The 208339-nt window shown below is 38.1% G+C and overlaps 1 protein-coding gene across 7 annotated transcripts; it reads right to left on the minus strand.

The window, feature by feature from the left end:
• Positions 1-22084: 22084 nt before the first annotated feature.
• Positions 22085-206693, minus strand: DGKH (diacylglycerol kinase eta). 7 transcript variants are annotated; one of them, XM_068526472.1, is made up of 31 exons: positions 200205-200387; positions 199309-199533; positions 137521-137631; positions 132230-132310; positions 104450-104554; positions 104052-104184; positions 99597-99703; positions 98781-98906; positions 95181-95283; positions 93890-94049; positions 92003-92111; positions 91746-91885; positions 88314-88398; positions 81363-81448; positions 74894-74993; positions 73088-73361; positions 72277-72399; positions 68930-69055; positions 62501-62618; positions 61406-61516; positions 61167-61263; positions 55052-55159; positions 52579-52692; positions 52193-52327; positions 50846-51009; positions 46914-47019; positions 45818-45910; positions 42954-43073; positions 41638-41746; positions 40023-40153; positions 34598-35370 (listed from the first exon to the last, which is right to left on the minus strand). In XM_068526472.1, the coding sequence occupies exons 2-31, from the start codon at positions 199498-199500 to the stop codon at positions 35287-35289; spliced, it is 3651 nt and encodes a 1216-aa protein (XP_068382573.1). In that variant the 5' UTR covers positions 199501-199533; positions 200205-200387; the 3' UTR covers positions 34598-35286. The 7 variants fall into 7 exon arrangements, with proteins under 7 accessions (XP_068382572.1, XP_068382573.1, XP_068382569.1 ...); XM_068526471.1 differs by lacking the exons at positions 34598-35370; positions 40023-40153 and adding an exon at positions 22085-25294; XM_068526468.1 differs by lacking the exons at positions 40023-40153; positions 200205-200387 and adding an exon at positions 206648-206693.
• Positions 206694-208339: the final 1646 nt, after the last annotated feature.

The following is a 208339-nucleotide window of genomic DNA, read 5'->3' on the forward strand; positions in this document are numbered from 1 at the left end:
CACCCAGTTAAAATGTACAGTTCAGTGGTATAGTCCCAGAGTTGTGTAATCATCATCAAAATCTAATTTTAGAACAGTTTTTTCCCCCATAAAAGAAACCCCATACCCATTAGCAGTCAAACCTCCACCTTGTCCCCAGCCCTAAGCAATGACTAATATATTTATGTGTTTATAAATTTGCCTATTCTGGAAATTTCATATTAACAAAATTATCCAACATGTGGTCTTTTGTGTCTCACTTCATTCACATAATGTTTTCAAAGGTCATCCATGTTGTAGCATGTATCAGTACTTCATTTCTTTTTATTGCCCAATCCTGATTCCGTTGTATAGATATAGCACATTTTATTTATCAACTTATCAGTTAATAGGCATTGGATTGTTTCCACTTTTCGCCTATCTGAATAATGCTGCTTTGAATATTTGTGTACAAGTTTTGTGTGGATGTTGCTTATTCTTTTTTAATACTTTAAAAAATAAAATATATCCAGTTTACGAAGTCCATATTTTTTTTTTTCCTAGCACAGCTACTTTGCTCCTAGCTTTGTCTTTTTTGCCTGCTGTTTGAAATATGTGCGCTCTATCCCCAGAGGGTTGGCATTTCTACTTGGGTAATTCACATCTGACCATGTCACTCCCCTGTTTAAAACCATTCAGTGGCTTATTATGGTTCTGCCCATGATCTTCCTAACTTTCTCCTCTTCTCTGATATCATTCTCCTTCTTAGATTAGTCTTCCTTTCGGTTGCTTGAAATAGGGCCAGACCCTCCCTGCTTCAGGGCCTTCCCACAGGCTGTTCCTTCAGTATTAATGTTCTTTCTCTCTCCATCCGCCTTAGCCTCTGAATGCCCATGAATCCTTCAGCATCCTGCTCTACTCTCATTTCCTCAAGAACTCTTGTCCTAACTCCCCAGACTAAGTAAGCTCCTCCTTATCTAGGACTCTCTACTTTTTCTTCAAAGCATTCAACAACTTAAAATGATTTCTATTGGAGTAATTATTTGGTTAATGTCTGTCTCTATCCTCTGCTAGATAGTAGGATCCCTGAGCAAGAACCACATCTGTTTTTAGTTATACATGCCTGGTACATAGCGGGTGTTAGTAGTTATTCAGTAACTATTCAAAGGAAGGAAGGAAGGGCGGGAGAGAGGGAGGAAGAAAGAGAGAAAGAGAGAGAGAAAAAGGAGGAGGAGGGAGGGGGAGGAGGAGGTGGGGAAGAGGAGGGAGGGGGAAGGAGGAGGAGAGAAGGAAGGAACAGGGAGGAGGAAGAGGAAAGGGAGAAAGGAAGGAAGGAAAGGAGTTCTATTTTACTTCTTTCGCTAGAATTGAACTAAATTTTAAGCTCACGATGGAGGTGCTTGGGCCCATGGTGCCACCTCAGCAAACCAAAACTTAGAGAACTTTCACGTCCCTGTACATTGTCCACTAGACCAGAAACAGTATATCCAGGCAGCCAATCCCCAAAGGCCAAGCGAACTCTGGACTTATTTCCTTGTTCCTTCTCTCCCCAAGCAAGTTCAACTCTGTGGCCCCCCAATCAGATATTTTCTATTTTTCTTTTCCATGTTCTTTATTCTTCATCCTATATAAGCTTCCTGGCTTCCACTCCATTTTGGAGTTCTCCGAATGGAGACCGTCCGCTTCATGAAGAGGTAGTTTATTTGTATCACCTAAATTGTTTTCTTTAATACCAGGAATCTTCAGTAAAGTCTTGATACATGTTGTAAGCCCAATCTGTGCTGTGGCAAAGGGAATTAGTAGAAAGCCTGTCCCATGCTTGAGATGGTGTAGCAGGGGACACACATGTCCCCTGCCCACACTCCCTGCAGAAGGGGGTGTAGAGAGGGGAAGGCCAGTGGTGTACAGTGAAGCTGAGGCAGCAGAGTGACAAGTCAGAGAACACAGGCTGTGTCTAAGTGCACCTAACATTATGCCTAGGAAAGCCTCACATGTCCCCAGGACACATTCTAGTGGGCGAATTTCTAGCAATCAAGTTAGTAGCTGGTGGGGTCTCCTCCAAAGTAATTTTGCTATTTAATGGAAATGTTACTTTCATTTGTTTACATAGCCTGACAGAACCAAGACGTTTGGTTTATCCGGGCATGAAAGAATTATTGCCCAGCTCGGATGAATGATTTGTTCTTGATCACTGGGGGCACTAAATGTCATAGTTCTGACTAAAATTAGCTGGTTCTACCTTTCCGCAGAACTAGGCGTGCTACACAAAGTTAACTACTCAGTGTAATCCTCCTAATGACCTTTTGACTACAAAGGATACAGGAAAAGATAATAGAGCAGACTACCTTTTCTGGTGGTTGCTTTACAAACATTATTTAGTAATACAAACCAATGTAAAACATTTGGAAAGTGGGAAAATATGAAAATTATAATGTCATCAGCCATTTAAAAACAAAAATGCTTTTTAAATTTAAAAGGTGAAGTTTCTCATTCATGACTGTTTTACTAGCATGTATATTACACCACAGTCTGTTGTATCGTTTATAACTTATATACTTACCTTACTCTTTTGTAGTGAGTCTCTTGAAGGACAAAACTCTCTTAACCATTCTTATAACATGATACCTAGTAATTATTTTTTATTGAAGTAGAGTTGATTTACAATGCTGTGCCAATCTCTGCTGTACAGCAAAGTGACTCAGTTATACACATACAGGCATTCTTTTTTAAATATTCTTTTCCCTTATGGTTTATCCCAGTAATGTTTTCATATATATATACATATATATAAGTGAATAATACAGGTGATAATTCAGAAGTGCCACTCCAAATTAAAGACATCTTGAATTAGCAAAATAAATTTGAGTACTATTATATATCTTACTCATATATAATAATTCTTCTGATTTAAAACATCATAGGCATAGTTAAATTACTAACTTAACTTCCAATATGTAAAATACAGATATACCATCTTTTAAGAAAACATAATGTATAACTGTTTGAAATTCAAAAACAAATAATCATGTCTAAATGTAATTACTTCATAAGACAGTTTTTAAAATATCAGTGCCCTGCTGATTTTAAATGGTTGGCATAAAGTTAATTATAAAATAGAAGAGCAGGGCTTCCCTGGTGGCGCAGTGGTTGAGAGTCTGCCTACTGGTGCAGGGGACGCGGATTCGAGCCCTGGTCTGGGAGGATCCCACGTGCCGTGGAGCGGCTAGGCCCGTGTGCCACAACTGCTGAGCCTGCGCGTCTGGAGCCTGTGCTCCGCAACAAGAGGGGCCGCGATAGTGAGAGGCCTGTGCACCGCGATGAAGAGGGCCCCCGCTTGCCGCAACTAGAGAAAGCCCTCGCACAGAAACGAAGACCCAACACAGCCATAAATAAATAAATTTATAAAATAGAAGAGTAAAGGTTCATAAAACACTTTTGTTACAGACCTTTCTAATTCAGAGAAGCACAAATGTAATCAAGAATTTTAAAAGCGTTCAACTTTTCAAAAATGTCTTTTGCAAAAGGTGAAATAGACTTCCTGTTCATATGAGCCAACAGCATATATGTTTACTACATAAAAAAAGATATTAGATGACTTACCCTGTATTAGGTATCTAAAGGGCAAGGGAAGTCCTTTGAATAGTGTCATAACCTTATGACAAGAGAAAACAGATCCTAGAACAAGTTGTTCCTGGGACTATCATTCCTTGTTGCTTGGCTGCTTTGCTTTTCAAATGAAACATGAATTGAACATGAGATAAGAGCATCCTTATTCATTAGTTAACTCACATGAAATTCAACAGAAATATCCTTATGTGATTAAATCTTTAAAAGTAGGTAATACTCATGCATGCGAAATATGAATACTGCATGCCTACTTCTGGCCTCAGAAGCATTAAACACTGTAGTAAAAATCTAGGCTGAAAAATCACAGAACTTTTAAGATACCCTAAATGCTTCCTAGGCTTTAAGAAATCCCTGTTCTTTGTGGGATTTTTAAGCCATTAAATTGGGCTAGAGATGTCTAGTCTCTCTCCATACTAGTTTTGATCGCTATTTGTTTTGGATCCCCTGGGGTTGTCCTAGAACGGATTTGCTCCTCTTCCCCGCAATGAAACCTGTGAAATCAGCCAAGCTTCCAGAGGAAAACTAGGAGTCCTCATAGTCAGTTCTCATGAACTTCAAAGCAACCCACCATCTCTGGTTTACTGGCCTGTATCACTTCATGGTTAGCACTATCCTCTTCCTCTGAAGGATGTGGCTACCGAAATATAAAAATGCAACCTTAGGCTACATGAATGCTAGTATGAGGCTCAGAACAAAAGAGGTGGTGGCCCTACTCTAAGCTAGTCAGTCCACACCTGCATTAACCAGTGAGATATGACCAGAGGTGAGGGGGTAAGAAAATATGTCATAGGTAAAATTTCACCTGTGTATTTCACTTGGAGAAGGGAAGATTCACAGGGATATAATAAACTGAAGTCGAAATACTGTCATACAAGAAATGTCTTAGGCTTCTGTTCTTCCAGAGGGAAGGGAGTAGATCTGAGTTCAAATATAAAGTGGAAAATAATTAGCAGTGTCTTAAAATGCAATGGGTTATCTTTATAAATAGTGGATGTCAAATTTTTTGAGATATGTGCAATTTATTATTTTTATATCTTGTTTTTTTGTATTCTTTTTTTTCTTTTTTGGACTAAGTACTCACATTGAGCTTCACTTCATCATGCTCATGTTATTTATTTATTTATTTATGCATGCATGCATGCATGCATGCATGCATGCAATTTATTTTTAAGATACGATTTTTAGAGCCCAAATTGGTAAGGGCCTAATCTCTGACTTTGTCATATTTTGCTCTTATTTCTAAATTGATTTAAAAGTTCTTCCTTTTTAAAGCCTGTCCTTATCTCACATTTGATTGTACAGGTTGCTATCCTTATCAGTTGCTGTAATAAGATTCTTACAAAGATCTTGTTATCTTGAAACATCATGCCTAAAGGCAGGGCATAATGGGTGTAACAAGATTCCTACAGAGCTCCTGTTTTACACGTTAACCACCTGTAATTCTTGCTCTCTTTTTCAGATGGTCAGTAGCTATTCTGAAATTCCTGTATAAACTCTTGATGAAAATAAGATGTGCAATAATAAAATATGATAGAATACCACACCACCTTTTGTGTATGGCTTGAGGAAATGTCATTCTTTTATGGGAAAGAGAAGTCAACATTTTACAAGGTTACTACTTGGGCTTTAGTGTCAAACCCTGTGCCCTGCCAACTTCAATATTAGTCTGAATTTTTTATAACTGTTCTTAATTATCATGAACATTTCTTGCTCACTTTACTCTTTATGTGATTCTAAGAATTCAGCTAAGTTCCAAGAGGAACAAATGTCCTCAGCTGATGTCTGCTGAAATGTACATTATCCTACTCAATTCTGGATCATTATTACCTCGCCACACCAGCATCCTCTGAAGTGCCTGCATTTCTACCTGGTCTCTACAGAAAAAGTCAATGCAGCTTTCTGCTACAGCATCCCTTCATTAAAACACGACCGGACAATGCCATTTTGCAAACAGATAGCTCTTTCTGCGGAGATAATTGATTCTTAGATACCATTCGGAATCTGCACACCAGTCCCTTCTGCCAGGATGCGGCAAATGCTTCCTCTCCTTGTTTTTAACAATCTGATTCACCACCTCCCCTGGGGACAGGGTTTTGTGACACCACAATGTTCCGTCCTCTGATCCAGCCTGTATTCCACCTCCTGTCCCTCCTCCTGAAATGGCAATAATATATGAAGAGACCAAGCAAATCCTTCACCTGTCCTCAGGGAGAAGTCTCTCTCAAATTACCTGCAAGCCATAGAAGATTGTCATGAATCCTGCCCTCTGTTCATTTGTTCACCTCGGCCAACCTGGATTCTATTTTCCTTGACTCATGACTTCTGATACCTGCAGGTCAAAAAGTGAAAGTTACGGGGTGTGATGATGTACAAGATATACATAAGAACAAACACCTGCTGGGAGAAGCCAAAGGCTTTCTGTGCCCCCTTCCAAGCATTCAGTTTCCCTGGGCCGCCTTCATGATGGATTTCCTCATTAAACACCCTGTCTCTCAGTGATATAACACCAACTTCATGGCTGTTCCAATAACAAGTGGCACACTTCCACCTATGCCAGGAGCCACTGGGATACTCATATTGGTCACGTTTTACCTCTATAAAGGCATCAACAAAATTGCTCCAGTCTGAGCATCACTCCCTCCCCCCAGGCCCCAGTATTTATATTCAGGGTCACTTTACATCCTGTTTTTGCCTGGTACAATCATACACAATCCCGGTATAATCAGTTTTTGCTGTTATTAATGCCTCTTTTCTTTCTCAAAAAAATCTGTTTGTAAACTAAATTATAATGACATCCTATTTATATCCTGCCTTAGACAGAACCCTTTTTTACCTGCCAGGTCAAAATGGACCTGTCCCGGATACCACCCCAGACTGCTAGCCAGACAGAAATAACCAGCCAAACACTAAAGCTATATCTTCAGCTCCACTCTTCCCACTACCAAGGTAACTAATTGGTCATTTCTCCTTCCCACCATCTAAATTGTTTATTTAAATGTCATCCACCCTTACCTCAGAATATCAAATATACATGAACTACATTTTCTAACCAAGGTACTTCTTGGGCTTATTTCTCTTTGTCAGTGTTTGTAGCTGTAGAATATGTTGAGGAATTCTAAGCCACAATGGGTAACTGACAAGCTTTCTCAGGGAAGTCAAAGTGACCTTCAAATGTTATGTCACCAGTGGTACAAAGGGACAACCCTATTCGCATGTTACTAATATCAATAACATCCTGGTAATTTCTCTCCTTACAACCTTTCACAAGGCTGCATGGCACCCTTCTCATCTTCTCAGCATTAAGCCTATCATATTGGTGACCTACAAATACAGCTCCTAAATGCTCTCAAATTCTACAACTCTCAAATCTAACAGCCTCTCCTTTATCCTGCCAAATTCAAGTCCCACCCTTCACACTAGTAAAAGATATTTAGGAATACAAAGTTCATGTCATACCAGATTCTTGGATGCAGTGGAAAAAACTCCAGTACTTCAATAAATGGTATACAAGCGGAAGACCAGAGCTGAGAGCCTACCGTCTCATCTCTGCTTGTCATTTGGAGTCTTTGGCCACTGCCCTACACAGAAGATGCAGAATCCCATAATGCTGAGATGTCTACTGCCATCTGGTGTCTAGAAAACTAATTAGTCCACTTGGAGGAAGTGGCATCACCTCCTATCCCCAAGGGTCTGACTCCCCCTGAGAACTCCTGAAAAGGCATTTGGCAGGAAGCCTCCATGGGATAAATTTTTCTCCACACTGACTCTGCCTAGCTCCTGCTTCACCCATTATCTTTGCCTCTATGCAACCTACTTGACAGCTGTGCTACTTGAAGGCAGGCAGGGACTGTGTGTTGTTTATAATTGATTTTTCCTCTGTCACAGAATTAGGCAATAGGCATCGTTTGGGCAGCTGACTCATCTCTGCTGCTCCACTATATCTTTCAGCCTTCTCCTTTCATATGCTGGTCTTGAGGCTTGGTGTGAGGAATGGCAACAAAAAGTGGAGCTCTGGGATCAGAGCTAGTAGCCTTGAGGATAGTGGGGCTTCAGGTTGCGTGTGATCCAGTTGCTAATGAGTCTAAATCAGGCATGAGCTGTAGTAGTCTCTAAAAGTGCAATAAACAGAGAGGACTTTGAAGAAGAAACTTAGGTAGAGTCAAAGAGGAATCTTCAGAGAGCAGAAAGACCACACTGTTCAAATGCAGGGCTATTCAGGAGATCTAAGGCAAAGGGTTGCTGACAAGTTGTATTTCACAAGGCAAGTAGCTTGGAAGCATGCCATCCTGGGTGTACGCTTAAAGGACTCATGATGCCCCAGTCATCTCTAAGACAGCATTATATTTCCAAGAAATATAGACCTTTAGGTCTAAGGAGTGAGGGAAGGTTAAGAGAGACAGCTGTGTCCTAATAAGTGGTTTTTATTTTGAAGGCCTGGATCTCAAGAGCATTTAATTTGATCAGTCTGACACAGGTTAGGAAGGAAGTCTGAAAGCTTAGCAAGTACTGAGAGCTGTGAATTTTCATCACTCTTAGCTGGGCTATCTATTACACTCATCTACTAGATTGGGACAGGTTTCAGACAACAGAGCTGGGTGGAAATCCAATCTGGCACTCAGAGTTCCATATCCCCAAAATAGTTCATGAATGCAGCAGGTGTCAAAGGATCTAACACCCAGTATAAGAGGTGATCCAAAAAGCGGACAAATCCAAGCTCAGGGAACCTAGGCTCCAGAGACGCTCGGAAATCCAGGCTGACAGCTGGCAGGAACTAAGAATGTGTACCAACAAATAAAATAATCTCTATCCATATGGGTGCAGAAGTAGGACATCAGTTGAGGAAGAGAAATGGCCCAAACAAGGGAAGCTTACATTCCTGGATCAACTCCTTAGTTACCAAGGACCTCAGGTTCAATGAAAAGAGAGGAATCAGTCGTATGAATCAGCAACCAAGTTATTAAATGGAGACATAAGATCAGAGTGAACAGAAGTTTTGAAGTTAGGATAAATCCTAGAACCTAGTTCAGGTTGTTTTGCCAGGAGAAGATGGAGCTAGATGATGGGAACTATAGTTTTAAATTATGAAACATTTAAAATAATAAAATAAAGGTAATATAACAGATTTTTTTTAAAGTAAAATGTTCCAGGACACGGCAAATGCTTCCTCTCCTTTTTTTTAACAATCTGATTCACCACCTCCCCTGGGGACAGGGTTTTGTGACACCACAATGTTAAAGGTACAGTTAAAACTTTACCACCCTTTCTCCTTCCTTTCCATAGGAAACCACCATCCTGAAATTGATGCATATCATTACCACAAATGTTTTTATACTTTTACTATATGAATTCATAAACAATATATGCTATTTGAGTGTTTAAATTTTTGCATAAATGGTATCATGTGGTGTGTACATATTTGGGAATCTGCTTATTCTTTCCCTCAACACTAAAAAATCCAACATACTGATTGATGCATGTTTATATGATTCATTGATTTGTATTAATAGACAAGTTTATTTATGCATTCTCCTTTTATTAAATGTCTCTATTTTTCATTAATACAATCTTGCAATGATGTTGAGCATCCTTTCCATGTGTTTGTTGGCAATCTGTATATCTTTTTTGGAGAAATGTCTATTTAGATCTTCTGCCCATTTTTGGATTGGGTTGTTTGTTTTTTTGATATTGAGCTACATGAGCTGCTTGTATATTTTGGAGATTAATCCTTTGTCAGTTGCTTCATTTGCAAATATTTTCTCCCATTCTGAGGTGTGTCTTTTCGTCTTGTTTGTGGTTTCCTTTGCTGTGCAAAAGCTTTTAAGTTTCATTAGGTCCCATTTGTTTATTTTTGTTTTTATTTCCATTTCTCTAGAAGGTGGGTCAAAAAGGATCTTGCTGTGATTTATGTCATAGAGTGTTCTGCCTATGTTTTCCTCTAAGAGTTTGATAGTGTCTGGCCTTACATTTAGGTCTTTACTCCATTTTGAGTTTATTTTTGTGTAGGGTGTTAGGGAGTGTTCTAATTTCACACTTTTACATACAACTGTCCAGTTTTCCCACAACCACTTACTGAAGAGGCTGTCTTTTCTCCATTGTATATTCTTGCCTCCTTTATCAAAGGTAAGGTGACCATATGTGCGTGGGTTTATCTCCGGGCTTTCCATCCTGTTCCATTGATCTATATTTATGTTTTTTGTGCCAGTACCATACTGTCTTGATTACTGTAGCTTTGTAGTATAGTCTGAAGTTTGGGAGCCTGATTCCTCCAGCTCCGTTTTTCTTTCTCAAGATTGCTTTGGCTATTCAGGGTCTTTTGTGTTTGTTTCCATACAAATTGTGAAATTTTTTGTTCTAGTTCTGTGAAAAATGCCAGTGGTAGCTTGATAGGGATTGCATTGAATCTGTAGATTGCTTTGGGTAGTATAGTCATTTTCACAATATTGATTCTTCCAATCCAAGAACATGGTATATCTCTCCATCTATTTGTATCATCTTTAATTTCTTTCAACAGTGTCTTATAGTTTTCTGCATACAAGTCTTTTGTCACCTTAGGTAGGTTTATTCTTAGGTATTTTATTCTTTTTGTTGCAATGGTAAATGGGAGTGTTTCCTTAATTTCTCTTTCAGATTTTTCATCATTACTCTATAGGAATACAAGAGATTTCTGTGCATTAATTTTGTATACTGCTACTTTACCAAATTCATTGATTAGCTCTAGTAGTTTTCTGGTAACATCTTTAGGATTCTCTATGTATAGTATCATGTCATCTGCAAACAGTGACAGTTTTACTTCTTCTTTTCTGATTTGGATTCCTTTTATTTCTTTGTCTTCTCAGATTGCCGTGGCTAGGACTTCCAAAACTATGTTGAATAATAGTGGTGAGAGTGGACATCCTTGTCTTGTTCCTGATCTTAGTGGAAATGCTTTCAGTTATTCACCACTGAGAATGCTGTTGGCTGTGGGTTTGTCATATATGGCCTTTATTATGTTGAGGTAAGTTCCCTCTATGCCTACTTTCTGGAGGGCTTTTATCATACATCGGTGTTGAATTTTGTCAAAAGCTTTTTCTGCATCTATTGAGATTATCATATGGTTTTTATCCTTCAGTTTGTTAATATGGTGTATCACATTGATTAATTTGCATATATTCAAGAATCCTTGCATTCCTGGGATAAACCCCACTTGATCATGGTGTATGATTCTTTCAGTGAGCTGTTGGATTCTGTTTGCTAGTATTTCTTTTTTTAATTATTTATTTATTTATTTATTTATGGCTGTGTTGGGTCTTCATTTCTATGTGAGGGCTTTCTCTAGTTGTGGCAAGCGGGGGCCACTCTTCATCGCGGTGTGCGGGCCTCTCACTATCTCAGCCTCTCTTATTGCGGAGCACAGGCTCCAGACGCGCAGGCTCAGTACTTGTGGCTCACAGGCCCAGCCACTCTGCGGCATGTGGGATCCTCCCAGACCAGGGCTCGAACCCACGTCCCCTGCATTAGCAGGCAGATTCTCAACCACTGTGCCACCAAGGAAGCCCTGTTTGCTAGTATTTTGTTAAAGATTTTTGCATCTATGTTCATCAGTGATATTGGCCTATAGTTTTCTTTTTTTGTGACATCTTTGTCTGGTTTTGGTATCAGGGCGATGGTGGCCTCATAGAATGAGTTTGGGAGTGTTCCTCCCTCTGCTATATTTTGGAAGATTTTGAGAAGGGTAGGTGTTAGCTCTTCTCTAAATGTTTGATAGAATTCGCTTGTGAAGCCATCTGGTCCTAGGCTTTTGTTTGTTTGAAGATTTTTAATCACAGTTTAAATTTCAGTGCTTGTGATTGGTCTGTTTATATTTTCTATTTCTTCCTGGTTCAGTCTCGGAAGGTTGTGCTTTTCTAAGAACTTGTCCATTTCTTCCAGGTTGTCCATTTTATTGACGTATAGTTGCTTGTAGTAATCTCTCATGATCTTTTATATTTCTGCAGTGTCAGTTGTTACTTCTTTTTCATTTCTAAATCTGTTGATTTGAGTCTTTTCCCTTTTCTTCTTGATGATTCTGGCTAATGGTTTATCAATTTCGTTTATTTTCTCAAAGAACCAGCTTTTTGTTTTATTGATCTTTGCTATTGTTTCCTTCATTTCTTCTTCATTTATATCTGATCTGATTTTTATGGTTTCTTTCCTTCTTTTAACTTTGGGGTTTTTTTGGTTCTTCTTTCTCTAATTGCTTTAAGTGTAAGTTTAGGCTGTTTATTTGAGATTTTTCTTGTTTCTTGAGGTAGGATTGTATTGCTATAAACGTAAGTCTTAGAACTGTTTTTGCTGCATCCCATAGGTTTTGGGTCGTCGTGTTTTCATTGTCATTTGTTTCTAGGTATTTTTTTAATTTCCTCTTTGATTTCTTCAGTGATCTTGGTTATTTAGTAGTATATTGTTTAGCCTCCATGTGTTTGTTTTTTTTTTTTATGGTTTTTTTCCTGTAGTTGATATCTAGTCTCATAGCGTTGTGGTCAGAAAATATACATGATACGATTTCAATTTTCTTAAATTTACCTGGGCTTGATTTGTGACCCAAGATATGATCTATCCTGGAGAATGTTCCATGAGCACTTGAGAAGAAAGTGTATTTTGTTGTTTTTGGATGGAATGTCCTATAAATATCAATTAAGTCCATCTTGTTTAATGTGTTATTTCAAGCATGTGTTTCCTTACTTATTTTCTTTTTGGGTGATCTGTTCGTTGGTGAAAGTGAGGTGTTAAAGTCCCCTACTGTGATTTTCTTACTGTCGATTTCCCCTTTTATAGCTATTAGCATTTGCCTTATGTATTGAGGTGCTCCTATATTGGGTGCATAAATATTTACAATTCTTATATCTTCTTCTTGGATTGATCCCTTGATCATTATGTAGTGTCCTTCTTTGTCTCTTGTAATAGTCTTTATTTTAAAGTCTATTTTGTCTGATATGAGAATTGCTACTCCAGCTTTCTTTTGATTTCCATTTGCATGGAATATCTTTTTCCATCCCCTCACTTTCAGTCTGTATGTGTCCCTAGGTCTGAAGTGGGTCTCTTGTAGACAGCATATATATGGGTCTCATTTTTGCACCCATTCAGCCAGTCTGTGTCTTTTGGTTGGAGCATTTAATCCATTCACATTTAAGGTAGTTATCGATATGTATGTTCCTATTACCATTTTCTTAATTGTTTTGGGTTTCTTATTGTAGGTCTTTTCCTTCTCTTGTAGTTCCTGCCTAGAGAAGTTCCTTTAGCGTTCGTTGAAAAGCTGGTTTGGTGGTGCTGAATTTTCTTAGCTTTTGCTTGTCTGTAAAGGTTTTAATTTCTCTGTTGAATCTGAATGAGATCCTTGCTGAGTAGAGTAATCTTGGTTGTAGGTTTTTCCCTTTCATCACTTTAAATATGTCCTGCCACACCCTCTGGCTTGCAGAGCTTCTGCTGAAAGATCAGCTGTTAACCTTATGGGGATTTCCTTGTATGTTATTTGTTGCTTTTCCCTTGCTGCTTTTAATATTTTTTCTTTGTATTTAATTTTTGGTAGTTTGATTAATATGTGTCTTGGTGTGTTTCTCCTTGGATTTATCCTGTATGGGACTCTCTGCACTTCCTGGACTTGATTGACTATTTCCTTTCCCATATTAGGGAAGTTTTCAACTATAATCTCTTCAACTATTTTCAGGCCTGACACCCGGCTGGAGCATCAAGACCCTGTCAGTCACACGGATATCAGAGGCCTGAGCAGTGGAAGTGCAGACCCATCTTCAGGGCTGGCTGAGGGCTCCAGTCTTAGAAGGGAACCACTGAAAAGGCACAGAGGGCACCTGCCACCTTCAGACCAGTTGTGACCTCAGATTAGGTAGCGGTAAACTCAGGAGCTGTAGCAGGACCTTCTTGGCAGCAGCCAGCTCTTTGTTCACGACCTCCTCAGCGTCTTCACAGGAGGAGTGCCCATATTTTCTTTTAAGAAGTGTGAAGTTTTGCTTTTTACATTTGTGCCTTTTATTTATTAGAATTAATTTTGACTATGATGTAAGAAAGGGATCTAATGTTTTTTCTTTTTCCTTATGGATATCTAATAATTCCAGCACCATTTACTGAACAGCTTTTTTTTCCTCTTAGTTTTAACCGTCAAACTTTCTTTCTTAAAATCTAAGAAACATGTCTGACACTGCTTTATTCCACTTTCATATTTTACCCTCTAAAATAACATGACATTCCACAAGCCAAAAATCGTGTCGCTTCTGAGAAATGACATTGACAGCAAATCAAGTGTTTATTATATGCTCTCTTTTAGAATAAAAATTCTAGAAAATAACTAGAACTCAAATTCTCCCCTCCATGTTAGTTTTTTAAAATTCTTATCCAATTAAAAAAATAAAATATTCATTCGTGCTCATAAAATATAAACAAACTAATAAGTATTCTAACAATGTATATTCAGCATCCATAAAGTACTAAAGACTAATATAATACTGTGATTAAAAACAGATACATTTCCTAAATAATACTGAAGACTAGATTATTTAAACCAGCACAGTCTAAAAGAAATCTAATGCAAGTCATGCATAATAATTTAAAATTTTTCTAGTAGCCACATTAAAAAGGTAAGGAGAAACATGAAAAACTAATTCCATAATATATGTTATTTAACCCAATATATCCAAAATATTATCATTTCAACATTTGGGCAATATAAGAAATATTATTGAGGCATTTTACATACTTTTTTTCATCCTAAGTAGCAAATTTTGATATGTATATCTGAATTCAGACTAACCTCATTTCAAGTATTCAACAGCCACATGTAGCTAGTGGCTACCGTATTGGACAGTGCAGATTTGGACCAGTTCTCCCTTTGTAAATAACTAAAAATGCTGGATAAAATCTAAATGAAGGCAAAAATCTAGAGAGTTAAGTTTATCACTTGAATCAGATTTTATCTGAGGGCATTTGCCAAAATGGCTAAATGAACTGCTATTTTCATGGCTCTCAGGATCTCAGGAGAAAGACAGTCAAACCAGGAACCACCCTAGCTGGGGCGTCTAACAGGAAATTCCCCCTCCCCCATTAAGCTAAAACACCAAAAGGCAGCCGCTTCAGTCTCATTCAAGTGAGTTAGAAGTTAATCCATCCCATGGGCTATGACTAGACCACCTCCAGGATGGAAAGCTGCCATTAACACATGTATTAGAATTTTGTGAATCAAAGAAAAATAATCATAAAGTAAATTATTATATGTTTAAATTGGATAATAATGAAGCTGAATGTTCAAAGTTGGGGGATGCATAATACCTTCCCAGCAGTAGGCTCGGCCTTGACAGGTCAGTCCTGAACAGGGCACAGGCCTCTGCCCATTGGGAAGCTTTTCATATGGAGTTAGTGTGAAGTTGTAGGTCTATTGTCTGGAGGACTTGCTCTCAAGTCTGAACACCCACTGAATTTTTCCACTGAACTCCAGCTCTCTCCTGCTTCCACCATGCTGGGTTGGTTGTCTGATTGGGATTCTGCCTGATTCCTAACTGAGGTTAGAGATTTGTCCTGAATCTTAGCCCACAGACCTCTCTTAAGTGATTGAACTTGTCCTTGGAGTCCTAGACAGGCAGATGACCATCTTGGACCCATACATGGCCTCTAAAAAAAGAAAAAGAAAAATCCTTGTGGGATGCAGCTAAAGTAGTACTTAAAGGAAAATTGATCATTTTTATGCTTTTATTAATAAAGAGAATATACTAAACATCCAACCCAAGAAGTAGAAAACTAAAAGAGAACCAATCCAAAGAAAATAGGAGGAAATAAAGCCATGACTAAAGAGTTTTACAGGTAATTCCACCATATGTGCAAAGAACAGGCAACTCTATACTTACACAAATTCTTTCACAGAATAAAAAAGAAGAAATGCTCCCTCGGCCAATTTTATGAGCTACTGTAACCTTGACTCCCAAACTAAACAAGAGCAGTGAAATGTCACTTATGAACATAGATTTAAGAGGTTTTTGTTTTTGGCCGCGCAGCATGTGAGACCTTAGTTCCTTGACCAGGGATCGAACCCTCACCCTCTGCATTGGAAGCACGGAGTCTTAACCACTGGACCGCCAGGGAAGTCTAGATGTAAGAGTTTTAAACAAAATATTGCAAGTAAGTTATTCTCTTCACTCATTCAATAGACATTTTTTGAAGATCAGCTAGGAGCCAAGCTTTGTGCAATGTGATGGGGACAAGATGAGTATTATATGATCTTTGTTCTTAAGAAACAGCGAATTTAGTGGGAAGAGAGCTGCATTACTAATTATGATGCAACACACTTGTTCTAGTATGTAATGGGAACAAAGTGTAATGGGAACAGAGACCAGAATGTCTAAGTTTGCCTTGATGAATTTTAGAAGGTCTCAGTGGGAGATCCCTTGAGCTGAAACTCCATGGATAAGCAGGAGCTTGACATCTAGAGAAGAGGTGGTGTAGGTAGTCGAGGTGGGGAGGAGAGTAGGGATGTAATTTAGGGTGGTGTGTGTGTGTGTGTGTGTGTTGTACGTGGGGGCAGGGGAAATGATGCAGACAAGGATGAGAAGAAACACCAATTCAGAGGAGGGCTTGGAAGCTCTCCTTTTATTTAGAGTCAATATACAAGGGAAATAAGTGACTTTAGTTAATACCTAAAATACTCTGTAATTAAAGTTATCAGAGAATGCAGAATGAGTATGAGTACATATAAAAATGAATGTAAATTAATATTTAATTTCAGAGTTTACAATGAATTAATTTACTAAACTTAGTTTCTAACTTCCAGTTTTTGCTTGTTCCTATTTTTACTCATTTTATTGTTTCAATATACTGAAGTCCCTATGTTAAGATAATTTCTATCTTGCTGAAAATAGAGACTGAATTTTACCTTTAAATTTAAAAATTACTTCTGGCCAAAAAATGTAAAACATATTTCCAGGATTCTATAATCACTTTCAGATCAGCTGAAATGCTTTAATAATTCGATTTCCAGTTGAAATTGTATAGTTCATCAAATCATAATTAAGTTAATTAGAGTGTTACATATTAGTGTTTCTTGATGGTCAAAAAATTGTCATCATGGAGTAATGAGCTTTTAGACATTCATGCCTTTGGGCTGAACAATTTTTTATAGTAGTCTTGAAGTGTTTAGTATTCTTACTGTCAGCTTAATGGGCATTGGCTTCTGTCCTTTAACTGGTTGTCACTTTTGCTGAATTTCTGCAGGGATATGTATTGAACAAATTATAAGAGATAAGTTTTATGCTCTGTTGCAGATTTCTTGTTATTAATTTCCAACTTAACTGCACTGTGGTTGAGTCCCTAGTTTGTATGACCTGGGTTCTTTAAATTTGTTGACAATTGCTTGAAGTCCAGAAATCAGCCTTTCAAGCTCTAGTTTATTTTCTGTAAACTAGGGGCTGAGTGGAGAGGTTAGATCAGATCAGTGATTCCTAACCTTGGTCAAAGGTAAGAATCATCCAGGGAGGGTGATCAAAATGGCGCCCTGACCCCTTCGCCAGAGATTCTACTTCCATAGGTGCTGGACACTTTTTGACATGCTTTTCAGATGATTCTTGGGAAGTCAGATGAGCGTTGGAAACTGTTGAACCAAGGTTGCATTTTTAAAACTGTAGAACTATGGGCTGTGACCTGTTAGTGCAGTGGTTGGTCTGCCGTCTGTTTTTGTAAATAACATTCTATTAGAACACAGTTGTGCCCATTATTTACATGTTGTCTGTGGCTGTTTTCTTGCTGCAGTGGCAGCATTGAGTAGAACTGGAAAAGCCCACATGGCCCACAAAGCCCCAAATATTTACTACCTGGCTTTTTACAGAAAAAGTTTGCTGACCCTTTCATTAGCAGGTTATAAAATCATTTTAATAGGTTGCAATCGGTATTTTAAAAAACAAAATAGAAAAGAAAATATTAAAGCACATTGCATGTGCATAAGTACTGCTTTGTTAAACTTAATATGTAAACATATATGTTTATACATATATATGCACACACACATATGTATATATTTGTATATACTGGGAAAAAACATATCTCTCAGTGTGAGTAGCAGTCAAAAAAGCTTAAAAAAACCTAAACGGTAAGATCTTTGGTCCCTTCCCTTTGTGGACTTTCTCTCAGTTGCTAGGGTGCCATGGTAGTGTGGATTGGGGTGGGAGGGAGGTCTAGGTGGGAGAGGAGATATGCAGAGAACGTGCTTTACTGACACCATGCTTCTGGGGGCTGCTTCCTACTTAGTAAGTCAGTGTCTCTCCTTTAAGGAAAGGTAGTGCTCAATGCCCATATTTATCTATAATGTCATTGCCAGCAGTAGGACCAACCTGAGTCGTGTGAGGGTGTGAGGACATTTCAAATGGGGCTAATACTAAACTTACAGGGTTGTGATGAGGATTAAATGTACATATAGTGTCTCAAACTAAGAAGTGCTATACAATGCCAGGATGCTACAATTTTTCATCTGTAGCCTCTCATTCTTGTGGTTGGAATCCACACCCCAGCCATAGACAAGTTCCAGGATGTTACCAACCGTAGCACTGATTGTCACATTTTGTGAATGTACCAGTGGTGGCACAAGGACTGAGGGAGACAAATATCAAGGCTAGAGCTAGGGAAGGAAAGATAGAGTCAGATTCTTGGACTACCGTGACAATTCTTATCTCTAAAATAATAAAAATAAAATAATAATAATAATAATGCAGATAAATCTACTGTATTTAGATTTCCCAGTGAAAATTTAATTTCCTAGCACTATTCCATGGTCTGAAGGTTTGTTGAAATCCTAACCCCCCAAGGTGATGATATTAGGCGGTGGGGCCTTTTGGAGGTGACTAGGTCATGAGGGCTATGCCCTCATCAGTGGGATTAGTGCCTCCCTCGTATAAAAGAGACTCCAGAGAGCTTCCTGGCCTCTTCCAACATACGAGGACAGAGGGAGAAGATGGTCCTCTGTGAACCAGAAAACGGGCTCTCACCAGACACAGAATTTCCCAGTACCTTGATCTTGGACTTCTCAACATCCAGAACTGTAAGAAATAAATTTCCGTTGTTTAAAATCCACCTAGTCTATGGTATTCTGTTACAGCAGCCCGAATGGACAGACTATAAACTGTTAGCTGCCAAGATTAGGGAATTGACCTTCTGATTAATCAAGAATTATGGCTATATAAACAAATGACTACTTTAAAGAATTATTACAGAATAACATATAATTTGCCTTTTAAAGTATAAGTAATTTAATACGATGATTCAGAAAGTTCTTCAGAATCAGGCAGTGTCTCAGGGTCACCATGGAGATGCATAAAAGTTTTGGTTACTAGTGACTTGTTTTTAAAAGGAAGCTGTATAAAAAGCTTTTTTTGGAGTTCAAACTCTGATTCATTTGTTTCCTAATTTGGTTAGGATTCTGCATAATTTTCCTTTCTATATAGTCAACTGCAGAATTGAGGGGGACCCCAAGATGTTCTGGTCCTATGATCTGATGCTTGAATTACTTCTGACTTGGTCATCAAATAGATATTGTGCACATACCATGTTCAAAACTGGTCCATAAACTGGGATACAGTGGTGAAAAAATTTTCTTCCCTACACGGAGTTCACATTCTCTCAGCCTCTGTTTGAACCCTTCTCTCAAAGGGGAACTCATTCAATGAGACAGCCCAGGGCATCTTTGGACATCATAGTTTTTCCTGTCAATTTCACTTGCTGGTCTCATTTAAAAGTATCCATCAATAGACGAATGGATAGAGAAGATGTACTAATAGTATGTGTGTATACACACACACACACACACACACACACACACACACAATGGAATACTACTCAGCCATAAAGGAGAATGAAATTTTGCCATTTGCAGAAACATGGATGGGACTTGGAGGTCATTATGCTAAGTGAAATAAGCCAGACAGAGAAAGACAAATACTCTTTGATATCACTTATATGTGAAATCTAAAAAATACAACAAACTAGTGAATATAACAAAAAAGAAGCAGACTCACAGATACAGAGAACAACCTAGTGGTTACCAGTGGGGAGAAGGAAGGGGCAATATAGGGATGGGGGGAGTGGGAGGTACAAACTACAAGGATGTATTGTAATAGGCTACAAGGAGGTACTGTAAAACATGGGGATATAGCCAATATTTTGTAATAACTGTAAATGGAGCGGAACCTTTAAACACTGTATAAAACTTAAAAAAAAATTTTTTTTATTCTCAAAAATAAGGATGAGCCATCAGCATACCTACATCTTACAGAACACACTAACAACCAATATTTTGTAATAGCTGTAAATGGAGCGTAACCTTTAAAAATTGTATAAAAATATAAAAAATTAAAAAAGAACTAATGCAAGTCCAACTCCCCACAGTGGTCCCTCAAATACTTAAATCAATTCTACGTCCACCCTCATCTCCTCCCACCTCTACCCCCTTTCCCCAACCCTAAAGTTTCTCTTTTTCAAGCTAAGAATCCTCCAGTCCCTCAACTAATCCTCCTGGGGCAGCGTCTTGCCCCACTTTCCACTGAATGTAATCAAGATTGCTGTTCTTAAAGAAGAGTGCCTTATTAGACTAAGGGGCCACTTAAGGAACTGTTACCTCTCAGCTCCCAGTACACACTTTGATCATCTGCTCTGTGATGCTGGGGTTAAGGCTCTTGCAGTACAAATGGCACTGCTCCCTGCCAGCTGGTTTTCTGCCCGCTCTGCCAATGGGCTACAAAAGAGGGAAATTGGGAAGTGGGAGGGGAAAAGGCTTACTCTTTTTGTTCACTGTTGCTGCCAGCGTCGCCTGGGCACCAGTTCTCACCCTGGAAGGGCAGTGGGTCCCATTCTCCAGCCTAGAACCAGCTTCATCACACCCATCTCCCAGAAGCATCATCTGGAAAGCAACCCCTCCTCCAAGGTATGAGTCCTAGATCTGTGGAGCCCCTTTTCTGAGTCCTTGGGGGTCTTTCAGGACAACTTCATCTCTGTTTTTTTTTCTTGTGGCCTCTGCGCAGCTTGCAGGATCTTAGCAGTTCCCCGACCAGGGATCGAACCTGTGTTCCCTGCAGTGGAAGCACCGAGTCCTAACCACTGGACCGCCAGGGGATTCCCATAACTTCATCTTCTCTAATGGCTTCAAGCCACCAGATGAGGCTCCCAGATCTGTATTTCTTTCCCATGCCTCTCTCCAACATTGTCATGTAGCTTATGGACATCCTACAGTCGTCTTAAACCCATGATGCCCGAATATGCATTTGACCAAGGTACTTTCCTTTTCAGCTGGTAGAAACCTGGAATTCTTCTTTCCTTCTTGTTCATCCACCGCCGGTCTCCAAGCGCAGGCCATTTTCATCTCAGTATTTCTCAGATCTGTTCCCCCCTTTCCAGTTCCACTAAAACTGTCCTAAAGAAGTCCCTCATTATCTGTTTCTTAGACCTCCAGCTGATCTTCCTGTCCTTAGTCCTCTGCAGGTCAATTCCACCCACGGAGGTCAAATCTGATTGCACTGTTCTGCCCTCACCTACGCCAAGTTCCATCTCCGGTCTCTTGCTGTACTCCTTTTATGCTTCAGCAACACCGAGCTGTACTCACCATGCTGTTTCGCTGTCCTCTGCTGCACTGTCACCCCTGCATCACACACACTTACTTTGCCTGGCTAACTGCTTGAAGACTCAAGGTCACCTATCCAGGAAGGTGCCCCTAAACCTCCTCTACATCCTCCCTTCCTCTGTGCTCCCCACATACTTGGTTGCAGATTTTCATCACTGCACATAACACGCTGTGTTACAATAAGCTTTCTTTCTCACTAGACAGGACTATTCATAGATCGTTTCCACTGGAAACAACACCTGTCACATATTTGGTTCTTAACAAGTGTTTATTGGTGAACTTCAAGAACTCATTACTTTACGGATAAATCAAATTATGTTTTTACCATGAATTCCCCCACCGGGTGGGATATTGCTCAGCAATAAAAAGAAACAAACTATTGATATATGCAACAACTGGATGAATCTCAGGAAATTAGACTGAGTGAAAAAAAGAAGTCACACCCTGTATGATTCCATTAATATAACATTCTTGAAATGACAAGATTATAAAAGTGGGGATAAGATTAATGGTTTCCCAGGGTTAAGGAGGGGTGGAGGCGGGAGGGAAGTAGGTGTGGTCATAAAAGGGCAACACGAGGTATCTTTGTTATGGGTCCACGTGATGAGAAAATGTTTCAGCATCTTGACTGTGTCAGTGTCAATATCCTGGTTGCAATATTGTACTATATATAGGTTTGCAAGATGTCATTACCAGGGAGAAATGGGTAAAGGGTACACAGGATCTCTCTCTCTCTCTCTCTGTTATTTTTTTACAACTATATGTGAATCTACAATTACCTCAAAATAAAAGGTTTAATTAAAAAAAAAAAAGAGAGATTCCAACCAAAATGAATGGAGACTTCACACATTGTCCAAATGCATTCTTTTTATTTGAGAAGGACGATCTCAAGGCAGTGCCCTTTGGAAAAGGCATCTCTCATCATCACGTACATCGAGATCAACCATTACTCTCGGCAAAGTACAAAAATACACGCATCAGTGACTTCCATACAATAAATACATAATCATGCATCCCACAATAAAAGGCACAGAAACCTGGTCACTTAGTAGTCATAAAAATTACTAGCTACATTAACAAAGCCACCCAAATTATCAGTATAAGGAACTGTAACAATATATTCCAAAGGTGAAAACACATAAAACATCTTTAAAATAGTATGCAATAAATATCTCAATTGTATATATTTTAAAAATTATGCCATTGTAAACAGCATGTAAACAAACAAAACTCACGTTTTCTTACCATTATTAAAAGTCATTAGAGCTAAAGTTATAACCTCTGCTCTGTCAGGTATATTTCACTGGCAAGTGTACTAAGCAGTTTAAAGTTTCACTCTTTTCTGCAGCAAACAGAGCCCACTGTGTAATAAATAGATAGGATCTCCATCTTTCAGATACAAGTTTCAAAACAGACTACCAAAATGTAGTAAATTCTTATCTATAAATAATATGGCAAAGGCTAGATCCCAACTATCTTCTGCAATGCAAGGGACAAAAGGAACAATATTTGTTAGGTTTTCAACATGATGATAAATAGGAGGCAAATCATGACTGATTATCTTTTTAAAAAATATTTATTTATTTATGTGGTTGTGACAGGTGTTAGTTGCAGCACGCGGGCTCCTTAGTTGTGGCATGTGAACTCTTAGTTGCAGCATGCATGTGGGATCTAGTTCTCTGACCAGGGATGGAACCTGGGCCCCCTGCATTGGGAGCTCGGAGTCTTAACCACTGTGCCACCAGGGAAGTCCCAGGACTGATTATCTTTATTGAAAGGTAGAATGAATATGCTGAATATGACGGTCAAGTGTCCAGCCTTCTGAGCCTCTTTTTTTTTGTGGTCCTTTTACAACATCGAACAAAGAGTAAAGCTCTGTCAAACTAAGAATTTCCTTTTGCTAGAGAACATAGAAATGGTTGATACTTTATACTGATGGAAAACGGTGACTTCCAAATATGCCTATCAATATGTAAATGTACATACAAGTAAGGTTTTTTCCATACTTATTGACAATAGTTTTTTCCTTCTCATAAAGGAACCCAATTCCTAACCATCAATAAATATTCAGAGAAGTTAATTTTTTATAACTCACATATTTTTGTTCTGTTTCATCTATATATCAGTGCATTGCGGCACAAAAATACCAGTAGTAGATTTACTATATGCTTAGATAAGTATGCTACCTGTTAAATATTATTACTCCCTACTCCCCATTAAAAATAACTGAGGTGGAAACGTCAACCAATAACTTCAAGTGGAGCCTTTGAAATATACCAGAAAGCACTATTTCCCTCTACTGTGGGTTCCCAATGTATACTTCATATATTTTGGTGTGTGTGTCATTAATCAGCGTATATGCCTTCCTAAAATGGACTTAAAATTGAACTTGTTTCCTACAAACTCATTAGTCACTTGGATCACACATAGCACCTATGGTTGTGGAAATGGGGTTCTATAGGATTGATGAAAGATGTACTTGACAAGTGATGGTCAAAAATTATTTGTGGTTGACCTGAAAATACAAAAACTGTGGACATAAAAATGGGATTACTTATTTATGACACAGAATTTAGTTAGTTTTTTGGGTGGAAAGTGACCACTTCCCTGAAAAAATCTGAGAAATAATACTTGATTTAAAAACATGTCCTCCCAATTTCTTAAACTGTAGAAGAATAATCATGAAAACGAACTTGAACTCTATCAGACAAGAGCTATGTCTTTTTTTCTTTGTATCCCCAGCGTTAATCAAGTGTCAAGTGTAGAGCAGGTAGAAAAATATCTATTAAGTGAGTGAAGTAAGAGGCCATTTAATTTACTTACATGCAAATTTTGGATTTATCTAATTTTTAAAATTATTGACTTTAAAGGGCTGTTTTTTTTTAGGGGGGGGGGCCATGCCAGGTGGCATGCAGGATCTTAGTTCCCTGACCAGGGATCGAACCCGTGCCCCTTACAGTGGAAGCGCAGAGTCCTAACCACTGGACTGCCAGGGAATTCCGATAAAGGGCTTTTTATGTTAACCTTTATCATAATTTGGAGACATGGCAGAAAGCCTTTATAGAATCACAAAAGAAAAAACAGACCCTTAGGTAATAGTTTTTAGTCTTTATGTTCTATATGGGGTGATAACAGTGGCAAACAAGCCTTCTTATATTTGCATAATAAAAATGAAATAATCATTAACTATAGATGACCTGAAATTGCACAAATTCAGTCTCTATCTCTGGTTGAAAACTATTTTTCAGAAAATTATACCTTCATTACCTCTTTAAAAATTCTTTCTCAAGTCTCATTATTTTGTGTAGGTAATTAGTGTATGTATTTATGTAGATTGTATACACTGAATATCTGCCAAAGAGAGATCATCTTTAGGGCATATTTATGGATTATGACTAAGAAGGAGTTGGCAGTTATGTGAAAATTTTCTAAGCTTCAATTTTAGAAACAAGAATTCAGATTTGGTAAATATTTCTCATGAATAGCTAACAAATGATTATCTTTCACAAAGCAACTGCTCTTCCCTGCTGTTTCTCTTCTGTTGGTTCTCCCAGAGTCTATGTGTGCTTCTGAATACACATCCCACTCATATGGACTCTCAGAGAAGTCTAAGTATCCATTTGTGAAAGTATAAAAACACAAAGAAGTTTGGGCGCTATATTACCTTCGTTCACTCAATATTTATTAAAGTCCTATTATGTGCTAGCTAGGCACTGAGACTACAGAGAGAAATCCAGTAGTGGGCAAGCAGATATATATATATTGAATTACTGAAATGTGATATACATATTGAATTATTGAAATGCGATGTTATTTTAATAGAAGAAGTTTCAAGAGACTGTGGAGCATGGGTGAAATACTTAACCTGCCTGGGAAGTCAGGTAGAGTGTCATAGAAGGTAAAATTTGAACTGAGTCTTGAATGAGTTGATCTACAGCACGTGATTATGCCAAAGCACTGAACTGTGAGAAGTTCCAAACTCCTGGGTTACAAAAGGTCTCTAGAGGAAATGGTGGGTGACGATGCTAAAAATGGTGGGAAGAGGCAAGGTCATAGAGACCCTTATCCATCACGCTGAGGAGTTAGGCTGCCACGCTGTAAAGGAGGGAGAGCCTAGTTAAGAATTTTTAGCAGAGGCATGACAAAACAAATCTGTGTTTTAAAAAGACCAATCTGTCAACCATGTGGAAGATGGACTAGAGGCAGGGGAGAAGGAAGGTAGGAAAACTGGTCGCTGAAAAACTATGGCAATAGCATAGAAGAGGGGCTTCCCTGGTGGTGCAATGGTTAAGAATCCGCCTGCCAATGCAGGGGACATGGGTTCGAGCCCTGGTCCCGAAAGATCCCACATGCGGTGGAGCAACTAAGCCCGTGCGCCACAACTACTGAGCCTGCGCTCTAGAGCCCGCAAGCCACAACTACTGAAGCCCGCGTGCCGCAACTACTGAGCCTGCATACTGCAACTACTGAAGCCCGTGTGCCACAACTACTGAGCCTGCATGCTGCAACTACTGAAGCCCGCACGCCTAGAGTCCATGCTCCACAATAAGAGAAGCCACCGCAATGAGAGGCCCGCGCACTGCAATGAAGAGTAGCCCCTGCTCGCCATGACTAGAGAAAACCCGCACACAGCAAAGAAGACTCAACGCAGCCAAAAATAAATAAAATAAATAAATTAAAAAAAAATTAAAAGCATAGGAGAGAAAAATGGTAAAGGTTTGTACTGATAAAAGTCTGAACCAAGGCATTAGCACCTTGCTTTACTGCAACTAATTAGAAATACAACATAAAACGTCAATTCAATTTTTGAGATGGACAGAAAATAAAATATGCAACTGTATAAATACTAAAAAAACACTTTGATATAGAAAAGGCTTTGGCTTATACAATTCCAAAGCAAGATTAAGTTAAGCCTGTGTTTTGTTCCACATTTTAGCTTATGAGTGTCTTGGCAGAAAAACATAATCACATAACGTTGCTATGAGAACTGTCACCTCTCAAAAGCTTTCTGAAAGCTTTTCAAGTAAAAGGAGGCAAGGAAACAAAAGAACTGCTCAAGTTTGCAATTCTTTCATGCTCATCATTATGTATATTTAAAAATTGCTGCACAATGGAAATCTGTAAACAGGGTAGGTTCTAATTAAAATGATAATTAATTTTAATTATACTAAGGTCAACTGTATATCAGGTCACTGTGGGAAGCAAATTCCCAGAAAAATAATTTTTTCCCATCACTGTACCAAATCATTCTGGAATCATCATTTAGAGATCTGTTATTATGAAAACTAAGTTGTGCCATTAAGACGGATCAAAATACATGCAAATGAGCTCTGATTCAGTCTTTTCCCTTATGTCATGCAGCCTACACCCTCTTAAAATTCCAGCATTTTTAGGGGAGGGGGATGCAGCAGGAGCTCCAATGTCGTAAATAAATACCAGATTTAGCAAGGAAATCTTCAAGTCAAGGATCAGACAGTGACTGAATTCAAATGTCAGGGAAAAATAAAGTCAATATTCATTTACCCTTATCTATATTTAATAATTTTAACTAGGTTGTTCTAATTTTTTCCCCTTAATTGTTCTTAGATTTCCATTATGGTAATAATTAAGACAATCTCTAGCTTAGTTTCTTTACAGGAAGTTTTGAAGGTACTTTGCATGAGAGAGTACCATTCCTTAGCCAAAGAAGGTAGTGATGCATGCTTCAGATCAAACAGCAAGGAAACTATTTAGAATTCACTTAGTATAGAAAGTAAGTGACGTCACAGAGTAAAACAAGGTAAGGGAGTCCGGTATTCCTTTTTTAAAAACGCTGATTTAAAGAGACATTTTCCTCTTTGGGGAGTTAATCTAAGAAAAGATGTGAAAGTCTTAGCTAATATATATTTATAAAACTGTTGTCTGGGGTGAGTGTAAAAAAAATTAGTCTAAATTTCTGAAGATTTTAGAAGTGAGTTTTTAGCCTATACTAAAATGAATAATATGAACCTGTAGTACACAGATGAACATACCCATAACCTTCTCTGGTGCTGATAGTACTAATGTAACTTCACTTATTTTTAAAATGAACAGAAAGGGATATTAATTTGGACTTTTAATTTTCATGTGATAGGATAAAGTCTGGGAAGCTTTTCCATACATCTAAAACGACAGTGGGAAAGAAGTAGTAAATTTAAGTATGATTCACACTTACCTAGTTCCTTTTGTAAAAGAAAAATTAACAAGAACTTATAATTGATAATATTGTGTGCCATTTCTAATTAGGGAAACCAAGGCACCAAAACATCTAGCTCGTAGAAAGGACACAGTGAGCCAGTGCCAAAGTCAGTTGAGGAACCCCATAAACCTAAACCATATTCCCATCTCCAGAATCACAGAATTTAGCTATTCATAATATTGTAAATTTGAATCCTTTTTTATTGTTTCAAATGAAAGAAAAATCCATCCTTGCTAACAAATTTCAAGGCTCTAAGCCTTGAAAGGTTCATGAAAATCAATCTCTTTACTCTGTATGGTCTGGTCTGACCTACATTTACCAGAGTTCTTCTTTGGGAAGTTGCTAAGCCCTTCTGACTAGTTCTCCCTACATCACTTACTAAGTTGAGAAAATACAGACATTTGCCTCATGTAATAAACACAAATGATCAGGTTATCCAAACTACCTGCTTAATTGACTTACAAATTTCAACAGTAGAATGGGTTCCCTAAACTCACTGGTTATTTTGAAAAGATACAGATACAAACCCAGACTTCACCAGTGTGACATTTTTTTGTTTTTTGTGGTTTTGTGCCCACCATACATCTCACACGTTTTGCATTTTTATAATATAAACTGAAAGATACCTATGTTCAAACTCTTGATTTCCAAAACTTTCACAAATTACCAAGCTCCTTTTTCCTTTAATTTCCATATAATGTTTCTCATATATTTTCTTTTTTCCTGCCTTCAATAATTGCTTGTGCAACAATAAAATTAATATAAAACTCTATGTCTTTTAAATTCTAGTAAATTAATTCTTAATCTTCTCCTATAGTTCTTAAATAGTTCACAATTCATGTACTGCTTACACTGTAAAACAATAAAACAGTTGAATTTAGGGTTTATTAAAATGATTTCTTTGGTATATGACACAGCCTCATGGTAAATCAGAACAGTTAATTTTCTTCCTTGAAAACATGATTTTATTCTGTGTGGTATGTTGTGCTATTATGTTTCACATTTTTAGTTTTTTAAAAGTTGAATAGAGAATATTTTAAAACAGAAATAATTCAAAACTCAATTAAAATCCCATTGACTTAATTGACAGAAACAGACAAACCATTATCCCTCATAGGTCCTCTGACTAAAGCAGCCCAGAGTCAAATGCAAACCTGTTAAAAATATACACCCTGAAACCTAGAGCTGGCGGTATGTGAAATTTGGAGGGTTCAAGATTTTTAATGTTCATTCAAATGTCATATTGGCAGTATAAATCACTGAGATCTCTTTTAAAACAAAAATTGAAAATTTACTACAGAAAAGCAGTCCTGACTTGAAGATAAAATATATATTGGCAAAATATAGCATGATGAAATCCCTTGGTTACAGTAAATACTTAATATTGGTGATTTCATTCTTGGCTTTATGCCTTTTTCCATATTTATTTTAAACATGAAAAATTTTTTTTTTTTTAACAGACTCCCTATTACTTTTCAGCTATCTATGATGGTAAAGAATCAGATTTTTACACGGAAAAAAATTGGGCATCTGTTTGACAGAAATGAGTACTTCAAGTACGTAAGTAAATCATTAACAGAGCTGTTACACTCTAAGCAACAGCAGTAACAAAGAAAAGATCTAGAATATGCATTTTGTGTGAAGATTAAATTTCACGACATAATAAATAAATGCACTGATTTATACAACTTGTAAAAACCTTCTACTGATGAGTATGAGTAATACTGTCTATTACTGACTTTGCTGATATCAGCATTGCCTCGCATAGAGAGTCAAAGGTAAAATACTTGCCCCCAAAGCCACAAAATATACAAAGCTGGTTTGTTATTAAATACTTTGTCTGCCAGAAGTCCTACAAACTAAAATACATCTCGGCAGTTTGAATCACCAGCGTGACCAGTTTTTTGGTATAAAAACATAAGAAAAATTTTAATATGAAAATTAATAAAACCAGTAAAAGGAGAAACCTGTTGTATAAATAGACATTTTAATGTAAAACTGAGACTTTCATTTCACTTAAGAGGAAGAAAAAATTCGATACAACTTACTTGAATATTTGAAAATAATTATATATTTTCCCAGCTCTAGATAAATATATTACTCCAATTTATTAGTCATCTTCAATATACAATATATAACTCACAAAACTGGGAATGTTACAACGCCAAAACCTTTCACAGCGCTAGTTACCAGTTACCAGAACTGTAAGAAATCTTTAGCTACATATCAGCTTAATACTTAGAATATAGAAATAGATATGGCTAAGCAGTGGCAAACAATAGTGCAAACAGTAAGGACAACAAAATATATTTGTTTTCCTTTTTAGCTTGTATATCTAACTGCATTATCCTACTTCAGTGGCATTATCAACTGAGTATGAAACTTACGTTAATCCATTTAGAAAGTAACCCTATGTTCCTTTAGGTTTGATTAACTTGCTCCTGAAATGCAGTTCTATGAAATATCCAGACTATTCATAAATTCCTATACAATGAATAACTTGTAGCTAAAATGAAATACTTTATGTGGAGTTTTTAGAACTTTTAAGTAGTGGCTTGGTTTCTATTTTTCCAACTAAAACTTGGAAGTGCATACAAAATTAAGAGGGAGAGGATATAAATATATGTAAATAGAATCTTAATTACATAAAGGGAATTAACCTGTTCATCTATATTAGTAATATGGGGTTTTTCTTAAACATCGTTACTGAGTTTAAGGCAGCCTCAGTTACTCTGTTAAACTTCTTTTCCTGAAAAGAACAGAAAGAAGTATACAAATAGGTACAGTCCAGCTGTCTTTTATCTCTCCATTCTCTGTCACGATAAACCTTTACAGTTTTTTATTCTAAAAGAGATGTCTCTCAACAAAACTTGGAGGAAATAAAGAGGAAACAATAATAACAATAAAAATTAATGCTTTGTGTATTATAAAAATCAATAATCATTGTCTCTTTAAAGTTTTCCTTGTTTCTTTAGAAGGCAGCCTATTGCAAAGGCAACATATTACCCAACTGACACAGAGATTGCTATACAAGAGTCACTGGGGAGATGCCATAGCAGAGAGAAACAAGCCCCAGGCCCCATGGCACTTGGCGTGGGGCAGTGAGAGCAGAGGCATGGGAGTCAAGCTCTGGAAACCACTTGGGAAGCTATTCCATTGACCAATAATATTGAGGAATCTTCACTTCTTACTCTTTTCAGCTGATTTAAAGAACTGCCACTTATATCGTCAATCTCTAAACCCATTGTTTCATCCTACCTGCATTTGAAAAATGCAAGATAAGTTCATTTTGGAAGGAGGGAGCAGGAGAGAGCCTAGCTGTCAGGGTTGAAAGATGCAATGTTTTTACAGCTTAATGAAAAGCGGTATCTTTAAAGAATTCACATCTATACAACAGAAAAGTCCACTATGTTGTCAACCCAGTGGGAGATAATAGGTAATTTACTTTAGAAATGATGTAGAGATGTTTCCACTCTAGTTTTCTAAGTCATAGTTTTGCATGGGTATTTCCTTCCTCAATTCCTGTTACAAATAACTTCTATGGAGATTAAAGTAGTGGTCTCTTTATTCATTAAAATTAGCTAAAGAATCTCTAGGCAATAATGTTTTGGTCAATTATATCACTGTAAAAAAAAAGTAAAGGCTTACTGACCATATGTCACACTGGGACAGATCTTATTATAGAATTAAATAATTTGTATTTTGAGGGTCAAGAATATACTATTTTTCAGGCACTATTTTAAGGAATTATTAACTCTCTGAAAATCAGGATAAGTTAGCATAATAAGAAAGCCAGATTTTAGTCTAGCAAAACATGCCTTCTTTTAGGGTCTTAATGACACATTCACTTTACTTGTAATCATTTGGGGTCTCTCTCTTTTTTTTTTTTTTGCATGCCTAGTGATTCATTTAATGTGTGTATGCTGCTATGTGCCCTCAAGCGTGAACTATGTCAATAGGATAATCTACTGATAAACGAAAGTGAAAAGTACAGGTTGTTGGAGACCAACCCGGTCTTTACTTATCTCAGTACATATTCTTCTGAAATGTTCCCTGTGACTTAAGTTGTGAACAAATGAGAATGTCACATGAGCAAATGCAGATTGTTAGTGACTTAGACGTGGGGTGAGGAGCTGGAGAGAGGCCAGTTGTGTTGGCCAATCTCCTGTGTGCCACCTTATCTACCAAAATATAACCAAAATATATACTGGGTAGGTAGGGCTCATCTAGAACCTGGATTAGGAATAAGGATTGAGAAGAAAACTCAGCTGGGTGATGAATGAGTTTCAGCTCATTTCTGGGACTAGTTGGAGAAGAGATAGGAAACAGTGGGTTGGACAGCAAGCTACTCTGAGAACCTTCGAAGACCTCAGATCCCTCCTAGCTAGGAGAGAGAAAAACGCATCTAGGCCAGGGCTAATCACCCAACAAATCTTATTAAAAGGAAGATTTTGACTCAACAGGGCTGGAATGGACTGAGATTCTGCATTTCTATAAGCATCCCAGGGATGCTGCCGGTCCATGGACCACATTTTGAGTAGCAATGATGCAGAGCAGTGCTATCCAGGAGAATTTTTGCAGTGATGGAACTATTCAACATCTGTATTGTCTGCTATGGTTATTGAGTGATTGAAATGTTGCTAGTGCAACTGAGCAACTAAATTTCTAATTAAATTAACTTTAAACAGCCACAAGGAACTAGTGGCTACAATGTAGGACAGCACAGATCTTAGACATTCAGGGATCACCTCTTCTCAGCCAGAGCAATATATGTGATGGTCCTCAAATGATCTAATCCATCAATTCATTTAGATTAGTAAGTTTCCTTTTATAAAACGCAAACTGTAAAATCAGTTTCTTTAAATTGTTTTCTTCCTAACACTTGGCTAGATGACCCACAGTGGGTGCCAAGGTGGGGCAAGATAAAAGGAGTCAGTCTGTAGTGGGACAGTTGATGAGGAAAGGGTAGTATGTGGCAGTGAGAATTTGAGCCACCATCTCTATTGGGCACTTGGAGAAATGGGAAGCCAGGAAGTAAGCAAGAAACTCAGAAAGTGAGGTGGAGGGACAGATGGAAGAGAAAAATTGAGTACTCTGAAATTTTATTTAGGCCTGACCCTGTCCCTTTCTTGACAAGTAAGTTGTTCCTCAGGAAAACGAGCAGTGAAGGAAAATGAAAGGAAGTGGATGTTAGCTGTGATTCCCCTCCAGCCCTCCCAAATTATCTACATGCAGGAGAGTCTGGTGGGGAGGAAAGACGGCAATTACAGCTGGCAGTCAGGCCCAGGGTTGACCTTCTCACCTCAGCTTATGCATGGACCAAGGCACAGAGGCCCCACCTGCACTCCCCAGAGCTGGGATCAGGCCACGTGGAGAAGCTCTTCCTATCTTTGTTGTAACCCCATCTACCATGAGAAGCTGATTCCTCTGCGAGGCTGACAGTGGCCTCTGGAGGCTCTGAGGGCACCAGCCTGGCAAACAGGCGTGAGTGATGTCCTTTGGGTCCTACATAGCCATGCACAGACAATGCACACAGTGAAAAATGCTCTTATTTAACCAAAAAGATCAAAATTGTCATTTTAAAGAATTTCCCTCATCCAAAAGCCATTTGCTGGAAAATTCTAGCTAAGGATTCTGCTAACTGAGGTTCAACATATATAAGGGATGTTACTCAAGAGTGAAAAAGCAACATCAAATACAAAATCTAATCATTTACATCTTACTCTTAAATTCTGAACATGTGATAACTAGATAATCTTTCCTATTGGCAAAGGAGAATTTGGGGAGAGTGAAAATCGGTAACGATTTTTGCATTCATTCATTCTTTTCTAGGATTTCTTGCCTCCTTGCCTCCACCTTTCCTTTTTTTTTCTTTTTGTGTACAGGGATCCGTGATCTCAGCAGAGAGTTCTGAGAACCTGGTCTGCCTATTTTGATTTCACAGGGAAGTGCTTGAAAGAGCAGGATACTTTGCACGGTGAGGGACTCCAAAAGGGACTGGAAAGGAAGACCTTTGATTTCATAGGTGCGGATAACATTAAAATTAAGTGAGTAGCTCTTTGCTCTTTTAAGCTACCTGATACAATTCGCTTTGGAAAATTTCCATTTATTCACAACTTAGGTATAATATATAGTCAGACACACTTGGTCAGGAACCCATCAAGTTTCATTTATTTTTAAGATGCCCAAATTTTGTGATTTTTACTAGTAAATACTCAAGTTATAAATAAGGATAAGCATCAAATATTTAAACCCTTTTGATATAATTAAATTATATGTCTGACAATAGCTCATTTTAAATGTTTTCCCATCGATATTTCTCTTTAAGCATCTGGCAAATAAATGTCTAGAAAATATCAATGAGAGTATATTTCAGATTACAGGTACACAAGTGTGAATGTACATATAAATGTATATGTGTATATATGTATATCTTTTGAGCACCTACCTAGAAGGCTACTTTATGAAAATTGTTACCACTAGGTCAGTACCCTGTTTACTTCTCTTATATAGAAGATTTTTAAACATTAGAATTAATTTTTTGGTATATGATGTCTAAAGAAAATTTAGTTAAGGACATTTTTGTGACTTTTTGATATGTATGCCTTTGGCTTTCAAAGATTTTGATCATTGTAATGTTGACTCCTCATGCGCTAGACCAAAGTATAGTTTACAAAAAGGAAAATAATATCTACCTGATAGGATATAAGAATTAAGTGAGATAATAATAAATAATGGAAAGCCCTTAAGAAAAAATTTAAATCTCTTTTGTTGGGAAGTTTGTGTCAGGAGTCCCTTTAGCTAGTGGGTGAGTCTGGGTGACCAATCAGTATACCAATCCCAGTTGAGACGTTGGGGAAATTCCTGGATGTCAACAGTCTGCTATATTATAGATGCAAACAGAGTATTAAATAATTATTTAATTGAAATGAAAAATTTAAAACAGAATGTGGGCATTTTGGTACGGAAAGCTATAATAAGTTTTGTTAGGCAACAGAACATATAATTTTATGAAAATATCCAGAGAATTTCCTGAATGTGCACACCTACTGTTTATGATAGGTTGGTATAAAACTGGCTTGCATAAGATATATATCATTTGTTGATTAGGGCACAGACACATGTTCACAAATTCTTAGATATAGAATATTTATGCAAAATTCCACATCAAAGAACAGAAAAGTGCCTTTAGCCAACCAAAAGGTACTCAGGTAGTAATAAATTAAATTCCATTAAAACTGACATTAAAGCTAAGTGTTACATATTAAATGTGACATGCAAGAAACAGAAAGACAATTCAGGCAGGAACATCGTGCATTAAGATTTGCATTCATTCATAGTATTTGAGGGGTTTTAACCATATTCTTTGACCACTGAGAGCTAGGAATCTGAGGTGATACCAATTCAAAACACCACTTAATTTACATCTTAGTCTTCTAGCCAGTGATTTTAAGTAAGAAGCCAATGCCTCCAATAATGAAACCCAAGAAGTTTCAGCTACATATTGTTATGGGTTGCACGGTAAGAACATTCCATCTGACCAGGTTAAAGGAAAGTAAACATTGTGCAATTCCACCTTTTGGACAATGCAATTGTCTCAGATTCCTCCCACCTTTTTACTGATATGAGCATATTTGAATGTGTCAGGTTTGCACAATAAGAAAATGGCTTTGTGGAATGTATTTTTTTGGCACAAAATATTTTCTAATACCTCAAATCAAAATTTTCACCCATATCAAGCCATAGAGGTGCCTCAGTGGTGCTTACTTATCTAGGCAGAAAACTACAAGAACAGCCAATGGCTCCCAAGGACTTTGTATTAAGTAGCAATTACTTTCCTTCCAAGGAATAGCACCAATATGATTACACCTCAGACTGGGGGTGTGCTCCTTCCAAGCTCTTTAATTCCCTGGAGAATTCGCTTCATATGACCCACTTTCGGTATCCCCAGGTCCTAAAAATAAAAAAAAGGAAAAAAAGGTAGAAAGAAAGAAAAAAGAAAGAGGAAGAAGCTTACCGACAAGAGAAAAACTGAGGATTAAATATTTAACTAGCTAATGACACAGTTAGCATTCAGCTCATTCATTTTAGTTTATGTTCAATGATTTAGGAAGTAAAAGTTAGAAAAGTAAGTTTATAAAACCAAAAAAACTCTGACATTAAAAAATTACCGACCAGTAAAAAAATCACATCTTACACAAACTCTTAAATGTAACATTCTCATAAGTTATACACAAGGGCAATTCTTTAAGAGTCAAAATTACTTCCTCTTTCTTCTTCTTCTTCTTTTTCTGTTTTAAAAAACACAGGTCCTTTTGTGATCTCTGAGAGAAGCGACATGTGACACCAGGGTATCCACAATTAGTCTTAAAACAACTATACATTTCCTTGCTAAAATATTAAACTTACAAGTGAGGCCTGATCCTCAAGGAAGACTCCAGTGCCCATGACCTAAATGTGGAATCCAAATGCATTTGAACTTGCATTTAGAGCCTTTGATTTGAGTGAAATATTTAAATATTCCTTATACTTTGTAATGTGTAAGTATAAACAATTACATAAACATTGGTATCTGTGGGTTGATGCTTTTCCTCAAAACACTTTTGACTCCTTCCCCTCAGAATTCTTGTTTCTTAAAGGACTATCTTCCTAAAAAAGAACCAAGAACCCAATATTTAGTTTTCCGAAATGAATGGTGATTGCAGAGTGTGCAGCACAGAGCAGGAGCTTGGCAAACAAATACTTGTTGCAGTGATAAATGAGACCCATCCAAGATAGCCATAGCATTCGCTTTCTGAAAAACTAAAAGAGATGGTGAAGGCCTCCCTATAGCTTCTTTAAGCGTAATGGGCATAATCAATTTGTGTGAAGTCAAATAACTTCTTCACAAAACAAAGAGTGTGCAATATTTGAAAATTAGGAAAAAGACAACTTTCAAAGCAGCCTAGAGAATATAAGGTACCACAAGATTATTTGTTTGAGAAGATACACACACACACATGCGCGTGCTCTCTCTCTCCCATATACTTTATGATCTCCTTGAATTCTATAGCAGCAATGCTACTGATTATTCTGAATCCTTCTGGAAAATACTCCTTCCACAGCCAGTGCTCTTTTTGAGCTTGAGATAATTTCAGGGTAACATTTTTACAATATTTAACTGACCCTGAAAAATATTTGCTCATATGATACCAGGTCATCCGCAATTTGTCTTAAGGCAACTATACGTTTCCTGAGTGTGTGCTAAAACAGCAAACTTAAAAGCAAGGCCAAACCCTACAGGAAGATAGAAATGTAGATGCATTTACAGAGGCATTTAGATTCTTTGATTTGAGTGGACTATTTCAATATTCTTTATACTTTGTGATAACATAGTTATCTGATTAAGAAATACATTTAATATTAAATATTTTATTTTAGGCCACGTGCACACTGTATTCTCAAGAATAAAAACTTCTTTGAGAGACGCAGACTCTACCCAGAATTAGTATTTTGGTGTCTTGAGATGAATGTTTTCCCTAGAGTTACACTAACTTCTTAGCTATATTTTCTTTAGTTTGAGTTCAATACATTCACATCTTCTAGGAGTTAGGCTGTGATAAAGTTATGCCATGATGTTTGTTATATATTTATTTTTATCATATTCTTTAGTGTTGACTTTTTCTTTCTTTGGATGAATAGCTTTAACTTTGCAGAGGCATGCTTCGTAGATATTGTTATCCTTCTACGCACACATATACAACTTTCCAAATGGAGAAAACAAAAAAACCAACCAAACAAAACCCCTGTGTCTTTACCATTTTCTTTGTTATCCCTCACTTTTTCCTACTGCCTTCTAGGAGGTAAAATGATGCAATCAGTTTATTTGTCTGTTAAAACACGTTAGCAATATTTCCCCTTTCCCACCTTTAGACTGTCACATTGCTATCTCTAGTTGTTTTGATGATAAGGAAGTAACACCTGAGCCAAGATCTGAGCAGGAGTTAGCCAGGTGACGGGTAGGGGGAGAAGCATACCATAGGAGGGTACACCCTTAAGGTGAGAGAGGTCAGTATTTTTAAACAAATGAAATAGAGCCAGGGTGGAAGGGTATAGCCCAGCAAGGGTCAGTATTCCATAGCAGGTTGAATATATAGGCAGAACCTTGTAGGCCTCCCATAGATGCAAGTCTTCATTCTAACTGAAATGGGAAGCCACTAAAAGATTTTAAGCAGAAAAGTGATACACCTGATGTTAAAATGTCACTGTGCAATGTGGGTAATGGATGAGAGAGGGCAAGAGTAGCAATGCGAGGGCCAGTTAGGAAGCTACTGACCTTACACAGGCAAGAGGAAGGACTGTGGAAAGGAGAAAGAGAAATGTATGGAGATTAAAGTCAAACTATGTGATGGGTTTAATGAGTTAGGGGAGAAAGGATAAGGAAGAGGAAGTTGCTAAATATGACCTTGGGTTTCTCTAGCTCACATCCCTGAGTTGCTAAGATGTAGAGTACTGGAGAAGGGGCAGAATGGGAGTAGGACAGGAGAGTAGAAGTTTGGTGTGGACACGTTAAGATTGACATCCTGTGTGATGGCCAAGTAGCAAGTAGAGTTGGTGATGTAATCCTAAAGTTTACAAATGAGGTCACAACCTTGTGAACCACTGATATATTCACAGGCAGTATTCGAAGCAATGGGAATGGACAAGATTACCTAGGGAGTAGGTAACCCTTCACCAACATTAAGAGACTTTCCTCTGAAGGGTCTGCTCGCCCTTACAGCTATAACCACAGAGTATGAGGAGGGCTCGTTCTCTAGCTCGGTTTTGTTCCACTGAAGGCTCTTTCTGTAAAATTACTTTCCTTTCCCATTGCCCCACACCCTGTTTTAGAACCAAAACAGTTAAAATGGACTATGTCAATAAAACTTCTGAAAGAAAAGTTTTAAGGGAAAGAATGTAATTTGCATAAAAAATAAAAACAACAAAAATGTCTCATGAAAAACTAAATAGAAATTTTACTAACATAATTCTTAATCAGCAGCTCCTTTGTACTCTTATTTTTTTTCCAGCCAGGTCCTATCAGTCTAACTTTGACTTTTCTGTGTGAGCTTTGTTTTTTTATTCTGCAAATAACTGCTTCACTCACTGTGTGTGTATGTTTATATATGTTTGTATGTACATATATGTAACATATACATATCTATTTATATACACACACAATCTTTTCCTTGAACATATGATTATTCACGGCAAATGGAATGCAAGCTTCTAGAGGGCAGATGCCACCTAGAGAAGCTGGCATAATATATTAATCAGTAGCTATTCAATAAATATTGCTGCCTGCCAAGGATATCAGAAGCTACACAAATATGTTGCATGTAATGATCCTCTACATTTATTTTTTGGTGTATTCAAGTGTTGAAGTCAATTTTTACTTTATGAACTGTAACACTATATATTTTGCTGTGTTCCAGATTTGGGACTCTCAACTAAGATAATTAGTTAATCTATTATTTTATTATTATTCTGGCTAAAAATGTTTAGGTATAAGTGGTGTCTACTTTTGATGTGCTAAAACTTTATGACTCTGCTTTATAAAAATCTATACTTTAGGTTACCCATCATGGGATCAAAGATCTCTACTAATGTAGTTGTAGATAAAGGCACAACCGTTCATGAATTTATTAGGAATTTACTGTCTCATAATTCTACGCCTTTTAGAACCTGGTCTACAGGAAAGGAATCAATCCAGCAAATGTTGAAGGCTTTGTCACTTGCTTATGAATCAATCTTGGAATTTTTAAATGGCAGCGTGGGGTAAGAAAATATAACATTACAAAATCCTACTTCTAACCCTGGGACAGAATATGCTTCTTTGGCCATTTCTATGGTTGAGTCCCCACCCAAAGAATAAAAGGGAATTGCTGCAGACCATGAATTAATACTTTTCATTCCCTGTCATAAAAGACAAATAGGCTTTGGGCTGCTTTCTAGCAAAAACAAGGCATAATTTTTACTTCATTTACTAAAGAAAATAATAAATTTATTTTTGAGAAGAATACAATTTTAATAATAAGTCGTGGAAAGGAGATTTGAATTTATTTGTCTAGTTGTTCATGTGACCTCTGAAAGCTCAATTTTGAAACACAACCAAATCATAGGATTCTAAGTAGCCACTGCTGTAAGTCTCTCATCTAGTTCCATATATTAGAAAGGCTTTGTTATTGGTATTTTGAATTAATTTTTAGTTGTTAACCTTTTATTAGATATTTTCAGCAACAAATATCACCTTTCATGTTGATCCAAAAAAATGAGCTGATGAAAACATGATCCATTTGGAAATATTAGCACAGGAACAGCCATACCAATGGATACAGAGAAAACTTACTAAGTTCATGCTAAGCTTTAGCTATAACAGTCAGACAATGATTCTGACAGAAAAATATTGCTGACATTCTTGTTTCAAAAGCATACCAGGAACTCAGAGCACAGGACAATGCATATTAGATTACTGCACGTTTGCATAACATAAGCCAAGCTATAAGCACAGAACAGAACAGCACAGGAAAAAGGAGTCTGTTTTGCAAGAAAAATTTTAAGAGCAGAAGAGTAGCACAAAGGAAATACCTTAAGATCTCGCCTTTCCAGATGCAAGAGTTCAGCCCCTCTGATGTCATGACGGATGAAGATTTCTTTGTACTCTCCCAAATTGAGCAGATCCAGCCAAGCAGCAACTTCCTCTGTGCCCCATTTCTGAACTACCAAAGTTAAGAGCAAAACCCCCTTAATTTCTACATGCTCAATGCATTACAAAGCACAGGTTGGCCAAAGAAGATGCGAAACAGAGTACAGCGGCAGTGCTAGCAAAGGGAAAGGTTCAAGGTATTGTCTCAACAAAACTACAATTCCACTTTTTCCCATGCAAGTTTCAGACTATCAATCAACACAAGGATCTGACTCTACAAAGACATTCACTGCTGTGCACCTGTGCCTTTCTCTTTAGCTCAATTTCCTCCTTAAAGCCATGCAAACTGCACAGTATGTATAAAAAATGTATTTCTCATGATTAGGATCAGTGGTACAAGGTCTAAATAAGCTCTGATGATTTCCTTAAGGACCATATATGAAACTTATTATAGTTTAATTAGCTACAAATGCTAATTAAAATTTAAAGTCTGACACAGGGTACAATTTTACACAGATTTCTGCTTCAGGTCTTGCTGACTTCAAGTACTGCCTTTATTGGTTTTGATGATTACCATTATTGATAATTATAGCAATAAATGTATTGTTAATTTAATATCATCTAAAAACTGTCAACACTGCTTTCTAAGATTAGTTGGGTTGTTATTTTACAGTATGTACATTCACTCTTTTATACATTTTACCCAACATTGATTAGCTTAATAAAAGTCTGCTTGTTTGCCACATTTGGTTTTAAAATGCCCTTCAATAGCTGCTTTACGATTGTCCAAAATAAGGTTATATATCACTTTTCAAAATGAGATGGCTAACTCAGAAGAGTTATAAAATGACTTGATTATGAAAGGCACCTACCATCATATACACAGAACTTGAAGGTCTTTAGCAGTAGTAGAGCATTAAATTTAATCTCTAAGGAAAGGTGGAAAGGGAACTTGAAAGAATACCCAAGAGAGAGTTTAATCTTTGCTTGAGAATACAAGTGTCACAGTGGACTGTCATTACTGAGGGGCTGAAATGGCATCGTAAGTCCTTAAAAGAGAAGGAAGAGACTATATAACTTGAGGTGGAAAATATATCTAGCAAGCTAAAGGAGTAAATGAAAGTTTCTACGTTCCATTTATCAAAATGATATAGATTTTGCACACTGAAGAAGGAAAACAAGTTACAAGTCTTGAATTATTGTTGAGCGAGACGAAGACCCATCTAACGGACAGGCTGACATTCACCCAGCAAAGTAGCAGCAAAGCAGCAACCACCTTGTAGACTTGTTAACTTCATGACTACAGACTCCTACTCATATTTGGATTTATTTTAGGTGTGATATGATTTTTTTATTATGGTAAAGTGAACATAAAATGAAATTCACCATTTTAACCATTTTATAGTGTACAATTCAGTGGTATTTCGTCCATTCATAACATGGTGCAATAATCACCACTCTCTAGTCTCAGATCACTTTCATCCCCTCAGTGATATCACCTCAATATGTTATTTTTTTCATAATGTTATACTTTCCCTTCCCGTGTGGATCACCTACCAGCCTGTGAACTTGTCTTCTGCTTCTGAACCTTTTCCTTTTTGAATTTGGGCACAATACGAAATACTGTGCTTCTGCTGTTTCTCTTGGTGCAATCCATGGGGGGCTCCTGTTCGAGTCGAACAAGAAGAGAATTTTCTCAGGATATTAAGAGAAGACAAACCCGCTCTGATAGCACAGATAACATAGATGTAAGTTATCCACACAAACTATTGTTGAAGTGATAACTTCTTCCCCAAAAGTTCATGATGTTAACGTACTCCTGAAAAGGTGCTGATTCCCATAAGATGCCTTTGTTCACATAAAAGCTTTTTCTCGTTTGTTCAAGAAAAGTGCATTTGAAAGTAGGACGGTAGTCTCCCCTGACCTGTGGTTTCCCTTTCCACGGTTTCTGTTGCCTGCGGTAAACCACGGTCTGAAAATACTACATGGAAAATTCCAGAAATAAACAATTCATAAATTTTAAGTTGTGCACTGTTTTGAGTAGTATGATGAAATCGTGAGCCATCCTGATCTATCCCGTGTGGGATGTGAATTATCCCTTTGTCCAGCGTATCCCATCTGTTGGCCACTTAGTAGCCATCTGAGTTACCAGATCAACTGTTGTGGTAGCACAGTGCTTGTGTCCCAGTCACACTTATTTTACTTAATAAGGGCCCCGAGGCACAAGAGTAGTGATGCTGGCAATTCAGATATGCCAAAGAGAAGCTTCCTTTAATGAAAATTGCTTCCTTTAATGAAAAGCTGAAAGTTCTCGACTTAATAAGGAAAGAGAAAAAGCGTATGCTGAGCTTGCTAAGACCTACAGTAAGAACGAATCTTCTGTCTGTGAAATTGTGAAGAAGGAAAAAGAACTTCATGCTAGCTTTGCTGTTGCATCTCAAACTGCAAAGGTTATAGCCACAGTGCATGAGAAGTGCTTAGCTGATATGGAAAAGGCATTACATTTGTACAATAAGATATTTTGAGAGAGAGAGAGAGACCACATTCACATAGCTTTTATTATAGTATATTGTTATAATTGTTCTATTTTATTATTCGTTATTGTTGTTCATCTCTTACTGTGCCTAATTTATAAATTAAACTTTATCTTAGATATGTATGTATAGGGAAAAACATAGTATATATAGGGTTCAGTACTATCTGAGGTTTCAGGTGTCCACTGGGGGTCTTGGAACGTACTTCCTGCAGATAAGGGAGGACGACTATATTCAAAATGTATTTTCCCCTGAACATCTCTTTTTCAAAGGATGCATTCAAATTCTATTGTCACAAAGTGTACACATTTATCAAGAAACAGGCCAAATTTTACATACCTCATCCTCATTTGGGTGTAAGATATAATAAAGCCAAGGGATCTCTGTTAATTTCTGTAGCTCCACCTCCACGGAATGCAAGGCATTGGATACCCGCTCTTCATGTGGAGATTCCAACTGCTATTGACCAGCAGATTAAAAACAAAATAAAACAAGCCTCAGTGACCAACCTCAAATAGAATAAATTATTTTACTGACACTGAACATCCTCATCTCTTATCAGATGAGGCTAGATTGTTGTTGGTTTTAATAAAAAAGAATATGGAAAAAAGAACAAATTATTTTATACTGAGCTCATTTAAGCAAATCTGAATAGATTTATTCCTTACTTCCCAAAGATGATGTAAGTAGCTAGTGTGACTTTAATAATTGCACAGGGAAAAGTATTACTTATGGTGATGTTTTTTCTATGTAAATCCAACCCTCCTCCCTTCCTATCCACGCATCCATCCACCCATTCTGCCGGCTTGCACTAGCGAGTAATCTCATTATTCTACTTCTCTGTGACAAAAATCATGCTGATTTTCATAGGTCACTGTGTGAACAAATAATAATATTTTAAATTGGTCAAAAATATGTCATATAATAAGAACTGCCTGGCACAAAAATCCTCTGGATAATTAAAATAACAGGTTAAAAAAAGACCCATGGATCTCAGGAAAATTTGTGACAAAAAGTTGTACAAATCAGGGCAAAGCAAAAAGCTAAATGGCTTGTAACCTGGAAGAGGGCTAGCAAACTTTAAAGAGAATTTAACTGGTCACCTATTATCCACCCATTTGAAGCAGTTATTAAAAGTCACTTACAAATTCAGTAAATGAATAAAGGTGAAACAAACACTGTTAGGTGCAGAATTGAAAGGGAGGTGACTGAATCCTAGACCTGGCCTTTTTACTAACTATGCAACCAAGGGAAGATGAATTGATTTCAGGGGTCTTAGTTTCCTTCTCAGTAAATAGTAGAAAGTGACTACACACTTTCTAAGATCTCTTCCAGCTAATCAATACTTTTATAAACTACTTTAAAATTGTAGAGTACCTACATATAGGTTCACAGAATTTTAAGCTGAAAGTTCAGAGAGAATATTACTCTTATTTATTAGGGACATTATTTTTTCCGCTCTGTTATTCAAGGGATCTAGCATTTCTAGAAGTTAATAAAATTATGGAGATTCTCCACCAGGTCAAATAAAATTTACCACTTTCCTTTAAGCCTAAGAATATATGTCTTACAAAATTGATAAAATGGTTATTGCATATTCATTCTACAAGCAAAATGAAGAATATAACTTAGCTGCTCTCAAACATGACTGACTATTTTGATATCAATATTGCCAAATATTTTTTAAAAATTCACTGGTATACATTTCAAACCAAACATCCATATTTGACAATGACAGAAGAATTAAAAGTGGATGGGAATCCTTATATATTAGCATAATATAATTGATTAATATTAACCAAGTAACATTTAATGGGTACTTTCAGTGTAGAGAGCTAAAACACAGAATAAGTTATGCTTTTAGTTCTCGTCAATCGGAAATTATCTTAAATGTATTTCAAATAACACAAAAAAATACATGTCCTTCATCCAATAATTGGGACCAAGGTCACAGCTCACTGGCTTTTCTATAGGACTAATTTTAGAAGAGCAGCAAGAAGAATTCAGGTTAATAATAGAAGTGCCAAGAATAGCCAAGAAGATTTTCCCATTGGTTTTATCAGAAGAGATAGTCAATGTTTCTTCCTAAAAATTTCTCTTCATGACCATAGCAGAGGTAGCCACCTCTGGCCCCAAGGAAGTTATACTTGAGTTTCCCTCGGAGATGGGTAAAACCAATGGACTTCATGCAGCCTTTAAGCTTCTCTTCTCAGGGCAAAGGATGCTTCAAGGGGGATACATTTTACTCTGGCCTCCAGTCAAGCAGATATTCCAACCAATCACTTACAGTTGGCTAGGCTATGGAACACACCTCCATTCCTCCACTGTGCCAGATACTATGACTTTTATTCTCCCTTTTATTTAGATGTATAAATTTTCCCAAGAAAGAGATAAAATTACAGTAAAGAGAAATGTTTTTTAAGATCATCACCTATCAATTAATCAAAATTGTTACAAGGAAGAAAACAAGAGCTAATGTATCAGGCCTTCTACAGTTACAACAGCATGTGTGAATAACCTACAATGGAACACTAGGTGGCGAAAAGACCCAACGTGCTAGAACATTTCAAGGGTGAGGGAAGAAAGGCTGATTAGTAAAGGACTGTGGGCAAACCAGACAGAAAAATCTATGGATTCCTAGCACTTAGGCCTGAGGTCCATGGACTGTCTAGTTCTTGAAATTTAGTTCTTGAAATACCGAATCTAGAAAGCATCATCTAAGCAAATCTAGAAAATAACAATCATATTTCAAATGTTAATTCCGTGAACACAACTCATGACTTCCTCTACTTTTCTGCATTAATGGGTTAATGAGTCCCTAGGGAATGTCCACCACTCTCTGTAAAGCTCAAGATTCTCAAAGCTGACTGGGGGGAACATATGTATGCATATGGCCGATTCACTTTGGTGTACAACAGAAACTAACACAGTATTGTGAAGCAATTATACTCCAATAAGGATCTATTAAAAAAAAAAAAAAGAACACGATGAGGGGAAATCTCTACTCCTGTTAGCCTAAAGTGTAACTCCCAGGTGTAGCCATAAATTTTCTTGAAGGCAAAAGCTAGGTAAAATGGAAGCTCTAGGGATGGAGGCCAGAGGCTGCTTGTGCATTAGAATCTGATGAATGCATGCTCCCTAATGAAGGCAAGAACCATACATTTATCATCATTCTGATGTTATCCATCATTTCTTTTCCTTACCAAAGGAACCCTGCCAACTAGTAAAGACTCTGTTTCATTATATAGGGCCTTCACATTGATGGCTATTTCAGTGGCAGTGTCTCTCGTAAGACTCTAGGAAAAAAAAACAAAAACATCAAAGACAAGTAGTTCTGTATTAAATTGGGATTCAATCATCAGCGAGTACTTTACATTTTACTCTTCCGATTTAAATTCACATCGCAAATATTTTAAAAAGTCTACCAAAATTCTATTGTAATTGCAAAATTTCACACTCACATTTGTTAGCATGATTACCTCTTCTAACTCTGTCAGCACAGAGCCAAAAGAATGCACTGACTATAGTGAATACACTCAGGACCACATCTCCTACACACAAACATGTATATGCTGGCGACAACAGACACATATTCCCACAAGAATTAAGTCAAAGAAAATTATGTCTTAAAAGGGACATCATCTGATCATAATTAATTCTATCCATTGAGTTTCACTCTCCATAGTTCCAACCAGATTGATTTTTAGACTTTAATCTTGAGGACTAACACTTATTTGTATAATAACTTAGGTAAATCAATTGAATAATTGAAAGGGTAAAAATAATGTTACCAGTTTTCTCTACGCCATACATCACATTTCATCACATTTATATTCTATCCTCTCTATTATTAACTTCTACATTAGAAAATTAACTAAATTTACTGATTTAGTAAAACAAAATGGAGAATCATTTCAGTGGACAACTTCAAAAACGAATGAACAGCTCTAGTTAAATGCATGGTATCTAGGTTTGCCCTATAGGAAGGTGCAGGGGAGAAGGTAAAAAAGAGGAATGGTAGTATTTAAAAAGAGAAGGAGCACAAGGAAGATGGGAAGGTGACCAGTGATTGAAAGTGAAATAGAAAAAAAGGAAGCAAATTAAACAGCAGGAATGGAAACACAGCAGGAAAGGAAAATGAAGAAAAACCTGGCCACAAGTGAATGATAAGCTTCTGGCTGAGACGCATATAGACTAATATTATGTTCTTTCAAAGGATGTGGCACATTTTATAGTATCAAGTTATATGTGTAACACCAAAAAAATCTGTGGAATGGGCATTTACCATTAGCTCCTCACCTCTGGGAAGCGTGGGTTGGCTTTGTTCAGTGCGTGGGAGCATGCGTTCACTGCGTGCGCCAGCTCTTGCTCCAAAAGACAGTGGATGGTGGCTGCGTCACAAATCCTGAAAGCAAAAACGAGGCAAATGAACAGACAACTTCTCTGAGCACTGCCGAGTTTTCTGAAGTGTAGAAACAGTAGAATAAAACAAGTTAAAAAAAAAAAAGGTCATGAAAGGAAATTTATTTGTTTAATAACTGCTCGATGATGAATGGCATGGGGTAGATTTACAAAATTCAAACCCTATTGCAACAAAAAGTACTAACCCCAAATCTTGTATATAAAAAAAGTTAGACCTAGAATCAGAGGTAAGCATATTGAGGTGCTATTTGGAAGAAAAGGGCATAGTAACATTTCATTTTGCTGTATCACTGGAAAGTTGAGAGGGGTCCCAAATGTAGAGCGTAGACACATCTTTTATTCACTGAAACTTCAACCAGGCACAAATACAACAGATTGGGGGAAAAACATTGCCACATATATCTTCTATATGCTAAGTGCTTTATATTCCTTATCTAATTTAATATTCACAACCTAAAAGGTAGCTGTGGTTACCTTTCTCCACTTTATAGATGAAGACACTGAGGCTCAGAAAGATTTAGTGTGTGATACTAAATCACATACTAAATCACATACAGTGATAGAGCCAGGATTTGAATCTACGTCTATCCAATGCCAAAGCCTGTAGTGCCACAGTCCTTTGGAATATAAACCTTCAAGAACAGTCCTAGAATGACACAATTCTGGAGGCAATGAGGCCAAGAAGAAAAAGGAGGAGAGGGACTTCCAGGTGGTCCAATGGTAAAGAATCCGCCTCCCAATGCAAGGGACGCGGGTTCGATCCCTGGTTGGGGAACTAAGATCCCACATGCCACGGGGCAACTAAGCCCGCGTGCCACAACTACTGAGCTCGGGAGCCTCAACGAGAGAGCCCATGTGCTGCAAAGTACAGAGCCCATGCGCCACAACTAGAGAGAGCCCATGCATGCCACAACTAGAGAGAAGCCTAAGCGCCACAATGAAGAGCCCGTGCGCTGCAACTAAGACCTGACACAGCCAAAAAAATAAAAAGGAGAAGTTCTACTGATTGCTAGAAAGTGATGTAAGCTTTGCAGGTGACAAGAAGGTAAGACTATCCTAATCCTTTTGCTTCTAACATCTTCAAGGAAAATGATCTTCAATCTGGAAAGGGAAGAACAAAAGAAGAGACAGAAGCCCCACATGGCTGAATCAGGAGTGTAATTCTTAAGGATCATACGTTGATATCCAAGGCACAAAGGAACTTGCAAATGTCACCTAAGCATCCTTACCAATAACCTTGAGAAATCATGAAGAAGAGGTTATTAATAAGAAGAACAGAGGTGGATAAATGTTATTCTAATTTTCAAGGAAAAAGAAAGTTGTAAATCAATTTCAGATTAACATTTTCAACTGCTAACTGAATCTCCTCCTAGGTATTTCTAATGTAACTGAAATTCTGTAAGTCCAATATGGAACCCATCGTTTTCCCTCTCAAAATCTGTTCCTCTTCCTGAATACTATGGCTGCGTCAAAGGCACCTTAGTCTAACCAGCCATTCACTAGAAACCTTAGGATCATCCTGAACATTCCTGTGTACCAACTTTAGACCCTAACCTATCTCCTTCTCATCTCCTTCCCATCTCTACTGGCTCAGTCCATCGTTTCCTAACAGGACCATTCTGACAGTGTTCACCCCTGCCCCAGCTTTGCTGTTCTGCGGACAGTGCTTCACATTGCTTCCAGAAACACCCTGATAAAGATCTGCCCCCCCCCGCCCCCCTGCCGCTCACCTCTCTGTCCACATTTTCCACACTCTCAAATATACCACGTGAACATTTCAGTCACTCCAAACACCCTGAGATTTCCTCAAAGTACCATGCACTCACACTCCTCTGGGTTTTATTACCCAGGCTGGCTCCCATTCTTAGATTACTCCTTCTCTTATTCTTCTTTCAAGACTAGGCTGAGAAGTCACTTCCTCCAGGCAGGCCTCCCTCACTGTCTCTGGCCTCCTCTGTGCATCCACAGTGCCCACTGTGTGACCTGTGACAGATCTTTGGCCACACATCTCCCTCCTGCTACTCCGCCAGCAAATTATGAAGAGGGACTGCAGTCATCGTGGCATCCCAGTGCCTAATATGATGGTTGGCACACAGAAGAGGCTCAAAATTATTTGTTGAATATTGAATGAATACATTGTGAAAATTAATGAGTGAGCCTGATTTTCATCATTTGCAAAATTTATAAAGACAGACGGGGAATCAAATTAGGTAGACCAAAAGCAAATCTGGTCAACCTTCACTTTTTTTTCTTTCTTTAATTAATTAATTTATTTATTTATTTTTGGCTGCATTGGGTCTTCATTGCTGCCTGTGGACTTTCTCTAGTTGTGGCGAGCAGGGGCTACTCTTCCTTGCGGTGCATGGGCTTCTCATTGTGGTGGCTCCTCTTGTTGCAGAGCATGGGCTCTAGGCGTGACGGCTTCAGTAGATGTGGCACGTGGGCTCAGTAGTTGTGGCACGTGGCCTCAGTAGTTGTGGCTCACGGACTTAGTTGCTCCGTGGCATGTGGGATCTTCCTGGACCAGAGCTCGAACCTGTGTCCCCTGCATTGGCAGGCGGGTTCTTAACCACTGCACCACCAGAGAAGCCCCTTTCCTTCTTTTCTATTTCAACATTTTGATCAGTGACCAGGTGAAGGTGTGGGAAAAATATAAGAGTGACCATGCTCAGAACACTGAATACACCAGACGTGCTGTGTTAATAAGCACTTCACATGGTGGGTCTCACTTAACCTTCACAGCGACCTGGTCAGGCAGCTTGTATCCCCATTTGGTTGATAAGATTTAGGTGAGGAGGAGATAAGAAACTTGCCCACGGTCCCTCCTCGCCCCTGAAGTCTGCCCCTGGTCATAGTAATTTTTATCTGTTTTGCATTCACAGAACTTATTATTTTTATCTTCTCTTTCTGTCTCCTAAAATTAATTTCTGTGGTCTCACAAACTCTGTGATACGTCTGCCAGAAACTGACTCTTGGACTCTTCCCATGTCCACCCCCTGACTTTCTTTGTTGTTTTTGCATGGTTAATGTTTGCATTTCCTTCTACCTCCCATAAACACTTAATAATTATGAGGCACCATATAAGTGAGTAGTAGAGTGTAAAGGTTATGTGTAAACTGGGGAAATAATAATGGAAGGGTTATATATAATATATATAAATTATATATATATATATAAATAACGACAGGGCTCATTAGGTGAGTTCTCCATCGTGTTTCAGGAAGTCAGAGATCTGGCCTGTGGAGAACACAGGTCTGTGCACATGTGTGTTGGAGGGTAGCTGATGAAAAAAAACAGTGATTACTAAGGCATAAATGAGGCAGCAAATGAAGAAGGAGGGGAAAGGCATCCCTTCTAGATACCCCAAACAACTGCAATGATGTACTAAAACTACAAAAACCAGGCTTCCCTGGTGGCACAGTGGTTAAGAATCCGCCTGCCAGTGCAGGGGACACGGGTTTGAGCCCTGGTCCGGGAAGATCCCACATGCCGCAGAGCAATTAAGCCCATGCGCCACAACTACTGAGCCTGTGCTCTAGAGCCCGTGTGCCACAACCACTGAAGCCCGTGCACCTAGAGCCTGTGCTCTGCAACAAGAGAAGCCACCACAATGAGAAGCCCGTGCACCGCAACGAAGAGTAGCCCCCGCTTGCTGCAACTAGAGAAAGCCCATGCGCGGCAACGAAGACCCAACGCAGCCAAAAATAAATAAACAAAATAAATAAATTTATTTTTAAAAAAAATACAAAAACCAAAATTGGCCAAGACCAGCGTTCTCACAGCCCCCAAGGTTCACAGGACTTCGGTACCTGGTGATGAGCTCCTCTGCGGCCTGTGAGCACAGCTGCATCTGAGACACTTCTTCTGTCGCCAGGTCAACCGCATGCTGGATGTACAAATGCGTTCGAAGAACTGGTTTACCAGAATCACACTTCTGCTTATCTTCCCAAGATTTCAGAGTGCTTTCAAAGGCCTATTTAAAATCAATATTGCAATGAATTGTTAGTTTAGAGCTCCGAGGCCCAAATAAATGTGTATTTAGATAGTACATGAATGACTTTGAAATTACTATTGTTTTCCCTAATCTAACACCTCATTAAATACATCATAAGTACAAAAAAGATATTTTAAAGTTTTCTAGTGTATTGCAACAAATACAAAGTAATGTAATTGATGACGATGATTATATGACTGAAAAGTTTAAAAAAAGACAGCTTCAATTTATGCTTCAATATTTACTAGTATATGCGTAACAGACAGGATGGATATTGCAGCCTTATTTGTTATGGGTGTGACCTTAATTAAGAATACATATTCTGGGGACTTCCCTGGTGGTGGGTGCAGTGGTTAAGAATCCGCCTGCCAATGCAGGGGACAGGGGTTTGATCCCTGGTCCAGGAAGATCCCACATGCCATGGAGCAACTAAGCCCACGTGCTGCAACTACTGAGCCCACCCGCTGCAACTACTGAAGCCTGTGTGCCTAGAGCGCCTAGAGCCCGTGCTCCGCAACAAGAGAAGCCACCACAATGAGAAGCCTGCACACCACAACGAAGAGTAGTCCCCGCTCGCAGCAACTAGAGAAAGCCCGCACACAGCAACGAAGACCCAACGCAGCCAAAAATAAAACATAATTTAAAAAAAAGTACAGATTTTGGAAAAGGCAAAACTATAAAGACAGTGAAAAGATGGGGTTGCCAGGGTTGGGATAAGAGAGGATGGGTAGGTGGAGGACAAGTGACTGTACATTTGTCAAAATCTATAGAACGTAGAACACAAAGAGTAATGTAAACTACTATTTTAGTTAATAATAATGTATCAATAGTGGCTCATCAGCTGTAATAAATGTACCACACTAAAGCAAGATGTTAAGGGGAACATACTAGGGGAATATAATAGGGGAACAGGGAGGTGAGGAGGTATGTGGGAATGGAATCAGAATTCTCTGTAGTTTCGGCTCAATTTTTCTCTAAACCTAAAAAAATAAGCTAATTATTTTAAGAACTAAATAAATATTTGTTCATATTTTTAAAGCACGATGATCTAAATGTCAGACTTAAAAGACAATTTAAATTTTTTCCCTTGGTTTCTATTTTTCATAACAATTTAAGATTTTTTTTAAAGGAAAATTCAGAAGAATGTTTATTTGTTACATACCCTGTCCCTTGTGAGCATCTGAGCTCTGTTTTTGTGCACAATTTTGATAATCCCTGGAGGCTGAACCCATGCTTCGCCATCCACCTGCACCGGGACTCCCTCATCACCAAATATAGTGATTTTTACTGTACGGCACTGAAATAAAACAAGTTATTTTAGAGTACAAATCATCCTGAGAAGCTGACACTCAGTCTTGTATTCAAACTTGACTTTTAATCCCTTCTGTGGAATGGAATGTTATGCTTTTCCACTTAGGATGACACGGTAACAACTGACATGACAAGAAAGTCCATTACTTTACAGATGAATATACAGTGTAGGAGTCATTTGGAAGAGCTTTCTCAGTGGCCCAAATAGTGAAGTCAGGTTTGAGTAGAGAAACCAACCTGGGCTATTCGATGGTGCTGCAGTTTAATGACCCTTGAAACTGCCATTTGCACGCTATCAAATATTGCAACGACTTCCAGGATCTTGTCATCAAATGATGGTGCAGCAAATATCTGAAAGAAAAACCGACATTACACTTCCATTGATAAAGTTAAGGTTTAGGTGAAGTGGCACTTCAAGCAATGTAAACTCTGCAACAGACATATTTTTTAAAACTTATAAAAACTATTAGCAGAAAGGTAAGTAAATATTATTAGGAAATGATAATCCAAGGACAAAAAAAAATCACTGAACATAGCTTAAAATAAACAAACACAATAAAAATGTTTTAAAACCCACACAGATAAAATACTCCATGCCCCTCTTATAAAGCACTCGTAGGACCAATGAACTAATATATTTCCAAATAATTCATCTTGATATAAGATGTATTAAATACCTGTTCATACTAACTCAGATATCTTGATAAAATGATGCATGCAATTTTAGGAAACTTTAAAATTTCAAAAGGTGATGCAGATTTCATAAAGTTAAAGCTAATGAACATGCAAATTATGATCCAGTTCACTTGATATGTTCTAAGGGAAATCTTTCAAGGTGTTACAAGCAATGTGCGTATGTGCTTTATATCTCCAACAACTTTTCAGCGCATTTGAGAACATGAAAAGAAATCTCAAAGGATGAAAACACGTGGGCTTACTTTGCTTTGATGTTAAATGCATTCTCACAAAATCAACTTAACCTAAAAATTTTAAATTTCAGCTGTATTACTTTGTTCCTTTTACGTCCTCTTTTACTATAACATAAATAATTATGCCTCTGAAAAAATATTCAGTATAAAGTAGTATCATAATTAAAATTTTTACTGAAAATATCAGGACACAAATTTGGGAACTTTTCGTTATCAGACTGCCTGGTTTTAAACCCTGTCTCTTCTACTTTTGAACTGCGTGAACTTTGTGTCAGTTTCTTCACTGATAAAATTTAGATAAAAATTGAGGGTATTAAGTTATGAATGTGAAGCTCTCAGAATCCTGTCTGCCTGTCTTTATTTATCTTAATCTCACTGATTTCTTCTCCTTAAAATATTTAAGAGTGATGATGGGCTGACAAATAATTGGTTGCTAATTTAAATTTTTATACTCCAATAGGATTGGAATATATTCACGTTATGAAAATTAAAAATACTTTCCAATTTACTTTATACTTTAATCCCTGCCTGCACATTTAAGAGCCCTGAGAAATTTGTTCAGTGGGAACCACTACATCACGAGCTTCAAATCAAAGGGCTTATCATTCAGTGTATGTGACTCTTCAAAGATCATGGTAGGGCTTCCCTGGTGGCGCAGTGGTTGAGAATCTGCCTGCCAATGCAGGGGACACGGGTTCGAGCCCTGGTCTGGGAAGATCCCACATGCCACGGAGCGACCAGGCCCGTGAGCCACAATTGCTGAGCCTGCGCGTCTGGAGCCTGTGCTCCGCAACAAGAGAGACCGCGGTAGTGAGAGGCCCGTGCACCGCGATGAAGAGTGGCCCCCACTTGCCGCAACTAGAGAAAGCCCTCACACAGAAACGAAGACCCAATACAGCCATAAATAAATAAATAAATAAAATTAAAAAAAAAAATCATGGTAAACTTCTCATTTTTATTGTTATATATACTTTCATAATTGTGCCTTCTCTCATTATCTTTAGGACAAATGCATTTCTTTTTTTTTTTTTTTTTTTTGGTGCGCAGGCTTCTCATTGTGGTGGCTTCTCTTGTTGCGGAGCACAGGCTCTAGGAGTGCAGGCTTCAGTAGTCGCAGCATGCAGGCTCAGTAGTTGCAGCACGCAGGCCCTAGAGCGCGAGGGCCTCAGTAGTTGTGGCGCACGGGCTTAGTTGCTCTAAGGGTGGGATCTTCCCAGACCAGGGCTCGAACCCGTGTCCCCTGCATTGGCAGGTGGATTCTTAACCACTGCGTCACCAGGGAAGTCCCTAGAACAAATGTATTTATTAGGTTGTGTTTTTTTCTTTTTTAATACAGGAAAGTATAAAAACAAAAATAGCCCTAAACCTCAATGGCCAAATGAGCCCTTTGACATTTCTAAAAATTAAAATAATAATATAAATGTGGAAAATTAAAGGTATAGAAAGCTATTTTGGTAGGCAGAATAATATTCTCCCCCCTGCTGTCCAAAATGTCCATGTCCTAATCCCTGGAACCTGTGAATGTTACCTTACATGGCAAAAGAGACTTTGCAGATGTGATTAAATTAGGGACCTTGAGATGCGGAGATTATGCTGGACGATCTGGGTAGGCCCGGTGTAATCACAAAGATCCTTAGAAGTGGAAGAGGGAGGCAGAAGAAGAGATCAGAGCAAAGCAATGTGACAAGGACTCAACCACCTTTGTTGGCTTTGAAGATGGAGGAAGGGACCATAAGCCAAGGAATGTGGGCAGCTTCTAGAAAGAGCGAAGAAATACTTACATCATCTTCTTTAGTTCCACCCCAAAAGTTAGTGCCTCCGGCGTAGCTGGGAATGTTCAACACTGCTATCCCTTGCAGACTGGGGAGAGGAATATACTGCCCATCACACTGTAAGGTCAAAAGCTTAGAGGTCAGATAAAAAGAGCAAAACCACAAGTTTGGAAGATACTAGAATACCAACGACCAAGGACGATGGAGGAAAGTGTGTGCATAATGTTTGCTTTCCTGTAAATATATTCCTACACATTACCTTTATCTTATTGTTTTAATTTAAAAATTTTAAAAGGTTAAATAACTATAGCCGAAGTTGTTACAGAAAACCAAGTTGAAAAAAATGTTTTACAAAACAACCGAAGTGTCCACTGACAGATGAAGAGATTAAAAATGTGTGATATTATAAACTTGTGATATATATATAAATGGACTATTATTCAACCATGAAAAACAAGGAAATCTTGCCATTTGCAACAACATGGATTGGCTTGAGGGCATTATGCTAAGTGAAATAAGTTAGATAGAAAAAGACAAATACTGTATGATCTCACTTACATGTGGAATCTAAAAACAAAGCAAACAAACAAGTAAAATTAAGCTCATAGATACAGAGGACAGCTTGATGGTTGCCAGGGGCAAGGGGGTAAGGTGTGAGCAAAATGGGTGAAGGGAATCAAAAGGTACAAACTTCTAGTTATAAGATAAATAGGTCATTGAAATGTAAAGTACAGCATGGTGACCACAGTTAATAATACTCTATTGAATATGTGAAGGTTGCTAAGAAAATGGATCTTAAAAGTTCTCATCACAAGAAAAAAAATTCTGTAACTGTGTATGGTGATATTTATTAACTAGACTTATTGTGGTGATCATTTTGTAATATATATAAAATATTGAATCATTATCTTGTACAGCTGAAACTAATATAATGTTGTATGTCAATTATACATCAAAAAAAGAAAAAGAAAACAAATGTTTTACCTCTTCTTTCCTCCAAAATCAGGCAGTACTTTTCATGAGTCTCTCCCAAGTCACTTAAGATATTCTTAATTGCATCATAGTCATCTTTGTTCTTACTTTAAACATTGAAAGCAGGCTCTTTGAGGGTAAACTCTGGCTCCTAACCATCTCACCTAGCACCTCTCACACTCTCTAGTACTTTGCTTGTGCTCTGTAACTAACTGGTGACTGGCTAAACTCAAGACTGAGCTTTTTAAGGAAAAAACATGTATGTCAGAAAGCACTTTACACTCCATGCCTTCTAATTAATCACGTAAATGAAAATGAATTACCACTTAAATTAAAAGAAACATACAATATCACATAGCTGGCCAAGTAATTACATATGACATATGAGTAAATTCTTACCGAATAGAAGGTTTAAGCCTTCGTTTTTAAGAGAGGAGTTTGCAGATGCCATACTTAAAACAGATGCTATATTTTCATTAAGTAATTCCCAAATTAAAAAATAATTAACATAATTTAAAATTGCATTTTAATGCCCAATGAAAATTATCTTCAACCTTTAGAACAAATGAGAATCTGGTCTGAACCCACTTTTCAAATATTTTAAATAACTGAGACTACTTCCTAACACTAACCCTTACAGGTGTTTTTACAACCTTTCTTTTCTTTTACATGAAAACACATTCAAAGGTCCACACTGTATCTAGGCACCTAGGGCCATTCCTGGCACATAACTGGTGATCAATGTGTATTTGTTAAATGAAGGTATTTAGCTGAATAATAAACTTTTTTCTGAACCCAGAAATTGAACAAATATCTTTGTGTGCTTTAGAAAAAAGTCATATGGCTAACAAAGGAAATGGAAAAAATGTTATCTCTGTAAATATAAAAGGCGTATTTAAAAAAAAAATTCAGAGCAGTCCTTAAAGATTTTATAATGGATACACTATTTGCAAGCATAATATGGAAAAAGATGAAAACTGTCAGAAGTTCCATATACTTTGCTGAATTTAATATATATGCATTAGGCAAAACACCCAGGCTTAAGAGCTTAATATCCATTTCATAGAGTCTCATAGGGAAAATATGAGCAGTACAGATTCAATAAATTAAGGTCACCTGACTCAACTGTTTCTCTCATATTTGGGAGTAACTTCAGTAGTGTTATATTCTTTTATAATCTTCTCTATCTCCCCACATTTCCACTTGTGGTTCAAAATGTGGCAAAATGCTTTAAAACTGCAGCTACACTTTTTTTTTTTTCTGATTAGTGTCTGCTTTTTCTGCTCCTTCCACTAGGCAATGTGGTGTAGTGGGAAGATAGTGGGCCTGTTCTGAATTCTGTCACTTATTTGGGCAAGTGCCTTAAACTTTCAGAGCCTCATTTTGCCATACTTAGTCCAGATAGTGTGGCCAGTAAGGTAAGGGACAGGAAAGCATCTAAAACACATAGTAAGAAAAAAAAAAAACAACAAACCACATAGCAAGGAGTCAGTAAATGTCTTTCTTCTGTCATAATTACAAATTAAAGTTTTATGGGGAAAAAACATTGGAGTTGAAACTTCGGCTTCTCCAGTTATCAACTGTTTGATTTTAGTTAGGCAAGTGACTTCATGCTTCTGAAATAACTAATAATACCCGCCTCATAAAGAATGAAAATAACTACCTCATAAAGTTTAAGAATTAAAGGTGATTTGTATTGATAGGAAGCATTTAGGAAACTTCAATTATTATAACATGACTTAAAATGTAGCTATAATAATTATTATTGAATGAACTAAACAAAGATAGAAAGTACTATTATATAACAAGCCAAATTTAACAAATTATGGAGACATCTGTTATGAGATTATGGAAATATGTGAAATTACAAAAAACATGAATTAAACAACTATTTGTTATCATGTATTTCATTATCGATTACAGGTGAACATTGTTTTTTTCTTTCATGTATCTTAGTATTTAAAGGACTCAAAACAATATTTGATCATTATTTCACTTAAAAAACAGAACAAGCTGGGGCTTCCCTGGTGGCGCAGTGGTTGAGAATCTGCCTGCCAATGCAGGGGACACGGGTTCGAGCCCTGGTCTGGGAAGATCCCACGTGCCGCGGAGCAACTGGGCCCGTGAGACACAACTACTGAGCCTGCGCGTCTGGAGCCTGTGCTCCACAAAAAGAGAGGCCGCCATAGTGAAAGGCCCGCGCACCGCGATGAGGAGTGGCCCCCGCTCACCACAACTAGAGAAAGCCCTCGCACAGAAACGAAGACCCAGCACAGCCATAAATAAATAAATAAATAAATAAATAAAAACAAAAAAAAAACAGAACAAGCTGCGTGATACATGTAAATTAGGTATATCTGGACAAAAAAGTCATCCTTAAGAAAAAAATTTGAATCTTGATGACAGTTTTCATTCATAGGTCAAAGGTGTTTCTACTCTAAAACTAGGAAAATTTGATGTTACAATGTTATTCTGCATTTCTGGCATTCCCATGATTGTAGAGAAGATTATAAACCTTACTCAAATGTTCTAAAACTCTGGTATGTATCAGATTCACAGTTTATGTGGCTTGAAAACAGGGTTCATATTTGCATAATTCTTTTCAGTTTAAACTGTGATTTCTTGAACATTAGCTCGATGAATTATGATTCTGCACAAAAGCATTATTTTATCCATTTTGCAGATGGAGAAACCAAGGTTAAAGTCTTTCTTCTGCACAAAGTCAAGACACGACTTCTTCCATACGACACAACAGGGAAAGGAAAACTTCTGAGCAAAAAGTTAAGAGTTTTTTTGCTAACACCTGGCACGTGGTGAAAGGGACCTTTCTGGGCAGAGTTTCCCAAGCCTTGGGTCTTCTTCTCTACCTTTATCCCAAGTGATCTGGCATCAGGGAAATGAATTTTTAAACAATGGACCTTCCATAGTCCTCAGGGGTAGCAGGTGTTTTGTTTGTTTATTTTTAACTCTGGCAAAGAATTCTCTAATTTTTCTACTTTACCTTTTGTGTATATTAACATGCTTTCATTTATCTTGTTTTACTAAATTTACTTTCCTTTTAATCATTCAACATAAACTTCTGTGTTAAATGTTAAATGTTTATCTGTGGATAGATTCAGATAGATTCAGGGGTCTGTTAACTGGAATGGTAAAAACATATCTCTTACGGTCAGCAACCTCTGAAATTTAGCATCGCACTCAACTATAAATGTAGATAGCAAACCACATATTAGCAATACCTGTGACTTCATCACCATTAGAAACAGATGTTTTCTAGCATATTACAGATGTTCCAGATATCTTTTAAGATCTATGTTCATCATTACTTCAAAAGTATGGTACTTATTATATATGCTGTTAGATGTTTGTCATTTTATGTGGCAATGAAGAAACACATATAATACTCTATAACACTTTTAAAATATTTCGTTAATTTATTTCAATATTATTTTCTTTTGTATGTATATATATTTAACTAATGCTTTAAAAATAATATTCTGAGAAGGGGTCCATAGTTTCACTAGCATGCCAAAGGGGTCCACAGCTCACAAAGTGTTAAGAACCTCTGCTAAATGGAGATTACAAAGCAGCCGTGTAGGATATTGTTCAGAATTTGGACCACCAATAAAAAAGGACAGAAGTAGTACTTCTGAAGAGCTGAAGGCTCTTCCAGAAATAAAGGCAATGGAGTCATTCTGATTCCAGATAGTTCCCTAAATCTTAAAGATGCCCAGCTATGGGTCTTGATGACAGCACTTAACAGATTAGGGTAAAATGATCATTTGCCTATTTCCCTCTCATGTCAGGGCCAGGAACTGTGCAAGACAACAGAGATAACAAAGATGAACACAACTTCCTACCTGTCCTTAAGGAGAGTGTGGCTGACTAGGGAACATGAATAAAGAAAATGAATGATTACAGTACAATCCATAGGCTAGAACCCAAGTTGAGTAACGGATGGGGCTGCCAAGGATAGTGTTTACTAAGTGTGAGCCTTCCTCATTTTGTACCTTTTCAGCCAGTAACATCTATCTTAATTTTACAAGCAATGATAAATCAAACCAGCTGATCATGTAGTTATGCTCTAGAGTGGAAGGTAGAACAGGCTTATCTTTACTAGGACATTTAGTTGATAATGAATGAGCCAGGCACCTCTTGATAGGCCACGTTCCACTATCAAGATAACACCTAAAATAAAAACGTCCTGTTTAACACACTGAGTTGTCAACTTAAGATTTGCACACTTTTCTGTATGCAGCCTATACCTCAATTTAAAATATCTAGTTATAAAAAGATACAAGATAGGAAAGACATGCTTATCAGCATAAACAGTGAGCCCTGGATCAAAGGTGAAAGAAAATAATATGCTAAGAAAGTAGTAGACTTTTCAGAGTTATGTCCCCAATTTTCTTTTTCCTGTTAATCAGAGATTAAATAACTTTTGCTGTCCTTAATTTACTATTTAAATTAGTTTAAAAATACTAAAAAGTTTAAATGCTCAAAATCTCTTTTAAGTAACTTGTTAGAGATAATTAAAACAAAAAAATACATTTAAATTAAAAGGTTCTATTTACTATGATTTTCAGGGATTTGTGAAACTTCAGGCATTATAGAATTGGGTCAGAATTTGGAAACTTAAAGTGGAAAAATCTGTTTAAAATGCTATCCTGGGGACCTCCCTGGCGGTCCAGTGGTTAAGACTTCGCCTTCCAATGCAGGGGGTGCAGGTTTGATCCCTGGTCGGGGAGCTAAGATCCCACATGCCTCTGGGCCAAAAAACCAAAACTTAAAAAACAGAAGCAATATTGTAACAAATTCAATAAAGACTTTAAAAATGGTCCACATCAAAAAACGTCTTAAAAAAAAATGCTATCCCATATATACGTACTCCCATGGCCCTACCATTTCACAGAGCACCACAATTCCATAGGAACATGCAAATTTCAGGATCTAATGACAATGGTAATTGTGTCACGCATATCCAGTGTCTATACCTCCTTTGGTGTAAAGTTGATAACCATGTTTATTTTTTTCCCCTCAAGTGTTTAAACACTATTCAAGAGAAACTGAGGCCAAATCAGTTCCACAAATAAATCTTTTATTTTTGGAAAGTAAGATAATCTGAAATGTCTTTACTTCTAGATGAACTTACCTCAAGTTGAACTCTCTGTTCCAAATTCTTGTATGATCTCTGTAATAACTCCCGGGTTCCAAGGACTCCATACCACATCAAGTTTTTAGTTCGGCTCCTGAAAATAAATGTTGGCAGAGAATTTCAGTATAACTATTATTTATTTACTCTTGAAAGGCAGAGAGAGCAAAAGAGGTAATAAATGAAATTAAAGTAACATTGCCTTTGCGTAATTACATTATTGCTATTAGCAAAATTACCTGCATTTTTCAGGGTGCTCCTCTCTCTTATTATTAAATTCTAATGAAATTTTTGCATCTAATCCAATCCCAAAGTAATTGTTCATGACACATTTTTCTGAATATCCATCTCTATAATAAGGAAAAGTACATAAAAGTCAATTTCAGGTTCCTAACAACAATTACAATTTGCACACAAAGTAGCACTTAACACCATTCAAGCCTCTATTTCTTATAGAAGAGAGGAAAGCTTAGCAGGAGTCATTTCCTATTCATATGCCACGCGCACGACCCCAGTACATGTCTGTGATTTTCGGTACATATGATGTAAAGTGATGGTGGGCAGGGCAAAGCAGAGACAGAGTCATGGTAATGCTTTTCTATTAATTGTAACAAAATCTTAGTTCTTCTACCTCCTACATAAGCCCCTCACTACACACACAAATGGGAGGGCCTTGCAGTCAGATGCCAATAGTCCTTTTTTTTAATTAGAAAGTCTCCTCCACACTTGTACTTTTATCGAACATTTATTGAGCAGAAAACAACTAGATCGAGTCCCTTCTTCTAGGTGCTTTGGAAAGTAAATACAAAGGAGTAGTGTCCTTCAGGAGTGTCATTAGAGAAATGAGACATAACAAAAGCAAAATTAAATATGGAAGTACATATTGAACAGCCAATTTTTTTAAGGAGTTTTGAGAAGGGAAGGGACCAGTGTGGGCCAGAAGCTTTCTGAAATAAGTAAACCCAGAGGCCGAATGTGGAGAGATGGCAGAACTGGCAAGACAGAGAAAAAATGAGGTGAAAGGAATAGCCAAAATGTGAGTATGAAGGCAGAGGTGAATAAAGTATTCCAGGGAAAAGTGTGCAGAGCTGTGACTCACTTCGCCATTGGGCTGTTATCCGAGACCACAGACCGGAAGGGACCTACCTCAGATCATGAAAACCACTGTATTTCAAGTGGGTCAATGTACTCATCATTATCGACTTTTGAAATTTTCTGATGATCCTTTTTGGATGTGAAACTATATTTACTGCAATGCATTTAAAATGTTACCATTCGTATAAAACAGAAACAAGGAAAGCCAAAACAAAATATTTGCAGAAGTATTTTCTTACACTGAATCTGGATCTGGGTCAATAAATGGCGTTGCACCAAAAGGATCAATATTTGCTAGTAACATTTTGTTGATAATAGAACTCCCAGCAATTGAGGCAGCTAGTCCTGCTCTTAAACCTGGACGGAAAAAAAATACAGGATCACATGTTAAGAGGAAAACAGAAAGAGCCAGTCCATTGTTTTTAGACCTAATCAGAAACACCTTGCTCCCAAAGCATGGTTTTCAGTGTCTGTTCTTCTCATTAATCATAACTAAGAACTATGACGTTGGTAAATACAAGGTTTTTTTTAAACTTTTTATTTTATATTGGAGTCTAGCAGATTAACAATGTTGTGATAGTATCAGGTGCACAGCAAAGCAACTCAGCCATACATCGTAAATACAAGGTTGTTGATGCTTCTTGGGATCTATATGTTCTCATAAAAATGTAGCAGGTGAGGACCTAAATAGGAATCTCTTCGTGACAGTTTCTTATTTACCATCAATGATTTTGTAACTTCAACAAGTAAATATTACTTCCTTTTTATTAGCAAATAAGGTAGTAAGTCTGTAAGGAATTTACAATAAAGGCTGAATTATCCAGAATGTCATAGTTATCACTTCCATACTCTCAAAGCATAGATAATGATACTCAAGTAAAAATGTTGACATGCTAAGGTAAAAATTCAGTGTTGGTGTCAAGAATAAGTAGCAAAATATTAAACACAGGTATTTATGAATTTTAGAAGAATACAGTATTGAACATAAAAATGAAGCATTCATATTACCTCTAAATATGCAAAACTTCAAATTTATTTCAACAACTAGTTAGCTTTCGACTAACTAGTTATGGTATTCAAAGCTAACGAATTTTATGATCTTCAAACCCAATATTAAGGCTAGAAGCACTAAAGTCTGGTGAGAAGACAAAGGAATAGGGACCCAAGGGAACAGGTAGACAAAAAGGAAACAATAATTCAGAAAAATATGTCATGCAATTGAGAAACACTAGAAAAAAAGTCCTTTCTTTAGCAAACATTCCTTTCCTCAACAATGTGCTCCTCTTAGAAGACGTTCATTATTTTAGCTACAAAGTTTAGCTGATTATCAAATAATCAAGATGAATTTTATTCTGTCATTTAATTTCATAGCTTTGAATATGCAATGGTATACTCTGTGATGCCAGTTCCCTTTATGTCTAAATAAGTAAACAGATGAACAAAACAACCATGCTGGTGAGAGAAAAGAACAGTTTGAAGAGGTGAAGTGTCATATTTCAGATGCCCCATAGAAAAGTACAGTATTTTCTAAAATGTTTTAAGGTTAGCCATATTTACAGCTTCAGCCCAGAAAGGTTCATCCCAGGGCTCCAGGTTTGAAGAGAGATATGACCTCTAGACATGGAAGCCTTTCCAGAACCAAATGTGTTCTGGATTTATCTTTTTTATTTTAATATTTTCATTAAGATATAATTTACATACCATAAAATTCACCCCTTTAAAGTATATAATTCAGTTGTTTGTAGTATATACACAAAGTTGTGCGATGATCACTATTAATTGAGAACTTTTTATTACTCCCCAAAAGAAACCCCTTACCCATTAGCAGTCATTTTCCATTCCTCCCATTGCCCCCTGTTCTCAGATCCTGGGAACCACTAAACTATCTTCTTTCTCTGTGGATTTGACTATTCTGGACATTTCATGTAAATGGAATCATATAATATGTGCCTTTTTGTGTTGAGCTTCTTTTGCTTGGCATAATGTTTTCAAGGGTAATCATGTTGTAGCATATATCAGCGCTTCATCCTTTTTAATGGTTGACTAATATTCCATTGTATGGATATACCACATTTTGTTCCTCCATTCATCAACTGATGAATATTTGGGTTGTTTCCACTTTTTGGCTACTATGAACACTGTTGCTATAAACAGTCATGTACTAGTTTTTGTGCAGACATGTATTTTCAGTTCTTATGGGTATATATGTAGTAGTAGAATTCCTGGATTATACGTTAACTCTGTGTTTAATCCTTTGAAGAACTGCCAAACTGTTTTCCAAAATGGCTGCACCATTTTACATTCTAACCAGCAGTGTATGAAAGTTCCAATTTCTCCATGTCCTTGCCAATATTTGTTATTATCTGTCTTTTTTTGATAGTCATCCCAAAAGGGTAAAGTGGTATCTCATTGTGGATCTGACTTCATTTCCCTGATGAGTAATGATGTTGAGCATCTTTTCATGTGCTTATTGGACATTTGAATAATTTTTAGGGAAAATGTCTACTCAGATCCTTTGCCCATTTTAAAATTGGGATATGTCTTTCTATTGTTGAATTTTTAAGATTTATCTATATATCTTGGATGCTAGTCCTTTATGAGATATATTATTTGCAACTATTTTCTCCCATCCTGTGGACTGTCATCTCACTTTCTTGATAGTGCCCTTTGACTCACACAAATCTTTAATTTTAGTGAAGTCCAATTTATCTTTTTTTTCTTTTGTTGTTTGCGCTTTTGGAGTCATGGCTAAGAAACTATTGCCTAATCCAAGGTTATGAACATTTATGTCTATGTTTTCATTTTATAGTTTCATATTTTTAGCTCTTACCTTTAAGTCTTTTAGCCATAATGAGTGAATTTTTATATATGGTGTGAGGCAGGGGTCCATCATAATTCTTTGCATGTGAATATCTAGTTGCCCTGGTAACACTGATTGAAAAGACTATTCTTTCCCCATTAAATAATTGTCTTAGCACATTTGTTGAAAATCAATTGACCATAAATGTAGGGGTTTATTTCTGGACTTTCAGTTCTATTCTATTGATCTATATGACCATTTTCATGCCAGCACTATGCAGTTTTGATTACTGTAGCTTTGGAGGAAATTTTGAAATCAGAAAGTATGTTTCCTTTGTTGCTTTTGTTGTGGTCATCCATTTACAAAAAAAAAAAAAAAACAGAATAGAAAGACAGTGGAACTTAAAAAAAAAAGGAAGTGTGTTTCCTTCAACTTTGTTCTTCCTTTTCAAGACTTTTCAGCTATCCTGAGTTCTTCGTATTTCCATAAGAATTTTAAGGTCGCTTATCAATTTCTTTGAAAAAAGCAATTGTGATTTTGATAAGGGTTGTGTGGAATCTTTAGCTCAATTTGAGGAGAGCTGCCATCTTAATAATATCTAGTCCTCTGATCCATGAACACAGATGTCTTTCAATTTTGTTAGGTCTTTTAAAATTTCTTTCAACAATGTTTTGTAGTTTTCAGTGTTCAAATAGTTCAGCTTCTTGGTTAAATTTACTCAGTTTTTTGGGTTATTTTGGATGCTATTGGAAATTATTTTCTAAAGATCTTCAGATTGTTCATTACTAGTGTATAGAAATACAATTATTTTTTATATATTTCTCTTTTATCTTGCAACCTTGTTGTTTTTGTTTATTAGCTCTAATTGTGCGTGTGTGTGTGTGTGTGTGTGTGCGTGTGTGTGTGTTCCTTAGGATTTTCTATATACAAGGTCAAAGTGTGAAGAGATACAGTTTTGCTTTCTCCTTTCCAATTTGAATGCCTTTAATTCTTTTTATTTTGCCTAATTGCCCAAGCTAGAACCTCCAACAAGGCTGAATAGAAGTGGCTAGTTTGGACATCTTTGTCTTGTTCCTAATATTAGGGAGAAAGATTTCAGCCTTTCACCATTAAATATGAGGTTGGCTATAGGTTTTTCATAGATGGCCTTCTCAGGCTAAAAAGTTTTTTTCTATTCCTAGTTTGTTGAGTGGTATTACCACTGGAAGGTGTTGAATTTTTTTAAAATGCCTTTTCTGTATTTATTGAGATGATTGTATAGTTTTTGCTCCTTATTCTATTAAGATGGTATATTACATTGATTAATTTTCATATGTTGAATCAATTCTGCATTAGTAGGATACTATTCACTTGATCATGGTGTATAATTCTTTTTATATGTTGTTGGATTCAGTTAGCTAGGATTTTGTTGAGGATTTTTGTGTTGCTATTCATCAAGGATATTGGCCTATAGCTTTCTCATGATGTCTTTGACTGGTTTTGGTGTCAGGGCAATATTGGCCTCATAGAATGAGTTAGAAAGTGTTCTTTCAACAACAACAAAAAGACACAAATAGTCTTATTTCCAAAACGGAAAGAGACTAACAGACAAAGAAAACAAACTTATGGTTACCAAAGGGGAAAGGGAGGTGGGGGGAGGGATAAATTAGGAGGCTGGGATTAACATACACACACTACTATGTATAAAATAGATAACCAACAAGGATCTACTGTATAGCACAGGGAACTATACTCAATATTATGTAATAAGCTATAAAGGAAAAGAATCTGAAAAAGAATACATATATGAAACTGAATTGCTGTGCTGTACACCCAAAACTTACATGATAATGTAAATCAACTATACATTAATAAAAAATAAATAAAATAAAACGTAAGTTAAGAAAAGTGTTCTTTCTTTTTCTAGTTTTTGGAAGAGTTTGTAAGGGACTGGTGTATTAATTCTTCTTTAAACATTTGGTAGAATTCACCAGTGAAGCAATTTGGGCCTGGGCTTTTCTTTGGAGGAAGTTTTTTGATTACTAATTCAATCTCTTTCCTTGTCATAGATCCAGTTAGATTTTCTATTTCTTCTTGAATCAGTTTCAGTAGTTTGCCTGTTTCTAGGAGTTTGTCCATTTCATCTAAGTTATCTAATTTGTTGGCATGCAATATTTTATAGTTTTTCCTTACAATCCTTCCTATTTCTGTAAGGTCCATAGCAATGTCTCCTCTTTCATTCCTGATTTCAGGAACCTGAATCGTCTCTCTTATTTCCTGGGTCAGTCTAGCTAAAGGCTTATCAATTTTGTTAAACTGTTCACAGAACCAAGTTCTGGTTTTATTGATTTTCTGTATTGTTTTATATTCTCCTATGTCACTTATTTCCACTCAAAACTTTATTATTTCCTTCCTACTGCTTGTTATGGGTTTGTTTACTCTTATTTTTCTAGTTTATTAAAGTGGAGAGTCTGGTTTTTGTAGTCATTCTACTTTTTAAATATAGACATTTAATACATTTCACTCTAGCACTACTTTAGCTGCAGCAAATAAATTTTGGTATGGTGTATTTTTGTTTTCATTCATACCAAAGTATTTTTTAAAATTTCTCTGAGATTTTTTTTTCTTTGACCCACTTATTTCCACATATTTGTGCATTTCCCAAATTTCCTTCTGTTATTGATTTTTAATTTCATTCCATTGTGGTTGGAGATCATACTTTGTATGATTTCAATCCTTCTAAATTTATTTAGAATTGTTGTATGGCCTAATATATGGTCTATCTTGGAGAATTTTCCATATGCACTTGAGAAGAATGTGTATTTTGCTATCGTTAGGTGGAGTGTTCTGTAGACATGTTAGCTATACTTGTCTTACGTGTTTTTCAAGTTTTCTATTTCCTTCTTGCTCTGTCCAGTTGTTTTATTCATTACTGAAAGTGGGATAATAAAGTCTCCAACTATTATTTTTGAATTATGATTCACCTTTAAAAATAATTTGTAGGAGAAATTGATTTTCAGGGTGTAATTTGGGTTCCAATCTACTCTGGAACGAATCTGGAAAGTTTTCACTGAGTCAAACAAATGGTATTTAAGGAGACCTCTGAGACATCTACATTTATATCCCATCCTTTCCACACAAGTCCTTTGGTTTCTGCTAATATTATCCTAATCCCAAGCCTTTATCCAGGGAAGGCTATGGAGATACATAAAAGGTAGTAGAATATAAGATCAAATTTACCATGAGTACTTAAATGCAGATTCCTGGGCTCCACTCTAGAACTACTCAATCAGAATTTCTCAGGGCAGGGTTCAGGAACACTGGCTTTAATACTTCCTAGGCAACTCTTGTACACACCAAAGTCTAAGGATGTGGACTCTGACTGACAAGAGTACCAAGAACATTTTCTTAAAGGAACATTTACCTTTAAGAACACATTTCTAGGGACTTCCCTAGCGGTTCAGCGGTAAAGAATCCTCCTTACAATGCAGGGGACGCAGGTTTGATCCCTGGTCAGGGAACTAAGGTCCCACACGCCGCAGGGCAGCTAAGCCCACGTGCCGCAAACTACGAAGCCCACGTGCCCTGGAGCCTGCGCACCACAACGGGAGAAGAGAAAACCCGCACACCACAACTAGAGAGAAGCCCGCGCACCACAATGAAGAGCCCACACGCCTCAACGACAGATCCTGCATGCCTCAACGAAGATCCCAGTGCCACAACGAAGAGCCAGCACAGCCAAAAATAAACAAAAATAAATAAATAAATAAATAAATAATAAATCTTAAAGAAGAAAAAAAGAACACAGTTCTATAGTTCAGGAAAATGAGTACTTATACGTTTTCATGGAAATACTTAAAAATACACCATGTTTCAGAATCTGTACTACCTGGGCAGATTATTCTGGTATTGAGCACTGGGAGGTTTTCTTTACTGGCTGCCACAGCAGGACCAGAGCCAGAGTCAGTTTGGGAACGACTTGCCCGGCCATCTGGAGACCGAGGTGCAGTTTTAACTGTTGGCAAAAAGTCCAGATTAAAAGGAGATAAAGTTATAAAAATAAGCAAGTCCTTACACACTCATGACATAAAATAATTTCATACATGTTTAATCAGTAGAACCAAAAATAATTACATTGTGTTTATTCTTTTACCATTTTCTGTTCATTTTCTTGGGATTTACTATGTGGAAGGAATCTGCCACAGTTAGAAGTCTTGATCTCCCATCTCGAATAGATGGCAATTAATAAAAAATAGATGCTTACCATAATTAAAGGTCAGTGATACTCATAATTTGAATGTGAGAAACCCATTATTAAAGAAAAAGGAAATTCTGAAGCCTGACAATTTTTGAAAATGTAACATGTGTTGCAGTGTATACTACCAATGCAATCCTCTTCTCAAAAATGTTGGATAAATGATAAAATTTAAGGAATGTAATTCCCAGAGCTAACAGTGAAACATGAGTAGCATTTTCTTCTACACATGGAAGGAAAAATATTATTTTTTCAAATGAAACCAATATACTTTTCCTGTACTTCCCAATTAATTATTTACTCAAGACAGTGATTTGTCCAAAACAGGTTTATCATATTTTTATAAAAGCTCAATATGTTTAAAAAATTTTTCCAAAACAGAATTACTCTCAAAGTAAACAACAAAAAGAGAGACTTAATTCTATCTAAACTGGGGCAATTTAATGGAGAGCAAATAGTATCTTTAACTAATTTAGGAGCAATGGGCAGGTGTTTAAAAAAACAGTAGTCCTCAAAGTCAATTTAAAAATACTCTAAAACTTAATTATCTTTACTCTCCCAAAGACTAATTACAAACTAACTATATTAATCTTACACACTCATCTCTCTGTTCAAAAACAGTCCAGCTGCACTGAAGAAAAGTAGCAGAACAGGCACTCCTTTCTTTTCTGTTTTTTTGTTTTTTGACAGATGGGAGCCCTGGAACTACTTTCTAATAAAAACAACCTTTTGATATTCATCTCTGATAAAAAACAGAGTGTGTTCTAGCGACTAAGATTGATCTTCCATTGCAGGTAACTAAATTAATGTTTCATGGTTCTTCTTAAACATAACATCTCATTGATCATATTAACGTGTATTCTGCACATCTCAGATGTACGAATTATTATATTATTCAATGATAATACAATGAATATGCTTCAAACAATTAATGATTAATACAGAAACACTTCTACTGCTACTGATTCCCACTAAATTGGATTACTAGCCAAAAAATAAGATCAAATACTGCTCTATAAAGACTTGTATAATCTATGCCTATTTCAATAACAATATCTACACCACTATATCTGTATGTTTTTGGTTTCCTTTGCAGGCTATAACGGAAGGGTCAAATTCATGAGAGTATAGTAAGGTGGGATGGTAGCTGGTTAGAACACCATTACCAATGAGTGCTGAAAAACCAGTCCTCCAAAGAGAGCCATTCATTATGTCCAGAATGAGTAGCGTACAGGTAGCGGTGTATTCTTGCATTACAGAACTGTCTGGAGCATATTGCTCAAAACGGAGCATTGTATTTTAATGGGGTATCATAGCGACCAAATGGGTGCAACCAGAAAAAAAAAAGTTTAAAATCATCAAATTAGATTGGTAAAGCAATTTAGGAGAGAGCATCTGGAAAAGAAGACATAATGTGTGGGAAGGGACTATGATGCCATGAAAGCTGTTTTCGGTATCATTTCAGGGCTGCCGCACAGCAGGCACCTTCAATATCGTGAAATGATGTGTGTAAAACTGCTTTTAAACTAGCCATAAAGCCCTACACAAATGTCAGTAGTTGTTACTGTTAACATGATCATACATAAAAGTTTACTAATAATAACTGTAATCATGGGTAGAGATTTAAGGAAGAATATATAAAGCTCAATACATTAACAAAAGAAAAACTTCCTAAGAATTAGAGCTGACCATGAGAGGGGGACGAAGTGAAAGTGAGTAGTCCGAAGGCTCAATGACCATCAGTCAAGGCTGTAAAATATGCCTGCGTTGGATTATATTCTGCAATGGGGCCATTTAAGGTCTAAAAGATCTAAGGTTATAAAATTGGGTTGTGTGCTGGCATAGGTACACATAAGGTCTAAAAGGACTAAGGATGTAGAATATAAAAGCACTGGTTGTATGTCAGACATGTGAGGTCTATAATATGGTCTAATTTCAAAGTTTCTAAGAGTTTTAAGTACAATTAAGAACTACTCTTTCAAAGTTAGTGTAGTTAGCAACAACAGCGGAAGTAGTAGCAATAATCATAATAGTGATAATGACAGCAAACATTCCTTTACAGCACAATGTACCAGGTGCTATTTTAGGCACTTAATGTGCGTTAACTTATTTAAAGGTCACAACAAGTAGGTACATTATTATCCCCATTTCACAAATGAGGAAACCACAGAGAACTTAAGTAACCTATCCAAGTTTATATGTAATGGAAGTAAAAGCAAAAATTTAATGATGGCAAACAGTTGTGATATAATATCAATTGATTTTCATTAGTACTATGTAATTATTTTCATATTATCTTCTCATCTTCATTAATATTTCTGCTTGTTTTATTCTAGTAAATTAACACTTTTTCCCTCAAACAACATGAAAAATTAAAAGTATAAATTCATCTTCAATTAAAACCTAAAAGGTAGAGAAACAGTTAATAATATTCAAGCAACTACACAATAATTTCCCGGCAAAAATAATTTCAGCAGAGATAGGGTTGTAACTAGATGTCCTATGATTTAAAAAGTTAATTTAGCGATAAGGATTATCAGCCATCTAGGCTGATCAATGGAACTCAAGGGACTGATAAATTATTTAAACGTCAAGTTTTATGCATGTGAGGCCTGCAGCTTCCATATTATTCTCAAAGGAATCTGCGGGCTAAAATAGGTTAAAATCTGCTGTTCTGGTGTTTACGCTTTCTTCAGGAAAGCTAAGATATTTAGCCACATTTGGTCCCCAAATCCTTAGTTTATTATGATGATTTCCAGATCATGTGATAAAAAAGGGATGCGAGAGTACTTGACAATGGTCTATTTAGACCATTAATGTTACCTTCATTATTTTAGCATTCATGAATATCTAAGCTTTAACTTCTGAAAAACCTTGTTAAAAATACAAATAGTTTATTTCAAACTGATAGGCCTTTTGAAAACTAAAAGCAGAATTACATTTTATTTAATTCCAAAATAATTTTATCACAGTTTTCTTACCAGTTAATGACGCTTTTGCATCATCTTCTTTTGATTCATCTTTAGACTCATCTGTTTCTGTGCTATCGTAATCAAATGATTGATTAACTGGTTCAGAGGAGTGAACTGTCTGGTCATCCATCACTTTAAGTACCCAGAAGAGAAATATGTTTGAACAAGCAAAAATAAGATCCATAAATATTAAAATATGCTTAAAAAAGGAAAATTGAAATAGAAACCCAAAGAGATTCCACATTCACAAATAAGCACTGATTGGCAGTGAACTTTGGGGTCATGTGATGTCTGTTAAGTACTAGAGATTATAAAAGGAAAAATTTTAAATTGTCGAAATTATATTTTTAGCAGAAGAGAAAAAATAAAATATAAGAACTTTAGAGAATGAAATACAAGTCCAATTACAAGTTACAATCTGTTTCTGAATATTATTTACATTAAAGTTAACTTCTAATCTACTACTAAAATTCTGAGAGAAGTATACATATTTACATTACTACAAACAATTAAAATATAGGTGTAACTTTTATAAACTCTTAAAAAAGCAACATCAACATTTAGGAAATAAATGTTAAAATATTTTCAAAGTCGTTTATAGGTTTGATATTCTTTAAGAATTTAACAGATTCCAGTTTAAAAATTTTTAATTTTAGAAATATGATTTAAAGGTAATTTTTAACTTTATTTTAATGTTTCCAGTGTACTTTATCTCTGAAACTTTTTAAAGTGTGTCCAGACTGACCAATAGGAAAATTCCCTTGTGCTTGCCACGGGAGTGCTGCTCCCTTCTTCAGAAGTTACTTTTGTTAATGTGTACCTTTTCCGGCCTCTTCAATGACTTGCCTCACTGCTTTCTTTAAACTGTTTGCCCGCAGCATTATTTCCCTCGGTTTGACAGTTTTCTGGGAGGAAGGTTTTGTAGTGTCATCCAAGAGTTGTTCCTTGCTTTCCCACAAGGATTCTTCGCTGGAAGATTCTACAGGATCTTCTTCTACAATGAGAGGGCTGATGTCCGGGAGAACCGGACTAGCCTGGGAATCTGTGTGCAAAGCCTGGAGCAGTTGTTCAAGCTTCTCATTTAGAACTGAACACTAAGAAAACAAAAGCACGGGAATGAATCTTCATTTAGTGGAGATGGAAAGTGATAGTTTAAATGAATGGTTTTTGATTTTTAGAGGAAAGATGCCTACATTGATGTTTATCATTAATTGGTTATCTATTACAAATTATACCTTAGACCGCTATGGACTTAATAATTTATGATTTTTTTTAAAAAACAGCACAATTATTCTGTAAATTTACTGATTTATACTTCCAGAACTATTCAAGCACCATCGCACACGTGAAAATCTTTACAATCTTCCTAAAGCCATTTTTCTTTAAAAGAAAACAACGAAACCTTCACGATAAAGTGACACATTACATTAACAATTTACACATTATACAAAATTTGCTGTACATTATACAAAACGTTGCACAAACTTTTTTTTAAGTAATCAACTTAGACAGGCACTGCCAAGCCTGTCTGAGTCTTGTAAACACAAACTGCCAAGTCTGGCTGAGTCCTGTAAACTCACCTTCAAAGCTCTGGTTTGCAAAGGAGTGACAGTACTTAAGGGATTATTGGCTCAAAGAAAGAGAAAAAGGAACGTGCACAGGATAAGGAAGAACGATGCAGAAAGAAAGCAAGTACCGGGCCCTTGTTTCTTTCTGCTTTTCTTGAATTCCTAAGGGTAAAGAAACATTTAGAACTGAAGCTATTGATGCTGCTGCCGAATATACGTTTTACCTCCACACAATTTCCAGTCCCTTCCGCCTCCCTTTGTTTTTGATGACACGCCAAGAGAAAGTTACAGCAGAGACAGTTATGAGAAAAAAGTGTGACTACAGAGGGTTTCTGTTTTCTGAAGCTCTCCACAGAGTAGAAAAACAAGAGAAAGAGGCTGAAAACTTCAAACGTATATTTCTATTTTCTTTTCCTTCCACTCCATCAAACCACCATCTACAGCTGGGGAAGATCATTCCTTTGCAAAGCCCAAGAGAGCCAAGCCTTTTGTGAGAATGCCCTGTCCTGAACAAATGAAAGCAAAGATGGTAGCTTTCAAGGTTCAGTAAACTATTCTTATTTTAGCCTCAGAAAGCTCACAACGGAAAAGAAATATCTATAAAGAAAAAGGCAATGCAAGAAACAGAACCCTGAAAGAGGCCGAGGATCATAACATCTGGGAAATCCAAGCAACCATGCTGGGAGGGAACTTGAGTGGCCAAGGTTTGCCTGGAAGTGGAAAACCATTCCTCTTCCCCCTGGAAAGCCAGCTTCCCAGCATTTCCCCCCATGTGACCCAACTACTGTGCATTTCTCCTTCAAAATGTCAATCAGTGGGAAAAAGGAGTTGAGTTATCAAGTTCGGCGTGTTGGTCTTCAGCAATGCAGTTTTTCTACATATTAACGGGACTAACCATAAAGCATGTTTTAAACCCTCATATCTGATTCAAAAGTAATTTTTCTCTTGGTTTAAGATGTTTTGGCAGGAAAGCCACTGAATCAATTTAGCTGTAAAACACAGTTCAATATTAACATTGTCAGTAAAAAACCTTCATGTCCTGAACACGTCCCGCTTACTTTATTGGCCACGGCATCGGCTGCAACAGCTTTTTCCAACGTTTTTTCATGCGCCTTCTCTACTTTGGCAACGAAATCCTTTACAGTTTCACAAAGTACCCTTTGAAGAAAAGAAATTGTGCAGTTCAGGAAACTCAGTAGGCTGATTTGCTTTGATTTACAAACATATTTAAAAATAAGCACAATTAATTAAACTGTTAAAATATCGGGATCATTTGTTTATAAACCCATAACTTGTTTTTGCTGTGTAACATGTCCTATATAAGTTCAAGACATTCGAAGTGATAAATGGATACATGAATAAACCTTGCTCTACATAATATACATAAGTCATTTTAAGGTTATAACAAGCCTTTCTCAAATATTTAAATTTTTAAAATTCTTGAGAAGAGTAGTTGTAGACCTTATTTAAAAAAGAAACCATTATCTTCTGCACCTTATGTATCCTTATAACAGGACTTTCAGTGTTGAGCAAACAAGAATAAATCTGTCACTAATGGTGTCACTGTTGCTCTCCTATTCATTATATGGGTAACTATATCCTTCCTGAAGAGGAAAGAGGTTGTGCGTTATGCTGGAAACCAACCTGCCACTTGAACTGAGTTATAGTCTCTGTAAATCCATTCATTTTTTCCCCTTAAAATAACCAATGTAATACCATGCAGACTAACTGAATTTAGGTCTTGTTAGTGTCAGCAGTGTATGGTTTACTTGTTTGTTTCTTTTAATTACATTTGGTTTCTTTGCAATAGAAATAGACTAGAAGAAAAAAATCTGAAACATTAAAAAATTTGTCAAAAGTCTTTAGAACTGGTGTTGGATTAAAAACTACAACCAACAGAATGGTATATGACCAGCTTTTTGTAGCAAGCACTTATAAAGTGACTTTGAAAACAAAATCAGACTATTTTAAAATAATAATATTTCTCTTTAACATTGATAAAGGTTGAGGAATTTTAGGAAAAAAAACCCCAGATTACAGCAATTATTTTTTTCTATTACACTCACAATTTTCTCTGGTATGTGAGTGACATAAACTTTCCAGGTACTTAAGTATTAGGAAATCGAGCCATTCAATAGATACAGTACACACACACACACACACACACACACACACACACACACTCTCTCTCTCTCTTCAAACCTTCACATTTATCATCTAAGAAATAAATGAATTACTCCTAACATTTTTTGTTTTATTTGTTATTTTTGGCAACCATTTCTAGATTTCACTTGGACAAAAGGTAATACTTCCTAACCTTTAACCTTTTTGGTTGGGCTTTTAAACAAATTTCTACAGAGACTCTAGCTAACCATTTATTAGAGGTTCATTCATTTGTTTCATGTCAAGTTTGGTCTTCTTTGTTCATGTATAATATTTTTATGGAATTTCTTGAAATATTCAGGCAGGCTACTATGAAATTTCTTCTGTGAACTTTACTGAAAGTTTTTCTAAGACGTCCCACGTTTAGGAAGAGGAAACAATGACATTCCGTCCTCTTTACGGAACTCCAAAATAAAAGTTTTCCTTGTTACTATTACAACGCTGTGTTGATCAATTTTCCTCTTGGATTTGTGAAATTGCATAATGCCATAACATTATCATAGCTACTTTTGCTGGCATTTCACTAACTCCTAGGGACAGAGCCTGTCGGTCCATCAGCCTAGGAATGAAAGGGGCAGCAGAGGTGCTTCTCCTCACTTGTGCCATGCTGCTGAGGCAGACAGAGGCTCAGGGAGAGAGGAGGACACTGGGTTAGGGAACGCTTGCCATTTAGTTGGGGGAATCTTATGGTCCACTAAGTTCCATATTCCAGAAGATAGAGGATATTTATAATCAGGAGGAATGAATTCACTTTTTGTTATACCTAAATGGTGAATGCAGAGGTTTTTAAAATAGAAATAAAATGTATACTTAAAAGCAGTGTGATTTCAAAGTCACACCAACTAGGAACTTGCAAACTTGGGGAAAAACAGTTTTAAGATGTATTTACTATAGTAACACAAAAAACTGTATCCTCCAACTGGTACAGTTTCCTGCTTTAATACATAAAGACTTCCAGAAAATATGTGCAAAAATCAAATGAATGAAACTGGAACATGGATCTTCACATAGAGCTAAAAATATGCTAAATTCCTAATTCCACGTTTAATTAACATTAGTCATCATTTTGATGAGGTATATCCAGCACTGTACTTCTTTAGTTTTGTTCTCTCTCTTCCAAGCTGAACATGGTCAAATTACTCAGTTGAAGCTAACAACAGTCCACACAGCTAGCATGCTTTATGATTCCCACCATCATCTTTATTATGTTATATAGGGGATCTACACTTATCACTGCTAACAGCATCTTCATTTATCAGTTTTCCACTTATTTTTTTAATAGGGGTAAATGACAATAAAACATGCAAATGCTACACTAAGAAAAATACGGCGATGGTTCCCAAGCAGAACCACATATTGGTAGCCAGTACCTGAAAACTTCATTTTTAATCTGATATTTAAAAGTTCCAATCAGAAATTAAAGGTGATTTACAAACATCAATGCGTAATATATTAAAACCCCTAGCTATCTATGTGCTCTGAGGAAAGATTCTAACTACATATCTAACCTCATCTATTCAGTGAGGGGGTTCGCCTAAATTATCTCTAAGATAGATCCTAAATCTAAAATTCTATGGTTCTATGACAATGGTTCCAATTTTATTATTTCTTCCCGCTAATGATCCCATTTTCTGAGAAATTTTTTTTAATGTTTATTTATTTATTTATTTATTATTTTTTTGGGGTGCATCAGGTCTTAGCTGCAGTGTGCAAGCTCTCTAGTTGTGGCGTGCAGGCTCCAGAGCACTGTAGGCTCTGTAGTTGTGGCACGCAGGCTCCCGAGAGCATGGGCTCTGCAGTTTGTGGCATGCGGGCTCTCTAGTTGAGGCACAAGGGCTCAGTAGTTGCGGTGCATGGGCTTAGTTGCCCCACAGCATGTGGGATCTTAGTTTCCCGACCAGGGATCAAACCCATGTCCCCTGTATTGGAAGGCGGATTCTTAACCACTGGACCACCAGGGAAGTCCCCGAGAATTTTTGTCTACAGAATAAATTGCATTTACTTTATAACTTGTTTTTTATTTTTATTAATAAATGGCATCTATAATGACTAATTAGTCCTTCTGAATCTCAGAAGATAACTCATGTTACCATACTGAACTGACAAAATTACAAAGTCAAAGAAATGTTGACTTTATGTTGATGAACTACATTAGTTAACCTACTTATTAGCTATGCTGATGAAATACAGCTTTTCCATCAGCATTTTCAACGTTTTAAAATAGTTAAAAATAGCTTAAGCTACTGGGAATTACTATTTTATGAAACAAATATAAACATACACAAGAGGTTTAGTTAAAATGTTCTGCCTTAATGCATCACTCAACAAGTAAATGGCATTAACAAAAGAAGAGAATTCTTTATCTAGGTGGTAGTTAAAAGAATGTAGATGTAAATGTGTATGTGTATTATCTTTTTCTAATCACTAAGTTGTACCTTTATGATTTGAGTACTTTACTGTGTATATGTTGTGCCTCAAATAACACAGTTTTTTAAAAGTAGGGAGAACTATTATAGATTTTCTAAGTCTTAGAGACATAAACCCTAATGCAATACATGCCCTGTTTGGATTTTGATTTGAACGAATCAATTGTCTAAAAAAAACTTCAAGAAAATTAGGGGAAATGGAATATAGGTTGAGTAATTATTATTAATTTTATTAGACTTTTAAAAAAGATTATTGGATATACATACTGAAAGTGGAATAAAATGATTTCTGGGATTTGCTTAGAGATACTCCAGCAAAAGAAAGTGGGGAGTAGATGACAAAATGTTGATAAATACTGAAGCTGAGTGATGGGTATGGTGGGAAATCATTATACTAGTGTCTCTACTTTTTTGCATATTTGAAAAAAATCCATAACAAAAGTCAAAGTAAAAATATACCATATCACTGGTACAAAGTTATTACATATTGTCCTCTCTTTTCTCTCTTGAATCTCTTTATGGCAAATCCCCCAGAATTTTAATCTGCAGTTGTAAAGTTCAGGCATCTGGACAGGCCTGGGAGCTCAGACAAGTGACAAGAGGGGACCAAGGTTGTAATAGAATCTGCTTAAAGGCAAATGAGCTAGTCAGGGAGGAATCCAAAGCCAAGCTAAGAGTAGAGCCTAGACAAGGAGCCAGGTCAAGGTCAAGGAAAAAATGTGAATGCAGTTGGGTAAAACATGAGGTGATGATACCATAATTTAATATAGCACTCTGTAGTTTATAAGCTCTAATTTTATTTCATTACTCAAGTTAATTCCCCTAACAGTTCCATGAGGGAGGAAGGACAGGCATTCTTTCCATTCTTACACTTGATAAAACAGGCATAGGTCACAAAGCCAGCAAATGGTTGAATCTCATCTAGGACCTCAGACTGACATAGTACAGCACTGTGACTTAACGTCAGTGGTTTTAAAGCTGTTTTTCAGAAATATTTCAGGGATTTCACCAAGGCTTGATTAAAATTTCATTTAGAAATATAGAATATAATTTTTTAAATGTTCTTAACATTTAAAAATAACTGTTAGGTATACAAGAGAACAATACTATGTTAGCTTTTACTTTAGAATTCACTATTTTTTGTGCAAATCTCGTACTATATTTAATGCAGTTTCCAGTTATTTCTGTATTTTATGTTGGTTACATGGTCGTAAGGAAATTGTCTTCAATTAAACAAAAATGGCATCCTTACGACCACGTAGCCAACATAAAATACAGAAATAATTGGAAACTGCATAGGACATAAAACTAAAACTGTCACCTATAACCTTATTGCTTATTTTTCTGTTAAGTAACTAATAATTTAATCCTATCCAATGTATTAATGCCAACAAAATAAAATTTTAGTTTTTTAATATTGGGATTCTGCATAAAATTTTATTTGAAAAAAGACAGTTATAAGTCAATTCTCATCTTAAAGAAATAAAAATAAAAAACACATAAAATGTAAAAGAGGCAGTAATCAAACACCCGAAAGCCAATATTAAAGCTTTGCTAACATCTGAACTAAGAAAGGTGGCCAAATAAAATATTTACTTAACTGTATTAAAGAATAATTCTATAACTTGTTATACCTTTCAAAAGTTTCCATTGCAACTTTCAATCTTTTCTAGCCATGTCCTCTAAAATGTCCCATAAAGAGGCACTTGACTCATAGGGCAAGGGTGGCAAATGCAAATGTCTTCCTCATAGAAGTAACTTAAGAAATACCAGAGGAAGTAACTTTGGTATGTGAATTTGGCCCAAGAGGAGAAAGACAATAGGGAGTGCTAAGGCCTGGGACAAAGTAGAGATTTGTACATTTCACCATAAAGCAATATAACTAATTAAAAACACCCAACCGAGGCATCAACCAAAAAACCCATCAGCAGCACTGCCCATCAAATAAAGAGCATCTGGAGCCCACTAATCTGGGCAACTAGTGTGCTTCCCTTGCCTTTTGCTGTTAACTCTTTTCCTATTGCTCAGTCCTGTCTCCTATTGCTGAAGGTTATGGCGCCAAAAGCAATTGTCACTACATCTGTGCTTTGGTCACAAGCAAATTTGTTTTTCATGATTTATTTTGTCTTTCCTTGACTTCCTTGCAAATTAAGTATATAACATGTAAAGTTTGTGTATTTTTCCCTCCATCACTTCCCCACTCCCTTTCTTTCCCTTCCCTTTCTCTCCTCTTTCTGTATATCAGTAATATTTCCTTGCTAAGCCTGAATCCTAAAGCATGCTTTTACTTTTGCTCATCAGCTGAAAATTTCAGTGGGTTTCACTCCTTCCTGTAGTTGACTTTCCAGTTCTCATGACAGCAGTATAGGGTGATTCAAGACTAAATCCTAAATTCCAGCCAGGCAACATTCGGGATAATAAAATCAAGTAGCTTTGGCTCCATGTATGGAATCAACTTAACTAAAATCTGATAACTTTGAATTAAAATATAATTACGTAATTTAAACATACTGAGAAATGTCATTTTGAAAAATCTCATTATTATTTTCCTTCTCCTGGTGTAAACAATCCCTGAATAGTAGTGTTTATGGAAATAATGAATTATAGTGAAATGTGTTTTCCACATCATAATTAATCATAAATGTTTCTTTAAATAAGAACTTAGATAAATCAAATTCTAAACATTCACTGTACCTTTTTGACAAAAATGTTTCAAATTAAGCCTCAAAAGAATAGCCTCTAAATAAACTCCACTGCAAATAAGATGCTAAGGTGGTGTTTTAAAAACCAGTGCAAATTTAGTATATCTAGTTCTATAACCTACTTCACAGATATTTTGGGGGGCGGAAATCACGAAGAAATGTCATAAGTGGTAGGAAACAGCTTTCCTTTCATTTTCACCATATAACTATATCATGACTTGAACGCCACAACTCACTTGGCAGATGATATGACCACTGCATGTTCATCAGAATTGAGGATTTTTGTAAGATGAGCTGCAACTGAGTCTTCATAAATTGTCATCTGAAAAAATAAAAAACTCACACTGTATTAATGTTTCTGGCATTTATACAACTCAGTTATTACTGCTTCAAAAATGGGACCATTTTGACTCATCTGACACACGGCAATGGCTATAATGAAATATAAATGAAATAAATGATATATATGAAAAAGTCATTATACGAAATAGATAAATATTTCCTTTCTGTGAAAGGCTCTTAGTTTCTGGAATTCTTTAATTCATATTCTTAGAAAAAGCCATAAAATCCATTAAAAATTTCATTAATGTCAAATAGCTGAATATATAAAAAAAAACTCCTACAAATCAGTACAAAAAAAGCGAGACAATCTAATAAAAATTGGCAAAAGACTAGAAATTAAAGAGGAAAATAGGGCTTCCCTGGTGGCGCAGTGGTTAAGAATCTGTCTGCCAATGCAAGGGACACGGGTTCGAGCCCTGGTACGGGAAGATCCCGCATGCTACGGAGCACCTAAGCCTGTGTGCCACAACTACTGAGCTTGTGCTCTAGAGCCTGTGAGCCACAACTACTGAGCCCACATGCCACAACTACTGAAGCCCGCGCGCCTAGAGCCCATGCCCTGCAACAGAAGCCAGCGCAATGAGATGCCCGCGTACCACAATAAAGACCCAACACAGCCAAAAATAAATAAATAAAATTTTAAAAATGAAAAATAAATAAATAAAAAAATAAATAAAGAGGAAGATATACAAGTGGTCCATAAGCAGATGAAAAGGTGATCAATCTCATCAGCCATCAGGGAAATAGAAACTAAAACCACAGTGCAACACCCCTGTATAGCTGCAGACTAGCTAAAAGGAAAACAACAGAGATGAATGGAAAATGCCATATGCTGGCAAGGTTGTGGAGCAACAGAATTCTTGTACACTGCGGTGGAGGCGCAAATTGATACAAACACTCTAGAAAACTGCTGGGTAGTATCTATTAAAGCTGAACGTATGCATAACACTGTAGGACTCAGCCATTCAACTTCTGTTTATACTCAAAAGAAAGGCAGATGTGCTTTCCCAAAAGACATGTGTTAGAATGTTCACAGCAGCATCCATTCAATAGTCGAATGGATAAAAAACTGTAGTATATTCGTGCAACAGAATACTACAGAGCAATGAGAATGCATGACGTACCACTATGCCACAATATAGATGGATCTCACAGACATAATATTTAGGGAAAGAATTCAGAAATGAAGGAGTGTACACATACAAAATGATTCTATTTTATAAAGTACAAAAACAGACAAGATTCATCTATGCTGTTAGAAGTTAAGATAGTGGTTATTGGGGTGGGAGGTGGGGTGATGAAAGAAAGGGGGCACGGGGTGGGGGGGTACTGGTAACGCTGCCTTGTGTCTGGGTGTTGATTACATGGGTTCATTTAGTTTCTGGAAACTTACCAAGCTATATGTTCATGATATGTGCACTTTTCTGTACGTATAATTCAATAAAACGTTTTTAAAATGCTGAATGCATGTCATTCAATCATGTAAATAAGTATTTCTCTCAATGAAATAATCAAAATGCTAAAGGAATCCCATATCCCCTGATCTATTTGACTCAAACTTTAACGTTCTGTTGAAAGAACACATCTTCCTAATATGTAAAAATGTGCACAATATTTAAACAGTCACATATTCAGAGCCTTCCACCAAATGTTTGCCTCAACTCTATTCCATGTCACACAGCTCAAAAATGTCCATTATAAACTATCTGCTCTATTCAAGCTGGCCTCCAATGCTCTTCTGACTCAGGTAACCTTTCATTGCTTTTTACCAATCAGCATCAGTTTATTCACACACAAATGAAGATTCAATTACCCACCCCCCTATAAAGCCTTCCTGACTAGCTTCTTCCCAAAGCAATCTCAGTCCTGCTTTACATCCATTGCCACCAATGGCAATCAGTGTGCTACTGATTTAAATTTCTATCTTACTGCCTTCAAAGGCAGAGCACATATGGAAAAGAAATTTTACTGAAAGAAAGGAGGAGAGGGGAGGAACCTCAAAGTTTCACACAATATTGTATTGACTGATAAATCTACTTACTGATCCCTGGTCTAAACATTAAAAACTACATCTTTACAGTTAAGATCAGAAAAATGAAAATGTATCTTCTAAAAAAAGCAAAGAAAGGAAATACTCTTCCAAAAAATTGATTTTATTTCTTTTCCCTACAGGGTAGACTGTCATAGAACATAAGAAGGTCGAGAAAAACTATCAATTCCATTTGAATTTACATTTAAAAAATCCAAGTTTTTGTCCATTGAAAGTAACCAAAGGCATAGAGTACAACCTTTTCCAGAGGAAAAGGAAATAACCTCTATATCCAAGGATACAATTATTATTATTATTTTAAATAAATTTATTTATTTTTGGCTGTGCTGGGTCTTCGTTGCTGTGTGCAGGCTTTCTCCAGTTGAGAGCACAAGCTCAGTAGTTGTGGCGCAGGGGCTTAGTTGTTCTGTGGCATGTGGGATCTTCCCGGACCAGGGCTCGAACCCGTGTCCCCTGCATTGGCAGGCAGATTCTTAACCACTGTGCCATCAGGGAAACTGGGATAAAATTATTGATGTCACTTATTAAGCTATTATGTAGTCACTTAGCAGCATTAGGAAGGTAAAGTAATAACAGTTGACGTTTTTTATTGAGTACCAGGCACTGTAATTAAATACTTTGTACGTATTTATTCTATTGATTGTCCTGTTTTACAGCCAAGGCACCTAAGGCTCAGGTGAGTGATCTGCCCAAGAATCACAGCTAATGAAGAGCAGACAGGCTACAAGTAGGGATTCTGGAGCTTATTCCATCACACACAACCCCCCACACACATCCTGACCAAGCAAGTCTTGGTCTTTGCCTAACTGTATCTGTCAAATATAAATTTCATAATTGATCAGGTGTATTACTATAACAGCCTCCTGGTTGGGCTTCCTCTGTCTCTCCTGCCCCTTTTCAAACCATTCTCCACTTCACAACAGAGAGATTTTTTTTCTAAAGCACAAATCTGATCATGCCACATCCCAGCTTAACATGTCTAAGTTTTCTAGAGAAAGTCAAAAGTCTTCAGCTAACATGTAAGACTCTCCATGATCTGAACCCTCCTTTCCTCTCCTCTGCCCTTTTGATGCCCTTGCCCTGCACCACATGCTCTAACTCTACAGAATTACTTGTAGTGCCCCAAATGTACCAAGGTCCTTACTATCAAGCTCTGCATAATGCTCTTTTTCAACTAGCTAATTCTTCTCTTTTTTTGTGCTGAAAATCCAGTTTAGGCACAACCTCCTCTGGAAAGACTTCACTGAACTTACCAGGCTAAGAACCCTCTCTTCTGTGCAATCATTATACCCTGAAAATAACTTAAACACTGTTGGTCATTTCCTTGTCTGGCCCTCCCACTAGACCAGAGGTTCCCAAACTTTCTGGGCTCATGCATCCTTAGCGTCTTAGTAATTTTGTCACAGTGCCCCAGGGCCAAAAGAAATACTTAATAGTAGTTAAGTCCAAACAGCTTAATAAGTATTTATGTCCTGACAACTTAATAACCATTTGAAAAAAATAATACACATAAATTAAAAGAAAAGAAATATCTTATTTCATTCTTAAATAACTAGTTGTGGGCCTGTGGGCACTGTATACATCTCAAACCTTAGAATCACATTGGACCGTGATACCCTCATTTCCTATTCAACACTAATTTTTGTGTGGAGTTTGCTTTATATCACAGCAACTACTGAAAATCCAGCTGCACAAAAACATAATGTCATCAAAAGGAATGTAGTGCAACCTAATATTTAAACTGTGTACTACCTCAAGCTAGTAGTTTCTGTGATGTCCAACAGATGTTGAGTGTTACAATGTTTTCTTTGAAATTTAAAAGAATCTCATGGTAGCCCTCTGAGTTCACTGAGGTGCCTGGCACATAGCTTGGCAAACATAGCTCTAAGCTGATTGAAACTAGAGGGTAAGCCTTTTATTTCCAGTCCCAGGTACCAATAGGCACTTAATATTGTTGAATGAATGAAAGAAAAAATAAAGTTACAACTTCATAGCATGCTATTACCAAGCAGCTAGAAAACAGACAGAATTGAGGGGAAAGAAGTTTTATTACTCAACAAGAGTAAATTTAGAAATAAACTAATCAGAAGATTTTCATTTCCAGAAATTTGAGGCCATTCTCTCCTGTGTTTTCAGGGAGTTGACTGGGGTACAGCAGCTCACACCTTCTCTTTGATTACCTTGGCATTGATAACAAGCATCTGTAGACTTACTAGACTTGTATGATGGGGGAGTGATACAGAAGAGACCAAAAACATGACCTCTGCATCAAAAGGCTTTTAATCTAAAAAGAAAGCAGTAGGAATCTGGCTTCCAAGGAATACATAAGGCCAGAGGGCTTTGATGTCAAGATGTCCATTGTTCTAATACGGTTTGGTACTTAGATTAAAAGAATTTAACAATACGAATTTTTTTTTTTTTAAAGCCGTGCTGCACAGCCTGTGGGATCTTATTTCCACGACCAGGGATTGAACCCGGGCCACAGCAGTGAAAGTGCCAAGTCCTAACCACTGGACCTTCAGGGAACTCCCTAACAATACTAATTTTTAATTCACTGTCTACTTTGTGCCAGTCATCGTACCAGACGACAATATAATGGTGAGTGAATAATATACATTGCCTGATCCTTACAGTGTGATAGCACTAAGATGATGGAAGGTGAACGGGGCTGTGGAACTACTGAAGAAGGGCACAGACGTAGGACTTGGGAGATGAGGGATGACCACTTGGAGTGAGTGGTGGACACCTGGAATGAGTGATACCTAAGCTGAGACTTGAGGTGAGAACAGAGTGAACTAGTATGAGGCCAATGGAGAGATGCATATTCATTCGCCAAGGGGTGGAGGAGAGAAGAACCTGATGGCATAGGGATTTTACATTAAATGTAAACAATACATTTTCTGATATTGAGTATTAAGCAATAGAATCATTGTTACTGAAGGAAATCATGGAATCACTATTCTTACAATGTTCAAAAAGTACAACAAATAGAATTACTTAATTATGGCCATAAGGAATTAATCAATAAAACTGTCACAATTCCTTAAGCTCTATAATTCTATGGTGCCAGCAGAATGCTAACAGTTAATAAGAAGATCAACCACATTTTGTGGCCTTTTAAGGAAAATCGAAAAAAACAGTAATTTCGAAAAAAACAGTAATTTCACAATCATGCATAAGGGAATCTAAAATGAATATTTTACTTAAAAAATATAAGCTGGAAAACTAGATTGAGCCTACGAAGAAGGAATATTTAGCTTACTTTTATTTCATTTTTCAAGGCAAAGAAGTCACACAGTGACTGGTCAGAGTGACAAAGAACACTCATTTAACCTGTAATCTTAAGGCACACTATCTCTTTGCTATGAAATACTTTAATAAAAAAGCAAAATACATGAAGTTTCATTCAAAACTCCTTTACACTAAAAAAGAGCTTTCTTCCATGTAGTTACAATTGTACCTCATATTTAGTGACTACATATATGATAAAAGTAAATTGTCTGACTTTATCTTATATGCTAGGAAATAGACATCTTGAAGTAAGAAGAGCAAAATAATGCCCCTTTCGTCTCTTTGGAGAGAAAATTAATAACATTTAAAAAATACTATTAAGAAAAAAGATTGGTTCCTATGAAAACATTATGTTTATAGTTGAATAAAATAATAATATAAACAAAAATGCTGCTGGAAATCAAGTAGTAAATATATTAATCTTTCATAGTAATTACCTCTGGGTGGCAGGACTGTAAATAAAATTTTTACCTTCTTTTTTATATATTTTTGTATTTTCCAACATTTTTAGAAGCAGTTTTTGCTACTTTTATATCAGGGAAAAAATTTAAATACAATTAGCTTCTTCAAGGAATAGCCCATGTTTCTAGTTATCATTCCTTTCCTTAGTTTTGACAAGATCATAATTTTCTTAATGACAAAACAAAGATTTCAACTGCAAAACAAACAGATGAATTTTCCTAGAGGGAAAAATAAGCTATCATAGATCAAATGGTCTTAGTGAGTCAGAGAATAATCCTTTGAAAATTAGGTTGTTTTAAATCTCCGGTGCTTTGAGGTTTAATCAGAATGCTGAATCTTTAAGAACGTCTAAAAACTGTAGTTATTAATGGTCTGTAGCAGGGATGGAATGAAGTGCACTGTCTTCCTTTGTTTTATCTTGATCCACAGACTTAACCTAGAGGCCTGTCCTGATGCATCCTCAACACAGCAGGGAAAGCAGGAAGAGAGAAATTCTAATACAATAGTCTGGTGACGAGTACTGATGTGTGTCTGGAGCTGGGCGAACATCTAATATTCAAACAGGTGCTCATGGGTGAAGCAGAAGATGAGTGAAAGCTAACAGGAGCCTGGCATCAGCTGGCTTCCCTGGAGCCCGGCTGGTAAGAGTAAATAGGCAGGTGGAATATTCAGGGAGAACTATCAGGTGGGTGGGAGCAAGGGAACCTGCATGCCTGGTGCTTTCCACACACTCATCACCCCCTTTAATCCTCCCAACATTGTGGTCTTGTCAACAGCTGAGGTCCATGAAGATGAGACCCACAAAGGCGAGTGATGTGGCTGAATTCACACGCCCAGGGTGGTTGTCATGGAAGGACACTCACCTAGATGGTAAGGATTCTTTCCTCTGGAGGAGGGGACCAGAAGCAGTCAATGAGACCAAACCCCAAACAAGAAAAATTACGATTAAGTGAACATACTACCATATCTTATACGTTTTTTATTGTTCAAGACACTCACCCCCGTTTTCAAATGATAAATAGATAAAGAGTTAAAGTCTTACATAAAATTCTTCAGATGCTTCTGGAGGTTCTGGAAGTAGAGAAGCCTTTGCTGGCAATTTGAGTTCATAGGTCATTATACTCCACCTGAAGGGAGAAAAATCTTTGGTCTAAAATTCCTTTAAAATTTAATAAACTGACTTTGTTCTTACCTCACAAACACACATATGCACATATATTCATGAACTATGGTTCCCTGTGTCTAAAATAACCAAATATGGGAAGAGATGGACTTTTCGTAATCTTATAAAATGCTGAATTCATAATTTATGATTTCCATATCTTACCAATTCTCTGATTGATGACTTCCAAATATTTGAAGGCTATGGCCCACAGTAAGAAATGCAGATATGTAACAAGACCTCTCCTCTTCACTAGGTGCAAAGCAGTCTGACTGTTCTATTCCTTTCTGCTTCACTTTTTAAATAACGCTCACTGCAATTTCTAACTAGATTATACAAGTTGCTAACGGGTCACAGCCCCAAATTCTAAAACATGTCCTAGATTAAACAAACGTGTAGTACCTACGAGAAGTAAATCATTCTGCATGTAACAATCTGTCTTGCCAAGTCAGCTTATACAGACATGAAATGAAAATTATGAAAATTAGCTAAATAGTCCTTCTTACATTAAGAAAGTACGCATGGGATTGAGAGGAAAAACTTAATAGAAATAATACTTAATGGAGGCAAATTTACTTCAATTAGCTGTAAATATTAATTTCAAACCAAACATTGAATCATTTGGTGTTAGAGAAAAGCAATCAACTCCAGATAAATCCAGTCTTCTATCTAAAATAGTTTCAAAATTTGGGAAGAACAATTGGGTAGGGACATTATTGTTGTCAGTAACAGGATGTGAAATAAAGATTTTTCAAAGACACAAAGCATAATAAGAGCAGTACTGTAACACATGGATTTTAAGAAAAGCATATCACAGTGGATGCCAGTGATAGAACCTAGAGGAAAATCCCAAGATTAGCATCAGTATGTAAAGAGAGCCTAGTGTATCATTCAGACTAATAAGTCTTTGCATAAAAATTCAAATTCTGAGAGAATTCCCCAAAAGACATAAGTTATATGTTAGGATGTGTAAATGAAATAGATGTGTATAGCTACTATTCAACTCTTGACATGAATATACTGTAAATATACATTTGAGCACAAAAAGTCATCCATTCCTTCATTCATCCACGTAACAGGTATGTACTGAATGTCTCAAAAGTGACAGTATTCCAGGGTCTGGAAATACAAAACTGAATAAGACTTCTCTAATAAAGCTTGTATTCTAGTGCAGAAACAGATGTAATACAAGCAACAAATAAAATAATTAAACTTTGTAAACTTTCAAATAAGGAAAAATCACAATTGGAAACATGAAAGTCCAGTTCCGTATATCTGGCAATACTTCTCTGGTCAAAGGATGGTTAAAGAATTGGGAAAGAAATCCACCCAAATGTCCTTGCACCTTCCATGCTATACCTCCTCCCTTTATAGGCAATGATTGGAGCTGATGAAACAGGAGAAAGTGGCAGCTTATTGGGATGCTTATAAGGGATGCTTATTGGTACCAGCTAAGCAGAGTTGAAGGCAGAAGTTACGGACCCATTTGGTGAGTATGTGCATTAAACAGAGAGTGCAGTGTTGAAAGCCCCTGGGAAGTACAGTCTGGATTTCAGTACAGACAGCCAGTTCAACCACTTATTAGCTATGTGACACTGCTAATATAAAAACCTCCTGAGACTTTTTACCTGTAAGATGGAGATGATAATGATATTAGCCATTTCTAAATGTACAGTGAGGATTAAACGAGATGATACTCTATCAAGTAAAGTAACTAGAAGTGCCAGGCAGACAAAAAATACTATTCATTGTTACTCCACTGTCTCCGCAAGACTCAATTTTCATCTTTGTAAAACAGTCATAACAATGCTTTTCTTAGCCAGTGTTGTTTTGAGGGTCAAATAAATTAATATATGTGAAAAAGCATATATGATGTGGAATATTATTAAACATCAATTTTTTCACCTGTTCTTTACAAATGGTATTCTTAAATTAGTAAGGAAAGCACTGGAACAAAATATTCTTATGTTTCTAAACAACAGTCCTAGCTTTTTAAATCCCCCTCGATTTGTTTTTTCTTGTGGTTTTTTGGTTTTTGTTTTTTTTGCAGGTCTGTATTAAGGAATTTTACCAGGGGGGTGTTGTTTCTCTGCTAACCACCTAGAGAAGTTAATTTTTATAACTTACAAGGGAAAAAGCACACAGAGCAGAGGAAATGCCTCACAGCATTTCCTAGGTTGCGGGGAGAGTGGTATTTAAATTTACACCAAAAAGCCATTTAAAATACCTTTTGGGGTTTGGTAAGCACTGAACTGGGCAGTCGTCTGGGAAATCACCTCCAGGCTCTTTTAAAGACTGGAGACTGAGTCCACTTTATGCTCCCAAACTACTGGGGGATCCCTCTCATGACTGGTTTGGGATAAACACAGACAAATGCTTGCCAGCCCAGCTTTCTTTTGAAATATTCTGTCAGCAAAAGAATCAGCCATTACAACATTACCTTATGTCAGGCAAGGTTACAATTAATTAGGTTACAGCTTATTTTAGAGTAATTACATTTTAGATTGGTGGCTCCCTGATGAGATTTTGTGATTTTCGGGAAGAGTGCCACAGATGGCTAATCCTATCAAAGTTGTTTTGATTCATGCTAGCTCAAATTTATAATGAGATTTTGACATTTGTGTCCCACTTATGATGGAGGTTACTGCTTACTGAGCCCTGGATGCTCCCTATACCCCAATTCTAAACACCTCCTGCATAATACTCAGGGCACACACACTGTGATTTCTTTTTTACATGTGGGGCATTTAGAGAGAAAGCAGTTAAGAGATGCAGTCGAGGATACCATAAAAACAGTGATAGTTCCTTCATGTGAAGCGGTCTTCCTAACACTTCCCTGTCCCTGGGAAAAGATTATGTTTTTTAGTATTTTGTTGGTTCAATTCCTTCTCAGTGTGTATAATTAAGAAGAGATATTCTAAAAAATCTAAGGTTTATATGGTCTTTCTTAGTTTTAATGAAACCAGAAGATGAAGGGACCATGCCTATTATACTCATCAAAAGCCCCCCCCCATTAACTATTTAAGCTTTCTGAGCCAAATAGCAGTTAAAAGTAATTAGTATCAACATAGCCTTCTACATTATCTTTAAAATAATGGATTCATTAAACTAGTCTCCTCATTTTTTTTTTTTTTACAATTCATTCATTCACTCAAAAAACATATTTATTGAGTGTCTATTCTGTGCCAGGCTCTGTTCTAGACCTCAGGGGTGGACCCCCGTCAGGGGTTACCGTCAGTACAATTTTAATTATCAAAAAAAGATATCAGTATGCCACTTTCGATCTAGTTTTAGAAGAGAATTTGTTATTACCTGTCCAACATTTTGGTGCTGGCTCGTTCCAGCTTCTCAAGTATCTGAGGAAGTTGGGTGTCGTCATCGTATGAGCCTCCCCAGCCAAGAACCCGGGCAAGGTCATTTCCTGTACCCAGAGGCAGTACTCCCAGCTGACACTGAAAGACAGCCCCACAGGAGACCTCAGACAAGTTGACACATAGGGACGCTGACATTTCTGTACATCACTGGTCAGCAGGTTAGGATAACTAGCAGTGAAAAAAATGACCACTTGCCTGTTTATTCAAGTTGAGCTTATCAATTTCTGACAAAACCCAACCTACACTTCCATCTCCTCCACAAACAAGAATCCGGAAATTGTCAAACTTCTGGAATAATCTTAAACTGAAAGAAAAAAGTATTTTATTTTAGTATAAATAAATAAAAATCACATTCCCCAATTCTTTGTCATTCTGTTAGTTATTGGTATTCATGTTCAGATTAAATATAAGAACTCTTACATATGAATTATACTATAAAAATCAATTTGAGTGCAATGTGTAACTCAAGAAAATGTCTTAATCATAAAGCGGAAAGGAGATTATAAGTAGAAATGGAGATAAAATTAGGATAAAAGGGGAGTGAGAAATGAGAAAACAAAAAATAAGCAGAACCCAGGAAAGAGAATGAAAGGTAAGTGATAGGAGATGGTAAGAGTACTGACTTTTCTCTTTACTTCACAAGGATATGTTATTTCCATGAGTAGCATATTACAAACCAGGGAGGCGAATCTAGGGCACTGACGCTCCTGAGTGGCACAGGGGCAGTTCCTAAAGAGACCCACCAAACCTTGCCCAGTGTACCCCCGCCATACTCCCAGTAGTTGTTTTGCTTCCTCTTTTCCTATTCTCAATAGGTCAATCTTTTTACTTCTGCCTTCCTTCATCTCAAATTTTGACACATTTCACCCTGTGAATGTACCTTTGTACACCTCAAGTATTGTGGAAAATCGAAAAAATATGGAGACAATCTCAAGAAGTTTCACAAAGGGACTTCCTTAGAATTTTAGAGGATGGGTAGAAAAAATAAATGTCAAAAATATAAGATATTGGAACCATCAAGGATTATAAAACAGATATGCTAGAAAGGGAGACAAAGCTAACCAGCAATGGGAGAGACAAAGGTGAGGAGAGAGGCTACATGAGGAAGTGCCAGGACACATGCAGGAGAAAGGAAGGGAGGTACAAGCACATAAAGAAAGAGCTGGGTTCAAGTGAAAAAGACCAACACTCATGGGACCAGAAGGGCTTGCGACAGCAAGAAAAAGGAAATGGAAACAAGAAGGAAGACCCTGAAAGGACACAGTGAAAAGAGGCACAAAGAGAGACTGAGGAGAGAAACAGAGAAGATAGGAGAGTGCTAAATCACAAAACACAAAGGCCTTCTCAGGAACTGGTATCTAAAATCTTCATTTCTATTTCTGTGTTTATGATTTAAGGTGACAGTGGAACCCAAGAGAAAAGCCGAGTTGGCGTAAGTAAATTATAAGGAGATCGCAGGCTCTTGGGTCAGATGACACAATATCACCTCTTCAACAAAAATCATATATATACACTAAAAATGTATTCAAAGTGCCTCAAGGCATATTTTCCCTCTTGAAAATATATTTAAGCTTTTCCCCCCAGATTTTAGGTTATATGACATTCCAGAAAGTTTGAAATGAACAATTAACAAAAGTACTTTTTTGTCATGTGTGGGAACTGAGTCTGAAATCCTTGAGGCCCACAACAGTATCTGTGCTTTGGTTAAATAATTATTTGTATTATATACAACTCAATACTACCCTCTCATGCAAATCATTTTCTCAAGTTATTTTTTGTATTTCTATATTTACACAAGTTGATCTACTTTGTAGAGCTAAGCAAACAGAACTGTTTGATGTAGGATCTATTCTAAAACATTTTCTAAACAAACTTTAGAACTTTCAGCACCCAAGGAAGATATACAAATATCAAAAAGTTTATGTTAAAATTTATAATCAGAACTTTAAAAAAAGGGAGATGTCAGAAGATCAACACAGAGATGTCTAGATGAATCTGCAATTTTCATCAGCTGAAAAACCAAGTGTATTTCGTGCTCAGTGCTACATATCATTCAAATGAGATTTATCAATAATCAATTACCCTAAATGAGGACCGCCATTCATCAAATCAAACACCTGAGCTGGATTTAGTAACTGTTTAAATCGGCGAAGAAACTTTACTCCCTGATTATCTCCACTCTTAGAATTGACAAAAACCAATAGAGGACTAACACAGAATGAAAATGTTGCTCTACAGAAACCTGTTAAAAAAAAGAAACAAAACACAGCACAAGATCAATACGTACAGCTTTCTCTTTTTAAACTCTTAAAAAAACTTCAGAGGAAAAATGATAAATTCATAAATAAAGAACCTTGTTTATTACTTTAACAATGTTATCATTTAGCACCCCCAAAAAGAGATAGGTTTATTATTTACATACTAAGACCATAGAACTTATCTTTTAAAATGTGCACTATAATGAAAAATCATACCAAAGATGGTAAAAGTATTAATCATAGATAAATTGAGATCTACCACCTGCCGTAACAACACTTAATTATTAAGAGAAACCAATCATAGTCTATAAATTCACAATTGTTAAAGGATTCATGTTCATTTTCGGCATTATATTTAACTCCTCCTTGATAAGGCCTTAGAAAATATTTTTAAATTTTATAATAAATAACAGAACTTTGATATATCAGGGCTTGGTGGGGGGGCTGTTAATAACACAGGTTAACAAATCATATCTTCTGCAGCTTATAATATCTATGATATCTACTGGCATCATTTATATAAAAAGTTTGAAAAGCATAAGGCACTTTATCGATGCAAAACATTGATAAGAGTTTATGGTAAAAGCTTTTTGTAACATGGTTTGCTTACAAGGAAGTTATTAGTATGCTATTCCAAAACCAGTGCTGTAAACAGGTTCTTCAGTACGTACAATTAAGTTGTAAAATTCCAGAAAAAGTGAATGAATTTATAGGAGTATAAATTCCTACAATGAAATGGTAAGAAAACACATTTCAATAAGAGCTATGCTAATGGGCAGCTTCAATTACGGAGGGGGAAAAATTGCTTATAAAAAATTAATCTTTTCAGATTGCATTTTGTTACAGAATAACGATCTTATTTTATTTGCTGAAATGTAAAATCTCTAAGTCTTATACACTGTAATTTCACCACTGTGTTAATAGTTATGTTTTTACACCTTAATTTTAAAACATTCTTTTATAAATTAAATGTACTGTTCTGCAATTGAAATGGAATTATTATCTAAAAACTAACCAGAATAACCAATTACAGTTCTATTTATTCTAGGAAAATAGATGTACATATAAACATTTGATATACTAGGAATATACATACTTACACTACTGCTACATACCATCAGAATCGGTGCTGTTCAGTGCAATTGGAGGTATGACAGATACTCTACATTGGCCAAGTGGACATATAGGATGATATAAATCTTTGCAGGCAGTGTGTACCTAATAACAACGAAATAAACCTTCAGGAATCATAAAAACACATCAATGTTTTATTATGGTAAAAATTATATCTAAGGAACTGGTAAATGAAGATCAAGTGCATCCCAAAATGTTCAGTAATTCATAAATTACTTTAATGGCACAATATTTATACTTCTAAGGAATGGCCTAATCATTTTAGAGATGGGAATTTGATTTGGTCTGTACAGCCTGTTTTCATGATTGTCTCAGGCAAGTAGTATGTAGTCAATAAATGCCTGGTGAAGGGAAGGAGAGCGGAAGAGAAGAGGGAGAAGTGCAGAGGAAGGGAGGAAGGGAGGGAGCAAGGGAGGAAAGGAGGGAGGGAGGAGGGAAGGAAGAAGGGAAGCAAACCAGTGAGTGTCAATATCATTGTCCGTAGGAAATGATGATGACACCTACCTTATAAAATTCTTACAGAATTTAATGAAGATAAATACAATCTGTAATGTGTCTGCTCTTTCTGCAGTGATCTATAACTTTCTATTCACACCTCTTTTATAATATTGTCATGTTATTATAGTTATAAGCACATCCGTGCCTATGTTCTCAGCTAGACTTCTGGCTCTGTAAGGAAAAGGAAAAGGTCCTATTATTGCCTCCTCATCTTGGAAAATGATACACATCACAGGCACTCAGCAAGTGTGTTAACTCTGTAGAAAAAAAAGTTTCAAGGTCACTCAAGCAGGGCAAACATATCAAGTAGGACCCAGGCAATTTAGAATAATTTATGTACTCAACTAGAGAGCCTTTAAATGTTTTATTAGTAAGAGCAGGCACTTCATAAAGCACTTATTTAAAAAGGCTTTATTTCATTAGTCCTTTTAGAAAACTGGCATATCAATTAAACATGTATTTATCAAAACTTTTGAGAAAATAATTGAAATTTAATAGCGATTCTTGTTCTGCTGATGACCTAATTTTGGACCATTTCCTGTTATGACTTATAATCATTAACAATCCAAATGGATTTTAGAAAAATGAGCAGGCACAGATAGTTTTAAAAGGAATTTAAAACGTAGGAGAATCACAGAGCATTTTGCTCTATGATTATAACAATGTTAAATGAGAAAAGCAGAGATAAAATTGTATCTTCACTATTTTTACAGAAAAGGTAAAACTATGCCGAGATTGGTCAACAGCTGGAAAAATTAAGAGTTATTAGGAGTGTGAAACTATGACTTATTAGGATTGTGGAACTATGGTTTTGTTTTGTTTTGAACCAGGTGACTATGTTTAGACACTAGATGTTTTGCTGTTAGAAACTCAAATTTTAAAGGCATCATAATATCATAATGGATAAATGATAGTATATAGGAAGTACAAGATTAAGAGGCATGTAACAAAAGTGATGGTGGCCCAGAAACCTGCATGTCTAACTGACACATGGAATGATTTCATGCTAAGGTGATATTTAAGTTTGCCAGGAAAAAAGAGGAAAGACATTCCAGAATCATCCTTTCTACAGTCTGTAATAATACTTCTGTCCCATTTGTGAAATTTTTAAAATGTGGCAGAGAGTAGAACAAGCAAGTAAAAAACCTAATTTAACTCCTACTGCTTTTTTTTTTTTAACTTCTACTGTTAAACTTAATAAAGTTTAAAAACTGCTGACTAATTTATCCCTCCCCCGCTTTCCCTTTTGGTTACCATAAGTTTGTTTGCTATGTCTGTGGGATAAATTAGGAGTGTGAGATTAACATATACACACTATGATATATCAAATAGATAACCAACAAGGACCTACTATATAGAACAGGGAACTATACTCAATATTTTGTAATAACCTATAAAGGAAAAGAATCTGAAAAAGAATACATAAACATATGTATGTAGGTATAACTGAGTCACTGTGCTGTACACCTGAAACTCACACAACATTGTAAATCAACTACAATAGAAAAAGACAACTACTGACTAAACACAAGTAGAGACCTATATATTACAGGTAAAGACAACTTACATAAAACCTTTCTAAAATAATTCATCACACAGATGACCTGCTTTCTTTTCAAAAAAAGAATAGCTGAAGTTCCAGAAGTAGAGAAATAGACTTCAGTAAATGCAGACTAATAAAAGTAGTGGTAGATGCATACATCAGTGGTTGTCCCCCCAAAAAAGAAATCTTGGGTGGGATGGAATCTTGATTTAAAATCTTGTTTATGTGAGCACTCCTTTAAAATAAGGAACGGCAGAAGGGGGTTTTCAGGGTTAGGGTTGCACCAAAACTCCAAAGAGGGATATCTAATATAGTCTGCATATTATATTAAATGGGATAAAAGAAATAAAAAGTAACATCTATGTCAATAAAAGAGGCAATCGATGAAGAATAACAAAAGCCTGGGGATGAAGAGAATCATGTTCGATTCAAAAATGAAAAAGAGGGGACTTCCCTGGCAGTCCAGTGGCTAAGACTCCTCGCTTCCACTGCAGGGGGTGCGGGTTCCATCCCTGGTGGAGAACTAAGATCCCGTGTGCCGGGCAGCGTGGCCAAAAAAAAATTAAAGACAAAAACAAAAAAGAAACACAAGATTGCCTGTCAGGTCTGACTAAAAAATTGTAGGACTTATTTTTCTCTGTGGCCTATGGACTCAATCTCATTGATTATGAAATCAACATATCACATGCACATCTCTTGCATTTGCTCATCTTCACCGTGCTTATTAAAAGCAATGGTTTTCTGTCTTTTTGTTGGGGGGAGAGGGGCTGACTTCCAAGACTCAAAACACGACCAAACAACTCTGCCCCAAAGCAAGGCAATCAGCATCGTAATCAGACACCATCACCCGGCGCTCAGGTGAGCACTCACTGCCTCCTCGTCCTGCTGTCTTTTAGCCCCACATCACCCTCTGAGGGGCGTGAGGTCACCCTCTGAGTTCCTGCTCCGACTGCCCTCCTGCAGGGTGGCAGCCCAGTCCTCACACGGTCTGGCAGAGATGGGACCATTGCTTGCTGTTGGCTCCACGTTATGCTGTGTCTGCTTCTCACCACTTTCTCGCACATGCCAAGAAGTTTTTAAATATTTACTTATTTATATAACATAAATGTATATAATTTAAATTATATCAGGGCATGGCCTCATGAACTCGGCTTCTTTCTCTCGGAGAACACACACGGGGTTGTAGCAAACTTACACTTTGCCTGTTAATCAAAATTTGGTGGCTTTCTGTGGGCAACAGGTAGTAAAACAGGCTGAAAATAGCAAACCACTAAGTGTGGCTAAAGCTTGATGAAAAACAATAAAACTGTGGGAAAGAGGTCCTCACACAAAGGGACAAGAGTAAGTGTTACAAAAAGGGCATTTGCAAAAGTAACCAGAGTGGAAGGAACGCATCTTGAAAAAAGATGAACCTTACAACGGGTGCGTGTGCTACCAGGCTCTGCTCTGCCATAAATTCTTAGCTTTGTCTCTAAATCACACAGATGAAAAAGGTACAGAAAGAAACATTTTAAATGGAAAATAATTATAAAACTCTCACCATCGTTTTACACCAAAGGCATCTCCAGTCTTGAAGACGGAGAACGCTGCCACACGTTTTTTCACAGACAGCACACTTGGCACTCACGGGCAAGTTACCCTCGAGCCACTGGTGGGGCATAGCCAGCTGTGCAGCAGGAAGAAAGGGCAGTCAAATTAAAGACTGTGGAGGACATCATTCTTAGCCAAGGGAAGAGATACAATGATTTCTTACTCTATGGAATCAGCACCATGTATCATTTGTGGCATACATTCATTTCCCCCACATTTATTGAGCATCTATTATGCCCTGAGCACTGTAGTGATAACAAAGATAAGTAAGCCTAAACCCCTGCCCTGCAGGATTTGCAGTCTCACTGAGGAGAAAGGCACATAGAGAGATTACCATATAGTGACCACGAAGTGTTATCAGAGATTCACATGCAAGGCAGTCAAGGTTTAGAAGGTGGGGGGCACCATTGAGAGGAGGTCCCAAAGTCTCAGGAGTGAACATCTGAGTAAACAGCTGAGCTGAGCCTTAAAGAATAACTTAGTTGGCCAGATAAGGGTCTACAGCACCAGCCCAGCACAGCAACCACTCCTAAGCCCTTACACAACATTCCCCTTGAAATTTAAGAGCTGAAGGAAGCTACAAAGAACTGGATTGAAAATAAAAAGTCACAATCAACCAAAACCTTCCATCTAATCATAATAATAAACACTCCCCCTGAACTTGCTGTCGTAATTGAAGTAATAGACGCTCCCACTTAATTTCCACAGGAGAGGAGAATAAAAGAGCGGACGTGCCGGGGAGAGATGGGAGACAGTACGAGCTTACCCCATCCTCGTTCTCTATGATGTCCTTCCCGATGGACGCCAGGGTCGTCCACTTGCAGTTATTTGTTGCTCTCACTGCACACCTTTTATGAGCCTTGAACTTACACACTAAAAAAAAAAAAAAAAAAGTGAACCATTGCTAAATGAATATGCACTTTTGGACCAACAATGAAGGGAAATCACAGCATGAAATTTTAAAGTGGTCGGGGGGCAGAAGAAAAACTATTTTTAAAAGCTTCTATTACTCTTCAATGATATTCTAAAAAGCAAATATGGTTATGTGTTTATGAAGCACTTTGATCAAGCTATAGATTGCTACTTAAAGAGATTCCACTTACTCTAAAAGAAGAAAAGAAAGGAAATAAGTACAAAAAAAATAAATTCTTGAGGAGAAGGGAGACAACACACACACAACAGAAGAAAATAAAATTCAGTAATACAGGAGGGCTGGTAACAGCCAATTTCTAAGTCTGGGTGCTGACTACATGAATGCATTTAATTTGTGAAAATTCAACAAGCTGTGTACACTTCTGATATTTGCTTTTTTCTGTACGTATAATATACTTAAATCGAAAGTTTGAAACTACCAGAGAGATAAAGACCAAGATAATTCAGGGGACTTTTAAAGTGCAAGTACGTCAGGAAAATATCCAGGCATCATGGGAAATAGGTTGATGAGGGTCACAAAGATGGCACTGTCTTTTGAAACTATCCTGTTGGGATGACTACATGACAATGTAGAAGTAAGGAATGATGAAGTGATGTTCCTACTACAGGCATCGCTAATTCTCCCAGGCCATATTATCAAAAAGGTGCCTGCAAAGGAGAAATAAGAGGAAACAACCAAGACAGAAGCAGCACGTACATGAAAAAACAAATAAACCACAGATTATTTGAAAAATTAACCCTTGCTTATGAAAATCAGAACTTGACTCCTACTAAGCTTATCCATCCCTCTAGCGACACACATTATCCAAGCGTTAACGGATACTGATGTTATAAGAGTTTCTGACTTTTCAGGCGGCTCCTTATCACATGGTTTTGGAATTTCTACCAGTAAATCGTTAACAAATTTGAAATGACGGGTTACGCACCATTCTCTTTAAATTGTCCTAATTTGATGTAACATGAAAACGAAGGGGTCAAGTAAAATAACTAAGATGCCTATAGCCAAATGTTCAGAATGCTTCAAGTATCATGAATAGCCGATATATAAATGGCCACTTAAATTGAGCTGGTTTTTCCTTTAAAAATATTAGTCTATAGACACTGGCAATGTTTCATTTACCTGCTCTTTTGTGTACATTGACAAGTTCTTTCCTAGAAATCATACTATTTTTGTTATAAATGACTTTGTAACTAAGCACAGACTTCGTATAGAAAACAAGTTTTCAACTGAATTTTACTGCTGATAAACAATAGTATAAAGAAACAGCACCATAGGAAATTAGCTTAGTTTGAAAAAAAATTTAGCATGACCTGCTCCTTTTTGCTCCAAGTGACTTTTAAATTATTTAATATTTTAAACTATTTAAATGTTGTCATCTGTTACTGTATTTCTCAAAAGTATGGTTCTAGTTTTAGTTCTAGTTTTTAAAAGCAGGCTGCTTTTTAAGTACAAATAAGTACTTGATATTAACAGTCAATAACTTTTCTAAGAGGCAAAGAAGGAAGTAAAAAGAGGGCAACAGAGTATAATTTCATGGCTTTTTGAAGATTTTGCCATTAAAAATCAAACAGCTCATTAAAAATAAAAATCACTTTTGTAATAATAAAGTTCTTCATGCAATGAGCCTTGAGAATCACAAAGTTGCTTAATACAACATATACAACATATAATGATAAAAATAAAACAAACTGGTCTGTGACTATGGACACTAAGGAATGGACATGATTACTAGGCACCTTAATTTGTGCCTAGTAATTAGCTGACAATTAATTTTCTCCAAACAAGTTATTCTGAAATAAGGCACTTTTTCCTGACCTGTAAAGTCATTATTTTAAAACCATAAAGCATAAAAAATACAGTGACATGTAACAAATTATGATTCTTTATTGCAATATTCAATCTTTACCACGTTGTAAGTGTTCATGGGTACTTAAGATAAAAATAAGTACCCATGTGGAGATATTTATGCTGTTGATTAAAAAAAAAAAATCACCACTTAACTTCTTATTCTTAGAGTGCTGTATAAATAACTGTGAAGCACAATTATGCTCTGAAATTATAATTAACATTCTCAATTGACTTAGGGGATTATTTATGAAATGTATTTTCTGTCTTCTATTTTTCATTCATATATTTTGTATATGCAAGGCTTTAAAATCATAATTTTAGTTATTATTCAACACAATCCTACAAGACAAATCAGTACAGACTGTTTTTACTGCGAAAACAAGGGCAGAAAGATTAAGTAAATTTAGTGATGGCGTTACACACCGGAAGAGAGATTCCATTCTAATACAATGTTATTCACTGTCATTGTTGAATGAATTTTTCCTGTATTTGCATCTCTGTTATAACTTTTAAAGCGTCTTGTATTTTAAGCCCTTAGTTTTATCAAGCAAGCAGTTTATTCAGATTTCAAGGGGGTTTCCAAAGTTTAACTTGCTTACAGTAAAAATATCCTAAATAACCACAGTCTCATAAAATAAAAAGGCAACTTTTTTGTATATTCATAAAACTCTTGGGATTTTTAAAACCTTCTGCTGCAGTTTTAAAAATACTCATGCGCAAGACGCTGCAGATTTAAAATTTTTATCAGCAGAGAAAATCAATACTAACATATATTCCTCTAAAAAGATAATTAAAAAATACTATAATTAAGACTTAAAAAAAAGTCAGGAACTTAATTAGTAATAGAATAATGTTAACACATTTATTTAAAGACTTTGAAGTGTTTTATTCTCACCAGCTAATATAATTTTCATTTTTCTTTTAAAATGCTTAGAAAAATATTCAGTCATCCCACTATTAACTTCAATTCCTAAACAGTTAACTATATTTAATAATACATAACTCTCAAATCAGAAGGATACCACAGATCAGATCTAAGGTTATTTTAGATCTGATTTTTTTTTTAGCATCTTGAGGATAATAGACTATAAGGTAATAGTACAAAGACCTTCAAAATAACCCCATATAATATTACAGCCCTAGTAGAGTTACAGGAACACTTTTAGATCACTAAAGTCATAAAGACCAATTATATCTTTGTTTGCAATCATTCTTTAAATCTAAAAAAATGTTTAATGCCTCCTCCAAATTCTCATTTTCATGAATTTTAATGCATCAGGCCATGATGCAATCTGTAATTGTTTACTTGGTGAACTTCTTATACAACGCAGTTACAAATGTCTACCATATATTTGACTAGAAAAGTAGCGTCATTGTATGTACTCTCTCATTTCATTTTCATAGTACTCTGTGAGGTATAAATGATTATTATCCCCATTGTACAGATGAGGAAGCAAAAGTCTAAAAGGGTTAAACTACTCCTGGTCACAGTTTGTGGTGGTAAAACTGAAATTGGAACCCACAGGGTTTAACTACAGAGCTCTATTCTTATCCACTAGGCTGTGTCACTGTCATATTAAATAGCCGAAATACTGACATATCTTGGATTTTGTAATTTAAAATGAATTAAAACTATGACTCCATTTCTATTTTATTATTTAATTATGATATAGTTTTATTACAAGATTACCTAAGAATTTTTTGTATTAGAGAGAAAAGCTAAATAATGGTATTATATGTAGTTCAAAAGTAGTACACAGTGATGGAATCACTGAGGTATTAAATTAAATGAATCTAAAGAAGGTATGGTTTTCTCTTGTTGACTATTAATGTATTTCTTTTAAGTGGTCACTGCTCTTAAATTTAAAAATAACCCACAAATCCTGCCATGAGAACAACAGCATAGACCTTATTTTTAGAAAACTTTAAAGAAATTTAAAAGGATGACATCCGTTTAAATTAAACATAAATGAAATAAAACATTTAAAATAATGTAACATAAGTAACAATCTAAATCCTGCCAAAAAGTATATACTGTCCTCACAGAAAGTTTTGTTCTCTGTACTCTAAACAGAACAGAAAAAGAATACTAGAAAATTAGAATGATACACAAAGTCTAAAGAATTTTCTTTAAGGGTAGTTGCTAGTTCCTCAGGAGGGAAACGCTACATTTTGATTTATACTTCCCTTCAAATGATTTTATGTTATCTTTTCCTGAGCCAAAATATTTTCCAAGTTGGTCCTATGCGTGCAAAGCTTCACTTTAAGCCACAGTAAAATTAAAACACTCTGGTCCCACTGACATGCTCCCAGCTACTGCTTCCACCCAAGGGAAATGTCTTCCTCTGATGATGTTTCTCTGTTCACAGATGTACCCGTGGCAGCGTGTTTACAGTAAGGTTAGTGTCGAGGGAGAACACACCCTGGATGTTACTGTACCTTCGCAGGACAGGCCATGGGAGGTGACTCCAGAAAGACTCTCTCGGCAGACGTTACAGAAAGTGGGTCGGGCATGGGAGCAGGCGTACCAGTTATGCATCCCTGAGAAATGTTCCACGTTAAACTGGGCCACCTAGAAATGAGACGTTAGCACAGATTTGCCAAACAAGAGAACAGGACTACATTTGGAATGTATACAGTTACGATTACAATTTCAAATCCACAATTTTTAAAACTAAAACACTTTGCTTTAACTTAAAAAAAAAATCAGTATCAGGTTTAAACAAGTTGCTGAATGAATCTACACATACTTTTTTTTCCCGCAGAATATAGCTTTAGCGCTACGGTTCACATTTATTCTCTAAGAACACGAGATGACAGGAGAGAGGCTGCTTTACCTCGTAAGGTTCTCTGGTCTGTACAGACTTCAGCGAGCTGATCCAATCCTCCATCTCTTTCCTATTCTCAGCGCAAAGCATTAGTCTTCTGAATGGAGTGATTATCTGAAAGGGATAATGCAAACTGATTGTTATTAACCCACGAAGAGAGATTATTGCAAGACCTAACATCTTACAAGGTGGTACCATTTCTAATCTCTTGAGTCCTTACTTCCTTGATGAAGAAAGTAAGATTCTCTGTAAGGTAAATGGATTTTAGTTCTCAGTGTGATACAATGTGGTCTAGGAAAGAAAAATTCTAAGGAGACTTTTCTTGTCTTTGCCCTCATCGCTATTTACTTATCAGGCTTTCTAGCCCTTTACCCAAGGCTATGAACTCATATAAGCAGAATATTCTTATTTCACATAATATATCTTGAAAATGGATTCTAAATATAAATCAAAATAATTCATAGTAAGCTAGAATTAACACATATTTTTCAATATGGAAATTTTGAAAAATCAAAAATCAAAGGAATGCAATATTAAATGATTTCATAATTGGTTTATAATAGTATCAAGACTATTCTGCTTTAAATAATGTTGGGTTTACAGATCCTTTCCATGGCCTATTTTAACATGATTTATGTGACGGATTTTCTTCCCATTGTGTAGAACTCCACTGTACTACTTTTTAGTGAGAACAGGGAAGAAGAATTAGCATATAAGTCCTTTAGTTGGCTTTAAGGGATGAAAATAATTGTGACTTTCATCTTTTTTTCATGTTACTAAAGAAGGCAAATTAATTATATCAAGAATCTTAAAGCAAGAGGAATAAAACTTCATGCTGTTATAGCACCAAAAGCTTCCAAGTAAGATTCTGAAATGACTTGAAAGCAGGCCCTATTTATGTGTGAATACAATATTCTGGTTGTAACCTTGAAGTTGCTAAATCCTAAGCATTTACTGCAAAGAAGAGACCATTTATTTACTTGTGAAAGAAAAGCAAAATGTTACATTCCCACCTAGAACCTATTTCCAAATAATAAATTATATATTTACTTGTAGAGCAAATTAGAAATTTTCCCAGGTTAAAAGCTGTTTGATCAAGTGATAATCTACATATTGCAGTAGAGAGCAGATTTCCCAAGTTATGGAAAAGCAATAATTATCTCTAAAAAAAAAAGGAACCCTTCCCAAAAGGAGTAAACTAGCAAGCCTCAATCATTAGTGTTCATCTTAGAAAATAATTCCATTATTCAAAGCTATAGAGCTCAGCGCAGTTGTAGCTACTCACCAGTCACTGCTTCCTTTCATCTCTCATTAGTTTAGGCTACACAATCCTTCCGTAGACTAAGGGGCCTTTAATACACTGGACAGGCACTCATGCTTAAATACAGCCGGCCAGAAGTCACATGGACGTCGAGCATTAACCGTTCAGCGCTGGATATTTGTTAATTGCATATGAAATTGAACAGAACCTCACTTTTGCATTTTCTTCTGTTTTCCACTATGCTCCTTGGATAAAGCTTATTAGCAGTTGGTCACTCCTCTTCCTCAATAAATAGTTAATGCAAAGAGCAATGCCTCCCTCATTACTTAGGAGCCAAATGGATGCTTTATTGCTTCAAAATGTTTTTCTAGGACAGATCATCAAATGCAGCAGAGAGGGACCATTAAATCATAATACACCCCTGGCTCTGATGACTGGCACAGCACTCCAGAAATCTCTGTGTGTCAATGGACTGACTGAATCAATCTGATATTTATCTGAATAAATATCACCTCTAGCATGTTTTATTTAATTTTTCTGCTATACTATATGATGTAACGCTAAGGATTCCCTCTCATTAAGATCTTAGAGTGAGTGAGACATGTATTATTTAGGTAAATAAGCCAGGCTTTCTATTTTATTCTTTAATTTTGTTTTTTTGTTGAATTCTAAGTAAAGCAGGATGTCTGATGGTTTTAACTATCTTTAATGCCTTTCTATTCTTTAAAAGCCATTGTGAATTCAATAAAAAGAGGGGAAAGGATAGAGAAATAGCTTCTAATTTTTCTTGTAGCTTTTGGAGCTACATAAATGCCTCAACTCTAAAGGATTTTGGCAACATAAATCATGCATGTACCTCATACGCTGACGAAGTAAAATGTTTACATTTGTAATTTCTCCTTTTTTTAAAAAAGTGTTTTAAAATGAGCAGTAATAAGTAAAGATCATAACATATTCTTAAAATAAAAGCTAAGATCTTAAGAGCCAAACAGAAATTATAAATAATTGTGATTTACAAGCCTTGTGATTAAGAAAGTTATTATAAAGTTACATTATAAGATGTTGACACGAGAAAAGAAAATCCTTCATAAATCGTGGGATGCAGAGATGTCCCGCTTTGTGGCTGCAGGACGAAAAATACCTCAGGGAGCCGCCTCGGCCCAACTGAAGACAAGGCTGGTTTACCAAGCAAACCTGTAACATCTCCCAGATTGTCCCTTTCCTCTCGGGGCTAATCGCTCCTCAGGCCTCCAATGCTCTGAGTCCCCTCCCCACCTTTTACTTAAATTCTTCCTCATCACTGACCTTTGTAGAAAAGAATATGCCAACAGTCCCATCTGCTAAATGACAGGCCCTAGCTGTATGTATCCTCACCGAACCTCATTACACTACAGTAGTTCCTCATCCAAATCTTTACCAGGAAAATATTTGAGGAGCAGCAGACTCTGAAAATTATTTGGTTCTTATTCTGAAAGCCTTTTTATTACGACAAGGGAGTAGGGTGGGGAGATGGAAGGATAGAGGAGGGGGCTATTCCCAGGGAAGACTCTCTGAGCCTGTTGGGGGCCAAAGCCAGGATGTTTCTAGAACTAGAGGACTTTTTACCTTTCTTGAAGGATCTGCAGTTTATCTATCTTAAAGTGTCCCCTAGCCCCTGGCTTCATCTCAACCCTTACTTTTACCCTCTCTTCCCACTACCGCAACATTCCCAAATGACTTTTTTCAGGCACATCTGAACTTACTTCAGTAATTAGTTTCTTCAAACTATAACCACCACTCCCATCTCGGGTCCTGGGAAATACACCTGTCATCCACCCCAGCATTTACTGAGTGTTTACTGCATGCCAGAGCCTGGGCATACAAACCATATGGGCTTTGCCTTACCAATCTATAAGGGAGATGGGTAAGTAAACCAAGATTTGCCTGTCCGAAAAAGTGCTATATAAGATGGAGTACAAAGGAGAGACATCTAAATTCGTTTTCTAAGTGCTACCTCAAATAATATACAAACTCCACAGGAATAGAGATATTGTTCTACTTTGAGAGTTACTGGCCTCTAAGGGTTACTCCAACAACACTATTATGTTGTATAAGGATCAAGAATTTCTCAGTCTGGGAAAGCATGTAAATACATAAAACAGATATAAAACAATCTGGCATTAAATATATAAAATTCCATCAAAGAGTACCATTATAGTTAAGACTTTAAATATATAAACATGCACAGGAAAAAAAAAACAAATACCGTACTGGTTATCTTTCAGTGAAAGAATTGCAGATAATTTAAATATGATTTTTTTGGTTGGTCTATGGTTTCTAAAGTAAATAGGTAGTATTTCAGTAACAAAAACATTCTTTAATTTTTTTACTAACAGAAGAATGGGAACTTAGAATTTAAAACTTTGCAGTGTTCCAAAGCTGGAGTTTTCCAGCTTGGCTGCACTTTAAAATCACATGGGAGACTTTTAAAAACCCCAACGTCCAGGCCACGCTCCACACCAATGAACTCAGAACCTATGAAGGTGGGAACCAGCTACCAGTTTTTGTTTTATTTTTTTTAACTCCCAGGTGATTTTGAAGTGCAGCCAAGTTTGAGAACCTGTGTTCTAAAGATATTTTACTGCAAATTCCCAACTGGAAACCACTCATGCAACAGCAGAGTGATGCCTGAACCCTGGAGTCAGACGGACTCAGGATGAATACCAACAGCATCCCTTCTTACGTGTGTGGCTATGAACGTTTCCTGAGCCTCAGTTTCGTATCTGCAAGATGAAGATGACCAGTTCCTCACAGCTCTGCTGAGTGTGGTGTGGGTTAGAGAGACAACCCAAGCAAAGCATTCAGCACAGTGTCTGTTACAAGCCAAGCCTCACTAAATATTAGCAAAGCAATTATTCTTAGCGCTGACAGGGAAGATGTACATATTTACAGCTTTCTTCTATAAGGTATATAGTCCTTGTGTAAGTGTGGTCCACAGACAAAAGTAACAGGAGCTTAGGTCAAAAATGGAGGCATTTTGCCAACAAAATAGTCACTGACTAGCAAACCACCAAAATAGAAATAAAGATGATGACCTATTCCTTAGAAGACATTAGGAAAACATCAACAAACTAATTAATAAGAAATGGTCTCCCCCCCCTTAATTGCGCTGCATCTAACCTTACCCAAAGCAGGAATATAACGGCAAAAGGCTTACCAAAGAGCATGAGATCCCAGTACAGCAGTGAAAGAGTTCAGAATGCCGTCTCTAGTAGGTATCATGCCTAAACTATTCAAGATAGAGGGTTCCTCCTTTTAACTCAGATTTCTGATTCTGCAATGAAGGAAATTCTGCAACTTTCTGTGTAACTTTAAGGGTCCAACAACTTCTTCTGTTCAAAAATTCTTATTTCTAATCTAAAGTTGTTTACAACACACTGATCACATCCGCACCCTGGCATACCTATTGTTGTATCTTTAGTGATTAATCCTGAATAGCCCTGACTGAAATAAAGATTCATTTGCAGTGAGAAGCCTTTCTTGGAGAGCAGGACAAACAGAAAGTTTAGTTGTGCTATAACAATTTTTGTTGTCTATACTTATTATAACTTAGGGGATATAATTTGACTTTTGTTAAAGCCCAATCAGGTATAAACACGTGTCTTTATAACACTAGGTTTGCTATACCTGAAATTGCCAAAAGCTCAGTCTTAATATTCCTCTTCCATCCTTCCTCATAAAATCTATATCCATCTCTTAAATTATATATGTTCCCTTTATTTCCATTCTTCTTTTTTGGAATGAAGTAATTCACTTTAACAGCTTAAACGTGCCAAACTGCAACGTAGCCATACATCTTATGTATTTTGAGAGCAGAGATACTTCAAAGAGTAAATAGGGATCACTACATCCAAGGGCATAGGTCTTTAATGATGTGTTTGTACCTGAATCAAGCCAAGAGTTTTTTCAAAACATAGCCAACCACACTCCAAACTAGATTTGGTGAATCAAAATCTTATTTTGGGGAGAGACGTGGATAATTTCAGATGTATATAACTGTATATTGGCAAAGCTATACAGGTAATTCTGGTGCACACCCATTTATCAACCATGAAGGGTAACAGAAGCATCCAACTTTCCTATTAGTCAAAGCAGGATGTGGCCTAAAATAATGTAAAGAAAGTGCTCTTAATCTTTATGGGCCCCTATCTCCCTTTTCTGCACCCTTCTGCACCCAAATTTCCAGTGTCTCATCTGCCCCTAGTAATATTTCTTTGTGTGGGACCCATCTGTAATAGCCTCCCACCTACAGCACCCCACGTGATATAACAGAGGTTACAAAATGGTGATCTCCGAGGTTTTTTTGGCCATTTCTGTTGAACCATGAAGTGCTGTGTTGTAAAACAACAAGTTAATATCCATCATATTAGACAGGTTCTTTGCTCATCACAATACAAGCAGCTTAAATCTATTTTCTTCAGCTGGCCACTCCATACACTTAACGGCCCATGGAGGCATCTGAATTTGCAAATCCTATACAAACTCCCATGACTCCGTTGCCTTCTAGGGTCAGTGCTTCCCTATTTTATTACAGTCGCCTCAAGCCCCATCAGTTTTCTCAGGTGACAACTACTGACCTAAAGAGTAATTTTTTCTGAGGTGTTGATAGATGATAAAGGTTTATTTTCTCCTAAGGGTGCCTGAATTTTAACAGGAGACTAATAAAAGCACAAAAGGTCACAACGAATGTATTTCTGGCACCAAGACCAAAGAAAGTGCCACAGGTATTTTCAACAGACGGTGTAATTTAAATCAGATAGTATAATTAAAATAACAGAATTTTAGATTAGGAAGAGACTTTCTCATACTGACGCAATACCATAAACATTATTCATTTTATAGCTGTAAACGCTGTGGAGTCTGCATTAAGTGCTCACGAAGAAAGAGACTAGGTTCCATGAAATCCTGGAACCCAAATTTCACAATATCTAAAATAATGTAAAATAACTTATAAATATGTAATGGACTAATGGTAAGACTGAGATCAACAGGTAATTCACATACATGTGAGAAGCTATTAATCTACAGCTGGAATTTATTTATTTATTTTTTTTATTTTTAAAGTATTTGCTTATTTATTTATTTATGGCTGTGTTGGGTCTTCGTTTCTGTGCGAGGGCTTTCTCTAGTTGTGGCAAGCGGGGGCCACTCTTCATCGCGGTGCACGGGCCTCTCATTATCGCGGCCTCTCTTGTTGCCGAGCACAGGCTCCAGGCGCGCAGGCTCAGTAATTGTGGCTCACGGGCCCAGCTGCTCCGCGGCACGTGGGATCTTCCCGGACCAGGGCTCGAACCCGTGTCCCCTGCATTGGCAGGCAGATTCTCAACCACTGCGCCACCAGGGAAGCCCCTACAGCTGGAATTTATCAAGAAATTTTGCTACGCAGGCAGCACACTATGTAAATATCAATAAAATGCTAATTCATATTGCTTGGTAGTTGAACTAAGGTCTTCCCTACTCCCTTTCAGAATGATCTAAAAATCTTTTCATATGTCTGTTTAGAACCATGTTTAGATTTATAAACAAAATCTCCCTTTACTGAGAGTATGTAAAGAGTCAAAAAGGATATCTGAAAATCATTCTACACTTTTGTTTTTGGCTGAGTGATCATCTTCCTAGCTGATGAGTCCTTTCAGCTGAATAACAACTTACTGATCTTAGTGGGCATTCCTGTAATGTAGAGTAGGACATATCAAACATCCCCATAGGCTCTCATAATAAAGGGGGAGGCATTAGTCATGAACTTGAGGAAGTCTGTCCCAAAGCTGCTTATTTTCCTATCTAAGAAGAAGATATATATCATCTGGATATGATATTAATTTCAAAAATCAACCTGCAACAATAATTACCTATACATTGATATAAAAATTTGAGAATTCTGTAGGATAGATATGAAATGTTACTCCCTTGGGGCAAGATTCTACGAAAAAATGCAAGTATTGAAAAAATAAATTCTAATGGAAATTTTTTTGTAAGTAGATAAAACATTTATTCTGAAAAATCTACTAATTATAGAAAGGGAAAGACCCCTGGACGAGAGCAGAACATCTTTGCTAGGAGTATGTGTCTTCTTATCTACAAGAACACTTGACTACAGACTTATGGCAAAAAGGCAGTAACTCATTGATTCTTCAATCATCTCTGTAAATTAAGTATGGTGTTAATTTTGTTACAACATATTGAAGAGAAAAAAAAAAATCTAGAAGCTCAATGAGTTGTCCACAATTACTTAATCCACTTCCTACATGAGGAGTTTAAAAAGTGTTACAGCAAATTAAAAAAAAAAAAAAGATTATTCCTTCACTATAAAATACTGAATTAACTATGGTCAACTCAGTAAATCTCTTTCACAGCTTCTCCATACCTAGGCTTTGTTTGAGAAGAAAGATGGAAAAGAGGTAGAGTTAAAACTGGCAACCATATTTTGAGGGATGCCTACTGAAGAATGAGGGGTCAATACAATGATGTGAAAGATCTGCTTTAGAACACTTCAGATAAAATAGGGAAGAGAGAATAGATGAAGCAAGTGTGGCAACATCTAGATAATAGTAAGAGCTGGGCAGTGGGCATGTGAGGGTTCATCACAGTTATCCTGAGTCTGTGTATATTTGAAATTTTTCACAATTAAAAAAAAAAATGTACCGAATGTTTGGGAACCCCAAGCAAAACCCTTCAAGGAACTAAGAAGATGAGGGACGTGGGTGTCTTAAGTCTCAGCTTGCAGGCCATACCCACCAGGACCCAAGCCTCTGACCTCCTACCTCTTTCTCCCATAGCAAACTCAAATTAGATGAGTAACGTGGTTCCCTTTCTCAAGTGACCTAAAATGTCCACAGAAGCTAGTGAAGTAAGACTTCTGATTACTGACTGAGATGGGGTGGGATGAAATAAGCTGCAGAGAGCTGTGCAAATTTTACTTCCATATAATTCTGGAGTTTCAGTGACTCTGCTTAAGATTAGTTCTGTAGACCATAAAACTTGACTAAGGAATCATGGCTTCATAACAATGTCATTTTCTGTGCTAATTTGATTTTCCTCAAATATAAATAAAACATAAATTCTGGTACCTGTTTCCATGAAAAAAGGAACCACAGATTTCAATACTATCAGTACCAATATTCTCAGTATTTCCACAGGATCTCACTTTCTAAAAAGCAAAGTTACCCTTTACTTGAATTTAAAAATATAAGGGCTTCCCTGGTGGCGCAGTGGTTAAGAATCCTCCTGCCAATGCAGGGGACACGGGTTCGAGCCCTGGTCTGGGAAGATCCCACATACCGCAGAGCAACTAGGCCCGTGAGCCACAACTACTGAGCCTGAGCGTCTGGAGCCTGTGCTCTGCAACAAGAGAGGCTGCGATAGTGAAAGGCCCGCGCACCGCGATGAAGAGTGGCCCCCGCTTGCCACAACTAGAGAAAGCCCTCGCACAGAAACGAAGACCCAACACAGCCAAAAATAAATAAAGAAAGAAAGAAAGAACCACTATGTCCATCAAAATAAATAAATAAATAAATAAATAAAAATATAAAATACTCTAAAATCAAAATTTTATTGAAAAGCATTTAATGAAATGTTAACACGATAAAACAGAGACGTGTAAGGTGGCAGACTCCAAACATTTTTCAAATGAGCAACTGAACTCAACATTATATAATTTATATAGTCTTAGAATCTTTACAAAAACTGTAAAAGAAAGCAGCCTGTTTAACATCTTTATGGGAATATCTTGTCTTTAAGGCTTTGTTTCAGAGTAACGGTCCTAAGAGTCACTTCCCAGAAGCATCTGGTTCACTAGAGAGCCAAAGGTAGAAGGACATAGTGAAATCTTACAGGGTAAAGACGACAGTCCCTCTGAGGTTGTGCTCCTCTCCCTGCTCTCCCTGGAAAAAGAGACACAGCAAAGGCTTCAGGGAGTCTACCAGGAAAGGCTGTAAGTGTTACCTGCTGGACTATGCTACTGTATCGTTTACATAGATAAATTACTTGTACAATGACAAACCACGGTTTCTTTGAAGACTAATAAAGAAAGTTTGGATCCAAGTCAGTATTAAAAGTCTCTTAGAATTCAAATGAACTATAATTATTAATGATAGTCAATCCCTATTGTATTAGTTTCCTATTGTTGCTATAACAAAGTATTCTCATACAGTTGTAGTAGTCAGAAGTTTAAAATCAAAGGGGTCAAAGGGCTGCATTCCTTCTGGAGACTGTAGGGGAGAATCTATGTCCTTGTTTTTTCAGTTTCTAGAGGCTGCCTGCATTCCTTGGCTTGCGGTGCCTTCCTTGCATCATTCCAACCTTCTGCTGCCACAGTCTCACCTTCTCTGACTCTGATTCCTCTTGCCTCCCTCTTATAAGGACCCCTGTGATTCCACTGGGCCTACTCCAGTAATCCAGGATAATCTCATCTCAAGATCCTTAACATAATCACAACCACAAGAGTCCCTTTTGCCATATAAAGGGATGTTCACAGGTTATAGGAATTAGGATGTAAACACCTTTAGGGTTCATTATTCAGCTTACCACACCCACAAAGTAAATATAATACCACACCCACAAAGTAAACTATAATAAGGACTTTTTTTTTTTAATTTTTATTTATTTGTTTATTTATTTATTTATGGCTGTGTTGGGTCTTCGTTTCTGTGCGAGAGCTTTCTCCAGTTGCGGCAAGTGGGGGCCACCCTTCATCACGGTGCACGGGCCTCTCACCATCGCGGCCTCTCTTGTTGCGGAGCACAGGCTCCAGACGCGCAGGCTCAGCAATTGTGGCTCAAGGGCCCAGTTGCTCCGCGGCATGTGGGATCCTCCCAGACCAGGGCTCGAACCCGCGTCCCCTGCATTAGCAGGCAGACTCCCAACCACTGCACCACCAGGGAAGCCCAGGACTTTTGATATTGTAATAATGAACTGGTAAATCAATGACACCTCTACTATATTTTCTTATTATATTCACAATTTTAATTAATATCCATGGATGCAAACAACTTTTCTTCAAAGGAATTAATAACTAAGTTCCTTAAAAAAAGGAGGCTCTCATGTTGATAAATAAACAGAATTATTACTCCTGCAGCATCCTACATTTTCAGAGTGCCTTGCTGTCATTATGGTCACATACATTATCTCAGTTAATCATCCATATATATAGCTGGCCTACGTGATAGATAAAAAGAAATTTAACTTGTTTAAAATCACAGACTCGTTAAATAGGAGAGCCAGAGTTTACAGTCAGAACTTCCGGTTTCATATCACAACCTCTTTCCTTGTTAAACCAGACAAGTAGAGCTTGTTTCTCAGCTGCCCTTATGTGCACCATACAACCCTGCTGAAAATGAAATCTCTTGTGCTATAATGTGACCTATCCAACTCTAAGAAACCAAGTGTCATCAAAACAATTATGTCGATTGAAAACAAAAGGGTTAGGATAAAGGAAGATTCAGATTAGCAATAACAAAATAATATTTCCTGTGAATAATTAAGCTACAACTTCATTTAACTATATAATAGTATTTATAACTAAAATATCACTAAAAATATACTTCGCTCACCAAAATTGGTTTAAAAAAAGATCTAAAAATAACTGATCAGCATTCTAAGAGGAGACCAAAATCAAGTAATATTTACACTGCCAATATAAAGCAAGACTATTTCACAACTACCAAAGGGAATTAAAAGAATTCAGAACTGAAAGCCAGGCCACACAAATCAGCTGTGTAATTCTATGTAGTTTGCTTAGTGTTTGCAAGTTTGCAAGCTCCCCATGAGTCCAACACCCAAGTGTTTGAAAATCAGAGTTGACTAATAACCTGATAACCTTATCTAAGGTCTCCACTTTCACTCTCCACCAAAAGGTGCTATTCTCCCCTTTATAGCACTTTTCTCCACTTAGATAATAACATCTGATTATTTTCTGACTCCATCCACTTCATGTCTGTTGCACAACTGTATTCTAAAAGTCAAACACACACACACACACACAAAACATAAATAAATAAATAATGATAAATACAAGTCAAACACAAGTGTAGCACAGAGCATATTAATGTCTTAAGCAATGGGCAAAGATAATGGGTTAGATGAGCTATAACATTATGAGGAAAGTGCTGAAGGTTACCTATGGTGATAGTTTAAAAACTTACACTCTCTATTTGAATCCATCCATCAAACTACTCATTCAGTCACTAGAAAATGTAAAGAGTGCCTATTATATGCCGAGCAATATTGCAGCCCTGGAAATACTCTGACCTTTCACTCAAGGAGCTCATGGTACAATGGGGAACACAGATACGTAAACCTAATTTCAATATAGTCAGTTCCTGTCATCTTCCAAACCACCTGGCCTGACTTAAAGATCCTTCAAGATCTGGACCGTTATCTGTGCTCTCAGCACCCAGGGTGCAACTAGAATACAGTGAAAGGGCAGCTAACCAAAACTGAAGATCAGGGAAAGCTTTGCAGGAGATGATACTCAAAGCATTTAAGGATGAATGTCAAGTAAGATTTCGGGGTGGGGGGAGGGGAGGAAGCCAGAGAAGGGGAAAGGAGGAAGGGATATTGCAAATGAAGGGACACACAAACACACAGATGAAGAAAAGTCAAGGTAAGGACTGGTATTTTAAGTAGTGTGATATGACAATCACAGGTTGAAGAGCAAAGAGAAACCAGAGAGGTAGTTACGAAAAACCTTTTAACCACACTCAGGAGTCTGGATTTGATCTTCAAAGTGACAGAGCACTACGAAAGGGCTGTAAGCAGGAAAGAGACACAAAATACTTTATTTTAGAAAGATAACTCTGGCAGCAATGGAGTGGGTCAGCTGGGTGGTCAAGAGACAGGGGAGAAGACTCTTATGAAACTGTGGGAAAGGCAAGACAGGACAAGAGTTTAGGGTGGCGATGGGGCTGCTGTGGATAGAAGCAGTCTATGAAGACTGGAGCCAACAGCAGAGATGATTAAGGGTTTAATAGCTTTTTCAGAGGCAGCATTAATGGGCCTTGGTGACTGGCTGTGAAGAGAGATAATGAGGGAGTAGTTCAGATGACTCCAGGTTTCACATTTGGAATGAAAATCAGTTTAAAGCCCAAAATACTATTTATGGAGTAATTATAACAGGCCAGGACCTGTGTGTGCTAAAATATATCATATCATATCATGTATCATATATTATTTCATATATCATTTCATATATCATAGCATACCATATCACATCATATATCATATCGTACCATATCAAATTTCATCCACACAACTCAAAAAGTAGCATCCATTTTACATTTGAGGAACCTAAGGCTCAGAGAGGTTTGTAACTTGTCCAAGGTCACAAAGCACATGTAGAATTTGAAACTAAATTCTGTCTGCTTTCCTAGCCATCTACTAGAGAATGAAAGAATAGCAAAGAATTTACTGGCATTATCCTAAAAGGACAGACAGAACAGGCTGTACAAGCTACTCACTTTTTCTCCCCTTAAAAGATAATCAGGGATATTACAGTTATATCTCAATCTTATATATACTTGTACATTCTTTAAAGATGAATAAGAAAAGGTACTGGTAAAATAATAATAATAATAATAATAATAATAAAATTAATTTACTAATATAGACAGGTCTCTGCAAACCAGACACCTTTGGAGAACAAAATTTTGACAAGATTAGATAATCATATGTAGCACTGTATTTGAAGTATTACATTGTCCATGGGAAACTGAAAGGTTTTTTCCGTTTGTTCAGTATTAATTGTAATAACAAGGAGCACAGTGATTTCAGAAATTCTATACGGAGGCTGTGACACACACTTCCCCCGTAAACTAGCAGTGGCTGTGCGTTAATGGACACAGTAAAAGTTTTACCGCTCATCTAATATTTTTCGGCTGCACCAGCGGCTGGAATGACGCATTGGCCCCATTCCCTTGGCACCGCTCCTTTGGTTTGTAACCACACATTGCTTTGTACAGAACACATATGCAATGGGAATTGTCAAAACAAAATAATTATCTTGTTTGTACTAGTCACCGCAACACTAAAACATGTCTAAAATCTAAAATTTCCATTACACCATAATCATACTTAAGGAATAGGGAAGATGTTTGAATATGCTAGAAATGTAAAAAGAGCCAGGAAAATGATACTTTAAAAAGTACTTTAAATCGTTTTAATAGTCTTTAAAGTATCTCCATCAATCGCCTCCTAGACATCACCAGGATATCTTACCATCATTTTAAATTCTCAGCGTCCGATTCACAATGTCTTCTTTTCACACCCCACAGACCTGCTTGTATTCTTGTTTTCTACCCTTAATTAAAGGCATCATTTACGTACCAACCCCCCCAAATTCAACAACCCTACGTTAGTTTCCTCCTCTCCCTTCTCCCTTCCCTTTGGCCATAGTTCTCCTGACTTTCCCAAAACATCTCTCATCCATCCCTTCCTTCCCTCCTATTACAGGTGGTCTGATATGTACCTTATCATGGTTTCCTTGACACTGCAGCAGTGTCCAACTTGGGCTTCCCACTAAATCCATCACTCTTGTCAAATGCATCTGCTAGGAAGCTGTCAGAAAGGGCTCCCATGTAACATCTAAAATTTTTTTGAATAAGTAATTTGTGATACAAAAAATATTTCAAAATATATTTAGAAGGAAAAGTACCTCTCCCTTTTCGAGCCTGTCCCCAGCTACCAAGTTTCCTTGCTGAAGGCAAATATCTGTAAGCTTCTGTGTACCCCTCCAGAGACATTCTTTGCATTTATAACAAATATGTGGTCTTTTGAGGTTTAAATGCATGCGTGTGTGCACACACACAGAGTGACATTTTATACATGCATGCTGTTTCACATCTGGCTTTTCCCACTGAATAAAACTTGGAGTTTGGTGTGTATTGTTACATAGAGAGCTGATTCATTCTTTTTCATGGTTGCATAACATTCTAGAGTCTGATATATTTCATCATTCATTTCAACCAGTCTCTAATTTGCACATTTGGATTGTTTCCAATCTTTCCCTATTACAATGTGCAATAAATATCCTTGTACTTATGTCTTTGCACACATAATTGGTACATTTCATCACCTCTGCTAATTCTGGATGATGTGGGCAGTAAAGGTATTGATGAATCTAAAAGACTTGAAAAAACTTTCTTTACAGTCTACCCCATAAAGTATGTATCTTGACCGTACTGTGTTAAGGCCCAGGTTAAAATTTTTCTCAGTAGTCATTTTGAGTAGTCACGTCAGTACTTGCTGCTGGGCATGCTCTACCCATCCTGAAAAGGCACATACAACCTAGAACACTGTCACAGGAACAACACTTTACCTGTACGAAAACAAAACAAAACAAAACAAAACAAAACACTGAATTTTTACAAAGGTCTCCAAAGGGAGAAGAATTTGCTGCTTTGTCCTGACAGCCTTTCTTACATTATGAGCCTAACAAATAGGGAAGTTCTAATTGAGCAACTATGAAAAATTAATTATTGTTGGCATCTTTTACTGATGGAATTCTAAAAGAGAAAATGGCCATTTGTGCAGAAACCAGACCACAGAGGCCAAACATTCAACGCTTATAAACATGAGGTCCGTAGAACATACATCCATACAACGCATAGAATACTGTGACTCTTCCCACTTGAAATATTAGTGGCAGGCCTGTATGACTTCTGGTTACTGCCCCAGTAACTACCCACCATCAGACATTCATACTATATAGGGTTGTGCTAGATTATTACAAAGCATTAGTGAAGTGTGTAAAAGCATCCCATTTGCAGGGACAAAATACCCTACCAACTGATCCAGACAGACCATGCCATTAGGTGATGTCCGGTGTCTGGGTCAATGGAAGACATAACTCAACCTTACTGGAAGGGGCCTAATTAAGCGCTGATGTCAAGGGCCAGGTTATCCTATGGCCACACCCTCTACTCTAAGATGCCAGCTCTGTTTATAGCTTCTTGATAATAATCTGTTTCTCTCCAAGATTTAAAGACCATCTTCTGCCTTGAATCCCATAGTGGGGGGCAGCTTACAAGAAATTTCTGAAAGTATCCTAAGACAGCTGTCCGATCTTTCGTAAACCCTGATCAGCTAACACAGCCTGAGTGTCAGGACTGTCCAAAAGCCTTCAGATCTGCTACCAGCAAGTCTCATCCTGTGACAACAAGCAAAACTAAAAAGGAAAAATATCTCCAACCAGATAGCAATCCACCTGCGTGTTGTCAATAGGAAGGTCTTGCTTCTGATGCCCCTTGTCTGTTGCTGACTAGATTGTAACTTGTCTTCCAGGAGTAAAAACCTACCTTTGCCTGCACGCATTGAGCTTTGATCTTGGCAAAGTTTAAACTGGGTCCATAGAAACGTTTAAGGCAGAAACTACTGAACTGAAAAATCTCTTCTTTAAACATTTTTTTGTTGGAAATTAAATTCTTACCGGAGACCTGTCACAATGCAGAGGGCAATCAAGACTGCTAATCCTGGGCTTCCCTGGTGGCGCAGTGGTTGAGAATCTGCCTGCCAATGCAGGGGACACGGGTTCGAGCCCTGGTCTGGGAAGATCCCACATGCCGCGGAGCAACTAGGCCCGTGAGCCACAATTACTGAGCCTGTGCGTCTGGAGCCTGTGCTCCGCAACAAGAGAGGCCGCGACAGTGAGAGGCCCGTGCACCGCGATGAAGAGTGGCCCCCGCTCGCCGCAACTAGAGAAAGCCCTCGCACAGAAACGAAGACCCAACACAGCCAATAAATAAATAAATTAAAAAACAAAACAAAACAAAACAAAAAAACTGCTAATCCTCTCTCTTCCATTAAAGATAATTTACCTAATGACTATCACCAAAATTGACCTTGGGTGGCAACCAAACAAGCACTCTAATCATTGCTAGCTGGTACACTGGTCTACACACCCTTCTTTCCACTTACTTGTAAGGTAATGAGGATTCACTAGGAATGGCCGGACTGGACTAAATTCTATTTAAAATGTTGATTACTGCTATTGCACTTGTAAAATTCCAATATGCTATTCATCCTCATGGAAAAATCACAGGCTTTCAATATTAATTATCCTACCTGTTAACTACATAAATTTACAAAATTATGTTCTCTGAACCCCACCTCATCATCTATTGAAGGGAAGGAAGAATAACTACTTCATGGGCTTAATGAGATAATGAAGTGAGACATAAACTAAAAATTACCTGCTATGTGCTCATTACTGCTTATTGCGGGTTACAGGACAGACCAAAGAGGTTTTGGAAATGAATAATCATTTATTTTTCTTATCTATATTATAAACACCTTAAATTTTTAAAACATGTAGAATAATAGGCTTTCCTTAGTACTGTTTTAATATTTCATTAACATTCAAGGAGAACTTAAAGCTATTTTAATATTAAAAAAAAAAATAAGTGGTTGTTTTAAATTGTCTAATGGAGCCAAAATCTGAAAAGTGTAATGATGTATTCTCATTTTTAGAGCATTTCATGCCAGATGCAAGGCCAGATTCTGAAGCCATCAATAAGACCAGGTGTGATGAACAAAGCACCCCTTTTTGTGTGCACATCATTTGGGTTTTGTCAGGGTGATTCAAGACTGCAGGAGGCTTGGATCACTCATAAGGCGCAGGACGGCAAACATCTCTGGAATTTTCTGGAGCGTTTGAGCACCACCACGGCTCTTCACTATTCCCAGTTTCTTAACAGGGCACCAAGGATTCTGACTTCCTGGGAGATCTGGAACATCAAACTCCTTAGAAAACAGGACTCTACCCTGCTGGTCAGTATAGAACTTCCAAGATACTAAAACTCTTCAGGATTCTGCTGTTTCAGTCAGAGGCCACAGGATAACAGGATATCTTTAGCTGATATCCAGACATTGATGACGGTTTTGTTTTAATTTTTATTACTAGTAGTTTATTTTCCCATGTTAGGCCTCTATTCCGGGTACCTCTGTGAGACAGGATATGATCTCTTACAAGGTCTGAGGTTCCCTTCTGTACCACAAACGGGGATCAGAAGTCAGAGCTAGCCTAAATGAGTATGGAACTAAGGAGCTTTCAACTAAGAGGCTTCAGCTACATTAAGACCACAGTGAAGTCCAAGTAAATCCCACAGCCCTTCTCCAAAAGGGGCATGGGGAAGCAGCAAGGCTGGCAGCGTGAAGAGATCTCCTGTGGACGACTGCACAGCTTCGAAGCCTCTGTACCACTGGATGGCTGGTCGGCCTGGGGCTGCTCTTTTGAAACTTGAGCAACTCTTGCCCGTCTTCACGCAGAATCTCTCAAAAGAGAAAATGGATCTAGAAGTTAAGTCCACGTGGAGCTACAGCTGCTGTCTCCAAGATCATGGTGCGAGTGATAGCATCAGCTCAGGACCATCTAGCTGGAACCTGGGAAAGGCCTAGTACATGGAACATATCAGTGAAATGCAGGTTCACAACTCACCCAAGAACAGGAGGCTGTGCAGCATGTGGCCATTCACTGGGAGCCTCAATACGGCAGGGGCACTGTGGAGGTCAGCCCTCCATGATACAGGCCTGACCTTTCATCTGGGTGGACGCCTTCCATTGGCCATCCCCAAGGTGCCTGAGGCCAAGACTTCCCAGGGAACCAGCTTCATTAAACACTGGTGTTTAGGGTCAGGAATAAGCAGTTCTACATGGTCACCATATTTTGGTGGCAGAAATACTGACACCGGGTATGTGTTTGTGGAGAAAAGCAGATGAAGCCGTCCAGAGGATTTTGTCTGTGGAATCCTGAATGGTCGAAGAGTTTGCGCAATCTCTTCTCTTTCCTATAACTTGGGTCCCTGTGATGACACGGTTTCTAGTCTTAGTTGGGAGGCAGTTCATTGCTTTTTGTATCCCAAGAATCCTATTCTAAGGCCACTTACTTTAAAGACAGGGACCTATTCCTGGAGGCTTTTAAACTTTTTCAAAATATAGTACTCGGTGGCCAATTCCTTTTAGTCACCACTGTATATCCAGAATCTAGCACAGTGTCTGATATATACAGCAAGCTTTTGATAACTATTTGCTAATGAATGAATGAATGTCTAAGGGCAGTTCTGGAAGTGGAGGACCAGGTGGGGAGTGGGCTTCTGTGCAATAGCCTAGGGGGATAGGAAAGGTATGGAGGCAGCAGGTGCAGGTTACTGACCAGGAGCGCCATGCTCTCCCTGAGTCATGGATCTTCAGCAAGGCCAGGACAGGGTAAGGGGCAAGTGGTAATGCCAAGCACGGCTACTTAACATGGTACCCTGTCTGGACCTCCAGGGACACAGTTCTCTTGACGATGAGCCCTCTTTCCCAACATTTTGATGGTGTCTGTTCATACCGTCATTCATCAGAGGGTCTGTCTGATGAAACTGATCTGGAGACCCATGGTCTGATTATGCAACCAAGCCCAGGTTCCCAGAGCTCCTGAGCTGCCAGAATACTCAAGGACATGCTCACTGGTTCTTGCCTTACTTTAGAAAGTCCACTTGAAAGATGTATGGAAGGTTACTAGTGATGGTGGAGACCTCAGTTAATCTATTTGAAAGGTTCGTGGAAGAGTACTAATGAAGGTGAAGACAAAGGCACAGTTCTCCCACCCACATCTTATTTCCACCCCAAGATTTTAGTCTAGCTACAAAAGGACCAACGTTTTCTTACCTCCTAAGACTTTGGCCTAAGGAAGCTCACGATAATGTAAGAAGTATTTCTCTGGGTTATACTCTTGGAAAAGATCTACATCACTCAATGAAAAGATAAACATGATACTCCCACAGAAACAATGATAAGACATTTCATTTCTAAAAGCCTGGTGTCGAAGTTATAGAAAAACAAATACAAATTTCAAACTTAACGTATAAATTATCAGATTCATAGTATAAAGTCTAACCTAAACTGTACATAAGTCAACTTTAAAAAGGAAAAACAATAACCCCTCAAACTGCGTTAATGTGGTATCACTTGAGAATGCAATACAATATTTTAACCAACATAGACATTAAAAAGTATGAGGTTTGCTACCATCTGGCATCTAATAATTATGTGGAAATACTGCAATGGTTAATCATAGGCAAGAATCATGTTTGTAAGACTTATTGTTGGTATAAAAATAATCTGAGTCATGATGTGTAGATTTCAAACAAGGATACACATGTTTATGAGTATATTATAATACTACACCACGGGTGAAAATTAGGAAACTGTGCTCTCTAGGCTAAAACTTGAAATAACACCTTTCTCTCAAAGAAAAATTAGAGTTTACAAATATCATTCATTCCTTCAACAAGACACATTCTTTCATTCATTTAACAAATATTTATTGTCTTTCTACTCTATGCCTGGTCCTGTGTTAGCCTTGGGGATTCAGTGGTGAAGAAGACAGTCTTTGTGCCTAAGGAAATTTCAGTCTCCACCATCTCCCCTCCCACATTCACACACCATGCAACATTCTCTCCAACAGCATTCTTGAAGGAAGGTCCCTTAGCTCCTGCTGTGTCCTATAATGAGACAGAGTGTGGAAAATGTCCAGCATGGAGTCAAGCAAGCTCTACATCCACTGCTCCTTGCCTACTCCCAACAAACGCCAAGAGCTGAGAGACCCGAATTCTGTACTAGCTGCACATAGCTATCAGTCATCCAACCTTGAGAAAGTCATTTCAGCTCCTTGAACCTGAGTCTGCTCTGAGGACTGTCTTCTTGGAAGCCACTTTCCGATCACAGGGAATGAGATGACTAGAGATTTCTAATAATGGGCAGAGCCATTACCTCACAAGAGGCCTATTCTGTCAGATGACACAGTTATAAAGTTCTCTTTTGTGTAGAGCTGAAACTGTCCCTCTGTGAATTCAACCATGGATCTTTGTCCTGTACGCCAAACCTGTCTACTGCTTCTTATCTATAATAATCTCTCAAATATTGAAAAGATGTCACATCTTCCCAAGTCTTTAAAATAAAAAGTGCCCTTTAATGTCAATCAATCCCATTTTCTGGACCTTTTTTAATAATATTAGTTACCTGCCTCTGTGAGGTCTTTATCAACCTTTCTATTTAACATATAGTGTCCACAATAAAATACAGTGCTCTAAATTTGTAGTACAACCAGCAAGTGCTTGCGATACATCTAGTAACACAATATAAGGCTCTATAATTGGGCTTCCCTGGTGGCACAGTGGTTAAGAATCTGCCTGCCAAAGCAGGAGACACGGGTTCGAGCCCTGGTCCGGGAAGATCCCACATGCCGAGGACCAACTAAGCCTGTATGCCACAACTACTGAGCCTGCGCTCTAGAGCCCGTGCGCCACGACTACTGAGCCCACGTGCTACAACTACTGAAGCCCGCACGCCTAGAGCCCGTGCTCCACAACAAGAGAAGCCACCAGAGTGAGAAGACTGTGCACCACAACGAAGAGTAGCCTCTGCTCGGTGCAACTAGAGAAAGCCCACGCACAGCAACAAAGACCCAATGCGGCCAAAAAAAAAAAAAAGACTCTATGATTGACTTGGAGGAGAAAAGACAACTGAACGTGTAAAAAACAACCACAGGAATACTATCTGAATCATACTCATTTACAACTCCACAATAAAGAGGCAGGATAGCAGAGTAGTCAAGAGTACAGATTGAGGCCATATAACCCAGATGGGTTCAGATTCTAGCTCTTTATATGTATTGGATGTTAACCTCTCTGTTTTCAGATTTCTCCCCTATAAAATGGGAAGCATAATAGAACCTACCTTATAGGACTGATATTAAAAAGTGAATGAGTGATCAGATATAAAGCAGTTATAAGAGGTACACAGTAGACTACATATTATCAAATAAAATAGGCAACTTATTTATCTAAGTGATTATATATTTACATATTTATCTAAATCCCTGTTTTGCGATGTGCATTCACAAACGATATAAAAAGAAAATAACTTTTCATTACTTCCATGTATCTAAACATTGAGTTATTAATGGATAAAAGTAAATTGACACTTCCTTAGGTTCAAAGGATGTGATATCTCTCGTAAGAGAGAAGATGAAGTGAATTATATTAACAGAGAGGAAGCTAAGAGGAAAACAGAATAAACAGAAAGTAAACATGAAAGAAACAAGTTCTTAAGAACATTTTCCCCTTCCATGAAAACACAGTCTGCTCATTTCGACTATACTATGAATGCATAATTTTCAGCACTTTATGTGCAGTAAGAGTGTTCTCTTTATTGGTTTGTTTTTATGTCTACTTTTAAAAATCTCGTCAGAAGAGTCATCATCTAATGTTGATCAACTTTCTGTCATGTCTACCGTGGCAAGTGACCCCTGAACTAAAATGACTCTGTTTCAGTGCTCATTTAGTTCTAAAAATAAGCGCTGCCACATGGCATCTGTTTCCATACAACTAAGCCAGCGTGGATATGAAGTAACCATGGGACTTCAAACACACTTGTAGATCACTCACTAACAATGCTAAGCGTGGTTAAATAAACAAAATAAATTACCTCTGTATTTCTTTCTAGTTCAAAAAAAAAAAAAAAAAAAGCTTTCTTTACAAACCTTCTAAGAAGTTTTACCAATGTCGATACAATTTCTTTAAAAATGATGACTCATTTATTTAAGGTTTAGCCCAAACTTCATTAAAATTTAAAGAACACAGTCATTTGAACAGTACACTTTGAAAGCCTAATGTATACCACATCATTGTGATGGCTTTCAAATCATTAAAAAGCTCTTCTTTAGCAAATAACATTTACCTAACAAGGAACAACTGTATTCCATTTGTTACAGAATGGTTGCTTTTCCCAACAGTACTTATTAATATTAGATAAAAGTGGAAATAAATCTTCACTACACCTCTGAGAAATAGGCAGCATGGAATGTTTTCTCAAGATAAAGTTCATCCATATTCTCTTTCAAAATTCCCAAACTTGGGGCTTCCCTGGTGGCGCAGTGGTTGAGAATCTGCCTGCCAATGCAGGGAACACGGGTTCGAGCCCTGGTCTGGGAAGATCCCACATGCCGCGGAGCAACTGGGCCCGTGAGCCACAACTACTGAGCCTGCGCGTCTGGAGCCTGTGCTCCGCAACAAGAGAGGCCGCGACAGTGAAGAGGCCCGCGCGCCGCGATGAAGAGTGGCCCCCACTTGCCACAACTAGAGAGAGCCCTCGCACAGAAACGAAGACCCAACACAGCCATAAATAAATAAATAAATAAATAAATTAAAAAAAAAAAAAAAAAATTCCCAAACTTTTAAAAGTTGGCAATACTGTCACTTGTGAAGGGAAGCAAGGGATAATAAGTGTGTGATATCAGTTGCCACCAACATGTATCAAACTGTACGTGGTCATCACTGTGCTAGGTATTTTGGTGCATTATCACATTTCATTTAATCCTCATAACCTATGAGGCAGATACCATTATTACCCTCAATTAAAGTTAAGGACACTGAGATTTATAGCAGTTAACTAATTTGTCTAGGGTCACCTAACTAGACACGGCCGAGACACGACCCAAACCCCGGCTGTTTGACTTCAGTCTTAAGCTATGCAATTGGAAAAATAAAAAAAAGCTGGGGACAGACATGCCATGATTAGTGAGAAAGAGACAAAGAGAGCAGTGGATGTGAGAAGAAAGAGAACAGAGGTAAAGACCATCCAGACGGAAAGAATACTGTGCAATAGGAAAGAGCCCTGGGTTAAACATCAGGAGATCTGCAATCCCTTCCCTGGGGGGCACCAGTATGACCAAAGGGAAATCAATTCTCTCTAGTTTAATATAAGAAGAGCACATTCACATACAGCACAGAGGTATGTTAAAGATAAAAAGGTTAAAGTGAAAATAAAACTCTAAAACACCATGCAAATATCAATAAAATAAAAAAGAAAACAATTAAAAATGGACAAAAAAATTAAGAATGTTTCACTGATTCCACAGTCATAGAAGATGTCATGGTAGAATTTAAACTACAAATAAATTAATTGTGAACATTAGCCTAAACACTCATAAAATGCCAATAAGGCTGTCTGGAACTGTTCTTTTCTGTTCCCCGATCACACCACTGACACCTACCTAACATCACAGAAAATGCATTCAGCGTTAGTAGGTTTTGTTGTTGTTGCCTACTGCAGAAGACACTTGTAAAACCAGATATTCAAACTTAGGTCAAAATTAGCCCAATGTAGGGTAATTAAAAAGTACATACGTATGTGCACGCGCGTGTGTGTGTATTTAATTTATCATATCTATTTATTTCGACATTGTGAGACCTGGAGCAGAGGAATCCAGCTATTCTGTGAAACCAACAGAAACTGTGAGATAATAAATAGGCATTGTTTTACGCCACTAAGTTTGTGGTAATCTGTTACGAAACAACAGAAAACTAATACAATACCTGAGGCAATTTAGACAACCCCAAAAACGAGACAATTATTAACTCCAGGGATGCGAGCATAGGCCTGTTTAAAAGTAATCATCGTGTAGGTAGGTCTTAACCATGTCTGCAGATCCTTCGACACCACCCTCAAGATGTCTGTGTCTCCTCCTCTGGAAGCTCAGTCAGTCTCAGTGCTTGCTCATAACCACAGAATGACTTCCCCAGCTAAGTCAGTTTCTGCCCTGCTCTCTAGAACACTCTCTGTAGAACCCATTTTACTAGTGTTTGACACTGGGGTTTTGGGTAAAGCACAGCTTTTCCACTTTCCATTTACTAATTATAGATTTTCCATTTACTATTGTCCCTTGTCAATATATCATCCTTAGGGACTTCAAGGCAAAGAGTAGTGGCTGTAATGAGGCAGAATTCAGCTGTCGCTGGATTCCCCAGCCGTAACACCACCAAACTACACCATTAACCTCTGACACGAACTGGCCAAAATAACACCACGAGTAGCAGTCACTGGAACCCAGGAAGATGGAACATTTAAATATTTAAAGATAGGGAGGATTGTCAATTACTGGTTGAAAACATACCTCTTATTCCATTTTATACCCTGGAAAGTTCTACCAAATTGATTTGCTATAAAACTCTAAGCAATCTGCCTAACATTTTAGTCTCGCATTTCTCGTCCAACAAACTTCAGAAACGACATTTGGTTGAGTGAAACGTTGGAAATTTCTTGAAAATATTTCAACGAAAAAGTCTTCTCATGCCCAAAATGAACTTTCATCTTATTAATTAAAATCAACAAATACTTATGGATAAGGTACTATGAGATAAAAATGTATGACAGTGTCCCTATCCTCAAGGAGGTTATAAGAAACATAAGTACTTAGCTAAACACAAGGCGGAATACAGTAAGTTCTATGAGAAGGTACAAAAGGAGAGACTGCATGCAGCTGGAGGTCCAAGAAAGAGCTGTACGAAGGATCTGAATAACCTCTCCCAAATCTTAAATTTCGGAACCCTCACTCAGACTAAACTCTAGATCCTTGTCGGGGAGAACCCCTTATCCACAACCCCACCTCGAGTCTCCACAGAGGGGAGAAAACTATTGCTCACCTCCCAGGGAAGACAAGTGGCTAATCTGATAGGTTAATCGCCCTACCCGACCTTCACCTGGGAGGAAGGAAGAATAAGCAACATTTTGCCCTTCAGCCTCCAACAACTTATCAGAAGCTCTGTATTTAGTGGTTATTGGATCCTGTTCAGCCATTAATAAAGTCATCCCGTATTCCTTATGCTCCATTCTCAGAAACTGAGAACTCAGAGGGGGAAGATGGATCAGTTACTGATCCCTCAAACATCCAACAATCCCTTTTTTTTTAAATTTTTTTTTTTTTTATTCTATTTTTGGCTGTGTTGGGTCCTCGCTTCTGCGTGAGGGCTCCCTCCAGTTGCGGCAAGCGGGGGCCACTCTTCATCGCGGTGCGCGGGCCTCTCACTATCGCGGCCTCTCCTATTGCAGAGCACAGGCTCCAGACGTGCAGGCTCAGTAGTTGTGGCCCACGGGCCCAGCTGCTCCTCAGCATGTGGGATCTTCCCAGACCAGGGCTCGAACCCGTGTCCCCTGCATTGGCAGGCAGATTCTCAACCACTGCGCCACCAGGGAAGCCCCAACAATCTCTTTTTATCTTTCTGTCCAGTATGCCCTATAAATCATCAATCCTGGGCCAATTTAGTTGTTTTTCTTTACTCCTACCTTTAAGAAAATGCTATAGGCCCAGGAATTAAGAACATTACTTAACTTATCTCCAATCTCTGGTGGACACTATTTACTACCTAGTAATCTTCTACTGGTCCCTGTTCAGTTTCGATTCTTATTTTCTATAGAAGCTCCTCCAAACCCTCCTAAAGTCTTATTCATAGCATATGACCTAATCTTCAATTTTACTGAGAAAACAGTAGTGTTTGGGTTTGAAATATATGAACTTCCTGCCCACACCTACTTCCATAAACTTTCTGTCTCCTATTCAAGGCTAATCTCTTAACCTGTGCTCTGCGTCCCACCCCCTGCAGTTTACTCAGCAATCATGCTCCAACGATTATTCGCTTTCTCTCCTGCAGCTTCAGCTTTTGATTCTAACAACTCTTTCCTCTCTTCATATAGACACACTCAAAACTCATTTTAAAAACAAAGCAAAAGATCCACAACAACAACAGAACCAGAACTGCCTCTTCAGGCCTGAACATTCTTGTTGCTGTATGTTTGCTCCTTCTTTTAACCGCCAAGCTTGTAGGACAAGGAGTCCTTGCTGGCTCTCTCTGCCTTTCCACTTAGCATTTGCCATGCATTTGCTACTGCATGCCACCCTCCACTGCAACTACTCACATCAATGTGACCAAATGACCTCCTGATTCACAAATTCAACAGACACTTTTCCTTTCTTCTTTGACTTGACCTCTCTACAGCATTTGATGTTTAACAACTTCCGTCTTGAAACTCCCTTCCACTGGCTTTTTATAAATCATTGCCTCCTGATGTTCCTTCTATACTTCAGAATGCTCTCTCTCAGTCTTTATTGGTCAAACCTTACATTTTAACTTTTTCCCAGGATTCTATTCTTGGCTGTCCTCTCTCTTCTCAAACTCAACTGTCCCTGGGGAGGGGGAGGGGGAGGAATATTCACAGCATGAATTATCTCACATGCCCATAAATCAATAAGACTAAATCTGAACTCATTTGCTTCTTCTCCATCCCCCACCCTTACCAGTGCTTACCTCCATCATGGCACTGCTCTGTATTTGTTTATCTGTCTGTCCTCCCTGCCCTGGCATGCCTAGGGGATGAACACAACACACTGCTGTCCATAGTGGAAGCTTCCTAGGGCAGGGGCTAGGAGCGTGGAAGGGGTCAGCAACCCAGCAAGAACAATGCACCTGAGAGGACCTAAGGAAAATGTAGCCATAAAAGTATCCCAGGGACCTCCCTAGTGGCGCAGTGGATAAGACTCCATGCTCCCAAAGCAGGGGGCCTGGGTTCGATCCCTGGTCAGGGAACTAGATCCCACATGCATGCTGCAACTAAGAGTTCACATTGCCACAACTAAGGAGCCTGCGTGCTGCAACTAAGGAGCTGGCGAGATGCAACTAAGGAGCCCACCTGCTGCAACGAAGACCTGGTGCAACCAAATAAATAAATAAATATTTAAATATTTTTTTAAGAAAAGGAATCCCAGATGAACTTCACTGAACTACACCATGAATATCTTGAGGGAAGTGATATATATATATATATATATATTTTTTTTTTTTCATCTCTGAATCCCTTGTGTTTATTAGCACGAGTGCCTAGCACATGGTGGGTCCTCAATTCATATTTAATTCATATTTTTGTAATCAAAGGAGTAGAAGAAGTATGGGATACCTGAGATAAGCTTTGAAGAACTGGTAGAATTTCAACAGCTGTTGATGGAGGAGGGATCATTTAAGTCAGAGGGAATAGAAAAAGCATTAGGTTCAGACAGAACTGCTGGACTGGTGGGATGTCTAAGGACAAATAGTTATCAGTATGCTGGAATGCTGAGGAAGGATTTTACAGGACTTTACGGCGGAGTTACAGATGCAAGCTGACAGGCGATGGCGAGCCAGTGAGGTCTTCTAAGCAATGTGATTTGCAATTGGAAAAAAATTAACTGGAACAGAGGACACTTCTTTAAATAGCTGCCAAATGAATTACCTAAGTGAGAAGAAACAAAGGCCTGAACTACAGCAACTAGAGTAACTGTAGATGGAAAGGAGAAAATATTATTTTTAAGATTGAAGGTAAAGAACCGAACTTTTTGAATATTTAAGAACAGTGGAATTAGTTGAACGTTAAAGGGAGGTGAAAATTTTAAGGCACTAAAATTAGAAGGTCTAAAAAGAAAACTATATAAATACTTTAAAAAAATACATTTAATACATTGGTTTATTGACCCAAACAATCATGACACGTTGGGTGTTAGCGTCTACAATGTACTTATCAAGTTTACTGTTCTTGGTGAGAACTCCAACACGTGTGACACACAGCTGGCAATTGAAGAGGGCGTTCAGTACAAGCTCACGAAAGATCATTCTATAACTTTTGAGGGGGGAGTTACCAGAGTATAACCATACCGTGAAGCTGTTGTTAGCATTTTTTGTGCTTGCTTCAGCTACACTGGCATCTGAGAGGTCAACTTCATCAAATATCAGAGACTGTTAATGAAAAAGAATACAAACATGTCAAGTGCAAACCTAACTGAATGCTCCTCAGTATTTTTTTTTTTTTTTTACCGTCACATCATGACCATGAAGCTATGTCAGGAATTAGAAATAAAAAACGAAGAAAAACTGAAATTACTGACGCTTGGTGAGTAAAACCATAAAGTTCAACGAACACATAAATTCCAAACTGTAAGGGACTTTAAAGAACTCCCCTGGCATATTGTTTCATTGAAAAATGCTCTGTGCTCTCCAGAAGCATCGTTTATGGGAAACCTACTACGCAGTGTATGACATACACACATACTCACACACTCCCCACAATGAGAAGAACTAGTCCTGGTTCAGATCACGAACAGTTACTGAACTTTTTGAACGTGACCTTCCTCATCTGTAAATGTGTTCAAATGAGATGGTGCATGTGCTCTGCAAATATAAGATGACATTTCTTTTATACTCTTAAAAGAAGTTTTATTTATTTCTTTTCTTTTTTTTTTTTTTTTTGGCCAGGCTCCAACATTTATTTTTTTTGTATGCTTAAAAGTGGTTTTAATCAAAAAAGTTTCAGTGGTAAAAACACCATAGAAATAAAATCTTTAAAATGGAACAACTGAGAAATTAGGAAATTCTAGTAAATAAATGTATCCTTCCCACTTTGAGTCAGTTGGTCCTTGTTCACAGTCATCCAATGTTCTTCCAGTGAGGCAGGTATAACACCACTCCTGTAGAACTGCTAGAAAAAGAGGCTCCCTTATCTAATAACTTTTACCACCCCCCAAGATCTCCAGGGGGGTCATGCAACTCTACTTCAACCCAACCAATCTGACCGTAAGACTTGTTCCCTGACTGCAAGGAATTTATAATCTAGCACGGGAGCTGAAATAGACACAGCTAGTTTTAAGTAAGGGAGACTATTAAAAGTGGAAGAGCAGATACTACAAAATGCTATGGAAGGTCACAGCAGAAAACAAATGCTTTCGCTTGTGAATAACGGAATGAAGACAGTTTTAGGGGGACCTTATAGAAAATAAGGAATTTCTTTAAGTGGAGATAGAGGAAAAATCATCCTGGGGATGGAAAACATGGAGTGAGGCTGTAGGCTATCGAGTGGTCAGTGTTGTCTGGAGATAAATGTGAGAAGTCAGAATGGAGCCAGATCAGGGACAACCGTGAACATAATGACTTCTAAAATAAGATTATTCTATTTTGTTATTACTTCCACAGCTGCATAAACTAAGAACTATGTTTGTTGGTTTATTCATTTAGTTTTTACCTCCTGGTGTATAACTCTACTAATTATATCACAAACACGTGTTTTTTAATATAGAAATGATTGATTATCCTACTGGCACAGTAACAATAACTCTTACTATTTTTAAATCGAGGTATAGTTGACATACAATATTATCTTAGTTTCACGTATACAACATAGTAATTTGACAATCAAATACCTCATCAAATGATCACCATAAGTCTAGTAACCATTTGTCATCATACAAAATTATTACAATATTATTAATTATATTCCATATACTGTATATTAAATCCCCATGACATTTATTTTTATAACTGGAAGTTTGGATCTCTTAATCCTCTTCACCTATTTCACCCAACCCCACATAACCCTCCCTTCTGGCAACCACCCATTTGTTCTCTGTATCTGTAAGTCTCTTTCTGTTGTGATTTGTTTGTTCATTTGTTTTGTTTTCTAGATTCCACGTGTAAGTGAGATTGTACGGTATTTGCCTTTCTCTGTCTGACTTATTTCACTCAGCATAATACCTTCTATGTTCATCCATGTTGTTGCAAATGGCAAGATTTCATTCTTTAACCTTTAACCTAAAAGGTTTTTTAACCTTCATACTCGCTAATATTTCATTATATTCATTACTAATAATTGGTCTGTTCAGATTTTCTGTTTCTTCCTGATCCAGTCTTGGAAGATTGTATGTTTTGAGAAATTTATCCAGTTCTCCCAGGTTGTCCAATTTGTTGGTATATAATTTTCATAGTAATAACCTCTTAATGATCCTTCGTATTTCTGTGATGTCAGTTGTTAACTTCTCTTTCATTTCCGATTGTCTTTATTTGGCTCTTTTTTTCTTGATGACTTTGGATAAAGGTTTATCAATTTCATTTATCTTTTCAAAGAACCTGCTCTTAGGTTTTTGTGGGGTTTTTTAGTCTCTGTTTCATTTAATTCCACTCGTAACTTTACTATTTCCTTCCTTCTACTAACTCTGGACTTGTTTATTCTTCTTTTTCTCATTCCTCTAGGTGTCAGATTAGATTGTTTATTTGAGATTTTTCTTGTTTCCTGAGGTAGGCCTGTATTACTATCAAATTCCCCCTTAGAACTGCCTTTGCTGAGTCCCAAAGATTTTGGAACACTGTGTTTCCATTTTAATTTGTTTGAAGGTATTTCTTGATATCCTCTTTGATTTCTTCAATGACCCATTGGTTGTTACTGAGTTTGTTGTTTAGACTCCATGTGTTTGAGTTTTATTGCCGTTTTTCTTGTGGTTGATTTCTAGTCTCATACTGTTGTGGTCAGAAAAGATGCTTGATGTGATTTCAGTATTTTAAAATTTATTGAGATTTGTCGCCTAATAAAAGATCTGTCCTGGAGTGTTCCATGTGCACTTGTAGGCACCATATATATGGGTCTTGTTTTTTGTATCTATTCAGCCACGCTGTGTCTTTTGATTGGTGCATTTAGTCCATTTACATTTAAAGTAATTATTGATAACTATGTACTTATCGCCATTTTTGTGAATTGTTTTCTGGTTATCTTTGTTGTTCCTCTCTGTTCCCTTCTTCTTCTCTTGCTCTCTCCCCTTGTGATCTGATGATTTTCTTTAGTATTGTTGTTTATATTCCTTTCTCTTTATTGTTTGTATATCTGTTATCAGTTTTTGGTTTGTGGTTACCATGAGGTTCTTATACAACAACCTCTGTATATAGCAGTCTATTTTATGTTGATAGTTGCTTAAGTTTGAGCATGTTCTAAAAGCACTACATTTTTACTCCATCCACCATTTTATGTTTTTGATGTTATCTTACTTTGTGTATTCCTTAACTAATTATTGTAGATATATATGGTTTCACTAGTGTTGTTTTTTAACCTTCATACTAGCTATATAGGTGGTTGATCCACTATCTTTACTATATTTTTGCCTTTACTGATGAGATATTGTCTTTCATAATTTTCATATTTCTAGATATAATTTTTTCTTTTCTGTTTAAATTTCTTTAACATTTCTTGTAAGACTGGCTTAGTGGTGATGAACTATAAAGTAGACAAGCTATTGCTTGTCTGGGAAACTATCTCTCTCTCAATTCTGAATGATGATCTTGCTGGATAGAATATTCTTGGTTATAAGTTTTCTCCTTTCAGTACTTTGAATATATTGTGCCACTCCCTTCTGTAAAGTTTTTGCTGAAAAGTCAGCTGACAGTCTTATGGGGACTCTCAGGTATGTAACTAGTTGTTTTTCTCTTGCTGCTTTTAAGATTTTCTCTTTAGCTTAACATTTTGGCATTTAAATTATAATGTGTCTTGGTGTGGGTCCCTTTGGGTTCACTCTTTTTGGGTCTCTCTGTACTTCCTGGGCCTGGATGTCTGTATCCTTCACCAAGTTAGGAAAGTTTTCAGCCATATTTCTTCAAACAGGTTTTCTGTCCTTTTCACTCTCTCTTCCCCTTCTGGGACCCTTATAATGTGAATGTTGGTATACTTGATGTTGCCCAAAGGGCCCTTAAACTATCCATTTTTTGGTTTCTTTTTTCTTTTTACTGTTCTGATTGGGTGATTTCCACTACCTTATCTTCTAGACCACTGGTCCTCTCTTCTGCATCATCTAATCTGCTGTTGGCTTCCTCTGGTGTATTTTTCATTTCCATTATTATTTTCTATCTCTTTGTTGAAATTCTCACACTTCTATTCTTCTTCTGAGTTCAGTGAGTATCTTTATGACCATTACTTTGAACACCTTATCTGGAAGTTTGCTTATCTCCATTTCATTCAATCTATTTCTGAGGGTTTGTCTAGTTCTTTCATTTGGAACATATTCCTTTGTTTCTTCATTTTGCCTAACTTTCTGTGTTTGTTTCTACATGTTGCATAGATCAGCTACGTCCCCTGGTCTTGAGAGAGTGGCTTTATGTAGAAGGTATCCTGTGGGGCCCAGTAGCATGGTCTCCCTTGGTTACCAGGGCCAGATGCTCCAGGAGTGTCCCCTTTGTGGGCTGCATGTGTCCTCCTGTTGTGGCTCAGCTGCACTTGCTGAGGGGGTGCTTGTATGCAAGGCTGGACCCCAGTGTGGCTGGCTGCAAGGACCAGTTGCAACTGTTGTGGGTGCTCTGGTGTGTGGGGCTGACCCCTGGGGCAGGAGCCACTTTGGGGGGACACTAGTGTTGGTCAAAGGTGTCCCCCACGTCTAACAGGGCAGGGGGCTGTTATGGTGGGGCTCCAGTGCCAGCTGAGGGTACCCACCTTAATGTTTATTTTTGAAGGAACAGTAAAATATCCACATTAAATGGAAGCTCATCATTACAATTTTTTTCTTCCAAAGCTCATCATTCTTATTTCATTCAATTGCTATATAAAAATTATTTAAGCCTTTATTTTATTTCACTATGATTTTTATTTCTAAATGCTAGCATAATTGAGTGATTGTTTTGTACCAGACATTATGTAAGCACTTCATGTACGTAATTTCATTTAAGCCTCCTCTCAACAACATGCTGTCCACAGCCACTCCACTGGAATGTGCTAGAATCGGGATACGAACTCTTGTCTGAAACCAGAGTATGAACTCTTAGTAACTACAGCAATTCTCTCTCTCATTTTCAGGAAAAGATTTATGGGGTAAAAAGTAGCAAGAAAGGGGGGAACCCAAATACAGAGTTTATTATATCTATCTAATAAGGTTACATTTAACTGTTCATTTTACTTGGAAGGAAAAAAGAAAGAAAGCAAACCACACTAGGACCTTCCTATAAGATTGTCCTTAGGGGAAATGGCATGAAACTGACTCAAATAGACCCCCTTGGGATTTGGTCCAAGATGAATCACATTTATATGGAATTTATATCAGAGCAGTAATGCTAGTGAGCCCCAAGACAAAAACAGTTTATAGAACCAAAATTTCAATTCCATCTACGGCCTTCGAGTGCTTGCAACTAGTATTCTCTCAAATTACCTTTGAGTCCTTTGCATAATAAAGTGTACGACCTCGAAGTTTGAAGTATCGCTTTTTCCATCTTTGGAAAGAACTTGTTTGCTTCAACAGTTGTCCCTCTTTAATACTGGTCTAGGGAGAAGCAGAAACACAACAACATGATTAAAATGAAATTCAAAACCAAATAAATTTCAAAATTAATGACACACTATCATTAACATTTTGAATATTATTTCTCATGCTTTGCAAATTACGTGAGAGAATATTTTATTCTCCCCATTCAACAAGGGAACACATGTGCAAAGCCCCAAAGAGCAAAGGTGAATTCAACATGGTGACTCAAAGCAGTCATAAATACTATGGAAGACACATGCACAAAACTAATACTTTTCAATACAGTGTGATGAGTACATGTACATATATAAGTACATATATACTTGTATATAGTAAAATGGTGGAAGGGTGGAGGTGCAGTATAATGTAATGGTTAAGAAGGCATGGGCTCTGGAGCCAGAAATCTTGTGATCAACTCCTGGTGCCACCACTTAGTAGCTGGATGATCTTAGGCAAGTCAATAAACTTCATGGCTTTATTTATTCATCTATAAAATGGGGAAGACAACAGGACATACCTTATAGGGTTGTTGTTGTGAAGAATAAATTTTAAAAACACGTAAAGGTATTTACTGCATGGCACATAGTAAGTGCTCATTAAATGTCAGTTATCATCAGCTATGTGTTATTGTAACAAACACATACTCAAAGCATGGTGCATGGCGGCCCAAAGGAGGAAGCTCTGCCTCAGAGGGAGTCAGTGATGTTGTCCTCCCAGAGGAGAGCCTTAGGTGGGTCTTGAAGGAGTTTATCAGAATGATGAGTGGGAGAAGGGTATTTTACGTGTGTGCAGAAGTAGAAAGGTATAAAACAGCACAGATATTTGGGGAATCTTCAGAGTTTCTGGTTATAAACACAGGGTAGAGCTTGCAACGGGGAGCAGCAAGAGATGTGGTTGGAAGAGGTGGGCAGGGGCTCTGGGATTCTGGGCTAGACCCTGTGCTAAGTGCTTTATGTATACAAGTTCATTTTATTGCCACCAACAACATCCTTGGAACCCCTCTGACTTCATCTAGTATCTCTCCTTCACTTGGTCACCTCCATTCACAATGATGCTTTGCTTTTAAGTGGGCGTGCATGCACGTCCCTTAGAACTGGACACTACCTATTCTCTCCTCCTGGAATGCTCTTCCCTCAAATATCCATCTGATCAACTCCTTCACCTCCTTCAAGTCTCTCACCTTCTTGATGAGACCCACCTCACTGACCTCCTATTGCACATGCTCTCCATATTTTCCTCCATCCTGATCTTATTTACTTCCCCATACAAAGTACTTTCCATCTTCTAATGTATAATGTAATTTACTTATTTATTATATTTATTGTGCTACCCCTATAAGAATATAAGTTCCCTGAGTTTATTATATCTAATAAAGTTAAATTTAATGTTTCATTTTAACTGGAAGGAAAAAAAAAGGAAGAAGGAAGGACACTTTATTTATAGCAAACTAAACTTACAGCCTTCCTATGAGACTGTCCTTAGGAAATATGTCACGGGATTGACTCAAATAGATCCCCTTGGGATGGGGGTCCAAGATGGATCACATCTATCCTGAATTCACAGAAGAGCAGTAACGCTACAGTGAATCTCCAGGGCAAAAACAGCTTACAGAACCAACATTTTATATCCATCCCACTGGACTGCACACTGATGTGTCTCAAATACCTAGAACATTATTTGGCACATATGATATGGAGATCCATATGAATGAATAGAAGATGCTGAGATTAAACCCATGTTTGTTTGAACTCCAGAGTTTATTTCCAACTTTTACACTATACTGTCTTTTATTATCAACAAGACATAAAATATTGAGAAAAGTTTGTTGTCTCTAATACGGTAGTTAGGTCATACTAATGTTTACTTTCAATTTCATTAAAAGATTCCCTCTAGAGCCTGCTCTCAGATGGTCCTCCAGGAATTGTGAGAGCATTAAAATTTAATGATAACAAAATACTTTTGAAACTTCAGTACCAAAGAGCCCGACTTAGAATCAGACAGACAGACTTCAAGCCAGGCTCCACTACACTCTAACAGTACAAATCTGCGTAAGTTACTTCAGCTCTCTGAGCCCAGTTTCCTCCCCTAAAATATGGGAATAATAATGCCAACTTCACAAGCTTGTTGCATCTAATTTAATTATAAGATAGTGCCTGGAGAGCACTTAGCACACTATCTGGGTTACAGAAAATATTTAATAAATGGCAGAAAGTGTTATTATGATATTGTTACGCTGTTAAGTTCACGGAGTATTTGCCAGGCACCAAATTATAAGAGCTTCTTGGAAGAAGTGAATAAGTGTTTGCAGGCCTCCGTGAGAGCAAATAACAGCTGGGGCAGAAGGAGAGTGTCAAGAGATGAGGTTAAGGGAGACAACAGCCAGGAGATGTTGGCCACAAAGGGGAGCTTGCTTTTTATTCTAAGTGCAAAAAGCTAGTGAACTGTCTGAAGCCAGACAGTGAGAATGGGGAAATGGGTGAGAAAGAGTGGGGGACCAATTAGGAGGCTGCTGCAGGAGTCCCAGGGAGAGACCAGGGAGGATGGAACTAAGGTTGTAGCATCACTGAGACCGACAGAAGTAGAGGAATTTGAGACGTTATTTTGGAGGCAGCATCTACCGGCCTCTCTGATAGACATGAAGGGCAAGAGAGGGAAAAGAACCAAGGGAAAGTGTAAGCATTTGCCTTGGGCAACTAGATGCAAAAGATTGCAAGAGAAAAGGGTATTAATAAGGAAGAGTTAAGTGGCGAGCTGCCCTGCTGCAGCATCTAAAGTTACCCAGGGTAGAAAGTCTATATTCTTAAACTTGATCACAAAGTCTTGAAATGCTATAAAAATATAACTCATCCAGAGAACAAATCTTTTGGCAATTCAAATTATAAAAGTGGGTGTTTTAAGATTTTTGTAAAGTTCTGTTGAAGGCAACGAGGAAGAAAAGTTAGTGTTTAGTCTATTTATGTTCTATCAGGCTGTTTCTAAAAAGCATAAATAATCTAATATTTCTTCTCCACATGGTTACTAGAGTAATTTTCTAAAATGAAAACCTGATTACATTATGCCACTGCTTAAATCCTTCCTTAGTTCTCGCTATCTTTTTTTTTTTTCATCGATGTATAGTTGATTTACAATGCTGCGTTAGTTTCAGGTATACAGCAAAGTGATTCAGTTATACACACGCACACACACACACACACACACACACACACACACATATTCTTTTTCAGGTTCTTTTCCTTTAAAGGTTATTACAAAATATTGAGTATACTTCCCTGTGCTTGTCTGTTTTGTACGTAGAGGTATGTATATTTTAATTCCACACTCCTAATTTATCCTATCCTCCTCTTTCCTCTTTGGTAACCATAAGTTTGCTTTCTAGGTCTGTGGTTCCTTTTCTGTCTTGTAAATGAATTCATTTGTATCTTTTTTTTTTTTGCCTGCAGCATAAAGTCCAAACTTCTATATGTATCAGAGAAGACCCCTGCACGATGCTGTCCAGCCTCCTCGCTTGCCCCTCCGGCCAGAGGCTCCTCTCTCTGCCCTAAATGCCCCCTCCTCAATCGCCTGTCTTGAAAGCACCCAATCATTTCAATTCTGATCTAGTGCCACCACCTCTGGAAGACTTCCCCACCCCCTAGGAAGAGGTGAACACTCCCACCTTTGTCCCTCGAATGTGTCCTTCTCCTGCCTGTGTAACAGCACCTACGACAACTGAATGGCATGTTTGTGTTCCCACCAGGCTGTGACCTTCATAGAGCGAAGACCATGTCCTACGTATTTTAATAACATCACCAATTAACACGTTAGCTGACACTTTAAGGCCCCCATAAATGTTAAACCAAACAACTTTTAAAGTGTAAAATGGTATATAACTTTGTCTTTTAAAACGAAGATAGTATTAGGAAAGAAAACAGGAAAGAATGGCTATAAATGATTTTATGGTTTCCAGCATTCAGCAGGTCTGCTTCTTTTCACTGCATATAAAAAACAGCAAATACAATGCAAAAAAGTATATATGGACCCCGAGGTGCACTCCCTGGGTGAGGGTTTGGGGAGACATAGTCAGAGGAACAGGCAAATGTCGATCTATCCTGATTTTATGGCTATTGATAATTTAAAGATGCTCCTTACATAGTCACTTTCAAGGCAAATAATTTATCTGTGTTTTACTATATAGCTTTATGTTCTTTAAATCTTGCACAAGTTATTTGCAGTGCGTGAGGCTGAGGAGAATACATGCATTTACAAACTTCTCTATGTTTTAATATACAGTCAATTTTAAATTCTTGAAGAAAGAAAAGAAAGAAAAAGACATCTGAAGCTAGCTTGCTTTCCTCTAGAGATGTGATTAAAAAGACTTAACTAGGAGGCAGTTTTTCACATGAAAGTTAATCCTTAAAATAAACGTCTGTTTATATATGGCAAGTTAAACAAACACTTCTCATAAAAGAAGGAGCACAACAAAAATGATTAATTTGTAACAGCTCCTGCAAATATAATCATATAGGCAAAGCGTGGTTCAGAGAAAAATACTGTGGTTTGAAAAAATCTCAAAATAATGAGTAAACTAAAGGAAGAAACAAGGAATCTTTCTTTAAAATCGAAATGTTTATTATATTCAATATTAATGTTCCACTAGAATAACAAATTGAATTTAGTAACAGACATAAGAATTAGCTATGATCAGTTATTATGAACAATCTATGAAAAATAAGCATTAGATATTAATTTTATTTTGTTCACAATTTCCAGGATAAGGGATAAGCTCTCCCCTCCCTCAAAATAAGGCTTAGAAACATTTGCATTTAATGGCCATTTCATCATATAATCTGGCAGATATTAGTTTAGTACAATCTGACCTTGATGAAAAATCAGTGAAGTCATATAGCCCCTAACCGTAATCCAATAACCCAGTTTCCAAATATTAAAAACAAAAAGTTAAATGAATTTGGCTTTGAAAAAAAAATTGTTTCAATAAAATAAGCTTTAAAAGTTTTAAGGTCTCTTTTCTATCTGGCTTTCTGAGACTGTTTGCAGTCCAATGTCTTAAAGCTGTGCAATTTGCTCATTTCGCGCCCCCTGCTAAAAGCAAACAAAAGTAATTTCTCTTTTAAGTTATACACACATGAGCGCTCTAGGATTTCACCTAACATTTCAGAAACACCTCTGTGTCACAAGTTGAAGTTGCTTTGATGGCATACTACTTCAGTGTCCTGAGGAGAGTGCAACCTTACAAACAGCCATTCAATGAGCCATTCTGTAAAGCTAAAAATCTTTGAAAACATCAGTTACTGCCTGATTTATCTGATAAACATACATTTTCATATGTTGGCTTTTGGGGGGATATCCAATAGGTGTGGTGAAGAGCCTGATGTGGAGAACTGGAAATGTCAGTAATGACTCATCTTTTACAGATGCCTTCAAGAATTCCAGGAGAATCTCGAGCTTCTCCTAGTCTTGCCCCAGCACGACCCCTTAATTTCTCTTCTAGGGAATGGGAATGGAATTTGTTGTGATGGGAGATGTGGGTTGTTATGGACTAAATGTTTGGGGGCAATCTTAACCCCCAATTTGATGGTACTAGGCGGTAGGGCCTTTGGGAGGGGATTGTGTCAGGAGGGTGGGGCCCACATGAATGGAATTAATGCCCTTATATGTGAGACCCCAGAGCACTCTCCTGCCCCTTCCACCATGTGAGAACACAGCTAGAAGACGGCTATCTCTACCAGTACATTGATCTTAGACTTCCCAGACTCCAGAACTGTGAGAAATAAATATTTATTGTTTAAGCCAACCAGTCTTTGGCATTTTTGTTACAGCGGCCTGAACAGACTAAGACATGGGTCAAGAGAATTTTCACCACTCTATACTTTGTATGTAATCACTTCTTTCCTATCTCTTTTAATTCTCTATCTACTCCACCCTCCCAAACAGAGAATTAGTCTTTGTCTTATACCTTTCTTTGCCGTATCCATTTTGTTATATAAGGTCTAGGAAAGCTGTCTATGTACAGGGTACCTGTACAGAACCTATAACATCATGAGTCTAGACTTCCTTGAATGGTAAGCGTCTTTAGTTTTACAGACTTTAATTTCTAAAGTGGAAATATCCTTATATGCTGTGTATCTTTATGTGCTGTTGTGACATGTGAAACAATGGATATGAAAGGATACATAATTTTTTAAAAAGCTGGTATGACAAGATACCATCATCATTAACATTAGTCCCCGTGATAAGCATTATTTATTACAGAACAGATCTTATCTTTCAATCCATCCCTTTCCACTCCTCCCGCCTTTGCCTTAGTTCAAGCTCCTCTCACTCCGTTGAACTCAACAGTACCCTACATGTTCTCCATGCGATCAGTTTTTCCCACCACTAGTCCATTGTTCCCACCATGGACAGAATTATCCATAAGAAATATTTTTGATCCCGCCAAACTCTGGTTTAATATGTTCAGTGCTTTCCTATCACCCACAGTGTAATAATCCCAGACTTGTGAGCTGGGCACACACTCTTCCTTCCATAAATGACCCACTTTCTGTAACAGCTTCATCTTCAGCATTCCTCCTAAATTCCTCTAACAGGAGAGGAAAAGAGAAGTACCTGCGAATCCCCAAATCCTCCATGCTTCCCTACGTCCAAGCTTTTACACGAGCTCTTCCTTCTACTCATAATAGTTTCCTCTGCTTCTTCTTAGAAATCTCCCACCCCATCCTGTCATCCTCCAAGGCTCAGGTGGCCATCATATCCTGGGTGCATCCACAGCACTATGCCCACACATAACTTATAGCGTTAATCATGTAGAATAGGAATTTTTAAAAATTCATTTCTCTCTCTCTCCTGTATCTTATTTATCTTTCCATCCTACACATATAACCACAGACTTGATACTAAGAAAATAATGACTATATGTTAATAAATTTATTCAATAATTAGGAAACAAAAAGTAAGAAATTAAGAGGCTTAAAACATTTTTTTCTGATAAGAACTTGAGGAATTAAGTGGAGAAAAATATTTCAATTTTTCTCTCTCTAGCAAGTCAACATACTGTCAGAAAGCACAAAGGAAATAGACCTGACTCCCCAAAAAAGCCCTGGACTGAGTTCCATTTCTGGCTCCATTTACTAGATTTGTGCTGCAAATGAGCAATAACATTTATGAGCCTAAGTTTCCCTACCTGTAAGGTGAAGATCACTGTCACCTGCCTTGTATTCTTCAGAGTTGTTAGGACAAAACAAAATGAAGTGTAAATATCTTTCATAAATTCCCAAATGCTGTATAAAGTGTCATTAATAAGCAAGGTACTATTTTAACAGGTCGTACTTTTGGGAAAAGGTGTTTTTAGTGGGACTGACACAGTTCAATAAAGAGATGCCATTTCTGAACAAGAGCCCAATGCTTATATTTAGAGAAATTATCCCACAAAGATCAGCTTTAATTACATAAAGTATACAGTTCCAAAATGTATAGTTTTCTAAACATTTACAGAAGAAAAATCAATCATGAAATGGTATTTAATAATGGAGCAGAGTTTAAAACTGCTATATAGGGCTTCCCTGGTGGCGCAGTGGTTGAGAGTCTGCCTGCTAATGCGGGGGACACGGGTTCGAGCCCTAGTCTGGAAAGATCCCACATGCCGCGGAGCAGCTGGGCCCGTGAGCCACAATTACTGAGCCTGCGCGTCTGGAGCCTGTGCTCCGCAACAAGAGAGGCCACGATGGTGAGAGGCCCACGCACCGCGATGAAGAGTGGCCCCTGCTTGCCACAACTAGAGAAAGCCCTCGCACAGAAACGAAGACCCAACGCAGCCAAAAATAAATAAATAAATAAAATTAAAAAACAACAACAACAAAAAAAACTGCTATATAGTGTTAGTATTTTACTTTTTAGAACATCAGTCTTATTTACCAGTAAGAATTAGAAAATGATGACAATTGCTGTCGGATAACTCCACTTGGATGCCACTTGCTCTTCAAAATTCAATTAGCCTCAAACTGACCTCCCTGTTAGATTAGAGTAGGGCCAGGCCCACCTTATTCACCGCTGTAGCCCCAGCACTTACCATAGTTCCTAGCACAGAGAATAGCTCTTAATTGCACAAAAGAATAAATGAAGTGAAGACTAATATTCAAATAAGGCAGTTGAATGTCATTTAGAGGAAACGTGAACTGTACACTATCTTAAGAGCTTTTAAGGGAGAGCCTGGGCAGGAAATTGACAGCATTCTGAGAACTGCACCCAGAGGTGCTTATTTTGTGGCCATCTCTTTCTCATTTGCAAATGTCCCTGCAGCAAATTTAAGCAATTAGTTGTTGACTATTCTCTTGGGTTTTTCTTTTTTTCCCAAATTGAAAGCCATTCTGCTTTTATTCACTACCATTCCATCACTGCTAAGGGAGGCCATCTATCACATCGGCATTAATATTGTATTTGGGTGGTATCCAGACTTATATCTATAAAATGTGTAAATCAATGATTATTTGTAATAAATTTTCTATCCTTCCCTATTCTATCCAACAGTTAAACTTACATAATTTTGCTTGAAAGGTCAAAATGCAAACCACACAGATCCGAATTCTACTCTACATCTCTAAACTAAAAGTCTACCTTCATCACCAGATTGCACTTTAATGTATGCATCTTCTATGACAACATCACTTTTTTCTTTTATTAGCTCCTCTATTTTTTGCCTGATTATAAAACAAGAACTATTTTTCTCCACACATATGCCAGAACTTATATTGAATGACTACTGTCCATCACCTTTCTTTTTAATTAATTAATTTTATTTTTTTAATTTTTGGCTGCATTGGGTCTTCATTGCTGCGCGTGGGCTTTGTCTAGTTGCAGCGAGTGGGAGCTACTCTTCGTTGACGTGCGCGGGCTTATCATTGCGGTGGCTTCTCTTGTTGCGGAGCACGGGCTCTAGGTGCGCGGGCTTCAGTAGTTGTGGCTCGCGGGCTCTAGAACACAAGCTCAGTAGTTGTGGCTCGCAGACTTAGTTGCTCGGCGGCATGTGGGATCTTCCCGGACCAGGGTTCGAACCCATGTCCCCTGCATTGGCAGACGGATTCTTAACCACTGCGCCACCAGGGAAGTCCTGCCCATCATCTTAAGACTTTGGAACGTAAACCATTTGGTGTCATTCTGATCCAGTCTGTCAATCTCTTTTACCATCCAAGTATTAAATTGCTTAAAGCCTGTTATTTCTATCAGCCTCCAAATTTCCCTCAGTTCCTCTCGACTCCAGACCCTTTGGCTTTGTGCCTTGTATTCTTCTTTCCCCTTCTGAATTTTGTCCCACCATGAATTGCCTACTGTCTTAAAAACAAATTTAAGCCTCTTTGTTAAAATAAGTATACATACATTACATTAAGCTCTATCAAATACACCAGTTATTCTAAAATCTGGCTGATCATCTGAATCACATGGAGAACTTTATAAACATGAACAGCCTCAGTTCATCTAGGACTTTAAAAAATTGAAGTATAGTTGATCTACAGTATTGTGTTAGTTTCAGGTGTACAGTAAAGTGATTCAGTTATACATATATATATTTTCAGATTATTTTCCATTATAGGTTATTACAAGATATTGAAATAGTTCCCTGTGCTATACAGTAAATCCTCATTGCTTATCTATTTTATGTATAGTAGTTTGTACCTGTTAATCCCATACTCCTAATTTGTCCCCCCCCACCTTTCCCCTTTGGTAACCATAAGTTTGTTTCTTATGTCTGTGAGTCTGCTTCTGTTTTGTATACAGATTCATTTGTATTATTGTTTAGATTCCACATATAAATGATATTATACTGTATTTGTCTTTCTCTTTCTTATTTCACTTAACATAATGTCCTCTGAGTACATCCATGTTGTTGCAACTGGCAACATTTCGTTCCTTTTTATGGCTGAGTAATATTCCACTGTATATATATACCCCATCTTCTTAAGCCAATCATCTGTTGATGGACGTTTAGGTTGCTTCCATGTCTTGGCTATTGTAAATAGTGCTGCTATGAACATTGGAGTGCTTGAATCTTTCCAAATTAGAGTTTTCGTCTTTTCCAGATATATACCCAGGAGTGGAATTGCTGGATCATACAGTAGTTCTATTTTTAGTTTTTTAAGGAAGCGCCATACTGTTTTCCATAGTGGCTGCACCAATTTACATATCTGGGACGTTTTGATTCAACAGGTCTGGAGTAGGGTATATAAACCTACACATATTAAAAGCTCTTTTCGTGGGCTTCCCTGGTGGTGCAGTTGTGCCAATGCAGGGGACACGGATTCGAACCCTGGTCCAGGAAGATCCCACATGCTGCAGAGCAACTAAGCCCGTGCGCCACAACTACTGAGCCTGCGCTCTAGAGCCTGCGAGCCACGACTGCTGAAGCCCGCGTGCCACAACTACTGAAGCCACGTGCCTAGAGCCCGTGCTCCGCAACAAGAGAAGCCACCGCAGTGAGAAGCCCATGCACCGCAACGAAGAGTAGCCCCCGCTCGCCACAAATAGAGAAAGCCCACGCGCAGCAACGAAGAAGACCCAATGCAGCCAAAAATAAATAAATTTTAAAAAATCTCTGTTTGTCATTATGATTATCAGTCAGGTTTAATAAACTCTCATAAACATATTTAAGTATAATAATTTGTATAAGACCTTGAAAAGATATAATTTAGCACTTTAATTGATATTCAGTCTGATCATTTACTCTTATTTAGCTTTGAACATTTTACAGATTTGGTGTTAGAACCTTCCTAAAACATGGTTTCAGGAAGTACTGTATCTCTATATTCAAAATGTTTCTTTCCTCTGTATATGGAACCCCATTGGTGTACCACTCCTGCCCTCTGCCCACCCCACTGGCTCTGCTCCAGCCAGTGGGGGGAGTCATTTGGGTTTAATAACTGAGCATGCTCACTCAAGCTCTTCCCTTCCTCCTCTTGAGAGCCAGCGGCCCACAAGAAACCAGGCTGTACTTAACTATCATTCAGAGAAAAAACAGCTTTGATTTGCAGAAGGAGGCTAGAATAAGACCGCTGGATTAGGGAACGAGGAGCTGGGATCTGCACTGGACACGACCATGTGGCGGTAAATGGGGGCTGGAGGCGTGTGGACAGAAAAGGGCAGCCCTAGATGCTTAATCTTCCCCCTCCCTGAATAATGTCTCCAGCCTGCACCACCACCCAAACCCATGCTGGCACCCGCCTGACCTCACTGAGAAAGTGAATACTGGCAGAGGAACTGCAGTGGCAATGATGAGGACATGTTTCAGTCAGGAGCCAGAGGATAACGCAGTGAGCCAGGAAGATCCCAGCTTACAGAAGAATGGAGATAGCATGTGTTTCCAGAACCAGTATTTAAGGATAACGCAGTAAGGTGATGCAGGCGCTTTGCTTACATCACAAAACATTTCCCTTTTTATAAACTGCCGCTTGAAGCAGTTGTCCTCAAGCAGTTTTGTGTATCAGAATATAGGGCCATGCACTTTGTGTTTTTATTTTATTTTTTAAAATTTATTTTATTGAAGTATAGTTGATTTACAATGTTGTGTTAATTTCTGCTGTACAGCAAAGTGACTCAGTTATACATATATATTTTTTCATATTCTTTTCCATTATGGTTTATGACAGGATATTGAATATAGTTCCCCGTGCTATACAGTAGGACCTTGCTCTTCATCCATTCTACATGTAATAGTTTAGAATGCACTATATTTATAAAGTAATGCATTCTAAAGCAAAATAATAGACACTATACCAACATATTCTAATTACCCTCTATGTCAATAAACCATCTAACGATTATGAAAGTAGTTTGTCCCCTACACTGGTTTGTAATTGTCTTGAGAAAAGCTACAGATATAATTACCTTCCTGAGACTGTGGTTATTTTGTGAAGTTTTATTTGTTCGTTCCTAAAATTAAGCTTTCTCTCCATTTTTAATAGGTTCCTTCTGTAGGAGTTTCTAAATGTTATTTTTTGGATTAATATTAAAGTGATAAAAATATATGATTTTATAAAGTGCTCTTATACTTTTATTCAAAGGAGAAGGAACAAAATGTCCACGCTGTATACACATCAGATGTACTTTTTTTCATGAAACACCCTGAACTACAACACATTACCACAGGGTGGTAGTGGTGTTATGCCCGATGCCCAGCTTTTTCTTTCAGAGCCAGGAACACAGAGGGACCTCTTGTCAGAGTTAGACCGATCCTTGCCTAGATCCCATGAGTGGCACATAATAACTCTGTTGTAAAGGGGTAAACAAATCTATCCTTCTAATCCTGAATTCACTTCTTCCTTTATTAAAGGAAGGATTCACTCACTTCCAAGAATAATCCCTTTGCCTACACATGACATTTTGATGTAACTACTTTCCCACTCGGCCACAATGACACAACTATTTTGATGCAGGGGCATTTTGATGTGGCTAAAATAAACCACTAAACATTACTTTTTTTTTTAACTAGTAAGTAATGTGCATAACAAACGACCTCACGCCATGCCTAAGTGTCGCAATATTGCTGCCGTGTGTTCCCAGTTCGGACGGCAGTGCAGCCGAGGGGTCAGTGGTCAAAGGGTCCAGACAGTCAGGGATGGGATGGGAAATGGATTGATGCTCAGGATCTGGCTACATCTCACCAGGAGTCCTATCTTTACCACACATGTTTATCTCAGAAAGGGCTATTAACCAATCTGTGTAAAATATCTGTTTATTTTCTGGAATTTCAACTGTAATCTTCAATAATCTGCTCTTCAAGTTCACTGGTTCTTCCCCAGAGATTATCTGGGTCCCAACTGCATAAGAAAATCTCAGTTACTTTTCTGCCAGTTCTCTGAATTCACTGATAGATGGGTAGGTAAGTAGATGGGTAGGTCAGTAGACAGGTAGGAAGGAAGGAAGGAAGGAAGGAAGGGAAAAAGGGAGGGAGGGACGGAGGAAGGAAGAAAGAAAGAAAAAAAGAAAGGAAGGAAGAAAGAAAAAAAGGAAAGAAAGAGAGGGAAGGAGTGAGGGAGGCAGGGAGGGATTATTTTTAAAATCATAAACTCCACTCTAATGATGGTTTCAATTGGCAGGACTGATACCCCTAAAAGGATAACTCGGTTCTAGTAGATTTTTTAAGACCATCTTAATTGTTCCCCAAGATGAATAAAATCAAATGTGACTGTCCTCCGTGATCAGAACAGGGCAGAGTAAAGGTGAGAGACGAAGGTTGGGCAAATCACTAAGTAAAACGATAACACACACACAAATACCAACACGGGTTCCATACTTCGGTCATGACAGTGTGTTCCTTTATCAGGATCCATTTCCTGTCCTCCATTTATTCCTCCTCTGAGATCTTCCCTGCCCTACTCTCTCCCCTGCCAGAAAAACTTAACTCCTCCCTAGTTTGTGCTACTTTTGTGCATTGTTCTTACTTCTCTCTTTGCCTTGTAGTGTACTCATCTGTTTGCATGATGCACAGGGGTGCAGAGCTGTACAGCCTGGGTGCAAATCTCGGCTCCACAGCTGACCAGTTGATAGAGACCTGGAGCAAATTACTTAACCTTTCTGTGCCTGAGTTTCTTGTCCTTTGAATTGTGGATAATAACACCGATAACTAACTTGTAGGGGTGTGGTAAGGACTAAATGAGCCAATGTATTCATGTAAAGCATTTACAACACTTCCTGGCACATAGGGCTCAGCAGATATCAGTTGTTCTTATGTTATTCTCACTCCTGCCCCTTATGAGGCAGTAACTCCCCAAAGGCAGGGCCGCGTTTACCCCATCTTTGTATCCCTGGTACCCAGCACCATGCCCATCACCTCAATGGTACTTATAATTTGTTTGTTAAACGGAACTGAACTCTTTCCTCTGCCTTCCATCTCTGATTGTTCCCTCCCCACCCGTTCTTTCCCCCAGCATGTCTGCTCTTAAAGAGTATAAACTTGTTTTCACCTCTTCATTATGTCCCAGGTTCCAATCTATGCTTGCCTCTCCTTTAAACTTCCTTTAAAGTTCTTTTTTTTTTATCTTTCAAATGTAGAGTATTCTTATTGTCTCTTTCATTTTCTTCAAGCTTACTGCCTAGCTTTCACTGCTTCTTCAAGAAAACTGCCCCTTGGCTATTTCCAAATATATCCTACCTGCCAAATCTCTCTGGGTGAACTCATCCTCCCATTATGTCCTCTAAATAGATACAGATCTCCTAAAACAAATTTCTCCATTTATTCTCAGTAGTTTTTTAACTCCAGCTCCATGGAGATGCTATCACCAGCTGAAACTCAACAAGTAGATTTTATTTCATGTAATATATGTTCTTGCATAATTTTAAAAAACACATTTGTCTGGTCCAGGAAACCTAGATGCTAATTCTGAAACTTCTGGGAAATAACTACACAACACTGGGTAAAAGTCACCCAATCTGGAATTCAAAACGAACTCAGCACCTTCCCACGGCAGCTCTGCTCCTCTTCCTGTGACCCCATCTGTCAGCAGCCGCAGCGGCATTTTCCTAAGCACATAATCCCCAAACTTCTGAACTATCTTTAATTCTCTCTTGCCCCTACATTCCTTAGTTTGCCATCGAAATGATTTTGAGACACGGTCTTCCTGTCTGTTCCTGCTGCCTGTGCCCCAATTCTGGTAACTCCGTTATTTCTCACCTAGACACCTCCTATGGAGAAATGAAGAACAGCACTGCAGGAAGAATCTCCTGCTGGAGACAAGAGCTGGACCGGCAGCCAGCCTGCCACCAGTACTCATCCTTCATTTGGAAGTGACTGCTTCCTCTTAAAGTCTGGCCCGAGTGTGGAAAACAGCTCCACTCTTAATAGCCCATAATAAAATGGGGGCAAGACAGAACACTCAAACAAGTCTTTACCAAAGACTGGCGATAACAAAAGGACGAAACACAGAGAAGACCTTGCCAGACAATATGAACAAAATACCTCTTGTCCTCCAGGCTTGTGAGCCCAAAGAGGGACCCAGGACCTCTGTGTCTTGGCTCTCCCAGCAGGTGCACACCAGATGTTCCCCGACCGCCAAGGAGCACAAGCTCAAGAGGCACCACATTCAAGGTCTCCAAACAAAACCCACGATGAAGAACCTTCCTCGCAGTTGTTCTTCCCTCACAGGGATGCTGGCTTACTGCGCAGGCCTCAACTGAACAGCACAATCCAACAAACGTTCCCTATTGTTCATAAAAGGAAATCTAGTCCCCGCTAATTAATTCTCTATACTCCTTTCCTCCAGAATTGTTTCCTTAAGATACAGCTCTCATCCTGTCACTTCCCTGTTCAAAATCGTGGTTGGTTGTTCATAAACCACAGAGTAAAACAAAAACCCTGCGTCTGAGGCCCTTGACTGTCTACATCTTTACTTGGTTTCGTAGCCCCCTCTCTACGTGCAGCGTCCAGCCTCACTGGTCCTGTAGCTTATGCTCCCGGCTTACTGGTCTACCTGCTATTTGCTGAACAAAACATGGACCCTCCTATCTTGGGACCCACATTTACGTCTGTCCAGAGGCCCGAATGCTTTTCCCCAGGATCTTTCCTCCTCACTGACTCACCTCCAACTGTTGGGCTTAAACACCCTCCTTTCCAAATGCGCCACCTATGCAGAGCTCACTCATTTGCAATTCCATATGCTCAGTCCTCATGGAGCCCTATTTGTAAAAGGTAATGGATTCGCAGAGGAGAGCAATGTGCTAAGATTATGTTTACTCTAAAAAGCTTATCTCTCATGTTCAATATTATCAGTGGTACGTGAATTCTGAAAAAGATATTAATTACAGTATGAGAAAAAAATAAATCATAAAACAGATCAAGTTACCCACTCGGTCTGTAGACGATAGTCTAACCCTATCTCCCTCACCCCCAAAAGTCATTCTAGGATCCAAATTATTTTATTTCTTCCTCATCCTACTCAAACTCCAATCCACTTGAGAAAAGCTGTGTTGAGAAGAGTGAATGTTTGGTTTTTGGCCTGGAGTGGAACATTTCCTTTCCCTCTCTTCAATTCACATATCCCTACATCTTGATGCCTATGTTAGGCCGTATCATATACGTGTTACCTTTATTGTACACAATTCTCTGTGTACACATAGAATTTGTCTGCTGAGGTTAAACAGAGCCAGGGAAGAGTCTCAGGCTTGCTGTACTTTTCCCCTGGAAGGTGAGGCAACCAAAGACTACTTCGCTCCGATGCCTAATCCAAATTCCATAAGTTCAGAGGTGAAAATCAGGTTCTATGATTCACACATGAAATATATCGTATTTTACATATCTTTTCATTCTTTTAACACATATTGAATGCCTACTACATGTCAAGAACTATTCTAAGCCTTGGAGATAGAGCAGTAAACAAAACAGATAAAAATGCCTGCCTTCCTGGAGCTAATAGTATATTGGAGATCATACTTAAGGTTCTAGAAAGGGTTTTCACAACATCTAATTTCATTTTAACCAGAAATGAAAGGTGTGTATAATCTACTCATTTACTTATAAACCTCACTAAACCAGTTTGTAAGTATGAACCCAAAAGTCTGAAAATAGCAGGTAAAAGAATACATATAAAAAAGTTTAGGACAACATCCTATGGCCACTCAAAGAATAATTTCCTACATGAGAAAGTAAGTTATCACCTCAGAGTAGCAGAACCTAAGTCCAAATGGGCTACAGGAAGAAAATTTACCACTCACTTCCAAAAAGATGCCTGTTTTCTTTTATCAAATGTATAACCTGAGGTTATAAAAGTTTAAAAACTACACACACATACAAACACAACTATACACATTGTTTTAGAAGGCCAAGGTCATGTATATTTTTTTATAAAAAGCACCTTTAGAAAAATTTTTTTCATAATGACTCTACTAATACTGCTTTACTACTACTATCAGTTTTTCCTATGGTGGAAAGATGGCAAGTAACTAAAGTCAGAAACGTTATGATGGGGGACTATAGGCCTTAGGCATTATATAAAAATTTGTTAATAAGTAAGCAGTCTCTGGATAGAAAGATTCTATGTAGATCAGAGAGAAACCTTTTCATGAGAGAAACAGCTAGTGGTCTACCATAGTCCATTCTTCCCTTCCCCGGTACTTGGCCTTCTAGCTACAAACTCCATTTCCTGGCCTCCCTTATATGCAGCCATGTGACTAAGTTTAGGCCAATGGGAAGTGAGTAGAAGAGATGGGGGCAACTCAAGTGTCATCCCCTTAGAGACACTTGGCCTAGATTTGGACTATGTTTTCCCCACTTTCTGCTGGCCGGCAATGGTGATGACTTGGGCAACCTTGAAATGTGCCCACTGATGCTGCATTTCCCAGGTGCTGAATGTTTGTGTCCCCCCGAAGTTCATATGTTGAAGCCAAACCCCAATGTGATGGTATTAGGAAGTGAGGCCTTTGGGATGTGAATAGGTCTCTACCCTCGTGACTGCGATAAGTGCTCTTATAAGAGAGACCCCAGAGAGCTCCCTTGCCCCTTCTGTCATGTGAGGACACAGCTAGAAGATGGCCATCTATGAACTGGGAGGCAGGCTCCCACCAGACACTGAATCTGCTGGCACCTTGACCTTGGACTTCCTACCTCCAGAACTGTGAGAATAAATGTTTTTTGTTTACAAGCCACCCAGCCTACGGTATTTTGTTATAGCACCCCGAACAGAGTACGACACAAGCTTTTCACAGTTGGATGAACCCTGTGGCTGAGCTCTTGCACATGGGATTTGAGCAGAGGTAATGAGTGCCCTCTGGCCTAGGCCTTGATACATGGGCCTCCCTCCTCCAAGTTTTCTTCCTCCGCTTTCTGGTTGGAACCTGGAACATAAGGGACCCCCCCAGGTAAGGACAATCCCTTGGGGAGATGGCAAGGAAACAACACGGAAGGAACCAGGGTCCCTGAGTGGCCTCACGTAGCAGAAATACTCACTCACCTCAGAAACTTTCCTTGCACTGTGATGTAAGAGAGAAACTTCTTTGTTCTCAGTCTCTGAATTTGGGGGGTTTCTTTGTTATTACAACTTGGCCACTCTAATATTCAAGCTATGTTAGAGCCATCCCACCAGCTCTGGACCACATGCCTCTGAACGGTTACTGGTGAGAGAGACATACATTTTTATATTATTTAACCCACTATATTTTTGGGTTTCTGTGACAGCAAGTTAGTCAACATATACTATGTTCCTACCATCTAATCTGTAATAAGTCAGTATATATAATTCTAGGAATAGGTACAAGACTCTACCCAGCATCCAATACCTTTTTCTCCTTCCTCACAGAACCCTGATTAGATACCCACTCTTTCTCTGCAAGTCATATGCTTAAGGGATGCTGAATCTATTCCTAGCTCCAGCAAGTACGTATTAATTAGTTTAATAAGTTGCTAGGAGGATTCCTTTCCCCGTGCCATCTGTAATTAGTTCAGAAGTGGGATGAGACCTAATTCCAGCCAATGAGATGTGAGAGGAGGTCTGGGGGTGGGGAGGGACTGCTTTTGGTATACCAGAAAAGAGAGCCTGTTTTCTGTCTGCTGTGTGGATGTGACACCTAACTGACAATGTGTAACAAGAGTCCCCATGGAACATACATAATAAAGAAACCAATCCTAAGAATAAAATAGAAATAATATACTACCCCAGCCTAACCATGAGCTGAAAGAAACATATTTAATTACTAGCCCCCTAATAGCCTTAAAAGGCACTGGAGCCGCCACAAACAGAAAAGAACTCGGCTGTGTTAAACAGCGTCTTCCATTTGCTTTACTCTTACTTCAAAATGGCAATCCACAAAACTGTGAGGCCTGAAAATTCCAAAACTGGAAACCTCAAATAAATATATAATAGCCTCCTCCTTATCCCAGACTGCAGAGTAATCCCGGAAAGAGCAGCAAAAATCCCATGTGCTGTTGATCCATTAATGCCTGTTGTTTCTCTTCAACGGAGCACATTGCAGGTTATTATCCTTTCGCTTACTCCTGATTAATTCTCAACGCAATCTCTTAAAAGCTTTTCTAAACATTCTGTACTCTCATCCAACTCCAAATCAGTATAGCCATTACCCCAAATAAATAAGGCCCCCCGGAGTGCAAGCAGCAAAAACTCTGTTCTTTAGCCACTGCACCTTTAAACCAGTCAGAAGCCTATTCCTTCCCTGTCATGGATGAAATCCATTCCAAAGCTCTTCCAGTCATTCACAAAAATTTAAAGTTCTCTGGTCACCTTTAGTCACAAAAACCATTATATCTCAGTAAGTAAAATGTCCAGCCCAAACTCCAAACTTTATTCAAAGTTCAAGATTCTCCCCTCCCCAGTCCAGGCTGTTCCAGGCATGGAAAGGCTTCTTCTCTTGAATCTGTCAGCTCCTTCCTTCAATTTACTACCCACAGTGTCTGTCTCCTCAAAGGGGTCTCTTCATGGGTTCTGCAAAGATTTTCCTTCTGGAAACATCCTTGTGCAGCTCCCCCTAGTTTGGGCTCAAGCAAAGCCTCTTCAGGTGATCGCTCAGAATGCCTGCCCACCCTCCAGCCTCTGCATCTGATGGGCACACCTCTAGCCTGTACTGCAAAGGTCACGCTGTCCCTGGTAGGAAAGGCTCTTGAGTAGGGCCGCTCTTAATTTAAAAGACCACCCACCAGGCCCTCTCCTGGTCCGTGGAAAACAAACCCTGCTGCCTTGTTTTTTGTTTTGTTTTGTTTGTTTGTTTTTTATTGAAGTATAGTTGACTTACAATGTTGTGTTAGTTTCAGGTGTACAGCAAAGTGATTCAGTTATACATACATATATACCTATTTTTTTATTCTTTTCCCTTACAGGTTATTGCAGAATATTGAGTACAGTTCCCTGTGCTATACAGTAGGTCCTTGTTGTTCATCTATTATATATATAGTAGTGTGTGTCTGTTAATCCCAGACTCCTAATTAATCCCTCCTCGCCCCCTCCCTTACCACTTCCCCCTTTGGTAACTGTAAGTTTGTTTTCTATGTCTGTGAGTCTATTTCTGTTTTGTATGTAAGTTCATTTGCATCATTTTTTAGATTCCACATATCAGCGATATCATACAATATTTGTGTTTCTCTTTCTGAATTACTGCACTCAGTATGATAATGTCTAGGTCCATCCATGTTGCTGCAAGTGGCATCATTTCATTCTTTTTTATGGCTGAGTAATATTCCATTGTATACATATACCACATACCCTTTATCCATTCATCTGTTGATGGACATGCTGCCTTGTTATTAGCGAAAGCACAGCTGGCTCCAGAGCAGCTGCGCCTCTTTGCTCTGAAGCCAGGCAGGCAGGTAGAGCTTCAGCATTTGACCTCTAAACTTGTCTAGTCCAGATTCAGTGTCCACACAGATCATGTCAAGAGAGCCAAGTGGTCTCCTTCCAACACCCTCACTCAGGTGAAATGGAAGCATCCCATTTCCTCCCGCCCTCTCGGCCCCTGTCTTGGTCTCTTCAAGCTTGACCACACCTTCAAGGTGGTGAACTAAGAGGTGCAAACCTTACTTAGGAATGTGGATATCACTGCCACCTATTGTCTGCAATCTTCTGGGGCGTCACCCAAAACTGAAACAGAGTGAAACCCATGCCAACGTCCTGTTTCTCTTGTTTATCCCAACATCCAATATGTCTACCTCTTCGTACTTACTCTTCCTCCAATGTCTAGAACAGATCCGGTCCTTCTGTTCTCACAACTTTTTTTCCACACCCCTCTTTCTACTTGGTCATTACTTGTTCCCCTATGTCTCTCCCTCTTGCCACTGTCAAATCTCTAGGACCAACTGTCTAAACTCATCTCTTCTGTTTTTTCATCAGGCATTTCCTCTGACCATCTGTAAATATATTTTTCCTCCAGAAGTCCCTGAAACACAACTCAAAAGTCACCTGTGACCTCTTAGACCAGGGCTGTCCCATAGAACATCCTGCAACGATGGAAACGTTCTCTATCTGCACTGTCCCAGGAGCACTCGCCACACGTGGCTATTGAGCACCTGAAATGTACTAGTGAGACTGAAAAACTGAGTTTTTAATTGTACTTAATTTTAATTGACTTTAATTTAAACAGCCACACATGGCTGGTGGCTATTGTGCTGGACAGCACAGTCTAGACAAATCAAGTGGCTTGTTCCCAGTTTGCAATCTACCTTAATGCTATATCATTTGGTACTGCCAACATTCCTCCAAGAACTTTTCTTTAACCATGAGTTCTAGGAGACTATTTTTAAAGAGTGTGCAGAATTTAAATCAATGGCCTAAAGTAAGAGGCCAGAATGGGCTGGGGAAACAACATAAATATATGCAAAGAGTAATTAACCAGCAAGTGGTGTGTGCTTTGGGGAAGGGAGGAGACAGGAGTGAAGAGGATGAGCAGATTAGGGCTCATTCTAAGGGCAGGGATTGTTGGGGGCGGGGCGGGGGCACTGGGTGGGTAAGCTAGAGATGGATCGTAAGGACCACTGACACAGCTTGGGGAAAAAATCATGGAAATAAAAATTTAGAGCAGAGAAGATACCTACAGATGAGAAAACAAAGATGTGCTTAAGGTCTTGCTTTCCCCCACAATAGGTTTTGAGTTTCAAGCATTTAATTATAAGCTTCAGCGCTTTAAGAAAATTAACTCTGGCTTACCCGGTGGCGCAGTGGTTAAGAATCCGCCCGCCAATGCAGGGGACATGGGTTCGAGCCCTGGTCCGGGAAGATCCCACATGCCGCAGAGCAGCTAAGCCCGTGCGCTACAACTACTTAGCCTGGGCTCTAGAGCCTGCGAGCCACAGCTGCCGAGCCCACACGCCGCAACTACTGAAGCCCGCGTGCCTAGAGCCTGTGCTCCGCAACAAGAGAAGCCACCGCAATGAGAAGCACACGCGCCGCAATGAAGAGCAGCCCCCTCTCGCCGCAAGTAGAAGAAAGACTACACACAGCAATGAAGACCCAATGCAGCCAAAAATTTAAAACAATAATTTAAAAAAATTTTTTTTAAAAAAAAGAAAATTAACTCTAGCAGTGAGATGCAAGAGAGATTAGAAAGGAGAAAGTCTGAAGGTGCTGAAGGCAGCTCTGATAAGCCAAGAGGAAGGCAAACTGGATTCTCCAAGGTGGTTTTCAAATAATTTTAGTCGTGGATTCTCAGTGTATATGTAAGTGAGATGTTTTATTAAAGTAAATTCATCTTTAGGTTTAAGTGGGTAAAACTGTATATTATGATATGAATAAAAATTGTATATTACAATACAAACAAAACTGTTTCAAAATCCAGGCCTTTTTCCAAACATGACTATTGCATTGGCACCAGTCAACACTTTGGTGGTATCTAATGTGTAAAACTTCATACATAATATATTTTGTTTGCCCATGCTGTTTCTCATTACTGTTTTTGAAATGTTTTCAAACATATTTAAAAAATGAAATCCAGAACAAATGCTTATTGATCCCGTGAAGCACCTCTGCAGCCTCCAGCGTTCTGGGGAATACAGTGTGAAAATCATTCAGCCACAGGTTAGGGCCCAAGATGCCCAGCTCCATCACTCTGTTTTATAGCTTTCCATCGCAATTATCACCTTCGAACATAATGCACGATCTATTTATTTATTATACTTATGCTTTTCATATGATGATACATGATTTATATTTATATATGATTTTTATATGTCTTGTTCACTGCTGCATCCAATTGTGAAACAGTTGCCTGGCACACAGTTGATGCTCAATAAATATCTGTTGAATGAATGAATTCAATATCTTCTGAGCCTTCGCCCTTGCTTACTAGTGCTGCTTCACCTGCAGTGAAAACAGCCTCAGACCCACCACCTTCTATTCCAGCAAACACTAAACGACACCCATTACATCCTCTGCTGTGTCAGGCCTTCTCCCCCAGTGGGTAAACACCAACCTTCCCTGCTGCCGATGGGACCCTATGCAAAGCACTTTCCTAACACATCCCACATTTTTCCTGAAATTTTCAAGGTCCATATCTCTGTACCCATGAAGGGGTACAGGCTCCTTGATGGCCTTTCTTCAGCACCAATACTTTGCACACTCCCTGGCACATATCAGGTACTTAAATAAATATGTTGAGATGCTAGAATTGAATGGACAAACTGGAGACATATTGCAAAGGAAGAATCAGCAAGAATTGATAACATGGGATACAGAGAGTAAAGAAGAGAGAGAGGAGGACGGCAAAATTGGTACTACCATTACAGAAAGCAGAGACACTAGAGGGTGGCCCAAGCGCTGTGATGCAGGACAAGCTCTTAGTGGATGGGTTGTGGGTTGGAATGAGCCAGGAAAGAGCTGGTGAACTGGGTACCTGTACAGTTACTCACAAACCTTCTACACTCTATCGATCAGGGTGGATGAGAAGATGAAGAGCTCAATTTTAAACATGCACTTGTGACAAAAGGCTATCCGAGCCGAGATGAAGCATCCTTTCATTATCTTGGCCCAGAAGAATCTCTCTCTACTGTGATGTTCTATAGCACTAAGTCTAATATAAAATTTAGCATTTAATCATGTTCCCTGCGAATCCGTAATTGTTCCAACGAGAAAAGTTTTTGCTAAATCCTTACGCACTTCAGTGTACTCCTGGGATGTGCCCTTAAATATGTAAAACTTACTTTTCTCAATTAACAGTAGCTCTGAAGCACAGCCTTTAGCTTAAGAATAGCTCATAGCACTAGCACATATATGCACTCAAATATTTATTTAATTATTGGATTTTTAATATAACTCATTTTAGAAACACATACTACTTTTTATTTATTTATTTATTTACTTATTTATGTATTTATTTTTGGCTGCGTTGGGCCTTCACTGTTGGGTCTTCGTTGCTGCGCTGGGGCTTTCTCTATTTGCCGCGAGCGGGGGCTACTCTTCATTGTGGTGCACGGGCTTCTCATTGCAGTGGCTTCTCTTGTTTCGGAGCTCAGGCTCCAGGCGTGTGGGCTTCAGTACTTGTGGCACATGGGCTCAGTAGTTGTGGCTCATGGGCTCTAGAGCGCAGGCTCGGTAGTTGTGGCGCACGGACTTAGTTGCTCCACGGCATGTGGGATCTTCCCAGACCAGGGATCGAACCCGTGTCCCCTGCGTTGGCAAGCGGATTCTTAACCACTGCACCACCAGGGAAGTCCCAGAAACACATACTACTTTAAAAAAAGTTAGGAGTAAATTATTTATACTTCTGAAGTATTCATCGCATATTTAGATCACAAAGAGAGTAGCATTACACTACGAATTTAAAGAACATGAACACATGAGGAATCATATACTTAAGAATCTTCTGATCTATTTTGGGGTTGTCATCAAAAAGAGTGGCTCTTACAATATGGTCCAACAGCCACTACACATTAGCAAACTTTTAAGTATTAATTTTTAAATTAAGACATTCATTCCTTGAGATACTACCAGTTACAGCAACACTGGATGGACCTAGAGAAGTGAAGTAAGTCAGACAGAGAAAGAAAAATATCATATGATATCACTTACGTGTGGAATCTAAAAAATGATACAAATGAACCTATTTACAAAGCAGAAACAGACTCACATACATAGGAAACAAATTTATGGTTACCAAAGGGGAAAAGGGGTGGTGGGGAGAGATAAATTAGGAGTTTGGTATTAGCAGATCAAACTACTATATATAAAATAGATAAGCAACAAGGTCCTACTGTATAGCACAGGGAACTATATTCCATATCTTGTAATAAACTATAATGGGAAAGAACCTGAAAAAGAATATATATATGTATCACTTTTCTGTACACCAAAAACTAAGGCAACATTGTAAATAAACTATACTTTAATAAAAAGAAAGAAAGAAAGATATTCATTCTTTTACCACCTCTATGAAGATTTAACTTCCCAAATTCCCAATTTAAAATGGCTGATTGAACACATGCTTTTAGCTCTACTCATTCTCAATACTTCAAAATCCCGGTAAAGGGATTTCTAAAGAGGCATAAAACCACGAAGATAAACAAAATGAGAGAAGACAACAACTGCAAAATTCTGTAATATGTAAAGCAGATGGATGAGTGTGGATGTACTTAGCACAATGTAAGACAGCAATGAGGAAAAAGTGAAAATCAACCCCCTTGAACAAACAATCCCCAAATGGCTTAAGAACTGACAGCACCTGGTGCCTCTGGATGCCAGATAAAGGTGAAGCTAAAAGGAAGTGGGAAAAATCTATTTTAAAATCACTCAGCACCCCCTTTCATCCCTGCATCCCCCAACACCTCCACCCTCGATCTCTTCAACTTCAGCCTAGCAACTGCCCTCCCCCCAACCCTGGAATAAGACTGGAGGTTTATTCTGGAGAGGGTCACACAGAGGACGCCTAGAATTGAAGCCCAGGCATAACTGAAGGCAGGGATAGAATATTAAAAACAGGAGAATTACACAAAAGACTCTTTCCTCAATGGATGCTGGCAGCCAGGACTACAACTTTCCACTGGAAGAGTCTTCTTGGGGGGATCTGACCAAGTGAAGAGAAGACTTAAAGATAACAGTATCAGAGGCCACCAACAAAATGGCCAACCTGATTATACCGTGACAAGCCCCTACCCCCTGCACACACAAACACACACACACACACACACACACACACAGAGTCCACTCAGCCTCAAGGTTCGTTCCCTCTCTCCCTCTCTCTCTCTCAAGCTCCTCCCCCAAGCCCCCACCTCCACATACAAATAGACACACACGTACATACATACATACATACATACATGTATATGCGTCTAGCTAGCTAAAGACAGGAAAATGCAATAAAAGAGCTGGAAAATAAAGTTAAGAACATCTTCCAGAAAACAGAACAAAAAAACCGAAAAGATGGAAAAGGGGGGAGGGGAGGCGAATAGGAAAATGAGATGATGAGTGGAGAAGGTCCAACATCCACATAATAACGATTCCGAAAAGAAAGAACAGAGAACACAGAACGGAAGAGATCATTCAAGCCAGTTTCCCAGAACTGAAGACTGAAAGGGTGTACAGAAAAGCCCACACGGTGGATGAAAATAAACCCACGTGAATATTGCTATGAAGTTTCAGATTCCCTTGGAAAACAGAAGATCCTTCAAGCTTCCAAAGAGAATGGGGAACAAGCTATATACAAAGCACCGAAAGTCCAGATTGTAAAAGAATTTCTCTGTTCTGGAAACTAGAGGATAGTGGAGCAATGCCTTCAATGTTCTGAGGGAAAAAGTAATTTCCAAACCAGAATTCTAAACCCAGCCAAGCCATCAACCTAGTGTGACTGAAAAACAGAATCACCTTCGGACATGGAAACCCACCTGCCCGGGACCCTCTCCTTCCACGTGCTCAGACGCATCATCAGTCTCTGTATAACCTCTACACCCTCTCCTTTCTCCTGTGGTTTCCCCCACTCCACCTCAAATGATACCTCCTCCTCAAAAGAGTGCTCAGTCAAGTAACCAGAACATTCTCTCCCAGTGGGTTGGCAACTTTAATCATCTTGCAAATCCCAGTAAGCATAGGAGAATGTGCAATGTATTACATTATTAAATTAGAGTTACTGAAATTCACTGGTGGGATAGAATAAGCAAGTCTGGAGTGATTGTGGAAAACTTACCACATAAATGGGATCTGAACTGAATTTGAAGTTTCTCAAAAATGACTTGTCATGACCTTAAACTACTGAATTTGCATAAGTCAAAATAAAATTATTCATAAAGAGTTTCAACTCTTAAGAAAATAACAAACAACAACATATAAATCATACAATTTCTAAATAAATCTAATTGAATCTCCTGTTTTTAGATTTATTTATTTATTTTTTATAAAGACACTTCTTTTCTTTAATTGAAGTAGAGTTGATTTACAGTGCTGTGCCAATCTCTGCTGTATAGCAAAGTGACTCAGTTATGCACATGCAGACATTCTTTTTTTAATATTCTTTTCCATTACGGTTTATCACAGGATATTGAATATAGTTCCCTGTGCTGTACAGTAGGACCTTGTTGTTTGAATCTCCTTTTTGAATAAGATTCTTAAATGGCACACTGTTGCACACTTGTCTCTTAACTCTACCCGACAGATAACAGTCATTCCATTACACAGATCTATGTCTGTGAGAAATAGGAAAAATATAAACCCTTTATGAAGCATGAAAATTCAAACAAAGCATTACTACAGAGATACCAGGACAAATCTCTGTGAACTCTGTGGTGCTTTTCACAGACCCACACTAAATTCTGCTTTCTAATTCATGACTGAAAACATGTATCTTTAAAGATGAATATCGTATTACAAATCTGAGTCACAGTTTGCTTCTTAAAGCTTCTTAAAATCTAGAAGTGTAACCAAATCCGATCAATTGTTGCTGAGCGCTATTTTAACGATCACCTTTACATAGTTTCTGCAAGCTTTTCTAAATTGTCGTAAAATACACATAACACAAAACTGACCATCTTAACCATCTTTAAGTGTCCAGTTCAGTAATGTCTGCTACACTCACATTGCTGTGCAACCAATCTCCAGAACTCTTTACATCCTGCAAAACATAAACTCTATATCCGTTAAACAACTCTCCGTTCTCCCATACCCCCAGTCCCTGGCAACCACCACTCTACTTTCTGTCTCTATGAATTTAAGAACTGTAGGTAGATCATATAAGTGGAATCATACAGATTTTTTCCTTTTTGTGACTGGCTGAGTTCATCTGGCATAATGTCCTCAAGGTTTATCCATGTCATAACATGTATCAGGATTTTCTTCGTTATTATGGCTGAATAATTTTCCATTTTATATATATAATATGTAACACATTTTGTTTATACATTCATCCCTTAGCATTCGGAATGTTTCCATCTTTCGGCTATTGTGAATAACACTGCTGTGAACATGAGTGTACACATATCTTTTTGAGACCCTGCTTTCGATTCTTTTGGGTGTTTACAGAAATGCCTGAAAGATCTCTATTCTTACTGCTCTTAGAAGAAAATTAAAGTCTAATAATAAGTGAGCTAAAAATACAGACATCACACAAACGCATCACTATGTAGTAAATATCTTTGGAAAGGTACTTCTTAAGTGCTACAGAAATTCACAGAGGAAAGAGCGAACTCAGATTATGAACTTTAAATATACCTGGATCTTCCAAGAGTTGAAATAATTTTTAAAAACTCATTATTTCAATTTTAAAACTCTGTCTACACTAGCCTAAAAAAAAAAACAAAAACCATAGGACTATGTTTCAGAGCCTTAAATCCTAGCATTGTTTTTTTTTGTTCAACTTTACGTTTTTTCCCAAAACAATCCATTCCATCCACATAAAAGACAAGCTCTGCTGCAAAACTATACCACCTTTGATCATTTCTTTTAACATTTCAAGAAGTACGTCTGCTACATCATAGCAGCCTCATTGCTTCTATTTTGAGAACTATCAGAGCTTTCAAACCACCTACTGCCACAAACTCCAAATCACAATCACTGTACCTTTCCCCTTACATCGATGTATCTTAAAGTACATTCCATGGAGCCATGACCACCCTGGGCAGGTTATGGAGGCAGGATTGCCATTATTTTGTGGGAGTTGGAGGGAGGGAGGGAGGGGTGGGAGGGGAATCTTTGAAACTATTTTGTTTACAGACATTTTACAAATATGAAATGAAATATTATGACTTACAAGCAGTTATTATATTCTCAAAGGTTCCCTATCAAGGTCCTGTCAAGATAGTGTTGGTCAGTGCACCAAAGCTATTACTTAGTTGATGATCCAGCGTGTCTCAGCTAATATTTTTATAATTTTACATTAATATAACCTAAATTTGCATTTTTTCTTATGTTGCATCATATTCTCAATTCATAAAGTAGATCAGTAGCTCAAAATGGATGACGGCTACTTATTTCAAAGCAGGGATAAAAATAGCAACATAAAGTACCATGAGCAAGAAGAATAGTAAACAGAAATCCAGGGTGCATACACAATATCCATTTATGGGATTAAAGGTTATTTTATACTAACAGAGAATAGGCATTATGAAAATTTTCACTGGGTTAATACAGCAGGATTAATTTGACCACTACCATCTGTTTTACCAAATTTGCTATACTTCTCTGTTACATTCAGAACCTAGGCAGTTATAAAGTCCTTGTAATTTTGTCAGGACACTGACAACCCAAATTATTATAAGTATATTGCAGGAAACTAAAATCTAGCATGTTTAAGCTACTAATCTGGAAAAAAAAAATCTAATCCTTAGCTACCCCTCTACAGCCTACAAGGGTATTGTTAACTATAAAATTGTATTCTAAGCCTGTACTGGTTGCATCAAATATAACCACAGAGGTTATTTTAATATTAGTTCAGGATGAACAGAACATAGGCAGTGCTCTACTGAGCTAAAGCTTAAATATTACATTAAGGTAACCCACACTTTATTATGTTTATGTAAAGTTACCATTACTATCAATTTTTTGAAATAGTAAAGCTCTTTAAGATGAATGAGGCTATTGTGAATAACTTCCTGAAAAAAAAGCCTGGTAGTTTTAAATATTTACACCTAAACTAAAACCACACAAGCACTCTTATATACAACACTGAATAGCAGATGGGATCATTTCCTACAATGTAGTAGCGAAGAAAAAAAGAACGGATTGTACTATTTCTGTTTGGAAAGCAATAAGATGAACAGCAAAGAACTTCCAAGAGATACCTGTGAATAAACAATTCAAAAAATTTTTGTCTTAAGTCACTTTATGGTGCAAATATTCATAAAGTACACATATGTATAAATGTCTATGTTCTTTATATTAAATATTTAATATATTTACATAAATATCAATGACTAGGAGTTCTTGTATCACTATGTAAAGATTGTTATTAAAGTCTGGTCACCAGTTTCTATTATTCTACTATTCACCTTAATCTGCTCTCACATTTGATCCTCTGCTGTGGTCACCGCTTCTACTTGGAATCCCCAGCTGCCCCTCTCCATGTGCCTCCTGCACTTAAAAATGGGTATAACACCAAGTTCACTTTTATTTCTTATTTTGTGTAATTCTTGAGAAAATATGTTGGCTTCTGGGGTATTTTTTTCTTTTTCAATTTTTTATTTGTTTATTTATTTTGGGGAAGGGGGCTTGTTTCATTTTCAGTATTTCTTTCACGCTTTTAAAGACAGAGAAAGCCATCTGTCCTAGCTCGGGTGCCCGAGAAAACTCAGCCCCAGGCAGCAAGAGGAGATAAAGGATAACACGAGGAAACCAAAAGGGGTCACCAAAGAGAAGCTGGTGGATAGGTGGGCCAGCCATGAATTCGCAACCAGTGCGTCCGGGAAGCAAGACACACCACAGAGCATCCCATAAGGGAGAGGGCTGGGCTCTATCCCTACCCCTGTTGGGTTGGGTTAACCAACTCTCCCAACCTCTGGCGAGTGTCTGGGGCGGGCAGGGCGCCCCCTGCCGGGCTGGCATCTGCAGCGCCAGGTGAGGTGGCAGCTGTGAATCCCAGGAGCACCGGGTACCGTCAGCCCACTGTATCCGCGATGCCAATCCTGTGTATACCGAGAGCCAACTGTACTCTGCCAGTTTATATAAGGGACTTGAGTATCCATGAATTTTGGTATGGGGGGGGGGGGGCTGGAACCAATTCCCTGGATACCTAGGGATGACTGTACTCCCTGCATTCTGAATGGTAAAATAACACAACCTTGCATTCTGTAACTCTTTATGGTTTTTAACGTGTCTCCACTTGAATCTCACAGCTGAATAAAACAGAAAGAGAGGACGGCACGTCACTGTTTTACAAATGGAAAAAAGAATTTCAGTGACCTCACAAGTGTCACATCACTACGTACTGGTTTCACTGCCCCCTTCAACGTACCTCCCCATTCAAGTCGCAAGTTCCTTGAAGCAAAAAGCAAATATTTTTAATCTTTTCTTTTTCTTTTTTCTTTTTTGCTTCTCAAACATTTTAAGATGCTGACAACTGGCGGCATACTTACTAAGATCCTAATTTAAATTCATTAACTTTAAAAAAATTCCCATGATCTTATCTAGTACTAGTCTAGCTAATGCAGACATTTCTAGGCTTTTTTCCTAGACCAAAAATAGGAAGAGTCTGGGCAGCCAGAGCCTCTGGCATAAATCCTCTCAACTCTCCATTATCCCAAAGATCTAGAACTGACGGCTCATTTTCACACTCTTCAATTCATTTCAAAAGACTTTCAACAAGCCCTATGCCGGGCCCCAGAGATACTTAAACCAAACAAGCAAAGGCTGGGGATTCTAGTGGGAAAACAAATATAAATTGATAATACAATTTGTAGAGTAAAGAGGAATATGGAATATTATTGATGCCTATGGGGGGGCACACTACCTCCTCCAACAGATATCAACATGGATATCTCTTAAAAAATTAAACAAACAGCATTCTAGAACCTGGTAAAAATGATGATTTGAAAATACTAATGTGACTACTTGGAACAAGCTAGCATTATTTTACACACATTAATTCTACTACAGGACAAGCAACAAGATCCAATGATGCATGGCATCAAACAAAAACACTACTGTAAACTAAGATTTTAAACTTGAGCCTTTGCCTCTAAAATGTATTAACATTGAGGAAAAACCCTATAATAATAAAATGGAAATTGATGGGTAAACATCATTTGAGATAAGGCAAACAACACAGGAAAAGTGTATTAAGGAATATGAAAATCCTAAGAACATAAAGGTCACTAAAAATATAGTTGGAAGCTCTAGAAAAACATTCAAAAGGCAGCTTTACTTTTTACTATTATTTCTACCAATAAAAAATATGTTTTCCTTTCATTCTTTACTAATTCAGTTCAAAAGCCCATCAGGTGGGGCTGAGCAAGGCAGGCAAGTAGCAGCTATTGGAGGTCAAGCAGGGTGATGAAGGTCTGTCTCTATACAGCCCTGTGGGGAGCATCAATGGCTTATAACCCACTGAGTAAAATAGAAAGTTGTAAGTCCATACTGATGTGTGCAAAAAATAAATTTAAAAATAAATGGAGAGAAGAGAAAACATTTCCTCAGTAAAATAGCAACTAATAAATACAGAAAATGATGAAGTTAGAAAATCCATTTGGCAAATACCAAGTAATTGTCCCCCAAAATGCTACAGCATTTTAAAATATGTATATAAGATGGTAAATGTGGAATGAAGAATGATCCAAGTTTTTGTTTTCCCAGCACTGCGTGAGTGAAGAAGCATAAAAATTAGGAGTCCGGCTCTGTGACTTACTGTCAGGACTTAATTCTTAGTTACTTCTCTGATTCTTGGTTTTCTCACCTGTAAAGATATATGAACTAGATTCATGGTTCTAAATTGTTAAATTCGAGAAATCTCTTTTTTTTCCCCCTGAAGCAAAATTTTATATGGAAGCTACAGTCTATAAAATTTAGATAAGTATCTTGGGGATAAAATTTTCTAAGGGGAATTTAAATAATAACTAAAATGGGTATACTTAATGAAAAATGCTCAGAAATCTGGAGCTTTCAGATGTCAAGAAAAATATGTAGGGCAAGAAAAAAAATAGACATGAAGGATTCTGCTATAACTTAATATTGCAGACCTGACATTTACAATAGTCAAGTTCAGTAGCCTTCCTAGAATCCAAAACTTTTAGAGAAAGATTTCTAAAAGGTGAGTTGATTCAGAAGCTAGTTTTCAAAAGATTATCAAGAACTGGAACTAGTTCATTCATTTTCATTACAACAAGCATAATTAGCAAAGGATTTCACCAGAATATTGCCTAGTTACAGGCTGATACTGGAAGTCACAAAATACTAATTGAGGAATATCAGAGCTGGAAGGGTCACTGGTCACCTAGTCCAATCTTCTATCCCAGAAGACAGAAACCCAACCCATTCAACAAGTACTCACATATCTGTACAGCAGAGAACTCAGCATCTCATAAAGTACAGACATAAGGTACAGACTAGATCTAGAACTGGAAAGTTAAATGCCTTCCCTAATAGTCTTACATTTGGTCTGAAAAACATGAGCTATTCTGTGGAATGCACCATGTCAAAAAGCGTAAAGGAAAAGGACACCAATAGGTGAGGATAAAGAAATCTAAATAACAGTGTTTAAATAGAAACATAATTTTTCTGGGTATAGGGAAAACTAAGACATTACATAATTTAACTTCAAGGATAAAGAAAGAATTATTCAGACATCCAGATACAAAAAGCAATGTGAGGAAATCAGGCTGCTCTCAGATTTTTCCACAATACAAAAGTCGAAGACAATGGAACAAAATTTGAAGGGAAGGAAAATGGGACTTATATTCAGTCAAATGATTCATGTAAAAAGACAACAGGCAGACATTTCCAAACCTAAAAAGAAGTTAAAAAAAAAAAAACCCGTGAGCCATTCTCGAAAGGACTCGTAGGTAAAAGACAGCTGTGGCTGTGGCAGTAGCAGAGGTGCTTCTAGTAATGACAGCAGCCTCCGGACCCCTGAGGGCACCGAAACACCTACAGTCCAGTGGTTGCCTATATTTTTTACTCATCCAGCCTCTCAGGGATTTTTGTAAGGACCCAATTCCCTGAATTAAATCCCTTTCTGTTTAAAATACCTAGAATGTTTTGTTTCCTGCACTGAAACCTCACTGGTACAGTACTTTACTGTATTTATTTTTATTCTTTACAATCACATGTATCGTATTTCTTTTTGTAAAAACAATAGTGATTTTGTTTAAGCAAATTAAAAAAGTGGAAGCAAATATGACAAGATACTCATGCTGTTTAGTTCTGAACAGTGGAAATATGAAAGGCTAATATCTTCTTTTAACTTTTTCTATACTTTTTTCCAAAAATATTTCTCTTTGGAAGAAATAAATAGATCATTTCACCTGCAGAGAGAGGATTAGAGGAGAAGGAAGGCTGGAATTGGGAAAACCACTGAGAATGCTGATGCAATCATCTTAAACTGCCCTTGCAGGAACACGTATAGCTAGATATTTTCATCCTAATTCTATCTGGTGGAAATAGAAGTAGGTAACCTTTAAATCTTGATGGTCAGCAGTCTCTTCTATTTTCTTTAGCCAGAAAAGCAAATGACTGCCTTGAACCAAAAGTCAAACCAATTTGAGATGTTTCTAAATAGGCTGACCTTATTCACCCTAACATTTCCATTAAACAGATAAAAGTTCAAGGACAGGGCCAAAGATGATAAAAATTACTTTCCAATTTCTGTTCTTATTCAGATGAACAATATTCAGAAATTTGTATTTGTCATTCCTTATCTGAACATATTATTAATCCTTTTTAAATTTCTTGGGTAAATGACTTTATTATTTCTTAGTATTGCAACATTAAGCCAAGTGCCATCAGTAATAATCAACAGTAAAGTTTCATACAAGCTTTCAAAAGCTCTAAAACAGAATTTCACTAATTATGTATTTCTATTCTGAAGTTTGCAACATCATCCTTTTTAAGTATTAATAAAGTGATGATCTAAACCATATCAGAAAAAAAGTGTTAAATTCATAATATGGGCAGATTAATTAAGACTAGAAGCATCTTCTAGTCTTCTGATATACTATATTTTCTCAAGGGGTATGTTAAAGATTTTATTAAATGGTCAAGTGGAGGGATTATTACAAATATAAGCAACTTAAAAGCACCAACAAGAATGTCTGAACTGCACTGCGAAAAGAGTGTGAATAAACATTACGGAGAAAGAGAAAGTGGTGCATAATTCTATATTCTATCCTTGGTGACTTTCATTTTAACAGGATACAAGTCTTAGTTACAAACCACCAAAAGAAAAACACACACATACACACATTTAAAAACACATAAAACATTCTAATAACATCTTTCTCAGTGCTATAGAAACTGGAGTTATATCAAATTATTTTAACTAGCAGGCCTTAGGTGCTTCCCTTGGATGAATTGTACTGGCACATCTGAATAGTACATTTTTTAAGACAATGTTCTGTTGCTTATGTATTCTTGGAAAAGAGCCATAAATTACTTATAAAGTAATCAAATTCACAACACTATATGTGAAAACTCCACAGTCACAAAAAATAGAAACAAAGTTAGAATAGGCAACTGTAGGGAATACATGGTTAACCTAAATGTGAACAGCAGTAAGATTTCTAGAAAATGAGCAATAAAAAAGATTATAATGTTTTCTTGCAGAACACTCTACTGATATAAATATTTTGTCTTTTGCCTTCCAGCTCGATGTTGGAGGTTGATTTTTCTCTTCTTTCTTCAGCTAGTCATTGTCCAAAAATCCAGTGCAGAAAGTTTTCCATTACAGGTAATAGAAAATAAATTACTATGTTAGCACAAATTACACATCCAAATATACCACACATTGAATTCTTTTTGTTATATAATAATTCTCTTAGTCCATATGGGCTGTTATAACAAAATACCATAGACTAAGTGGCTTATAAACAACATAAAGTTATTTCTCACAGTTGCAGAGGCTGGGAAGTCCAAAATCAGGGAGGCAGCAGATTCAGTGTCTGGGGAGGGCCAGTTTCCTGGTTCATGGACAGCTGTCTTTTCACTGTGTCCTTATGTGGCAGAGGGGGCAAGGGAGCTCTCTGGGGTCCCATCAGTAAAGGCACTAATTCCATTCATAAGGGCTCCACCCTCACAACCTAATCACCTCCCAAAGTCCCACCTCCAAATACCATCCGCTGAGGATTAGGTTTCAACATAGGAATTTTGTAGAGATACAAACATTCAGTCTATAGCAATAATACTTTTATTCTGTAGGCCAATAAAGAATTGAGCTGTTTCCCTTCCAACACAGCTGTCTGTTACACAGGCTATAAACAACATGAATAACAATTTTTACTAGCCAAGTAATTTTTTAAGCTTATTTTAAGGAGGCTAGAGTCTTGGTTTTTTCAAATCATAGACTGAATTTTGAGAAATTTATTTATAAAAGCTATTTGTACAATATTTACAAACTCCACCTGCAATTTCCAAAAAAAAAAAAGGTTATAAGAGGATTATATACAGTGATCCAAAATAGAAAATGGAATCACATTGAAAGTGGGCTCATATTAAAAGGAAAAAGCTATTATAGAGTGAGATTTAAAGCTTAGTACATTATACATTGTTTAAAATGGTTCAGGAAATTTAGAGCCTTCAAAAATAAAAACAAGGGGCTTCCCCGGTGGTGCAGTGGTTAAGAACCCACCTGCCAACGCATGGGACACGGGTTCAAGCCCTGGTCCGGGAAGATCCCACGTGCCGCGGAACAGCAAACCCCGTGCGCCACAACTACTGAGCCTGCACTCTAGAGCCCACAAGCCACAACTACTGAGCCCACACACCGCAACTACTGAAGCCCGCACGCCTAGAGCCCATGCTCCGCAACAAGAGAAGCCACCGCAATGAGAAGCCCATGCACCACAGCGAAGAGTAGCCGCCACTCGCTGCAACAAGAGAAAGCCCGTGCGCAACAACGAAGACCCAGTGCAGGCAAATAAATAAATAAAAACAGGAAGGTTCAATTAGGGGCATAGAAATCAAGGATGGAAATAGCTAACAGGGGTGGAACTGAAGTGCCAATGAGTTCGTAGAATGTAGATAGCAGCCTGAAAACAGGAAAGAGTAGGAAGAAGCTGCTGAAACAGGTACCAGCAAGTGCTGATGTGAACTATGATAATGGATGAACAGCCATCGGTGCATCAGGTCGTTACTAAGAGAGTCCCCACCTTCACCCTCCTTAAATTTCGGTTGGTGGCTCCAGCAACCCATAGACATTAGTTAGAAACATTTAAGTAGCCCAAACAAATGGGCAGAAGCAACGGGGACTAGTTGACAAATCTATTGAGGGCTAAATTTCAAAGAGGCTTGTGAAAGATTTGCAAATTAAGGGAAAAGAATGACAGCATTTTACGTACAGATTAACGACGGTACAAAAATAATGATGGCAAAAGTCAAGCCAAGTACGTATTGCATTTTTACACTTAGATGTCTTATTCATTGATGTCCTTAGTCCCAGGAGACACACTTTCATGATCAAATAAATATTTTAAAGTTCCTTCACTTTAAACAGTGAGATACAATGTAGCAGCATAACCACCACAAACCTGCCAGCCTGAAAATTAATATCCTAAATGTACTCCCAAATTGGAAGGATTATTGCACTTTCAAACAACACTAGTACATTTTTTTTTAACATCTTTATTGGAGTATAACTGCTTTACAATGGTGTGTTAGTTTCTGCTTTATAACAAAGTGAATCAGCTATACGTATACATATACACCCATATCTACTCCCTCTTGTGTCTCCCTCCCTCCCCCCCTCCCTCCCTCCCTATCCCTCCCCTCTAGGTGGTCACAAAGCACCGAGCTGATCTCCCTGTGCTATGCAGCTGCTTCCCACTAGCTATCTATTTTACATTTGGTAGTATATAAGTCCATGCCACTCTCTCACTTCGTCCCAGCTTACCTAACACTAGTAAATTTAAACGTGAACTTATTTAACATATTGCAGAAATATGACCTAAAGCAGGAAACAGTACAAAAGAGACAGAAGGCAAACTGAAGTTCACTTTTCCAAATCTCATCCCATTTAATCCTCATAACAACCCCAAAAGGTGAACTGAATTATCTCAATTTTAAAATTAGGAAACTGAGGCTAAAAGATGTTAACTATCTACTATCATACAACTAGTAAGTATAAGAGGCAGAAGGGCCTTTATATGTCCTTAAAAGCTCAACACTATCCATTACCATGCATTGCCTCTCGAATGCTGGGTGTGAAACAAAGCACCAGGTACTATTCATTTCAAGAATGACACATACCTTCATATATTCAATTCCATTTTTCCAAAAATTGTTTTGTTAGATCAAACTATGGACTTATGAGAAGTTCTGAGGTATTATTCAACATTAAAAAGTCACATCAGATAGTGAACAGCTAAAATGTAGGAGATGTGTTTTATTAATCTTTGTAATTCCAGCACATAAATAGTTCCTATGTTCAAGTTGTTTGGGGATGAGTGGATAGATGGATACTGGACGGTAGCCTGTTTTGAAACATTATCTGAGTCAGGAGATACACGGATACGTTATAGCGCATAAGCCAAGGTAGGGTAAGGATGCCTTTTTTTCCCTTCCATAATGCAGATTGTTTCAAGTGTCTTCTTAATAGTTATCTTAACATGCCACTGATAAACAAAAAGTTTACAAATATTTCTTTTGTTTATAATTTATTCAAAGGAGAAAGGGAAGATGAAATTTAGTGCTTTTCACAACTGATTTTGAGTGAGATACCTGAACTTTCATCATCCTCAGGATACAGACTTTGGTAAATGTGGTGACCTTACAGAAGATATGAAACTGTAAGAATAATAGGGTTTAAATGGCAAAAATCATGTTTTGAAGAATTACTTAATATGTCTAAGTTACTCTTTAAGAAACACACATAACTTCTGTAATAACTCTCTATGTCCAAAACACAAAAATGCAAATAAACCAGTATCCTTCAACTGTTAGGGATTTTCTACTGTGTATCTTAAAACCATAATGACTCAATGAAAAGAAAAATCTTTAATTCAAATAGATCACAATGAGTATAAACATAACTTAGTAAATTTTCTAATTACTCTTTCCTGTTACATACCGTCTAACAAAAGCACCATGGTTCTGTGTGAACCCTTGAAAAAGGTTCCATGAATTCAGTGGACACTAAAAAATAGCGTCTTAAGGGAAGGATAACAAAGTAATTATAGCAGAGTACTAGAAGAAAAAGCCAGTATGCAGTTCAGTCTTGTCAGAATGCCATTCTTCCCTGGTGCCTGACTTCTAGTACTCACTGTTCCAGATTCACTTCAACGTGACCTCCCTTGGAAGCCTTCCACCCAAGAGTGCCCTCTACGTTTGCCTCTTATAGCATGCATCAGTCCCCATATATATATATTACATTTGTACGCATGGCTGCCTCCTCTGATGAAAGAAGGGAACACGTTCTACTGATTTTATATCACCAGCACAGAATGAACCCTTAATAAATGGAAAAGAAAAAAAAGGGATTAATAGGCTTCATACCCTGCTCTAAAATATTGAGAGTGTCTATCAGGCAGGACCCTGGTCTAAAACTGAGTTACCCTTACTACACAGATATCAAAGGGGAGGATGAATATTACCACAACAACTAAAATATATGAAAGAATTTCTCAAAACTACACCTATTTCCTTATTCGTTCAACAAACACTTTTTAGGCAACTGCCATGTGACAGGCAGTGTTCTAGGCACAGGAGACAGAGCAGGAAACAAAATAGACAAATATCTCTGCCTCCATGGAGTTTACATTCTGGAGTTAGAAGATGAACAATAGAGAAAATAAATAAATGTACAATGTAGGTATCAGACAGTAATCCGTGCTAAGGGAAACAAGAGAGAAGGAAAGGAAATTGGAGCATGCCAGACTGGGTGGGGTTTGCAACTTCGCATGGCTTTGCCAGAGCAGGTCTCACCGAGAAGGAGACATCTGAGGGGAGAAGAGAATCTTAGATATTTTTTCCTTTGTTTAAAAACTCATTGGTAAAAAACATTGTGTCCTATAAGAGGTTGATTATAAACAAAACTACAATAGACAATGCCTTGTCTAGGCTTTCATAATGAGATTTCACAATGTAGTAAATTTAGAAACTATTTAAAACAGAACTAATGGGATGCCACTGTCTGATGACAATGGGCAGATCTATGTTTCTTTGCAAAGTAAACATTCTTTTTTCTTGATCATCACACAGTAAAGTTTGTTTTGGATGCTGATTTTATTTTAACTATCAAACTTGCTATGGTACATTATCTATATTCCTTTAATATTAATATAATAACTGACCACTACTAAGTACCAATTATGTTCCGGCCACTGTTCTAAATACTCCTATTATCTTATTTAAATGCTCACAACAACTCCATGAGGTAGGTACTATTATTTTCCCAATTTTAATGATGAGATCGCTTGAGAGAGATTAAGTCACTCTCCCAAAGTCACTCAGATAGTAAGTTGGACAACTGGGATTCAAGACCAGGCCTTTCTCAAAAAACAAAGTGTCCTTAATCACCACACTCTACTGCCTTAAAGGAGCAGTTATGTTATACAGCATTTCAGTACACCTGCTTATTAACTGTCCAAATATAAACTTAATACGGAAAGAGACCTCATAATAAAATTTTTTCTTGTCATTCAGACATTAAGTAATATGAACTTGCAGAAGCAAAATAATAGCCCCTATTTTTAAAGACCCCTTCAGGAATCTATTACATAAACACAGTGAGTAGTGATCCCAGAAGTGTCATTATGATATGGAAAAGGAAATAAAATGTAACTGATAAAAACAAAAGTAAACTGTATCCTTCTGTCTCTAAGAATATATCTAGTCTCAGAGTGGTTCCTTTTAAATTAAACCAACGTAGGAGTGAGAAATGTATAATTGATTGCTAGATCAACTGTAGCAATAATTAATAATTAAACCCAAAGATTAAGAACTAATATAAAGTGTTGAGGTCAACACACACAATGATATCTATTTGTTATTTCAAGCCTTTATGATCTTTCTGGGACAAAAGCCATTTTTCTATGACATGAACAGATTATCTCAAAGTCAAATATGTGTTTGGTGTAGAGAAAAATGGGTCCTCTTGATGAAATGAGTAATTCTGTGTTCTACCTTCAAAATTCCTCTTTTGAGTGTGTTGAAAATTAAAACACAAACTAGTTTCTCTTCTGACAGAACAGATTTTTTTAGTACACTATTCTGATTTGACGGGTTCTGAAGTGATGGGTTTCAACTCAAATACTGGCTTTGCTTTCATGGATAATAAAAAGTACTTTTAAAATCTCTGATAATTCTTTTCTCCTGAAGAACAAAAATAAGGAGCTCAACAAAATTAAGCATTTTAATAAATGCTTTCTTGCAGAATCATTTTCTAAACTGGACTCCATAGAACATTTCAGTTTTCCTTGAAAAACATAGACATTAGTGATATTTTTCCTTTCAAGTGATTTAATATACAGTTGATTCTCATTATTTGCAGTAGTGCTCTATATAGTTGCCATGGAAACAACAAAAGACCCCAAATAGCCAAAGCAATCTTGAGAAAGAAGAACAAAACTGGAGGCATCATGCTCCCTGATTTCAAACTATATTACAAAGCTACAGTAATCAAAAGAGTATTTTATTGCCATAAAAACAGACACATAGATCAATGAAACAGAATAGAGAGCCCAGAAATAAACCCATGCATAAATGGCAAATTAATTTACAACAAAGCAGCCAAGAATATACAATGGGGAAAGGACAGTCTCTTCAATAAATGGTGTTGAGAAAACTGGACAGCCACATGCAAAAAAATAAAACTGGACCACTATCTTACACCATACACAAAAATCAGCTCAAAATGATTTAAGACTTTAGTGTAAGACCTGAAACATAAAACTCCTAGAAGGAAACATAGGTGAAAGCTCCTTGACATCTGTCTTGACAATGATCTCTTGGATCTGACACCAAAAGCAAAGACAACAGAAGCAAAAATAAACAAGTGGGACTACATCAAACTAAAAACCTTCTTTACAGTAAAAGAAACAATCAACAAAATGAAAAGACAACCTGCAGAATGAGAGAAAATATTTTCAAATCATGTATCTAATAAGGAGTTAATATTCAAAATATATAAAGAATTCACACAATTCAATAGCAAAAAAAAAAATATGATTAAAAAATGGGCAGAAGATCTGAATAGACATTTTTCCAAAGAAGACATACAGATGACCAACAGGTACATGAAAATGCACTCAACATCATTAATCATTAGGAAAATGCAAATGAAAACCACAATGAGATATCACCTCACCTGTTAGAATGCCTATTATCAAAAAGACATGAAATAACAAGTGTTGGTGAGAAAGTGGAAAAAAGAGAACCCTTGTGCAATATTGGTGGGTATGTAAATTGGTGCATCCCCTACATCAAACAGCATGGAGTTTCCTCAAAAAATTAAAAATAGAACTACCATATGATTCAGCAATTCCACTTCTGGGCATTTATCCAAAGAAAACAAAAACACTAACTCAAAAAGATATATGCACCCCCATGTCCATTGCAGCATTGCTTACGATAGCCAAGATTTGGAAACAACTTAAGTGCCCACTGATGCATGAATGGACAAAGAAGGTGTGATCACATCTTCTTTGTCCATTCATGCATCGATGGACATACTGTTCAGCCATAAAAAAGAATGAAATCTTGCCATTTGTGACAACATACATGAACCTTGAGGGTATTATGCTAAGCAAAATAAGTCACACAAAGACAAATACTGTATGATCTGACTTATATGTGGAATCCAAACAACAACACAACAAGAACCAAAAACAAAAACCAAAGAAACTCTCACAGATACAGAAAACAGACTGGAGATTGCTGAGGGCAGGGCAGGGGGCCAAATGGGTAAAGGGGGTCAAAAGGCACAAAAACTTTCAATTCTAAATAAATAAGTCATGAAGATGTGATGTACAGCATGGTGACTACAGTTAATAATACTGTGTTTTATATTTGAAAGTTGCTAAGAGAGTCAATTTTAAAAGTCCTTATCACAACGAAAAAATATTTGTAATTCTGCATTGTGACAGATGTTAACTATACTTATAGTGGTGATCATTTTGCAATACATTCAAACAGTGAATCATGTGACACCTGAAACTAATATAATGTCAATTATAACTCAGTAAAAAATTGTTTTAAAAAAATAAAACTGAATAGAACAGAAACAAAAGAAAGAAGAAAGAAAACACCTCAAAACTCAAAAAAAAAAAAAAGTTGCTGTGAACTCTGAATTAGCAAATATTGAACCATAGCTCCAAGGGGAAATGCAGGATTAAGTTCCTATGAGACTTTCCATCAACTGATCAATATATAACCTTGTTTTATGTGTTTCTTTTAAAATATATTGTTGGTCCATTAACATTGAACTTATGGCCAATAGCACTATAACTCAAAAGTGAAGGAAGCTTAGCCAACTCACACATTTTTTTCCATAAAGTACACTGCAGCTTCTTGCTTTTAGAAACTAGAGACAGCATTTCAGCACTATGCTTGGGGGCCATTTCAAACAGCGAGATCACCAAGAGACAACACAAAAATGTGAAAAGTATCTCACTAAATGGATCACACAAAGGACACATGTTTACTGTATGGGAAGGCAGGTTTTCACCTGGTTCAGTCTCACCTGGGGCCACGCACGTGAAGCAACTCAAATTTTCCACCACTCTATGCATGTCCGGGAATGACCACCAAAGCACCGCAAGTACCGACTTTGGAGTTACAAATAAATTTTAGCAAGTAGGTGAATTAGCAAATACAGAACCCACGTGAATAATGAGGATCCATTATATAAAATGTTAAGTAAATGCATGTAGTATTGTTTATTATGTGGAAAATTATACTAAATGTTGTGCTGTGTTACACAATGATGTCAGCAAGTTGCACTGAAGATTGCCGGATACCTGAAGGTATGACTTCTGACCTCACAGTGACGCAAAGGCAGAAATTCACTAATATTTGTCATTTGATGTATGTTATCACTGACTTGGGCCATGTATTTTGTCTTATAATGTCAAATTACTGATAAATTTCAATGGTTTCTGCATATGAAGCATTTCTAATTGACATGCTTATACTCTGTGTCAGGGGCTGAAAGAAGGGAATTTTTCACAAAAGGAGTACATTTTGTCAGACAAGTTCCTATTAGTGTTCTTTCAATACATTATAATTTGCTAAGTATTCTTTGTTCAAATAAGTTTTAGAAATGTTACCAATAGCCAAGGCTTTTTATTATCAAAAATTTGAAGAGTTAATATTCAGTTTATTAAAAGAAACAAATTAAAAGCCTAGGTCAGTCTTAAGGTATGTTCAGCTTACAAGCCATATTTACAAATCTGGCAAATTTTAACCACCCTTTTTAAGGGCTATTGATTTTATTAGGTTATGCAGACTTCCAGCTTCTAACATCTCAATAATCTTCATAGTAATCTTATTTATAAGTATGGATCACACCTGTAGGGGTTTTTTGTTTGACTTTGCTTTTACAGAAATGATAAATTGCTGAATTATTATTCAATTATTCCTTTATACAGAAAAGGAAAAATTAATGCATGCTGCTAGGTGAATAATACCATCCACCTTTGATTATTCCTACAGAAATGTTTAATTCACCTCTAGAAATATGAAGTATTATGCCACGTATTTATCAGACACATTTTATTAATGCACACTGAGTGGTATTTGAATTCCTTTGGTGTATGAGAATTCAAAAATTTTTTTGCATTTTTCTGTAATGAGGTATATCCAAATTTAAAAACTAAAGTTATTTCTTATTACAAATGCAAACATGTAACCTGTAAAAAGAATTTAAAAATAGAAATAAAGAGAAGAGTAAATATCCATAAATCTGTAATACAATGAGAAACCACTGTATCTCTGTTATTTCCTTCCACGGGGCTACACATGGCTACCCATAGTATTATAATCTCCTTTTTCTGTCCATTATATTGTGGGTATCTTCCATGTCAACATGATGTGAATTAATTTGTCTATTTGTTCATTTATGTACCTCCTGAACAACTTCTTTCTGCCAGGCACTGTGCATCTGAAGGAACAGTGATTTTTTTGATATGGATATAGCAAAATCACTTAAACAATGCTTTATTATTGGACATTTGTGTCATAAACATAGAATGAGAATCTTTTTTTAATTTTTATTGGAGTATAGTTGATTTACAATGTTGTGTTTGTTCAAGTGTACAGCAAAGTGAATCAGTTATATATATACATATATCCACTCTTTTTTAGATTCTTTTCCCATATAGGCCATTACAGAGTACTGAGTAGAGTTCCCTGTGCTATACAGTAGTTCCTTATTAGTTATCTATTTTATATATAATACTGTGTATATGCCAATCCCAATCTCCCAATTTATCCTCTCCCCCTTACCCCCGGTAACCATAAGTTTGTTTTCTACACCTGTGACTCTATTTCTGTTTTGTAGATAAGTTCATTTGTACCCTTTTTTTTAGATTCCACATATAAGTGATATCATATGATATTTGTCTTTCTCTGTCTTAATTCACTTAGTATGATAATCTCTAGTTGCATCCATGTTGCTGCAAATGGCATTATTTCATTCTTTTTTATGGCTGAGTAATATTCCATTGTATATATGTACCACCTCTTCTTTACCCATTCCTCTGTCGATGGACATTTACGTTGCTTCTATGTCCTGGCTATTGTAAACAGTGCTGCAGTGAACAATGGGGTGCATGTATCTTTTCGAATTATGGTTTTCTCCAGATATGTGCCCAGGAGTGGGATTGCTGGATCATATGGTAGCTCTATTTTTAGTTTTTCAAGGAACCTCCATACTGTTTTCCCTAGAGGCTGTACCAATTTACATTCCCACCAACAGGGTAGGAGGGTTCCCTTTTCAGAATGAGAATTTTTCTAGTTAAACACAGGAGTAATTTGGGAAATCATCTGCCTTGCAACTTGGTTCATGGTGAGTTTCAATGTCAGGATTCAGCAAGCTTTTACTTTCTGTTTTCTTCCTTAGTATCACATTTTAAAATTGTCTCCAACCCTGAGACTATGCAATTACTTACCTTTGTGTATTCTAGTACTTTTATGATTTAATTATTATAAATTTGATCTTTAACCCATCTGGAAACTACGTAGTCCATAGTGTGAGGTAAGGATTGGGCTTCCAGTTTTTTTAATTGAATGGTGAGCTAGTTGCCACAAGAGGAATTACTGAGTAATCCATCTTTTTCACCATTGATTTGAAATATTATCTGTAGAGTAAAATATATTCTTATATATTTGTGGGCAAGTTTCTGGACTTTTTATTCTGTTCCACTGATCTCTCACTTTATTCCCATATCAAAGCCACATTAATTTTTTTGCAGCTTTGTGCGAAGTTTAATTACATCTGATTGGTTAAGGCCCACTTCATTACTCTTCCTTTTCAGTGTGTAACTAGATATTATTGTATGACCTTTCAGGTCATTTCAGTAAGCCAAAATCCCAATAGCAAATGTATTTGTAATTGTGTAAAACTTACAGATAAATTAGGTAAAACTTAAGACCATTCATTTGAATTCTTTTTGTTACTCAGCAAAGTTTCATAGTTTTCCTGATGTTTTCATAATTGTCTTGATGTTCTGCACATTTCTTGAGTGTTTCACTAAAAAATTCTTGTAATATTAGTGTTTTAGTTTATAGTGGGCTGTTCCTATGAAGCTTGCTTTATAATTTGTTTTAACTGTGGTAAAATACACATAACATAAAATTTACCATTTTAACCATGTTTAAGTGTACAGTTCAGTTGTGTTAAGTACATGCATGTTGTTGTGCGACCATCACCACCATCCATCCCCAGAACGATTTCCTCTTGCAAAACTGAACCCCTGTACCCATTAAACACTAACTCCCCATTCCCCACTCCTTCCAGCCCCTGGAACCGACCATTCTATTTTTTGTTTCTCTGAGTTTGACTACTCCAGGGACTTCATGTAAGTAGAATTATACAGTATCTGTCCTTTTGTGGCTGGCTTATTTCACTTAGCATAATGTCTTCAAGGTTTATCCATGTTGTAGCAGTGTCAGAATTTCTTTCCTTTTTTAGGCTAATATCCTATTGTATGTATAGACCACATTTTGTTTACCCATCCATCCATCCATTTTTTTGGCTTCTATGAATAATGCTGCCATGAACATGGGTGTACACTGCTTTATAATTTAAATATTTTATATATAACGTGCTCATAGTATACTAGAGATGGTGAATTAAAGTGTACATCAAGTCCCCAGGCTTTATCAGCCTGTAGCTATACATGGAATCACAATGATGACGATGATCTTTATTTTACTGGCTATTTCTCTTACTTGCTCACGTAGGACCCCAGTCCTCTTCCTTTGCCCACATATTGCCCAAGGAATGTCTCACACATGCTCACAGTTTGCATTAAGAAGAAAGCCAAGCACATGTGACTTCCTGTTCATTCCAGCCTCTCAATTATACCACATATAGTAAGACCCTTAAGGTACTAATGCCGTAGAGGGAATTTTTTCCTGTCGGTTCATCATATCTACTCTCCTGCCCCATAACCAAGGAGAATGAAGAAGCTGATCCAACAAGCTAGAGTGCTTCTTCTTTAAGAGGAGGAGAGGAAAGACCATGAATACTCAAATGGGAATAATTTAGAACTGTTATGACAGGTATGGGTGATGATAAGGCAGAAGTGGTACCAGGGGAAAGTTGAATCTCCTCCTTCAACATTCCTCCCTTTGCTGTGGAATCTTAACTAGATTTATGATAAAATCTCTGTAAACTTCCCAACTTACAAAAAGGTTTACAGTCAAACAGCTCTGAGCTCTGGCATGCCAAAGGCAGAATAAGCCTGAAATTTTTTTCACTATGACTGAAGATTTCACTAGCACCTCACTCACTTATATACTTGTAAGCACAGAGGCACCTTCTTGAAAAAGGGCCATTCACCTCAAGATGCTTGAATAACATAGCTAACATTTACTAGCATTTACTGTGTGCCAGGCATTGAGCTAACGACTTGATCCTCACAAGAGCTTTAATATGGTTTAATACCAGGAAACCAAGGCTTAGAGAGGTCCTGTAAGTTAACCAATAAGAGCTGGAACTGGGACTCATGGGTTACTTCATGCATGTTAGGGTTTCATTTGCATGATTTAAAAAAATTCCAAACCAGATCTATTTACTTCTTTGAGGAACTTTTTGTTTCATGTTCTACATAAAATATTCTCCGTACTTTACTGATGGAGGGACACCAGCTGTGAGTACATGATCTCGAGATTTCCCCAGGAAAACCTATTAGTAATGCATCTGTAAAACATATTTAAAATAATTAAAACTGGAGAGCTTCTTTTGGTAGTCTTTCTTTTATCTTCTTTCTTCTTCTTTTTTAATTTGAATGACTAAAGTTTAACTCTGCAATGATTTTTCCCTTCCACCCTTCCTTAGCTGCTGGGTCCCACACTTACTTCCTAGGACCTGCTTCAAGCACTCATTGGGTACCTAACACAAATGCCAGAGCTTGTCATGATAATCTCTCCTCCGTATCCACCCTCAAGCTCCCCGTCCCCTCTTGCTTTGCCATATTTACAGAGACAAACCTTAACCCTGGTTTAATCCAATTCTCCACTTATTCCGTGCTTATACCCTTGCAGCCAAACATGGTCCCATACCAGGCTGGCAGTGCTTACCTTAAACTCATGGCCCCTCACTTCAGGTGTGCCCTTAATGCCACTTGATATTCACATCATATTTCTCTACTCCATTCACTTTCCCACTCTCCCATTCAAGTATTTCATACCTTTTCCTCTCTCTTCAGATCGCTAATATCTTCTCAGCTGAGGACCCAGCTTCTTATTCCACTAAGAAAACTGAAAGAATCAGAAAAGAACTTCCAGAAACGCTTACCACTGCATCTACCCAATACTATGGATAAACTGCCCTGCTCCCAGCAAAGGAGCTCCCAGCTACTCACAAGATCCCGTCTTGCCTCATGTATTTAAGAACATTGCTCCAGGAATTTTCCTCTCTTTCCTGCATCATCTAATCTTCCCTCTCAACTGGATTAGTCTCCTCAGACCACCAATATTCTCTTCTTTCTCCTAAAAAAAAGAATCATTTCACTATTTTAAAGAAGCCCTCACTTGACTCCTAGGTCTCTCTCTAGCTATGGCTCTGTGTCTCTGCTATTTCTAAAGAGTTTGTTTTAGAGGCTGCTTTTATTTTAAAGATCAAACTTGCAACTGTATTCCTTTAATAGTACTATGATAACTAGCATCTATTAAATGTTAATTATGTACCAGCCACCAGGCTAAATATGTATATTGTCTCATGGAAATCACCACAACGTGTCTGTCGTCCCCCTGACCTCTCTTGGGGTCTTCCCTGCTACTTACTCCCCCCGCCCTACTTCGCTCCAAGCCACCCTCAGCCTCTTAACATTTTTGGACTCTCTCAGGTATGTTTCCACCTCAGGGCCTTTGCATTTGCTTTTCTCTTTGCTTGTTCTGCTCTTCCTCCAGATATCCTCCTGGCTGTCTCTCTCAAAGAAAAAAAAAAAAAAATCAGTCCAGATACATTGTGCAAACATAACAATTGTCAAAGTGTCCCCAAGACCTTTCCAGGGGTCCATGAGGTCAACACTCTTCTCATAACTTTCCTAAAATGTATACATGTTTTTAATATTCTGCATTGCACTCATAAAACACTGCAAATATAGTTTTTAAAAACCTAGATGTAAAACCATTTTATTAGAGATATGAAGTGGAGAACCACCGAGAAACATCAGATTTTTCTTTCTAGATCAGCTGAAAACATACCACTCAATCCCCTCTTATCAACAGCACCTGAATAAATAAATAACAGCAGATAACCTGAGCTGCTACAATACTTTGAAAGTATTTCAGCAGACGCCCAGTTTAACAGGAGTATTGCCTGAAGTACATGCCATTTATTCAATCTTCAAAAACATTTTGGATTTTATGCCTGGATTTAGCCATAACTAAAACTGCCTTACTTAAATCCCCTCCAGAACTGCTGTCATGAAGTTGCCGTTTAGATCGTGTCCGGACCTTACAAGGGGAGACATTGTAAGGACACCTCTAGCATTTGTGTTATGATGTAGGGGAGTGTCTACCTCACCCCTTAGTAACTCCCCCGTGAAGACTGGCAGAACACAACGCATTCTTCGGGATCTAGAAAAACTGTTTTTCCTGCTAAAATCTAGAGGGCTTTTTCACCACTGACATTAACATTTTGTAAGTGATCTTGTTGCTCTGGCTGCCATGAAGCTTGGGGCCAAATTTACAACTTATCTTTATTACATTTATAAAATATAATTATATATATATTATATGACATATAAATATATAACATATCTTTATATATTATATAATATACATAATATATTATATATTATAGTGTTATAAAATTATTATATGTTGTATTGTGCATCTTATGTATTGTGTATAATATATAATATGAAATATTACTATATTATACATTGTATATTATTATATTATATTTTATAAAGAGAAAGAGAGAGCAGAGTCTCTGCTCTATAGACTAACCCACTAAGCTTCCTCCTGGTCCTACACTCCTAGCTACATTTTACCTAAGCTTGATACACAGTATTGAATGTAAACCACTTCAAATATTTTCAGAGATGTGGGGAAATGATAGTATCAAATAAATCAGGCAGAGAAACCCGGAAAGAGGAGGCATTCCAGGTAGATGGAATAACTCATGCAAAGACTTGGAGGTGTGACAGCACCTGCCTGACTCTGGGAACAGAGAGGGGTTTGGCGTGACTGCCCACAGAACAGTGGCCGACTGGAGACTACAGTATTGACTCTGCCTGGTACACTCTGACACCAGATATCTGCATGGCTCATGTCACTTCATTCAGATCCCCGTTCAAATATTACCTCATCAAAGACAGTCTTTCCTGGACCAATTCATTCAAAATACTTTACACACACTCAACTGTACACACATTGCTCCATCACTCCCTCTCCCTTTATCCTGTTTTATTTTCCTTAATTATGCTTATGAACATCTGGTATATATTTCCTTACATGTTTATTAACTTCTCCCTCAATAGACTACAAGCTCTAGTAAGCAGGCTTTTTTATGTGATTTTGCCATTCCAGCAACTACAACAGTACTCAATAAATAATGATTAAATGAATAGAAAGGTAGTCTAGCATTAAACTGAGAAAGACCTAGGAAGCAATGTTAAGAAATTTAGACTTTATCCCACCAGTAATGGGTAATGACTAAGAGTTGATGCAAAATGTGTTATGATCATACTTCTCTTTTATAAAGATAGCTCTGGCAGAGCAGTAGTAGAGAATGGACCAGAGAGGAAATCCATGACAAAAATCCAAATGCTAAATTATAAAGGTTAAGTGAAGGTTGGGGAAACAGCAATAGAAATGGGGAGGAAGGAATGAATTCACCACAGATGCAAGCAGTAGAGAAAGGGACGGTACTATATATCATAATAGTTAAATCAGGCATCCAGCAGGTCGCTTGATGGCTGGGTGACCTTGGGCAAGTTATTTATCTAAACCTTGGTTTCCTTGTTTCTAAAATGGGGATAATATTTGTACCTACCTACTTAGTTTTATTATGAGCATTAAAGGAGATAATCTATGAAAATACACAATTGACCAAACTTGGTGACTGCTAATTGAGCTCCATGAGGCAAGGGACTGTATCTGCTTTATACACCACTGTTTCCCCAGGCCCTAGCACTCGGCCTAGCCATAGTAGGCATTGAACGCATATTTGCTAAAAGCAAATGAATTAATGAAGATTATCAGCAAGACAAAAAATCAGAGTTAACTACAAGGCAAATCCTTCCTATAAAAGTAATGGAGCAAAATGTGGCCAGGGAGGTGGGGAGCTTGTGTATTTAAATCTGTTTGTGAAAATACTGAGGCTGAGATGGTTACAGGACCCACCATAGGAAATGTCTAGTAGGCAAAGGGTCCAGATCTCAGGAGAGAGCACAGGCTGGAGAAAGATGGGTGCAGCTGGTAGTCAAAGCCTAACCTAATGGATCAGATCAACCAAGGAAAAGCAAAGAGAGTGAGAATCCTAGGAGACACACACATTCAGCATTAGCAAAAGGAATCAAGGATTGAGGCTGAGAGGCAGTAAAAGCTAATGAAAAAGATAAGAGGGATTAAACTTTGAAAGCCAAAGGGGAATGCGTGAGAAAAAAAAATGGTCAACAGTGTCAAAATTGCAAGAAACACAGCTGAGTGAAAACTAAAAAGAGACCACTGGATGTTAGCAATTAGATCATTAGTGACCTTTGCAAAAGAGGTTTTCATGAAGTGGCTGGGGCAAAAGCCAGATCGTGGGAGCTGGGGAAGGGGAGAAATGGAAGGTGTAAACATCAGCCCAGGATAAAGCAGACTTGGCCATGGATGCACCTAAAAGCCTACCTGGCCAATTATCTCCACTACCACCTCCAAGTGGTCGTTTGTTCTTAATGAAGTATTTTTTCCCTAAGACATTTGTAGCATATCTTACTCTAGAAACAAGGTTGGCCCTCATGAAAGTCATCGAGGGAGCCCATCTTCACTGCTCTGGCAGTATGGGTTTTCGTATGTCCAAAGGGCCCTGCACGGTAGCAAAGACAGTTTTCCAAATGACAAAATGACGGTCTGTAAAAATACATAGTTTTATCAAGTCCTTTAAATAGTCAACAAAGGACAGTGGTCTGTGTAGCCTACTGATTACAGTATTTAGAAGGCACGTGTATCAGGAATAACTGTGTTATCAGGATTTTTATACCAGTTTTGGAAAAGAATTATAATAATCATGGATACAAAAGCATACTGTGTATTTCCTTAATCCTCATCACTACCCTTTGAGGTCAGAATCACTATCCCTATTTTGCAAATGAGAAATCTGAAGTTCAGAGAAATGAAGTGTATTGGTTAAGAGTATGCTAACTGTTGTAGCAAACAATACCCAAATCTCTGGGGCTGAACACAGTAAAGGTCCATTTCCCTTTTGTGTCACAATCCAATTTGGCCAGTGAGGTTTGGGGGCAGGAGCACAGAGGCTCTGCTCTATGAGGCAGGGATCCAAGCTCCTTCCACTGGATAATCGACATCCATCTGGCACGTGAGAGAAGGGACAAAGCATGGAGAGTCCCACAAATGGCTTTAGAGGCCAAGTAACAAACATCATGCCCACTCATATTCCAGCGGCCCAAACTCAGTTGACACAGCCTCACCTATCTGCACGCGGAAAATGAAGTCTCAAAGCGGGCCAGGAAGGACAGGGGAAACCCAGATATTGAGGAGCACGGCATTCTCTGCCACGTTAAATAACATGGTGAAGGTCACCTAATTGCACATGGAAGAGCTGAGAAGCAAACCCGACACTACCTAACTGCCCCAGGGGACCCTGCTGTCCAATGGAGTTTCTCCTTTCATTGCACTGAACCCACTCCTAATTTTAGCATTTCTCCAAATGACCACAACAACAGATGGTTATAGTGTGTGTTTGTATTTTTTTCATCTGTCTTTTATTGTCTGTCCTGCAATTCCCCTTTACAAATCAGTGGTTTTAGTCTTCTGAGGGGCATACACATGGACACAAAATTTGGGGAGCCCTCTGAAGTCCATCCAGACTATGGAATGCATGAACCCCAAGCAAGCAACTCTACACTACCTTACTGTTAACTTACTTCCAGCTTTCCACCTGCTTCCCCTCCACTCCCATCCCCCCACCCCACTTCAGCCCCACGGACCGCCTCCTTGTTGTAGCTTGTTTCTTGATCTTTGCAGCCGCTGTTCCTTCTGCCTGACTTCTTTCCCCCCCAGAGGTCTGCGTAGCTCATTTCCTCAAGGTCATTGCTCAGATGTCACCTTCTCAGGAAGACCTTCCCCTTCCTACCCCACCCCCGCTCCCATTCATGCTTTTTTTTCTCTATAGCACTTCTCACCTTCTAATATACTATTCATTTTACATATTTATAAGTTATAAATTCTCCCTGCATTAAAATGTGAGCCCCATGAGGGCAGGGGTTTTCATCTATTTTGGTTTTGTTTACTGCTCTATCCCTGGCACCTATGACAGTACTTGGACACCATAAATATCTTTTTGAATGAATTGAGGGGCAACAAAGGAGTAGAAAAGACAAGGGGCACACAGGTAGATGCGTGATGTTGAAAATGTTCTCGTTCCAAAGCTGGTTCACAGGTGTTCATTTTACCACTATGCTTCACAAACCATGGAGATAGTATATAGTCATATATACATATAATATTATAACATAATTTTAAAGTACTATATGAGTTTGTACCAATAATCCCACTCAAAACAGTGTGCCTGCTCAGGTATACACCCTGGAACCTTTTCTTATCTAAATTAAAGAGTCAGATGGAGAAAATCGGGCCCTCAAAATGTCATTTTCATTCCTTAGCCATTTATTTAAAAATAAATTTTACTCATATTTTTTCCTCAACTATGCCTTAATAGGCCAATGGAAAAGTACTTTATATAATTCTTTTTAGTGCTATACCATGACCTTCTAAAAATAGCATCTTACCGTATAAAAGTGAAACTAACAGTTTTCTTTGAAAATCTATTTGAAGTGTTAGATACCTATAAGCATTTCTTCTAAATTAGTCCTTCTAAAGACATTTTAAAGCGATTCCATGATTTGTCCAACAGTAATTAAAATTAATATAAATTTCAGCTGAAATCTTTTATTCCACAATTCACTTTTCAAACATATCCTCTTTAACATCTCACTAAAAACAGAGGTTTCGATTGCAAAAAAGGCATTAGGATACCTAAAACATTGGTCACAGATACGTTCACAGATTAAACAAACGAATAAAGGGCAGGGCAGGAAGGAGGAGGGAAGGGAAGGGGGCGGAGAGGGGAATTTAGGGGAGAGGAGAAGAGGCAGGAGAGGTAAGGAGACACCCGCATACATCCATACTTGTACACTGTAGATGTCAAGTTTCAAAACCCAAGAAGCTTACGGGACTTAAAAGAAGACATTTGGAAGCCATCCAGTGTTTCGAAGTCCTGCTTTTGAGTTCCAACCCTGCCATTTACTCGGCAGATGTTCAAACTTGGTCTCAGTTTTATCAGTTGTAAAATTCAGATGGTTTTAAGCAACTGTTCAATGAGATCATGTATATAAAACTGCTCTGTAAACAATAAAATGCTAAGGAGAAAGGTATCTTCAAATTTCTGACATAAATGCCCCAAACTTTATTAAAAAAAAGCTTTATTATACTAAATTATAATCTGATGGTTTGAGAAAGTCCTGGTATTCAAACCGCACAGTGAGAAGTTTAGAGATTCCAGCTCCACACATGATAAAGCTAATCATATTTCCTTGGTGTAAAACAAAAGGCTTAGATAACTAATAATGACCTACTGTATAGCACAGGGAACTGTACTCAGTACTCTGTAATGACCCATATGGGAAAAGACTCTAAATAAGAGTGGATATATGTATACATATAACTGATTTACTTTCCTGTACAGCAGAAACTAACACAACATTGTAAATCAACTATACTCCAATAAAAATTAAAAACGAAAACAAGAGGCTAACAAGTCTTCCCAATATCCTTCTAACAAAAAGTGGGGGGAGAGAGGGAGGCAGGGAGGGGAACTATTGCCATATATGTTCATTTGAAAAAAATAAGTGACAATCTAAAGTAGAAACAATGTACATTGAATCTTAAATTAAGGCCATTATCAACAATGGCTATTGACCATCTTAAGCCACTTAACCAAATCAAAACTACAAATGTGTTTCAAATAACTAAATATTCACAGAAAAAAATACTCCATACCCAACAAAATCAAGCTAATTTGCCAAGGGAAAATGTAATGGGCATGGACATATAATGAACATGTTATGGTCTTTTTCAAAGGTCTATTTTTAGACATGAAACAAACTCTCTTTAATTAAAACCTTTGCTATATATGTATTTCCTGAGCAAGTAAAGCCTAACAAATCCAATATGAATGAAACACTGTACCCTGGAAACAGTAAGGAGCCCTGAGTCATTTACAATAGTAGTTTCATATAACCTTCCATCACTCTCACCACAATAGCAAACATGCAACCTTAAACTAACTGAAAGCTTTCTAAATTTAGATACCTTCAAATAATGCATCTTAAGTTAAATGTAAAGGTTTAGTAAATTATTTATTACTTCTCTTATCTTTATTAATGGGATATCATGTTTAACTTGTAATCAAAATGGAAAGAAAGCTGTTATACCATATATTAGCGTACCAAGACTCAGAGTTTCCAGTCTATATTTAGTTCACATTAAAATGGAAGCAAAGACGCAAACCAAGCTAAAAATAAAATGTTCTACAAAGATGAGATTTTTAAATGGATTGAAATCTAGCTATTTTTGGTCCCCTAAACGCTGATTGCATTTCACAGCACCTTAACTTTGTAGTGCTTTGCAAACCGTTTTCCATCACCTAGGATAGGGATCAAAAAACTACAGCCCACAAGACAAATCCATGGGCCATATACTTCTGGCACCTGATAGTATACAGCCCACAAGTTAAGAAGGTTTTTACATGTTTAAATGGCTTTTTTAAAAACATAATATTTTTTAACACATAAAAATGTTATGAACTCAAATGTCAACATCCTTAAATAAAGTTTTATTGGAACAAATGTAGTCACATTTTACCACATATAGACATATACTACGCATATACTACATTACAGCTGCATATAGGTATTTAAGTATTATCTATAGCTGCTTTTATACTACAACAGTAGAATTGAGTAATTTCAACACAGACTGCGGCCCACAAAGCTTAAAATATTTACTACCTGGCCCTTTATAGAAAAAGTTAGCTGATTTCTGCCTAGATGAATGTTAATTATTCTAATTCAAGATATCTTCCTGCTTATCACCTATCAAAATCAATATGGAAACACTGAGCGAGTCTTCCCTAATCTACTCTATCGAAGGTTTATGGTGAAAAATAATGTTTTAATTGCACAAATTGTATCTCATAAAGCGGTGAAAAATACAAATCAATATTTCCATATTGATTATGCCTTACCATAAAGATATAAGAGTTTATTTATACATCCTTCATGTTAAAGTAAAACCAAGGTACCAACTGAAGAATGTGGTGGTTATTCTTTTAATGGGCTGAAAGAGATGTCCTAATCCAGATATAATGTTGCAAAGTTCTGAATATCTTTCCAGTGTTTAGGTATGTTTTACCTAAATTTAGAGACTCATTTGTGGACATTAAAATTAACTGTAAGAAGACAGCAATGTCAAAAAAAATAAATGCGAGCATAATAAACCAAATTAGGAAATATTTTTGACACATGAAGCTTCAAGACCTTAGCCAAGATGAGTCAGTGTGAAAAGAAGTCATTGAGATGGTTCCCACTTGTTTACACTGTTTGGCTTATGACGGTTGAACAATCCTAGTCTATAAACCTGACCAATGTTCCTCCAGCCATTCGTTGCAAAATGAAAGACTACAGTATTCATGGGCCAACAAAAAGCAAACCAACTGTCCTTCACACTCATGTTCAAAACCAAGCTGGTGTGAGGTTGTATCAGTGCTGTTTCAGAACGTCTCACTCCCAGCAAACACCTGTGAAATTCTCCACAACAGTAAATCTGAATGCAAAATCAAGCTTCTCCTTGAAACAAGACTAAGAATTTAGGGATAACAGTCAAGGGTAAAGAGAGAGGAAGAGGTTTGATGAGTTACAGCTCCCTTTGGCTTCCCCACATCAGCACTATTTAAACTTTTGTATATAAGTGATTTTTTTTTCCTTTGGGGAAATCGAGGCACCCATAAAATTATCTAGCGTTTAGCACCTGGGTAGCTAGATGAGACTACCTGAAATTCCATTTAGCTGATACAGAGAAAGGAAAAAAGTGAAAAACAGAGAAAGAGAAAAATAGTAGAGATGACAGCAAGGCAAAGAAACAGGAGGAAAAAATGGGAAATGAAAACGGGAACAAAGAGCATACAATGTGAGGATGTGACAAGGGTACTAAAATGTACATAAGCATTTTATTAAACCACACGAATTTAAAAGGCATGCCAGTCTTATTTATTCTTTATTTAAAAAGTACATTGGGGGCTTCCCTGGTGGCACAGTGGTTGAGAATCCACCTGCCAATGTAGGGGACGCGGGTTTGATCCCTGGTCCGGGAAGATCCCACATGCCACGGAGCAGCTAAGCCCGTGAGCCACAACTATTGAGCCTGTGCTCTAGAGCCCGTGCCGCAACTACTGAAGCCCGCACGCCTAGAGCCCGTGCTCCACAATGAGAGAAGCCACCGCAATGAGAAGCCCGCTCACAGCAACGAAGAGTAGCCCCACTCTCCCCAACTAGAGAAAACCTGCGTGCAGCAACGAAGACCCAACGCAGCCAAAAATAAATAAATAAAATAAATAAATTTACAAAAAAAAAAAAAAGTACATTGTATCCACTGCAAAAAAGCTGAGATTAGTGTTGTCTTAAAATAGCCCATACTTCCTTTCATAGGGAGCTGGTTAATTAAATGATGACATAACATGCAGGTTAAACCGTATGAAATTTCCCATATTGGACCATTTTTTTCCAGCTTTATGGAGGTATAACAGACAAGTAAAATTGTATATACTTAAAGTACACAATGTGATGATTTGATAGACATATACATTGTGGAATGATTACCACAATTAAGTTAATTAATATATCCATCACCTCACAGCTAAGAATGTGTGTGTGTGTGTGTGTGTGTGTGTGTGTGTGTGTGTGTGTGGTGGGAATACTTTGCTATTCTCTTAGCAAATTTCAAGTACACAATACAGTATTATTAACTACAGTCACTATGCTGTACATTAAATCCCCAGAGCATATTCATCTTATAATTGAAAGTGTGTACTTCTCCCCATTTTCCCCACCTCCCAGCCCTTCTCTTTAGCATTCTGACCTACTGACAGAGCAACTTCACTTAGCTCAACTTAATATAATGGAATACTTTGCCATCATTAGAAAGAATGAGGTAGTCGTAGTCAAGCATTAGAGAAATGATCTCCATGTTTCAAACAAACGAGATGCAGAATGTGTAGAGAATGTTCTCATTAGTATTTTTTAAATACTACATATTTATATATATACACACACACACACACACACACACACACATATATATTTCTGTATGTGCATAGAAATTTTCTGGAAACACACCAAGAAAATGTCAACAATTGCCTCTGAGACAGAGACTATGTGGTCTAACGCGGGAGGGAGATGACTTTTCACTGGATACCCTACCATCACCAAATATCCTCTCACACTGTCTGAATGTCTTACTATATGCACATGTTACTTTTTCAATTAAGAAAAGTCTGGATACTTTCCAAATGCCACAATTAACTTAAGGTTCTTCACTAACACTCAAATTATTTAAAACATTAACCAGCATTCACAACAAGGAACACTTCACTTCAAATAAGGTAATTACTTAAGTTAGTGGCTGTTGTTCACTCCAAACCTAAACTAGACACCAAACAGCTTTATGATCCTAAGGATCTTAAAGGACACTAAAATAAGTACTGCATTTTAACAATAATACCTATATATATGAAGCATTATATGTATGTATGTAATATATACACATAGTCATTCAAGAAATACTTACGACCTCTATGTGCAACTCACTCTGCTGTAGGCCCTTTGTATGTCTGTACATAAGTGCTTTCCAAAGAGAGAGCATATGTGTGCAGACATATGTAAGCACATGGATATGTGCGTGTAAATACGTGTGCGTGTGCCACAGACACCACCCCAGGCTGCTACATAACCAGGACAGAAGATACCATTAGTAATCACAACTTGTGAGACCTAGTGGTCCCTTGGTTTATCTTCGGGATATACAAGCTCCTGCTGTCTTAAATATGACTAAGCCTTGGGCTAGTCTCAGGGCCTCCTTCTCCTCCAGGCTCCCCCATCTTACACACCTGTGGAAGGGATCAAGAGTGTCTGTCCTTTTCTAAAGATCTTTTCCCTTAACTCTCATCTGGATCACAACTGAAGACTGGAAATCAACAGTGAAATTTAGCAGCTCCCATTCTATGAATTCCGCCCACTGCCCTGCCCTCAGCCCTGAGAATCAGTACCTGTGGTAAGAGATGTAATGGATGAAATCTGTAGCACAGATGAACAGTCTGGATTGGGGGGTTGGGACAGGCAGGGAAGACAAGGCCCACCAGTTTCAGCCGGTTTAGGCCCTGATTTCATGTGTCCATATATGATACTGTTGATGAACTTGTATGCACTTGTATAAGCTAGTATAAAAGACAGGACTTCTGAAATTCAATACATCTTTAGAAATTTAAGGAACATTTCATTGAATGATCACTAATTATCCCTAATCATGGCAAAACATTATGTGCTAAATAGTTTTGTGAGAAAGTTAAATGGAAAACCAAGAATAAACATGCTTTTTGAATTTACTCTTAGTCTCGATATAGATACTTTACCCCAAACCATAGATAGTATCAAATTTAAAGAATATAATCGTAGCTATCGTCATGAGTTCAAGAACCCTTCAAATTTTAGTGGTACTCACAACAAATTTGTTGTTTGACGTTACTCAATTCAAATTAGAGTTATCTCTAAATTTTCTTCCAAACAGTATGAATTTACTGGTCAATCTTCATATAAGTATACATAGAATTTTTACCATTTCAGTTGAATGTATAAAAATACCACTTTTTTAAAACCTGCCATTTTGCCCATTATTAACACAGTTTCGTGAACTTTTTTTTTAACTAAGATTTCAAATGTTAAAGGTACTCTCTGTTAGGAAAGTCCCTATTTTGTTTAGCCTTAATCTTCTAAAAATACATTAAACTCCATATCCTTAATTTATCAAAATAATATTAAATTAAAAATGTCACTGTTAAAAGGAGGTTACAAGATGCGCACTTGAAAAGGAAGCATCTCTGACTCTTCTCTAAGTGCAGCTTGTTAACAGCTGTGTGTGTGCTTACACATATTTATTTTAGAAAATAAGGAGGCAGGTGCAAACATGAACCCACAGGCATATAATAAAAGTTCTATTTTCATATATGGGTCCATTAACCTTAGAAAACAAATTCTCATAAAAATAGGTATAGAATGAATTAACTTCTGCAAATTTATTCTTAAAGAGCACACAAATCCAATGATTTTATTGGTTCCCTTTGCAAATTCCTCGTTAAAGTCCCCCCGTGATAACTGACTCTCCGCGTGATGATTTCTACAGTATGATGAAAATTAGAGCGTATAAATAATCCTTCAGTCGTAAGCATTTGCGATATATACATATAAAATCAAATTAAAACTCTCAACTTTGAGCCCTCACAGGTCAACAGTGCCTGCTACACAAAGAGTAGCACAGCATGCTAATCTCCATGTAACACAAAGCGGTTACTTTTCATCATTAAAAATAACCATGGGTGTGTCGATAAGATAAGAACACTGCACTTAGCGGGAACCTAGTACTCCAGTGAGGTCTGTTGTTTGTGCCGCGCAGGGTGCGGTTAACCGCGAGCATCATTTACCAAAGGGCAGCAAAGGGGCACAGGGGCTGTCAGGTGTCACCTCCCCATCCACCCGCTCAGAGTGGGCCAGGGAGAGGCAGGCTGCTGCCCACGGGAAGGGAAGGTGGCGAAGTTCACTGCAGCTCTGGCTGGTCAGCCTGCACTTCGCTCCCTGCGCAACGCACACACTCTACCGAACCGTTGCACGGCAGGTAGGACCAAAAATGAAACACTCCTTTTTAGATCCCTGAGTGGGAACTCTAAACAGCGCTTCCGCTTTTTCCCACGCTCCCTGGTTCCTTTCTCCTCCGCCCCTGCCCACCCAGCTCCCCCGGAACCCACCCTGGAGGCCCCAGCGCGCCGGCCGGGAATCCCTTCCTGCGGCGCGCCGTCCGGCTCCCCCAGGCCCCGCCTCCGGGCCCAGGCCCCGCCCTCACCTCGGCTCCACACTTTCCCGGGATCGCCCTGCGCCCCAGGCGCCCACTCTCCTCTTACCCGCCCAGCCGCCTCCCGCCTTCCACGCTCCCCTTGGGCCCGCCTCACCTTGGTCCGGATCTGCCCCGAGGTGGACACTTTGCGGATCAGTTTCTGGGGTCCCTCTTGCTCCGCTTCGCTGTCGGACGAATCCTCTCCGGGCCCGGCCGAGGCAGTGGCGGGGGTGACCGCGGCGCCGGCCGCGGCGGCTGCTCCTCCCGCGGCGCCCGGAGGGTGGTGCTGGCCGCCGGCCCCCGCCATCCTCTCCGACTCCTGTGGGGACACAGCACCGCCCTGCGGGGGCGGCGGCGGTGGTCAGTAGGTGGGCTCTGCTCGAGCCGGGCCCGGAGCCCCGCGCCCAGGCGCCGCCGCCATCTTCCCCTCCCCCAGCCGGCCCCGCGGGGGAAGGGTCGCCGGGGACCAGACGCCTCCCGCGGCCGGGGCCCTCCAGGATCCCGCGCTCCGCTCCCGCCTGAGTGGCGACCGCGGTGGGGCGCAGGGGACACGGACCCAGGCCCGCTGGGACGCCAGTGCACCCAGCCTCGGGATGTTACAGGGTTCCTGACCTGGAATACAACCGAGGCGGGTAGAGAGGATGGGAGCGACAGAGGGATTGGGACAACCTCCCACTTCCCCTAGGGTCCGGGGTCCCCAGGATGGACGGGAGGGCGGGGGAGACGCGAAGCCTCCGCATCCCATCCCCGCAGGCCCGGCAGTGGCGATGCTCCCTCCCTCGGTCCCCGGGCAGCAGGGGCAAGAACGGCCCCGGGAGTAGAAAGGGAACCTAGCTTCCTCCCGGCTACCCTGGGTGCTCCCGCCACCTCCTGGACCCAGAATCTCTCCAGAGACACTTGGGCCTCGCCACACAGTTCCCGCGAGTAAAAGTCCCCTCCGGCCCCGAGATGGATGGGCGCTGCCCCCTTGTCTGTCTCCGGACCCCGGAGCCCTTCTCGGATGACCCGTACCTCTCCCGCCTCCGCCTAGGGGTTCGGGTCCTTTCAGCTCTCCCGACCGTGGCCTTTAGTTTCTGGCCCACCCCCACTCCCATCCGGCGCACACGGAAGAGAAGAGCATTTTCCGGGAGGTTCCACTCGGCTCTGAGAACTTTTGGTTCAGAAAGAGCGATCCCTTTGGCTAACAGGAAACTGGCCAGGGCGTGGAGAGCGCGCAGAGAGGAGCAAGTACCCGCAGCCCGAGACGACAGAATGCAAAATAAATATCTAAGCTGAAGCGCTAACCGAGACTGCCTGGAAGAAAACAATGCACTGGAGCCGTGAGAACACCAGTGCCCGAGCACGAAAACATTGGAAGTCCTGGGAGAGCCACTCCCTAACCCGGACTAGAGCAGGAGGAAATGGGATCAACAGGCGGCAGGCACCGCTCACAGCTCGTCCCCCGCGAGCTGGTCGAGCGGACACTTGGGAATAGCAGCCTCGCGGTGCGTTGTGCACGCCCCGTGCCAGAGAACCCTTGTAGGTGTGGGAGGGCTTCCGGGAGAAGAGGCTAAAATGACAGATTCCTCTTGTCGTCCACAGAGAATTCCAAACCGGTGTTAGCTATATTTTTAAGTAGGGCAAAAAGTCCCTACCAGACTATGCAGTCTCTTCACACTTCAGGAAAGCATTCAGTCTCTTTAGCGTGTTCATGCCCTTCAGGATTCATTCGAATTTTTTCAACTGACATGACCTTTGAGGGTCCTCCAGACTAAGGGAGGGATGTTTTAGTTTGGGGTTTTTTTTTGTTGTTGTTGTTGTTTGGTTGTTTTTAGTTTCAGTCTTACTCTCAATAATTTGCTGTGACAGAACTAACAGTTCTAAGAGATTTTAAGAAACAAGATGCAATCCCAATACTACTGTCTGTCCACACGGTAGATTAAATTGACTGAAATGTAAAATGTGCTGATTAGTTTGAATGTGCAAAGACAGGAGATTGCTGCCAGGTAATACTAATTGATAAAGGCTACTTCTCCGGCCTCATTTGTCTTCTTTAGGAAGGGAAGGAAGTGGCAAAATAAACTTTAAGAGCCCTTATGGCTCTGTAAAAATGCAATTCTATATCTACAAAGAACGTACTGCTGAGAAGGGAATTCTTTAAGAGAAAAAAATAATCAAAATAATGGCCTTTATCCCAACCCAACTGTTTGGTCACTGACAAGTCTAATGGTCTGACAGTGTAAATAAGAGCACCTAGTAAAGGGCCTCTTGAAAGAATAAACCTAGTTCAGACCTCTCTTTTAATGTAAAGAACCTGAGGCCCAAAGTCACAAGCAGGACCAAAGTCAAAATCATGTGTCTTATTGTAATGTTCTAGTCACCTTACCACATCATACAACAAAAGTCAGTTTGTCAATTATATGTTTCTGTTCACACTTTAGCCTTTAAAGTTTTATATAAGTAACATTTTCCAGAAGCCAGGCAAAGAGTGATTAAAGGAAAAGGCATTGTTTAATGTCCATGCCTATTCTGTGATCTTAAAAAGAAGACTGAATACACTTCTCACTCTGATTCAAACACCGATCACTTAAAAATAGTAAAACAGTTTCCCGTGCAAAAGCTGGGCAATTAATACTTCAAAGTAAAGGTATTCATTACTTCATAAAAAATTAACCTCACAGTTATCCCTGCTCTTCAAAGACTCCTGTAACAAGTTCTAAAAATTGGTTGTGACTTTGAAAGCACAGCCAGTCTTAGCCTGCTCATGCTAAATAAATGATCCCTGCTCTACAATTTCCCTAGCACATACTCAGAGTGAAATACTGTGTAAGCAAGTGAAGGAATGTTGCATCATTTCCCACAAAGGGCAGCTCGTGAAAAACCCTCTTTTCTTCAATCATCTCTTCTGAGGAACTGTTTCAAATAATCCCAAATTTAAAGTAGCTGACCCACTAGCATCTTTTCAGGTCTTATCTGTAAAATTTCCAGAATCAATATTGAAGCTGTATACTGTATACTTGCAATGCACTTCGCTTCCCTTAAAAATATAATAGCAATGTCAAGAGCTCAATATTTGCAACCATTTTAATGTACCTCAAAATAGCAACTAAAACAAATTGCAAATATGTGGCATATTACATTATTTCTTTAATTTACAAGATTTCCTTGAATTTTTCCTTACTTGGTGTTTTCAGATTTTCAAATAATTTCTTAGATGTGTCTTACATATTTATTATTATTACTTTGAAATCTTTGTTTGGAACACAACATATCACAAACACACTATTACAAACTTGGACATAAGCCACATAGACACTACATTCAAAAAGAAATGGAAATAGAAGCTACCACTAAATTAGGTTTAGGTTTCTACTTAATAGGGCTTTCTGCCCCATTTAAAAAAAAAAAAAAAGAACTATTATATTGAAGATGTATAAGTTAGAGCCAATTCTCATTCTGATACCAACTTTATGAATATTAACGTATTAATATCTATAGAGATATTTTGAATTACATTCTTATTGATCACGACTCATAACAAGAGGTTTAATATCCATTTGCAACTTTTAAATCTCATATGTTCTATGGTTTTACATTAAATATTATATCATAAACATAAAGAAGTCTACATTTATATTCTGAAGAACCCAAGTACATAGGCACTTTAAAAAGAGTTAGGTTCTAGGACTCAAGTTCCTAATCAATGGGAACCATGCAAAGAACACTGCAGGTTGAACAGGTACAGACCTGCTTTCATTCAAACTTTAAAACTACTTCCGTAATACACTATCTATTCCATGTTTAGAAGTTAACATTCAAAATTCCATTAAAGTTTCCTTAGTTGTTACTTCAACAAAAAAGGTTTCGAAATTAATTGTGGTATCAATTCCATGTACATATGCTCATCACTGTACCTAAGGCAAAAACCTTTGGCCATCTAGACTTAATACATAAATATACTTGTAAACTCTCATTTATGTTTTGGCCCTTTTTCCTTTGAAACTCTCCCCTTCCTAATTTTTCAGTAGTTCTGAATAGTTTCATCAGAGCCAACTAGATAAAAATCATTTGGAAATAAAAATAAATTTTAACAAGTAAAAAGTACTCTAGTATCCCTGCACTGTTTAAGAACTACTTTGTAAATACTCCCACACTCTTCTAAGTTCTGGCTAGAATTCTAACTATCCATTTCCCCCCAGGATATTATCTACAAGTAAGGGCTGCTTGGCTAAATATCTTCCTCCCCACCTATTTCCACCACCAAAGTATTTTTTAATTCATTAGAAATGTAGGTAATGTCTCTGTTTCCACAGATTTGATTACATTCCAGACCTAGCGTTAAAGAAAATACACAGACACCTGAATGCTAACATTTATCTTCTTGTAGGCCCAGTGCCCTAGGTGGAGTAATGATAAGGCTAACAGTTTATTTAAATGCCCTCACTTAACTAAATAACTTCATTTCATCTCCATGTACAGAAAACGTCATGATGGCCAGCGGCTGCCTCTCAGCTCCAGACATGGGTGCATTTCAAGTTAGACTTGCCTCATTCTCTTTATTATTACTCAGTATCGATTCCTGATACTATGTTTACTCGTCTGTCAGAATAGTTCTATGTAGAATCACATCATTTTGGGATCCGGCAAAAAAGGATGAGGAAAGTAAATCCTTACATGTATGCTGGCATATACAGTAAGGGATAATGCAACAGGATCTGTGTGCTGTGAATACCGCCTGTTCAGTATTGAATATTCCTTTTCATAAATGTAAATGAGTATACTTTTATGGCAAAGTATTAAAGTTGCCTATATTTGAATTAAAAAAACAGATTTTAAATGATAGCAGAATGGAGTCCAGATCAAAGCAGATGTTCTTAACCCAAGGTCTTTGAGGGTCCACAGATTTGGTTTTGGGAACTCTGCGATTCCCTTGAAATGTTATTAAATTTTTAAATGTATGTTGCATGCATACATTTTGGGGAGAAAGAGAGTCCATAGCTTTGATTAGATTCTTAAAGGGATCACTGATCCAAGAAAAGTTCAAGAATCCCTGATTTTGATGAAATTTGTTTTGAAGGGAAAACTGTCCTCCAACATACTTAGATTAAGCTGGTATTTCCCCACTTAGCTCCACACGTCTGAAATAATTAACATTTAAATACTCTATTTCCCCTAATTTACCCCTTCTTTTTTCTTGTATACACCACTTTTCAGTAATTTGGATAACTTTTCTAAGAAATTAAATGAGAATCCCCTTTATTAGTTCTTAGACTTTGTGTCAGACATAGCTGGCCACAGGGTTTCAAATAAAATCACTTTGTCAAAAGTATCATTTTATACCACACATGAGATCTCTGAAGATTTTTTTTTTTTGGACTCTCTGAATGTAAACTATTAATATGTATGAAACAAGACATTCTGTCTACTCAGAATGAACACTCTGTGAGGATTTAAGGATGTGTGCCTGTGCTGTCAGCTCCAACAGTCCTGGAACATAGTAGGTGCTGTATAAAATACCTGTTGAGTAAATAAAAAGGCTTTCAGTGTTTAAAGAAAATAAACCTAATTTTTTTAGGAGAATTCTGCAGCTGGACAAAGTGTCACAATTCATTCACATATTTCTGTTCGGGCTCTAGCTTCAAAGGCTAATAAATGAACATTTTCATTTTTGTCACTTTAAGTAAAGCAAAAATAAACGTCTTCCTCTGTTTTTCTAGGCACAAAGTAGTTGAGGCATCAGCATCTTAAAGTACAATACATATAACCGGGTATTTTTCATTGTGATTGGTGTTGGCTTAAAGTATGCAAGTTCAAAAAGGACTTCACATAGGAGAGTTTAAAAGTAAAAAAGTTACAAAACCAGGTCACTGAATTTAGTTCTCAGTGATCTTTGATTTAAACTCCAAAACTGAATTGTATTTTTAGTTTCAAGAATAATTTAATCCCCAGTAATAACCACAATAGAAGAAATACGAGGAGATGGGCAACCTAACAACATGTTCAGATTTACAAAAGCAAAGACAGCTGCAGATACAGATGGATCAGAGTTGAAGGACACTCCCGAAAGGTCGGGAAACAGAAGGTAGAGAAACGTACTTGGGCAAAGGAGCTGGGAGTGTACATATTAGAAAAAAAAAAAAAAAAAAAAAAGGATAACCAAGCCTAGCACCTGACCTAGAAGCTCTCAACAGGCAGGGGGCCAGCCTGAGCAGATAACGCGGAGTCCCTGGGAAAAGAGCATCCGAACATGTTGAACAAAATACTGATAGGCCAGAAATTTCGGACGAGGCTTTTCAAATAGGTTCAAGAATTTCAACCAAGACGGAGTAGCAAACATCGAGGCAGGACGTAGAGAGCCAAAATTCGATGCCAGGGAAAAGGCAGCCCACACAGGATTACAGAGCTCTGAGCGAGACGGGGGTTTCGGGGTAGAATCTCTGGAGAGATGTGAGGTGATTCTGACTGTCTGAGTTGGAAGAAAGAAGTTGGAGTTTGAGGGACCAAATCCGAAGCCCCCCAGGCTCCTGCTCCTTATCCTCGCACACACAATGCACATGCACACGTTACTCTGGTCCCTAAAATTACCCGACCTCCGCGTTGTATGGGCAGCGAAAATCCTCGGCGAAATCTAGGTCCGCTTCCCGCTTCATCCCTGGCAAACCCCCTGACCCCTAGAAAAGCCCGGGGCTTTAGCGGCGAACACGAGGCGGAGGCGTGGTTCTGGGCTTCAAGCCGCGATCCGCCTAGCCAGCGCGTATCTCTAGGAACCTGCGCGCCCAGGTGACGGCCCAGGGCGCGGTCTCGGGAGGGAAGACCGGTTGCCTCCGAGCCATGCACGCGGACCCACAGAATGGGATTTTCCTTTCCCCCTCCCTACCCACCCGCCTCGCTCTAAAATCAACTAAAAAGTTGAGAAGTCGATGAAGCACGGAAACGGTCCTCCGAGGACCGTGGTCAGAGGATCGCCGGCGGCCCCTCTAGGAGAGTCTCGGCTGGCCGGACAAAGGCGCTCCGGGAGGCGCGCGAGGAGGAGCCCGGGCGGCGGAGGAAGCGCTGTCCCGGCTGGGAAGCAGCTGGGGACCTCATCCCGGGCCATTTCCTGAACGGAACCCGGCCCGGGCGGGCGCGGGGGATGGGGAACAGAGGAGAAGTGGGAGGGGGTGGGCGCGGGCGCTGTACCCACCGGTTCCTCCCAGGCCGGGCTGCGGGCGCCGGGCGCGGGGCGCACGTGCTGCGGCTCCATCGCGCCGGCCCGCGCCCGCCGGCCGCCCGAGCGCGCAGACCCGGGCCCCCGCCGCCGCCGCCGCCGCCGCCGCCGCCGCCGGGGCCGCTGGATGCGCTTCCCTCGCCGCGGTCCTCACGGCCGCTGCCGCCGCCGCCCCGGCTCCCGCCCGGGGCCAGCCACCGGCCCTCCCGCCGTCTCCGGCTTCCGCCACGCTGCGCTCTCCCGCCCTCGCTCCGGTCCCTTCCTCCACCTCCACCTCTTCCTCCTCCTCCTCCTCCTCGGTCCAGCTCCGAGCGGTCCGCTGCCCGCCGCCGCCACCGCCGCCGCCGCCACCACCTCCGCCTCCCACGGCCGCAGAATCCGCCCCTCGCTCCTTCCTCCGCCCCCGGCTCCCTCCCCTTTTCCTCTCCGCTTCCCGCCCCTCCTCCCCGCCGCCCCCTCCTCCCGGCGGGCGGCCCGGGACGCACGTGACCCCCCTGGCAGGCCTTATAAGGCGCGGAACCGAAAGCGGCCGCCGGGTGGTCAGGGGCACCGGGCGGCAGTGGGGACAGGAGCGGCCTCCCCCGGGGACCGACGCCGAGCCGCAGCCGGGCGCGCGGGGAGCGGCGGGGGAAGCCCGGGCTGGGCCGGCCGATGCGCTGGCGACGGGAACGGCGGTGGCCGCGAGTCCGGGGAGACGCCTCCAGCGCCCCTCTCCCCGAGTCTCCCTCTCCCGGTGCCTGCAGCCGGCGCCCGCCTCCCTCCAGACGCCGGCGGCCCGCGCGGCAGGCACCTCCCCTCCTCTGGGCGCTGAGGCTTGAACGAAATCACGCTGGACAGTAACCGACTTGGACAGAGCGAGGGAGATAACTGCATTCCAGAGCCGCTGTTGAACCAGTCGCGCTAGGGATGGTTTATTCTTTGTGACGTTAAAAACACCGCTGATGCGTTAGCATCTGCAAGAGGGGTTAGGCTTGAGGGAGTACTTCTTTTATTCATTTTTAATGATTAACGGTTTCATGGGAAAAAAACCCCGGCTAAGGAGTCGATCTGCCTTCCTATTCGAACACTACCTTCAAGTTAGAGGGGAAGCGACCGGCTCGCAGTGACTGCTCAATAAATGGCAAGTCACCTCGTCCCGCCCTTTGAAAACAACGTTTCAAACAGCCTTTCCGATCATCTTTTTGGCATCGAAGACGGTTTGCGTCTATTTCCAACCCAAGAATGGCTTTTCACAGGTTATTCCGTCTCCTGGACTTTCAGGCTCCTTCTGTCAGCATCTTCCCAAGGCCCTTAATCATGTCAAATATATTCACACATTTTTAAAACAAACTGAAAATTTCAAAACACTTACTTGATCCAGTCTGTCTCCAGTCCCCACCTCCTCACAGCCAAGCTCTTCGGGAGATAAACGCCTTTTCTCAATATTCTCACATCCGTTTCTTCATCTACCACTCATTCTTCCCTGCAAACCCACTTCTGTGCTCACTCTTCTTCCGAGGCGACCCTGACAAAGGTCACCTATGGTTTTCAAAATTCCCTAAACCGTTGGGTTGTTCCCCCCGACCCCCAATTCCCTTCTTATTTAACATATCTGCAGCATTTGTCACTGGGAACCAAAACTTTTATCCTTGAAACTATCCCTTCCATTGGCCACTGTGACACTTCAGTTTCCAGTTCTCTAACCACCTTGCTCAGCCCCTTTGCCACCTCTGACATGTTGGAGTGCTTAAATAGTCTGCCCTTGGTCTGTTTCTAATGCTGCCTGGTCTATCCAGACCCACCCATGACTTCAAATACCAACCATGTGCTAGTAACTCGTAAAGTGTCCATCCCTATCCCAGATCTCCAGTCTGTAAAGCCAATTTCGTATCAGAAATTTCTACCCAGACGTCCCACTGACCTTAAACTCAGCTTGACTAAAACAGGAGTTAACTTTCCTGCCAGTTGCCTGTTCTCTCTA

This window comes from Eschrichtius robustus, chromosome 18 (assembly GCF_028021215.1).
Source record: "Eschrichtius robustus isolate mEscRob2 chromosome 18, mEscRob2.pri, whole genome shotgun sequence".
NCBI lineage: Eukaryota > Metazoa > Chordata > Mammalia > Artiodactyla > Eschrichtiidae > Eschrichtius > Eschrichtius robustus.

Excerpts from the sequence above, each read along its gene's own strand:
- DGKH (XM_068526472.1), bottom strand. The coding sequence starts at position 199,500 with ATGGCGGGGGCCGGCGGCCAGCACCACCCTCCGGGCGCCGCGGGAGGA. Across the intron at positions 47,020-50,845 it reads GCAGAGGAGCTCATCACCAG|GATTTGTGACGCAGCCACCA; the intron begins GTACCGAAGTCC and ends TTTTGCTTTCAG. Across the intron at positions 43,074-45,817 it reads TAGTTGGCAGGGTTCCTTTG|CAGTTGGAATCTCCACATGA; the intron begins GTAAGGAAAAGA and ends GCTGGTCAATAG.